Raw genomic sequence first — 288358 nt, 5'->3', positions numbered from 1 at the left:
TCTCGTCACTAAGCATTTTTGGAATTTATGAACCTATCTTCTAAGGATAACAACATAAAAATTACCAAAAGCTGTGACAGTAGAGGTTCTGATTGGAAACCCACCTATGTGACCTCGCCCACCTCCCCTGGCCACACACACTCCCTGGGTGATTTTGTCCCCCTTGGAGACTTCAGCGAGACTGTTGACCCACAGATCAGTATCTCCAGTCCTGACCTTGCCTCTCAGCTCCAGACCAAACATCCAGCTACCTTCTGGAAACCTCCATTTGGACTGTCCACCACGCACTTCAGCTCAACCAGGCTGACGATGACCTCCTAAATGGCCTCCCTGCCTCCAGCCCCATCCCATGACTACCCTGGAACAGGGCTGCAGATGTGACACGGCACTGCCTGCTTAAGGCCCCTCAATGCCAACACCCCCCATTACCATTACTTGTAGGATAAAGTCCAAGGCCTTTAGAAAAGCAAGTGAGGCCCCCCATCATGGGCACCCTGAAATAAGTCTTCAGGCTTTATCACTTCCTCCCTGGATTATTCCAAAAGCCTTTCCTCGAGCTTTGCCAAGTCTCTTCTCCACAGGAAAGGATCTCAGGTTTAAAATCTAGGGGGTAGAGCAAGTTGTATGAAGTTGCTGAACTTAGGCAAGGTGAGGGCGAGATGAACATATTGTGAGAAAAGAACCAGGATGGGGCTTCCCTGGTGGCGCAGTGGTTGAGAATCTGCCTGCCAATGCAGGGGACATGGGTTCGAGCCCTGGTCTGGGAAGATCCCACATGCGGTGGAGCAACCAAGCCCGTGAGCCACAACTATGGAGCCTGCGCGTCTGGAACCCGTGCTCCGCAACGGGGGAGGCCACGACAGTGAGAGGCCCGCGCACCGCGATGAAGAGTGGACCCCGCTCGCCACAACTAGAGAAAGCCCTCGCACAGAAACGAAGACCCAACACAGCCAAAAATAAATAAATAAATAAATTGATTTAAAAAAAAAAAAAGAACCAGGATGTAGGTGGACCACTGCCAGGGATGCTTCAGCAAAATATCCCCCCAAACTACAGAGGCTCAGCGAGCCAGATTCACGAGCAGAACCTGGAAGGTGGCATGGGCATGGGGGCGGCGTGGCGCTGGCCATCGTGCTGCCGAACATGGGGTCTAGGGAGACCCTAAAAGAGCAGAGAGCAAAGCACTAAGTACAGTCACAGAGACAACCTGAAGGGCCCGGCTGAGGCTTGGGGACCAGGCACAGGGCAGTGACAAAAGGGACCAATGGGTGCAGGAGGAAGAGGCAGAATCTTCAGGAGGGCTTTGAGGGGTTCAGGGGCAGCTGCAAGGGCTTTTATTAAATAAACGTGACAGTCCTTTAAGGGCAAACAAATGGCATGAACCTGATATGAACATTTCCCTGTTGGCACTAGGGAGCCATTGAATGCTTTTTAATCAGGGAGGTGACAAAATCAGATCTACGCGTGGGAGAGGATGGCTCGCAGGGAGAAGAGGTTAGAAACCAGCCCAAATGTCCTTAGCTTCATCTGGGGCTCATCAAACCTTTAGAAAGGGCTACAGGCCAACTCTGAAAGCTTCAGTCGAATGGCAGAGTCCTGGTTTGGGGGCTGCATGTATCCATGGCGATCAACCAGTTTGTCAAAGAGTATTGTCTCTCATCTTGAAATGTCAAAGTATTAATATAATTAGGGCATTCATAGCAACTCTACTCACATTAATGTTTGAAGACCATACATTTCGAATCCAGCCAGGGTCTCTCATTATTGGAATCTGGAAAACAAAAACATTAGAAATTACTTAATGGAAATGTTCTGGAATTAGTGGTAGCGATTGCACAACCTTGTGAATATACTAAAAACCACTGAACTGTACACTTTAACCCGGTGAATTTTATGGTGTGTGAATTATATCTCAATAAAAAAAAAGGAAATGCAGTAAGAAGAAGGATTTGGTGAGGTTTTTTTTGAACACACTCAGAGTGTGAGGTCTTGGTAAGAAACGACACATCGTGAGGTCATAAATCTCCCTCTCCCACTCCTCTATTCCTCTGTGGTCTCCTCCTTCCCAGAGCACATGGACCTATTGGGGAAATGTCAGGAGATAAGGCAACATGGAAAAATGATGGGATTTGGAGTCCGAAGACATGCTTTCACGTGCTGCCTCTACTGTTTCTTGGCTGTATGACTGCACAGGGCTGGTTTTCTTTGTAAAATGGGCATAACGACAACCCCGGAACGGATGGGTGTGCTGTGAGCATTCACTGAGTCTATTCCGGTGAAAGGGCAAAGCCTCATGCACAGATGAGTTGCTAAGACTGTTGCTATGAAATTATCCAAGCAAGTAGCACCTGCACAGTCTGCTTTTCCAACAGGGGACCCCGTTAGAGCTCCCAGCCTAAGGGATACAATATGCTTTCATAGTCCTTAAACTACACTTAAGTTATACTCAGAAACACATATGTTCTGGGACTTCCCTGGTGGTGCAGTGGTTAAGACTCTGCACTTCCAATGCACGGGGCCCGGGTTTGATCCCTGGGCAGTGAACTAGATCCCACATGCGTGCTGCAACTAAGAGTTCGCATGCCACAACTAAGGAGCCCACGGGCCACAACTAAGACCCGGCACAAACAAATAAATAAGTAAATAAAGTAAAATTTTAAAAAACCATATATGTTCCGAGTACAACTAAAGCAGCCCAGAATCAACAACCCTTGAAGCCCCTTACTCCTATTTCCCTCATCCTCTCATCCCCTTGCCCGTCACCCTACCTGCTATTCATCTACGGCATTTAGCTCTTCCAACCCATATTGTTGATTGGCAGATAATTAATGGTGTTGCTTTACCTGATGATTCATTTAGTTTCTTGCAGGGGCCAAGTGCTTTGCTAGGTAGTGGGAACACAGAGATGAGTAAAATAGAAATCCTGTCTTTGAGTCACTCATGATCTAGTGGGGGGCAGGCAGGAAGACATGTAGAAAAGGTTTTCATGGCCAGGACCACCATCAAGACATGCCCAGGGCTGGGTGGGAGCCTGGGAGGGAGGCAATAGTTTGCTTGCGGGAAATATAAGGAAGGTTCTGCACCTTCTGTCCACAGAAGGTGACATCTGGGCTGCTTCTGAAGGATAAGTGGGGCTCTCGGAGGAGAGAGGAGGAGAAATTCCATTCCAAGCAGAGAAGAGGGTGTGTTCAAAGAAACAAAGGCACCACACATATGTCTGGGGAACAGCGAGGAGTGCCCATGACTGGGGAATATCCCATCGTGCGCAAGTGATACGGAGCAGGCCCGGGATGGTCTGCAGTCAGGAGACACGGGTAGAGTGGGGTCATTTAAAATGTTTAAAAAACATTAACAAATGTTTAAAAAACATTAACAAATGCCCTCCTTAAACAAAATCTTTTGCAGAAGCCCGTATGTAAATAGAAGGGGAATGCTGTGGTCATTTCAGGGAAGAGGCCTGGAGTCCCCAGTCTTGGTTGCAGAGCCCTGGCTTCAGAGACACAGTTTGAGAACGATGACGGTACACAGTGGGGAGCTGCCGAGGGGCAGGATGACCAGACCTGTGTTTTACAGGATCACTCGGACATCTGTGTTTTGGACGCAGAGAAGCAAACTTAAAGGCTTTTTTTTTTTTTTCCTTAGCCGCGTAGCTTGTGGGATCTTAGTTCCCCCACCAGGGATTCAACCCCCAAGCCCTCGGCAGTGAAAGCACGGAGTCCTAACCACTGGACGGCCGTGGAATTCCCTTTTTTTTTTTTCTTTAAAGGCTATTCTAGCAAAGCGTGGCCAGGGTGTGAAGGAAGGTGGTGACAGCGGGGGGGGGGGAAGAGGAAGGGGCTGCTGTGAGCACTGCCTAGTGGGAGAGGCCCCCAGGCTTAGTGATTGACTCGGATGGTCGGGTGGGTGAAGAAGAGGGAGATTTTGAGGATGACTGAAGTTTCTGGCCTGGGTGACTTGGTAGATGATGGTATCATTAAGCATCAACCAATGAGGAAAACTGAAAGGATAAATTTGGGGAGGACTCTTAGAGTATTCTGGAACACCTGTAATAAAAAGGATAGATTTTCCTATAATACAGAATCCGGGAAAGAAGGTAGATGTGAGTTAAGGAATTCTATTCAAGTCCAGATCCTGGTAGGGAAAGCGGGCAAGGCGACTGGTTTCTGCATCTATAAATTGCTTAATAAAGTAATTAATTCAGTCCTGGTTTCAACCGATCAATGCATTTGACACACTTGTGGAAGTCCAGTTACTACCTCCATTTTAGCCCTTCTAGAGTATTACAGCATTCTGCAAAAAATCATGCCACTTGGATACAGATGTTCTGAAGCACCCAACTCAAATTCCTCATGGGACACAAACATGGTCACATGCCCGCCAGCACTCACTGGGTACAATAGTTGCGCTGATTTTACACTCACGAGGTAGGCTAGGAAGGCTGGCAGCAGTTTAAATTCACAATGCCTGGATTTGGTCCAAGTTAAAAATGAAGTTTCAAACCAAATACCAAATATATTTTTTGCTGCCATAGGAGCAATGACTCTGATCCCCCAGAAATTTGTTTTGATTTCAGAGATTAAAAATATACAAGAACAACAAAAATGGTGAACCCGTGTATTTCAACAGTAATTTCTGTCAAAGCTAAGAAGAAAATAATCTCATTCCACCCCACAGCTATTTGTCTGTTGTCATTCAAAATTCTAACACAAAATGTGAAGCCCACCCTTTGGTCCCTGGGCAACAAGCAGTTAGCAACCGTGGGGGAAGCCAAAAATGAATTTGGGTTTGAACCCCCATTCTCCCAGTAAGAGCTGTATGGCCTTTAGCAAGGAATTTCACCTTCCTAAGCCTCAATCTTCTCATCTGTAAAAGGAAGAGAACAATAAAATAGTTCTGGAGCGGATGTAAGAATGAAAAGATATAATACTGTGTAAAACAGTAGTGCACACATTTTAATTGCTAATCCTGGACGATGATAACACGGAAGTCTCAGTGTCAGGAACAGGTGAGCATCTTCTGAACAGCTGGTTTGCTTTCACCTTATTTATACCATGAAATGTGTAATTGCTCAGGTCCTTCCTGAGACATTGGGGGCCAGAGCCACACTTCTGCTCTACTTCTTATAAATGAGCCAGATTCTATAAAATGCATGTTTGTGTTAGCCTCATTCTTGGCTCTATCTTCTGCCTCTACCTATTTTTTTCTTTTATTCTTCACTTAATTTAGACATATGTAACTGCTATGGACTGAATGTGTCCCCCCAGAATTCATATTTGAAGCCGTAATCCCCAGTGTGATGGTATGTGGAGGTGGGGCCTTTGAGAGGTAATAAGGTCATAAGGGTGGAGTCCTTGTGATGGAATTAGTGCCTTTAAAAGAAGAGATAGGAGCTAAATGAGCTCTCTCTCTGCCATGTAAGGATACATCACGAAGGTGGCCACCTACAAGCCAGGGGGAGGGCTCCCACCAGAACCAAACTGTACTGGCACCCACATCTTCTTTAGCCTCCAGAACTATGAGACATAAATTTCTGTTGTTTAAGCCACCCAGTCTGTGGTATTTTTGTTATAACAGCCTGAGCTGATCAAGACAGAAATTCTGGTATGTTTTGAACCATCTTTTGTCCTTGGATAAATACAGTAATGGACAGATAGATGATAGACAGACAGGTATAGAAAAATGAAAAACTGGTTGGAGAATGGACCTAGTAAATGTAGATAGAGTAATAGATAGGAGATAGATAGACACTTTCCTATTGTCTTTTCCTTTATGCTGTGTTGATTTGCTTGCTCACTTGACTATATTAATCATTATGGGGTGTGGGGCAGTTGAAATAGAACCACAAAGACTGGTCCTGGTCAGGGCCTCTGCCACTTATAAGTAGAATAATACTGAACCACTGACTCACCCTCGCTGAGCTTCCGTTTCCTCTTCTAAAGAACCTACATGACACTACCCACCTCGGGGATGCTGTGGGAATTAAGTGAGAGATGTACTTGAAAGTGACCAGCACATGGTAGGTGCTCAATGAAGGTGAATTTGAATCTCCATGGCAGGCTGATGAAGATCAAGGTCCAGGACACAGTCTCCTGTGTTCCTCGCAGGGCCTTGCTCACTCCTACACCTTTGCCCGTGATTTGCTGGAGGTCACATATATGGGCCTAAATCCAAATTCAAATTCAGGTCTGCGTGACTCCAAAGCTCTTGCTGCCGTTTCACTGATGGAGAAACATTTGGACCACAGAATTCCCACCACACAGAAGGAGAAAGAGGGAGACTTCAGAGAGAAAGTCTTCCAGATCATCAGGCCTTAAGTCCACAGTGATAGGCCAGGCGCGTCCCAGTTTACACATTCTAAAGTTCATTTGTTCATCTGAACTTCTTTTTAAATAGAGAGTAACATTTTCACATAGAAAGAGTTCCATCCAAGTGAGTTCGTTTTTCCAGGGGAGGAAAGGCAGAGGAAGCCATAGCCTAGATGAACTGAAGCACTGCTGAGCTGTACAGCCAGGGACCTGCTGGCACTATGGTTTATACAGCCTACTTTTATGGGAAAATGCATCCAAACGCCAGCTGAGGATTCCAGGAACACCTGGGAACATTCCAGGAACCCAGGATGCAGTGGGAGGAGCCTTGGTCTGGGCAGGAAGCAATTCAGGATTTAGTCCTGACTGTCTTACTAACTTGGAGGGGGCCTTGGCCAAGGTACTTCCCTTCTCTGGGTTTCAGTTTTTCATCTGTCAAAGGACAGAATTACACCGAGTGCTCTTTATCTCCAAAATTCTATGAGCCTAAATGCACGTGCCCTCCTACATCATGATTCCAATGCCAAGATCCCCCTCTTCTGCAGCCCAGCACCCTCTGTCAATACGATTTGAAAAAAGGGAAGAGGATAAGGAAGGGTTTGCTCTGGTTGGGAGAAGATGGCGTGAAGAGGAGGACACTACAGGTGGGGCTGGAACTGGATCCAGTCAGACTCTAACCTGGGTCCCCCAGGGTCCCTTAGACTAGTGCAGAAATGGAAAGAGAGTCTGTAGTCAAGAGAACTGGATCTAAGCCCTGGTTATAATACTTAATAATGCTTCGTCTTGGGTAGGTCACTTCATGTCTTAGAAATTCAGTTTCTTCAACTACAAAATAAGGTTAATAGCACTTGCTCCATCTTCAAAGCTCTCGAGGGCTCTCTGAAGCTTCTTCAAAGCTTCTCGAGGTTGAGTGCCTCTGATGTCCCATGTCTCTGACCCATTCTCTGAACTCATGGGATTACGTCAGGCGGTAATCCAGGATAATCTCCCTATTTTAAGGTCAGTGATGAGTAATCTTAATTCCATCTGCAACCTTAATTCTTTTTTGCCATGTAATTAACACATTCACGGGTTCTGAGGATCATAGACATCTTAGGGGGGCACTATTCTGCTGGCACAGCCTCCTAATGGGATTGCCCACATTTCCTTTTGCCATGTTGTAGTTCATTCTCCTCGCTGCAGCCAAGGGCATCTTTTTGAAACACAATCTGGTCATTTTACCTCCATGAGTAAAACCACTCAAATAAATATATAAAACGTATACAATTTTTTAAACCCTTCCTTAACTTGGTGAACAAAGTTTCCACCCACCTGTCCAGTCTCATCTCCCACCTGCACCCTTTGATCTCTCTGACCCAGTCACACTGGCCTTTCACCACCTCCTATTCAATTTATTCCATCCAGCCACAGGGCCTTTGCACATGCTATTTCCTCTGCCCAAGACACATTTCAGCTGGTTAGCTGCTACGGATCCCCCAGACTACAGCCAAGTATCACCTCAGAGAAGTGGTCCCTGGCCTCCTTGACAGTGATCACCTCATGACTGCACCCTCCGATAGCACCCTTATTGCTCTTTGCTGGCACTTAGCACAGTTGGCAAAGTTACAATTGTTTGCATAACTCTTCAGCTAATGACAGCTTCCTCCATCAGAGACAGTGCCTATTGTTCTCACCATTGCACCCCTGGAAGATAGTCAATAAATACTTGTTGAACGGAAGTATAAAAGTGTGACTTTTTCAACATACAGAGGAGGACACTGGAGCTCAGAAGGTCGAGGAACTCGGCCAAGGTCACACAGCCAGCAAGCGGGGGTGGGTGAGCTGGGATCTGACCCAGGTGTGACTGACCTCTAAGCCACAACATCACTCCATCTGCATTGCAGGCAACTGGTAAAGGAGGGGGACTGCGGATGGCGTGATTTTCGTACTTTTCCGAAGGGAAGATGAAGGTGGTGTTGGTCCCTGCAAGTACTTGAGATGTAACTTCCAGGAGAGAACTCTCCCCTGAAAGGAGTGACCCCCAGTACAGGCTCTTACCCAAGCCTCGTATTTCATTTGCAGCCACTGGGAGGACGATCAAGACAGGCAGCACCGCCCAGCTCTGCCCGAGGGCATGGCCCTCACAGTTGCCACAGCTTCAGACCCAGAGGCAACCCCAGTGGTGTGCTTAATAGGGAAGCCTATGTGTGTGTGTGTGTGTGTGTGTGTGTGTGTGTGTGTGTGTGTGTGTGTGTGTGTGTGTGTGTGTTAGATTACAGATGGTCTCAAATTCTTTGCTGCCATTGACAGATAAAGTCTAACAGCCCTCCCCTTAAATCTGAGGAAGGAAGCCTAACAGACTTGCTTGCTCAGTGATATGCAGGACAAGTGACATTCTTCAACTCCTGAGGTCATTAGAAACCTTCCAGCGTCCCCTCCGCGTTTTGCAATGCTCTTTATGGGGGATGCCGGCTGCGACGTAAGAGGTTTGACTACCCTGAGATATCACATCTGAGAGGCCCGGCAGGCACTCCTGGCAACAGTCCCGGCTGAGGCCGGCCTACCAGTCACCGCCACCAAGCCACCAGACATGTGAGGGAAGCCAGCCTTGTCCATCCAGGCCAGCCCGTCTAGCAGTCAGGTTCCCTGAGTCATCACATGAGGAGGCGAAGCATCACCCAGCCAAGTCCTGCCCAAATCCTGACCCACGAAATCATGAGATATGATGAGATAGTTGTCGTGAACATGCACTAATTTGTGAAGCAGTTTGCTCTGGAGGAATAAATAGCCAGAACAGAGGATGTGTGTTGGGGGGAGGGCGTCTAGATTGTATTTCTCTGTTTGTTTACATGTAAAATTACATCTGCGCACCTGTGATTGTGCCTATTTTTGCAAGTGTGTCTATGTGTTTGCTTGTATCTACACAGCCTGTGCTTCTGTGTGTTTATCTGTGTGTCTTCTCATTTTCTCTGTGTCTGTGCGTGTGTATCTATGGCAGAATGATGAGGACGACACTCCCCCTTGAAATCCAGTCCCAGTGCTTACATGTCTCCTTGCCTATTTTTAAGAAGAACTCACACAGACCATAGATGTACGCACGTGTGTGTGTGTGCCTACACAAGGATAAGGTTTGATTAGAAAACAAGGACAGAGCTTCTAATTGGTGGGTTCTATGGGGGAATTCATTCAATACAGGCAATCACTGAGCACCCACTCTTTGCCAGGCACTGTGCCAGGAGCTGGTAATCCAGAGAGAAGCAAGGCCTGGTACAATGCCCTGGGATGCCGGGAGCCTGGGGACCCAGGGAGGATCAGGCCAAGATGAGAGCCCAGAGTTCTGGGCGCAGTGACCTCGGGCTCCTGGGGCACCTGAAGCCCTGTAAGGTCATCAGTCCACGCCCATGAGTGGGCAGCTCAGAGCCAAGCCATCCCCGACTCCACCCAACAAGCAGGGCAGCCTTCCCCAAGGATTTCTCATGGGATGGTAGTAAGTCTTATGCAAAAACCAGTTCTGCGGTGGGGCAGATAATTCTGGAAACATCAGATAAGACGGACAAAGATTTATTTCCTGCATAACTTCTTTCCTTACTACCTCATTGTATGCTGTCAATCTCCTAAAGGGAATATAAAATGTAGGCTTTCCCCAAACCGCACAATCTTGAAATCCCTTTTCCACTGAGCAAATGGTGGTCTCTGTGTGTCTGGTAACTCATTCAGGGGACATTCTGATGCAGAAATAAGAGGTGTGGTCTCCAACCCTGGGGGTCAGTCATCCACACCTCCCATCTCCACCGTCCCCCCCAGAGAAGGTAAGGTAATAAGTAGTTTTAAGAAATGCAGGGACTTCTCTGGTGGTGCAGTGGTTAAGAATCCATCTGCCAATGCAGGGGACACGGGTTCGAGCCCTGGTCCGGGAAGATCCCAGATGCCGTGGGGCAACTAAGCCCGTGTGACACAACTACTGAGCCTGCGCTATAGAGCCTGTGAGCCACAACTACTGAGCCCGTGTGCCACGACTACTGAAGCCCTCGCGCCTAGAGCCCGTGCTCCACAACAAGAGAAGCCACCGCAATGAGAAGCCCAAGCACCACAACCAAGAGTAGCCCCCGCTCGCTACAACTAGAGAAAGCCCACGTGCAGCAACGAAGACCCAACGCAGCCAAAAAGAAATAAATAAAAGAAATAAATTTATAAAAGAAATTCAAGTCTGGGGAATTCCCTGGCAGCCCAGTGGTTAAGACTTCACCTTCCAATGAAGGGGTTGCAGGTTCCATCCCTGGTCCGGGAGCTAAGATGCCACATGCCTCGTGGCCAAAAACCAAAACATAAAATGGAAACAATATTGTAATAAAAATTCAATAAAGACTTTAAAAAACGGTCCACATCAAAAAAAAAAAAAATGGTCCACATCAAAAATCTTAAAAAAAAAAAAAGAAGAAGAAATTCAAGTCTGAATGGGGAGGCTAGTGGAAGGAGACACGGGAGGGCTGGGAGGGCTGGGGGGGAGGGAGAGGGGAAGGAGGGAGGGCAGTAAAAATGAACAAAAACAGGAGAAGATGTTTGTGCCGTGGGGACAAAGGACAAGACTGAACCAAGGCCAGAGGAAGGGAGGTTGGCCCGAGCCCTCTCTGCTACCATCCCGACACACTCTCCATGCCGGTCTCATCAAAGAGAGAGCCCTGTGCTCTCACGAAGATCTTCTTCTCTAGCCCATGCCAAGTAAGCCAAGGTTTGTCTGTCTCAAGCACCCACATTCCATGGTGTATTAACCACGTCTTTTTATTTTCTGTATTTAATGCTTTAATATCTAGAGCTTTGCTGACCCTGGAGAGACTACCCCTCCCCGAGTAGCCAAGAAGAGAAATTAGTGTCATTTCTGTGCTACTGAACACCTGGTCTTGTGAGTCAAAAGAAAAAGCAGCAATATTTACTTCTTTATTTTCTTAAGCATAAAAACCTCTTATGGAATTCCCTGGTGGTCCAGTGGTTAGGACTCTGCACTCTCACTGCCAAGGGCCCGGATCCAATCCCTGGTCGGGGAACTAAGATCCCACAAGCCTTGCAGCAGACTGGCCAAAAAAAAAAAAGAAAAAACTCTTACAAGTGACGCAGTTGAAATCCAGCTTTCCATGACTGGTTTCTCCTTCAGATCCCAGGCTTGATGATGTTTAGGGGCCTGCCTTTCATATGCAAACCAACCAATCCAGAGCCGTGAACTCAACCACCTCTCTGATCAAATGCTCACACTCTGGGCCACTATCCACTTGTCCTAATCACCCCAGGAAGAGGGCCCAGACAACCAGGGACAGCTCCATCCCCCAGAGCCCGCTGCAATCATTCACGCCAGCCAGTCCGAAGCCCGCTGACCCTGCCTGCCCATTCCTTCCCCCCGAAACCACAATAAAGACTCTTGCCCGTATGTTCCCCTCTCTCCTTCTACCTCCTGACTGACCCTGGTGCTTCCTCGTGTGGCCCTGGTTGGAGCGTCTGCCTCCTGTTTCTAGGGATCTGTGAGAATTACAAACTTCTTCCTTCATGACAGGCATTTCTGTGTCCACATGTCTTACCGTACTGGAATAAAACAAATCTTGGGTATACTTAAAACACTTGGCATCCTGGAGCCACAAGCCCAGAAGGTGGAACTCAGCAGAAGCAGCCATGATAACATCAAGGCATCGATATACCCAGGGAAACTATACAGAATAGTTAAGAATTTTAGTACAGCCACTGATCAAACCAAACAGACACCCAACCAACCAGAAAGGGCACATCAGCCTTGGATACGCCAATTAGTAATTCAAGTAGCTTTTTACAGGGTGACTAAAACATAGATTCTAGAATCTGACCAGCTTGAGCTCAAATCCTAGACCCATCACAAACCATGTGATCTTGATCTAGTCACTTAACTTTTCTGTGCTTCAACTTTTTCACCTGTAAAATGGGGATAAGACTATATTGTTATGATGAGGATTGAATGTGAATGAATTTAAAACACTTAGCACAGGGGCTTCGCTGGTGGCGCAGTGGTTAAGAATCTGCCTGCCAGTGCAGGGGACATGGGTTCGAGCCCTGGTCCAGGAAGATCCCACATGCCGCGGAGCAACTAAGCCCGTGCACCACAGCTACTGAGCCTGTGCTCTAGAGCCCGCGAGCCACAACTACTGAGCCCGCGAGCCACAGCTACTGAAGCCCACGCACCTAGAGCCCATGTTCCGCAACAAGAGAAGCCACCGCAATGAGAAGCCCGTGCACCACAACGAAGAGCAGCTCCAGCTCGCCGCAACTAGAGAAAGCCCGCGCACAGCAACGAAGACCCAACGCAGCCAAAAATAAATAGATAAATAAATAAATTTATATGTTAAAAAAAACAAAAACAAAAGCCAGCACAGAAGCAGATACATATTATGCATTCAATAAATGTCATATTATTATCATTATGACCACTGCGTATAACTGAATGACATAACTGAGGTCTGGTGCAGCTCCTCATCGGTGTTAAGAGCCCATTGCGGGTGCCTCCTATGCCAGGGGCTGTGGACAAACCTAAGTGTTGTTGCCGTTCAGAGCAGAGAAACCAGCAAGGACATGGTTAGTCAAGTCCGGTCATTAATTGTCTCCTACGGGCCATGCCCTGTGCTGGGTACTGAGTTCATCACTGGGACAATTGCAAAGTTGACTAAGACGTGATCACTTGAGTGATTCATCGATTAGTGTGGAATAATAACACGCATCGACTGTGCGCCTGGTGCCATACCAGCTGCTTCCCACCTTCAATTCCTATCATTCTTCTCTAAGTATTGTGGGTATTACCACCCTGGTTTTTTTTGGAGAAGCTGAGTTTCAGAAAGGTTGAGTAATTTCCCCAAAGCCACACAGCTGACATGCTCTTTCTACGCTAAATGGCACTGCCCCCCTCTGTCCAGCGGGCAACTCCTACTCACCCCCCATCTGCTTTGCGGTGACCGCTGCTCCTGCAGGTGCAATCAGTCATTTCCAGGTCAGCGTCTCCCTAGCACCTTGTTCGTATCTTAACATTAACACTTGTCATAATGCCTCGCCTGCTTCTCCCTCACTGGACTGGGAGCTCCCCGAGACCAGCCACGAGCTTGTCCTTCTTGCTCTTTAGAGCTTAGTACTTGTGGCCACTCGGTGACCATCAGTTGAACGTCTGAATGAGAGAATGACTGACTGAGGTAACTGCAGCTGTGGTCAGCTGGTACACAGAACGGATTTACAGCACGTATAGTTTCTCAACATATTAGAGGGAGATTCCTCGAAGGCTTTGCATTTCACATGTGTCAAAGCTTGAGGCGAAGGAAAGAGACACACATGACCCGATGCCATCGGGAAGCAGTGCGGAGCTTTGGTGCCTGTGTTCTCCCTGTTTCATCATCTTTCTCCTGAACACCCTCCAGGGACTCAGACCCCCTTAAGACATGGAGGCGGTCAAGCCTGAGGTGAGGTCCAACCCTAGCAGGGCTTCCCCAAAGGATTGGAAACCACATGGCCTATTAAGTCAAACTTTGTTAATTTGCACCAAGCAGGCTCAAGTCAACTTACAGCACGTTTTATTCTTTTCAACGACCAATAAGGACTTGGCCTGAGCAAGGAAGTGCCCCCTAGGAAGGTTTTTATGTGGATATATATATATTTTATTCATTCTTTTTTTTAATGGCTGTCACTTATTTTTTATTTATTTACTTAGCTTTGGCTGCGTTGGGTCTTTGTTGCTGCGCGCGGGCTTTCTCTAGTTGTGGCGAGCAGGGGCTACTCTTCGTTGCGGTGCGCAGGCTTCTTATTGCGGTGGCTTCTCTTGTTGCAGAGCACGGGCTCTAGGCACGCAGGCTTCAGTAGTTGTGGCTTGCAGGCTCTAGAGTGCAGGCTCAATAGTTGTGGCACACGGGCTTAGCTGCTCCGCAGCATGTGGGATCTTCCCAGACCAGGGCTCGAACCCGTGTCCCCGGTCCTGGCAGGCAGATTCTTAACCACTGCGCCACCAGGGTAGCCCTGGATATATCTTTTAAAAGAGATATAAATAATACAGTATTTTGCATGTAAATGAAGGTTCTAAAGTGACTGAGGACCGTTTATTGATGAGAGTGATTTAAAGGAGGCCCCAAGTATGGGACAAGAATATGAACTTGGCTGATGGGCCTGAGTAACGGCCTCAGGCATGGAGTTGACACCCCCAAAGTGGCAGCTCATATACAGCATTTATACTCTTAAGTTCCATGACAAAGCTTCTGTTCACAAAATGTGCAAAGCCTTGTGTCCAGAACACCACAGATTCCAAATGAGAAGGAATCGAATAAATGAGGGTTTATTCTGTCTAAAAAGAAGAGCCAGCAGCAGCCTGCTGAAGGGCACCCTGCATTTCAGAACCACAGGAGAGGAGAATTCAGCTGATGTTCTCAAGTATGCACACACAGCATCGTGCAGTTTAAAAGCCCAGCTTTTAAAAATGAGGCCCAGCTTTCCTGGTGGCACAGTGGTTAAGAATCTGCCTGCCAATGCAGGGGACACAGGCTTGAGCCCTGGTCCGGGAAGATCCCACATGCCGCGGAGCAACTAAGCCAGTGCGCCACAACTACTGAGCCTGTGCTCTAGAGCCCGTGAGCCACAACTACTGAGCCCACGTGCCACAACTACTGAAGTCCACGCACCTACAGCTCATGCTCCACAACGAGAGGCCACCACAATGAGAAGCCCGCGCGCCGCAACGAAGAGTAGCCCCCGCTCGCCGCAACTAGAGAAAGCCCGCGCGCAGCAACAAAGACCCAATGCAGCCAAAAATAAAATAAATAAAGTAACTAATTAAGAAAAAAACACACAATGAAATATTGAATACCTTTCATATACACATCCAAAAAAAAAAAAAACCCAGAAAATAACAAGTGTTCATGAGGATATGGAGAAATTGGCACTCTCTTGCATTGTGGTGGGAATGTAAAATGGAGCAATTTGGCAGTTCTTCGCAAAGCTAAAAAATAGAACTGCCATATGACCCAGACACCCCACCCCTAGGTATGTAATAAATAACTGAAAAGAGAAAAAAAAAAAGAGGCCGAGGCAACCAGCAACCTGTTCTCTGTGTCTATGCGTTCGGTTTTGTTTTGTTTTGTTTTAGATGAAATGAATGAAGAGGGTCAAAAGGGACAAACTTCCAGTGATAAAACAAGTCCTGAGGATGCAATGGTGACTACAGTTCACAATGCTGTATTGTATATTTGGAAGCTGCTAAGAGAGTACATCTTAAGAGTTCTCATCACAAGAAAGAAAATGTTTAATTATGCATGGTGATGGATGTTAACCAGACTTATTGTGATCATTTCATAATCTATCCATGCATCAAATCATTATATTGTACACTTGAAACTAGTACAATGTTACCTGTCAATTATATCTCAATTTAAAAAAATAGCTTTCCTATGCCATCTACCAATTCAGTATTTGTCTGGATTAATAAGCTCATCTTTTAAGATACAGATAGCCTGGGCTTCCCTGGTGGCGCAGTGGTTGAGAGTCTGCCTGCCAATGCAGGGGACACGGGTTCGAGCCCTGGTCTGGGAGGACCCCACATGCCGCGGAGCAACTAGGTCCGTGAGCCACAACTACTGAGCCTGCGCGTCTGGAGCCTGTGCTCCGCAACAAGAGAGGCCACGATAGTGAGAGGCCCGCGCACCGCGATGAGGAGTGGCCCCCGCTTGCCGCAACTGGAGAAAGCCCTCGCACAGAAACGAAGACCCAACACAGCCAAAATAAATAAATAAATTAATTAATTAAAAAAAAAAAAAGATACAGATAGCCTGTGGAGAGAACAAACAGAGCAAACTTTTTACCTACAGTGTCCACAGATTAAATACGCTCAGCAAATTCAGTTGCTCTGAGGAAAAGGAGTTTATGATGGAAGGGTGGGAATGGTACAGAGTAAGGGGGGAAGGCACGCTTGCGGAAAAAAAACACAATCGGGCCCTGATCCATCAGTTCAAACGTGGGTGGGTTTCTATGTATAAACAACCACCAAGAAGATGAAGAAATTGCTGTCCCTGAAGACATTAGGTCCACGCAATACTGTTCTTGCATTTCTCAGAAGAGGCAGTTGAGGAGGGAGCCAGTTACAGCAGCCCTGATTCCGGGGAGGACTCTTACATAAAGAACTCGGAGAAAGTCTCCTGACTTTGCGTACATCCAGCTCCTTCTACGAAAGCATCTGGTCTCCTAAGACAGCTGCGGTGAAGCTGGCCCCCCGCCAGGCTGGAGAGTGGGCAAGGGGCAAGGGAGGCGACAGCAGGAGAATCAGGACATGACAGGACACAATGTGCCCCTGCGTGGCCAGCCTCACCCCAGAGCACCATGGGTTGAGCTGACCCAGATGACAGACACCCACATCCCTGTGGAATTGGGACCTGCGGGGAGGGGCACTGGAGGGAAAGACTGTCTGTTGCTCGGGAGAAACTGACAACGCAGTCAGCGCTGGACACAGTGACATTCTTTGGCCACCCGGCCGCCTACGCCCCAGCCGGGACTGCGGGCAAAGCCTGGCGCTTCCAGATTGGGAAGTCACCGAAAGCTGAGGGAAGCATGACAGCCCTCCCTCCGATGGTGGCCGGTGGCCTGGGGACATGGGGAGGAGGGGGATGTAAATGGGGCGGGACACAGGAGGGGCGTGGTGCCAGGCTCTGCCAGGTGCCCACAGCCAAGAGGCTAATCAGGTGGGAGTCAGGTATTCAGCCGCCAAGACGGCCAACCAAGAGCTCTTCCATTCAGCCCGCCTGTGAGGGGGGCCTTTCCCTGTCACTGGGCCAAGCATCGTCACTACCAACGACAGGCAAGAAAGGAACCAGCAGGTCACCAAGGTTCGGCAAATGCAAGCTTCCCAGGGCTGGGGAGGCAGGCTGAATTCCTCAGTCTTGATGCACAGACCCCTCGGGCTGGCCCGGCTTTCAGGCTGATGCAGGGAGAAGCAGGAGCCAAAGCCTGGTATGGCCCAGAGTGGCTGCAGGGGCTCCTTCCTGAGCCCCAAGCCTGGCTGCGGCCACGGGCCCCCAGTAGCGGCTGCTCCAGCCTGGAGGGCAGTCAGAGCTCAGGGCTGCCACAACACAGGAGCTGGGCAAGGCTTCTGGATCTTGCAGGAGCCTGGCCTTGGGGCACACAGGGGGCCTCGGGTTTGCGGACGGCCTGTTTGAATGGCGGCTTCACTTAAAAACAAAGAGGGAATAAGCCAGAGCTCCACAGAAATGGGTGCATCCTTCTCGGGACTCGAGCTAGGACGCACCTCTGCTCTTGGGAACAAAAACCTTTCTCTGGGCCAGAGGCTGGGTACCCAGAGACAGGGTGGAGGTCCCTGTCCTGAAGGGGTCCCAGGCCCCCACCACCAATGTCTGCTAACCTGAGAACCAGGTAAAAGAGAGCATGATGACGGGGCAGGAGCACAGGGAGAGTCACGGGGGAGCGACAGCCGAGCTCAGCTGTTAAGGTGGATGGGGGTCTCAAGGCCACAAGGGGGAAGGAATCCCCGCAGCGGGGAAAGGGGCACAAGGGCGTCACAGCTCGGAGCAGCAGCCCCTGGTGGCCTGTGGCTTGATGCGGGGCCAGGAAGAGGCGCCCTGGGGCCAGGCTGAGCTGGCTGCGCCGCCGCGGATGGAGCCGCTTTGCGCCCGCCTCTCCTGCTCTGGCTGGAAGGCCCGCAGCCTGCCCCAGCCTGTGCGTCAGGGCTTCGGGGCTCAGCAGGCTGCCCCCGCACCAGGGACGGAGTGAAGCCCCTCTTAACGCAGCACCAGCTTGCCCGTCTCCCCTGTTGATCCACCCAGACAACGATGAAATACGCTGTCCCTTTGTGTTGCCTGTTTATTGCCTATCAAAGCCCCTCTCTTCACCTGATTCCCCTGCTGGCTGCTGCCCGTTTCCGTTGCCCTTTCCGGCAAATGCCTCTGCAGAGTCGTTGGTGCTTGTGTTCTTCAGTTGCATCTTCTTGTTCTCTCCTAAACCTGCGTCAGGGCGGCTCTCCGCCTCCCCCACTCTGTCACCAGAACTGTCCACGTCAAGGTCACCAGCGGCATCCGGGTTGCTAAATCCCGGCAGCATTCTCAGTCCTTCATCATGTTTTTGATCCATCAGCAATGTTTGAGGGCTTCCCTGGTGGCGCAGTGGTTAAGAATCCGCCTGCCATTGCAGGGGACACGGGTTCGAGCCCTGGTCCGGGAAGATCCCACATGCTGCAGAGCAACTAAGCCCGTGCGCCACAACTACTGAGGCATGACTCTAGAGCCCACGAGCCACAACTACTGAGCCCTTGTGCCACAATTACTTAGCCCGCGCACCTAGAGCCCATGCTCCGCAACAAGAGAAGCCACCGCCATGAGAAGCCCGCTCACCACAATGAAGAGTAGCCCCCACTCGCCACGACTAGAGAAAGCCCGCGTGCAGCAACGAAGACCCAACACAGCCAAAAATAAAATTAATTAATTTTTTAAAAAAACTAAAAAAACAACGTTTGACACAATTTCTCACTCCCTCTTCCTTGAAACACTTCCTCCTCTGACCTCCAGGACACCAAAGGCCCTTGTCTTTCCCTCCTGCTCCAATGTTAGCTCTAGGTTTCCTGCAGGTCTCTCCTCCGCCCTCCGGGGACCACCTTGTCCCTCTTCTCGAGCTGACTGACTCTCTTGGTGACCTCATCGAGCCGCGGGGCTTTAAATACCTACAGAACGCTCGTGACTCCTGAGTGTGTATCTCCAGCAGCTCCAATCTCTCTCCAAAGTCCAGAATCATATACTCAGCTGCCTACTCGTTATCTCCAATTGTGAAATCTAGCAGAATTCTCCAACTCAGCACGTGCAGACCTCCACTGACCCCCATACTGCTCTGCCTGCAGCTTCGCCCCCATCTTGGGTGATGGCAACTATAGACTTTCAGGGGCTTGGGCAACCTTCTCTGCTTCTCTCGCACCCATATCCAGTTCACCAGGAAATCCCGATGGCTCTGCCTTTGGGATGTGTCCGGGATCTGGCCACTTCTCACCCCCTTCACTGCTCACTCCTTAGTTGGAACCCCCTTACCTGTCTTCTCATTTACAGCAGTGGCCTCCTAGCTGGACTTCCTGCTTCTCTGATCCTACAAACTACTCTCCACACTGCAGGCCCAGACGTCAGAAGACATCACTCCGCTGCTCAACTCAGACCCGGCAACGGCCAAAATAAAAGCCAAAGTCCTCATAACGGCTTGCAAAACCCTAAAAGCTCCCTCCTCCACTCCACCCCCACCCCTACCCTGACTTCATCTCCTGACGCCCCACCCCCCTTGCACCCCATTTCAGCCTCCTCCTAGTCCCCAGAGGTTCCACTGTAGGGTCCTTGCACTCGTTATTCTCTCCACCAGGAACACTTTTTCCCCCAAATCAAATGACCAACTCCCTCATCTCCTTCAAGTCTTTGCTGAGACATCACCTTCTCTACAAGCCACCCTTGACCACAGTCTGCCCTTCCACCTCAGAATCTCTGATCCTTGTACTGTGTCATTTTTTTCCATTGCACTTTTAACCTCTAGCACATTAGATAATTTACATATTTATTATACTTACTGTTTATGGATTGTCCAGATGTGAACTCCATGAGAGCGAGGCTTTATTTTTTAGTTGTTTTGTTTTGCTTTGGGTCAGATTTGTTCACTGATGCGTCCCAAGTTTCTAGCACAGTTCTTGGCGTATAACAGGCTCTCAATAATTATTCTTGAGTGATGGAATTGAATTAATTATAGTCTCATGACTGCCTTGGACTTTGGTTTTAAGATGCTTATTTGATGGGCAGCAAAATCAAACAAATAAACCATATGATGTCACAGATGATGGCCTGTCATGGAGATTCACAGATGGCGAGAACATGATTGGAGAGTGGTACACAGAGCACTTTAACTGTAATAATCTTTTTTTATTTTTTAAAGGAGTAGTAGGGATACAGATGTTCATTATATTATTCTCCGTAACTTTTATATGTATGAAAGATTTCATATTTTTTAAAAAATAACAGATAATTCAGCAAGTTAGCCGTAACTACTACGTGCTCAGTCCTATGCTAGGTATTGGGCTGGGGAGCAGGTGGGGAGCACAAAGAACACTGGTCCTGCCCTCCGAGAGCTTGATACGTACAGTGAGACAACACAGTAACTTCCAGAACATACGAGGAAGACAGTCCAGGATGCATGGGCAGACGAGTGGTACTGACACTCAATGGCACAGAAGTTCAGAGGGCACAGAGACGGCTGTGGTCAGAGGGCCCAGGGGACCTTCACAAAGACAGGAGGTCAGCTCTGATGAGCCATGGGAAGGAGAAGACCTCGTGGAGAGCAGGAGGTGCCACGGTGCACTCTCGCAGGAAGCTCGTGTGACAATAACAGAGCATCTGACCATAGAAACATCTGTCAACCTCACCAGAACTTTTGCATCCGTTCACGGGGTCGCTTGTTCTCGACAACCCACAAAGTCTTTTCTGTTTTGAGGATTCTATAATTCTGTGTGCCAAGATGGCCAATTCATTCAATGCTAGGCACTGAGCAGGCAGACAGCTTTTAAATGTATAGCCCTTGCCTCAAAGACTTCACAGTCTAATATGGGAGTCCGACATTAGTTGCCTTAACAACCTCGAGAAGAAGATACAATGAAGATGAGGAAACTGAGGCTCAGAGACACGCCAAGGACAAAATACAAACCCGGCCTCCAGGAGCTCCCACTGCAGGGCTGGGTGCCCAGGTAAACAGGAAGCACCATTCTCGGTGACCTCTCCCACCCTGATACGCCTCTGAGCCAGCCAGAGGGCTCTTGCAGGTTACGATTCCACCGGCCTGGGGTGGAGTCTGCGAGTCTGCACTTCTGATTAGCGCCCAGGTGACGCTGAGGATGCCGCTGGTCTGAGGACTGACACAGGGCTCTCGGACTGCTGACCAGACCATTCAGCAGAGTGCCTGGACCACAGTTAGATCAGCCTAGAATCTCTAGATCAGTGCTTCCCAAACCTGTCAGCACATCAGAGTCACGTGGGCAACTTGTTAATGCCAATAATTTGATTCCATAGGGATGGCATTTGGAATTCCGTAGTCTTTTTTTTTTTTTAAAAAAAAAAAAAAAAACAAGTTGCTCAGGGATTCTGGTGCGTAGTCTTTTCCAGAAACGACTGTCCCAACTCACCTTCCCAAGACCCCAAGGACCAGCTCTCCCTGGCTCTTCAATGTCTCTGACTCTCTAGCTCCACCTGCCGGATCCATGCCGTCTGTCACAACGACCTCAAAGCTTCCTTCCATTCACAGCTGGACTCGAGCCCGAGAAAACCTCGGGGGTATGATCTGTATAAGGAAGCCTGGCCCGTGACCCAAAAGAAGATGTCTCCCCCACTTTAGCTGGTCTCAATGCCTTAAATTTCTCAGGCTGCAATATAATCCCAAGGTCTCCGAGCCAGGATCCTATTTACCTCTGTATCGTGGGGCTTACCCAAGGGTACAGAAGATAGACCTAGTAAGTGGGCAGTAAAATTTAAATGAAAACTTTGAACTAAACACTGCTTTTTCTTCTATTTTTATCAAAGGAAAACAGCTGGAGAAGAGCAATTTAAATGAGTTTCCTCCTGTGGTTTTCCTCTGGGACACAAAGTGGACAACACCAGAGCCCTGGGTGTCTCGGAGGAAAGGAAAGGAGGGGATATGGGAGAAGGAAAGGGGATGGGGGCCTCTGCAGGGCACTGGCTGTTTGCTAAGCACTTTACAAACACTACGACTCGGGATCTCAACCTGCTTGCTCGTCAGAATCAACTGGAAAATTCACTAACAGTCCTTCTTCCAGGCCCACTCTAACCCGCTGAATCGAAATCTCTAGCGGGAGAACCCAGGACCTTCTCAAAGCTCCCAGGTCATTCTGGTATTTAGGAAGCATGCATTACATCGTTTAACCCTCACAGCAACCCATTTTACAGATGAAGCCACTCTAGCGCAGAGGGACGTTCTGAAGTCACACGGTCAGTAAGCGCCAGAGCCAAAACAAGGAGAAGGAAGTGGGACCAGCCTTTCTGGCGGCATTGTCACAGGAAGCCGAAACATTCAAAATCGTGACAGGAGTAATAGGCTATGACTTTTTACTTTGAATATGCCGGTGTTTCCTTAGGATACATGGTGAGTCAGTGTTCCCAGTTAAGGCATGTTCACCATGTAGACTTTACCCTGCATGCCCCCAAGTGAGTCATTCTTAGTGTTAAAAAGCCAGGGACGTGGACAGCCTGGCAACCACCAGAATCCACAAAAAGTAAGCCTGGCAAAGAAAATGCTTTTCTTTTTCATAGAATAGTTAGGCTGGCAGATCAGGAGAATATCATACACGCGCGCGCGCGCGCGCACACACACACACACACACACACACACAAGGGTATTAAAGGTCTGACCAAGGCATTCGATAAAATCTTTCATGATGCCCCTAAAAGATAGGTTGGTTAATTTGGGTTAGGTAATATAGTAATAAGTACAGCTAGTTAAACTAACATTCCTGAGGAACGTGGAAAGGAGAGCAAGTAAGTCAGATTTCCAGATGTAACAAAATCAGTACATTGGATAACAATTAAAGCACCAAAGGACTCTGACAGGTCTAAATCCAATGAAATGACGTTTAAGACAGATATACTAAGACTCAAGAAGTCAGTTGTGTAACTAGTAGATAGGGAAGGCTTAGCCATCAGCAGTTAACTCTGAATGCTTTGATCTTAGAAAACAGTAAGAGATATATAAGATCTAGAACAAGGAGACGGGGGCCATTGTACATTGCACTGGTCAGATAAAACTTTAAGAAGGACACTAGCAAACTAGAGTCTTCCCAAAGAGTCCAAGTGGGTGTCGACAGAATCAGAAATCATGTCTCACAACAAAGAGCCAGTGGAAGGAACTGAGCATATCTAGTCTGGAGAAGAAAAGACGAAGCAGGGTCGTGAACGCTGTCTACATACCTTGGAAAAAAGACATAGTCACTAAAAATGTATATATATAATATAAATAATATATAAAAATATTATACATCATATATTTATCATAAAATGTATTATATTTTATTATTTATTTATATTTTTTATTTATCATAAAATTTATTAGTATATTATTATATATAAATAATATATTATTTATATATAATATAAATAATATATAAAAATATTATACATCATATATTTATATTTAATATATACATCATATATTTATATATTTATTATACTTAAACCTATATATTTAATGCACAAATACATCTTAAATATATTTATAATTAAATAAATTTAGATATATTTAATATTTTGTTAAATATATTTTTATTTATCTTTGTTAAATATATTTATTTTATTAATACAGCTGACCCTTGAACAATGCAGGGCTTAGGGGCACTGACCCCCGTGCAGTCGAAAACTCGCACAGAACTTTGCAGGTGGCCTTCTGCATCTGCGGTTCTGCATCGGCAGATTCAGCCAACCGAGGATCGCATCGCAGTATGTATTTATTGAAAAAAACCCTCACATAAGTGGACCCGCAGAGTTCAAACCTGTCTTGTTCAAGGGTTAACTATATATGGTTAATAATAAGATTGATTTTATTAAATATGCATACAAGACTGATTCTGGGTAGCACAGGAGGGTCCAGCTGGAGGCAAGGGTTAACCTTACAAAAAGGTGAATGTTGTTTCCTAAATGCTGGCCTGTAGTTAAGCCGCTCCACCTCCCACTTCCATTCGCGGAGCTGCTTCTCTCCCCCAGATCCTGTCAGATGCCAGGAAACCAGAGAAACGCAGCAGAGTTTCAAGAAGTTCACCATCCAGTAGGGAAACAAGGCTGCAGAGCTAATTGACACAATGAAGTCAGCTCTAGACTGATGGATATGACGTGCAACCAGCGCCAGAGGAAGGTGGAGTTCATTTGCTCTCCAAGAGTAGACAAGAAGTTTCACTAACAAAGTGACCCAGGAATTGGGTTTTGAAGGACAAGTAAGAGCTCGCTGGACAAAGAGGTAGGGAGGGAACTTCGTGAACAGGGGGCAAAGGCATGGAGGGGGTGGATTCGGGGAAAACTTGAGAGCTCAGCATGACTAGAATTGTGTTTTCATGCCTGGATCACCAGGGGAGCTTCTAAGAAAACAGAGACGCGGGGAGCTAAACCCCACAGATTCTGATTCTGTATTATTTGGAAACCCCGTGAGTCTGATGTCCACGACTGGGAGTGACAACAGGAGTCCCACGAGGCCAGCTGTGAGTTTAAGACTAGATTAGGTGCCAGCCAGCAAGACCCCTCCCTTCCCATCTAACATTCGAGAAGCCCATATACCAAGAAGTGTTCTTTCATCCAAAAAGTCTCCCAGGGCGGGACCCACGGAGAACAGTATCTCTCCTGCTAACCCACCTCCACCGCCGCGTCACCCCAGGAAGAGGCATCGAGCACCAGGGTCAGTTGAAAAATGACCGTCATTCAAGTGAGACGGTCCCTGCTGGAGAGTCAAATCTCTAACCCTAAGCAACAGGGCTGAGCAGAGACATGAAGCTGGGAGACTGGCTCCGTGAAAGTTAGAGCTCATTCCTGCGAAAGCTTCCAGAGAAAAACAGAAAGGCAGCATTTCCGGTAGAGAGAGCAGATCTTTAGAAGCAGGCATAATGGTTTCACCGCTAGTTGAGAGACCTCAGCCCAGGTACGTAATCTCTCTAAGCGCCTCTGTGTATAAACTGAGGCCAATCATCCACTCACATGGTACTTATGAAGACTGATACGACAAAAAGAAAAACGCTTCATCGGTGCCTGGCATACAGAAAGCACTCAGTAAACAGCAACAACAATAATGAACCTGGACATTTATCATTTTGAAAGCACTTAATTATCCATAAATTGCAAATAACTCATACGTTTGCAAAAATACTATTCTACCAGGTGGCCGCTCAGTGTTCAGCCTGTAAGACTTACTGTTCTTTCTCTTTCCATCTGGTGACCTCTTACCTGCCTGGCATTTCTAATTGGACAAAACCTAGAAACTTGAGCCCATCTTGCTTCACCTTTAAACGTGAAGTGTCTGCCAAATGTCTATTAATAAACTAAGTTTCTGCCTGGGTCAAATCAGGGGAAGTCACTAGCTAGCCCAAGTCCCCATTTCCTTTATCTTGAACTCCTTTGAAGTTCAAATCACCTTAGATAAAAATAATCCACTCAAGAATTTCAACAAAACTCTCTAATTGTTGGCCAAAATGTTTTGTATATTGATTCAGTTTTCATTTGTCCCACACTCATATGGAGCAGAGGGGACATGGTCCCTTCCCAGGTATGCCCTGTCCTGGGTGCCAGTGTCACACGCCCTCTAGAGGGCATTTCTGGGCCAGGACACCGAACAACAGCAGTTAGATGCTCCCTACGAAGGGCTACACTTTTACGGAGTAAAGGAGGACCGTGCAGGGCCCGATGGACGTAACAGGACATGGAAACAGGGTCCCCCAGCCATGGCTCCACAGAAGAGCTCAGCGCACCCATCTGAAGTCCAGAGACTGTCACTCCATTTTGCTCCCCAAAGAATTCCAGGATGTGATTCCAAAATGGTCCACTTGGACGGACCACAGGAGGTTACCTCCCCCTCCAGGGGGTTCCGACTATGCTGCATGGAGCCCTGGGTGACAGTGAAGAGAGCGAGGGCGGGGACAAGGAGGTGGCCGATGTGGGCGCTTGAGAAGGGAGGGCACCAAACTCGCCATCTTGGCATTTCACAAGTTGCCCCATTTTTACTTCATTTACAGGGAGGGGTCTGCAGATATTTTCATTGATAGCAAGGGTTCCGTATCGGGGAATGCAAGTGCTGAAAATCGTGGTCAGACCCAACTCCCCCGGGCCACAGCTGGCACACAGGGCCCCTCTGGAGCGCAGAGTGCAGAAAGAGCACCCCTTTGGGTGAACAGATTTCAAAAAGGTGCCCCTTCCTCCCGACTGTCACAGCCACCCTCAGTCCCAGAGCCCAGCAGGTTTGGTGGGCGGAGCGCAGTTTGGCTTTCCGCCCCCGGTTGCCCTTAAGCCAGCACTCTGTGCAGACCGCAAACTGCAGGACCCTACATGGCAGCCCTGCCGCACCCTCATTCTACAAAAGCACATGATAAGGCTTGAGGAATAGTGAGCTTAGCTCTGCAGAGGGGGCACTCCTGTGCCTGCAGCTGCACAGACAGAGTCTCCTGTGATCTGCAGACAGCCCTATGGGGGCGGAGGCACACTTCCAAAGTGACAGCAGGCCTGCTCAAAGCCACACTGTGAGCTTAGAACCTAGACCTCCAGACGATTCATATTCTTTGTGTTCCTCTCCTACTGAGAGAGACTCTCATTCTCTTCATCTTGGTGACAATAAACTCTTCAAAAGTTCAGAGGCACCCCTCTTGCCCCCGCTTGCTGTCCCTGCTGAAGGAGATGTCACATTCTTCAGCCCCTCCCCCCAGACTACAGACCAAGCAACCAGGAGTGTCACGTTCCCATAACGTCCTGCTTTCCTGTCAATCCTGATAAATTAAAAAGACATTAGGTATTTTTATTCCAAACTTTTGCTTATTGTTTGCTTATATCCTTTAACAAATCCAAAAAGGATCTAAGCAGCTTAGGAAAAAACTCAAGTAATCAAACTGTTTAAGACTACGATCAAAAGCCACGCAATGGGGGCTTCCCTGGTGGCGCAGTGGTTGAGAATCTGCCTGCCAATGCTGGGGACATAGGTTCGAGCCCTGGTCTGGGAGGATCCCACATGCCACGGAGCAACTGGGCCCGTGAGCCACAACTACTGAGCCTGTGCATTTGGAGCTGGTGCTCCGCTACAGGAGAGGCCGTGACGGTGAGAGGCCCGTGCACCGCGATGAAGAGTGGCCCCAGCTCGCAGCAACTGGAGAGAGCCCTCACGCAGAGACGAAGACCCAACACAGCCAAGGATAAATAAATAAATAAATAAATAAATAAATAAAATAATTTTAAAAAAATAAAAAATAAAAAATAAAAAAAATTTTGAAAAAAAATAAATAAATAAAGCCACGCAATGGAGCAGGATTTAGAATTAGGGGAGGAAGTGGAGGGAATTATTCCTGAAGTCTAGTCTCAGAGTAATCCTGCAATTGGGCACTTAGCAAAGCTCAGCCCCCAGGGCAGCCAGGGCAGAGGGGGAAGATGAGAAACAGGGCTCTTGTCTGACAGAAGGACTCATGTCGATTCAGCACCGTTAGACCGCATCCCAACCATACACCCTGCAAGGAGTGGACTTATGGCAGCTCACACAGGACAGATAACAACAGAAGCTAGCGTCCGACCCACCGGCGCCTCAGGAGCAGGCATCTTCTAGACCACTCGCATGGGATGGGTATGACCTTTCTGGTGAGCACACGCTCCGCTCACGGCGCCCAGGTGGTGGCCATCCACCCCAGTCCTGTGCCTTTAAACCCGGCCAGCTCACCCCCCAAAACACACCACACAGCCTCTGTCCAGCAGCCAATATCCACGAACTTCAGGCATTCCAGAACACCTCACCTGGGCGAGACCCTCCGGTACCACCCTGTCCTATGAGCCGTCTCCTTTCCCAGAGTCTTTCCTTCCTGACATTCTGGTCTTCGCCTCCCATTTCACCCTTGGGCCTAACTACAGAGCCACCTCTGAGATTTCTTCTTTTTCTTTTTTTCTGGCTGTGCCGCGTGGCTCGCAGGGATCTTCTTTCCCCGACCAGGGATCGAACCCGCGCCCCCTGCAGTGGAAGCGCAGAGTCTGAACCGCTGGACCACCAGCGAAGTCCCTACAGAGCCATCTCTAAATTGCTTCTAGGGCCCACCTACTCTCTGGTTCCTCCCTCTCCAAGTGCATCCCATCCACCCAGGGCAGGGCTGTGGATGACCACACAGTAAGTGCTAGGAGTGGGATCCGGGAGCCTCAGGGCGTAAATGAAGACCAGACCAGGCCAAAGCTCGCCATCGAGTGATAAAGACCTGGGGGCTCTCACTTTGTCATCTCATTCATTCACCTGTTCCTTCAACAAATGCCAAGCGCTTGCTGTGTGCCAGGGACCAGTCCTGGAACAACTACAATGAAAGACCGTGTGTGCCAAGTTCCAAAAAGAGGATGGGGGTTGAGGATGGAGGCACCACTTGCAGCTGGGGTTCCCAGGCAAAGGCTGCACTTGGACAAGGCCTTGAAGGATCAGTGGACGACTGACGGTGGCAACCCCTCCCCCGGGTTCTCTACTGATGGAGTGCTCAACTGTCACCTCCTCAGGGAGATCTGCCCTGACCTCTCCATCTAAAAGCTCGTCATCCTCCCATCCTATGCTCCCTACTTTATTTTATAACCCCGCTCTCCATCTGGCATATAGTTTACTTTTTATTTGCTCATTCTTTTCTCCTCCACCTAGAATGTAAGCTCTAGCGGGGCAGGGATATTCGGCCCTTTTATCTACTGCTTCATCTCCAGTGCCTAGAAAGATGTCTGCCACCTAATAGAAACTTAATGAGTATTTATTACTAGAATGAATAAAGGAATAAAGAGACAGTAATCTTTTATTACTCTTGTTTGGAGGAGCACGGGTGATTAGTGACATAGAATTGTCAACTCTTTATCTTAAGAAAGAAGGAAGGAAGGAAGGAAGGAAGGAAGGAAGGAAGGAAGGAAGGAAGGAAGGAAGGAAGGAAGGAAGGTGTCATCTACTATAATAATCATCTCATAAAGGAAAGATACTTTAACCTCCCCAAAGTGGGAAGTGCATTCTCTCAGGATAAATAGTAGTCTTTCCCAAGAAAAGGTCACATCAATGCACACGTCACACAACATTGTCCTAGTCTGTATTTCCACTGTGAATCACTGAAGCCTTTGGCACCATCAGCCGTTCATCCCCAACACCTCCCAACCCTCCAGCTCTGGGTCACAGTGCTGCTTCCTTGAAAAAAAGACAAGATGGCCACGTGCCCCTGGCTGGCCCATGCTCCCCAGACGTGCCTGCTCACGTGGGGATCATTCTTGACGCTGAAAAAGGTGGGGTTCCAGCTCCGGAAGCCAGCTCAGATCCAGGGCCACCCCCTGGATCAGCGAGAACCAGCATGACACCAGCCTGTGGTTCACGAACTTTACAGTTCACGTTGAATTTTCAGTGAAGTTATACTTTTTCCACAGCTCCTTCTACTGCATTTTTCATGCAGCTGCTAAGAGAAAAATCAAATACGGCTCTACAAACCTCACCCCATTTACCTTCACAGTAAGCTAGCCAAGGCGGTTTATCAGCCCCGTTGTAAAGATGAACAGCCCGAGGATCAGAGAGGCTAAGAGCAAGTTGGCGGAGATGGCGAAAGGGGAGGCACTGCAGATGCAGGGGCGGCCCCACCTCCACCTTCTCGCCTCTGCGGAGTCCGGGGGGGGGGGGTGAGGGCCAGGGGCCAGGAAGTGCGCACCTGCAGCTCTCCAAATCAAAAGCTGCTCCAGGCCTCTTTTCTCTCTTTCTCCCTTCTCAGCCCCCTTTCCCAGCCCTCAGGTTCAGCTCCAGGCCCACCTGCCACAAAAAGCCGACTTCCTGAGCTGCCTCACTCCAAGGGTTTCCATCTCTGAAGCTGGCCGTCCTCAGGCTCCAGACCTCACCGTTCAAAGCGTAACTAGCCAGCTTTCTGCCACATAATCTGACATTTTAAAATACGAGAACACAAAATTAGATGTGTTGCGTGTTACATGATAGACATCATCTCACGTAGTTCTTGGCTCTCTGGCTAGCACTTCAATTCCAGAGCACGTGCCCTTCTTCTGCAGCCCCGCAGGGCCTAGAGCAGGCAGAGCGGATACCCATGAGTTCCACTGCATCTCTAGGGAGCCCCACAGTTTGCGAAGTGCTTCAACTCACATAGCCCATCTGAGCCTCCCAGCACCAGGCAGAGAAACTGAGTCTCTCGGAGAAATGACCTTGTCCAAGGTCAGATAACTAGTCATTTGGAAAGCTGGGCCCTCAGCCCTGGTTCTGAGACCCTGGGTCCACAGCTCTAGGGCACCTCGGCATTTTGCTTCTCAATAGCACGTATACATGTGCAACAAAACTTGTTGTTGGCAAAGAGTGGAGCCCTCATTATGTTCATACTTTTAATGTAAATGCATTCAATTAATTATACTTTTGGCAAAATAGAGAGGGGGAGAACAAAAAATAAATGTTCAACCGTGCATGGCAATTTCTCTTGCTGTTTTCCAGAGAGGAATGGGATAGAAGATGCAGATCTGCTGTTTCCTCACTGTCTCACTTCCCAGGAGGATCTTAGGGGGCGAACATCGCACATCACGTGAGTATAGTGTTCCAGGAGAGAGGTCACTTGGTGACAAAAAGGCCAATCATGCAAGGCTTAAGAGAGGGAATGGAAATCTGCTTTAAGGCTGCGGGAAACAGGGCCTGTGTTGGATTTAATTAGAACCAGCACTCGTTATGTGCATACTAAGTGCTTTATGGCTTTTAACTCATTGAGTTCTCACAAAATCCTTTTTGCACACAAGGAAAGCCATCTAAGAAAGGTCAGTCACCAGCTAGCAAGCCGGAGAGCTGGGCATTGAGCCCCAACAGAGAAGCTATTTAATCTATTCCCTTAGTTTTTCTGCTAACATGGCAAGGCATGGTGTCTGCAGGGGCCAGCATCGGCAGGGAACTGGACCACACACAATTTCTGCCCCTTGCACTAACGCTAGATCCTAGTCTTTGCATGAAACACAGCGCCACCGCACAAAGCCCTCCACCCGCTCTAGCCCTGACCGGAGGGGTGGGGGAGACGACTAGGACCCCTAAGTGGCGGTGAGAAAAGACCTTTGGGAACAAGATGCGGGTGAGGGGATGGCCCCAAAGCCAGGCACAGGTGTGGACTTACAGGCGTGGGCCAAGTAGAGTGATGACCCCACTCCAGAGCCAAAGGCTACGAGTAATTACAGCAAGACAATAGGTGTAAATCCGACTGACCCAGGCAAAGGCAGCCGCGTTAGGAGGTGTGGGCAATGCCAAGATGGAGACACCCTCGCTTCCCTTGGAGCTCATCGCTCAACGGGAGAGAAGAGGCTGTAAATAAGTATGAGAACAGAACAGGCAGGGGGCGGGGAGGGGTGCCAGCTGGAGTCCGAGTTTAAAGGCAGGGTCCCCTGCACTCCAATTCCATAAAGGGAGACAAAATCGGTTTCCATCAGAAACATACAGAACATGAAGCCGAGAAAATTGACGTGTTACTTAACACGAGGGAGGGGGCCCTCAACCTTAAACGCTAGCTGAAACGTTACAGAGATGGTGGCATGTGAACCGGGCCTTAAAGGAAGAGTAGGATTGGGATCATTTGAGAAGGAAGGAACAGCATCTCTCTCTGGGCAAGATGCAGAATGTGTTCCAACAACAGTTTGCTGCTGGGAATTCCCTGGTGGTCCAGGGGTTAGGACTCCGCGCTTTCACTGCCCGAGGGCCTGGGTTCAATCCCTGGCCGGGGAGCAAAATCCTGCAAACCACGCAGCACGGCCAAATAAATAAAGCAGTTGGACGCAAGGAGTTAAATCACAAACAAACGTAATGGCGAGGAATTCAGCTTGGACCCAGTAATCACTGATTTTGCTGCATTGAGTTTCCGTGTTCATCCTAAGTTTCTGACCCTAGTTAAAGTTCCATCTGCCTCATGGTTGTGTTAGGAGGCCGTGGTGGTTCTCCTGTGTGTAGTGGCAGGGTACCGCCTCCAGGGGGCGCTCCAGGCCTCCCTGTGACTTCACTTGGAGGGGGATCGGGTGGGCCCAGGACACTGAGAGAAAGAGCAAAGAAGCTGAAAACTCTGCTTCCCGGAGAGGGAGGGTGTTTGGGGAACGGCTTCCTAGTTTTTCTCTCTCCGCCTCCCCATCCACACACACCCAGGGGGCTGGTGGTTTCAGGCTGATCCCAGACAGCAGCCTCTTGGGAGCCTCCCTGGACCAGGTGGGCAGACAGGTGTTTCAAGTCGGCTGGGGGTCTAGGGAGAGGTGGACCCTTTCCCTGAGTCTGTCTTTCCATGCCCTCATCACAGTCAGGGGTGCAGGCCCCAGAGGTCCCTGAAGAAAGGAGTCCAGGAGGGTATTATCTGGCTTCTGTCCAGGCTTCCGGTCAGCTTTGCCAAAGGAATTTAGGTAGCAAACATGTGCTCTGAGCAGTTGAGGCCCAAATTCCAGCCCCTGCCCAAGTCTCAGGGGCTGGAGGTGACAGGATGGGTCTGGGGTCCTGACGACCACCTCCCTGGAGACCCAGCTAACATGACTGGCTCAGCGCCTCTGAAGAAAGGCACTCGCTGTGCAGCACAAGGTCATGGTAGGAGAAACAGAGCCGAGAGCAGGAAGGTGAGGCCAGCTTTTGAGAGGCCTTGAATGCTGAGTCAAAACGTCTGGACAAAGACTCCCTCAGAATTCTCTGCATTAGTGGACACAGGGGTCTGGATTTGTGCATTTCCTCCTTTCAGCGCCAAGACCCATGGTCCAAATGTGAATGATTTGATTTCTCTTCACTGTGATATTTACAGCCCAACCTGTAACAAGCTATCTTTTTATCGGGTTTAGGTGCTATTATGAATAATAGCTACCATTTACCCAATACCTGTGATTATTATATTATTAGGTATTGTAAGCCCCATTTTACAGATGAGAAAACTAAGGCTCCAGTTAATCAAAACTTGTAAGTGGCAAAACTAGCCCAAGTGGCAAAACTAGCGCCCGAGCCCCATGGCTCCCGCTTCCCCCACCCCCAGATTCACGCTGGGTCCCACATATTTGGCCCTTGACCGTGTGCTTTCTTTCACAGGCTGGGTGCCTGACCAAGATGAATGTCACCATGCACGCCCCAGCTAAGGAGAACTAAAATCCCAAATGGCCTGAGGAACAAAACCTTCAGACTTAGCTTTAGGGGAACGCCCTGTACTCGCAAAGCCCAGCCTTCACTCAGGCTGAACCCTTGGCTTAGAAGACTTCACCCACCGTGTGCTCTGTTTATTGAAATCCTACCCTTCGCCAAGGCCTGGTTCCAGAGTCAGCTTCTCAAAGACGCCTTCTCCAGCCCTGCCAGTAGGAATTCCTCCTGATCTGTGCCCCCATGAACTTGGCAGCTGGCTCCGTGCAGACCCACCCACTCACATTCTGCCTGGACCTCTGCGGGTAGAGACTAGGTCTCACCCATCTCTGTGCCCCATGGGGCTCTGCACACACTCAGGGCCTGGAGATCAAGCTCACAGTCTCTGGGAAGGGTTGCGGCCAATGTTCAGGTAGCTGGTGCCAACTTAACAGGTGCCTCCCAGGGCTCAGCTGCCAGCTGCCCTTTCCCAGCCCCAGGAATGAAGGTGCCCCTTGGTGGCCGAGCCACTTTTACCCTTCCCACAAGCAGCCAGCCCAGCCCGGGCTCCTGGCCACAGCAGCTGTGGCTCCCGCCTCTCCCATCCTGCTTGGCCGGCTCGCTTGCAGCCGCCTCCTAAGCTTTCCTGCATGGCAGTCTGTCCATCTGGGCATCTGCCTCAATTTCTTGCTTTGTGTTCCAGTTCTGCTTTGCTGAAGCCCGACTCTGGACCTGGCCCTCCTTTGTCCTCCCAGGGCTGGACCCAGCCCCCAGCAGTGGAAGGAGGCCAGCGCTCTCACTGGAGCCCAGTTAGGCTCCCAGGATCCCCGCCCTGCAGCCACCCTTCAGCACAGCAGGTCAGAATCTCCCAGACGTGGGCATCAGGCCGAGCCAAGCCCAAGTTCCCAGGCCCATTTAGACCCCACACCCAGGGGTGGACACCCCGCAGGAGCCAGCGGGGTCCAGCCACCCGCCCGCCCTTCACCCGCTCCTGCCGTGGACGCCTGCCTCTCCCAGGGAGGACGGTCACAGGCGCCATGCAGTGGGGGATCCAGGCCACAGTGGGACAGCCAAGGGGGCCTTTGAGGATTTTAGAATCAAGCACACAGGGCGGAGTAAGGGTTGAAATAAAAAGGGACTAGAGGCTTTGAAATCCTTTCTGTGGCTTAACTATAATGAGCCTTCAGGGAAAAGAAGCACGACCTCCGTTTACAAAGTTCCCAGACTACCTCCCGAGGGGTGGGATGACTGGCATTTTACTATCATATTTACACTTTGCTGTAGATTCTAAATCTTCTGTAATAAGCATACTTTTATAACCAGGAAAAATGACTGATAATCCAAAGACGTAAGCAGAAAGCAGATATCGTCAGAGCTTCCTCGGATCACAGCGGCCGTAGGGTACCAGGGATGACAGACAGGCTGGGCTGCCATCCTGTCTCCGTCTTCCACCGGCCCCCAAGCTGCGGCGGGCAAGTCCCAACTTCAAAGCCTCAGTGTGCTCGGCTGTCAAATGGGAATGACAGTGTCGGCCTGGGCTGTACACGAGAGATATTCCAGGAACGGAAATGAGACACAGCCATCTTAATCCCCAGCTAACCACAAAACCGTCCCTTTAGCCACAGTGTGGGTGCCATTGATCTGCACAGCGCTGCTGGGGGAGGTCCCGTTCCTGTCCTCATCCTGCAGAGGGAGGCTCGTTGACCAGTCTCCTCTGCAAGCATCTGTCCACCCAGGAAACACCGGCCCAAAGGGCCAAGCGGCAAATGGTGGGAGCAGAATCCAGATGCTCTTTCTCTCTCGGCCCCCCGCCCCCGGCCCCCGGCATTTTGACCCGAGCACCAACAGCAAGGTCCCTCGCCCCTGCAGGGAAAGGAGCCGCCCTGCGGGGGGAACGTGCCCGAAGGGCAAGCGACAGGTGCTTTGGGGAGCCAGCAGCCAGGAGGCTCGTCTGCCCCGCGCACGCCATGCCCTCACCCGCTTCCAGTGGGGAGCAGACGGCCCCAGGCTCTCTCTGCCTGCAGGGCGTGTGGCACCTTCCAGTGCCGGCCCAGCCCCGGCAGCTGAGGAGAGTCACAGGCGTCCTAGATGCCATTCGGGGTGGGAGATTAGCACATTGTCTTCACTGCAGCCAAACCTCCAGCCTTTGGAAGAAACGACAAGGCCTGACTCTAGCCCAGGCTCCATCCTCGGTCCCCGCTTCCACTTGGGGTTATCTGAACACCCTCTGCTCTTGCTTTGGGGCTTTAAATGAAAATAACTACCTTTGAACAAAGCCTCGGCATCTAGGATGAGATCCAGAAAAGGCAGGATGGTGCAGCCACTGGCTTTGGGGTCCAGTGGCACTCACAGCACACACGTCACACTCTCTGAGACAACCATGCTTAAATGACTGTGTCGGTCCAGTAACTTCAACACTCAGGGCCTCCCTCCTCTCCCGCATGCAGACACAGAAGACAACAAGAGGTCCCAGCACTGTGCCTGGCGAGCGGGAGCCGTCAAATAACTGCCCGTCTTGAGGCTCAAAGCAATCACTATTTCTCTCCATCCAAGGCAAAGAAAAAAGCCTTCACTTCTTGCATAAGTTCTAAACCCTCTTCTATAAATGCAGCCTCCATAGCAGGGGCCCGTGGGCAGCAGCTGGTCCTGTCACTCATTTGAAGAAGTAGGAGTGCACAAATCCTCAGTGAGACCCGCAGGTCCCATCAGCGCGCCTCAGCTGGGGGAGGAGGGGGTGTGGTTTGCGAGTGGCCACGCCCTAGCCCTTACCCATGACCAAGGTGAGTCCGGGCGGCTCTTGCCCTGTGAGGGCTCCCAGGTGGAGCTGCAGGCGCGGTCCTGTTCCTCCATGGCCGGGCCCGAGGGATGCCAGCCGCCTCCTCACCCAGTGCCCGGAGAGCAGTGTCTGCAGCGGCTAATTTCAGGAGCTGGGAGGCTGGGCTGGCGACACCGAGCCCAGAGCAGGCGGCTTCTCTTTACACCCAGGAGCCTGGCCAAGTCACAAGGCTCAGGAAAAGAGCAGGGTGCTGAATTGCAATTCCTCTCCCACCTGGGACCGGCTAACAGAACAACACCGGGACACCTCCCGTTCCCTGAAGGATGCAGAGATTTCCCGCAGATGCCAGTTTCTCTAGACTTTTTGAGAAGGACACCCGGTGAGGGGGCGTGACCCTTGCCGGCCCGGCGACTGGCCATTCTCTCCTCACCAGCTCTGAGGAATCAGGAGTAAGACTGAGAGATTGACTAACTTCCCCAAGGTCACAGCAACAGAGGACAGAACTGGGATTCAAACCCACGAGTGCCCCCTCCAGAGGGGATTTGAGGGGAGGAGGGGATTTAAGGGAGGGACCACCTCACATGCTGCGTGCAGGGAACCTTGCAAAGAAAGCTGTGCAGATCGTTTCCTCACTTTCTATTCACTTTCTTCCCTACCAGCGCGCCCCACAAAAGCTACGGGGAATCTTTTCTCTCCGTGCCTGGGCACCCCTCGGGGAGTCAGGAAGGCTGGGGTCGGTGGCCTCCCTTCCCCAGTGGGCCACCACCGTCACCTCCATCGTGCTCAGCAGCAACATCACGACCATTCGCTGGATTTGAATGCCCCACACACACCAGGAAGCTGCTTTCTGGTACATATTTTGCATCTAAGGTTATGGAAGTCAAATAAGGAGCGTGAAGAGCTGGTCTTGGGTCACAAAGTGGGAAGTGACAAAGCAGGGTCAGCCTGATCCCACACGTGGTGCTTGAAATGTGGTTCTCATCCTGCCGGGAGTCATGGGTTTGTGCTGACGGGGCTGGGCTCCGAGGAGCGCAGGGCGGGAGGGATGGTGTTTCTGGGTGGGGTGGGAGGGCGGGGTGGGGGTGGGGGTGGGGGAGGGGAGGGGAGAGGAGGGGGGAGGGGAGGGGAGGGGGAGGGGGAGAGTTCCAGGGCACACTGCAGGCATGCGTGCAGAGGCTCGGATCCAGTTTGACAGGGACTGAGGGAGACAACTTCCCTGACTCTTAGCACAGAGGGACCCCTCGCCCCACTTGCCCCCCAGAGCTGCTGTCCCTACAGCCTGTGACGCTAAGACCAACCACCTCCTGAAGTCTCTCAACTCTGCTCCGTGGGCCGAGAAGCACCTTTTCTGGTCCTCCACCTCCTCCCCAGCCAGGCCCTGTCCCATTCCACTCGCTTCACTCTTCTCCCTCCTTCCCTCCGGAGGAGACCCTGACCAGGAATCCATCCGGAGCTGTGCTGAGAGCGGCGTGGGCGAATACATGAAAGGTGCCTGGCGTGTCCTATCTAACACAATGGGTATAATGACCTCCCTTCACAGGCTGGGGCCAGTGGCTGTCCCGGCGCTGCATCTAGGAGGGAGCAGGGCGGTCCTCAGCCCCGGCTACCGCACTCCCAGGTCACCACAGTCCTGGCCACACTGTACCGCTGGCCCTCCTCCCACTGGGGAAGAGCAGAAGAGGTAGGGAGACCCCCACCAGCCCAGCCCTGGAATGGCTCCCACATGTCCTCAACGGAAGGGAGAAGGTAACACTTTAAGACATCTATACTGAGCTGGGTCCCCACCACTCTTACTAGTTTTAATTCATCCTGTGGGGATATTTTGAGAACTTCATGACTGACGAGGGATAAGACCGTAATTACACCTGGTCGCGGTGAACATTTAGCCTAGATGCACACAGCCACACAGGAGCAGTCACTCTGCACACAGCACACCGGCGTCACTGCATCCATCCTGAGGCGCTGTCACGTGGCGCCTCGGGATGAACAAGGCGGGAGAGGCGTGGTCCTCGGGGCTCTGGGCCCAGGCGGGTTTCTCAACCCGGCTGGCAGGGAGGTCAGGCTGATGCGTGTCCTGCTGCTACGTCGGGCCGCTGACAGCCAACACTGGCTTGGCTGGCGCGCCTAGAGATGGGGACGTGAGTGTTGACGCGGCTCCCGGAAGCTCCATGTGATGACTGAACCTCAGCACCTGAGTCACACAGACCTGGGCCCTGGGGCTGACTCGGCCCCTGGAAGCTGTTCCGACTCAGGCCTTTAAGAACCTTTGTTTCCTTATCTGGGAAACACAGGGATAAAGATAGTCTCTCCATCATAGGGCTGTTGTGGGGATACTGAGGCCAGGCACGGAGAGCCCTTGACACAATGCCTGGCGCGTATCAGACCCTCAAAAAGCCGTAACAACTATTAATCCTCACAGTAACTTTGAGGTGGGTATTAATAGCTCCATTTTACAGGCAAAGAAGTGGAGGCTCTGTTTTATTTTGTACTTCTGTTGGCCACACTCTCCAACAACTTGTCCTCCACTGGAGCTTCTGAGGACTCCCTCGCTGCCCCAAGGGACCACGGCCAGGACCATGCTGGACTGCCCCTGAAACACTGCCCCTGCATGCTCCTGGCTGCAGGAATCCACAGGGCACTGCTTTCTCCCAGACTGCCAGGCCCAGGGTCTGGGAGTCTCCTGCGAGGCCCCACAAGAGCACCTTGGATGTTCCCATTGCTAAACCTTAGCTCGTGCTATGACCCCTTCCTGGAATGCCTTTCCAAAAGTGTCCACTTTCTAGGCCCAGGTCAAACTGAATTCTTCCTCCACGGAGCCTTCCCTGATCTCTCCACTCCATAAGGATGTCTCCATGCTCTGACCTTTGAGATAAAGGATGCGAGGTCGGGACTGACATTCTGAGCATCTTCCATGAGCCAAGTGCTTTCCTCACACATATCATCTCGAAGTCCCAGGGTTAGGTGTTGTCATTTCCCAGATGAAACAGACTCAGAGGGGCTCACCTGGCCAGGAAGAGGTGGAGCTCAGAATTCTCACCATCCACTCCCCTTACCTGACACTTAGCGTGTGCTGGGGCAGGTGAGTTACCTGTGAGTTTATGTCTCATTATCTCAACCACTGTAAGCACAGGGTCCAGGCCTGACTCATCTTTAGCTCCAATAGTACCTCACACAGTAGGGTGACACAGCATGTGAAAAAGTCACATCCGCTTTTTTTAAATTAATAAACAATTTTTTAGAGCGGTTTAGGTTCACAGCAAAATTGAGCTGAAAATACAGTTTCCATGTAGTCCCTGTTCCCACACATGTACAACCTTCCCCACTATCAAAATCCCACACCAGGGGGGTACATTTTTTACAATCAGTGAACCTGTACTGACAGATCATTATCCCTCGAAGTCCATAAGTTATATTAAGGTTCACTGCTGGTATTTCACATTCTATGGTTTTGACAAATGTCTAATGACATGTAGCCACCACTGGAATCATACAGAGGAGTTTCACTGCCATGAATGTCCTCTGTCCTCAGCCTGTCACCTCTCCCTCCCTCCATGTCTTTTCATGACTTGAGAGCTCTTTTTTTTTTAGTGCTGCATAATATTCCAGTGTCTGGATGTACCACAGTTGATCCACTCACCTACTGAAGGTCATCTTGGTTGCTTCTAAGTTTTGCAACTATAAATAAAGATTCTAGAAACATCTCTGTGAGGGTTTTTGTGTGGACATAAATTTTCAGCTCCTTTGGATAAATGCCAAGGAGGAACACAATTGCTGGCTTGTATGGTAGGAGGATGTTTAGTTTTGTAAGAAACCACCAAACTGTCTTCCAAAGTGCCTGTACCATTTTGCATTTCCCACGAGCAGTGAATGAGCATTCCTGTTGCTCCACATCCTCACCAGCATTTGGTGTTGTCAGTGTCCCAGATTTTGGCCTTTCTAATGGGTGTCTGATGGTAGCTCATGTTTGTCTTCACTTGCATTTCCCTGATGACACATGACGTGGAGCAACTTTTTATGTTTATTTGCCATCTGTATATCTTCTTTGGTGAGGTGTCTGTTGAGGTCTTTGGCGCATTTTTAATCTAACTGAGCGTTAAGAATTCTGTGTATATTTTGGATAACAGTCTTTTATCATGCACGTACACTAGATTGGTCAAGGCCGTAGCTGAGAACAGATGGGAGACTGGAGCTGGGTCAAGGCCTGACAAGGCAGCTGTTTACAAGGATATGGGGAGGGGTGAAGAAGACTGGCAGGGGGTGGTGGCAGGACCTAGGCCAGCCAGGGGAGGGGCTGAGGCCAGGCTTGGGTTGAGGCGAAAGGAGGGGAATCAGTGACCTGAGGTGTATGAGGCAGGATATCGGCCTCCAAAGTGTCCAGGTCCTAATCCCCCAAACCTGCGGATATGTCACACTACACAGGATATGTTACATCTTCTGCCTCCCTCTCTCCCTCTCTGTCCCTGTCTCTCTGTATCTCTCTGTCTCTCTGTGTCGCTCTCTCTCTCATAGACACACACACACACACACACACACACACACACACACACACACACAATGACTCTCTGTTGTTCTCATGAAAGTAAACTCTGTTCCTCTGAGTCAGAAAACCCCACCATGACTCACTCCTGGAGTGAGGGAAACAGGGAATTAACTGTCTTTTTTTCAAGGTTGAAGCAGCAAATAATCTCTCCGGGTTATTTGTCGGCATCAATAACCATCAGGTTATTTGTCGGCTGATTAGGGATCGGAAATTGTCTTAGTCGGCTCAAGCTACAGAACAGCGTACCATAGGCTGGGTGGCTTAAACAGCAGAAATTTATTTTCTCACAGTACTGGAGGCTGCAAGTCCAAGATTTAGGTGCCAACAGATTTGGCTCCTGGTGCGAGCTCTCTTCCTGGCTTGCAGAATATCTCCTCCTCACTGTGTCCTCATGTGGCAGAAAGACAGAAAGAGACAGAGAGAGAGGGAGGGAGGCAGCTCTCTGATGTCTCCTCTTATACGGACACTAATCACCCTCATGACCTCGTTTAACCCTAATTACTTCCTCACTCCACATACAGTCACTAAGGCTTCAACAATTGGGGAGGGGCGACACAGTTCAATCCATAGCAGAAGCCCCCAGGATGGGATCCTACAAGCAACAGGCAAGAAAGTCAGGAACCTGAGCACACAAAGCAAGCAGAAAACCCCGATTCCTGGCCTCAGAGACCCCCTTGCCTGGCCAGGAAGCCTTGTCAATACTTGACACTACTGCCCGGACAGCCCAAAGCAGGGCAACATTCCACCTCTGGCATCCCTGCACTCAGAACTGCTGCCCTTCCATAACTGCCCACCCCTGGCAGTGCCCTCCGGCTCTGAGTGGTTCTGAATTATTTGCTGCACAATTAGAGATGGAGGAATTTAGCCTGGTCTGTGGCTAAACAGGAAAGCCAAGATTTTGATTCTTTTTTTTTTTTTTTTTTTAAGTCAGCAGGGAGCTTTCTTTTATTTATTTTTATTTTTTATTTATTTATTTTTGGCTGCGTTGGGTCTTCGTTGCTGCGCGTGGGCTTTCTCTAGTTGTGGCGATCGGGGGCTGCTCTTCGTTGCGGTGCGTGGGCTTCCCATTGCGGTGGCTTCTCTTGTTGTGGATCACGGGCTCTAGGTGCGCGGGCTTCAGTAGTCGTAGCTCACGGGCTCAGCAGTTGTGGCTCGCGGGCTCTAGAGCGCAGGCTCAGTAGTTGTGGCGCACGGGCTTAGTTGCTCCGCAGCATGTGGGATCTTCCCAGACCAGGGCTCGAACCCGTGTCCCCTGCATTGGCAGGCAGATTCTTAACCACTGCACCACCAGGGAAGCCCCAAGATTTTGATTCTAACATAGACAGTGGGGGTTATCAAGGATCAGAGTCTTCCAATACAGGCTGAAACCAATCTTGACACAAGTGATGTTTGTATTCAGAGGCAAAAGTAAGTTCTTGTGGTTATTGAAGAAGCAAGCGCTAGTCTCAGAGCATCTACACACAGATACACTCTCTAGGAAGAGTTTCAGGTTAGCATGACCATGCATGAGATTTACAACCAGAGGGCACATCAGTCATTCTCCTCTGTCCCCCTGGGTGAAGATAGAAACTCCAAGTCCTCTGCACACATCTGTAAGGGGAACCCACTGGGTGCATCATTGGTGCTGAATCTTCCTCCTCACTCATTAACTGCATTTCACCGTCCTCCTCTGACCTGGCTGGAGAGGCCCAACCACAGAAGATACGAAGGAAATTCTCCTCTTTCTACATGACACAGGACGCTTACTGTCCTTAAAAGGCAACAATACCTCTTCATGTCTTTGATGGTGTGTCCTGGAAAATGGACTCACCCCCAATAGCACCACAAATGAAAAACCAGAGACTGCCCCCTTTTTCTTGGAGCTTCTCTACCTCAAAAGTGTTAAGAATTTAACTCCTTGAAGTGACAGTCTGGGAACTCCAGCCCTGAAGCTTCCTATCTGCTCTGTGCTCTAACCCAAAGAGATGAGAAAAACAGATCATAGTATTTTTCATTCCTCATTTTCAGAGAGTAAACTAGGCTAAGAGAGACAGGTGGCCTGTCCAAGACACACAACCAGTGAACAGCAGAGACGAGACTTGGACCCACCTCTTCCAACTCCACCCCGGGGTCTCTCCACTCTTCCAGACTAGACCTTGGGAGACTAAGACCTTGGAGAATTCATCCAAAGGGAAGCAAGAACTTGCCCTTTCCCAAGTCCTACAGGCCTGATTGAGCTATGTGAAACCCAGTAAAAAGTTAGAAATTTATTAATATTGGTTATTTGCTTTAAAGAAAATTTGTCTAAAACTCATATGTATGGAATCCTTGTGATGGACTGAATTGTGTCCACTCAAAACATATATGTTGGGACTTCCCTGGTGGCCCAGTGGATAAGACTCGTGCTCCCAATGCAGGGGGCCTGGGTTCGATCCCTGTTCAGGGAACTAGATCCCACATGCATGCCGTAACTAAGAGTTCTCATGCCACAACTAAGGAGCCACACGCTGCAATTAAGGAGCTGGTGAGCTGCAACTAAGGAGCCGTGGAGCTGCAACTAAGGAGCCCACCTGCCACAACTAAGACCCCATGCAACCAAATAAATAAATATTTTAAAAATTAAAAAAAAAAAAAAAATATATATATATATATGTTGAAGCCCTAGCCCCCAAAGTGACTGTAAGGTTATATATCCAAATGGAAGAATCAAATATCACTGGGCCATGACAACTTTGCTGAAGACAAAACATCAGGAGACCTGGTTCTGGCCCTAAATGCCCGGGGATCTAAGGGTGAGATAAGAAAGCCTCCACAAGGGCCTGTCAGTTCTAAAGTTCTGGTGTTCTGGAAGGGCTTAGGAAAGAGACCAATGGAAGGTTTTGAAACATGCTGAACATACTTCTTTTCCCTTCCGGACACTGTTCCATGAGAATACATTCTTGAAGGACCGGGGAAGCGTGATATCACGAGGAGGCATCTGACAGTGACGGAGGAGTCCTTGAGGTTATTAGTGTGGCACTGACACAGCCTTTAACAAGAAGATGAGAGAGGGCTTTAGCAAGAAGAATGACAGCTGCAAAATGCTGAACTGCAGGCAAGTTCTTGATCAGTTGTCCGTGGGACTATACACACAGACAGTAGCACAGCACAGGGGCACGCAGTGCATGTGGGATGCCTACTTATGCTGCAGTGCAGAGTTTCACACAGATTCACCCACTTCATCTTCACAGAGATTCTGCAACGTAGATAATATTTTTTAGATGCAGAAATGGATGAGAGAGGGTTAAAAAATAACTTGCCCAAGGTCACACAGCTAGTACGTGAAGGCGTCTGGCCCAACGCATGTCTCTCAGGTCCCGAAAGGAGCCGACCGTCCACCCAGCGCGTGTTTCCCTGCGTGGAACTGAACTGAGAAACGTGAGCGCGGCTACCGGGCCTACCCTCGCGGTCCTGCGCTGGCGCAGGGGCGCCCTTCGCGGGGCGTGTCCTCCCGTTCCGGAGGTTCCCAGAGAGGAGGCGGCGCTGGCTCACGGGGCAGCTCGCCCAGTCTCCGGGCAGGGAGAGGGAGGGAGTGCGGCCGCGGGAGCGGGATGGAGACCAGCAGCCCGCGGCCCCCGGGGCCCAGCCCCGGCCCCGCGCCGGGCCTGGACACCCGGCTGGGCGTGGACACGCGCCTCTGGGCCAAGGTGCTCTTCAGCGCGCTCTACTCGCTCATCTTCGCGCTGGGCACGGCGGGCAATGCGCTGTCCGTGCACGTGGTGCTGAAGGCGCGGGCCGGGCCCCCCCGGGCGCCTGCGCTGCCACGTGCTCAGCCTGGCGCTCTCCGCCCTGCTGCTGCAGCGGCTAGTCGGCGTGCCCATGGAGCTCTACAACTTTGTGTGGTTCCACTACCCCTGGGTCTTCGGCGACCTGGGCTGCCGCGCCTACTACTTCGTGCGCGAGCTGTGCGCCTACGCCATGGTGCTCAGCGTGGCCAGCCTGAGCGCCGAGCGCTGCCTGGCCGTCTGCCAGCCGCTGCGCGCCCGAAGCCTGTTGACGCCGCGCAGGACCCGCCGCCTGCTGTCCCTCGTCTGGGCCGCCTCGCTCGGCCTGGCCCTGCCCATGGCAATCGTCATGGGGCAGAAGCACGAGCTGGAGACGGCCGGCGGGCAGCCGGAGCCCGCCTCGCGCGTGTGCACCGTGCTGGTTAGCCGTACCACGCTGCAGGTCTTCATCCAGGTAAGCGGGAGGGGCGACCCTACAGCCTGTGTTTTCACCTCTCATACCGGAGACCAGTCAGAAAGTTGGGTCTCATTGCCCCATTTTACAAAGGACTTGTGGAGAGACTCGGCTAAAGTGAAACACTAAGAGAAGTCCAAACAAGAATGCAATATTGCCATTTGCAGCAACATGGATGGACCTAGAGACGATCACACTAAATGAAGTCAGAGAAAGGCAAATATTATATGGTATCGCTTATATGTGGAATCTAAAACATAATACAAATGAATATATATGCAAAACAGAAACAGACTCTCAGACATAGAAAACAAATTTATGGTTACCAAAGGGGAAAGGGAGGGGAGAGGGATAAATTAGGAGTATGCAATTAACAGATAAAAACTACTATATATAAAATAGGTAAGCAACAAGGATTTGCTGTATAGCACAGGGAACTATATTCAACATCTTGTAATAAACCTATATGGAAAATAAAAAATTATATGTATGTATGTATAACTGAATCACTTTGCTGTATACCTCAAACTAACAAACAGTATTGTAAATCAACTATACCTCAATAAAAAAAATAATAAAGAAAGAGAAGTCCAGATTTGAATTCAAAATTAACTCTGAAGTCTTCTCACTCCTGCAGGAGTGGTGAGCAAATGTGACGGGGTATAAGAATTACCCTGCGAGCAGGTAAAAATATAGATTTCAGGACCCACCCTAGGCTTCTGCTTTTTTATTATCAGCAAAACTAGTCATCTTTAGCCCCATGACAAGAACATGAAAGAACATCTAGTTTATTGGGACGTTGTGCAGATATAAAAAGAGGCCTGAACATTCAACATTAATGAAGGGTGTCAAAAGAAATACACATATCCACTGCAGCCTTACTGAGAATATGGAAAAATGTGAAGTTAAACCCAATAAGAAAACATTCCACTTGATTTCAAAGTGGCTTACTATGGTCCCTATAAGGAGAATTACTCAAAGCTGTCTAGGCAGGATCCCTAATTATTAGAAAATCCACTTCCTATATCAGACATTTTTGCAAGTTGGCAAATTCCTTACCCCAATCTGGACCTGATGATAAAGGAGACCAAAACAACAAACACCAAAACCCACCAACAGTAACCATACTAATGGAACTGGTCCTGCAGGGAATCAAGGCAGCCGTCAGAATAAGGGAGCCCACTGACAACAGTGGGAGTGGCTCCTCCTAGCGCTGCATCAGGCGGACTAATTGTGACCTCAGACCTCAGCGGTCTGCCCACATGCTGCCTGCCCCAGCCCTGGCCCAAGCACCTCCCGGCCACAGGGCAGCACGGGACACTCATCTACCTCCCAGCAGCCCAGCTGCCTCCGGATTGTGAGCTGCAGGGAATCAGTCAGCAGAACAGTCAGTGCACTACTGCTCCTGCCCGAGGCCTGACCGCCTGGCTCCCGCTGCACACAGGTGTGGCCCCGCCAATGGACTAACAGCCCCAGGCTCAAAGGACCCTGCTTGTCAAGTTCCACCACGCAGTTCACAGACTGGGGCAGTGGCTTCCAGGCTGTACTTATTTTGGAGTTAGGCCTGAGAGAGGAAAAAGTGTCAAGCAATGTTTGTGCTGCAGATATGCTACTTTCAACGTTTACTTTACTGGTACGGACCAACCAATGAGATGAAAGCCATGAAGTGTTCGCGGGCCAAGCTTTTGACATTATATGTAGTGAATTCTTTCAGTGTACCAGTGTTGTTTGACAAATGGTATATGTCAAAAATGTTTCACTTGAGATGTACAGTCTGTGTTAACGAAATAACCAGACTCAAATTATTTTGGCCCACCTTTCTTTTTAGTGTCTTTATCAGTGAGTTGATTCATTATCCACATGAATCAATGCTTTTTGACCAAGGAAACTGCTCAGAGTTTTTGAAAGTAGAAAAAGCTGCAAGGGCATACCTTGTTTTACTGCTCTTAGCTTTACTGTGTTTTTTTACAAATTGAAGGTTTGTGGCAACCCTGAGTTGAGCAAGTCTATCAGCACCATTCTTCCAGCAGCGTTTGCTCATTTCATGTCTGTGTCGTATTTTGGTAATTCTCGCAATATTTCAAATAAAGATTACAACAGCAATAAAGATTACGACACACTGAAGGCTCAGGTGATGGTTAGCAATTTTTAGCAACAGAGTGTTTTTACATTAATGTACGTACATTGGTTTTTTTAGACATAATGCTATTCCACACTTAATAGACTACAGTATAGGGTAAACATAACTTTCATATGCACTAGGAAACAAAAAAATTCATGTGACTTGAATTTATTGCAATATTCACTTTATTGCAGTGGTCTGGAACCAAACCCGCAATATCTGCAGGTATGCCTTGATAGTTCTTCTAGAAAGATCTCAAAGGTCCCGAAGATTAATTACTAACTTATGAATATATGTTTTACCTTCAATTTCTGTCTTGACTGGTACTAAAGTTACAGCTTGATAGTAAGTATATTGTCAATAAAAACCTGTTTGGTTCCACAACAGACTTAAAATGATCGTCATGTACAGTGTTTTATTTTTCTCTAGGTGTTGCTGACTTGTGAGCGTGCATTAAGATGAAAAAAGCCTGAATGATAACTCCTTACAAAGGTGCAGCACCCAACTGAGACATTTTGTGCTGAATTTTTTTTTTTTGTCATGGCCATACACTTGCGGGATCTTAGTTCCCTGATCGGGATGGAACCCACGCCCCCTGCGGTGGAAGCGCAGAGTCCTAACCACTGGACTGCCAGGGAAGTCCCCATTTTTTTTGCACTGATTTTAAAGTGCTATTAAAATGTTTCATTTTTTTTCAATGTTTGCGAAGGGAAAGAACTGAGGAGGAGAAAACTCTATAACACATGTATTTTGAATTTGAAAAATTAAACATTTAAAACACAAGGTATATAAACTTGTTTTTCATAAATCAAAAAACATCAAATAATAACACAAGACCTATAATGTAAAACAGCTGCTCCCTCCCTGCTCCTCCATGCTCTGATTTCTAGTCTCTGATCTGGAGGCAGCCACCACCCACTCTTAACGTAACTCCCGCTACATTTTGCCTACACATTTTCCAAAGAATACGCCTGCTTTATCTGTCAGCCTTAAATTTATCCACTGACTTCTACCTGTAGAAAATGAATACGTCATTCTTTTACATTCCCATCCCTGCCCTCCACACCCCACATTCACACACACTTCCTCTCACCATCCTTTCAGTATAATTATGTCATGGTATTTGGTTAGATTCATGGTCAATATTTATTTTATTGTGACTATGTAAAATTCTTCACTGATGAGCCAGGTTGTATATTTTGGGGTTTTGTCCTTTCCAATATTACAATATTATCTCCAGTATTCGTTTTCCTTGCAGTTAATGATGAATAGCCTTTTTTCCCTCTCATTTGCTTAGTTCCCTATCTATTTCTAACTCATTTTTCCTTCTCTACCAGAAGTATAAATACTATTTCAATATGTTCAGACCCATGAGGTAATCTACCAGCTTCATCTTGTATTCTTCAGTCATCCCTGGAGCCCTATCTTCTGCTCCAGCCTCACTGGGTGCACAGCTGGCACCTTGCCAATGCCACCCCATCTCTCTGCTCCTCTGTGGGACACTGATTTGGGGATCCCAGGTCTCCCTCTGTATTTGTTCATAACCTTATTTTGATGGAACATACGCTCTTGTAACCTCCTGCGACCTGAGAGAAAGTTCGTAGAAGGTAAAAAAATTTTTAAGAATTTGCATGTCTGAAAATGTTTCATTTTATCCTTGCGTTTCTCATAATATGGCTGGGCAGAAACTTATAAGATGGAAATCATTTTCCTTACACATTGTGAAGCATCACTATTATTTTCTAGCTTCTTCCACTGTTGCTTTGAGTGAGTCTAATGCCATTCTGGTTCCCCATCCTTTGTATGTGCTGTTTTATCCCTTTGGAAGCTTTCCAGACTTTCTCTTTGTCTCCAGGTGCTAAAATTCATAAGAACATGCCTTGACGTGGATTTATTTTCATTCATTGTTCTGAGTAGCTAAGCGCTTTTCAGTCTAGAAGCTCATATTCCTCCATTTTGGGAAATCTTTCTTAAACGTGGTTTTGGTTGTGTGTTTTGTTGTTGTTGTTATAATTTCCTCCCCCCTGTTTTCTCTATTCTTTTTCTTTCTAGAATGGCTATTATTTAGATGGTGAGCATCCTAAACATTCCAAATTTTCTTATCTTTTCTATTTTCATTGCTCTCTCCTTACCTTCTGAGAATTTTCTCGACTTCCTCTTGTAAACCTGCTGTCACCACGCCCCTGCCACCCCCCCCCCCTCCTGCTGCTACAGATTCCTGGGCCCTTGGGCCCGGCCTGATGACCAGCGAGTATCACTGAGCCTTGGTGATACCTCCATAACCTTTGGAATTACCTTTTCCAGGTGAATGTGCTGGTGTCCTTTGTGCTCCCCTTGGCATTAACTGCTTTCCTCAGCTGGGTCACCGTGAGCCACCTGGAGGCCCTGTGCTCCCAGAGGCCATCCCCTTCTGCCCCCGGCAGCTCTGCCCCCAGCCACCTGAAGCTAATGAGCGAGGAGAGGAGGACACCGGCCCTGGGAGGCCAGGCCGCCCTGGTGAGACACAAGGACTCCGGCCGGACCCGTGGCCTCCGGCGCAGCTTCCAAGTTCTCAGTTAAGTGCCCGGTAACACCGCCCAGAGAGGGAGGGCCAGATCCAGGGCTGCCTCCACCAATACCTGGCCACGTGACCTTGAGCAAGTTACTGCCTCCCTCTAGCACTCAGTTTTCTCTTTGCCCCGGGGAGTTATATAGTCACCAATAGGCTTCTGTGAGGTGCAGCAGTAGAATTAAAGGAAAGAATGGGAATTGTGCACGTGAACCCCCCATCTGCTCCAGGGAGTGGCGCACAGAGACAAGCAGATGCCTGGCTGCTTTTCAGGGCATGTGGCCATACAGACGGACGCAAGGAGCAAATGTAGTTAAGGACCCACAGACCAGCAACAGTGGACTCAGACCAGCTGGGTCTCCAAATCCAGCTCTCCGCTAACTCTCTACTGTTCCTAATGTGACATCGATCAGTGTGTTTGCTTTTCTAAGTATCTGGGCAAACTTGGCTTTGTAAGGGCAACTTTAAAGGCACCGGAAAACAGAGGTCTTTCCAAGCACCTGCTGTGATCCAGGAACTCACGACGGTCTGGGAGGATGGAGTAAGGGAGAGGGTCTCCTCTGTCATCAATGCCACGGTCTTGTGGGCAGGACCAAAATATAAGAGGCAAGTGCAATGTGATGTGACAGGTAACAAGGGCAGCACATGAAGGGCCTGGATTTCCTTCCATAGACAACGGGCCGTCATGGAAAGAGCTGGTGTCCAGAATTGCTCTTGAGATATATGTGCTCAGCAGTCTTAGAGGACAGGCTATCCAAGTTTGAGAATTTTGCTTCTCAAACTTCTGTGTGCACAAGAATGATGTGAACAGCTGTTAAGACGCAGACGACTGGCCCCCAACCCAGAGATTCTGATTCAGCCGGTCTGGGATGTGCCTGAGATTTTACGTTTCTAACAAGCTCCCAGCTGAGGTGGACACTGCTGGTCCAGGGGCCACAGTGGAGTAGAGAGAGAATGGGTTTGCCACTCAGGGCAGGAGTAGAAGAAAGGAAGGGAAGAGGGAGAAGGTTGGGGCCACTGGGGCCACTTAGGAGACTGCTGTCATAGTCTGGTACGATTTGGGCCCCTTAGGGTGGGCACAGGGGAAGTGAGGAGGAAGGAATGGAGAGGGAGATGTTAGGGAGAAGCTGTTTAATAGATTGGATCTTGGGGGTAATGGAAAAAGAAGAAGACTCTCTGGCTTATGACGTGAGTGCCAGTTGGATGGTGGTGCCATCAATCAATCAGACAAAAGGGATAGAAGAGGGAGAGGCCTTACAAGGCGGAAGGACATTTGAGTTCTGTTGTCTACGCAGTCAGACTACCAAGTGGGAATATCTAGCCCTGAGTTGGGGGTATTTTCTAGTGGCCAGGAGCTTATAGATATTGTAGCAGTTTCTAGAAGCATGTCAGTGGACAGGTCAGGATTAAAGACATTCACTCAGAGGACAGGGTAACACCAGGTTTGGGGACAGAGCCAGGTAAGGGTGTGTCAGATAACCTCAAAGTCCCCTTCCAACCCCTAGACTCCAGGAGCAAGTTCAAGGGAAATGCTCTCGTCACCTTGGGCAGCTTCCTCCCCAGAGATGGCGTAACTGCTATGTGTTTCCTGTCTGTCTGTCTCTCCCCGGTCCTGCAGGAGCCATCCTGGCTGTGTATGTCGTCTGCTGGATGCCGTACCATGCCCGCAGGCTCATGTACTGCTACGTCCCTGACAACGGGTGGACCGAGTGAGTGAGGGGAGGAGCCCCGGCACACAGGGAGGGGCCGCCGGGCGGGGCCAGGGCTGCCTCTGCTCTCCGGAGGGACGGACCCCCAGTTGCTGGGTTCCCCAGAACTCTGGCCTCCTTTCTATCTGGTCCTGCCCAGTCTGTTATCCCACAGGCTCCCAGCTCAGGATGGGGAACAGAGCATGATCCAGAAACCTCTCTGAACTGGTCAGGCCATGTGAGTGGTAGTCAGGGTTATGGGCATCCTGACTTCAGGACGGAGAGCGGCCTACAGGTAGGGAGCGGGGAAAAGGCCATGTTCTTACAAGGAGAGAGGGAAGAAGCCTCAGAGCTGTGATTCCGTGAGCTAACAGAGGCCCCTTAGAGACCAGACCATGCACACCCTTTTTACGACACGACTGGAGAAAAGCAAAGCAGAGAATCCCTTATCTTCCTTCTGGAAATCACTATGCCTCGGATCATAAGGGAAAGTCAAACATCTGAGAGGAGAGCGATCCCACGTGGCCTCCAAGGAGATAGCTGTGTCAACAGATGGCTCCTTCTCGAGAGCTGCTAGTGTCCCCCCCCCGACCCCCACGTGCACACACATGCACACAGCCCTTCCCACGGCGACAAGGGGCGCAGCTTCTCAGAAGGACTTTCTCCTCTTAGTGAAGCCGCCCATCTCCTTGACCGCACCCAGCAGCACGAGGCTCCCAGTGTCTCAGCGGGCCGGCCAGTGGCCCCCGTCCACCAGCAGGTGTGCCCTTCACTGTGCAGGTGACCGGGCCGGGCGGCCAGGAACAGGGACTCGAAGGCTGGGCGGAGCAAGTCAGCCAAGGGCAGCTGGTGTGATGGAACGTCTCTTGCATTCACACTGAGCTTCCCGATAGCAGGAAGCAGGCCTTCCTCACCCAGCCGTGTGGAAGGGGAGACGCTCCCAGCAGGAAGGGGAGGATGCCACGGGCAGGCGGCAGGCCCCCTAACCTGCCTTCCGGGTTTCTCTTCCAGCAAGCTCTACGATTTCTATCACTACTTCTACCTGGTGACAAACACGCTTTTCTACGTCAGCTTGGCGGTGACCCCTGTGCTGTACAATGCTGTGTCCTCCTCCTTCAGAAAACTCTTCCTGGAAGCCCTCAGCTCCCTGTGTCGAGAGCACCAGCCCATGGAGCCATTCCCCCCGGGGGCCCCGGAGCCCCGCCCTAGTGGACACAGCCTCCGGCTCTGGGGCTCCCCCAGGAACCCTGGCCTGGATGAAATCGAAGAATGAGCAGAGTAACACTGGCTGCACCGCCATCTAGCATTCAGATGAGCAATTCCATCACTAATAACTCAAGCCCTGCCGTCAGGCGGACCTGCAGGGACCCCCAGCTCTGCCACTTACCAGCTGCGTACCTGCAGGCAAGTCACTTACACCTCTCAGCCTCAGTCTCCTCATCTGTATGATGGAGATGAACAGTACCCATCTTTCCTGTTGTCTGAAGATTAAACGCTTAGCACAGTGCCTGGTGCATAATAAAGAATATATTTTCGCTGGCGTTATTTTTGTTGCTATTGTTATTACTATTATTATTACTGTTATTGCTGTTTTTCTGCTCTCCTGAATTTCCGCAAATGACAAATCAACAGTGCCCAGAGCTGACTGCCTTGTTAGATCACATGAGCTGTAGTAAAATCGTCCAGTCGCTCCAAGTAAGGGAGCAGCCGTTCACCCCAGCAGGAGCGTTCTGTGGGCTCTAGAGAGCCTGGAGTCACCAGCTGCCCTCTCTGGCCTCGGGCCTGTGTGTCTGCCTGATGTGAGGCGGCCGGTGCGCCCGTGGGACGACGGCAGGGCTGCCTGCTCTGGAGAACAGCCCCACAGCCGTGCTCTGGCCAGCAGTGTTCGGAAAGGTTGCATTTCCATTCTTTTTCTCAGAGCAGGCTCCCTCCATTTCCCCGCAGGCCTCAGACCCTCTCCTGCCTGCACAGGGCCAAGTCCTGCTTGACGCGGCCAGCCTTGCCCCCGAAGGCTTGTGAGGCCTGAGCCCAGAGAGAAAGGGTGGTTTTCCTGTCTGTCGCCATTGAAGCCACAGATCTGCAAAGGGGCAGGAAGAGAAAAGTGAAGCGCAGAGCAGAAGGGCCAAGAAAAGGTTTCTGGGGCTTCCCTGGGGGCGCAGTGGTTAAGAATCCGCCTGCCAATGCAGGGGACACGGGTTCGAGCCCTGGCCCGGGAAGGTCCCACACGCCACGGAGCAGCTAAGCCCGTGCGCCACAGCTACTGAGCCTGCGCTCTAGAGCCCGCGAGCCACAACTACTGAAGCCCACGCACCTAGAGCCGGTGCTCCGCAACAAGAGAAGCCACCGCAATGAGAAGCCCGCGCACCGCAACGAAGAGTAGCCCCCGCTCGCCACAACTAGAGAAAGCCCGCACGCAGCAACGAAGACCCAACGCAGCCAAAAATAAATAAATAAATAAAATTTAAAAAGAAGAAAAGGTTCTCTCTGAGTAACTGTGTTGACGTTTCCCTGAACTCCGCCCATCACTCACCCTGGTCCCCAGTCCTGGAACCAGCACCTGTGCACAGACATCATGGGCAAACGTCACACAGATACATCCCACACACATACACGCACACATATCACGCCACACACCTCACGCACACTACACGCATACACGCCCGGGCGAGTACCCTGTTGGAGGTGAGAAGCTAGAGCAGGCAAAGGAAGACAGGAAAGGTGGCCAGGAGGAAGGCCCAGCCCGGGCACACGGCCTGGGGTGCTGTGCGGTGGCCACTGCATGACCGGGAGGTGACCGTCCCGGCCCCCAGCCCCAAAGCCCTGGAGAAAAGGCCGGAGGCGATGACAACATACTTCAGAGAGAGCCTACACAGAGCCCACCACCCTCCTCGTCAGGGAGAGGAAGGGCCACCTGGAAGGAAGGAGCCACACCGTGCTGGTCTTGGGAACCTCTCGTCAGGCGGCTCTGAGGGTCGGGCACGAGATCGCCCGGTGGATGGAAGAGGACGGACTCCAGACCGACACGTGGAGGGTGGGCGCCCCTTCTCTGCCCCGTGTGCCTGGGCTCCGCCGCACTGGCTGAGGATCACTGTGGGCTGATCTTCAAGGCCCATCTCTGGAGCTCCTTAGTGAAGGCGGGGAAGGGCACCCTCCTTCATTCTAGCGAAAGCTCACAGAGCACCGTGAAGCAGGAAAGAGCAAGAAGCAGCTCAAAATACAAATTTTGGTGCAGCTCCATTAGGGGGGTACAGAAGCAATTGAATCAGCGGGGTCCAGTCGGCCCAGGACTTGGGCCCCGGCCTGGGGCAGACCTGGTTTGGGGCCTGGCCTCATCACTTGGATGAGCCCACCCTGGGCAAAGGAGTTTCCCTGAGCCTGTTTTTTCATCTATAAAACTGGTGGAGCAAAAGCCCTTAAATCCAGTTTTTAAAAATAATTTAGATCAGCAAAAACTGACTTGGATTTGAAGCAACGTACAGCCCTTAGTTACCCTTCTTCATAGACGTATGTGTACGTTTTGCTGCAGAAACGTGAATGTGTCTGATTACGGGATGCTCCCAAGTTCCTGCGTGTCAGCTCGGGCTGCCATCACCAAACAACACAGACTGGGGGACGTAAACAACAGACGTTTATCTTCTCCCAGCTTTGGAGGCTGCAAAGATCAAGGTGCTGACAAGTTTATATTTCATTCTGAGGCTTCTCCTGGCTAGTGGGCAGCGGCCATCTTGCTGTGTGCCCACATGACCTTTGTGCATGTGTTGGGGGAGAGAGAGAGCTCTCAGGCGTCTCTTCTTACAAGGATATTAATCCTGCTGGATCAGGGCCCCATCTTTATGACCTCATTATGATGAACGTACTTCATCAGTAATTAACCTGAATTACTTCCTTAGAGGCCCCATGTCCAGATACAGCCACAGTGGGGGTTATGCCTTCAACATATGAATTTTGAGGGATGCCAACATTAAGTCCATAACACCCTGTTCGGGTTGCTGTGGTCAGTGGTATATGAACCATGTTACTTTTCAAAAAGTCAAATACTCTGAATTGCAAAATATTGATACATCTGATCCCAAGGGTTTCAGATCAGAGATTATGCATATATAGTACCTAATAATCAATGTGTAATGATGAAATGAGAAAGAATGAAAAGCTCCTATCACAGTGCCTGGCATACAGTAAATGCCCAATAAATACTAGTGGTCACTATTGTCATTGTCATCACTCTAGACCTCAAACTGGGTAAAACCTGGTAACTGGGTAAACCCTTACAGGAGGCCCTGTGAATAGCAAAGAACAGCAGGACCAAAATTTAAAGAAAAACATATTGAGAAAACAATTTAAGAAAGCATGAACGATACATAAGGAGTGACTTTACATGTTATCCAAAGATCTCATGCAAATCATTAAGGAAAACACCAAGACCTCAAAGGCCAAGAAACACACCAGAGGAAATACGTTCAGCCTCAAAAGTTCCTAAAGAAACAACGATCTAAACAATAGTGATGCAACATTTTATGGCGAATACATTAATTTCAAAATGTCAATGACAAGAGCCCATATTGCCACCAGAAACCAGGTGTGACCGATGTGCTCAGACAATGGACGGAGAGAAAATCAGAGTGCCCTCCTAGAAAGGAAACAGACAAGAAACTTTGGAAGCTAGAGAAATGTTCAAAAACTTAGAGCCTATGTTTCACCTGCTGGAATTTTCCTTTAAGGCAGTTTGCCAAGGAAGAAAAGCCCCTCTGTGGGCACACAGGTGTGTTGCCATGCTCTTCATGGGGCATTTACCAGCAGGCTCTGGACCAAGCAGGTTAACGACTCATGATGCCTGCCCCTTACATCCTGCCTGGAAACACTGTTATTACTTTTGTCATTTTACATGTGGGGAAATGGAAGCAAAGAGAGGTTAAGACAAGTCTTGCCCCATTACTTGGAAACTCAGACTCAGGAGCCAGGTACGCCCCGCTGCATCACACTACTTCCCAAGAGTCTGATGACAAAAGATGATAAGAAACTAAAGGCTCAGCCTTAAGGAATCGAATGATTCATGATCATCTATTCAAACAAATCCTATGTGTTAGGCCACCATAAACAAATAATAAGACGTACTTAGCAGTATAAACATATTGTGGTTTTACTATTAACTAAACAGGGAAACAGAATGCAAAATTATAGTATGCACAAGTCATTCCGATTCAGAGAAAAGGTCTAGAATGAGGCACTTAGAAGATGGTGAGCTTGCTATGGAGGCATGAGTGACCTAAGAATAAGGGTGGTTTCTGCCACCTTCATCCCAGGATCTGAGTTTAGTGCCTGGCACGCAGCAGACACTCAGAAATGTCTGGTAGAAAAAGGACTATGAAACTTTTTTTTTTTTTTTCCTAATTTGTTGGCATAATGTTGTTTGTATAATATCTAAATAACAAATTTCAAATAGAAATCAAATTCCCCTTGCTGGGGCCCCAGGTAGAAGCACTGGGCATTGACTAAAGCACCTGCAGTCCAGGCTCAGACAGGCCTGGAGATGGATCCTGCCTCTGTCACTTGTCAGCAAATTCCTTCACCTGCTTGGGCCTCCTGCCCACATCTGTGAAACAGACATGATAACAACTATCCTCTGGATGTGAAGAATTAAATGACATCAAACATGAAAAAATGCTTGGAAAAGTGTGTATGTAGCACTTAAAGAGCTCAATGGGTAGTAGCCGTTATTAATACAAAGGGAAGCTCTTGGCTCCTGAATGCAGCCTATCTTTACAATTCTGTATTTTTTAAATTTATTTATTTAATTTATTTATTTTTGGCTGCGTTGGGTCTTCGTTGCTGCACGCGGGCTTTCTCTAGTTGCGGTGAGGAGGGGCTACTCTTCGTTGCAGTGCGCGGGCTTCTCACCGCGGTGGCTTCTCTTGTTGTGGAGCGTGGGCTCTAGGCGCGTGGGCTTCAGTAGTTGCAGCACGGAGGCTCAGTAGTTGTGGCTCGTGGGCTCTAGAGCACAGGCTCAGTAGTTGTGGCGCATGGGCTTAGTTGCTCCGCGTCATGTGGGATCTTCCCGGACGAGGGATTGAACCCGTGTCCCCTGCATTGGCGGGCGGATTCTTAACCACTGCGCCCCCAACCAGGGAAGTCCTACAATTCTGTGTTTTAAAAAAATAAGCTATATCTATTTGTGTGGTTGTTTGGTCTACTTGTTTGCCTGCTTGGCCAAGATCAAGAGACCCCAAAAGTGTTCCTTTCCTAAGTCTTAGTCTTATAGCCACGACAACCTCATACCAGGATCCTAGGAAGCCTTTGCCAAACTTTGCCAAACTTTGACAGATGAAGTATGCATTGCCCACCTGTGTTGATTTCCTAGGGCTTGCATGTAACAAAGTGCCACGAGGTAGTGGGCTTAAAACAACAGAAATTTATCCTCTCACAGTTCTGGAAGCTACAAGCTCAATATCAAGGTGTCAGCCGGCTATGCCCTCCTAAGGCTCTAGTGAAGAATCCTTCCTTGTCTCCCAGCTTCTGTCGGTTCCCAGCAATCCCTGGAATTCTTTAGTTTGTAGATTGATCACTCCAGTCTCTGTCTCCACGGCCCCATGGTGTTCTCCCTCTGTTTCTCTTTATTGTCTTCTTATAAAGACACCAGTCACACTGGATTAGGGCCCCACTTCACTCCAATATGACCTCATCTCAACTAATTACATCACAACAACCCTATTTCCAATTAAACTCACATTCTGAACGACTGGGGGTTACAACTTCAGTATATCTTTTTGGGGGACACAATTCAACTCACAACACCACCCAAAGCCCACCCTTCTTGGTAGGGTGGATTGCCACCCCTAGGAAACACCCTTTCATAGAGCAAAAGATCCTAAGAGAGAAAAATTGGTGCTCGCCTGAGTTCTAGAAGAAAGGCAAAAGGAAACTGGGACAGTCTATTCGGTGAATGACAAATGCAGTCTTAGAATTTCTGTTTCTTCCCTAGACCTGAAGGGCTTGAAAACTCTGCACTGGCCTTCCCAACTGGTTTGCTAATTAAAATGCTAATTCCTTCTGAGCTGGAAGTCTGCCTAAGCAAGTAGACTGAAAAAGAAACAGCAGCCGTAGACACTGGACTTTGCCCTTGGTTCATGGTTTTCCCTTAAAGAAGAGCTGTCTGCAGAATCTGAAGCCAGACGTGGGAGGTTTCATGCAAACTTCTTTATTGAAAGTGGTCTCTAAACCTTAATGCTGGGATTGCCTAGACTCTGGATGGCACATAATGTGGTGCATTTGGTACATGCTTGAATCCAGCACCACATTCAACAGGCAACCCAGTGAGAAAATTCTGGATCAGTATTTTTTATTGCACACAGAGTCTTAGGAGCCAACAGTGCCTTCTAATATACAGCATTTGGGGGAAGTAAATAACTCAAGATAGCACACAGCTGTGATGTTAGTGAAACCATCCTTACACCTGCAGGCATGAATCTAGATTTGTTCTGTCACTTGAGAGGTGTGTGATCTCAGACAAGTCACTTAGCCTCTCTGAGCCCTAGTTTCTTACTCTGTAAAATGATACCAATGATATCGACTTCAAGTGTGATTGTGACGACTAAATGAAATAATGGACAATTAGCCATCTAGTAAAATGCCTAACCATAGTAGATGCTCAAGAAAGTTTGCTACTCACTGTTGCTGATTTCGCAGCTAACATAGTCTCCAGGGAGCTGGATGACTTGGCGAAGGAGCCAAGGCATGAACCCAAGTCTCCCGATTTCAGATTCCGTGCCCTCTGCCACATCCTGCGTCAAGAACTCAGACATCCATATGAATGTTGCTCTTGTAGCATGATTTCTCCTCCTTTACTGCAAGAGTCGTAAATTGCTGAAAGTTTTCAGGAAAAAAAGAATCCGTTTTTTTGGTGTGTACTTATTATTCTTATCTGGTTTTGGGGTGACTGTTGTATCTGGCCTTTCAGAAGTACAGGATTCCATATTTCCCAACGTTCTGGGAGAGTTTTTATTTTATGGCGGTAAAATACACATACAATTGGCTGTTAGTGACATTTAGCACATTCACTGTTATGCAACCCTCACTGCTGTCTAGCTCCAGTCCATTTTCTGGAATTTTTATTACACAAGAATTCTCTCCTCTTTGAAGGTTAATTACTTTAGACCAAACATATTACTGTGTCAACCAACTCTCATTTCTGTGGGTCTTCTTTGTCTGCTTCTGCGACAGACATACTAGTCTCCATTTATGATTACACAGTTTACCCACCTTCTCGTGTTTCTCACAGTTCTTTATATTTCATAGCGATGTTGGCATGTCTACAACATGTCGGGACAGTCTCACCCCTCTGGGTAGAACTTTGAATTTTAACTTAAAATATCTCGTTGCCTATTCTTTTTTTTTTAATCCTGGCTTAATAAAAGACAGGTAGTTTGTTTGTTTTTTTAAAATTATTTATTTATTTATTTATTTATTTTTGGCTGTGTTGGGTCTTCGTTTCTGTGCGAGGGCTTTCTCCAGTTGTGGCGAGCAGGGGCCACTCTTCATCGCGGTGCGCGGGCCTCTCACTGTCGCGGCCTCTCCCGTTGCGGGGCACAGGCTCCAGACGCGCAGGCACAGTAGTTGTGGCTCACGGGCCTAGTTGCTCCGTGGCATGTGGGATCCTCCCAGACCAGGGCTCGAACCTGTGTCCCCTGCATTGGCAGGCAGATTCTCAACCACTGCGCCACCAGGGAAGCCCCCACCTATTTAATTTTTAAACATGGAGTCCTAGTCTGATTAGCTGTCTTGACCCAACCTGAGAGCCTCAATCTGTTGTTAGGTGACTTTAATTCATTTATAAGTATTTTGATTATTGATAGGTTTGGATGTGTTTCCTATTTACCAAGCTTTCTTGCTGTTTATCCCCTCCCCAGCCTGCTCTTACCTCATACACTTGTCAGTGCTACCTTTCCCTTTAATGTTTTAGATATTGGACATCCTGTTTTTTCCTTCTAGCAGCTTCTCTAAAAGTTTTTAACACATATATTTAAATATTCCTTTTCCATTAACATGTTAATCACTTCTGCCCCATTAAACCAGGAATTTTTGCTCAATTTCACTCATTTTATCAGTTCCTCCATCACTGACCACTCCCATGTTGGGATCAGGTAAGACAGAAGAGATTCATTCGTTCATTCAATGGGCATCTCACGGTCCCTACAGTTTGCTGGGCATAATCAAGGCTCTGGGAACAGAGCAGTGGAATTGTCTCATAAAATTCCTGCTTTGGTGGGGAAAGACCAAAAAAACAAAAGACAGCTAAACAAACTGTGTTCTGTTAGTAGGTACTCTCAATCAGGGATGACCTCACTGAGGAGGTGGCCTTTGAGTAGTAAGGACCCAGTGGAAGCGAGGGAGGGACCCAAGCGGATGTGAGGGGGAGGAGCGCTCCGGGCAGAGGTGGGTGCTGGCCTGGCAGTGGCCAAGGTGGTCCAGGAGGGCCAGGCAGCTGACATGCAGTAAGCAAAGGGAGAAGTTAAGGGTCAGCAGAGATCAGGAACATCCCTTTGTACTGCCTTCTTAAAGACTTTCTCAACTGCACTTTCCAGCTGTCTCTTTCGCTCTTGAGCTGGTCTATTTCATCCGCCTACTGAGGTTTGAATTTCCAAGATCTGTACCTGATCTTGTTTTGTTCTGGATGCAATATATTCTTTTTCCCTGAACTTAATTACACTTGGTTGATGGGATTCCGTCTGCTGTATTGACTCTTCACGGAGCTCATCACCTCTCCCTCTATAACTTTTCCTGTATTTTTGTTATGAGTTTTAGTTGTGCGTTTATTTCTGTACTAGGGAGCGCCCGTTTGCTATTTACTGCCTCAAGTGACTGTGGGGACAGGACACTGCGGTGGCGACAGGGTGCCGACAGCTTGTCTTCACAAAGGCCTGGGGACCCGCCCCCTGCTTGGGGCTCCACACTCCGGGCCTGAGCCTCAACCAATCCGCTGCTCAGCCCAGGTTGGTTGCGGGGTGGGGAGCGCGGCAGGGAGGGCTGGGAGGGACCAAAGAGCCTGGCTGCTCCAGGCGACTTCCCCTGTGAACGACCCTGCCAAACGCCCAGGCCCGCTGCCTGCTTCTTTAGTCACTCGGAAGCTCAGGGCGCCCCTGAAAGCATCCTCTTGTGTGGCAGGCTTCTCTGCACGCTTTGGGCCACTGTTTCTTCCATTTCTGTCTGTCTTTTCTCTTTCAGGGATTCCTCCACATCTTAATATACCCTTATTTTTATGGATTTGTTCTTCTTTCCTTTCCAAAACTGTCCTTCTGTCATTCATTGAGATTTTAAGCAGGTATTAGCCCCCCAGGACCACTGGCCACACTACTTCCTCCCAAAACAATGCAACTCATTCCCAGCAAAGAAACAATACGTGCATCACAGATTCTATTTGTAAGACTGGAGCAAATACAAATACTCGTTTGGTTTTTTTTCCCCAAGTTTAAATTAACCAATAAAATGGGGAAAGCAGCCCAGAAGCCGCCAGAAGCCGCCAGAAGCCACCATTTATAAAAGACAAGTAGAACTAAAGAAGATAAGTTTTTATTCCAAGATAGGAATAATGACATATACAAAGTGATCATTTTAGAAACACTGATCTAAGTCTTTTATACTCATGGACTTTTTTTCTTAGGGAAGAAAAGATTGACATTAACTCTTTGGCATCATCTCTGAAAAGAATTTCTTCTCGGATTGCTATCCATTAGAGTGCTTTAAACGTCTAAGATGGATGGATGAGAGTGCATTCTGCTGATTCATTTCTGACGACCTTTAAACTCTTCCTTTGGTTACGGGCCACTCCATAAGCAATGTGGTGGGGAGATGGACCCCAGAGTCTGCCTCTGCTTCTCTCTGGCTGTGTGATCTTGGTGAGATGCGCTCTCTACATCTCAACTGTCTCATCTTTGAAATGGGAAGAATAATTCCACGCACATGGGCTGCTGGAAGGGTTAAGCAAGATCGTAACTGTGAAAGCACCTGGCCCAAGGCCCAGCCTCTAGGGGGCCCTCTAACACGCTGGTTTAAAAAACATCCCAGCACAAGCGAGAGCGTGGGCATCACAGAACATCGCTGCTGCCTTGTCTGTCCCCCTTCCTCTCCTGTCAGGGACCAAACATTCGTAAGAGAAGACAAGCGATTCAAGGAACTAAAAACTGAGCTTCAATAAATTAGAGTCAGAAGTCTAGTTCTTATCAACTATTTTCTACATCGCTTTAGTTGTTCTCATTGTTTGTTTCAAGTAAGCCATTTGGTCCTCTTTCCTTTGTAAGGCAAATTCTATTTCTCAAGGTCAATCTCTGTAACCCTAATTTCCTTCCTGAAACCCCTGTAGTTTTTAAAAGTTTCTTTTCACTTTTGCCCTTTCTAAGAGGTAGGGTATTTACCCTATACTATTTTAATAGAATCGTATCTGCTCTGAAGTGAAACTATTTGTTTTACTTTATTAAAGTCGATGCCTTTGGGCTAGCTTCTAAAAGAGTAAACTTACATAATTCTTATGAAGTGAACCTACTTCATTTTTTCTTGTCTCCAGCCTTTACAGTTAAAAGGTTCTTTTGGAATATTGCTCTGTAGTAGGTTATAGAGAAACCTACAGAGCCAACATCATATCCATCATCTGAAATGCTGGCACCTGTACAAGATAAGCCAAGGGGGATCCTTCAGAGCTAAGAGAAAAGTCAAGTCTGTCCATGGAAGCATACGGATGATGTGACAGCAGGCAAAACTTTGTTCTTCACATGATGGACTTCGACACAGGCCAAGGCAATGGGGTCTGCGCCGGAACCTAGGGGCCTTTGGTTTGAGTTCCTGCTCACTGCCCACTCATCCCCGTCGGTCTCAGTAAGTCTCGGTCCATCTCTGGGCCTCGGTTCCCTGGCACCTACCATGAGGGGGTGGCCAACAGACACCTCTGGGTCCCATCCCAGTCCAGACACTCCGTGGTTCCTATTCTTCCTTTAGCCTCAGCAGCCTGAGGTTCTGAAGACCCCCCCCCTCAGATGTGTCTCCCTCAGATGTGTCGTCCGGTCAGAAAGAAGAGGGGTCGGTCCTCCTTGGCATTGGCGGTCTGGAATTCATCTCGCAGCCGAAACTGCCACTCATCTTCCAGCTCCAGGCGGACAACCGTCTGGCGGAGTGAGTTGCGGTCCTGACAGATCACACACAAGGTGGCACCTGTGTGGACAACAGCAGAGGTATGTGAAGAAAACAGGGGAGTTTCTCCAAAGGAAAGGTACCGCCTGGCTGCTATTTGCAAGAACAAAATATGCTGCTGCTTGCAAGGGAAGGACCGATGTCCGCGTGAGCTCTTGTTTCCTTGGGGATGCTTCTTAATTCTTAGCAAGACAGTGAGATTGTGATTTGGCAGGTCTGGCAGATGAGACAACATGGAACCAAGAAACACTGGCAAAGAAGTGAGCAGAGGGGGAGAAGGAGACAGACTCGCAGGATCACAAACCAACATCCTCGGCTCCAGCCCCTGCCGGGAAGCGCCCCACCCTGCCCCTCCAGCCCAACCCTCCCTCTCCCTCTCCACCCATCCCAGCCGGCCACCCGCCCAGGCTCCACGCACCTCCTGACTCTCCCTCTGCTGAGGCAACGTGGATCCTCCCGCCTCTCGACGCCTGGCGTTCATCAGTAATCATGGGTGTTCGTTCTAGCTACCTACCTCCCTACCTACACGTCCTATCCTTCTATTGGACGAAATGTTTCCCAAGAGCAGAGAATGTTGTGGAAACCTCTGACTATCTCCCCAAAGCTTATGCAACGTTGGTGCTCACTAAACACCTGGTAGAGAGGAAGGTCAGAGTCAAGGCCGACCAAGGAAAAGTGAAGCTCGATTAGGGATCCCAGCTGGATTGGAAAGAATGTGTTTTAAGTCACACAGAATGAATGTTTCTCACTCTCAACCACTCTAGCACGAAAACACCTACAGAGGGAGAAAGATTAGAAGAAAAGTAAAGATGCATGTGGCATCCCAAGACAAGGAGGAAGAACTCATCCACCAAGAAGGAAAAACATCTGAGGGGATTTGCATGCTTAGGCTAAGAGCCTGGCTTGAAAAGCAACAGAAAAGTTGAAAATATCTGCTAGTCACCAAAAAGAAAGGGGCTGTGTCTTGTCTCTACGCAAACAGGTAGAGGGGGAAAGAGCTGCCCTGGGATCCCATCCCAGCCTTCTTGTGCTCCCCTGGATGGTCGGGGAAGTCACGCACCCTGAGCCTCAGTTTACCCGTTGGCAAGAAGGACTAGGGCCAGAGGTCACCTCCGCAGAGGTGCCAGGTGACGACAGCCATTCAAGTCAAGATCCACGGTAAGAGTACGGGAAGTTACCTTTCAGAAAATGAAACTTTTTCAAAAAGCCAGCTCCCACAAAAGAGTCACAGAGGTACAGCAGAAGTCCACTAAACAGGAAGTCGGAGCAGCTGATGTTTAAAGAGTGGGGCCTGGAGCTCACATAACACACAGAGATCTGAAAAGAAAGGAACCCAAGAGAAAATGTCATTTTCCATGAAATACTCCATGACATTGTGTTAGGGCTTTGCATCTAGCAAATACTAACTGCCAGGTCAGGCTCAGACTTGGAGGAACGGAAACAATATTTAATGTTATTTCCAAATCTAGATCCTAACACTCAACTCCAAGACTTATCCAGATTTATCTATTCATTAATTCATTTGAGAATCAGAAATGTTTAGCATCAGAAGTGGGTTTGATTCTTAACTTCTTATATCAGGGCCAAACCACTTCGGTCCTCTCAGCCTTTATCTTACCAGCTGTAAAGTGGGGTCATACCGGAGCCGAAGTAGTGGAGTGGTTCTAATTCCAAGTCCTGGGTTCTGACGCACGTGTTTAGGAACTTCCCGGATTTGTGGACTCGACAGCGCCCCCTCTGACAGTTACCTGAGACCCCAGGTTAAGGTAGCCGTCGACGGACAGCACGGGGTGGCCGTGATTCCTCAGGGAGAGCGGGAAGAAGCGGTGGCTGTGGTGCTGCAGGAACTTCTCCAGCAGGAGCTGCGCGGGGGCCGCGAGGAGCGTGTGCTTGCTGTCGGGGGCGCAGATGTACTGGGCCGGCACGATGGCCATGGGGCTGTCAGACACCTGCGCGGGGAAGGGCGGGTGTCAGCCACTCCCAGCCACCCTGAGCAGGGGCCCGGGGCGGGTGGCCCCGTCGTGGAAGGCTGTGCCGTGGAGCAGCGATGTGAGAACACATAACTTCCACGGTGAAGTTCTCCATTAAGAAAAATTAGGTTTAACCAAAGTGGGACGTGTGAAAACTGATCACGTGATTGATCAGAATCGTAGACACTGACCATTCCATGCCGAATATTGGCTGCCTGGTCTAGAAAAAAATAAGGGAATCCATGGACCTTGGGAACGTTCCCCCAAATCCAGGGATGCAAACCTCTGGGAACGACCAATCTCCCCTTGACCCCCAGACCCTATCTGCCTCCTGTCCAGCCACGTGGCCCCTGCTCTCCACGGCCCAGCCATCTGGGCCCGCCATCTCTCGTTCCATCACCAACATACTTCCCATGCTACAGCCAGAGAGACTGTGGATGTAAATCATGCTAATCAAACCCTCTGCTGGATACCCTTCAGTGGGTTCTTGTTACTCCTACAGAAAAGTCTAGAACCTTCCCACAGCGGATAAGGTCCTGCCTACTTCTCCAGCTCATCTCTGACACTCTGCCCCATGGATTGGAGGGACCTTCAAGGCAGGGGTGTGCCAGCTCCGTATGGGTTCCTGGAAGACACAGATCTCCGAAGGCTCGCTGTGACTTCGCATCTGAAATGCCCAGGTCTGCCCTGCCAGGACCGAAACAATCAGATCACGTCTCTGCCCATCTGGAGGCCGGCTCCAGGACAGATGGCACAGCCATCAAGCTAGCCCGTCAGTGCCATTCAGACAGTGTTTGGCAGGCACTGTCCCAGGGGCTCCGAGAAGAGCACGGTACCACACCTGCCCCCCAAGGGGCTCTGTTGGGCAGAAAAGCCGGACAAGTGAACAGCAAAGATGGTGACAGAGATGAGCTCAGGAAACCAATGGGGAGAGAGAGTGCGGGCAGGCAAGGGCGCACAGGAGGGCTGGTGGCGCGTGTGCGCTGGGGGGGACACACGGGAAACCAGCTAGAGTCGGAGATCAGAAGGGAAACCTCACGGAGTCTTTCCCTTCCCAGGGCTCCCAGCTGGAAACCTTTCCTAATACTTCCCAGCAGTCAAGCCCACCCCACTGACTCAAAGGCGCCCGGGTGGCCTCCCTGCCAGCTTTCCCACCACGGACAGCAGCCCCCTCTAGGCACACGGCCACACCCACCTTGGACGTGATGTGGAAGGACCTGTGCCCGCCCACCGCAATCTGCTTCTTCATCACACTGAAGCGGTTGAACCGGCAGAGCAGGAGGCCGGCGCTGTGCACCCGCAGGTTGAAGTCCACATCATCACACATGAACCTGCCCAGAACCAGAGGAGGGGGCGGGTCGGACTGGAGGCAGCTCACACACCCCCAGTCACGCCCCTACCAGACACGTGGAGTGTGCACCCCTGTACTGGGGGCTGGGAAGGCACAGAAGGCAAACCGAGAAGGAAAGCAGGACAAGCTGTGATGCGCCTGCACCAGGAAAGCAGGGTGCACCCCAGGCTTACACTACAGAAGCACTGCCACCTGTGGACCAGGCACGACACGCCAGGTACCGTGAGGGGGACTTGACAAACACCACTTCATCTATTTGCTGAAAAGAAAACAACCGACCTCCCAAAGTAAAAATATTAGCCACTTTTTACAGCTGAAGAAGACAAGACTCAGAGGCGGCAAGTCATCTGCCTAAACTGCAAAGCTGACAAGTGGCAGAACCCAAATTCCTAGCAGGTCAGTCTGGCTCCAAAATGGACACTCCTGTCTGGGCCCTCTCGGGGGTGTGCCCACTGCCTGGCAGGTAGAGGGCTCAATAAACGTTAGTGATTAGATTCTTCTCGTGATGTGATGAGCATTTCTGCATACATCTGTAGAGAGTGACACAGGGAAATTACAGTTTCCTTCAGTGCTAACGCTCCTAAAAAGTGATGTGTTCAGAGAAGGAGCCAAAAAAGCAAGAGAAACAACACCCAGTAGCATTTAAGTCATGAAATAAGGTACCACGTGAATTGAGGAAGGAAGTTGAATGGTCTTAGGCAAATCTGCCCTAAAATTATACAACAAAAATACCAAAAAAAACCACGAGGGGGCTTCCCTGGTGGCGCAGTGGTTGAGAATCTGCCTGCCAATGCAGGGGACACGGGTTCGAGCCCTGGTCTGGGAAGATCCCACATGCTACGGAGCAACTAGGCCCGCGAGCCACAATTACAGAGCCTGCGCGTCTGGAGCCTGTGCTCCGCAATAAGAGAGGCCGCGACAGTGAGAGGCCCGCGCACCGCGATGAAGAGTGGCCCCCGCTTGCCGCAACTGGAGAAAGCCCTCGCACAGAAACGAAGACCCAACACAGCCAAAAATAAATAAATAAATAAATAAATAATTCCCATTTAAAAAACAAAACAAAACCCATGAGGGCTGCAAGCAAGGGACCAGGCCAATGCTACGGGTGAAAATGCTCTGGTCTCGTTGGCCCTGGAGGGCAAGGATGGAGCAGCCACCCGCCAGGAGTAAGGCTGCCCCTCACGGCGGGCCCTGGGACCGTGGGCTGAGCTGACAGCCAAGGTGGCGCAGGAGCTCACCGATTCTGGTTGTACTGCACGTTCTGGGTCAAGTCCACGTTCAGGATGACGAAGTCGTGCACGTGGCAGCGGGAGAAGGGCTCGCGCACCTCGCGGCTCCCGGTCTTGCTGGACCACTTGCGCATGCCGATCAGGGCGTAGTGAGTGATGTTGGGGGAAGCCTCAATGTGCTGCATGATGTGCTTCAGGGAAACATTTCTTTCCGACCAGGAAAATTCCCTGTTCGAAGGAAGGAGACGGACATCCCTCGCTTGACATGCAGACAACAGCAAGGCCCTCTGGACCAGGCTGGCCAGGATGCTGCTTTCCCCTGAACATGCCGGGCGGGGTGGTGCAGAAGGAACCCATCACAACCACCAGGCACCGTGCCCAGCACTTCAGATTCACTGTCATCGATCCTCCCAGCAATCCTATGACATAGGCATATCATCCCCATTTTACAGATGAGGAAAAAGAGGCTCTGGATAACTTGCCCAGTGTCACGTGACAGCTTGGCTTGAACGGTGTCGTCTGTCTCCGGAGCCCACAATCTCTGCCTCTGCCAAACCACCTCGCGTTTCCAGTGTCAATTCCAAGTGAGGTGGGGGGAGGGAAGGAGGCAGCGTGTAAACACCTCCCACCCCACCCTGCCGGTGACTGAAGTCCGTGAAGACAGTGAGGGCCACCCGACGACCAGGGAGGGCTGCTGAAGGGAGTAACCCCAGGGCTGGGAGCTGGGGTGACAAGAGCTCTGTCTGTGAGACCCAGGGAACTGGCTCAACTTCTCTGCATCTCAGCTTCCTTTTCCCCAACTGAGGGGCTTCAACTAAACTCTCTAAGGCCCCAGCCAGCTCTGACATGCCAGGACTTGAACGGCTGCTGCAGAACGAAATTCAGAAAGGCAGAGGGAAAAGCTCGGTTCTCTTCCATATCGCTGCCCTAGCCGAGCTCTTGCCCTCGGAAGCGTGACAGTTGAGAATACTGAAAGCACGGTGACTGCCGTCCTCATGCGTGTGCAGCTCTATCAGACAGAAAACATTTTTTTCTAGAAGAGCAGTGGTGTTAATGGTTACTGTTACATTAGGACTCACTAACACAGAAGAGGTGGACCAACCTCAAAAGTTGCCTCTCAAAAAAACAAGCCAAAAAGTCAAGCTGTTTCTCAAAAAAAAAAAAAAAAAATCAAGCCAAGAATAAAGGCTAAGTTGAAACGCTCATGGTAAAACCACACAGAAATATTTTCCCAATGATGTTCAGACGCAGCTGGATCTCCTGAGCCTTTCCTACACTGTGCTGCTCCACTGCCCACGACCGGGCACACAGTTCATGGTTTAATTAATCCTTGTAACAAACTTCTAGCACAAGTTTAAGTGCCCCTTTGAAAGACGAGGAATCTAGAACCCCAAAACGAGCCATTTCCCTAATGTCACACAGCAAATAAAAATAGAGCTTCACGTTAGGAGGAGGCTGGGGGGAGGGAGGAGGGACGAGAAGGTTCTGGGGTGCCAGTGCTGGTCTGTTTCTTCATCAGGGAGTTTGTCAAGTGTGTGTGTTCTGTTTGTGAAAATACCTGGATATGTATTATTCTTTCCTTTTCGCATATATTTGATGTTGAATATATATTGCATTATTTTCTGTTGTATTACACCTCAATAACATTTTCTAAATTAAGAACTCAAAGTAAAGCTTGGAACGTGAGCCCACCACACACAGGGCTCTGTCCACTGCACACCACACCTTCCAGCATGAGGCGCCCTCTGGGGTCCTCGAAGGGCGGACGAGAATCCCCCACTGAGAAGAGAGCGTGTGCACTTGTCTTACTGGTGGGGTGAGCGTGTGGGTTCTCACCTGCTTCTCTCCCCAGCACCGTCGACGTCCACCACGTTCCACATCACGCAGGAGTCATCAGAAATCACGATGAAAGGCCAGATGTCCTGCGGCTTGATCCCCAGCTCCTCCTGCCGGTTCCGTTCCAGCTCCAGGTTGTGGTAAGACAGCTCCTTGATCAGGAAATGGGCGGCGCCTGCAATGGGCAAACGACCCCGACTCAGGTCAGTCCCAGGCCGACGACCAGCCAGGACAAAGCCCCAGTGAGGAGAGAACGTGATGGAAGCCCATCGAGGCCCCCGCCCCACCAGCTCCTGGGGGTCCTGATCTGCAGCCCTCATCCACCCACTATAGGCTGTTGACTTGGTAGAATTCTAGGGCAGAAAACACTCCTCTCCAGTTTGCACACACATCGCTTTCTCCTTGCTTTTCTAACAGCTGAGAACGTGAATAAATCAATAACCAAGCATCGAAGACAAAAAGAATAGTCAAATCAAAATAGCTTTAAACGCCAAAAAGCTTAATGAGAAAGGTCTTTTCATCTCTACGCGGACAAAAACTGTCTCTCGCCATCTGCCTGTACAAGGATGCGGTCAGCAGCCACGGCAGTCGCTGACCTTCAGCACACCCTGAAAGGAGTTCAGGGTGGCGATCAGGAAGGAGGCAGTCTGTGCTCTGGGAAAAACTGGCAGAACAGGCCTTCAGAGAGTTAGATATTTTTCAGGAGGCGATTTTATGAGCCCCATTTCTTGCCTCGTCTCCTAACTAGAAAAGCACTAAAATCACTAACAGAGATATCTGCTCCCAGTGACCAGTAGCATTCCTCTGCCAACATGTGTGCTTGGCTGCATGCATCTCCCTTCATCAAAATCCCATATACACTGACCTCCCTCCTTATCTCATTGGAGCAGCTCCTCAGAGCTATCTGAGAGGCCGTCTCCCAAGCTCTAGTCTTCATTTTGCCCCAAATAAAACTTAACTCACGACTCTCCCATTGTGCGTCGACATCTAGAACATTCTCTCAAGTCTCCATTCACAGAAAGTTTACAGAGTGGGGCACGTTTAAAAAGGCCTACCAACTCCAGCGCTGTTGAAGATACTCGGAAGCACCAGCATGATGTGGTTGGGCCAGTATTTCTTATAAATCGCCATTTCGTACTCCTTGACAACTAGCACGTGCAAATGGCTGGCACCATCCATCGCGTGGTACAGGTTAAAGAGCCCGTGTTCGTGACGGCCAGTTGTGGGAGTGAACGTCGGACTTTTTATGTATTCGTGACTCTGCAGAGTACGGGCATAAAGAAGCAGTGTTTGTCAGCATGGCCACAATTATCCCCCTCCCTTTAAAATGTGACTTTGCGGGGCTTCCCTTGTGGCGCAGTGGTTGAGAATCCGCCTGCCAATGCAGGGGACACGGGTTCGATCCCTGGTCCGGGAAGATCCCACATGCCGCGGAGCAACTAAGCCCGTGCACCACAACTACTGAGCCTGTGCTCTAGAGCCCGTAAGCCACAACCACTGAGCCCGCGGGCCGCGACTACTGAAGCCCGCGCGCCTAGAGCCCGTGCTCCACAACGAGAGAAGCCACCGCAATGAGAAACCCGCGCGCTGCAACAAAGAGTAGCCCCCGCTCGCCACAACTCGAGAAAGCCTGTGTGCAGCAACGAAGACCCAACACAGCCAAAAACAAATAAGTAAATTAAAAAAAAAAAAAATGTGACTTTGCAGCCCCTTCCATCAAAAGATGGCATCTATTTCCACACTCCTTGCATCTGGCTTAGCCTTGGGACTTGCTTTTATGGATAAAATGCAGTAAAAATGACAGCGCGCCAGTTCCAAGCCTGGCCTCCAGAGGCCTGACACATTCTGCCTTCTCTCTGAACCCTCCCAGGAAGAAGCCTGGGCTAGCCTGCTGGAGAAGGAGAGGCCGCAGGGAACAGACATGGGCGTCCCTAGCCCAGCCGGCCCCCCGCCAACCTGGTAACTAACCTCGGACACAAGTGAGAGCAAGCCACCCCAGGATAACCACCCAGCAGAACTGAGTCCAAACTGCTGGCCCACAGAATCAGAAGCTAAGTACATGCTTGTTCGGAAATGGTTTGTTAGGTGAGCAAAACTAACAGGTATATATCGATTACCCAGATTCATTAACCTCTCCTATTAGCACCCAACATCGTGCTCTGAGTACACGTTATTCCTGTATGACTTAAATCCCTCTATCATAGCCATACAGCCTAGCTGCTCATACACTCAGGCTATGGATCTTTTATATAAATAACTGTGTTTTCTTTCACTCTTTTCTCAGCAATAGGTTCCGCTGGCCAAGCTTCCAGCTAGGTCTTCCGTTCCTTCTCGATTCCTCAAAGTACTTGCTACAAAGCTGTGCATACAGCTGGCGCTCATAACCAGTTCTTTTTTTTTAAATAAAGTTATTTATTTATTTATGGCTGTGTTGGGTCTTCATCGCAGTGCGCGGGCTTCTCATTGCGGTGGCTCATCTTATTGCGGAGCACGGGCTCCAGGCGTGCGGGCTTCAGTAGTTGTGGCATGCGGGCTCAGTAGTTGTGGCATGCGGGCTCAGTAGTTGTGGCTCGCAGGCTCTAGAGCGCAGGCTCAGTAGTTGTGGCTCATGGGCTTAGTTGCTCCGCGGCATGCGGGATCTTCCCTGACCAGGGCTCGAACCTGTGTCCCCTGCATTGGCAGGCGGTTTCTTAACCACTGCGCCACCAGGGAAGTTCCTCATAACCAGTTCTGATGGGAACCACCTGGAAAAGCTAGTGGAGTAACTGATAAAGGCTCAAGCACCTTATAGTAAAGGCCTCACTGCCACTTTACAAATGTTTTCATTCTTGATAATAGCCTGCTGGGTCTGCAAGGCTGGGTTCAGCTCTGGGCATGCCTGGCCCTCTGGAGAAGGAACAGCAGCGCTGTACACAAGGTCCTTGGGGCTGAGGCTGGGGAAGGGGTGGCAGGTTGACTCTGAGGTTGTCAGGCTGGAACTGTCAAACCAAGCGCCCCTAAGAACGGTGGCCAGAGAGACGATGGATTATTAGGAACAACCTCCTCGGAAGAGAGAAGATTTCTCCTTTAGAGATATACCTTGAAATATTTACAAATGAAATGATGCAATGTCTGAGATTCGCTTCCAAGTAACACAGGAAGGCAGGTGAAGAGAGATGGCTTGATGAAGCAAGACTGGCCTTGAGTGAATAACCGCTGAGGTTGGGTTATCAGCCCTGGGGGAATCATTATACTATTCTGCCGTCTTAGCCTGTTTCAAATGTTCCACAAGAGACAGCATGAAAGAAAAGATAGTGGAAGGGACGAACATTTACTGGCCCTTGTTATCTTCCAGGTACTGTGCTGGTGCCTGACGTTGGTTATTCCATACAGTTCTCACCACAAGCTTTTACAAGAGTTATTATTGCCCAAAGCTTACAGATGAGGAAACTGCGGCTGAGAGACGTCCAGCGACAGCATGATCTCAAACGTGACTCAAATCTGACTCTGAGTGACCACAAAGCCCACGTGCTCCCCAGCCGCCTCCAAGTTCAGTCACCATGTTCGTCTCTCCCCGCCACACCCCACCCCATGTGCCCGACTCATCAAGAACTACAGTCTCTGGGTTTCCAGCTCAGTGGTCGCTTGCAGCCACTTTGATCTGACCCCCGGGGACTCGAAGCCAGTACCTTGTCCGTGACGAGGGGCAGCCGCATGCTCTCCAGCTGGCCTCCGGGTTGGCTGAAGACAAAGTGGTGCTCCTTGGACTTGGGGATGATGAAGTGGAGCTGGATCTCCTCTCCTAGCATGGAGTAAGAGAAGGCAAAGGCGTGCAGGGTGGACTCATAGAGCTGAGGTGCGAGGGGGAAAGGACAGAGCTTGCCATCAGAGTCCGGCCTGACTTCCCAGAAGAACCCAGGCCCGCCGTGGCCATGACTACACAGAGGTCGCTGCCACCTCTGCCCCAGGCTGACGCCAGGACGCAGTGTGGACGCCCAGGTCTCGCGAGGGGACAAACACACCTGAGGCCACACCCGCTCGGCCAGCGGCTGCTCCCGTCCTGGTGCTGACCGTGCTTCACCCAGCAACGCCACCTCTGCCGCCCAGCCCTACCCGACGCTGGATTCGACCCCGAGGTGCGCTGGGTTACCAACTAAAGCATTCACGTGCCAGATCACATTTTTAATTGTAACAAAGGTTATCTTCCCACCATAGGTACTATGTGTAACAGCATATCAGTAAGACAGTAACTGCGAACTTGTGTGCTTCTATCTCACGCACCACGTCCAGGCCCCCTCCCGTCTCCTTGGCGTTAAAATTAACAATCTGTGAAGCAATTAACAACCCTATGTCCTCACCCCCCCCTTGGTGGACGTGGAAACTGACACCCACGGGTCTTGGGCTCACTCCGATCCCCAGTCTAGCCTCACCTCCAGTCACTTTGTCCAAGGAGCCCTCCCCTCACCTAGTCACCGTGCCCGCACTGCTCTCTGGTGCGACCCCCCAGCCCAGCTTTTCCCAGGCCACGCTTATGCCTCCTTCAGTTCTCAGCTCAGGCGTCCACAGAGGGGTCTTCCCTGACCCTCAGCCTCCATCTGACAGCCCCTCCTGCAGACGTGCAGCTAGCCTGTGCTGTGCCCTCCCGGGAACCACGGGGGCCAGGGGAGGGCCAATGCGGGCCGGGACACACCGGCTGTGAAGTCCTACTGTGGCTCTACTTTGAGAGCAGAGATGAGGGAGAAACAGATTCTGACCTGGGGAGGGAACACGGAGGGTCGTAACTGAGGAATCTCCTAAGACTTCCTCTCAGGGAGCCTTGAGCGATGAAGGAAGAAGAAGAGAACAAGCAGAGGCAGGGAAATGCCAGCAGGGGGCCAGCGTGTGCCCCTCAGTGCTCCTCACAGGGCCTGGTTTCACGTCCCCTGCAAGTGTGGCCCTCCAGACCCGAGCGCTTGCACACAGACCCGGCTCGCCGGCCAGAGCTCAAACCCGCCCTCGTCCTTCTCCCTCATGCTTCATTCATTCCTTCACTGCAGACCCTGAAGTGACCAGGGACTGAATGAACCCTTTGAGTCTCTCCAGGTCTTTAAATTTCAAAATCAAGACAATGTTTTTCACTTATATGTTTCTCTGCCTTGAAAGAAAAGCTTCATCTCCGAGGGAAAAAATGTTAGGAGAATTATTCTGCAGCAAATAGGATTTCTGATTATTTTAATCCTTTGAAAAACCGCTCATATGTATTTTCTAATTTCGTCTACGGTAAAATTACATCGTTTAAAAAAATCTGTGCTAAAAGAAGACAGGTGCTACTTCAGTGGAAGCTGAGCTCAAGGCCAAGCAGATTCGGGAAAATTAAAGCTACTGTCTGCTGTTTCCCTCTGTAAAGGGGATGGACAGAGCAGGCCAATGCTCTTGCCACCTTTGGGCCTTTCTGGGGCATCGACTCATGTATATATGAGTATGTAAGTCGTATAGAGAAGTATAAATTAACTCATGCTGTAATAGCTATCAGTGTAGGTAAAGCAATGTTGTTATTTTTTTGTTATTTCTTGGATGATTATTCATTTGGGTGTAAATCCTGACAGCAGTGGAAGGCCTCCTACTGATAGGATAATAGTGAGAATAAGGGTTGTGATGATGGGTATTTTATTTCATGCATGTGATAGTGATAATATGGTGCTGGCTGAACCGTAAATAAATCATTATGATATGCATATTGACTGGAATCGATCTGACTTATGAGCTATGTACAATTAATAAATATATGTACTACGTAATACCAATGATTTAATGTAAATGCTTATAAGCATGGGGTAAATAAAGCACGATTATACATATTATGTATTGTGTACAATATGATGTATATGCACTTGTATACGTGAATATACATATAATGCACGAAGTACATAACAATTTATGGGGGAAAAGTATGTAAAAAACAAAGTTTGCCGCACAGGTGTCTGACTGGCTCCCGTCAGCTCCGGCTGCCCCCTCCTCCTCTTTCCCCGTTTGGGTCTGAGATGAAAAGAAATACTAAGTGTAAAATGGGAGGTGCCGCTGGAGCGGGGGCTCCGTCCTACCTGGTAGCGGGGGTGGAAGCCCATGTACTGGTGGCACTGCTCGCAGTGGTGATACGTGTTGTATGCCGCGTACTTGGAGAGCCTCATCCGCGCCGTCTGGCGCCGCACGTAGAGGTCCTCCGGCTTCCGGTGTGTCCCTCTGTCTGCACGAAATCCCCAGCATTAAAGAACAGCAGGAGGCACAGCCCACATTCTCTCCCCTGCCTACTCACAGGGAACCACGGTAACAGGACTTTGTGCGGTCACCTCTCACCTGTCTGCCCCCAGGTGACTGAGCTGGTCAGAAAGGACAGAGTCTCAGTGGGATAAACTGAAGGCTACGTTCACATGGCGTCTTATGCATGCGCCTACGCATGGTTCATAAACATATTCAAGGATTCGCTACGTGACAATGTAAATCGATCGCCAACATAATATGCAAATACTGTAAAGCACATGCATCACCTCCAGGTTTTCAAATGACTTAGCAAAATTAAGATTTTAACAGTCAACCTCCACTCGAGAAGGTCTGCTATGTGAAGAAACCTTCAGTAAAAGTGATCTGCTTGGGCTTCCCTGGTGGCGCAGTAGTTAAGAATCCGCCTGCCAATGCAGGGGACATGGGTTCGAGCCCTGGTCCGGGAGGATCCCACATGCCACGGAGCAACTAAGCCCGTGTGCCACAACTACTGAGCCTGCACTCTTGAGCCCGTGAGCCACAATTACTGAAGCCCGTGTGCCACAACTACTAAAGCCTGCGTGCCTAGAGCCTGTGCTCCACAACAAGGGAAGCCACTGCAATGAAAAGCCCTCGCACCGCAACGAAGAGTAGCCCCTGCCCGCTGCAACTAGAGAAAGCCAGTGCACAGCAACGGAAGACCCAACGCAGCCAATAAAACAAATAAATAAATAAAATAAATCTTTAAAAAAAAAGTGATCTGCTCTGAGAACAACGAAGATAAAATGATTGGTTTGACAAGGAGACCGGTGAGTATTTTCCTCTCACGCTGCATTCACCAAACTTCCCTAGTCAGTGCTTATGATCACACCGGCCACTCACGTCCGATGTTTGCTGCCAGTGACCCTGAAACCCAGCAGGGTCATAATACTGTGGAAGTTAGCAGTCCCTGAAGAAGGAGCGAGAAAATGAGAGACCAAGGGCAGAAAGGGAAATCGGTGCATTTTGTTACAATCCAAATTCATAGAGAAACATACATGTCTCTTTCCTCTATTGACCAGAACCTTCAGAATACTCCGATCATGATAAACCACCAAGAGGGTCCTCACCGTTATTCAGCACCAACCGAGCCGTGAGTCTCCCCTCGTGAGGTCCGTGAAGAGCCCTTCCTGCCAGGTGAGGTGGCGACCTCAGCTCTCCACCAGGCACTGTTGGTTCACTCACCACCACCAGGTAAGTTCATCACTAACAAAATTCAGCTCATCCCTTTAAGAGGCTATTCCCACGTGCTCTGGAAGAAGGTGGCAGCAAGAGATTTAAAAATCTGACCTTCGTTCTTTATGCTCTGATGGTGTGAACAGATCAGACTGGCATCCTCATACTTCGGGTCGTGAATAATGTAGTCAAAAGGCAACTTCTTGAACAGCTCCAGGTCCGGCCAGGGGTCACTGAGCTGGAGGTAATGCCAATCTGATTCTTCTCTGAGGTCTACAGGATCAGTAGAAACACAGATATATGACAAAACAGGAAGTGAGAAGGATTTATGTCAAATGTACACAAGGATGACGGTAGGAGTGGAATTGATACTGAGTCTACAGGTTACCAGGGGAACTCCACTGGATCTCAAATACTCTGGCACCCGTCCCATTTTCAGGATTGTTCTAATTCAGCAAGAAGGTGCATTCAGATCTATCTCTATCCAGACAAACAGCCTTATGCTGTGTTTCCTATGGGATGGGGTTGCTCTTCTAACTTACACTAACTTCCACTCCTGGCAGTATACCTACCCCTGGGCTCTGGGCTTCTCCCCAGCACCATCCCCCAAATATACCACACTGGTCCTCACCACCGGCAGAACTTAATGTAGTTCTCTCTCTTGCTCTTATATCTAAATGCTACCCAGCCAGTAAGGCCCAACTCCTATCACTTCACCTCTAGAAAGCCTCTTCTGAATGCTCAGGTACACTGGTTTCTCCCTTCTGAATGCCACCACTACTCATGGCCCAATCCACATTTTCACATTTGCAGTGTTTATCACCCTACATCGTAACTGGTGTAGTCTACAGTGCTCACTAAATGCTTGTTGGCTAAAAGGTAAAAAAATCTAGTTGGTCCAACTCAAACTTATGTAACATATTGAGTTTACATCAATTGATCAACATCATTTTACATCATATTGATTTTACATATTTGATATGACATATATATAGTATAGACGATACTGATATATATCTATATATCTATATCAATGTATCCTACTATATATATGTATATGGGCAGAGTATATGTCCATAAGAAACGGAAAAAACAAGGAAAGAAGAGGGAGAGGAACATTTATTCTGTATTTAATAGGTGTTCAGTGCTTCATATGTGTAACATCCGTTAATCTTCACAACATCCTGTAAAACAGAAATTACACACATTTTGCCAAGGAGAAACCTAAGGCAATAAGAGAGTATTTAAGAAAATGAGGCTTTGAAGTTTAACAAACTGGATTCAAATCCTATCTTTATCATTGGTATATCCAACAAAATGAGGAGACAGAAATTCAGCACACCTGTTGACTTTCATTTGTAAAATGGTTTCAAACTGTGGGGAAACGGTGGAAAGCTCAGAGTTTCGATGAAGAGCCTCTTTCCCTTCTCCTTCAACGGAAAGACCAAGGACTGGATGGGCTTCCTTGGTTCTAAATTTTCTCCAAGTCAAAACTCAAACACAGCAAGAGCATCTAAAAAAGTTCTGTGTATCCAAATGACAGGATTTCCTTCTTTGTCAAGGCTGAATACATTGCCAGTATATACTCCATCGTTATCCACTCAACTGCTGATGGACGTCTGTCCATTAATGGACAACATATGGTTGTTTCTATATCTTGGCTGTTGTGAATAATGCTGCTGAACACGGTAACTATGTGAGGTGATGAAAATGTTCATTAGCGTGATTGCAGTGATTACTTCACAATGTATACGTGTATCAAATCATCCAGCTGTACAGCTTAAACGTACATAATACAAGTGCTGTTACAAGCTTACTGGGGCCCCTTCTTTACAACACACGACTCCTTACACAAATCTTCATCCCCAAAGCAATGGATTCCTTTAGCAGACCAAGTTTCTGAGCCACTGGAGGGGCGTTGGAAGAGGAAATGGTGGAGGTATTCTACAATAAGCATGAAACAGCTGTTCAAAGAGTCTTACCTTAATCAGGGTAAATTCTGTTCTGTGAATGAGAAGACAAGGCTATTCCCTGCATAGCATATGTTTCCATTTTGCCCCAAGATGTTGACCTATGCGCTCAGGAGCCTGAGAGGGAAACCCTCCCCTGATGGACAACCCCGCTTTCTAGAGGCAGCAAAGAAATCTAGTTTGGTTCCAGCTCTGCCACCTCCTAGCTGGACCCCTGAACACGTTATTCCGGAACCGAATAACAGTATCCATCGCTTGGTGTGGCATAGGAAATGAAATGTGGTGATTTACGTAAACTATCTAGCACAGTGGTTGACTTTTGGAAGGTGGCAGTAAACAGCAGGTATTTTCAGTATCGTAATTTTATCTCCCACCAAGGCCTCCCAGGCACTCTTCTAGGACTGAGCAAAACGGCTACAAGGTTAAGATAAAAGCAGCCCTACAAGGTCCTTGGGAGGAGTCAGATCATTAATCTGAGAATTCCATCTTCAAAGTAAAAGATACAGCGGAAGTCACTTGAGAAACCGACTAAAGATGATTCCAAGCCCAAGCCTCATCAGCAGGTAACTCACTGATATTGATCTCTTCTTCATCGTAAACATCCACTTCGGTCAGCCGAATGAGCATTCTGGACAAAATGCTGAGGAATTGCAGGTAGGCGCCTGTCTTCCCGATCTGTAGAGAGACAGCAAAACAGGAGCCAGCCTCAGTACGCCCTGCCTACGTGCAGGCGCTGACGGAGCACCTGACACGCCTCCACTCCTCTACCTCTTTTAACCATCTCACCTAATTAAAAGGAGGGCTGGGGGGATGCAAAGTCATTTGAGGGAAAATGTGGCCTGAAGAAGCATGGCAGGCAGAGAGATGAACTCCCGTGGGCAGGAGACCCACCTGCTTATAAATCATGCATATGTCTTTCCAGATTTTAACTGGCCACATTGTTTAAGCTGTTAGAAGTAGGACTCCATCAGGGGCAGAACAAAGGTTGCTTCAAAAAAAAAATGAACTGACATTTCAATAATGTCTTAAAAGAGTCTTGCATCATTGCAAAGTGCTATCTTATATTAACTGATATAGCTGTAGTAAGACAACACAATTCACTGTGCGGGACATAAAAGGCTGGCATCACACTTCTCTCCTCCTAAGGCCAGGAAAAGAAATAAAATGATTTTTCTCTTCTTCCTTCTCTTTCTTCTTGTTTTAGACAGTCCCCTGCCCCCTCAAGCCCAGCACCAGGCCCGTATACTATTGGTCTGAGTTCACTGAGTTCACAACTGGTTATGTGGGTACCTGTGGGCTATCCTCGCCTCCCTCCACCCTGGTGCGCTAAGAATGTGCTCTCCAAGTTCTTAGCTCAACGCCCGGCTCACAGCAAGTATTTGACAAATGCTGATGAATGGAAATAACTAACTTTTTATTTTTATTTTTTTCGCGGTGCCGCACGGCATGTGGGATCTTAGCTCCCTGACCAGGGACGGAACCCACACCCCCGGCAGTGGAAGCGCGGAGTCTTAACCACTGGACTGCTAGGGAAGTCCCGGAAATAACTGACCCGTTTAAAAAGAAAATATGAGACACAACTGGGGGAGCTTTAGAGAAAATATATGCAATACATATAACTGACAAAGGATTAAAATTTATAATCTAAAGAACAAAGCAAAAGAATAAAAATCAAATGGACTAAAGGAAAAATAAGAGAAACAAAACCAGAAAGTCACTGTAAAAGAAGTACCAATGGGGGCTTCCCTGGTGGCGCAGTGGTTGAGAATCTGCCTGCCAATGCAGGGGACACGGGTTCGAGCCCTGGTCTGGGAGGATCCCACAAGCCACAGAGCAACTAGACCCGTGAGCCACAACTACTGAGCCTGCGCGTCTGGAGCCTGTGCTCCGCAACAAGAGAGGCCGAGACAGTGAGAGGCCCGCGCACCACGATGAAGAGTGGCCCCCGCTTGCTGCAACTAGAGAAAGCCCTCGCACAGAAACAAAGACCCAACACAGCCAAAAAAAATAATAAATAAATATTAATAAAAAAAAAGTACCAATGACCAATAAGTATATTAAAATATATTCACCCTCACTATTATACTAGAAATATACTACTTCTCCCCTATCAAAAAGGCAAAAATTTTTAAAGATTGATAACATTCAGTAATGTGAGGGGTATGGAGAAACCAGGAATCCTTTTTTAAAAACATTTTATTTTTTTCCTATTTTTTTAACTTACGAAAAGCACTATATACTGATTTAAAAGTTCAAGAAGTACAGATCAATAATAAAGTAGAATGGTCACAAATTCCAGTCCCCCCCGCCCCCAAGCTCTCCTGTCAGGGATTTTTTAGATATTTTCACACACGCAGACACATACACACGCTGATTTTTTTCATAATTGATATGACACCATGTATATATTATTCTGCAACTTGATCTTTAAAATGTAAATATCTTAGAGAAATTTCAGTGTCAGTATATAAAGATCTACTGAGTAGTTCAAACTTTCTGTGGCTGAACTGCACAATACTGTTGTGCTCAAATATATTCAACCAAACTTGACCAATGCAACTTAAGTTGCTTCCAGTCTGTTTTTTAACTACTGTAAACAATACAAAAATGAGCATTCTTATACATATTTTTGTGGGTTTGTGTTTCTTGGGGTAGGTACCTGGCAGGGGAATGAACATTCGGTGTGAAAAGGAAACATGTCCTGAACTGGGACAGTGATGATGGTGGCGACAGTAACAATGCTTTCCAGGGGTCAGGCCACGTTCCAGGTGCCCTACAATTATCCTCTTGTTTAGCACTCCTGTTTTTGTGATAGAGGGGCTATCATCTTCCTCCTTCTCAGATGAGGACAGTGAGGCAGAGAGAAGGCTGGAACCGGCCCAGGGCTCCGGTGATGTTTTAGTCCGAATCCAAGCCCAGGCAGTTCACTGTAGGGCCCACCCTCCAGCCCTGCCCTGTCTGGCCGAGCCCCCTCCCAAGACCCCAAACCAACCTCGTGCGTCCTCCTTACATGCTCACGACACCTGACACTCACACCGCCCAGGTTTCTCCCACGTTGACAGGTGAAACGGTCTTTTGTTGTCAGAAAAACACAAAGAGCTGGGAGGTGGAGACAGGTTTCTCACCTCCCTGTTCAGTTTCACCAAAATCTTGCAGGGCAGAAACAGGGGTTGGCCTCCATTGTCAGAGTGGGAGGGAACCGCAGACTGGCCATGAGGACCGAATGCAATCACGTGGGAAATGCAGAATCGTTGTCTGAAGGAGCAAGAAGCACCCGCAGAGAACTCCTCCACCCACACGCCACGCAGAGCAGGAAACTGGGGTCAGAGGGTGGAGGTCACCCAGCCATCCACCTGCCCACTTAGGGCCATCCGAGATTCCACCGCGGGAAGGCAGGTACGAATAAGCCCCAAACCTGCCTCCGGGCGCGAACACAAGCCCCGTGGAGCCCGGGCGCACGGGGCGGCACCCACCTGGGGGGGCCCGCTGAGCAGCAGCCGGCGCGGGTGGAAGCCGTCCACGCGGCCCTCGGCGCGGCTGCCGTAGTCCATGTGGCTGGGCCGGGGCACCGTCCACTGCCGGTAGTACAGTGACTGCTCTGTGGACGTCATGGTCTTGCTGAGCAGGGGCCGGAACGAGCTGGCCCACATGACCGAGTGCGAGGGCAGGAGCGAGGCGGCCTTGGGCAGGCCGCTGCCATCCGTGGACGTGACCATGTCGTACACCAGCTTGGGCAGGAAGACTACAGGCGGCCGCCGGCAGGCCTTGCTCGCGGAGCACTGGGCGGCCTGCAGGACGAGCGGGCCGGCGGCGGGCATCGCGGACGAGGAGGGCGAGCCCGAGGAGGATGATGAGGGCGCTGACACCTGGATGCTCCACTGGCCGGTCTTGAGGCCGGGGTCCGGCTGGGGGGCCGGCCCGGGCCTGCGCCTGCTGATGACCGCCGGCGGTCCCCGCCCGGCCCGGAGCCACTGTCTCTCTCCCGGGGCCCTGCCCTCCTCCGCGGGGCCGCAGGGCTGAGGCGAGCGGGCCCGGTCCCCCCGCGAGGGCCCCACCGGCTGAGCCTGAGCCGGGGACTCGCCGCACCGCGCTGAGCCTGGGGAGAGAGGGTCCCGTCAGTCAGGGCCCCGGACCCGCCGCTCCTGCTTCTGCAGCACTAACTCCCCTTACCTGCAACGACTGGGAATTTCCGTCAATGCCGTCCCACCTCTGGTTGAATACAGACTCTGTCCTTCTGACAAAGCCAAGAGGCACCGCGGGGAGACAGCCAGCACGGCTCCCTGGCCCCATACATGTTGCAAAGGCCTCTCCTCTGCACCCCCCGCCCGATCTGTTCCAGAACCCTCACCTGCAGCGCCCAGCCTACACTCCCGCTTCTGTGCAGGTGGGTCCTGGAGCTCCGATCTCCCCTCTGCACAGCACAGTGGTGCTTCTGGTTCAAAGCAGCAAAACTCACAGGACTGAAAAGGCTTGACTCTAACGCTACGACCACTTAACTTCTAGAAGAACTCAAGACGGAAAATGCAGTACGCACAGCCGCTATCCAAACACGGGGTTTCTTTTGCCCTTTTCCCCACGTGGACCACGTTGAAAGGCAAGATGAGTGTGGGTCCCCGGACACCGAGGAGCAGCATTGTCTTTCATATCAATCCAGCCACATCTGCCCGGGGCATGCGTGCCAGCTCCGAGCAACCCCGAGGACCTCAGGCTCCACGGGAACCACATCTCTGTCTTAGCTCTGCTGTTTTCCCAGAGCCGAGGGAAGCTGCCTCCCAGGCCACCCTCCCCAGACCCCGCCCCACGACACTTGGTTCAGCCTGCGTGCTGCGCACCACACCGCTCGGCCAACCTCCCCACTGGATCCCAGCTCCCCAGCAAGGCTCTGACTCAGCCCCGCGGCCTGCGTCTTGCTTGGTTACAGGCTGCTCGTGGACAGAGGAAATGCAGCAGTGGCCTGTCCCCCTAGGCTAAAGGCCTGACGCCTGCTAAATCGCCTCTTCCCCCGGCAAGCCACCCGAGGTGATCAGCTCAGAGGCAGCGGACGAGCTAAGGACCAGGGTCGGGGAGGCTATGAGGACCTGGGCATCTGGCCCGGGGGAGGGACAGGTGGCCACAAAGGACGTGAAAGGGGCATGAGGTTCCAAAAGTAGACCACGGGGACCCAAATGTTTCCACCCACGTGCTAGGTTGTGAGGCCCAGACTGGGAGGACCCGGAGGACGGAGATCCACAATGATGCTTCTCTCCGTCCACCGGCCCTGACCTCAGTCATTCTGCCCCGGTTGAGTCCAGGGGGACTGTCAGTCTATAAAAGAGCGACCCAGCCCCTCCCAGGCTGACTCGTCTGACCCCGCCCCCCGCTCTTGACTCCTGTGGCCAAGGCTCCCCTCCCTGGACCTCCTGAAATGTGGGAGTTACACCGAAGGCCACGGGAAGCATCTCATCAGAGACACAGGAAGCATCTCATCAGAGACCCCTAAGATCCCAGGACCCTCTGAGGAATTATAAAAAGTCACCTCACCGGAAGGGAAGGCTGGCTGGCAGCCTGGGCAATCTACTCCACCTGAAGACACTGCACAGACCTGCGTGTGCCAGAACCTTCTAGAAAGCTGTCAGCCCAGGATCAGAGAAGAACAAAGCACCACACCTCTCTATTCTAACGGCACAGATCATCCACTCCTCAGGTGCCCCCCTGGTACCCTGGGCTCCCTCTAGTGCTTGGGGCAGAAGGATAACAGGCTGCAGCATTTGGCTTTTCTGACCGACTCTAGCCTGTAAATCAGACCTTTCTTCTACCACAGAGACCAGGCTCATGTTAAGGAGGCCTCGTCTCACTCCCTCTGTGCACACCTGTGAGGGAGAGCCCCACCACCGGCCCACTGTTATCCGTGGGCAGGTGGGGAGGGGGAAGGAGAAAGGAAACCAAAGAAGGCCCCAAGCCAAACCCCCGGATGTGCTCCGACCTTTGCAGCCACGCCCTGACCCTGAGCTGTAACCCTGGGACCACTCACTGCACCCAAGCACCACACACGCCTTCAGGCCCCAAGCCTCCTCTACCTGTGAAGTCTCCTCCACCTGGAATACCTTCTCCTGCACTGGAAAGCCTTCTCCTGCAAGGCCCAAAGGCCAGCTGCTCTCTGAAACCTGCAGGGATCACACCCTACCCCTAAATCTGCCCCACCTGAGACAAAATTAATTACTTCCTCATATGCATAACCGTAACACCTCACGGGTGTGAATATGCGTGCAGAAAAAATACAGCAGCCCCTAACTGCAGCATAACCTGGTCCAAAGGAACAATGGTTTCCTTGAGAGCAGGTCCATATCTAATTGGTCTCTCAATGCCCTGAGCCAGGTAGAGAGTAGGTTCTCCGTAAATGCTTGTGGTGGGAAGACATGCGATATGTCTCACGTGTGCCCGTCCTGACTGCTCCTGAGGCCGAGGCATCCCTCAGAGCAGAGACCTGGAGCGCTTCATCCACATTCCCCGCTCCCTCCACCAAAGTGTGGTCCAGGTCCAGGGGTCAGTGACACTTGCTAACTTTTGTTATTTCTCCCCCAGTGAAGTCTTCTGTGTCCACTTCTCTCCGCCCTCAGACTCGACAAGAACACTCACCCAGCTCCTCTCCCCTGATTCCCCAAACCAACAGCTGCCTGTAGAGCACAGAGGGAGGGCCCTCTGACACCACCCGGCACAGGCCCTGCAGGGGCAGAGGCCACGACCTCCTCCCGGGAAGGACCCCCCACTCCCCGCCCAAGTCCAGAAAGACGCGTACTCTCTAGAAAGGCCAGTTCTTCGTAGATCCCTTCTCTTTCCAGTTCTAGTTGAAAATAAAGGATCTCTTTTCATTCTTTGAAATCTCAAAAAACTAAAATGGTCCAATTGTGGGATCTTTACCCCTTGGAGACTTACTGGATGCCTTAGAGGAGAGGGATGAAGACGCGGAGTCATGGGAGCGGGAGCGTTCTCTCTTCACGGGGCTCCTCTTCTCTGATGTGGAGCCTGGTTCAAAACACACACACTGAAGAGGCCTCGTAATCACGGTCCTGTACATTCCCCCAGCACTTCACAGTTTACAAAGTGCATTCACACATATCATCTCTGATCTGTCCACCCACCACCCAACCACCCATCCATCCCTCCATCCATCCATCCCTCCAGCCATCCCTCCCTCCATCCATCCCTCCATCTGTCCATCCCTCCCTCCATCCCTCCATCCATCCATCCCTCCGTCCATCCCTCCATCCATCCCTCCATCCGTCCATCCCTCCATCCATCCAACTCTCCATCCGTCCATCCCTCCATCCCTCCCTCCATCCCTCCATCCATCCATCCCTCCACCCATCCCTCCATCCGTCCATCCCTCCATCCGTCCATCCCTCCAATCCGTCCGTCCCTCCCTCCCTCCATCCATCCCTTCATCCATCCATCCATCCATCCCTCCCTCCCTCCATCCATCCATCCCTCCATCCATCCATCCATCCATCCACGTTCCCAGGCATCCTCCTCTGAGGCAGTGCTGAGGAGACAGGTGTACAACACAGAGCAGGCCAGTGAGGCACTGGTGGGTCAGTGAGGCTCCGGCCCAGGGGTCACAGCTACAGGACAGAGTAAGGAGAGCAAAGAGGGAGGAGCCCAGGGGCCAGGTGCCCACCCAGCAGGGAGAAGCAGGAGCAGGGAAACATCCTGGGAAAGGTTACCCTGATCCCGGTTCTGAAGGGCCGGCAGGGATTTCCAGGTGAAGCGCGGAGCAGAGGGAACTCGAGTGGCCGGGAGAACGCCTGTGTGGCCCAGAGGTGACAGAGCAGGGCACATTCATGAGATGAGTGTGGCCAAGAGCCCGGGGTGCGGCGTAGGGGCCGGAAGCCAAGAGGAACGAATGGGGAAAAGATGGAGGTGGGTCGGGAGATTCCAGGAGTGTGGATTCACTCCACGGGCAGTTTCATGTCAGGGTCCCATTCTCATCTGTGAAAGGTTCCTACAGCACCAGGCGGGTCTTTCCACCCCACTTTACAGACGAGTCATCTGAGGCTTGGAGAGGTGACGTGACCTGTCCAAAGCCACATAGCCAGAGATGGAGGGGGAAGAGCGTCCTCATCTTCCAGCTCTCCATCTGTCTCTCTGCTACACCAAACCCCACGAATGCCTTGCATATTTGTAGTAGCAGCTTTTTATTTTCTCTTGCTATCCTGTTGACTACAGCCAAATGCCTTGCATTGCTCCGATTTATGTGTCCTGTTAAAATACATGGCGTTGAACTTTGATGTCTGCAAACGAAACTAGCCTGTTTTCATAAATCTCAATAAGGGACAGATCCTGTTAATTCACATACAGGAAACAAGCGAGTGAACCTTAAACCAGGCAGTAATTCCGCCAGCAATTCAAACAAGGCATGAACTTAAAGCCTAGGAAATCTCCATTTTTCTTCCTACTCTTTAAGAATTCTAGAGCTACGAAGAACCTGTTGGGATTTCCATTTTCTCACATCACCAAAAATGAGGGGGAGAAAGCAAAATCTGAAATCGTTGAGGGATTTCCCCCAAAGACGTGTCCAGATGGCTCTCATCGGGAGCTGCTGACCAGCAGACGGGCCCAGGGCCGCGCTGCGTGCGGGACGGGTGTCTAGACCGGCCCTCCCCACCTTCCGTCACCAGCTCCTCATCCTCGTTGTCTGTGCTGCTCAGCTTTTCAGCGTCGCTCTCCAAGGCCTCACTCCGGGCCCCCTTCTCCAGGGGAGCCTCGCTGCTCACAAAGTAAGCGGCCAGGCCCAGCTCCTGCTCCAGTGCCGTCCTCACCAGGCAGGAGGAGTTTATGAGCCGCAGGTCACAGTACCGCAGAGACCTGGGAGGAAACGGAAGAAGGGCTCGACTGCCTTCTACAGAGGAGGTACCGCTTGCGCTGGGGACCAGCACCCTGCCTTCCTCATTAGGCCCCTAGGACTCGTGCAAACGGAGAAGCAAACAGCATCACTGGGACCCCTGAGCAACAACGTCTGTTTGACTGCAAGTCTCTGGGGGCCCCTGCCGTGGATCTAGCCCCGTGCTGCTTGGAATCCAAAGAACACTGACTTTCAGGTCAGACAAAAATGCGGCTTGAACCCCTGCCCTGCCACTTCCTGGCGACAGACCCTCGACAAGCTGGGCAACTTCTTGGAGGCTCAGATTTTTTTCAAATGAAAGATGGCCATGAATATTAATAACCATCTCCGTGCACTGCTGGGAGAAATATATGTAATAAGTGGATATTTGATTATTCCATCAACATTTAAAATGTGCCCAAGACTATGCCCCATGCAAGGGAGAGGATGCAAGTCATCGCCATACTGGAAACGAGAGTCTGCCTGGGAAGACACGCCAATGAGTCACGACACACGTGGAGGTGTGGGCACAGAGGGCAGGCTGGGGCAGGGCTCACAGCTGTGCGGGGGAACAGCAAAGGGCTTGGAGACAGGCAGATGGGGGGTGCAGTTAGGCTTTTACTAAAGCAAATGACCTTTCATTTGCTCATCTATAAAACAGGGGAGTAATACTATGGTCGTAGGTGCAAATGCTAGATTAAAAGTCTAGCCCGGTGCCTGATACAAAAAGTAAATGCTTGCTCAACGTTAAGATAGACTAAGACATTGTCTTAGTCCTTATGGAGCTGAGGAATAGAAGACTTGATCCGTGACACGGCAACAACCGAGGTTGAACCCTGTGCGGACACTTTTACCCGGCCTGTGAGTACGCGGCGCGAGGTGGCCCTTGCGTAAGTGTCGTGTGGCCAAGCGGCAAGAAGCCGGGCGGCCCTGGAGTCCGCCATGCGGCGCACTGGCTTAATCTCTGTAAGCCTCAGCTTCCTCATCGGCTACAGGGCCTCCACCCACGGAGCCCGGCAAGAGTCCCCACATCCCCCACCACGAGCCCGGGGGGTGCCTGTCTGAGAATTAGGAAAAGCTGCCCAGGCCTCAGACGCATTTCACTGACATTTGCTAGAAAACGGTCACCATAAAGATACACATCTATGATGACTTTGATGTGAAGGCATTCCCAAGAGTCGGGCAGGGGAAGCTTGACCTGGCAAAGCCCCCAGCGGCGAGCCCGGGCAACTGGCTCCTCAGAGACCCCCAGGTGCACAGTCCCTCCCCACTCACCTCGGTAAGGACTCCCCATGTGGGTCCATCCCACTGAAGATCAGGATGCAAGGCAGGCCCTCCAACTCCAAGTATGTCTGAGGCCTCCACTCCGCATCCTCAATTTTCTGCCACATCTGCAGGTAATTAAAAAGAAAGCTGTAAGACTTCTTACTTTCCAACCAGCCCAGCTCCAAGGGAACCTTGATATCCTTCTGCTGATTTAAAGCTCTTGCAATGCCTCGCTGGATTTTTATCAAATTTAAACTGCAAACAAGCATACCATTGGCTTCACCACGGGACTCCCAGCCACACAGAACACTGCCTGGCACTTATCAACTGTTCAAGAAATATCTGCCAACTGACTGCCTGATTCTTTGCGAGACAGTGTATATCCTCAACTGTCTAACATTTGGTACTATGTTCTCTCCATTGTGGGGCTGTGCCTTCACAGTTCCTTCCCAATTATTCTCTCAGTATTCTTACCCTAACCCTTTTGCAGCCTCCGTCACCTGTACGTTTAGTGAAAGGCGATTACGGCCCAGGCACTGTGCTAGTTTGGGGGGCTGAGATGTGTGGGGCTGTCCTTGCCCTTCTCTGCTGGGGGAGGAGCCAGATGACAGGCAGGTAAAACAGAACTTGCCCCAGGTTGGGGGGGTGCGGGGGGACAAGTAGGGGGAAGGGCAGCTTCCTGAAAGAAGAAAAGACGCTGGGGACTTCCCTGGGGGTGCAGTGGTTAAGAATCCGCCTGCCAAGGCAGGGGACACGGGTTCGAGCCCTGGTCCAGGAAGATCCCACATGCCGTGGAGCAACTAAGCCCGTGTGCCACAACTACTGAGCCTGCGCTCTAGAGCCCGTGAGCCACAACTACTGAGCCCGCATGCCACAACTACTGAGCCCGCGAGCCACAACTACTGAGCCCACGTGCCACAACTACTGAGCCCGTGAGCCACAACTACTGAAGCCTGCATGCCTAGAGCCCATGCTCTCCAACAAGAGAAGCCACCGCAACGAGAAGCCCATGCACTGCAACAAAGAGTAGCCCCTGCTCACCGCAACTAGAGAAAGCCCACGCGCAGCAACGAAGACCCAACGCAGTCAAAAATAAATAAATTTAAAAAAATTAAAAAAAAAAGACACTGAGTTGAATTCTGCAGATTGATAGGCATCAGCTAAATAAACAAGAAGAAGAAGAAATGAATCCCCAGAAAGAAATAAAATCAAGCTACAACCCAGAAGTTTGAAAGAGCAGTGTGTTCTGGGGGGGTGCAGCTTTTATAAGTAATGTGGTACAGCTGCACTGAAAGCTGCAGGTAGGCACGTGGCAAGAGAGGCAGCTGGAGGGGTGGGCCGGTATGCAGAGGCCACGATGGACCGATGGACCGCGATGGGACCTTAAGGAGTTTGTCGCCACCCCACTCCCTCTCCTCCCTTCCCCCTGGTGGTCCCGCCCCACCGCCCTCCCAGGAGTCTCTCCCCACTCCTGTCCCACCTTGAGCTGCTTCAAGAAGTGCTTCCCGATGGTGATGCCAGAGCTGGGGTTGCCCAGGATGATCTCAAAGTGCTCCTCCAGGGCCAGCTGCGCCCGCACGTGGGCCAGCCGTTCGTAGGCCACGGCCGCCAGCGGGGAGCAGGGCACCCGCAGCAGGACCATGAGCCCGTGGCCGCAGGGGCACTGCTTCGGGGAGTTGATGAGGTTCTGTGTGATCTCCAGCGTCTCCACCGATGTGTAGTTCTTCATCTGAGAGAGGCCGCTCACGGCCATCATCGCGGCCGTGTAGTGCTGCACGAGAACAAAGGTCCGGATCACCGCGCTGTGCAGGCGGGGGAACCTGCAAGGAACAGAGAGAGACCACGTCGTGACCCAGGGCTGCCACCCCCAAGGATGCCCAGAGAGCTCCGAGAGAGAAAGGCCTTCCCGGGGCAAACAAGTAACCCAGACACCTGCCATCTCGGGCACAGGCAACTCCTGGATCACAAACAAGTGGTGTTGCCTTTTGAAGCTGGCTGTTTACAACCTGAAATTGAAGTCTTCCTTAGAAGTCAAGTCAAAAACTGCTTTATCATTTCCAGCTGAGAAACAAGCAAAGTTTTGCTGTTGCTGCTGGCGCATACTAGCTGCTCAATAAACATCTGTTCAATGACTAGATGAATGAGTAAAATAAATGCCCATCATCAGCTTAATTTATGTTTCCATGAGTTAGGTAATTTGCTCCAGGTTCCCACTGGCAATAAGAGAACCATCAGTAATCAGTATGTAAGTGCAGCTACCACTTACCCCAGATCTGGGGGGACCATCCTAAAGGCATATCATTCATTTCATGTACAGTGAGTTATTAGAAATGTAACTAATGTGATTTTAATTTGACAGATGAATTACAAATCCAAACACAGGCAGTCAAACCAAGAATCCTAGTTTTTGTTTCAGAAGCTGTGGTCACACGAAGGGGGAGGCCCCTCCCACAACCACGTGCACTGCCAGAGCAGCTCTGACCCCTGTGCCAGAGACAGACCCCAGAACACCATGAGAAAAACCCAAGTCACTGTATGTCACTCTGTGTTTCTCAGTAGGAATAGACAAATTGATGTTCCGTTCATAGGCAATGCTCTTGGGAGTTTATTTAGATGGAATGAGTCCCCTGACTCAGTGGCTTTTTGGAGCAAAGATAAAGTAGTTTCTTGACCTACAAAGACAGGAACCTTCCCACGGCCATGTCATCCTGTGAGTTCTATCAGGGCAGCCAGCTCACCTTCCAACAGCATCTCTGATATCTTCTCCTGCCCATCGTTATACTTTTGTTCATTCTTTCGCCTTAGCACTCAACTACTTTATGGCTTCTATGAACTGAAGAGTTGGCCTGGCAAACTTGCCAATACCAGTGCTGTCTTGGGAAGGCATTAAGGGTCTGCAGGTTCTGGCACAAAGGGGACCAGTGGCCCAAGCACTGCTTTACCCCGCCCCTGGTGCACTGGCCAAGTAGTGCCCAGGAAGAAAGAGAGCAGAGTGGAAAATGCATTGTCGCCACTCTCTACAGCACTGCCCCAGCTGTGGTGGCCCCTTGTCACCTTGAGCAAGGTAAGAAGAGCAAGATGTCACTTAGGGAGAAGCAGACTCTTCTCCCCACCTCCAACATCTGCTTTCAACTCTGCTCCAAGGACAAGCAGAGACTTCTGCTTCTGGCCAAGACAGAGTAACAGGGACTAGATTTATTTTTCCATCAGAAATAACTAAAAATCTGGATAAATAGAAGAAACAACAGTGTTTCAAGACACTGAGCAATGAAAGACAGTGATCCTTCGAAATGGAAAAGAAATTAGGTGAGCCTCCCGTTTCTACCTGGAAAGAGTTCCCAGGATTGCTCGGGAAGGAGGAACCCAGGCAAGCCCCAGCGTCTCCCTGAGTTGAGGAAAGATCTGGGGTCCAGGGAAACCAAGGCAGCCAGAGTTCATGGGGGAAATTACCAAAGAGGAGAGAACTGCAGAGATAGAGAACTCAGGAGAGCGGCAGAGGGTCCCATCCAAATCCTCAGCTAAGTAGTGATCAGTGCATATATGTGAGAAAACTACCCAAAGCCAAGAAAAGGACCATCCAAAAGGATTAGAGGGAACAATACTTCAAACTCACATAGGGCTTGGAATAGTTCCTGTTCCCATCACCAGTGTGGAAGACATCAAAATTCATGAAATATTGTAGAGTACTTAGAGGGTTTCACTTCAGTAATGAACAAAATTAGCCCTAGACTAAAAACTGCTCTGGTCCTGCCTAACAAAGTTTAAAAGCAAGACCTGAAAGAATTAAACTGTTTCCAAGTAACTTAACTGTATCTCAGAACAAAGCTTAAGAAGATTTATAGGAATACAAATATATCCAGCACCCAACGAGGTAAAATTCACAATGTCTGGCATCCTCTCAAAAATTACCAGATATGTAAAGAAGCAGAAAAACACAACCCATAATAGGGAGGGGGGAAAATCAACCAATAGAAACTGACCCAGAAACAACACAGATGACAGTATTAGTAGAGAAGAACATTAAAACAATTATTATAACTATATTCCATATGTTTAAGAAGATACAGGAAAAATCGAGCATTTTAAATGGAAACATAAAAAAGACTCAGATTCTAGAGATGAAAACTAAAATGTCTGAGACAGAAAAAAAACTGGATCCTGAATTCTCATGGGAGCTACCATCTTGGTATTTGGTCTGGCCCTGCCAGCTACAATGGATCAGTTCAGGAATGGCTACCTGACCCAGGATGGGTCATCAGGCTTTTCTTGGGGTTTTTCAAACTATTTATAAGAATCAGTCCCCTTCTAGAACCTGGAGAATATGAAGTTCAGCAGCAGCTAGGGATGATGTTGTCAGCACATGGAAGAAACCAGTGTGTGATGAGCTACAATAAAGCTAACACAGAGAAAAATACCAAAGACAAGACAACACAGTCTTGGCAGTGTTTAATACCTAACTTAAGTTGTTCCTGAAACCAGCTGCATCTAGTTCTGTGGTTTATTTATTCAACCTCTCCTTTTATTTCACGACAGCGCTTTCCTCTCCCTTTCCTAAAGTAGTTCAAGTTGGGTTTCAGTCACTTGCAAGGAACAGTCCTGATTAATAAACAAACACAAGTAACAATTTATTATCAATTTGTCAGTGTGTACATTCATGGATGTGCTACCTGAAATTGCCTTTCTTCTTCTCTTAGGAACTTTGTTATATGACCATTTTGCTTTTGTGAAAAATAAAAATATAAATATAAATAAACTGGATGTGACTGACAGCAGAAAAAAAACACTAGTAAACTTGAAAACATAACAATAGAAATGATCTAAAATGAAACAGAGGGAAACAGAAAATAATGACTATTAGCATCGGAGAGCTATGGAACAACTTCAAGTAGGCTAATATATGTACAGTTGGATTACTCTAAAAGGGGAAAGGAGAGATGTAGAAAAAAATTTTTGAGGAAATAATGACTAAAATTTTTTCGTATTTGATGAACATTCAATTAACTCAAGAAACATGAAGAAAACCACACCAAGGCCCATCTTAATCAAATTGCTTAAAATCAGTGATAAATTTAAAACATTTTGAAGTAGCCGGGGTTGGGAGGGAGTGGTGGGGAAGAGAGGTCATTACACAGAGAGAAACAAAGGCGATGGTGACAGCAGACTTCTGGTTTGAAACAATGTATGTCAGAAGATAGTAGAGCAACATCTTTAATACTTTGAAAGAAAAAAGTCAACCTAAATTTTATACCCAGGGAAAATATCTTTCAAAAATGAGGCAAAATAAAGACTTTTAAAGACACATAAAAGCTGAAAGAATTCATCACCAGCAGACCTTCCGGCCAAGAAATGTTAAAGAATGTCCTTTGGACAGAAGGAAAATGATGCCGGATAAAAATCTGGATCTACACAAATGAATGAAGAGCACTGGAAGTATTAACTATGTGCATAAATTAAAAAGGAGGTTTTAAAAAATATTCTTATTTAAATATCTTTAAAAGATGATCGACTGCCTAAAGCAAATGTGATTTATTGGGAAGTTTATAACATATATAAGTAAAATGTATGATAACAAAAGCACAAAGCCTAGGAGGAGAGAAATGGAAACACACTATTGTAAGAATCTTATACAGGAAGAGGTACAATATCACTTGAAAGTAGACTGTTCAGGCAGGTTCCATGATTTGCCTAAAGTTAAAACTAATAAAGAGTAGAGCCAGGATGTATGGTGCCATGATCACTCTGGCCTTCTACCAGCTGTGAGAGCTCACTCCGTACAGTTTAGTAGGTCTACTGTTTTGGACTTAAGTGACCAGGATTTGGTCTGGCTTCACTACAAACACCCCACATGACTTTGGGCAAGTGACCTAACCCAAGTCTTTGTTTCTTTCTCTGTCAAATGGGGGAATAACAGTGTCTCCTATCTCACTGTGCCATTGTGAGGATTATTTTAGGCAATAAATGGAAAATACTGGCCCAACGTCTACAGATCACTAAGCGCTCAGCACATGTTTGCTGCACGAGGAGAAGCCGGGGAGCCGGGCAGAGAAGCAGAGGCAGGACAAAGGTCAGTTCTCACAGCCTTAGTGTAAAATCTTGGAGCGTGTCTTCCCTCAGCAAGGTTCTGAGAGCTCGGCTGACAATCCACGAGTCGGAGAAGTGGCCTGATTAAACCCATCAGCATCAGAGCTGAAAGGGATTTAGTTCCCCAAAGGGTGCTCTGGGGAACACTAATCCCATGAGACAATGGAAATGCCACACGCTCTAGCCGTCTCTTAGAGATTTATAGCACACGTGGCACATTGAAGGCTTTGAGAACTCTCATTGGGAGAAGAATCCTTTGTTAAACGTAAGGTTTATCAGACACACGTGACCATGGAACCCCTCGTGACGTAACAACTATTAGCATCCAGCAGTGTAGCTTGGGAAGTACATGTCTAATTCAATCCCTTTGTCAGCAAGTGAGACAAATGAGGTGCCATGAGGGGAGAGGGCAGAGCTCAGTTCAACACCCACAACTGGCGGCAGAGCCATTCATTTTGTTTTGTATTAGACAGTCTGTAAAGCTTGGCCTGGCTTTTCCACGTATAAACTGTGTGGATGTCGGCACTTAACCTCCCTGAGCCTCAGTTTCCTCATCTGTAAAATGGCAGCGCTGATATCCACCTCAGGGGTCTGCTGTGACAGGGTTGAAAAGGTAGCACTGACTCTGGGTTCACACCCAGTTCTGTCACTTGCTAGACGTGTGGCCTGAGAAAGTCATGGGGTCTCCCTGAGTCTCAGTTTATTTGCAAAATGGGAATAAAAATAGCAACTGGCTCAGAGAGGTCGGGAGGACTAAATAACATGATGAATGTAAGAAGAGTGACTGGCACAAAATAAGCACACCGTAGATGACATGCAAAGGAAATAAAGACAAAGCCAACTGACCGCCACTCTCTCTTCCTTTACACCTTTTGCTATCTTACCTCCCATTTTCTTGCCCTCCCTTGAGTCTCAGACATGCAATCCCACATTCTAGCATATTTCTGCCCATTCTCATCTCTCAAATTTTCTGGAACAACATCACCGGCCCAAAAAGGCAAGACGAGAAATAAACCAGGATCCCTTTAACGGAGGGACTGAGTCACCCAGGAAGGGAGAGAGGTGGCCCCCTCCCTGGAATTCCCTGGCTGCACATTCCTCACCTTGCACTTGACTACGGAGCATTTTTAGTAACTTCAAGAGAGACGGGTACCTTTTTCCCAATGCGGTGACCATGGCCTCAAAGGAGCTGTCGTATCTCAGCAAGGGGAGGCTGTGTCCTGAGAGGGTGGACTCAATGAACTCGGACAGCCCGAAGTACTTCTTATTCTCAGGATACAAGTCCACTCCCTAAAACAGAAGCGCATCGGTCACGCAAACATTGCCTTTGTGGGGAATGAAAGGGTCACACTCCGGGCGCACAGATGACCTGGACGGGCATCTTGATCTGAACCGTGCTGACTGCAATCCCCTGGATGACGTTTTATAATTGTCTTTCCTCTGCGGCCCCAGAGCACGGCGCACTCCACGCGTAAGGGCCGGCGTCTCCCCATCGGTCAAGACTTTTCCATTCAGCTGACCCCAGTGCCTTTGCCAAGAAGAAAATCAGCCTCTTTTTTTTTTTTTTAACACACAACTTCCTTTGTTAAAATTGCTTCTTTCCAACAATTTTCGCTGGTTTTAGGAATAGACAAATCAACTGTTTTGCATTCAGCTGCTATTAAATCAGCAGAAAGAAATGCATTCATCCAACCAATTTTACCCACACTGATATCAAATTCCTCCCAAACTAACATCAGAGCTCATCAAACTTCAGAGCACAGCAAAGTTGGGGGGGTGGGGGGAGGATGCTAAAATTACAAAGGCATGAATTTCATCCTTAAGTAGCACAGTGGTTAAACATGAGGGCCGTGGATTTCACTGGACTGGGTCATATCCTGGCTCCAGAACCTTCTAGCTGCATGGCTTTAGGCAAGCGGCTTCACCCCTCCCCTCTGCCTCATTTTCCCCATTTGTAAATCGGAAATCATCCTAGCACATGTGTCTTATCTGAGTTCATACGATAAAGCACTTGGAACAGTGCCTGCCTGGCTCACGGGAAGCGCTACATAAAAACAAATGCCGTTGCTACCTCTGATTCTGAATCGGCGGGAAGGAAGCCAAGCATCAGCACCTTTAGAAGTTCCTCGGATGATTCCGAGACACTCCGAAAAAGTCCGCAACTTGATGTCTACTTATTGCTTGTGTAATTAGGTGGAATCCAACCACCAGATTTCTCAAATTACCAGAATGACTGCTGTCTTCTATTTTGATGAGAAAATGGCAGGTGATAAGCTGAAATAAAACTCACCAGGGTTTGTGGACATGTGTTCAGTTTGAGGAAGGAGATTTTGAACCTTGCTGCTGAAGGATGCAGGGGTAGGAAAGCCAGGAACATTTCCAGGGCTTCTAGACAAACTTAGGAATTACCCCATGTGGAGTCCAAATCCCCACAGCCCTAGAGGGCTGTACGTCCAACACCAGGAGAGCAGGTGTTCAGAACGCTGCTCAGAGAGCTTCAGTCGCCAGAGAAACAGTAAACCAACTGTGTTGCATTACATGCTCTAAGACAGGGAGCCAACAAATGCACACAGGAAGGCTTCTAAAGACCAAGAAGGGTTTAAATCTAACCCTGGGGAGAATCAAAGATCCAAGGAGCTGGAACCCACTGACCCTCAACTGGGCTAGTCAGTCAAGTCTTTAGTGAACGGGATCTCTCCCAACGCAAGGTCCTTGCTACAGTGGGCCCAGCAGCCTGGGACACTCACATTACTGTAGGAGGCCGGCCAGTGTATCTCGTTGTAAGGGCTGATGAGGGTGTGCTGCGTCTGCAGTGCGTACGGGAAGGAGGTCACGTGGAGCGTCACGATGTTGGGGGCCTCCTTCACCTCCTTGCAGTTGAGCAATCTGTCCACCAGCCCCACGGACGGGTCACTCTGGGAGTAGAGGTCGTGAACAGCGCTACTGAGGGAGCAAAAGGGGGAGAAGAAATGATAAGCGGAATGGCAAGCACTGTCCTGTCATTTGACGGCAATCAAGCAGTTGGATCAATTGACAGTGAGCCTCCCAACGCTGGCAATAATCGAAGCTTAGGGCTCTGCCCATGACTAGGAAACTGAAATTTTTAAATGTGACTGCGCTTCAGGTACCCTTCAGGGACTCACCTGAAAACTCATGACTTATTAAAAGCTTGGCTGGGGGAACAGTGTCTACAGAGGATTGCTGGCGAGATACACAATCCACCTGCTTCTCTAGCACAGGGATGCTCAGCCAGGAGCTGTCAATGAGTCGCCTTTTCTCCCTTGGCCCCATCTGACTGTACACCTGCCTCCTTAAATTCTTTTCTCCAACAGTCCTACTGATCTTGAAATGACCCAAAGAGGACATAACATGGTAAATTCTATACTAAATTTTAAAGTATAGGGTCAGGAATGGGAAGCATTTTGGACAAGGGGCCGAGGAGACAAGTGCGTCTCAGCCTTTCTCAGTGGGTCAATGGTCTCAGCATGCTTGTCTGTAAACCTAGGGGGACAGGAAAAAAATCAGTGCTTCACCTTTTGGGTGGCAGGTAGCCACTCTGAGAAACCTACCCACCAAATGGATATGTACAATTTAGCTTTTTATATACTTCAGAATGTTCAAATTCCCCCACGCCCATACATGGATGCGAGAATGTAAACCCTTCAACTGGGTGAAATTTAAGGCTCTGGCCAGCCCTGAGCTTCTGCCCCTGCGCTAAATCAAAGCCTTCCTCCGACACCTGACCCACAATCTTCTTTCCCACCTCATCCATGTCAGTGGCAGTGTCTAAACACACAACCCCAAGGCCAGTCTCACGGAGATGACCAATCCTGGTAAACACCCAGGAATCCTACCAGACTCCAGGCTTGACACCATCTGAAACTCATCTATATTTATGTTCATTTGAATTGAGAAAGTAACATCTCCCCTGGGAAGGGCACCAGCTGTGACCCATGGTGTCCAGAGCCAATGGGGCTCCATCAGGAAGGGGCCTGGGCAGAGCTACTCCCATCAGGATCCCTTCCCGGCACCTGTTGCTCTGCCACTGATACCCTCCCTCCCCCACCCCAGCCTGTGACATTGAGCGAGATGCTTCCCTTCTCTAGTTTCCATAATGGTACCTTTCAGAGGCTGCACTAGATGATCCCTCAGGTAACTTCCGGCCCTAAGGTCTGAAATACACCCACAGCATCTGCCTACAAATGCCAAGCCCCCAACACCATTCATCTTTTTAACACTTGTACCCACAGTATTATCCATACATATTCATTCAAAGAAGGGAAATCCCAGCCCTGCCATGTGCCGACGCCAGGCTAACCTCACGAGATCCCAGTGGGCGTGGTCGTGGATGAGGACGAAGAGCGTGTGTGGATTCTGAAAGGAGTTTTGCAGAAAGGCCTTGAATTTTGTCTGCGCCTCGGCATCTAGCTTCAAAACATACTGCTCGACCCTCTGCTTGGTCATGTGCTCCTTTTCCAAGCCAAGCTCCAGCAAAACCCCTGCAACACAGTGAAAATGCATCCGTAACTCCAAAGATGGTCATGAGTTCTTCACGCAGCAACAGACACTTGAGGAGCATCTCGCATATGGCAGGCTCCTTGCTGGGACCGGAGGCTGCGGGGATGCAGGAGGAACGTGTGAGTCAGGCAGGCCGATGCCCGTGCAAGCGACTGTCGTGTCACTGCCTGCAGGAGCAGGGCCGGGAGGTGGGCCTGCTCCCCAGCGCGGTATGTACACAGCCCACCCAGGGGCACAGCAGAGCTGCCTCCGTGAAGCAGCCGAGCCCAGCATGGGTGACTGAAGGAAAGGGAAAGGTCCCCTCTCACCCACCAAAATCATCTCCAGCCTGAATGCCACCAGGTCTTAGGTTAGAGCACTCAGAGTGAACCCTCCGAGTGAAGACATTGACTCTCTGTGTGGTTCATGTTTAATCCCCTTGAAAGCACAGGGAAAATACATTAAGTTGAAGCCAGATATCGGGACGTACTTCACTGACTTGAGTGGGACAGAGGGAACATTCAAGTCATGTTCTACCTTTAACAGATTATAAAATAGTGGACAAGTCGCTTCCTCTGGGCATGAGTTTCATGAGCTATGAAACCGGGGTGTTAATACGGCACCCTCTACTTTAGAAGTAAAGATGGTGTTAGAATCCAAATCTGAATGCAAACAGATCAAAGCTTCTCCACACAGACCTCACCCTTGCCCCTGAAAGGCCCGTACCTGAATGCCAGACGTGGAACAGGGTCTGCTGATAGGTCACTTCTGAGGGTGGAATACAAATCAGAAAGTCCACCTTCTCAAAGGATCCTAAGTCCAGATTTTGGGTGCTGGAATCTGCGATTGAACACACGTGGGAGAGGAGCTTCTGGGCCACGGCCAGCTGGAAGGGCCAGATGCGGTGAGGCTCCAGATGGTAACCTGGAACCAGAGCCCCCATCAAGGTGAGGTGCACGCCAGCAGATGGCTACAGCCCTGGACGTCTGCTAGGGGATCAAGCAGGGGGCCCCCGTCTGGCACACAAAGTGAAGAGGGAATGGGGAAAACACCAATATTCATTGAGCCCCTGCTCCGGGCTACCCACCATGATGGTCATTTCACACCCTTTTCCTAATTTAAAAATAAAAGCATGAATGGCACTCGGGGAGCACAGAGGCTGTGACCTGCTCCACCTGGAGGGGACAAGGACGGCATCCCAGGGAAGCTGATGCTGAGATTGGATTTTGGAAGAGGCTACAGGTTCTCTGGAAGAGGAGGAGACCATCACAGCCCTTCAGGAACTTAGAACGAATAAAGTATTTCAACAATGCATCGATAAACTGGAAATCAACAGAGAAATGTGCCATCTCAGGAAAACTGTACAGATGTACGTTTCAGGGTAAAATGAGACTGTTATCATCAAAAGACTAAAATTAAAATTAGATATTAGGTCTACTGGATTCTAAGGAGATGCCCTGCCCGCTGGAGGTGCCTCTACCTTTGCTTCCTTGCAGCCCCTGGGGGCCCTGGATGCTGCCTCACCAGCCCAGAGCTTGGCCACCAGCGCCCCGGCGTCACTCACTTGTGCATACCGGTGTCCCGCCGACGTCTAGGGATGCTGATTTGGTGACAGAGGAGGCAGTAAGTGAGGAAGAAATCTGGCCTTGATTTTCCTGATGAAATTTGTCCAGCAAAATATCAATGTCGCCCTCTGCCCAAAACAGAGAGAATAACAGACATGGGTTTTCCGTCTCAGTGAAACTCGGCAAGCATCTATGGAACACCCCCTATGTATCAGGCACTGTCCTGGGCCTGGGGCACCAGAGATAGGGTGGCCCATCCTGTCAAGGAGCCCACAGCCCAGGAGGGCAGATGTGCTAAAGAAAATTACATCATGACCCAGAAGGTGCCAGGACAGAAAGAAAGAAGAGTGAGATGCCAAAGGTCAGGAGGTAGGGGTCTGAGCACATCTTGGAGAAGGAGGGGCCAGCAAGAGTTTCTGGGAGGAAATGGGGTGAGTCTTGTAGGGTGAGTGGCCAGGAAAAGAAGGGAGACGGGCACTCAAGGCACAGGACACACAGAATGAGGCACAGAGAATACACTTCTCCAGTGAGAAGCTTTAAGCAACACAGAGGGGGAGGCAGGAGGGTGATGGACAGAGCCGGAGAGGTACGGAGAACCAGGCACAAGGCCCTTGTGTGCCCCCAAAGGACGAAACCACAAAGCCGCCACCTAGAGAACCCACAGCCAGAGCAGGAAACAGCCAGCCAGAGACCCACAGATGGAAGGGCCGCCCACACATGCAAACCCAGGCCAGCCTCAGCAGGTCACGGGGGATGGGCTCCATCCCCGAGACGACCTTGCCCTTGGTGTCTTTCTCATCAATTTATGAATTTGCACCTGTCTCACTACAAGCCTACCTGGACAGAGGGTGCTAAAAAAGGCTCCCAGAGAGTCCACTTTCCCCGTAACCAGCTCATAATTGACTTCTTTCTGGTACTCGGCTGGGGTGAGAAGGCTCTCAGAAAGAATCCGGGCTTGGTATTTTCCTGGAAAACAAACAACAATTTGGACTGGGCCCTCCGCTTAGAATTAGCACTTGAGATCCTCGATGGCAGGGTCTCTGCCTGAATCTCTTTCTCCCTCCATCCCGCAAGCCCAGCACCACGCCTGGCTAAGAGCAGGGCTTCCTGCTGGTGAAATGAATAAAGGGTACCCACCCCCCGGGCCCAGTTTAGTAGTTGGGATAATAAGAGGGAAATCCCCGAGTATAGGCTTTGGAACCTGACTCTCTCCCCACTTAACTAGCTGTGTAACCTAGGCTGACCCAGTTTCCTCATCTGGAATTCATGGCTAAAAGTACCATCTACTTCACAGGACTATTGTGAGGATAAAACAAGACAATGTTTATAAAACATTCAGCCCAATGCCTGACACAGCAGGGGCTCGAGGTTCATTACTAAAGATATTACTGGAATCAATGGAAAGAATTTATTAAAAACACAGGTGTTTAAAATGAAGGAATGCCAAGAGATCACTGGGACCCTGCATAGTTACTGCAATCCTCCATCCCTCTCCGCTCCCCCCGGGACATTCTGCGCCGTTTGGTGTCTGTCTCCCCACCAGAACGCACGCTCCAGGAAAGCAGGGACATCACTCCTGCGTCCCCAGCCCCCAGAACAGTGACTGCACATAGTAGGGCTTCAATACACGTTTTTATAATTAATTAGCTAATTGGCTCATTAACCCACACAACACAAGAAGGCCACTATTTATTTTTTTTCATCTCCATTAGGTAGTGGAAGAAGCTGAGGGCCAGAGTCATTAAACCACAGGCCAGCAGGTGCACGGGGGACCCAGGTTTTCCCTGCATCTATCCAGATCCAAACCTGCCCCCAGTCTCTCTAGAGAAAGGGGAACGGCTCACCTTCTATGCCAGGAGGGATGGAATTTTTCCCGAAGCGCACTATTCAGGGCACACCAGGGGCTACTGTGCGCTAACGGCTGTTACTAACCAGCGCAGCTGCAAACCCGGGGCCACGAGAGGCAAAAGGGGGCAACGGCAAAGGAGGGCTTCTGGGCATCACCAGACTGCTGTCCCGGCAGCCCAGCGGCGGGGCCCAGCCTCACCGGTGACAGCAATGCAGGAGTCGATGGCGGCGCTCCGGCAGGCGCAGATGATCACCACGTAGTTGGTCTTGGCCAGCTTGCCCTCGATGAGCAGGCGGAACATCTCAGAGAGGCCCTCGGCCAGGGAGTAGGTGCACTCGATGATGTGCACGCTGTCGTTGCAGGAGCTGGCGGCCAGGCCGGCCAGCCAGGGCAGCTGCGCCGAGGTGACGGGCGCCACGGCCCCAGGCGCCGGCGGGACGGGCTGCGGTGGCACCTGCTGGTACTGCCGGATCTCCGTCAGGTGCGACTCCCGCCAGGAGCGCAGGAAGATCTGCTCCAGGTCCTCCATCAGGGGCACCTGGTCCGCCGCTGGCAATGACAAGGCGGGCGGAAGGGGCCTCAGCACCTGCCCCATGCGGCAGGTTCACACCAATATAACCGGGCCGTGCTGGGGAAATGCGTGTAAACGAACTCTCAAACAACACAACCTAAGTGATTAACGTTAAATGGCATGCGAGACAGCTGGGAAATAGAGGGAGGTGATAAAAGCAGCCCTCGTCTCACCATCCTAACAGGACCACTACTATTTTTGTATGTTTCTCCATCTTTTTTTTTTTCCACGTGCGGGTTTTACATCCTTATAATGCTTGCGGGCCTATGACTCCAAGGCGTGTCTGCCTTCCTCACCATCACGCCGCAATCACGCTTGCATGATGTTTACGGCCTTCATCAACAGCACTTGCTAACGGGCACTGTTAACGTGGAGGCACCATCACGGACTGAGCAAGGCTGATCTACTGTTGACCCCTGTACTGCTTCCAAATAAGCACATTTATAAATACTTCTGCAATACACAGCTTTATGTATAGGACATTCCTTAGCCTAAATGCTCTAAATTGGGCTTACAGAGCCAACTAATACATATCATCAGACTGTCTCCAGATGGTTTAAATGTCTCAACGTACCATGACACTAATGACACACGATAACACCGGTTCTGCTGCACCCTTAGCTCCACTGGACAGCATCGTTTGGGTTGTCACCATCAGTTTAGTTGAGAAAAGGCACCACTTGTTTCATGTGTTAATTTTGTATCTCTTTGATGACTAGTGAGATTGAGTACCTTCAATGTTTTCTTCCCTACGGGTATTTTCTGGTTGATGTGTCGAAATTTCATATTTGGGTGAGCTGGAGGAAAGAGCACCACGCCTCGATTTAGAAGACGCGTCCCCATCCAGCTCCACCCAGCATCAGCTGTGCAGCCTTGAGCTGTCTTAGCTTGAGCAAGAGTGGTACCCTGGGCAAGGGAGGTGGTGATGGAGAAGGTGGGCGAGGTTGGATTCAGGGCGAAGCCGGGCTTACTGATGGATTGGATGTGGATTGCAAGAGTGAGAGAGAGAAACACATCCACATTTTCCCAGATTCTGGACAGTCCTAAGCAGCATGCTCGAGGGTTCCTCCCTACCTGCTCCATCTCCGTCTCCTCCGGGTCCCTGAATGCTGAGTGTCCCAGGGCTCAAACCTTGGCACTTTCCTCCATCCACCACCCCACCCAGTCTCTCATCCAGCCTCACAGCTCTAATATAGATCATCACTGAGCCCGTGTTTCCTAAATTTATACCTATAGCTGCAACCTCTCCCTGGGGCTCAAGACCCGCACATCCAAATCCTTGACTTGGCCCACCTGGCTGCCCCATCAGCAGCTCAAACTTGAAATTGCCGAGACAGGACTTCCGCTCATCCTCCAGCGCCATGGCTCACCTGGTTGCTCAGGCCAAAATGCAAGTGCCATCTTTCCGTCACGTCCCTCAGACAGACAGCCCACCATCCTGACCTTCAGAATCTCTCCCCTGTGGCCGTCAGTGGTCCAAGCCACCACCTGCCTTCACTGGGACGACTGCACCATCTGGCCACACATGGCAGCCCATGTGGTCTTATTGAAATGAAAGTCAGATCATATCTGTCCCCTGCCTAAAACATTGCAGTGGTGCTATGGACTGAATTGTGTCCCCCCCCCCCAAATTCGTATGTTTAAGTATTAGCCCCCAGTACGACTTATTTAGCGATAGGGCCTTTAAAGAAGTAGCTAAGTGAGGTCGGAAGGGTGGGGCCCTAAGCCAGTAGGACTGGTGGCCCTGTAAGAAGAGGAGGCGACACCAGAGCTCACCCTCTGTCCCCACACACGTGCACAGAGGAAGATGCAGTGAGAAGGCAGCCGTCTGCAAGCCAGGAAGAGAGGCCTCACCAGAACCCAACCTTGCTGCCACCCTCATCTTGGATTTCCAGCCTCCAGAACTGTGAGAAGATAAATTTCTGAGGTTTAAGCACGCAGTCTGTAGCATTTTGTTATGGCAGCCTGAGCAGACAAATACAAATTGTTTCTCAGTGTGTCTAAAGTATGAACTCTTGACCTTAGCCTCAGGCCCTACCCCGTCTCTGACAGCACCCTCACTGTCACGCTCTCACTCTGCAGCCGCCCTGGCTCCCACTGACCTGGGGCTCCATGCTCCAGCCCCGCCTGCCACCCACCCATCCTCCCCACTCTGCCTCCCTCAGATCTTCATAAGGCTGGATTCTTCTCATCACTCGGGTCTCGACCCAAACGCCATCTCCTCACAGAGGCCTTTTCTGACAACCTGAAACAACGCCACAATCACATACCCCACCTCCCTCTGCTTATTTTCCACTTGTTTACTGTTTCTCTCTCCCACTAGGATACAATCTCCTTGAGGGTAAAACCATTGTCTTATTCCTGCTGTATCTCTGCGCCTAGAAGGGCAGGGAAATCATTTTTGAATTCTCACTATAGATTCTGACCTACTTTAAGGCCTTCCCAGCCCCTTGGGGTGGAGACCACTGCGGTGACCTGATAGCAGGGGCGTTCTTCACAAGGATTCCAGGAGAGGTTCAGCGATCAAGGCTTGTGCGGTTCCCGCCTTTAGCGATTATTCCACCAGTGGTTCCCACGAAATGGGAGGGAGACTCACCCAGCTGGACGAGATAGTAGACGGTCAGCAGGAGCTGCATCTCCTCTGAGATGGGCTGTACCGTGGAGGCCCCATACTGTCCATATGCTCTGGAGATAGACTGGGAGTTCTGGTAGCACGTGTACAGGAGAGGGCTCACGACGACATCATTCAGGTTCCCACAGAGGTAAGGGAAGTGCCCGTGGCCTGGGGGAGGAGAAACAGCACCCGCTTGGCCCCTGGCCTCGGGCACAAGGCGTGGTCCCCACACGTGGGTGGTCTCCGAACGCGAGGGCGTGAAAACAGGCAGGCCAGTTGCACCTGGGGTAACTCAAATGCTCCTTTCCAGGGAAATCTTGAAGCCCCAGCCCTTGCTGATTTGCGCACCTGCTCTGAGAACAGACAGGGGCTGTCGCATTTGCTTGTTCATTTAGTCCAATCCCCTATTTTACAGCCAAGCAAGCCCAGGCCCAGAGGGAACTGCCAAAGCTGAACAGCCATCGCCTGTGCTGCTCCTTTGGCTCTGACTCTAGACATTTCACGCAGGCAACACCCACCAGATCTTTGCCAGGCCTGCGCCAGCCCAAGCCTCCCCAACTCCCCGTGCTGGATCCTGCCTCCCAGTCCCCCAGAACTCTCTGACAAGCTGAGTTAGGAAAATAAATCACTGTACAGACCAGAGACTCCGAATACTGACAGAACTTGACAAATGCTTTGGCGAACGTTACAAGATTAATTCTGATGGCAACTCACAGAGGCGGGACAGCCCAGGCCAGTTCCGAATCGTCTCTGCACCATTTATTAACTATGTGACCCTCAGCAAGAAGCTTAACTTCCCTAAGCCTCAGTCTCCACCTTTGTAGAATGGGGTGGAGATAATCGAGCCCTCGTGTGGTTGCTGAGATGATCAAGTGTGGTTAAGCGTGTGCGTGGCATCTTGTGTTCAGAAGGTCTCCATTTATTCACCCAACACACACTTAGTGGACGCCTGCCGTGTGCTATGTACGGGCCTCACACTCGCCTCTGGGGGAAGATCTGGTGACTGGGGCACAGTTCATGTCCTCCAGGAAATTGATTCCCAGACTTGAGGGTGCATGAGGGTCCCCTGAAGGCTTCCTAAAACACAGGTTGCTGGGCCCCACCACAGAGCTTCTGATTCAGATTCCGGGATGGGCCTGGGAATTCACACCTCTACTGAGGTCCCAGGTGATGCTGGCTTTGCTGGTCCAGGGACCACAATTTGGGTAGCACTGTTCACAAACATTATGGTTTATAAGAGGCAACGTAAAGAATTACTATTAAAAAAGGATGTGAAATTTGTCATGAAAGAGGCACAGAGAAGCTACAACGGGACCCAGATAAAAGGGAATCTGAGGGGCTTCCCTGGTGGTGCAGTGGTTAAGAATCCGCCTGCCAATGCAGGGGACACGGCTTTGATCTCTGGTCCAGGAAGATCCCACGTGCTGTGGAGCAACTAAGCCCGTGCGCCACAACTACCGAGCCTGCGCTCTAGAGCCCGTGCGCCACAACTACTGAGCCTGCGCTCTAGAGCCCGTGAGCCACAACTACTGAGCCCGCGTGCCGCAACTACTGAAGCCCACACGCCTAGAGCCCGTGCTCTGCAACAAGAGGAGCCACCACAATGAGAAGCCTGCACACTGCAACGAAGAGTAGCCCCCGCTTGCTGCAACTAGCCTCACGCCCAGTTCAAAACCCAGACCTGCACCCTTCTTCCTGAATACCCTGTCCATTTTTTTTTTAGGATAAAGAAAGGAGTACCCGCTCCTATTTCATAATTAAGAGTAAGATACCTCCCCACTTTCCTACCACCCTCTCTCCTCTAGTCCTACAAACATGATACCAGTGTTCACTCTACTCAATACTCTGTAATGGCCTATATGAGAAAAGAATCTAAAAAAGAGTGGATATATGTATATGTACAACTGATTCACTTTGCTGTACACCTAAAACTAACACAACATTGTAAATCACCTATACTCCTATAAACATTTTTTTAAAAGTTTATGCCATCTAATAATAACAGAAAAAATAAAAATAAAGAAACGAAAAAAACCCCACAGTGTGCACTTATTTAAGAAGGACCTGCATGTGTGAGTGCGTGAGTGCGTGTGTGTGTGTGTGTGTGAGTGTATGTGTGTGTGTGCGCGCGTGTGTGTGACTCCGTGCCAGCCCACGGTACTGGCCAGCACCATCATCAAACAAGCCCTGCCGAATCCTCACGTTTCAAGGGCTCCCGCTTCATTAGGAAGGAATTTCCTTAGTTGAGCCACAAATTGACCTCCAACCACGTACATAAGCCCACAGAATAGAGGTCAAACCTGGTCTTGTTTCATGCTTCTGCCTGGTGACCATGGCTAGCTACCTTTGCCCAAAGTCAGATTTCATGGCCCAAAAATACTAGCGGTCACAGTACAACCCGCCAGACCGGGGGCCTGACAAATCGGCAAGGGGCTGATGACCATCTCTCACCCACGGTGCTCAGCCCTGGGCCTGGTACCACGGCAGGAGCCACGTGAGGCTGAGAGAGGGACTGATTGAAGGAAGAAATGAACAAGCAAACGGTCGTCAGGGAACAGGATCGCCCCACTTGGGCTCATCGTAGAAAACCATGACAAGCTCTGAAACTCTGGGGCCTGATCAGGGCCTACCCCAGGGACCGGGCTGCTTGGCTCTCTCATTGCCCCGGAAAGGATCTGAGAGTTTTCCCAGGAGGACCCCTTGGTGTGGAGCCAGACTGGGAGGACGTGTCATGTTGCCTGTTTCTCGTGCGCCCCCTGGGCTCCCCGACTTCCACCACTCGTCACGCTGCTGTACTTGCCTTTAAAGATCACTGGCTTGGCCTTGCATATTTTCAGCAAGTTGTCGGGAACGGACACTGGTTCTCCGGAGGCCACAACGGGAAAGGTGACTGAAGCCGGTCCCACCAAGCCAACCTGGGGCATGCAGGTCACGCCTGTGCTCTCTAGGGACACGCCGAGAGCGTTAGGAAGACACGTCAGACAAAGCATCCACCTCCCGCAGACCTGACGTCAGGCTGGCCAACACATCTGCTACAGCTTGACCAGTTCCCTGCTTAGGGGAGCGTCCAAGTCCGGGAATCACAGATTCCTGAGGTCAAAGCATCTTAAAGGTCACTGGGTCCCCCTTCCCCACCAAACAACCCAGTCTCCTCCTCTCAATGTCCCTGCCAAGTGACAGGCAAGCCTCTTAAAAAATTCCTCTACGATCAGAGAACTCAGTACTGTACATGGACCCTGGGCTTTGTTAAGCAAGTCTAATATACGAGAAGGAGAATCTTTTGTTATACCCAAGTCTGCCTCCCTAGAACTTTCTCACCAATACACACAAAAGCACATGTAAACGCACACACACACCACCAGCAGCACCACCACCGCGAGTACCCAAGCCTTGGACTTGGGGCAAGGATTTCGTCACTTACCATACTTAGCTCTGTTCCCACCACCCTGGGGGTAACCACCATCCGCAGCTGATGGAGATTCTGGAGACCATCCTTTGTGGCGTTTTTTGGGCGGCCCGGAGTTTGATAAGATACCTAGACAACATTCAGAGCATGGATTAGGCTGTCACTAGGGATGAGCTTCAATACCACGTTCCCCTGAACTGGAGCACACTTATTTGTAATTTTTTAAATCACAGTTTCACAATGGGTTTTAGCATCTAGTGAACTATCTAGGCTTAAGGAAATATCCCATCGACCTTCGTAAATGTTTTATTCCAAAGCTGTGCAAGTGTCTAAGCTTTAGCTCTCCGAGCATTACCTCCTTCATCTTTACAGTGGGATAATAAAACCTACTCTGAAAGGTGGTTTGATCAGGACTAAAGAGAATATATGTAAAGCACAGAGTTTGGGTCCAATAAATGATAGCCACCAAGACCCACATCACCATCATCATCTACACATTCTAGTAAATTAATACGTGTTTCTGTAGACAAGCTGCAGCCGCATTCAACTTACCGCCACAGTTTCACCACTTGGGGGCAGTACTGTTCCACCTGTGCACCTCTCCCCACCCCCGGCCTCGAAAGCTAATTTCAGACTAACAAAATGATGGGGGACAGAAGCTGGTACCCACTGCTGTTAATGAGTCATCCCGGCCCACGGCAGGGAACAGCATGAGCATGACTCATGCTCTGTTCTTGGATTATTCAAAACATCAAGAATTGGTTACCGTATTTTTTGGGACCCATCCAACACAAAATTTCCCCTACACTTAGAGCTCCGCGTTCAACCATGACACATTAAAGTTTAAATTTTAAAACTCTCTATTCCCAGATGCAACCCCATCTCAAGGAAACCAGAACCCCAGCATGTCCAGATGCCTTCTGATGACCCACGAGCTCCTGGTGATTCTAAACCACAACCAGGGTTGAGAACCACCGGTTTAGAGCAATGTTTCTCCAAGTCTGGCCTGAGACAAAGCTGGACAGAACCAGTGGGAGCTTGTTCAAAGTGTCTGCTCCTGGACACCCCTCAACCTACAGAAGCAGACCTCTGGAAATGAAAGAAAACACTTCGTTCACAAGCACCCTGGTTATGCTGAGGCGCACTGCAGTTTGAGAACCATTCCTCTAGTCTTTTAAAAGTAATCCAAGGTTATTTTCACCTCTTCTTTAGACCGACTGAAAATGAATGAAATGAAGTGAATAAAATGTTAAAAACGTGAAGTTCTTTGTTTGCAAAGAGCTTTCCAGCAGGTGGGCTCCTCTGATCCCCGCGACCTCTGAGGCAGCTTCTGCTATGTTTGTTCCATTTAGAATCACATCTTCACCTCCCCGAACATCTGTCCTCAAGAGCCGGTAGAAGAGCTCCCACAAAGACTGAGATGCCAGCTCCTCTAAAAACCACGTTAAACTACCAAAGCAGGGAGGGCAGTGGGATTGGGCCTCGGTACTAAGGATGGAAGATCTGCAGGTATTTTCTCCCTTTGGGATGCTAACAGTGTCTCTACATAGACTGTAAGCTCATGACCTCTGCCAAAATGATGTCACCAGGAGCTGCCCCTGTGGACCATCTATTTCTGGCCATGTGTCCTGGTAGTGGGGAGGGGGACCCTATTTGGCACTTTGGGGGAGACAAGTCTTCATCATATAGCCCACTTCCTGCAGGCACTGCACATCCGGACCCTGAGCTGGGACAACCAAAGAAAGGATCCTGCACATTTCCTAACTCCCTCCCCCACCCTACCACCCCCCCAATCCCGCAGGCGCAGCACTTCCGCCGCGAACCACTGAGCGACAGCCCCCAAGCCCTGGTTAAACACTCCTTGTAGCTTCAGAAGCAGTTTCTTAAAACTGATTCCAGCTCTCCCCAGAGCAGGCGTGAGGCACAGGACCTCCAATGCTCCAGCTGCGCCCTTAATGGTGCAACCACACTCCGCCAGCATCCATCGCGCCCTCCGGACCAGGCTCTGCGGAGTATCTGGGCTCCCGGAAAACATGACGACGGCCCTGCTCCCAGGAACTTCATAGGCCCGACAGACACAAAGAGCCTGACACCTGAGGGTCACAAGGAGGGAGCGCTCCTACAGGGAGGAGGTGACACCTGAGCTAAGCTCTGAAGGGCAGGTATAGAAGGTGGGTGGTGAGAGCCCTTCAAGGGCACGGATGTGTGACCAGGGCATAGAGACAGGATGCGGAGGCCACTGAGCTGTACCCAATGCAGCCAGGGCACGCGTTCTTAAGTAGAAAGGGTGGGGAATGAGCGAGTTCAAAAGGTTGGTTGGGGCCGGATTCCGGAAGTTTCCAGCATCACGCTAGGGAACTGGGGCTCTATTTCCCATGCCCCTCCAAGGAAACACATTCATTCACCACAGAAGGAGCCTCAGGTTGGGTCCCCAGAGCCAACCTCGTAGGGCCCAGGCCGAAGGATGTCCTCTGTCCCTGCTGCCCGGGGCGGATGCACCCAGGCCGAAGGATGTCCTCTGTCCCTGCTGCCCGGGGCGGATGCACCCAGGCCTCGGTGCAGGGAGGGGAGGTACCAGCAGCACAGTCACCCGTCACCGTCCCCAGAGGCCCAGTCCTCAGCCACTGGCCGCCCTAAATTTAGCACCTCACCGAGAAGAAACAGTCTTGGGAGGAAAAGCGGGTGCCTGCCTGGGGTTCCTCACACTGGGGAAGTTACGGGGATTTGACTCCAGAATGGACACTCTGGTCAGGACTGGGAAGGTTCAGATCCAAGTCAGAAAAGATATCGTTCCTTCAACTAAGAGGGAGACAATTCCCCCACCAGGGAAGTCCTCCGCCAGCCATGTCACGGAAGCGGGGAAGCCTGGCAAACAGGCTGGTGTCTCTCTGGGCCCCACTTTCCTTCTCTGTAAGGCAGGTCGGACTAGACGGCTTCTGGGCCCTCTTCCAGCGATGCCCTCGGGTCCTAATATTCCATTTAGCTGTGTGCACGCTGGAGGGAGGAGAGAGGTAAGACTGGCCTATCAAATGGCTCCAGGTAAGCACGGAGGGAGAGCGCCGAACGTGGGGTCCCCGGACTGCTCCGACTCTTCCTCAACCCACAGCCTCCAGCCCAGCAGGAGGCCTGCTTCACCCCTTCACTCGCTTTTCTCACTCGGACCCTCACCTCCTCATCCCTCTTCCTCACTTCCTCCCATACCGTCTCTAATTAATGCTTCCCCAACTGTCAGCTGCAGCTCAGCTGTCACCTCCGCCAGGAAGCCCTCCCTGAAAAGACCAGCTCAGTGATGGTGTTGATGCAGGTGGCAATAATGGCGCCCCTTAGTGAGCTGCCAGTTGTGTCCTGAATTTCCATACAGCGCCTCATCTAACCTCCTCAACTGCCCTCAGAGCAGAATTCTCATCTCCTGATGAGAGAATGTTTAGCAAGGAGACTTGATCCCCTGACAGAGCTGGGTTTTGAATTCTTGTTCATCTGATTCTGGAGCCCCTGTCTTCCCATGACACCACATGGCCCCATTTCTCCAGAACTCTCCAGCCCTCACGGCGGGTGGCCCACAATGCGACAGGTCACCCGCCCATACGGGGCTCCCGCTGTGTCTTGGCAGACACACCCACCACCCAAGTCAGGGGCCGAAGCCAGGGCCCCCCAAGCGCCAGGGCCTGAGCACAGTGCCACGGACTCAGGAGGCACCTGCTGACCTGGCCTGACTCTCCTTCCAAGCCCCCCAATTCCGGGAGGCTCAGGGGCCTCAGCACGGGGGCTCCCCCATCCTCCCACCCCGCCACCGTCTCGACCCAGAGCAGAGTAAGGCCCCCGAACAGGACGGGCAAGGCTACCTAAGGCTGAGGGACGCGGCACGGCGGACAGGCTGTGCTTCACCAGCGGCTGGTGCTTCGGGGAATCTTTGCCGTTGAAAACAGCCAGACCCACAGCTGCGGTTAGCGAGGTATGATCGGAGGCTGGTCCTGACAGCAGAGAGAAAGAGGGGAGAGGGAAGGGCACTCTGTGAGCCCAGCAAGCAGGAAATGACTCTTCCTCCATTTTACAAGTTAGCTTTTCACTGACGCAGCCCATCGGGGGTCAGAACTCTTGCCAGAGTGATTCTGCCCCCCGGAGAAAGCACAGACACACACGGACAGGCACACACGCATATGTGCACACACAGGCACACACACTCCTGCGCATGCTTTACTGAGCACGCCCGGTGAGAGAAGGGTCAGCGGGGCCCCTGGATTCCGGGAGCACCCCTGCACCTGCTCCACCCTCCTTCCACCTTCTCGCTCACCCTCCTGAGTTCAGGGTCATGTCAAACATGCTCAGGAAAATAGTCAGGTTTGCCATCGCCCAGATCCAGGCTGCCCACAGGGCCTGGGGCTCCCCGGGCCCGAGGAGAATTCTGGGGGCAACTGGGGGCTGTGGTCTTCTAAGTCACCCACATCAGCCAGAATGATCTGGAAGGTACTCCAGACTCAGGAGTAGCACAAAACGTCTCATGTGTTGAGGCGGCATGGTGAGGGGGTTAAGGGTGGGTTCCGAAGCCAGACGACCTGTGACTGAGCCCCAGCTCTGCTGCGTACTTGCTGTGCAACCTTCCTTAACTTACGTCACCTCCCATTGTTCTCATCTAGACAATGGAGGTAATAATAGAGCCACTGTGAGGACGACATGAGTTAACAGAAGGTCACAAGCACAAAGTATTTGCTATTACTATCATCATGCTCAATTCTTACAATCACCCTGCAAATTAGACAGAAAAGATTTTCTCCATCTGTACGGATGAGGAAACGGAGATTCAAAGAGTTAAAACGAGAGGCCCCAAATCACTTGGCTAGCAGGCAGCAGCGCTGGAACTCACACCAAGGTGTTCTGACAACAAAAACAGTGATTCCTCCAGCTGCCAAGGTGTGACAGGCCCCAGGTGGCCCGGGCACAGTGAGGACAACAGCAGACACCACGTGGAAGGGGGGACACGGTGCCTCTGGAGGAGAGCGTGTTCCCAGCCCAGGTGCAGCCTCTTCGCTACGGATTGTGAGTCACATGGGGCAAGGGCCCGGGTCCCCTCGACAGAGCCCCTGGGCAGGAGGAATAACAACCACCAACCCACCAGAGGCCTTGGGAAGGAGGCTGCTATCTCCTTGATAACAGCTGTCGTGCTTATCAGGTCTGTTCAGCATGGCAAATGCAGAGTTCATGAACCAGAAATGCCTGTATCGAACCCTACTGCCCGTGAGATCCTATGCGAGCATCTTCGTGCCTCAATTTCCAAGTCAGAACATTGGGGAAACTAAAGCCCACTCCTGGCACCTCTGGCATTGGGGAAACTAAAGCCCACTCCTGGCACCTCCGGCGCTGCCCCATCACCTCACCTGCCTGCAGTGCTCCCAGCGGGATGCTCGGGGTCGTCCCCGGACCAGGCTCGCTGGGGAAGGGAGCTGGCAGCCCAGAGCTCTCCAGCGGTGGGAACAGAGAGCTGGAACACGCACTGGCGGAGGCCTGCCGGCTTCTGAACTCTGCGGGGAAGATGCACACGTGAAAACCAACCCACTGCTCCTCCCCAACAGTGTGAGATGACTTCCTAGACCGGAATCTGTCCTGTAGGAGAGCCAGGTACAGAGACGACCACAATGGTGCCAAGGCCATCCTAGTCTCTTCTTCGCTGTAGCCGGGGGGAAGGAGGGGGTGCGACGTGCCCCAGGCTCAGTGCCAAAGGCAGGGGATCCATCTGAGGGACAGCTCTTCTGCCAGGAGCAGGAGCGATAGTGACCATTTGGGAAAAAGACAGAAACACATGATACAAACAAGACCTTCCATCGCCGCCCTTCAAGTCCAAGGGAAGAACAGAGCCTTACTCAAGGTAAAGGAACAGCTAATTCCGTCCTCCAGCCCCTAAATCACTCTCTGTCCGGAAGATTAACTCCCAGGAGTACTTGGCCACAGCAAGTGATCAAAGACTCTTATCTGGTCCCACAAGGGGAAGAACCACTGCCTCCCCAGGATGTAGAAAATGACACGCATGTACGCAGTAGGAGCTCAAGAAATATTTACTGAGCCATGCAAGAACAGGAGAGGGGCGGGGAGAGGAGTGATGGGAGGGGACAGGGGAAGAACGTCCAGAGCCAGCCCCTCCCGAAGCCCTCTGCTCTACTTGCAGAAGCTGGCTGGGAGATTCCAGGTGACCAGAGTGAACCCACGCAGACAAGTGAGGGACAACAGTCTGGCTCTCCCGGGCACCTCGTGGAGACCGCTCCTAGGACACGTCCCTCCCCAGCTGTTTGTGGGGGGGTAGAGGGGATCTCAGAGAGTACCTGGGCCTGGGAAATCCAGCCCCTCTGCCCCTATAGCTGACTGCAGCCATGAGAATACGGGGAGACAGAGAAGGGCGGAGTGTGGCCCTTTCCTAAAGCGGGAGCCCACTCACTTCTGCAAGGACCAGCACCGGGAAGCTGGTCTTTCTCTTCACAGTCAACAGGCTGTGGGGCGGGAAGGGGCCTATCTGAGCTGAGTTTTCCCTAAGTCAGGGTTTCTCAACTTCGGCGCCATTGACTCTGGGTTGCACACTTCTTTGGAGGGGTTCTGCCCCGGGCACTGCACAATTTAGCAGCGTCCCTGGCCCCCACCCACGAGATGCCAGCGGCTCTCAGCGCTCATGATGATCAACAGTGTCTCCAGACGTTGCCAAATATCCCCGGGGGACAAAACCACCCCCAGCTGAGAACCTTGCCCCAAATACTTGCCACAAGAAGGCACAGCACAGTGTGGCCCTGTGTCAGCCTTGAAAGCGCCCATACAATTAGGCTGATACTATAAACTAGATGCCCGTAGTGCAAAGTCACGTTGTAATTTCCCAGGACTGTAGCATCTAGTTTATAGTATCAGTCTAATTGTATGGGCGCTTTCAAGGCTGACACAGGGCCACACTGTGCTGTGCCTTCTTGTGGCAAGTATTTGGGGCAAGGTTCTCAGCTGGGGGTGGTTTTGTCCCCCGGGGATATTTGGCAACGTCTGGAGACACTGTTGATCATCATGAGCGCTGAGAGCCGCTGGCATCTCGTGGGTGGGGGCCAGGGACGCTGCTAAATTGTGCAGTGCCCTATTGAGAACAGTTCGGAGGGTCCTTAAAAAACTAAAAGTAGAATTACCATACGACGCAGCAACCCCACTACTGGGCATATACCCAGAGAAAACCGTAATTCAAAAAGACACTTGCACCCCAATGTTCACTGCAGCACTATTTACAATAGCCAGGTCATGGAAACAACCTAGATGCCCATCGACAGACGAATGGATAAAGAAGATGTGGTACATATATACAATGGAATATTACTCAGCCATAAAAAGGAAAGAAATTGGGTCATTTGTAGAGACGTGGCTGGATCTAGAGACTGTCATACAGAGTGAAGTAAGTCAGAAAGAGAAAAACAAATATCGTACATTAACACATATGTGGAATCTAGAAAAATGGTACAGATGAACCGTTTTGCAGGGCAGAAATAGAGACACAGATGTAGAGAACAAACGTATGGACACCAAGGGGGGAAAGCAGGCGGAGGGGGGATGGGATGAATTGGGAGACTGGGATTGACATATATACACTAATATGTATAAAATAGATAACTAATAAGAACGTGCTGTATAAAAAAATAAAATTCAAAACAAAAAAAATTTAACAGGGCTGATGTGTTGCCCAAAACCACGCCCACTGCAGAGCAATCTTGGCCCAGAGTCGTGCCGACAGGCCCCTGGCTCGCTTGGAGGCGCCCCCTTCTCACGCCCCACCCCCTTAGAGCTGCTCACCTGAGCCTTTCCAGCAAATGAGAGGCCCTTTGGTCAGAGTCCCTTGTGCGTTGCGGATCAGGTAATATTTCAAGTGTTTCTGCTTCTTGGGCTGGGTGGTCACCTTCAGGTTCATGTGACTGGAGAACTCTGTGAAGTAACAGAAGCCTTTCTTCCCACAGCCAACGCAGTTCCCAGAGAAACCTGGGGAGGAAAAAACCATGACCATCCCCATCTTACACCAAAGTCCCTCCAAGTGGTACATCATCCACTAGGCATTCACAATCTATACCACACCAGCAGGGAAGTCCACGGGGCAAAGGTCCCTGTCAGCTCCTGGTGGCCCAGGGGTCAAGATGACCTTGATGCAAACAGGAGGACCAAGTGGACTTGGTCGTAGAGCTGAGCCCAGGCAAGCTTGGAAGACTGAACTCGCTTAGGGGCCTATTTAAAGCCTCTGCGTCCTATGGCACAGGACAAGAACTGTCCCATTCAACTGTCTACACTGACCGAGCACCTGCAATAATTTGCTGTGTCCGCATCTCCTTCAGGGCTGGCCGGCCAGTCACAGAATCTCAAAGCAATCAGACCCCTGAGACTGGATGCATTGGGAGTCCTCTTCAGAGTCCAAAGTTCCCTCCAGGAATCAAGTAAGTTGATCCCACGAGTTGCAGAGAAGAAATCAAGAGCTCCACCAGGGCGCTCTTGATGCAAGAGCCAGAGCGGTGGTGAGTGAAATCTATGGCCCCAGCAGCCGCGGAGTGGAGACACTCGGCTAAAATGTGGTGGTCTATGTCAGCGTCCTGCTGCCTGAGGCCAGAGGGGGCCTTTCTGGGAGATGACAGAGTTCAGCTCTGAGGCTCTGGGAAGGCTGGCTTTATAGAGGCAATGACAAAACCGCCTCCCATGAACTATTAAAATCCAGAGAACGTGCTTGAAAGACCTTTACATACTGTAAAGTCTATTCAAACTGGACTCAACAGGACTGTTGGTTAATACCAGAGAAATGTGATGATTTAGGTTTTCTATCTGGTGACCCTTCTGGTTTAACTTCACTATCTCACAAAGGCCTTCCCTATGACCTTGCCTTGCCCACTGGTACGTCTGGTTTCTAAGGAGCAAGGTCCTTCGGCAGGAGAGACCCTGAAGCTGAGACTAACTTATTTTATCGTATGCTCTGGCTGACAAGTTTAAAGGGCATTTCAACTTAGGCCAGGAGGACCATGGGGTTCTGTGCATAAGCTCTGCTTTTAAAGGGGATAATCCTGAGGCCTCTGGCTACTGTCCAAAATAACATCAGTTTGTGAAGGTTCAAAACATCTCTCCATTGGGGGCTTCCCTGGTGGCGCAGTGGTTGAGAATCTGCCTGCCAATGCAGGGGACACGGGTTCGAGCCCTGGTCTGGGAAGATCCCACATGCCACGGAGCAACTAGGCCCGCGAGCCACAACTACTGAGCCTGCGCGTCTGGAGCCTGTGCTCCGCAACAAGAGAGGCCATGATAGTGAGAGGCCCGTGCACCACGATGAAGAGTGGCCCCCGCTTGCCACAACTAGAGAAAGCCCTCGCACAGAAACAAAGACCCAACACAGCCAAAAATAAATTAATTAATTAATTTTTAAAAAAAAGTAACAAATGTTCAAGTACAATTGGTGTCTTTAAAAAAAAAAAAAAAGAGAGAGAAAAGAAAAAAAAAATCTCTCCACAGAGAAAGAAGACGTCTATATTACAGAAACCTTCTGGATTCTCTGACTGATTTTAAGTAAATTTAATATTCCTTAAAAGGCATTAGAAATAAAGACAAATATCTTGGTCTAAGAAGGCAGGCACAGGTTAGTTTATCCTTCCAAACTCCTATCCCCTCTGTACCAGAGAAACAGATAAGGTACCGAAGAAATGCCAACACCATGCTCTATGTTTACTTGTTGTTAAAGGGACAGGGAGGAAACTGCCATGCAGAGAAAACCAACAGCCTTCTTGCCATTTACTGTCACCCAAACAGGGCACTCAGCTTAACTGACACAACCACCAGTCAGTCAGGACAGCAAAACCTTCTTTTGGGAAATGAGAACCAGAGAGGCTAAGTAGTTGTCCAGTGTAGATCCAGAAAGCGATGCACGAATTCTAGCATGAGAATGGAGTGTAGACCCAGAAGCATGGCCTCCAAGGCTGCCCCCAATGGCCCCCATCCTCGCCTCCTGCTTTACCTCCCGTTCCTCCTACTACTATGTCGAATTCCCAACTGGACTGTATATTGCTGACACTTCTTATAACTTCTTCCTTAGTGTTAGAGTTACTGAAATTTGTGTATTTTCCCCCATAAATATCCCCATGATTCCAAAGGACCGGGAGCATGGTATGTCTGTGGGGAGGCATGGGTCATGTCTGTGTGTATACAAACTAGCGCCTGACACAGGAGAGGCAGCAAATATCGGGAGGGAAGGAGGAGAGAGGAAACAAGATAACTATCAAAGTGAACACTTAGCATCTCCGCATACATTTTGGTAGGCTTTTGTTTTCTAATGTTTTAATGTTTCTAATGTTTTCTAACTTTATCATCTAATGTTTTTATTTATTGTTTGGTCTCCAACCTGGGCACCTTGAGATAAACAGCTCAACTGCCATCTAAGAATGAGGCCCTGAGAAAACCTCCACGCTCCCTGGAAGGGATTCTGACCCTGAGGGTTGAAAAGATGATGAACAAGAAACAGAACTGCAAAACCAAGGATGCTCAGAGCACTTCACCAAGGCCAGCACTGCCATCCCTTTCCAGAAATAGCTAAATAGCTTACAGGCCTTTGTCCTATGACAACTGTGGACTGTGGGACCATGGCTCCATTCTAGAAGCAGGGAGGGGAGCCACAGACGAGAAGGGGCTCCTCCTTGTGGTTCAGAAATAAAAGTGGAAACCCTGGCCCTTCCAGGACAGTAAGGACAGGCACACCTCGTTCTACTGCCCGTGCCTCTGTTTCTTCATATCTAAATGCTAGGTAGTAACACCTCACTCACCTAACTCATTTTAACTAGGACAGTTTCTCGTACGTGAGAAGTGCTCAGTAAAGTAGCCGCTGTCAGGTTCATTTGTTGCGGCTGCTGCTATCTTTCTCCAACTGGCAATCCACCCATTTTTCATGACCCAACTCCATCACCACATACTCTGAGATACTCTCCCATCCCTGGGAGTCGGTACGTCCTTCGGGATCCTCTAGCGCCTTAAGCCCTAGGCTGGGACCTGCTGCACAGAGATTTCTGTGGCCATGGATCTGCGGATCTCCGAGCTGGGTCCTGGTTGGCCTGTGTCCTCCCACAGGCCCTGAGCTCCCAGGAAGGACCAGGTCCCACTTGGCTTTGGGGCCCTGGGCTGAATTTAAAGTCCACCTTCAGTTTGGGGTTATACATTCCATAAATGCTTAATTATTTGCGTTCTGGATGCACAAAGAGCTTGTTTACTCCCATGTCGGAAATGAACAATCTAGCTAGATGTTTTCTTCTCCTATGTCTTAGCTATCAGCCAATTTCGAAGAATTACTATCAGAAAACTGAAACACCCACCTAGGTTTTCATTTTTTCACTTTCTCAGACCAAATCCCTCAGTTGATTCAAACTCACTAAAACAACGCTCCCTTCATTATAAATTACGGGGCGGAGAGGCACCGAAAGCTGTTGCTTCCCCCAAGATATTCCACGGCCTCCACTTTATAGGTCACTAAACAGCGCTGAGCCCCGGCCCCCAGAGGGCTGCAGGGCCACCTTCTCCTGCGCAGCCATCAGGGTTAATTGCAGGAAACCTAAACAGCGCTAAGTGTCCAAGCTGAGAGCATAAAGTTATTTTAAGAGAAGAAAGCGACGGTTATTACCAGCCGGCCCTTGTTACCCACCTCCGATGGCTTTTTGGCAAGCAATTAACAAAGACCCCACTTCCTCTAAGCTCCCCGCCTGAGGGGTTGAAGCTGTTCCTGGGCTGGTGGTGAATGAACTGAAAGATTCTTGTCTCCACATTTCGAGACCCAGAGCCTCCTTGATTTACTACCCTCGCAATTCCTTTACAGTCACAAAGGGGAGGAATTCAGGCAAACCCCCAGCCACAGCCAGATCAAACACGAACCAAGGCACCAGGCCATCTTCCCCACTCATTTTGTCCTAAGCGGCCTTGATAAGCAAATTAAATCTGAGACGCAATGACTCTGTGGGCTTCCTTGGTAGAGTGAATTTTCTGGATTATTCTTGCTTTCAAAAACTAGTTACGATATCTATTTTACACATGGTAGGGTAGATAGCTAGTGGGAACCTGCTGTATAGCACAGGGAGATCAGCTCCGTGCTCTGTGGTGACCTAGATGGGTGGGATGGGTGGGGGGGAGGGAGGTCCCAGAGGGAGGGTATATATATATATATATACATAGAGCTGATTCACTTCAGTGTACAGCAGGAAATAACACAACATTGTAAAGCAATTATACTCCAATTAAAAAAAAAAAACAAACCAGTTAGGATACAGGCCATTACAGAGTACTGAGTAGAGTTCCCTGTGCTATACAGCAGGTCCTTATTAGTTATCTATTTTATATATAGTAGTGTGTGTATGTCAGTCCCAATCTCCCAATTTATCCCTCCCCCACCTTAAGAATCTAAAAAACAAAAAAAAGAGTGGATATATGTACATGTATAACTGATTCACTCTGCTGTACACCTGAAACTAACACAACACTGTAAATCAACTATACTCCAATGAAAATTTTAAAAAAACAAAAACCAGTTACGATAAGCCCATGGACCTGCCTTAAGAGAGTACTGGCCACAACTTTTTCTCCCCCTGGTCGCTGCCCCAGAGCCATGTCCGTCCCTCCAGTGAGCGTCCGTCTGCCGTGTTTCAGAGTTTATGCACTACTGTGTCCCCACGGCCCTCGTGGCAGGAACCGCTTCTGTTTCTTCTCTGGGTCAATCCTTGCTCTCCCCTCCCCACCTCCACCCTTCGGTCCTTCGCACAGAGCTTCAGACATAATACCTCCTCAATAAATATCCACTGCGGTACGTTTACCTACCCAGCGTTGGGGGCCGTATCAAGCACAAAAGTGAGGTTTAAATGCCTGTACACGTGGAAAGTGCAGAAGGAACTGGGGAGCAGGGGGAGACAGCTTGCTGGGCTCTCGGTCCGAACCTCACGTCTCCCCTGATTTTGCTCCACGAATGGGGGAGTGAGCTGAGCACACGGCCAGGCACACAGAAAGAGCTCAATAAAAGTCTGAACAAAGGGGAGCCAGGCTTCATAAGGCTTGGTCTCAACTCTGCACTGCAGCTGGGACCCCCTGGGCCAGCGCTGGTTCCAAAGATCAAAGCCACAGCTTCCCTATGCTGACCTTGACCAGGTACGGGACCATGGGGTGTGGTAGATAGAGGGTACAATCTGGAACCAGGAAGACCTGAGTTTGAATCCTGACGCTGTTCCTTTACTTGTGCGCCCTTGGGCAAGTGCATTAACAGGTCCAAGCACACCTATTAAGCCAGGATAAGAGTGACGGCTGGTGAAGGGTAAAGCGAAGGAGAGAACGGTAGAGGGTGCCCGGCCGTTCCCCAGGACGTGACTGTCCAGGAGGTAGGGCCACGTGCTCGGGCTTCTTCTCCTCCTGCCTCGTGTCTGCTGGCTTCCGAGAGCATCTAGGACAGGGTTTGGATCGCATTCCTGACACAGTAGGCACTTAGGAAAGGTCTGACGAATACGTGTACAAGAAGAATTAGTACTGATGGGCTTTCTACAGGAAGGTAGTCAGGTTTTAAAAATAACTCTCATTTGCATTCTATTCCACAAAGAAATAGCCCACAGAATGATGAATAAACAGGGTTGTGTGCCATGCTGATGAAGAGGCTCAAAGGTGGCCTGTCCCCCAAGGGGACCAACGGCCCTCCTTGTGCCCACCCGCCATGCGGCCGGAGCCGCAGAGAGGAGCAGGGGAGAAACTCACCAAGAAGGGCGTTGTGTCCATCGTCATCCGGCAGGAACCTCTTGTCAACGGCACACACCAGGAGATGGTCCGGCAGGCTGGGGGACTTGGCGCCCACCAGGAGGAAGCCCGCGGGGACATCGATGGGCTCGCTGGAGATGGAGACGAGACGCAGGTCCTTCCCTGCCTGGCAGAACCCTAGGAGGGACGGACAGGCTCACACGCTGCCCAGCGAGGGGCTCCCACGGAACCAGGATCCACGCGGGCAAAGGGGTGACAAGAGTCTGGTCTCGTAATCAGCCACCCTGCCGCTGGGCCTGGCTGACTTTCAGGTTAATTCTGAGAACGGTCTGAAGTACATTACCCTCACATGCTTCTCACTTGCCAATCACAACCATTCACAACAATCAAGTGATTGGGAAGAATAAAATATTTAAAAAATTAATTCATTACTCATGACGCTTAACCACATGCTGTTTTTATGACTCTCGGTGTCACCGTATAATACACATTAATGTAAAATGAAGCTCAGCAGGAAAGAAGGGTAGACCAGTGATGGTAAATTAAAATGTAGACAAGATAAATCCATAAGGGACTGTAAGTTGATGTCTTCTCCACCCTATATTTTATGTGTATGAGGCAGGGGCACATGGCAGGGATACGGGCTGAGGACCGGGTGACGCTGGTGGCCTCAGAGGGGCCTCATCAGCAGAGGGAGACTTTCACTCTATACACATGAACTTTTGTATTTCAGAGCTTTTAAATATATTTCCTACTTAAAAATTAAGTGTCCAAAAATATTTAGGAAAAAAATGAAGAAGAGGGAAACAGCTGAGATTTATTTGGATGGGCCCTTTCTGGGAATCTCTCTCCCTGAAGGCACACTGAGCCGGATGCCCTGTGGTTTTCCATCTTTTGTTATCGATAGGGACGATGAGAGTTAACGTGAACCCTCATGATCCCAAGGCCTTCCCTGCAAAAGTCTATGGTACTTTAAGAAGACTCCCCTCCAGTGTATCTGCTTTACCATTTACAAGGCACTAGCTCCGAGTTCTCGCATCTGCCCCTGGGCGAAGCAGGAAGAGGCACCCACTGTGTACAGCACCAGGTGGGAGAAGCCCTGGAAAGTTCTCATTTGAGAGGTCAAGTCATTTGCTCACAGCTGCTGGGAGGGGGGTGAGGATGGAGCTTGGGGTGGTTCCCCTGCGTCATCTTGGGGAAGTTAAACCAATTCCCACAGGTGAGGTCAAGGGCCCAGCAGGTCTTTACCTCCATGACCCAGGCCCCTCCCAGTCTGCACAACAGCCCCTTCCTTCTGAAGAGCTGGAGGAAAAAAGGCCGTGGGCAGTCAATGTTCACTGTGTTCACCTGGAGAGTCTTTGAAAATCACGGTAGTGACCACCGGAGAGTTTGCCATTCTCTTATTTAATTAGGCGGCCTTTTAGCTCTTGGACACCAGAAGTCCTATATCACGAAGAGCTACTGTATCTGTTTCCCTTTTCCTGGAAGAGCAGCCCCAGGGAGGGCTGACTCCCTCCCCTGCCGGCCATCGTGCCCAAGGTCAAGTCCAGGCCCCCAGGCAGGGTGCAAGGGGCCTCCACAGGCCGTCTCATCACTTATCCAAGCCCTGCCTGGCCACCCCTCAGGCCCCTACCTACATAAACTAGTAGCAGTTCCCCAGACGGGCCGCGTTCCCACTCCTCTAAGCCTTTGCACCTGCTGTTCCTCTGTCGGGAATATCCCACTCCCCCCAGCCCTCTCTCGCTCTCCTGGCTAACTCCTACCGATCCTCCAAAACCCATATAAAGGGCCAGCTCCTCCAGGAGGCCTCTCCCCAAACCCTCCACCAGCATTGGGAGCATCTCCCGTGCTCCCACGGACCCCTGCTGGCCCAGGCCACCCCAACCTGCCAGCACTTTCTACACTGTGTGCAGAGGGTCTGCTCACATAGCTTCGCTACACTGGGAGCTCTTGGACCTTTTATCTCCATATTTTCAGAGCAGGGGCTCAACAATTACTTTACTCAATTAACTGACCAACTAAGTAGTGACACCTCTTGACTGGTATGGTGACGGGACAGGTGACCTTCCAACCAGCCAGCGAGTTTGCCAGGCGGGGGAGGAGCAGAACCAGAAGTGCCCTCCAAGACCCTCAAGCGCAGAGCACAGGCTCCCATCGCTGAACAAAGGTGCCACCGCACCCGGCATCTCCAAGCCTCGGGTCCTCAACGGCAAAATGAGGATAATCTTACGGACTGTACAGCGTTCCTGAGACAACGTACTGATATATCTGCCTTTTCAACAGTAAAGCAGCCACAGATGTGAAAGATTATTCCTACTCATCAATGCTGATGTAAATACACGGTGGAAGCCGACCTCAGCTGGGATATTCTAGTTTTTAGACGGCCGATGGAGAAAAATTAACTTTTGGATCTGAATGCATTTGTAACGGTGAGGCTGTCCCAAGAGTGACTGAGGACCGTCAGCCTGACGGGGCCCCACGCGGTGTAGCCAGTGCCGCCGGGACGGGAGGGCCCGCCTGGCCACGACCTGCTGGCGACGCGGGCACGGCTCACACCTCGGGGCCCCTCGGCGCGCAGCCTGGCGGGCATCTCACCGTCCGTGGTACAACATCCTTCGGGCGGGGGGTGCATCTGGTAGGGGTTTGGGGGGCAGCTCTGTTCCAGCCCCCCTTCCCCCTCCTCTCCTTCTTCATTGTCCACTCGGCTTCCACCTAGACGCGGGAAAGGAGAGCAATGAGCAGGGCGGAAGTGAGTACACAGCCAGTCTCGGCTCGCTGCTAACTAACCAGTCCTCACAGGCACGCTATTTAAGGAGGGCGTTACCACCCTTCTTTACTCGCGGTGAAGGCCAAGGCTCACTCAGGCTGGAAGTCCTTCCCAAGCTCACAGACTCGGGCTCCAAGCCTGGCCTTGTGACTGCAAATGCAGGTCCACGTCACCTCCCAGCCCCCAGAGCCACACACGTCTGCGCGAGCAGCAGGGCTCAGTACGGACCTCGCTGTCGACAAGGACTGAGCATGAAGCCTGCACACGGTAGGCGCTCCAAAACCATCTGTGCGGGAGGAACCGCGGCGTAACATAAGGCCCATTTTGCAGCTAAGGAAACTGAGGTTCAGAGAGACCCAGTGATGCAACAAGCCGTTAAGCAGCACAGCCGGAATGTTCCCAGTTATACCCAATGCCCAAGCTGCTCTTCTTGCCACTAACTGCATCGCTTGGTTTAGAACCCAAAGTCCAGTGTGAACAGCCTTTACATTGAATAAGAGAGGAGTGAAGCTCTATGCTGTTATTTATCCCCAAGGGAAAACTGGATGTATACAAAGCAGAAATGCGAACACCCGAACGTACCACACTCACCAAAAAAAGCCATCCCAGAGCAGGCCAAGTGACTTTAAGACTTTAGGAAACTTTTTTTAAGTGAAATAGTATTTTAGGAGCAATGGCAAATGTGGAAACGGCCAGGAGAGCCAGGAATTGGCCAGGAAAATCCCACTCCCCCTGTGTGTGACCTTCATCACAGCAATAAAAGAGTTGGTCTTCCCCACAGGCTCTCAGCTCCTGGAGAGTGTGGGCCCTGCCCTTATTCTGTAACCCAGGCACCCAGCAGAATGCCTCGCACGGCAAACTACTTCCCAACTGGTGTGAGCACACACAGTTATATCTTATTTACCCAGCCTGCTAGAGAAAGAGGGTTTCCCATCAATGAATTTACAAACTCCTTCTAGCTTCTTTTAACTTCTTTGGGTAAAAAAATCCTATCTTTAAATGTCATTTAATAAATAGAATCCAGATTTCCTCATGGAATAGGGTCGTTACAAGCATCCTTGGATACACTAGGCCAGGAGACGGTTGCTTCTTCCTGTTTTGTTTCTCTGTATCCTCCTCTAGTGCTGACCCCTTTGCTGCCCATTCCTTCTACTCTCATCTTAGTTGGCTCTCACACTCTCCATCCATCCAGCGGGTTACGTGGCTTTAGGTTAATGATGAAATTGTGTGCAGCAGAAAAAGATCAACTAGGAATCTGGGAACTCGAGTTTTAGTCCTTGGGTCTGCCATTGTCTGTGCGGCCACAGAAAAGTTACTTAACCTCTCTGTGCGTCAGATCCTGCATCTTTAAAATGAGGTGGCCATAGAAGGTCACTTTGAGCTGTGACAGTTTATGTGGGGATATATGGCTCTCAGAGTTGCACAGAACATTCCAGGTGTGATTTAATCAATACAGGGTGCTGGGAGCATAACCTCAGGGTGGTCACCATTTTAAAGGTGCCGGAAGGACAAGAGGCAGAAGAAACTTACATCTTAGGCTGGCCCAGACCCATGACCTTGGGAAGGTCACGGCAGGAAGTGAGCAAGACTTCCTAGTGTCTCCATCCCTCCAGGACCAGAGGACACAGAGGTGACGGGGAGGCTGTAAAAAGATTACCCAGGAAAAACACAAAGGGCGCTGGAGGGATAAACTCCAGAGCCTGCTTCAGATGCTTCCTTCCTGCCATTAAATGCAGGCAGGGATGGTTTTAGCAGAAGGTAGAGTCACGCCCAGACCCCAGGTGCCAGCCATGCAGCTCGGGTCCCCCCAGGGGCTCAAACCATCCTTTGGCCGTCTATGGAGTACGTGGCTTAGAAGGCTGCCTGCCAAATTAAGACTAGTCTGTAAGCCAGAGACTCGGCTCCAGGGGCTCAGGGCGGGGGGGACAGCAAAGCACCAACAATTAGAGTGAAAAGGGGAGAGAAAGCCCGGGACTTCGGAGCTCTGAGGCACGCACAGGAATGTCTGCACGTTATTCCGTTCAACCAAAAAGAACAGGAATCCAGACTCTCCGAAAGAATGAAAGGAGAGGGTCTTAAGCCTCTGAAAGTCAAAGAAAGGGCTCAAAATCCAGTCGCTGCTAAGAAAGCAGGATTAAAGGTCAAAGGTCTACATCAGACATTCCAGGGTCTTTGATGGAATCCTTCAGCCAGCAACAAGCCCAAGGAGACTTCCTAACCAGGGCCAGACTAAACCAGACCGTTTACCAAGGTCTCCGGGCAGGATGAGAGCTTTAAAATGGCCTGAGACAAAACCAACTGGATTGGGAGCTCAGGACCTTAAAACTCAACCACAGGAATCCAGAGGTTCCACAGCTGCACTGCACCCCATACAGTATGAGGGTATTTGTTTTAATGTTTAGAGTAAATTTTGTTTTCTTTCCATGAGAAGAAACCGTATGACATTCTGAGTGGGTGGGATTACAGGAATTTACCTGCATCTTGTTTAATAAATAAATACTTATCCCCAAATACTGGGTTTGTATTTGTTTTGTTTGGTTGGCCTTCCTTTAAAAAAAAAAATAACATGTAAAAGATTTCTCCCCTAGAAGGAGGGGGTAATACCCCTAATTCGTAGAACAAAGTAACAAGGGCCCTCTGAATCGCCCTCACAAATACAGAAAATGTTAACAGATCAAGGGGTGTTTGGGGTACCAGCATCCTGGTCATTAAAAGCATCCTTAATGTTACTGTCTGAGGAAGGACAGCAGTAAGATAAGAGACCTGATAGAGAGACAGACTGACAAAACAAGCCCTCTGCACCACATTCTATGATGCAGAAACCAGAGGCTCAAGCCTAGTGCTTGGTTGATGGTGACATTTAGCAAATCGACAAGAGTCTCTCCCTTTTCACCAACCCCCTCCTCCATCCTCCCAGTACTAGAGAAACAAAATCTCGGAGGATTCCTCTATGCTGTTTGCCAGACATATGGGAAAATCATAGAGAGGGCCTGCTCTGGTTTTCATACCAACATGAGGGGCTGACCAAGCCGGCTGACAGCTGGCAGGGAGGCTTTGGCACTCAACATGGGGGGCCTGGGCCACACTAGCCTCCAAGCTGTCCCTGGAAAGCGCCACATGATGAGGGCAGATGAGGGCATCCCAAGGAATCAATGTTTGGGATGCAGCCTCCCGTTTAGAGGCCAGCAAAGGTTGTCTATGGAGAGCTTCGACCCCAGGAAAAGCTGACTGGGAAACTCCAGGGCTTTCTCCCCACCTGTCCCCAGGTGAACATCCTTCAAAACGTCAAATCCATCTTCCATCTTCCCAAATCATGGGATTTAATTACTGGTGGAGGTAAAAGCACTTTGTTGATTTTAAGGTGTCATTCGAATGTACTAAATTATTTATCATTATATTGTTCATTTATCATTAGCAACAAAGCCTTTCAATACTATAAGAAGTTAAGGATGACCATTTAATATGTATTTCACAAAAGTCTTTCAGCTAGCTGAAAACACAGTCTACAAGAGATCCCCCAGTTATTTCTCAAATGCCCCCAATGTCACAGTAATGCTTCCTGTGCCGGAAAACCATGGTACTTTCGACGTGAATACCAGAGAATTCTTGGGCTTCCTAATTCGTGCTTTTGATCACAATCTACTTTCACCCAGACCCAGATCCAGTTCCTTTAGGTCCTTAGCGATTGCTATTTGCAAGCTTAATTTTGTAAGGACGTTTTAAATAGTGACACAAGGAATGCCTCCCTGCTAGAAAAAGGGACTATCAGACATCACACGAGGCCCTCTGAGCCTCATTTTCCCTTATGTGCAACCGTCCCCAGCCCACCATCCCCGCCCTGCACGCACACACATATCATGATCACCCCAAGACAGGACCCGGCATACTGCATGCTTCGTTAATTAGTTTACTTTTGTTTTAAACCACAGCCCTCTTTCACTTCAAAAGCTAAGAGCAGCGTGCAGGTAACTTCACGTGAAAGACAAAGTGACAAAAAGAACTTCCTTTAGCAGTAACTCTCATACTTTGGATTGCTGTGGGTTACCTTTGACATGAAAATACATGACTACAAAAAATACAAAGGAAAGATTGAAAAATACAACCAGTTTATTCTCTGGATAATTAAGTAAACCCTAAATTTAACCCCATGCCTGAAGATAATTTATTCCCGGCACATGTTAAATCTATAAGGGTTTGTTCTTGGTTTTTAACAGTTTCTAGAGGGCTCCTGTAACTGCTATCACAAAGAAAAACTACCTGCACTCCTTTGCAAAGATATGGCCCCAAATCACAAAGAGAAAAAATATATAACTGAGGGTCAAAAGCATGTTAAAATGTCTTACTTATCCAAGTGAGACCATCAAACCTTTTAATACGAGTATAAGTAACAAGCAATTCAGAACAGGCTAACACGGCTCTTTCTTTCTCCTACTAGTCCAATGAATCATTTTATTCCTTGCAACTTTATGGCTGAAACTTATTTTCGTTTTAGCCAAGTAAGGATGGGATGCACGTGCAACGTTCTCTTTCCTAATAATTCTGTGCTTCCAGACCCAACAGTTTCTACAGTTTCCTCAGAAGAGGAAAGAGTTTTCCAGTGCCACTGCTAACATTCTCACACACGGTAAGAGAAAGGCAAGAACGCATCTCCTACCTTCTAGAGCGGAAAGCTGCTGCTCTGCTTCCAAGTACAACTGGGAGAAGACGGGCCTGGGTACCAGGCTGTTGGAACGCAGTGAGGCCTCAATGGAGTTGTGCAGGACCTCCTCAAACCGCGTGGTCTTCAGCTGTCCAGCGTAAGAGTTTCCCATCTCCAAGAGAGGCGAAGCAGTCTTCTGTTTAAAATGGCATTTCAGTTTCAGTTAAAAAGCCTGACCCCGAGCATGAAGCCCAAAGGCAGAAAGGATCCCCACTGCGAGGAGGGGAGAGGGCCGCGTATCCCCCGCTCAGCCAAGACGAGGAGCAGGCAGCTCTCAGCTACAGCTCCTGCCGGGCAATTACAGGAAGTTATATAAGTAACAGCTTTCTCTAATATAGCACTCAGAGAGCAGAGCCTGACACCTCTTAGGAGATTTTACTAGAAACTGGCTCTTAGTCATCTGCAGGTTTCACAGACCCCCCCAGCTTTTCCCTGAGTGGTGATCCTGCTTTTTGAGAGACCCCAGACAAATGACGCTTTCTTTTCCTTGACTTGAAGAAGAATAGCCCTGCGCCACTTTATGTGTGTGACGGCGGCTGACAATGCAGCGACCCATGACAACCAGTCCCCAATTTCAGGATTACGGGACTCGGTCTCCCCTCACCTTCTCAGGAGGAAGGCTAGCAAGCAGATATCCCCTCATTGCCTCCTCTGCTAAAAGGCCAATTGTGAACACTTCCTCTAAAATGTTTTTAGTTTATTATGTTTCTATTAGACAAGTGATGCAGAATTACATCTGGAAATCTGGAAATTACAGAAGAGGGTGGAAAAGCAGGAGGAAAATCACTATGTCCATCCCCCAAGATAACCACTGTGATTTTTTTTTTTTTTGGTAGCAGCTTAAGATCTAATTCACATAACACCCCATTCATCCACTATATGTAAAAGAGATAAACAACAAGGTCCTACTGTATAGCATAGGGAACTACATCCTATATCTTGTAATAACCTATAATGGAAAAGAATACAAAAAAGAAGATATATATGTATAACTGAATCACTTTGCTGTACACCAGAAACTAATACATGGTAAATCAACTATGCCTCAATTTTTTAAAAAAAGGTACAACTCAGTGGTTTTTAGTATATTCCCATGTGGCACAACCATCACACAATTGATTTTAGAACATCTGTCATCACCCCCGAAAGAAATCTCATACCCTTTGGCCGTCACCCCTAAGTCCCCAATCCTCCAGCCATAGGCAGCCACTGATTTACTTTATGTCTATAGACATATTAACAGAATCATACAGTATGTGGTCCTTCCTTCCGTTAGCGCAACGTCTTTACCACTCCTCTGTGTTAAGCACGCGTCAGGACTCCATTCTCTCTGACACTTTGATGCATTCTTTCCAGACTTAATTCTCTGGGGGGCAGGAGGGAGCTGGGAGACTGTATTCCACATGGTTCTAATCCCTTTATGATACAATTTTTGATTCTGCTCTTTTCATCTGACATGAACATCTCACCCAAACCTCTTACAAATGCTGTTAGAACCATTTTAATGGCTGCATCGCATTCCATTGAGCGAAGGTTCAGGTATTTGCTAAGACATTTCTCTGGGATCAGACATACTTGTTAAATCCCTATATTTAGTGCTTCCTAAGAACTGGCATTTAAATGTATATTCCTTCCTAACGTTTGCTGTTTATTTTCTATTTCATTTCGTTTTTTGTTTAGATCTCCCTTTTTCTATTTCCTTTTGGTTTAATTTGTTGTACTTTTACCAAACTTCTTAAAATGACTACTTTATCATCATCTTTATTTTCCATCTTACTGCTTTGATAACGAAGATATTTAGGGCTATACATTTTCCTCTGGGTACCTCTTGTGCTGTGGCCCCTAGGTCTAGTGTGACGTGTTCCCCTTTCCATCTCTTTTTAGACAGTTTATGATCTCCCTTTTGAGTAGGTTTAATTTCTAAATAGTCAGAATTTGGGAGGAAGAAGGATTAGCCTTATATTATTTATTTATTTCTAATTTGTATTGCATAATCACGACTGTGGCGTTTAAAAACTCTACTTTTAAAATTTGTTAAGGGTTTCTTTTTGACAGGTGCCAGATGGATTTTTACAAATATGCTGTCATATGAGAAAAGATTAAACTCTCTTCAAGGTATGAAAGTAGACTATTCAACTTTTCTACATCCTCATATATTTCATGCCTCCTCTACTATTAATGCCCAAAGTGGCATTTGACTTCAAAATAGCACAAGGTGGGGAATTCCCTGGTGGTCCAGAGGTTAGGACTCCACGCTTCCACTGTAGGGGGCCCAGGTTCAATCCCTGGTCGGGGAACTAAGATCCTGCAAGTTGCATGGCGCAGCCAAAAAAAAAAAACAAAAATAGCACAAATGCCATCCTCGACATGACCACAGGACACTGGCTTCCTGCTTCATTACAGTGACACACACACACTCGGTCACCCAAGTTGTGAGACTGGCTTCACATCCCAGGCACCTCCTTACACATCACTTTGACTTAAGATGTATATAAGAAATTCCCCTTGTCCTTGTTCTGTAGGTGGCTAAGCAATTTCAAGATGGGACCGTTGGTGCCCTAAGGAGCTCTGGTTTCCCTCCTGAGGGTAAAATGGGCCGGTGTCATCAGGTTGATTTTCTGCCTTCTGTTGTCAGAAAGGTTCAGAAGGTTCAGGCTTCCTTCTTCCAACTAAAAGTAAATGGAAACCATTAAACACTTCCTGCTTGGGGCAATAACTCCTGAGCACAGGGCCTCCCCTCGGTCAGCCCCTGCTTACAGCCTGGGGAAATGAGCTGGTGGGAGGATTGCTTCAGGAATTAGCCCAAACAAAAAGAAAGCGCTCCTGAAAGGGAGAGGGGAGCGGCTGGAGCCACCTAATAGCCTGAGTCAGAAGAGGCTCCCGGGCCCTCTGCCTTTTCTCTTGACCCGCAGCCTCCTTCAGTACATAAATGAGGGATTACGGGCCACATGTGGGGACGCCTGTGTCCGTTTCCATTCAGGGTGGTCCATGGAAAGCTGCCGCCAATTAATAACATCACGAATGCCTCCTGTTTCTATAGATCTTTGTCTGAAGAGCTTAACGCACACAGAAAGCAGCTTTACTTCTGGCCCATTTTACCTGGAGTCCCTGAAGAATGATGCTCAGTGGTTGAAAGAAATGCTCAGGGCATCCAGACCCTCCCTTCCCAAGGTCCTGGGCCGCTCACCTGGCAGCTGATGGGCACCCTGAGCCCAGAGGACTCCAGCGGTTAAGGCAGAGCAATGCCTGGTGTGGACAGAGCAGTCAAGAGGAAGAAAGAAAACTAATATCGTCCGGCTCCCGTGTGCCAGGAACCTTGCTCAATACACTTGGTAGCCGCGTGAGGGATATTATGAAGCCCATCATAAGGATGGCAAATCCAAGTCTCAGAGATGATAAGTAACCTGAAAGAACTCTTGTTGAAAGAAAATAGAATTGGGGGTGGGGGGAAGGAGAAGGGGAAGGGGAGGGAAAGAGGGAAGGAGGGAAGGAGAAACACAGAAGGGACAAGGGCATAGATAGAAGAATGCTCACACTCAAAAAAATGGAAATTGTATTTTACAACCCTAAGCAAACATCAAAGCTTTAATGCCTAGAAGCAAATAGTGAGAGAGACAATGACCCCACTCCCGATCTCATGAGGCACTTGAAATCCTAAGTAAATGCTGGTAACTGAGGATGGGGAAGGAAACTGAGAATCGTACGACAAGGCTCTGGCGCTTGTTGTTAGTCCTACTGGACCACAATCGAATGGTGTGGAAAATTCCTACCTACACCTGGCAGTGCACCAGCTCACAGACAAGACCACCTGCCAGTGAGGAGTTAGGGCTCAGAGGGCAGACAGAGCAGGCTGAGATGGAGGCCCAGCTGGGGCTCGCTGGCGTGCTAGGATCCCACAACTGTCACACGGGGAACTAAAGAGCCAGAGAGAGGACAGCCTCGCTCAGGGTCAAACACCAAAGCCAAACTCCTCCCCAAAGCCTCGTGGATCCAGGGCGACACCTGTGACCTCCCGGGACTGGGTTCTACCACTCGCTCCCTGGGAACGGCCTCTTTGCTCGTCTCCCGTTGCAGTTACTCAAGTCTGCAAACTGCGGGGATTCCTTTCCCACCCTGACACGTCACACTCTGCTGCCTGCCTTCCAAGGCCTGGCCCAGCCCCTCCCAATGCTGGTGTGTGATGCTCTCCAACCACAGAATCTGAAGCAGTGCCCATCACCGCAGCGACGACAGTCAAACCACGGGCTTCACCTTAATGCACAGGAGCCTGGTATAGTAGACGAAGAGAGCATGTGTGGCTCACCGGGCCTCGGTATTCTCATCTGTAAAATGGGCTCTTTGGAGGACTCACTGGTCATCACAGAGAGCAGAAGACACAGAGTGTGAAAGTGCCTAGCAGAGCACCTGGTAGTCAGTGCATGACCATTCATTTCTAGCTAAATCTGAACAGGCATGTGAAAAGATAAGAACTTCAAATCGTAAGTGACAAGGGACAAAAAGTGCTATAGTCCATAATTCCTACAACGTAAGGTCGGGGCAGGGGTCTTGGGGAGAATCAGTGAGAACTCAGGCGGTCCAAAGGGGCTGGTACCCAAAGTGGGCCAAAAAGGAAGAGTAGGATATTTTTGGCCAAAAACTGGGACTCGCATTTGGGAAAGAAACAGGAGGGTACACAGGCAGGAAAGCTCCACGAATACACACATGCTCTAGAAAAAGAGAATAAGTGCACTTGATGAGTAGTAAAGGTGGCACCATGATAGGAAAAAAACCAAAACTGAGGGTAAAAATTAGACATTGTTTTAGTAGGCAACAGCCCTGAAGCTTCAGAACTAGGGATTTATGTTGATAAAGGTGATGTTTTAAGCAGGTCAGCTGGACAGGGATGTTTGGAACAAAATTGGAGGGAAGACCCGGAGGCAGGAGGCCTGGTGGAGATAAATTAGGAGCTTGGGATTAACATACACACACTACTGTATATAAAAGAGACAAATAAAAAGGACCTACTGCAGAGCACAGGGAACTCTAGTCAATATCTCGTAATAACCTATGATGGAAAAGAATCTGAAAAGAATAGATATATATAAATACGTATAACTGAATCACTTTGCTGTACACTTGAAACAACATTGTACATTAACTATACTTCAATAAAGAAATAAAAATGAAAACAGCCTTTGCTCACTTCCTGTCTCTGTGTCACATGTTGGTAATTCTCACTATATTTCCAACCCTCCGCCAGCAAAAATATTATGACTCACTGAAGGCTCAGATGATGGTTCGCATTTTTTAGCAATAAAGTACTTTTTAATTGGGGTACATACATTGTTTTAGACACAATGCTATTGCACACTTAATAGACTACAGTATAAACATAACATTTATATGCACTAAGGAACCAAAAAATTCATGTGATTCACTTTTTTATTGCAGTGGCCTAGAACTGAACCTGCAATATCTCCAAGGTGTGCCTATAACTATTTTGGAGGATGGGGAAAGGAAAAAGGTGGGTACACACATGTGTTTGGCAGGGAGGAGGAAAGAGGTGTGAGAACCCTCAATTCTCATTCCATGGTAAGAATGAAAAGATGGTCCAGGAATAATCAAGAAAGCGCAACATCAGTTATTACATTTGTAAATAAAGAGGTTAATTCCAGAAAATTAAAGAAAAAGAATTAAGAGATGGTTGCCTCTACGTAGCAGGAATTGGAGTGGAAATAGGTGAGAAGGAGATCACTGGTTTTCAGTTTAAAGTTTATAACATTTAACTTTTTAGACTGTGTGCATTTTTACGTTTATTAAAAGCTGAAGGTTACATTTTTAAAAATTAGTGAAATGCAGGCTTTATGTATATCCATTTTTATAATGGATGATGGGCATTGCACAGCACCTCAGTAGGAGAGCAACTGAAGATCTTGGTGAACTACAGACCTACAGCAAAGGCAGGCCACCCTGCTAAGCATCTCCACAAGCATCACTGAATTTAATCCTAGCAACAATCCTTTCTGGTCATTATTTCTCTCCCTACTTGTATCCCTATTTTACAGATGAAGAAACTAAGGCTCAGGGAGGTTGGGAGACCTGTCTAATGACACACAGCTGGTGCCTGGTCTGGAATTAAAAGCCCATCTCCAAGAATCTCTTCCATGAAAAGTAGTATTTAAGAAGTTTGAACTAGCAGAATTGAAAAATCTCAGACATCCTCAGTTTAAAGGTTATAAACTTGTATTACCATTACCTTCTAGTGTTTTTTTCCAGTCGTGTCAAGACATTTCCCAGTTTTACAGAATGCTATGGCATTCCTCAAAACTTCTAGAGGCTAGCACTGGAGAGTCGGTCTCACGACACTTAAGCATGCACACACATCCAAAACTGGACATCCTTCCAGGCTGTGTTCTCGTTGGTACTCTGGGAGCCCATAAAACCCTGCAATTATTCATAGGAGAGGGTTCTACCTATACTCACTGAACCCCATGACCGACCTTATAAAGTCCCGATTATAGTACTTACATACATAGTACAGCATTACAACCAAAGTGAACAAAAAAAGAAAATATAAAAACCTCTGTTCATATCTATTTTACCTAATCATTATATTATTTTTCAGTGTATGTTTTATAATGTAAATAATATACAGGATATACTGCAGTCCACGTATGCAATTTATAAATCAACAGACAGATATATACATATATACGAGGGGCAACCCGAGTTTGAATGAAAGAATAAGAAAACCAATATTTGTTTAGTATCTCTTTTGCGCCAGCAGTTCTGTGACAAAAGTACTATTGTCTTCATTTTGCAGGTGAAAAGACATTTAAAAGCATTTATTGTCTTCACATCTTTATTATTTCCTTTAGCAACAGAAACCCCAAGAACATTTTAAGTAATAATCAAAATAATAGTCATCACTTACTAGGGCCACTTTGTGCAGACACCTTTCTTAGTTTACATTTATCATTTATTCCATCTTCACCATGGCCCTAAAATGCACATAGCATGGTTCTCATTTTATACATTAGGAAACTGAGGCAGGATGAGATTAAGTGACTTGTGCAAGGTCTCACATTTGGGACAATTTTAGAATGTCGAATGATGGCCCAAAGCAAGGGAATCTTTGCTTTCAATGACGTCGGTGACTTCAGAAAAGGGAGCATTTTTTAAAGTTCTTGTTTTTGTTTTTGTTTTTTTAATGGTGTCCACTTGTCCAGCCATGCCAAAACTTTTGATTAGAAGAGGACTGCCTTAGGTTCTTCCTTAGTGGTACTTTACCAAGAGGGGGGCTGCCATGACAAGAAAACACAGCATCAGCAGCTGAAAAGCCCCATTTAAAAAGACACATTTCTAGCCAGACAAAGAAACCCAAGAGCATTCTAAGAATGCTACCTGAAGACAGGTCTCCCCGAGGGAGAAGGGCGAGCAGGCTCAGTGCTGCTTCAAGACACAGGCAGAACAAACAAGTAATCAGCGGGCCGGCCAGCCAGGGCCTGGACAGTGTCCACCTCTCTGACAGCCCGAATGGCCCTTTCCTGGAGATTAAAGCAGGGATTAAACTAGACTCCAGCCCTTTCAAAGAAAAACATTCTCGTTCCAGCCTCTCCTTGAAGTGACCTTTTTCCTTTTCCTTTCTTTTTTTTAAAGAATAGACTATCAAAAGTTTTGGGGAATACCCTGGCCGTCCAGTGGTTAGGACTCCGCGCTTCCACTGCAGGGGGCACAGGTTCCATCCCTGGTCGGGGAACAAAGATCCCACAAGCCGCGCAGTGTGGCAAAAAAAAAAAGAACATCAAAAGTTTTGCCCAAGAGACAGAAAATCCATTTCACTTAAAAAGCTCACTGACACTTACTGGGAACCCTGAAGAGCTCTGTGTCCAGCTAAACTCTGGGTCCACAAAGATTTGCCTGTTCCTTTCTGAGCACCTTTCAACTTTGCCTTTTGTCAGTCAAGTAACGAGGCACCTCTGCTTAAGCCCAGAGCTCGCACCTGTCAACAACAGTTATTGGTTCCTGGAATGGCTGGAACTCACTTCCTAAGGATGACACCCAGCTCTGTGTATCCCTGGCTGCTGCACACTGGTCATTCTGCTCATAAAAATAAAGCTACCACCTCCCCCTGCTGCTCACCCATCAGAGCCGGCTCTCTCCCTTCCCCAGAGGGATCTCTGTTAACCCGTAGAGGGATCCTCACCCTCATCCAGTTTCCTCCAGACATCCAGAGGCGCACATCGTTGGCTGGGTCCCTCTGTGTGTGGAGACTGAGGCCAGCAATGTGCTGGGGGAAAAGCTCTTGGGTTCTCAGCCATGGTGTCGACTTAGATCAAAACCAGCAGGACTCTCAGAGAGGGCCCTGCAGGTCCCTTTGAGTTATAAGATAATAAACCCCTCAGTAAAGTTGGACTTTACCAACTTCAAACAACTTTTCAAACGCAAAAGCGTTCATAATCTGCCTGCTGGATAGTAAAAAGCATGTACTTTGGAATAAGGCCACCAGGGGCTTCATTTATGACTATGCTTCTTTTGAGCTGTGTGGCCTTGGGCAAGTTACCTAACCTCTCTGAACCTCCATTTCTTCATTTGTAAAATGAGGATAATACGAACCACCTCCCAGAGTTGTAATGAGGGCTAAATGAACTAACATATATAGAGTTGTTGGCACATAGTAGGTGTTAATAAATTCTAGTTTTCTCTCTTAAATTGGAATTAACTGCTCCTAATTCTAATTTCTAGATGCTAACCAGAGATCTTAACTTGATTCACTGTACTCCGATAGCAATAATTAAACTTGCTTCCTTTAGGGGTACACCAATTGCAATGTGCCTATGCAAGTAGATGGCATTTCCACACTGCTTATCCCCCTTCCTCTCAAGACTTGAAGCCACTTGACAACAGAAACTATGCTAGTCAATTCTTTATTTCCCATAAATACTGCAGGTCCCGGATAACTCCTAAAAGGAGGCAGAGGGAGACGGAAAGGGAGAGGGAGACCACCTGTTCAAGGTTATAGTGAGGACGGCAAAGAAACGAAGCGTGGTCCTGTGTGAAAGCATCACATGGAGACTCAGAAGCCCCAGGTGTACCAAGCAGACGCATCTGAGGTTTTCATTTCAGACCCCAGGATGCCATCACTGTTACAGTTCCAGAAAGTGTATTAGCTAATGCCTCCCTGCCCCAGGTACTACCTGAACTCACCTGATTGTTTTCCATCCCAAGCAGGGTCAGAGGGGAGCCCTTCCCGTGAGCATCAAAGTTCAAGATGTGCACTTCTGTTCTTTCCTCATGAACACTCTGCTACCCCATGGGCCCTGTTTGTGCCTGTTCTTCCCTGGGCTCACACTGCGGCCAGCGTTCATGGCTTCCTCTCCTCCACCCCCAGCACTCTGCACACACCTCACTGGGCTCCGGGTTTCTCCCGCTAAAGCCACACAGAGTGTGTCTGCGTTTCCCCCGCCTCCTCCAGAGCTTGAACTGCTGGATGGAGCAACCAAGCTCACTCATTCTCCACGGAGCCCAGAACAGTTTCTTTGGAGCAGATCTGGCAAAGGATCAGCCATTGACTCTGCTCATTACCCCCAGGCAGCCAGAGACCCCACTCGCCCTCCACCCGGGCCACCCCAGGCTCAAAGAGAAGACACAGCTGGAGGCCTTCAAGGTCTCAGAACCAAGTTCAGACAGCCAGGTCTGTCCTAAGCCACAAATCGACAACGCCGAGCCTGTTCTCTGCTTCACGAGAAACAGTGAGCCTTCCCCTTAGATTCATGGTTTTGCCCTAAAGTTAAATGCTTAAATAGTCTAATTTGGATACATGGCAGTCATATTTCATTCCTACTTGGAGCTAAGGGTGAAAGTGAAAGACACAGAGTCCCTGACCTGGAGAAACTCACGGGTAGGGAGGAAGTGCAGGTAAACAAGGCAGTGTGACCGTTGCCTTAGCAGGGATTTAGGCAAGAGGGCAGCTCGAAAGGAAACAGAGATGGGCATGGAAGGTTCTATCTCAAGTCAATCTCAGGGTAACTCCCAGAAAAGCTGAATCTGGGGGATAAGCACAGGTTTGCCAGCTGAATATAAGAAAGGGCATTCGGGCAGGAGGTGGGCAACACACCCAGGCTTGACCCGGGGGGGACACCCACGTGTGATTGGGGAACACAGGTCCTTCCAGATGCTGGAGCATGGTAGGGGGCGGGGGCGGGTATAGGAGGGTGATGAGGGCCAGTCTAGACTAAGCCCTGTGAACACACACTCAGATTTAACCCTGTAGAGTCAGGCAAGGACTTTAAGCTGGCTGGATCAGACTGTGAGAGAGATTACCTAGGCTTCCTAAGGAGGAATATAGGAGAATATTGCAATACACTGAGACTCAAGGAGGACACAAAGACTGGCTCATGTGGAGGCTGAGGAAGAGGGGAGACTGGGCTTTAGAAAGAGGAGGAAGTTGGTGGTGTCACCATCGCAATGCAGAAGGACAGGGGCCGCGGGAGGTCTGAGGAGCCCAGGGCGCCAGGTGTTCAGGACCCTCCAGCCATCCCCTTGCTTGCGATCTGTTCCCTCACAAGCATCTGCTGAGCTACGTGCAAAATGGGGCTGGTACCCACTTGTCTTTGTCCTCTGTCTCCTCTCAGCCTCGCCTGGAGAGGTGACCAAGGGCAGAGAAGAAAGCGTCCATGCCCTGGAGTCAAAGCCGGAGTTCAAGTCCATGAAAGAGAAGACCCATCCACAGCCGCCGTCAGGCCTCTCTTCCCCTCCCTTTGCCATCTGCCTCCGTTCTGAATCACATCCAAAACACACCTGTGGTCCTCAGACCCTCTCACCTGTCCCTCTCCGGAGACAGCCCTCCCCCGGAATCCCTGCTGACCTCAGGGCCTCCCGGAAGGTAACCATCAATGCCCCAAATTCCAGCTCAGATCTGAGCTGCCACTAACCCCTGTTCCTTCCTTCTCCCACATCCCTACAGCAAAAGTTAAGAATCCTTCAGCCGGGGCTTCCCTGGTGGCGCAGTGGTTGAGAATCTGCCTGCCAATGTAGGGGATACGGGTTCAAGCCCTGGTCTGGGAAGATCCCACATGCCGCGGAGCAACTAGGCCCGTGAGCCACAACTACTGAGCCTGCGCGTCTGGAGCCTGTGCTCTGCAACAAGAGAGGCCGCAACAGTGAGGGGCCCGTGCACAGCGATGAAGAGTGGCCCCCGCTCGCCGCAACTAGAGAAAGCCCTCGCACAGAAACGAAGACCCAACACAGCCAAAAAAAAAAAAAAAGAATCCTTCAGCCGACACACAAGTATGGTGATTTATTTCTTGTGAGACCACAGTTTCGGAAAACAAAACAAAAGCAAAGCAAAGCCCTCTCAAGACTGCATTTCCAACCTCCTCCTGTACCTCCCGCGGCACGGTGGGCCCTCGCGTATGAGGAATGGCTGTGATGCTCTAGGGGAGGAGGAAGAGTCAGCCCCGAATATACGATGTGGCCATAAACGCATCCAGACGGCAGGATGGTCTCCTACAAACTCTTTGAGGTCCTCCTGGCAGGAAACAGCATTCTAATGTAGATTTCTGCGATTTTCCCTGGAGGAACTCATAAACTCCACAGGTGCTGTTTGATGACCAAAAGCCAGGCTAAGGGCTTGACTGCTATCTAATCTGCTTGTCTCTCTCACCGGGACTGTCCTGTCTCAGCCGCCAGAGCACCACGCCACCCAGACATCTGTCCACACAAGGTCAGATGGAGCCTTCCTCTGGGACCCTCCTTCAGCTCTCTGGAATGGAACGACAAAGCAAACGCGATGTCCCCACCCCCAGTTGCAGGGAGAACTGAATGGGAGAGAAGCAGCTTCTGAATAAAGCCAGGGAAGATTCTCAGGGAAGAAGAAACCATGGAAAAACTTCTCTCCAGAACCCACCAGGCAGGATCCAGAGAGTATTTCCTTAGCACATCATTTATAACTAGACTCGCCGCTGCTTGGTGTCTACCTTGTGCAAAACTAATTAATTCTAACCCATTTAGATACCATTTTCAACAGCAAAATCAGGAAATGAGTTCATTAGGTGGATTCAGTCGGCTTACTGAAAAGGCAAATGCTTTGCCATTATTCCGCTTGACACGGGCCAGTGCCGTCTCTATCATCAGCCAAAACGCCAACGCCAACCTCTCCAACCCCCCAAAGCCGGTGCTCCGCTCCCCACGTCGAACACACCGTACCTTACAAGAAGCTGGTCATTTCAGGCAGCCAGAAACCAACCAGCCAGGAGCAGGCTGAGCCTAGTGAAGGGCGAGCGCTTGCTGAGCCCCTGCCTCCCGGGCTGTGCCTTTGATCGTGCGGGGAGCCCTTAATGCCCCCAAGAACAGTGCCAAGCGCTCGGTCAGCCTGACACCCTGGCTCCCTGGCCCCTGCCCTGGGAGGCAGAGGCAGTCAAGCCAGCCAGGGGAAAGGTTTCAAAGGCAGTATCTGCTCCCGAGGCTACAACAACAACCAAGAGGGAAAAAAAAAAAAAAAAAACAAGCCAGCAGCAGACTTTCCAAGCTGAGCTCCCTCTGCCCCAGGCTCCTGCTGGGTCAGATGGCAAATGCCATGGTTTTCCATCTTCTTAGAGCTGAAGTGTTTTACTGGGTCAAAGTACTCACCATGCAGGTACATACCAATCTGTCGGTCTAACCACCAGCAGTTAAACCGAGTCTTTTTAAACATGAAAGTTCTGTACTTGGCCTGGAACCGTGTCCTCTTGAGCAGAGAACAAAGGGTCAGGGAAGAGCACGGGCTTTGCCATGGGAATCGGGCAGCCCGCTTGGCCACGGGAGGACCGCAGGTGTGGCACTGACCCCGAGAAGCACGTGCCCCTCCAAACAACCGCCTCCGTGAATAGCGAGGAACACAACCCGGCCAGGAGAAGTCCCCTGAGGGTCACAGTGGCTCGTTCTTAAACTTATTGTATTTAAGTCATTTCCACTACGCTGGAAATCATGAAAACACCAGCTCTTGTCCGGACCTTCCTACACATCCCTGTTGCAACTAACATTTGGAAATCCAGGAATCCTGCTCAAATCCTAACTGAAAAAGGGAAGACAAGAAATCATGGGAGCCCCCTTCTTTTGTGCTAAATACCTCTAACTTTGATTTTCATCTTCTTTCCACGGTCTTTTATTTGCCCGCCAAGAGGACATGGATAGGACCCAGGGGGATCCATGTCATCTGCCTTTCGCGCCAAAGCCCAAAGGACTGGATTATTCTTGTTGGTGCCCCAGTCAGCAAGGAGAGTTCTCAGCTGTTTCGAGGCCCCGTCCTCAAAACCACCATGCGGTGGAAGTAAGAGCCCCATGTCTCGGACCTACTCCTCCCCAGGCTGAGCCCCATCTCCCTAGCAAGGCAAGTGGAGACCCCACCTGCCCCCAGGCCTTCACAGACGGGCAGGGCCGCGCCCCCTGGTGGCTCTGCTTGAATGAGGCTGCAGGAGTCGAAGCAAAGCCTGGCGTGGCTTCACTCACGGCCGGGCGGGGGCACCTCAGGTCTGAGGACGCTTGGGGACTGGAGAGGGGGTGACCCTGCATGGAGTGCCTACCACCGTCCACCACTCAGAGCACTGTCTGTAATGGTGGGAAACTGGACACCCCAGACATGTCCAACAGGAAAGGGAGGTTTAATGCAGCCTCTGATATCCACATGCATGTGGCTTTGTGCATGAAGTTTTTAAACCATATGGATATCCTTAGGGTACAACATGCAGCAAGAAAAAGATTTTAACTTGTTATAGAAATATAAAGAGAGGAATACATGTATACACATACATGTAATACAATGTATTGATAAATGATATCTTATTATATAGGGATCCATCAAGAGAGATATATCCTGGGTCTGGCCCAGGCTTGGGTTTGAATCCTGAGTTACTGGACATTTTACCCTGAGCAACTTACCTAACCTTTATGTGCCTCAGTTTCCCCGATCTGATAAAAGGGATAAAAGTACCTGTTTCTTAGTGTTGTTGTGTGGATTCCATGAATGAATATGCAGAGGGTACTCGGAACACTGAATGGCACATATATAATACTTACTATATAGGCCATGATAATAGTAACAACTATTATCATTGCTAAGCTTTCGGCCTGTACATAAATAAATAAAATGCTTAAGAGAGATTGAAAAAAAAATGTCTACAGTGGTTGCCTCTAAGTGAAAGAATTCAAGATTTTTTAATGCTTCTTTAATCTTTTCCATAGTTTGCTAATTTTAAATTGCCATAAATTATCATCATCACGAGGAGAAAATGAGCAAAGAAAGAACTGCCTTCATCAGGCCTGTATTACAATACCTCTGAACTGACCGTGCTTTCCCATTGCTGTCAAAATAGGCTTCGGATGTGAAAATAACATTGGGGTGCCTGCACAGGAGAGAGAGCTCGCCCCAGTGGCAGCTCTGATGGTGTTTCTGGTGTGAGTCTTCCTGCTGAATTTACATCTGCAAATCTATGCTCAATGCCAATATATCTCCTTGCCATATATATCTGTCTCCTTCTCTTCTGTTCCATATCAAATGCTGTTCTCCCCCACCCACCCCTCGGCCAAGTCCCTTCCACCTTACATGATGTGACAAGCATGGACAGATTCACTGTACCAGCAGCCAGCTGTGTTGGCTTTTTCTCTGTGACCACAAAGGCTTGAAGTGATTACCTTCAAAAAGCAAAAACTCTCTACCTGTCCAACAAAGTGTCCTGGAGACTGTGATAACCACCATTAACAAACAAATAGGCCTTGGCTTTTACAAAATGTTTCCCTGAGAGTTTTTCAGATCACTTTAGGTCTCCTTTACTTGTACAGACTGTGAGGGGCTGGTACTGCCCGATGCCGATTGCTCATGCCTCCGGTGCTTTGTGCAGGCTGTGTGTTCTGTCTGCCTGGGAAGCCCTTACCCCTCATTCATGATATGAACTCCTATTCATACTTCAAAACCTAGTTCATACATCTCTTCTGTTGTGTGATGGACCTGACTTCCCTAAACAGACGTGAGCACTTCTGTCTTTGTTCAGGTTTAACGAAACTCCAGAAGCCAGACTAAAGAGAGGACTTGTGGCTAATACAAGGCAAGTAACTAGAGGAAGCCAGTCGGCCCTACAGAAACCCAGACTCGGGCCTCTGGCATGTGTTAGTTGAAAACAGGGGACTTCTTTGAAATATTGTGTACAGAGCATTTGACCCCTCCACCTCCCACCCGACGGCCACGTGCAGCGTTCCAGGACTCAGGTGTGCACCACTGGCAAAACACATGAAATCAATTAAATTGAATCAACAGAGAAGAACTAGGGCCACTAACATAGGCACAGTCTGGCATTTAGAGGGCTCCAAAATACGAGCTGATGCTGTCCTGAGCACCCAAAATGCAACACCTATGGACACAAAACTCCCAGCCGACTGTCTCTTTCTTAAACCCACATGAAAATCCAAGGGTCACCTGGCATCTGAAGAAGGACTGAAGCATGACAAGAACATCCAGGAGAAGGAAAGATACTAAAGCAACCTGAGAAAAAAAACAAGGATACATAAAGAATTTTTTTAAAAACTCTAATTATTATCCTCTGAGAGACTAGGGGGAGACACACTGTGTCACCGAGTCCATTCACTGAGAGGCCCAAAAATCACAGAGGAAGAGCTCTTAGAGATGCCCCCATCCGTCCTCTGGTTTAGAGCTGACGGACAGTCTTAGTCCACTCAGGCTGCTGTAACAAAAATACCACAGACGGCATGGCTCAGACAGCAAACATTTATTTCTCCAGTTCTGGAGGCTGGGAAGTCCAAGACCAAGGTGCCAGCAGATCTGGTATCTGGTGAGAGCCCATTTCTTGGTTCACAGATGGACCATCTTCTCCTGTGGCAGAAGGGACAAGAGAGCTCTCTGGGGTCTCTTTTAAAAGGGCACTAATCCAGACTTCCCCGGTGGTGCAGTGGTTAAGAATCCACCTGCCAGTGCAGGGTACACGGGTTCGATCCCTGGTCTGGGAAGATCCCACATGCCGCAGAGCAACTAAGCCTGTGTGCCGCAACTACTGAGCCCGCGTGCCACAACTACTGAAGGCCGCGTGCTCTAGGGCCCGTGTGCCGCAACTACTGAGCCCACACGCTGCAACTACTGAAGCCCATGCACCTAGAGCCCGTGCTCCGCAACAAGAGAAGCCACCGCGATGAGAAGCCCGCACACCGCAACGAAGAGTAGTGCCCGCTCGCCACAACTGGAGAAAGCCTTCGCAGCAAGGAAGACCCAGTGCAGCCAAAAATAAAAACAAATAAATAAAAGGGCACTAATCTCATTCCTGAGGGCTCCACCCTCATGACCTAATCACCTCCCAAAGGCCCCACCTCCCAATACCATCACATTGGAGGATAGGTTTCAACATGTGAATTTGGGAGGGACACATACATTTAGTCTCTAGTAGGGACCCTAACTAGAGAGCTGAGTGGAAAAGCTACAGGTATGGAAGCCACACACATTTTGATATGTAAGAGTTTGCATATTCTGCTATGTTGTCCTACATACAGTCAGTTCTGCTATGATACTTGTTTTTAAACCACAAATCTGTACCAACGGATTAATATTTTGTGAATTTTGTGTGCCCTTAGGTGTGATTTCCTCTGCAAGAAACACTAAGGTGAATGCAGAAAAAAGGTGCCCGGCTGAAGTGAGCTGCTTAGGAATACACAAAACCACACACCTCAAACACCTACCAGCCACCTCCAAGCTCTGCATGTATTACGAGCCACGCCCATCCACAGCTGGTGTTAGAACTTTCCATATGATTCCACATCTCCCTCCTTCCTCTACTTCACAGTAACTCACAGCTGCAACCCTTCCAATGCCCATTTCCACACAAAACTCTATTTATCTTGCACTTCTAGGTAAAGTTCCATATTTATTGCACCATTTGTGTATTTCTTAACCATTTCTCATATGTAAAACTGTGCTTCCCTTTTCTATCAGGCGTTTACCTTTTTTTTTTTTTCAATACGTCATTGATGAAGTTTTTTTGAGTCCTGTGCCTGTAATCCCATCTTTCCCACAAATGCTGTGGTTTTTATTGCGCGATTTTTCATGATTCAGTGATTTTTAGAAACATATGTCTCATTATATCAGAACTGACCATATGACTGTATTTCTGCATCCCAACTACATTTGCAGGAGTTCCTCTGATACTTGGGGTGGGGCGGGGTTGGGGGGAAAACAAAGAGCATGGCATGCCGATTCTGGTTTGGAAAATTTGGTCACCACCACTGAATTGCACACCAGTCACGCCAAGCTCATTCTTTCTGGCAACCCCAGAACTTTCATCAGCTGCTTGGCCTTTTCCCTGCACTGACCGAACTGGAGTCTCTCCCCGGGGTAGAGCCAGTTGCTGGGTTTTGTCAGTATAAAAGAAATGTGTATATCATACGGGTTTTTTCTCTCCATCAAATACAAAATAAAATTCAAGCATAATTAATGAAATCTCCATTCCTGGCTTTTGTTTATGGGGAAGCAGCTATGGAGCTGGTGCCTGGGTTCCCATCCCGGCCCCTCACCGGCCTGTTGCTGTGTGACCTCAGGCAGCTCCTGAACTCTCTGAGTTCGTTTCCTCCCCCATAAATGGAGATTAACAAGGCTTACTTCAAAGGGGTTTTGTGAGTTTCAAATAAGATAATGTAGTGAAGTATTTAGCACAGTGGCTGACACTTCAGTGTTTTTCCTCCTCTTTTTTTTTTTTTTTTTGTCCCGGTCAAGCTGATCTTTTGCTGATCACAAACTTATTCCCTCATCCATGTCTTATGTTATTTGCCTACATTGAAATCCTCTCGCCTCCCTCACTGCTACTCAAATTTGGAGCTTAAAAATTGCAAACAATGAATAACGGGGTGGTACACAATCTCAAGTTTTGGGCTCATACTGGCCATGTTCTCTCGCCGCTGCTTTTCCCCTCCATTAGCTTGGAGTAATCATGCATTCACTCACTCAACATTTGCCAGATGCCTACCTTACATACACACTGGGTATCTGAGTGACTTAATTTTCCAGAGCCTATTTTCTCAGCAAAATGAGGATAATAATACCTATATCATAAGATTGTTGGAAGGCTTAAATGACACAAGGACCATAAAGCACGCTTTTACACTGTCTAGCACCCAATCGGTGCTCAAAAATGGTAGCTTTTATTGGCATCACCATGATGAAAATGACTGAGCCACAGCCCTGCTCTGAGGGAGCTTAAACCCTGATAACGTGAAGACCCCTCCCTGCTGTACTGGTGCAGCTGAGCAGATCCTATGCTGGGAAGATCCACAAACTTCTCTCCTCCTACAGACCCAAACAAGCTGGAGCAAATGTTCCACTGGCGACGAAACGATGAGTCTGATTATGAGTGCATATGACTGAAAAGGCAGCAAGCTAGCTTAGGCATGATTCATCATTGTCTGCCGCAGTAATTAGAAGTATTTTGGTTGGTTCTAGGTCAGAATGACCCAGTGACTGCACTTTTTTTTTTTCTTCACTGCTAAAGTTTGCGGTGAACCTTAAAACAAAAACTAAAGACTTAGGAAAAGATAGCTCCCTTGCGGCTTTTGCTCGGAGTCAGGACATTATCAGCTCTGCCTTTCGGAAGCAAGCCCCCATCGAGGAAGCCATTAACGCTCCATCTTTAATTTTACTAGACACAAGAATAATTTTCATGGATGCCCCAGCCTGGAGCTCCTGGAAACCTATCCTGCCCATCTGTTTCCCAAGCTCCTAGCACAAAATAACAGCCATGAGAGTATTTAGTGATGAGGTGCTCCTATAGGCAGTAAGAAAAAAGAGAATTAATGACCCTAAATATCTGATGGTTGCTAAACTCTCCAGGAGTTGATGAACCTTTCCCACTTTATTCTGGCTAATGTTGACTCAATAGCAAGAGAGTTCCTTACATACTTAATATGAGACATTTACATGACAAAAAGCATGAAAAAATGATAGAAAGCAGAGAAAGTATATTACATCCTTAGTACCTACTACAGTTGCGGGTTTTAAACTGCACAGAAAAAAGACTGGAAGGAAACACACTGAAATGTTAACAGTGGATGTTTTCCCTGGTGGGGGTAAGGGAACTCTTCCATCTTCAAAGGTCTAATACAGATTTGGCAATTTCATTATTTTTTAGAGTTTCTTCCCTTTATTTTCAAATGAAAAAGATCCTCTGAATCTTGGCAAATGGGAATTTTCAAAGTCATTGTGCAAAACAAACATATAAAGTAGGAGAAAATAAAAATATTTAGAGCCTTCTGATTATTTTTGAAGGTAATAACTATACTGCAAGACAATTCTGTACTTCTAGTGACCAAAGTCACATTTTAGTAATGTTAAGAATTGTCCAAGCCAGTTGAAAAAAATTGCCAAGGGCTAATTCTTCATCCAACCAAATTACCGAATCTAATTACTTCCAATCTAAAAGAAGCTATCTGGTCATTCTTTTAGAGTAAATATCTATAGCTAGCAAAGAAAAAAGTGAAATTTGACAAACGTATATAATTTCATATGAGTATTGGTGTTAAGGATTTCTCCCCAAAATACAGACTTAGTAGCACTTAATGCTTGCAGACAGAGCATTGCTTGGCAAAGAACTATATAAAATATTCTATGATCACAGGTTTTACAGTTGGAGGGTACTTAAAACTATCACCCAGTCCAACCTTCTGCCTTATAATAAGAAACTTGTATCATTTTAAAAGCAAGGAATAGGACATTTAATCCAAACAAATAATTCTGCTACTTTCAACTAGGGTGCTTGCATTTTATAAATTCTTGCCTTTTATGGATGGATTTGAAAGAGATTTCTGCCACTCATTAACTTTGATGTAAATGTGAATTTGAAGTAGATGTAAAGTGACAGGTCTGCAACCTTGAAAAGTCATCATTCCTCTGTTCTACCAGAGTAGTGACCCCTGGATTTTTGTGATCCATTCCTCACACACAACAGCACGCTCATGAATTCAGGGCCCTTTCCCAGTGTGGAGAGCTGCAACTGGTGTGTCCAACCCCATCTCTGCTGCACTGTTTCCTTGAGCAAGTTCTGGATTGGATAAAGGTTGACTTTATAGCCTGAGAAAGACTGATTCTGAAATCTTGTGGGTTTACTCTACTCCATAGCTGTTTGAGTGTCAATGCAGAAAAGAGATAAGCCTTCAAAAAAGTTAAAGGAAAGGGAAACTAAGAGATTTGGGGAATCCTTATCAGCAGAACTATCAAGCTGGCAGACTTTGTTCAACTATCGATGGAATTGGGATTAGGTGACACATCCTGCCTTTTTCTTTCACAACACTCATGACACCAACAACGCACGTTGCGGTATCTGTCTTCCCACAGGACCGTGAACTCGATGAGAGCAAAGACCACGTCTGTTTTGTTGATTACAGACTCTCCAGAGCCCAGCCCATGTCTGGCTGTCTAACTGAATGAATGAGTGCAGTCCTGCTATTTAGAGAGGCTGACCAGCAGAAAAGATAGGTCAGGAGACATGCCGTCCATCCAACCCACCAGGTGCCCAAGTTTACTCTTGGATCAAGTTTCACCACAAGACATTTTCAACCCAATTAACTTGGTCCCTCATGGAGTCATCTGCCCAGAGTTGCACTGTGACATTGTAACTTTGGCTTTTTTTCAACACCATCGTGGAAAACAGCCATATGGAACTGGCTTTGGCATTTGCTATCAAATTAAGTCCACTGTGTCATAATATCATTTATATGAGGTCCCACAGTAGAAATTGATTTAAGAATTTAATGGGGGAGGGGAGACCTTTCCCCTGAAAAAGTGGCATGTCTCTTCTTTTCTCATAATATGCCTACTACCATTTACCACTTCCCCATTTTACACTGATCACCAGATAAACAGTGATAAATGCATACAAAAAAAATAAGCAATGGCTAATTTTAGGGAAAACAAAAGCTATGCAGGAAAAAGATAAAACTAAGAGTAGTACATACCTGGCTCAGCCGTCAAACTGTTTACATGGCCATATTCATGCATACATTGAATTGAGCTATCAAACACTATAAATAACTATATTGGAATAGAGGGCAAGATGTGTGTATCTGTATGGGAAGAATGGGGCATATATGCAAGAGGGCAAAATCCTTATCTTCCACACTGGGAAGTTAATAAATATTATTTAAAATTCAAGAATCAAGAAGTAGCAAAGAGGCTTCCCTGGCGGCGCAGTGGTTGAGAATCTGCCTGCCAATGCAGGGGACACGGGTTCGAGCCCTGGTCTGGGAAGATCCCACATGCCGCGGAGCAACTAGGCCCGTGAGCCACAATTTACTGAGCCTGCGCGTCTGGAGCCTGTGCTCCGCAACAAGAGAGGCCACGACAGTGAGAGGCCCGCGCACCGCGATGAAGAGTGGCCCCCGCTTGCCGCAACTAGAGAAAGCCCTCGCACAGAAACGAAGACCCAACACAGCCATAAATAAATAAATAAATAAATAAACCCAAAAAAAGTTAAAAAAAAAAAAAAGTAAATGCTATTTAAAAAAAAAAAAAAGAAGCAGCAAAGTATGTTCTTTAGAAATGGCAAAAGAGTTACTAAAAGAATCATTTAAAAGGATTGAAAGTTACTGCCTCCCAAGAATAAGATAAGGAGGAAGGAGCAGGCAGCTGCGGAGAATAAGACTGCCATTAGTATTTGACGTACAATATCTTATTTAATCTCCACTTAAATTCTTACCTTACTAATGAGAAAACTAAGGCTTGTAGACATTAACCAAGATCGCATAGCTAGTAAGTGAAGCTCAGATTTTAATGCAGGTTTCCTGATATCCAAAACTCATGATCTCTCCACTACATTATGTTCTCTCTCTTATTCTCCTATTAAAGGAGCTTGTGACATAAAGGAAGAAAGCTTAGAGTCATGTGGTGTCATAAAATGCCATATGATGCAAAGAAAGAAAAAAAGGTGGCAAAGATGAGGAAGAGTGAAGGACAATGCTTAAAACCATTCATAAAACTAGTTACGGGCTTCCCTGGTGGCACAGTGGTTAAGAATCCTCCTGCCAATGCAGGCGACATGGGTTCGAGCCCTGGTCCGGAAAGATCCCACATGCTGCGGAGCAACCAAGCCCGTGCACCACAACTACTGAGCCCATGTGCCACAACTACTGAGCCTGCGCTCTAGAGCCCGTGGGCCACAACCACTGAGCCCGCGTGCCTAGAGCCCGTGCTCCTCAACAAGAGAAGCCACCGCCATGAGAAGCCCACACACTGCAACGAAGAGTAGCCCCCACTCTCTGCAACTACAGAAAGCCCGTGTGCAGCAACGAAGACCCAACACAGCCAACAATAAATAAATTAAATAAATAAATTAAAAAAAAAAAAACTAGTTACATTAGTAATTAATCCACATGAACTCAAGCCCTCAATGGATCTTTTTTTCACTAGAACAAACTAAGTTGGCATTGATAAAAGTGAGTCTTTGATAAAACCCTGGCAAGTGTCCGACCCCTCTATGTGACTTGGTGCCAGGCCTCCATCTCATGCCACATCCTATGGGGCTGGCCTGTGCCCGGCTGGGCAGTCCTGGCCTGAGGAGAGGTGGTTGTACCCCAGCAGGTGCTTCCTCTCAGCACTAGAGACAGGATTTCTGTCTGAACACAGCCTCCTGTGTCTTTGCCAAATGGCTAATGAAAGAAGCCCGAGTAGACCTACAGGGTATGTCATTCCAGAAGGAAATAGTCACAAGAAAGAGAATGTGACCAAGACAACTTTAAAAAAGGTCACACGAAACACATTTACATGGACAGAGTCATGTCAGTGTGACCTCAGGGAAGCACCTCACATACCCATCAAGATATTTCATTGCCTGTTACAGAAACCCAACCACAGTGGCTCAACCCAAGAGGAGCTCACTCTTCCCATGTAACTAGAAGCCTGCAGGGAGCTAGTCCAGAGCTGGGGTGGCCTTCTGACAATGACATTCAATACCAGAGCTCCTTCTGCCTTGGAAGGCAGCCACTGAAGTTCACAATCCAGACTGGAGGAAAGGAGATAAAGCAAAAGATAAAAGGAGCAGGGCTTCTTCACCAGGAAAACAACTGTTTTCCAAGGAGTCCCACCCAGTAGATTTCTGCTGATAAAACACTGGCTGGAACTTGGCCTTAGGGCCACCTACACTGCAATGGAGCCTGAGAAATTGGGTTTTTAGCCAGGCGCTTTGCTATCCTGAACAAAATCAGGGTTTCCATTAGTCAGGAATAAGGAAAGGGATGGACAGAACCGTCTGCCACGGGCTGCAATGAGTCCAGCGTCTGTTCAGCCAGTGACAAGAAGATGTGTGATGTGTTTTGGAAAGCACAGCATGAAAAGTAGTGATAAGACCAAAACAGAGCAAGGCCAAATCTGTCCCAGACAATGAGGTCATGCTGACCTTCCGGGGAGAAGAAGATGTTCAGACAGGACATGGTACTGCAAGGCAAATGCAAAAATATCAAAGTGGTATTTTACAAGCCTGCAGAGGTGGCTATTTTAAGTATTGATTCTCCACCTGATAAGGCAGGCACACGAACTGCCCCCAGAGGATCCTTCTGCTGGGCATTTGCCACATCACTTCACTTCATCCTCATGCAGTCCTATGAGACCAACAGGAGAGGAAACAGGAGGGCCAGAGAGACGGATGTCTTGCCCAAGGACACACACCAGTAAGAGGCAGAGGTGGGATCTGAAAGCAGATCGATCATGCTCCCGAGCCTGTGGTCTCTCCACCTTTCCTCTGGTCCAGTTTAACCTTTGGATACTGGACACCAGCCTGAGGAGCTGGGCGAGATTCTGCCACTGTTCTGCTCCACCCAGACGTCTGGGTATCGAGCCAGACAGAGCTTCAGATCACCTGTGAGTCTAAGGTGAGTTGTTTCCGTAGGTTTTAGCCTTGGTGAAATAAAGGACACCGGCCAAAGGGCGGACCAGATAGATGACCTGCATTAATCGACACCCCTGCTGCTTCCCAGCTGCAGCGTGGACAAACCTCATCTTGTCCGGTGCCCTAACCCTGGGCTCCTGAAACTCTCAACTCAATGTCTGAGGCACAAATGAGGAGCCCCAGAAAGAAGAGAGACTTCACCCTACTGAAAAGAAAGGAAAGCACCGCCACTTACCCGGACAATCCAAATTTACCTTTAAATGAGCATGACTTTCTCCTCTCCTGAATTTATTTTTAAGTGTTCATTTTCAACTCTCAATGACTGTAAAGTCATAAACTCCCACCTAACCGGACTGTCCGGTTCCTGATGACCTTGACATGAGACACCTATCTGGAAAGAGGCCCCCCTGCTTCCTGGGCAGGTCATCTACCCCTGTTTGCAGGAGATAAAAGAGCGCCATGGCCAGTGATTAAATATGCATGTACCATTTTGTTAGAGTGACTGGTTCCTTTTTTTCCTTTGCTCTTGAAGAAAAAGCACTAAATCACTTTCTCTAGTAAAATGCCCACAGGCAAGGAAAAGAAAAACAACCACTCCTAGGAAAACTCTCTGGGTCCTGGGAAGTTCTCAGCAGCTTTTAATTACTCCTCAGTGTTTTGCTACCAGTTGTTAAATGTAACAGAAACAAGAACTACATTAGCGCATTGAAACAAGAGGATCTAGGCCTGCACTAGAGTGAGACTAACATATAAAACGAGATGAGTATGTGGGAAGGTCCCTTTGAACAATGACTATAAAGGCAGGAAGCCAACTCAGACTGGGTGATAATAAACTACCAAGAACTTTCTTTCTTTTTTTTTTTTAATGGTGCTGTTTTATCATTCTGACTTTATTTATTTATTTATTAAATATTTATTTGTTTATTTATTTATTTGGTTGTGCCGGGTCTTAGTTGCGGCAGGCGGGCTCCTTAGTTGCGGCACATGGGCTCCTTAGTTGCGGCATGCATGTGGGATCTAGTTTCCTGACCAAGGATCGAACCTGGGCCCCCTGCATTGGGAGCTCGGAGTCTTAACCACTGTGCCACCAGCAAAGTCCCCACCAAGCACTTTAATTTAGTCTTCAATAACTGAGTGGGGAAGGCGGCTTTTTTCTATAATCATTGTCACCCTTTTTCACAGATAGAGAAGCTGAGCCTGGCCACAACAGGAACATATAGGAAATGATAGTAGAACCAAGGGTGTAACTGACTCCATACTCTGGCACACCTGCTCCACCGTCGGTTTAAAAAAAGTTCACAAAATGGACATGTCCGGGACTGTTCATTTATAATAGCATATTTTCCAAATGCCTGAAAGTTTCCAATAAATTGCTCTCTTATAGGTATTTTGTATGAGTTTTTAGGGAGCCATGACCTTTTGGGGACTTCCAAAAGGAGAAGCAAGTGGAAAAGTGTTTGCAAACACAAGAAGGACGTGTTGGAAAAGTCACTCACCCACTGAACGACATCAGTCATAAGCCAGAAAAGAAAAACATCGTACATGCATAGATTTTTGTTAACGTGATAATTTCTTGAAGAACAGACTTTAAAAAATGGACGAGCGAATATGCTATAATTCCTTACAATGTCTTAGCAAAGGGCTCCATGCTGTTCCAAAACACATGTTGCCTTGGTGATGCCTGTGACAGTAGCCTGGGGCCCCCAGGAGGACAGAGGGAGCCCTGCCGGGACAGGTAGAGGGACCACCTGAGGAAAGTGCCACAATGGGGATTATTCTACAGGTGAGGAGCTAAAACTCAGAAATGTACCAGGGACCCCCGAGTGGTGGACTGTCTGAGCCCCACATCAAGCCCAGTTTCCAGGGAAAACTGCCATGAGGACGCCCCAGTGAAAGGGGTGAAAGATGGGTGTGTGCTCACCAGGCTGACAAGAGCAGGAAAAATGGGGCAAAGTGACTGAGGTGTCACAGACCCGGGGTCCTGGGAGAAAAGTGCGAAGCCGTGGCCACAGGAGCCCAGGAGGCTGGGAAGAGAACATAGTAGGCACACGGGGCCGTGCCCAGAGCCACATGCATCCTCTCTGAGGGCGAGGGGCAGGGTGCGGCCCACCATGTCTGTCCACAACCCACAACGCGTGAACAGCTCCACTGACCAGCTCACTCTCCATTCAGGCAAATGATCTCAACTCTGCCGGCACCACTCCTAAAAAAATCTGCTCCCAGTAGCATGGGCATTTGATCATATCCTCTTGGTTTGATCAACAGAGACGGTCAATTCAGAATGTGGAGCCAACACAAAATCCAAGTTGAAGCCAAGCATCTCCTACCAGTGAATGGGTCGGTCACTCAATTACCATGTTTCCAACCCCATTTACGCTGCCCACCTGCAATTTGGGGAGGTCCTTAGGTCCAGCTGAGGAGGCACGGAGAAGACCCATGAATCTGAAGTAATATATGTAATTATGATGCCCAAGTTTATCCCAGGGACAAGCTTCTCAGCAGGATGAAGTGAACCGCAGATCAAGTACAAGGTGGTTGACTGCCTTGGGAGAAAGAGAAGAAGCGCCCCTCCCACCTCTGTGCTTTTGCCCCTGATGTCCACGCCCCACCCCAGGAAGGCCCTTCTTCCATGTCACTGCCTATTAAAGTCCTAAGCACCTTTCAAGTCAAGAAGGTAACTGTCATGAGATGAATTGTGTCTTCTAAAATCCATAACCCTCAGCACCTCAGAATGTGACCTTATTAGGAAATAGGGTTATTGCAGATGTAATTCGTTAAGATGAGGTCATCCTGGAGGAGGGGAGCCCCTAGTGTAATCTGACTGGTGTCCTTATAAAAGGGGAAATTTGGACACAGACATGCACACACGGAGAATACCGTGTTAAGACTGGAGTTATGCCATCACAAGCCGAGGAATTACCAGAAGCTAGAAGTGGGGCCTGGAACAGATCCTTCCCTAGTGCTCCACAGGGAACTCAGGTGCCACCCTGAAACTGGACTTCCAGAGAGACTGCATTTTTGTGCTTCAAGCCACTCAGTTGTGGTACCCTGTTACGGCAGCCCAGGGAAGCTAGTACAGTGACTGTGTTAGTCCACTCAGGCTCCTATAACAAAATACCACAGATCGGGTGGCTTATAAACAATAAATTTACTTCTGTCAGTTCTGGAGGCTGGGAGTCCAAGATCAGGGTGCCAGCAGGGTTGGGCTCTGGTGAGAGCTCTCGTCTAGGTTGCAGACTGCCGTCTTCTCACTGTGTCCTCATACAGCAGAAGGGACAAGGGAGCTCTCTGGGGTCTCCTTTATAAGGGCACTAATCCCCTTCATGAAAGCTCCACCCTCACGCCCAAATTTCCCCCCAAAGTTCCCGCCACAATACCATCACATTGGGGTTAGGTTTCAACATACGAATTTCGGGGAACACAGAAATTCAGTCCATAGCAATGGCTTAAACCTTATCTTCACCAAGAGGACTTTTCAGATTCTATTGACCAAGCTCCCAAAAGAAGGGGGTCTCCTGCCCTGCCTTTGCTGTAGGATTCCCATTTCAAATAAGAGACTCCACCTCCCCTGCAGAGTGGGGAGAAGGAACTTGCACGGAATGACTCAAAAGGAATAATTGGGCCAAATCTCTCTCTTGTGAGTTTGAACCGAGAGATGCAGAGGGAGAGCAGAACCGGAAGGAGGAGGCACGTGGTCTGCTGCCGAGACACAGCTTCCTAGACACCCCCAAAGCGAAGCTCCCCTTACACGGGGCCACCCACTCCAAGGTCTAGCCAGGGGCAGGGCGGGCCGGGAGAATCAGCCAGGCCTTCGGCTCACACCTTAACCAGACAGGCCAACAGCCCCGGCAGAAATGAAGGTGAGACTCTGGTCTCCGTCCGCCTGATTCTCCATCCACTGAAGCTGGAAGCTGGGTAAGGAGAAGAAGGTGGCATCAGCCCCTGAGTCCCGATGGGAAAGCACAGCAGGGCTTGAAGCCCACGAGTGATGAGACTGGACTCGTGTTTTGGATGCACTGGGGATGCAGTGGTGGGAATGTGACCCACCACGGAGACCTGACCAGAGAAGAGAAACCGAGGACCTGCCCCAGAGCAGTCACAGGGAGAGAGAGAACAGGTCCCTCCCCAAAAGACATGCACAGAGGATTACAGGGAAACCTACAGCACGCCGTACCCACCAGTGGTGGAGGCAACGAAGGACGCCCAAGTTCTGGGGATGGAACCAGCGCATTCAGGAGGAGCCGGGACAGGGAGACCATGAGGAGTTCGTCGTGGACGGCACGCATCCGGGGACACCAGCAGGGAGTGGGACACCCAAGTCTGAAAACAGCCAGCACTGGTCGTGCTGTTGTCAGGAAACCCACCAAGTCCTGCAAGATAGGTCACCCCGCTTTTCCACCTAAAACGCCCAGGTGACGGATTTGCCAGGAGAGTTTGAAAACAATAGACCACTGAGCTCTGACTAGGCTTCTCTGGGGCTGTGTTCCAAAGCGTACCCGATGCACGGTCCTGCGAGGCTAACTAAGCGTCTCCACGTGGCCTCGCAACCACAAAGGCTGGAGAAGGTGAGCAAACGTCCTCTGCCCCGCAGGAGTCTGAAGTGTTTCACAAAACGCTAGTAGGATGGATGAACCAAGAATAATGTCAGAGGATTTCGCCTCTGCTCTCAGATAAATGTGCTGTCACCCCCTGTTCCCAGAGGAGGGGCTGATGAATGATCACTCTGCCCAGAGAACATCTGCTCTGTCCTTTTAGGCAGCATTCCTCTCGGGGAGACACAGGAGGGGACGGCGATATGGCCACCTTGAAGCCGCCAGATCAGTGCCCCCTGCCCTGCCCTCTGCACGGAGCTCCTATGGAGATCCTCACGTCTCAAAGGGCTTCCAGCAGAGCAAGGGCCGAGATGGTGCCAGAGAAAACCTCACAGGGGCTGAGATACAAGGGAAAAGGGATAGAGAGGGAGAGGTTGCCTCGTTCATATCTATGTCATTTAAGATAAAGAAGCAACCTATTATCTTCTTGGAAAGTCCCAGGCTTGGAGATAATATGGTCTTCATTCAGTGATTTTTTTCCCTACTTGCCACATTTTCTTCTCATTATCCTTAGACTCTTGAGCTCTTTGAGAGCATGGTCTGTATCTGACTCAATCTCTTGTTACCTCAGCACTGGCCATAATACCAGGCACATTGTACTCTTCAGAGAACACCTAATGGAGGACGGAGTGAGCGAGTGGATTGGTGTATGGGTCAGTGAATGGAAGGATAAATAAGTGGATGGATGGATGGATGGATGGATGGATGGATGGATGGATGGATGGGCAGTTGAATGGATGGCTGTGTGGGTAGGTAGATGGGTACATGGATGGATGGGTGGATGGGCAGATGGATGGATGTGCGGATAGGTCAGTGAACGGATGGATAAATAAGTGGATGGGTGGATGGATGGATGGATAGATAGACGACGGATGGATGGATGTGTGGGTGGGTGGATGGATGGGTGGATGGATGGGTGGATAAATGGTTGAATGAATGGATGGATAATGGAGAGGCAGACGCGTGAACGGGTAAGTGAGTGGGTGGGTAGATAGGTGGCTGGCTGGCTGGCTGGATGGGATGAATGGATCGATGGATGAGTGGGTAGATAGATGGATGAATGGATGGATGGCTGGATGGATTGGTAGATGTATGGATGATGAACAAATGGATGGATGGATGGATGGTTGGATAGATGGTTGAGTGGGTAGAGGGATAGATTCAACAAGCAGCTCTAAAGTACCTACTCTGTGCCAAGCACAGTGCTAGCTAGGCACTGGACACATAGAGATGGACGGCACCTGCTCTCAACTTCAAAGGAACTCACAACCCAATAGGGCAAAATGCCATATTACTAAATCAATACATGATAAGTGCTATGACAAAGGGAAGGAGTAATGGTCTCAGCATAGAGATCGGCTATACAGATTGAGTCCTGAAAGATACACAAGTGTCTCTTGGTCACTGTATTCAGCACCTGATTTCCCAAAACTTCAGTGGCATTCCTTCGGCCCAACTGAAATCTCCAAAGAGTTCATTCCAGTTCTTCCCCTCTAACGAGCTCCCTGCAATCAATCAATACCCCTTCCCTTTTCCTTGACAAGCATTTCTGTGGGCCAACCCCCTCCTGGAAAAAGCAGTTAAACAGCACATACATCTGAAGACACAACACTGACATTTGATAATAGAAATATGGCCGTGGTATGTGAGCAAAGAGGTGGACACCCACTGGACGGGTGTAAGATTTGGAGTCAGAGTCTCCAGCTGGTGAATTATAAGCTCAACAAAGCAATAGATAACTTGGGAAAATAACTTTTTTTCTCTAATTCTCAGGTTTCCCCAATTCAAAATAGGTTAACATGGTAACAGCTACACAATAGGATTGATGAAAGGATTACATGAGAACTCTAGTAAACAAGCCTAGCCAGGAAGGCAGCACGTACACATTTGGCCCTCAATGTCCACTGCTTATCATCTGTGTCCCGGGATTTGGAGACACCATTCATTTCCCGTCGTCTTTGGTCGTATAGATCCAACTCTACACCATCTGGCCCAGGCTCCCGATCAGAAACATTCTTTCCTCCACCCATCCCCACTGATCCAACTGAACCTTCCAGAGTTATTCTCACTCCTGTTCTGTCAGAGTTAGAAGGATATCTGTCTTCCCCGCTCTAGTCTACGAGCTCCTAAGGGCAGAGACCAGAACCCATTCGGCTCTTCAGCTCCTGAGCACGGTTCAGTACCCGGCACAGGCTACTATTCAGAAAATACTGGCTGAATGAAACCACAAACATGCCGTTGCCACCAGTCCTGCTATAGCCCACGTGACGGCAGCGGGACATACCAAGTCAGAATGCCCGCCAACACGTCACACTCAGTACCAAGAAGAGCCAGGCCTGGGAAGTTACTTCACAAACACTGGTTTATTTCATAAAAACTAAGTAAGTGTGAAGTACTACAAAGAAGCCACTGTTCCTATTTTTGTAAAGCAAGACCAAGAACCCTCAATGAACTGGAATTCTTGGGAAATAGGATGTTCCTATTCATTTAGGTTTCTGGTGAATCCGAACAAAACTCCAACCCAGGGCTACAGAAGTTCAGAAAAGGGAGAAAATTCTATCAGCTAAGGGGACCAGGCAAGGCATCCTGAAGGAAGTGGGCCTTGAAGGGTGACTAAGAGGTTCCCTAGGAGCCCAGGTCTGTGCTGGGGACTGAGAGAGCCCAATTTGTGGCAGAGATCTTGAATGTTGCTCCTGGAAAAACTAGTCCCAATGGCCGAGCTACTTAAAACTTCCTTCCCTGAAAAGGCCATCCTTCGATTCTGGGACCGAAATCCCTCAAGGGTGACATAGAGGCCCTTACTCTTCCCACACTGGGACCAAATTAAAGAGACCCAGCACTCTGTCAGGGAGATTAGCTGTGGGTCCCTAATCGACCCCCAGGATGGGTGAAAAAATAGCCTTCCTTGGGAAATTAAACAGAAAAGATATACCTGAAACTAACACAACACTGTAAATCAAATATACTTCAATAAAAAATTTTAATCCTATATATGAAGCTGTAAATTGCAACCATATAACTCAGCAAAACTTTAGGACATAAGAAATCAAATAAAAATGACATAAGTATATTTAAAAAAAAAATTTGATGAATCTGCAGAGCTTTCTGGAACCATACCCTGCCTACCTACACAGTCTCGTTTATGAAAAACAAACAGGAAAACGATCAGGTCCAATTAAGCCTATTATTTTTAAACTTTTCCTTTCCGCTCAAGAACAGGGAAGCCCTGACTTTATATCAAAAAGTCCGTTCCCAGGCAGATGGAGTGATGCAAGAACCCACAGCCATCTTCCCACAGCCCCTGGGTTCCTTTACCCAAGCTGCTCCAGCAACTGAAGGAGGGTCATTTTGACCCGATTATCTTTGTGTATAAAACTTAAATCATATTCACTCAAGTAAAGCATAAAACTAGCTAAACTGTGCAAAATGTCTGGGGAGTTGTTCGGAAGAGGCATTTCTTTCATTCTGTTCTCGAGAGGACCCTTCAGATCCAATGTCAGGTCATTAATCACATAGGGAAAGAGGTTCAGGGGTAGATACATTACTCCTATGACAGCTGATGGGACAAACAACCCGACCCAGGTTATCGACTCTCACCTCACTGCGCCTCCCATCAAAACTAGGGGCTCTTCTACTGGGTTGCCCAAAAAGTTCATTCCGGTTTTTCCTCTACTTTCCCCAGTATTTATTTTGGGAAAGAAAAAAGAATCGTTTTTTCCATATGCCTATTTACATATGCCCCCACCATGATCTCCACGGAGAGGAAAAAGAAAGATAAATATCTCCCTCCAGGAACACAAATAAGCATGCCCTGGATAAAGAAGATGCAACGCCTCCCTTCCACCCACCTCACCTCCCCACCCTCCTCCCCCCTCCCCCCTCCCCCCCAGCACACAATGGAATACTGCTCACCACCGCCCCCCAAGAAAAAAGATTATGCTAAGAGAAATAAGTCTGACAAAAAGACAGATCCCATATGATATAACTTCTATGTGGAATCTAAAAAATGACAGCAACGTAGTGAATATATACACAACAGAGGACAAGCTAGTGGGTTGCCAGTGGGCAGCACCTTGCAGAAAAACCTGAACGACCTTTTTGGCCAACCCAATACAATCCTGGGGCCTAGAAGCTCAAGACTAATTTTGTTCCAAAGCCTTAGGAAACCAGCAAATCTCCCCGTGCCCTGGTGTCGCCAAGAAAATCCTGGCAGGAGTCACATCTGTTTAATGCATCACTAAATGCCCAGGGCTGGGCTTCCCTGGTGGCGCAGTGGTTGAGAGTCTGCCTGCCAATGCAGGGGACACGGGTTCGACCCCTGGTCTGGGAAGATCCCACATGCCGCGGAGCAACTGGGCCCGTGAGCCACAGCTACTGCGCCTGCGCGTCTGGAGCCTGTGCTCCGCAACAAGAGAGGTCGCGATGGTGAGAGGCCCGCGCACCGCGAGGAAGAGTGGCCCCCGCTCGCCGCAACTAGAGAAAGCCCTCGCCCAGAAACGAAGACCCAACGCAGCCAAAAATAAATAAATAAATGTATTTAAAAAAAAAAAATGTCTAAATGCCCAGGGCTTAGCCCATAGTAAGCACTCAATAAATATCTGTTGAGTGAATCAATTTGTATTTATAGGGAGAGTTGCTTCTTTCATTTTTAAAAAAAATCTTCCACTTCAGCCCCATAAAAAATGATAGTTTCTTTCTTCGAGTTCCACTTACCCGAAGGATGGTTCTAAGAAACGAGCTCTTCCACAGGAGCCAGGGGTCGACGGCGCGCCTCGGGCGGGAAGGGGCGGGGCGGGGCGGGGCCTAAACGCCTTGTAACGTGGACAGAATGTTATTCAAAATAGTGGTCGCAAAGCAAAGGGCGGTCAGCCCCCCGAGGCGGAAAAAACAGTGGGTAGAAAAAATATAAAAAATACGGAAGTCGGGGGACTTCCCTGGTGGTCCAGTTGCTAAGACTCCGCGCTCCCACGGCAGGGGGGGCCCGGGTTCGATCCCTGGTCGGGGAACTGGATCCCGCATACGTGCCGCAACTAAAAGATCCCGCGTGCCCCAGCTAAGACCCAGCGCAGGCAAAACAAATACAAAAGTTTCATTCTGATCCATAGAAATGTAGCATTTGTGTCCCTCCCAAAACTTCTAAAAATGAAAATAAAAGAATTTAAAGACGCTGTTGCTAGAGATGGCAGAGGCAAAGAGCCCTTTTTCAAATGAAGGTACCGAATGCCACTAAACCCTTCACTTGAAAAAGGGTCCACTTTATGTCATATAAAGTTCACCTCAATTTAGAAAAAAAAAAAAAAAAAAGCCTTTACATTTCCGACATTGTTTTCACGTACAACTCCATCGCCTTGTGCCATGGAAATTCCACCAGCCGCAGGCTAGAAATTCCCTGGTGACAGAGAGCGAGTGAGACTGAAGCAAGATTCTTCTTCTAGGAACACAGGTGCCAAAGTGACGGGCAGGGAGAAAAGTCTCACTGACGGTAACAGAGGCCACGTCTATGGAGGTCCTCACTGCAGACCAGTGCTGGGCCACTACCTGAGGTGCATTATCTCATTTAATCCCCACAACAATCCTAAGAGAAGGGACTATGGTTATTACCCCAGCTTGGAGCTGAGAATACTTATCTAAGAGACTTGGGGCATCTACGAGGAGCGTCTGCTTTAGGACAGGTGTGGGCTCACTGTTTAATTAGGAATGGGTCCTGTTCCCAAGAAGCTCAGGAAGCAGAGGAGACAATGGACGCGGGGGAGGAAGCCCCACGGGGGAGAGTATTAGGAGTACAGGTGAGACTAGGAGCGGCTCACCTGTGTGAACCCCCAGCCGCCCCTCCCGCACCCAAGTGGCCTTCAGATTTTGTCTGATCCCTCCTCAGAAAGGCATCCAGCTTCTCCTGAGACCTAGCTCCTCTTGCCATTTCCACTCCACACTCAATGTACCCCTCTTTGAGCTGGCCTCGCCCTGAATTCACCCTCCTGTCTTTCCCTGCCTTGCCCCTGCACCTGGAACGCCATCCCCCGACCTGTTCTCATGCCCTCCTTGATTTTCAGGGTTCCATCTTTACTGGCTACGTCATCTTGGGGAAAACTTCACTTCCGTGAGCCTCAGCTCAGATGGGGATGATGGTGTAACGTTAAGAAAGCTCTGCCCCCTGGAAAAATGTTTGATGGGAAGCGGAGAGGGTGATCTTCTGCTGCCCCTTCATTGAAATCTCGCTCCCAAGGCCATCCACCAGGGAGAAGCTCTGCTCTCAGAGAGACTGCTGTGGGGAGGTGAGCCCCATACCTGGGCCATTGGCCAGAGGAGGGCAATTTGAGCACCAAAAAGAATAATTACTTCTCAGAACTGAGCCCACTGAATATGCTAAAAAGCCATGCCTTCATAACAATCCTAAAAAAATACTCATTGGTTGGCTTTGGAGGATGCGAGGGAACCAACTCATTATCCAGAAAACCGGTAGTTGAAGAGCCAAGCGCTTCTGCTGCCTTTCCTGTGTGATCTGTATTTCAGGGTAGCCAAGTAGCTGATGATGAAGAGTCCTTCATAAAAGAATTCCAGCAAATAAGTGAAGAAGGAATTCCAAATTAGCGTATCATCATTTTGCAATCCCTCATGAGTTGGCAGTGACTGTCACTTGTGGCTAAATCCAATGCTGAAAGGCTGATGGGGAATTTATAAATGGGTAGATCAGGCTGACAATCCCTGAACCCACTGGCCAATCCTAACGTCAGAAAGGGGGACACTCAAGACGCGATGTGCCTCCCAGTGAGATGCAATGTAAGGTACACACCATCACTCGGACACCTCTGGCCAAACACTGAACCTGAATCTGATCAAGCGTCTATATCAAACCACCAATTTACTGATTATACAGGGACAAAGTCACATACTAAACAACAGCCCAGTGATGCAATCAGCAAAATTCAGAAAGAAGGGAAATGCAAAAGGTCAGTGACCTGCTGGTTTCAACAAATAAATGGCAAGGAAAAAGGAAAAACTGTTATCAATCAAAAGAGTTCTAAGAGACTCATCAATAAAATGCAACACATGGACCTCATTTGGATCCTGATTCCAACAAACAAATCAACTGCAAAAGCATGTCAATGAAACATCAGGGGAAATTGAATACTAACTGGATATTTGGGATAATAAAGAACTACTGTTAATTTTTTATTTCTTTTTTCTTTTTTATTTTTTTTGCAGTCACACGTTGACCTTTATGCCTCTTCCAGATGGCTAAGGGTTGGTCAGGGCTCTGAGGGTGCACACGTGAGGGCTACAACAGGAGGGGTCGGAGCTAGGGCCGGCGTGGGGCAATTCTTACTCCAGAAGCCGACACGGGTGGGCTGGGGCAGAAAGAAGGAAAGACAGTAGGAACAGGCCACCATGGTTACTTTCTCTAAACCGTATCAACTGAGGTGCACACCGGGGCCAGCAGACAAGAGCGAGCCACGTGGAAGGACACGCAGTGTCTGTTGATGTTTTCACCTCTTCCTTCACATACTTAGATGGGGGCTTGGTTGTCCCTATCTCCACTGCCCAGAGCCCAGGAAGAGGGACAGAGAAATGGGGAGCACAGAGCAGGTTCCAGAAAGACTGCTACCAAAACTGTCATGACCCACTCTGACTTTGGTCATAAACTCTAAGTTCACTGTTCGCAAGGGTCACTGATAGCTATAGACACTGTCCCTTAAAGCCAAGAGGAAAATGAAAAAAAGGCAAGTGCAGAAGGAGATTTCTAGATGCCCCTGCTCAGACCCACCCCCGCAGACTGGCAGTGCCATACTCCTTGGGAAGAGGTCACTGAGAGGCTGGCCCTGGGCAGGGCTTGGCTCAATGTCTTCTGTTGGGGGTCAAGGACCAGGCTGGTTGGGAGGACTTGGGAAGCTGTTGGAAGCACGTTTGGAGATCACCAGGTTATTGCTGCATTTGGGGCAACAGAGGCCGAGCCACCCAAGCCAGAGGGAGCCCGAGGGCCTGCCCTCATCAGGGGATCCCATTCCTAGAAAAGTGCCGTACACAACCCTCACGCCACCTCTTCCAGCAACAAGGAAATCACGTCTGGGTGGGGAAGGGAAGGACAGCCCTTGGCTTCGGCCGGCAGTCGGGGGTCCTTACTCAATGAGCTCCACGTAGTTGGCGGGAAACATGTCAAAGTGGCCGTCTGGCCCATAGCCACGGCACCAGCCTTCGTCAATCACCTCAATGCCCGTGATGAGGTTCTCGGGGTCAAAGGAGATCTCGGTCTCGTCGGCTGCCTGGTAGTCATACAGGGCCCGGGCACAGAGCCCTTTCCCACTCAGCCCCGGGTAGTGGTCAATGCGCTCAGAGCTGGTATCTTGCTGCTGCCCCGTTGGCGGCTCCTCGTAGAGGGTCTCCTGCTCTGGGGGCTCCTCAGTACACGGCCTCCTCTTCCACCGGCACCGAGCACGGAGGGGCGCTGGGCGCCGGCTCCTCGCGGAGATCTGCCCCAGGCCTTGAGGTGGCGTGAGCTGACTCTCTGCTGAGGGGGGGGTCTCCGGCTGGGTGAGCTGCTTCTGCAGGAAGGGGCTCCTCAGCTTGCCTGGCTGGGGGCTGGAGATGGACGTGGTGGACACGGCCCTCTCCTTCTGCTTGAAAATCTCCCGTGGGTGTGCTGGCTGTGGACAGACAGGCTCCTCCTGCTCCTCTCTGTTCCTTGAAAGCGCTTCACACGGCTCCCACTTCCGGCTCTGGGGCCCGGCCTCGCCGCCCTGCCCCTGATAGCGCTGCTCCCGGAGCGCGGCCTCGCGCAGCTCCCGCTCTCGGCGCTCCTCCTCCGCCCGCCGCTTCTCCTCCAGCCTGCGGTTCTCCTCCTCCTTCCCTGCTTTGGCCCAGAAGCTGTCTTTGCCAACTCTTTTGATCTCAGACACAGCGTTGGTCTTCTGGTACACAGAGCCCACTGGGGCCTGGGGGCCCGTGTCCTGGAAGCGGCCGCCCTCTCTGTGGAAGGTGTAGTTGGCCCCTGAGGCCCTGGCCACCTTCTGCATGATGCACTCGGGCTCCACGTCCTCCTCGGCCCTGGCGTTGATGGTCACGTGGGCCCCCTTCAGGAAGCTGGCCATGGTGCTGACGTGGTTGGCGCACGCTCCCTTCCGCACGTCATTCACGCCCTCGCCGGACCCCAGTGCCAGCCACACGGATGTCATTGCTGTTGCCTTCATAGGTAAAGAGGGCCCAGTCGGTCGGAGACTTCTCGTTGACCACTTGCTCGTAGGCCTCCTGCAGCGCCGGCCCGTTCCGGCTCAAGTTCACAGCCATGGCCAACCCCGCGGTGTCCGCGCCGCAGCCGCCACGGCCGCCGCCGCTTCCGGGCCCGGGCCGCCCAAGGCCAACTTTTTATTTCAGTGTGATAACGGTTTCTTGAAAAGAGAATACCTTTCGAGATAACACACAAAAATATTTTTGTGTGAAACAGTTTACCTGGGATTTGCTTAAAAATAATCCAGCAGGGAAAAGAAAACTGTTGGTAGGATAGACAAAACAAAATTGTCCATGTGTTGCTAATTTTTTAAGGTGGGAAATGCATACAACTGTCCCTTGGTATGCAGAGGGGATTGGTTCCAGGACCCCTGTCAGATACCAAAATCCACAGATGCTCAAGTCCCTCATATAAAATGGCATAATATTTGCACGTAACCTATGCACACCCTCCCGAATACTTTAAGTCATCTCTAGATTACTTATACTCCTAATACAATGTAAGTACTATGGAAATAGTTGCCAGAGCAGCAAAATCTAGCTTTGCTTTTTGGAGCTTTCTGGAATTCTTTTCCCAAATATTTTCAGTCCACGCTTGGTTGAATCCTAGGAATGTGGAATCTGAGGCTATGGAGGACAGACTGTATGTAGGGGTTCATTATAATATTCTTGTTTCTTTTGTGTATGTTTAAAATTGTCCATAATAAAAGATGGAAAAGGCGAAAAAGCAGATTTGGCCCTGAAACTTTGGACTTAAGGGAAATGGTAATTTCTGGCAAATCAAAGGGAAAGGGAAAAAGTTTGGATTTACCTTTCAGGCAGAGAGTCTCTGGGTACAGAAGACAACCTCAAAGAACATTTTGGGTGGGCAACAGTTAGCAGAAAGATTAACCTGGCAAATGATGATGTAAAATGGTGTAGATCAGATCTAGAAAAGAAATGGTCTTCAACACGTTGAAGCCAAATCTCTATAGTTTATGTTGGCTTTGAAAGGATGTTTTGTTATTTTGTTTTGTTTTCTTCCATTCTAAATACGGGTTTAGTCTACACTGTCTTGGAAAATGACTGTTTGTTCCTGGAAGGATTGTGTGTTCTTGTTCAGGCACATAAAAGTGGGAGTGGCCATCAAAGATGTTAGGAAGGATGGGAAAACAAGTCTTCCCCAGGCAAGGTGAAGGACAGAGGGGAGACCATGCTCAGAAAGCCTCTTCTGTTGAAGAGCCCGTGGGGTGCTGTTGTTTGTTGGAAAACAAAGACTCTGGGAAACATTCCCATGCAGGGAGTGGGGAGGGGCAGCTGAGGGCAAGGCCAACCCTGGTTGTAAGGGGTGGGGTTTTCCCTCCCAAAGGAAACAGAAATTCCGACTGCCAAGAATCTCTGGAGAAGGAAGATCTAGGGGTGGAAAGTGGCCTAGGAGAGCAGGCCTGGGACTTGGGACAGTGGGGACAGTGGGGACAGTGGGGCAGCCTGGGGGGCCTGCTTGTGGTCATTCTCTCTCTCTATCCCTCTCTCTCCCTCTCTCTCCTCCCCCCTCCACTTGCTGGAGAAGAGGGCAAACCTTCACCACTGGAGAAACGGCCTAGAAACCGTCTAGGAGTCTCTGAAAACATATCTCATACATGGGTTTTGTGTTTTCCAGACTACAGTGCCCTCCTGGGATAATTTCTTCAATATGTTATTGGAAAGCAATACAGCCCTGGTTTAGATGAGTTAATGAAAAGAATTAAAGGGCCAGAATCCCCACTTAGAAGAATTTCAGAAAGGAGAAAATAGACTTTTTCCTGCCCACTCCAAGGCCAGCACGATGACAGCGGCAACAAGTCAACAGTTCCGTGGTCTCAGGACCCCAGCCTCAAGTGGAGGCAGCCAAAGGACAGGCTCGGCGTGGACCACTGCTGATGTGGGGCTCGACCCGGCCCTCAGAGGGGGGAGGGACTTTGAGAAGCAGGGCCTCTGCCTGTATAGCTGGGAGCTCCATGCCCGGGGACTCCTGGATCAGAAATCATGATACCCATTTCACAGACCAGCAAGTTCTGGGCAACTTCTTTAAAATAGTAGAACACGGTATGCATGCTCACTATATTGTTTCTTAATATCAAATGTAAGGCAGCTGATCTAGCACCTAGAACAGAGTAGACAGTCACTTTTGCTGCTATTACTATGCTTTTGTTGTTACTATGGACTCATCAGGAGGAAATGTCAATGCTTGTTATATCACCTACTCAGCAAAACTGGTATAGTATATTTTTAATTTCTTGATTCAATGAGTTATTAATTATTGTGCAATTTTGTATCAAAATCAGTAGATTTAATTCACACAAGACACATAAAGTGACATAAATACTTTGCATTTAAGACAATGGCTCGGGGGGATAAATTGGGAACTTGGGATTAACAGATACACACCACTATATGTAAAATAGATAAATGACAAGGATCTACTGTATAGCACAGGGAACTATATTCAATACCTTGTAATAACCTATAATGGAAAAGAATCTGAAAAAGAATAGATATATACATATGTGTGTGTGTACATGTGTGTGTACGTGTGTGTGTGTGTGTATATATATATATATATATATAAAACTGAACCACTTTGCTGTACACCTGAAACATTGTTAATCAACTATACTTCAAAAATAAAAAATAGGGACTTCCCTGGTGGTGCAGTGGTTAAGAGTCCGCCTGCCAGTGCAGGGGACATGGGTTTGATCCCTGGTCCAGGAAGATCCCATGTGCCGCGGAGCAACTAAGCCTGCGAGTCACAACTCCTGAGCCCACGTGCCACAACTACTGAAGCCCGCGCGCCTAGAGCCTGTGCTCTGCAACAAGAGAAGCCACCGCAATGAGAAGCCCACAAATCACAACGAAGAGTAGCCCCCGCTCGCCACAACTAGAGAAAGCTCACGCACAGCAATGAAGACCCAACGCAGCCAAAAATAATAAATAAATACACAAATACATAAATAACAAAAATAAATAAAAATAAAAAGACAATGGCTACTGTGGGTGACTCTCTGACCCTTAAAGTTCTGAAAACCAAAGTGTTATATCCCCAGCACATTCCGCCACAGCGCACGGCCGTGTGTCTGGAATATTGGAACCGTCCACACCAAAGCAAAGGATGCAGAGTCAGGAGCCCTGGATTCAGACCTGCTGCACGTACTCTGTGTCCTCGAGCCAGTTACTTAACCTCTCCAGGTTTCCCTTACCTCTCCTGGAAAACAGGGCTGATAGAGGCCTGTCGCAAGTTTTTTGTTAGGAGTAGAACCAGCGATCAGGAGGTGCTCAGAGCCATGCCTGGCTCACATCAGGAACCAAACACCAGGAGCTGGGAGGGGCGGCGGCAGCAGCAGGGCTGGTCTCCTCCTCCTCGTTCTACCTGCTCTGTCTCAGGACGGACACCTGCCCTGAGATGACACCTTCATCATCTCCAAGTCCAACCGCCTCATTTGTATGGAAAATGAGACCCCAGAGGACTTCTTCACTGTTAACACTGGCTGTAAGCTAAACTGAAGATATTCAGTTAACACGTAATTTTTTTTAAAAAATTGGACCTCCACCAGAAATGTCCTTTCCCCTTCACATAATCCAAGAGTACATCTCTTTAAAGTATTAACTCAGGTGACCTTTCTCCACGAAGCTCCTTGAGACACTTCCACCCAAAAGGGCCCCTTCTTACCCCCACATCTGCACGTTACCCCTTATGGTACTTTGCCCCCTTCTCCTACCAGCCAAGCTGCAAGCCCCAGGCCACATTCTTTCTTTCCTCCCAGCACACGTCACAGCATCTAAGCATAACGAACTTCTAATAAATGAATAAAGGAAAGAGAGGGAGAACTATAAGATTATTTCTATTTGTACACTTTGGGGAAAGCCACCACCAATTCCTAGCTAATTGTAAAGGCATCTGGTCTACTGGAAAAATAATAAATACACCACATGACGCCCTAATGTCCTCCATTGGCCACAGTAGGTTTCTCATAACCTAATTAACAAAATACCACGGATCTGGGGAGGATGTGCAAAAAGGCCTGCCATCAGTCGTGGGAAGAGAAGCTTAGATTCATGGGCCGGAGGGGCCGTCATCACTGGCCTTACTGATGAGAAAGTGTGGCTGGTTCCCCTTAGGCCATTAACACAGGCTCGGTCCCCAGAGAAGCCATCTGCACACAGCCCGGCAGTTCCCCCCCTGGCTCAGCCGCTTGTTCACCACCCGCTTACACAGCCGGCTCCCTTCCGAAGGATAGGAAATCCCAGCATCTTCACTCAAGCAAAGACTGAGGGAAGAATGCGTCATGGTTAGAAACAACCCTCCCAGGCCACGAGGGATGGTATCGCTGAACGGGACCGACATTACCTCGGTCCCATCTCCTCGCTTTCCAGGTGAGGAAATCCCGTCCAAAGAGCTTCCCTGGGAAGCCCAAGGAAGTCAGTGACTAAATCTTGCCTAAGGCCTGATTCCCATCCCTGCCACTTTAAGGAAACAAACATATAAGAACATCCACAGTACACATGTTCATGTTATACTTTCAGAAAATATTTTCTTCCATGTATATGATGTACATGGCACATGTTCATATATACAAGGACATTTCTAAATTTCTTTTTAAACACACCACAGCCATCCCAGGCTTGTGGAGAAAGGAGGGCCCTTATGTGTGGGCATATACGCCTCTCCTACTTGACCTTTTCAGGATTAAATGAATTTAATCTACCAAGTGACCCCAAAGGTGAGGGCACAGATGTATATCTTCTAATTATCCATCCATCTTGAGATGTCTGTGCCCAGAGATCAAGGCCCTGAAACTCACCTGGGAACAGGATTCAGGAAGTGAATGATGTGAACCCCTGTTCCATTTGCCTCTGCTCATGGGAGGGAGAGCCAGACTGCCCTCTTTCAGGGACTTTACAGATGTCCCCCCACCTCCCACTACCCATCACACACACACACACACACACACACACACACACACACACACACAACAGAGGGAAGGAAGAAGACAGGGAGGAAAGAGGCTCCTTCTCTTGTCGAACTGGATGGAAAATCAGAAAATCTGAATCTAGTTGCAGCATCTATGAACGTCAGACCCTCTGATTTGGTCCCTTGACTCATCAAAGAAGCTGAAGTCAGGAGACCTGGAGTTGAGGAAAGCAAAGGAAGAAGCAGGTGCTGGCTTCTCTCCAGCTGTGTGTGTAACACAGCAGACGCTTGCCAGGTGCTTTGGGTCCCAGGTGTGCTGAGCTGGGAAGTGCAGAGTAAATCCTTCCTCCCCTGCCATCAAAGACCTAGGGCTCACTTGTGTTGATGTGGTTACACTTAATACTACCTTTCCCCCAAATCATCGGGTCGACAATAAGCTTCAAACAGCGTAGAAAAGAGAGATCAGTGAATATCTGCAAACATAGGGGAAGTTTCTTGGAAGACTGGGACTCTGCTGGACTTTCACACGGGGAGGGTGTGGACAAGGAAGAGGGCATCACCCCATTAACGGTCCTCAGTGCCTCAAATTCTCGCGATGTTACAGGTCTTGCAATAGAGGAAAGACATGGTGGAAATAACAGTCATGGCTACTGTCTGAAAAAGCTCACCGCTGACTCCCAATCCCTGTGGCTAAATCTCCACTGGAGGTCCCCCAGAAGACCACCTGGAGGCCAGCTCAGAAAACTGAAGGCTAGACACCCCCCCAGCCCCCTTCAGCTCCATCTGCTGTCACATTCAAAGGCCTGGAAGAAAGCTTCATGGAGAACATCAAGTTTTCAGAGGCAGCTTGCAAAGGACACAGAGTCCGGGGACAGCCCACTGACCTGGCCACGGCTCCCCACGCCCGCCCCGGCCCCTGAAGCCCCGGCAGCAGCTTCCCATCGCTCTGTGGTTAAGCTCTCTCATCTTTAACAAACTCCAAAAGGTTGTCTGGGCAGGTCCCCGCCTGCCCACCAGGCTGCACACCTCTGCCCTCCAGACATCCACCCCACCGCCTCCATCGCAGGCACGGGCCGCAGGGCTGAGCCCTGCAATGCTCACATTGCTTCCTGGGTCAGGACAAACCTCCTCCACACCCACCACCACACCCCCTAGTCCTGCAGTTATTGCCAAGTCCTCTTCAGATCAAGTTCCAATCTAGGTCACGTTTCTTTGCTCTCTGCTCTCTGGAACTTTCTTCCTATCTGAGTGCATCCCTCCTCATTCATTCAGGGATCGTGTGATAAAGTCTGTCTCCCCCAGCTCAGCTGAACAGACACACACACAGGAGCCACGGCGGGGTTGGCCCACCAGTCTGTCCCCGGCGCCTGACACACGGCGGGCGTTTGATAAATAATTGTTGCAGCAATAAGCAAACGTGGCAGCTTTGATGCCAGCCTGTCACTTCTTCATCACAGAACTACAAGTAAATTGCTCTGTCTCTCTGCCCCCTTGCACCACCCCTGAATGTCTGCCAACACTAAACATTATCATCTCCCCCCATTTAATAGTTATTAGTAGCATACTTTACTACTGCTTTCCTCCCAATGTCTGTTTACAGGTGAGTTCAACCACTTTCATCATGTGTTATAATTCATCGATTTGTTATTATTGGATTTCCTCAAGGACAAAATCAATATTCTGGTGCCGTGTCTATTATTGATCGTGATCTTGGTGAACGTGTGCCTTTCTCTAAACTCATTATATATAATACAGAGATTTGGAAATGTTTTTGTTACATCACCGCAAAAAGAATATCGTATCAAAATTAAAAGTTGGAAAGAAATATTGTCACTCCACTAAAGTATATCAAGATCTAAAGAGGGCTTCCCTGGTGGCGCAGTGGTTGAGAATCTGCCTGCCAATGCAGGGGACACGGGTTCGAGCCCTGGTCTGGGAGGATCCCACATGCCGCGGAGCAACTGGGCCCGTGAGCCACAACTACTGAGCCTGCGCGTCTGGAGCCTGTGCTCCGCAACAAGAGAGGCCGCGTTAGTGAGAGGCCCGCGCACCGCGATGAAGAGTGGCCCCCACTTGCCGCAACTAGAGAAAGCCCTCACACAGAAACGAAGACCCAACACAGCCATTAATTAATTAATTAATTAATTAATTAATTTAAAAAAAAAGATCTAAAGAGAATTTTAAGATAATAAGTAGCAGCTGCTGCTACACTAACATGTTCCGGCTGGCTGATGAGTCTCTGTTTCTACCACATCAGGAATTACTAAGGTTAGGAAGTAGCCCCCCTTTTTTTTTTTTTAAATTATTTTTTCCCCACAGAAGTACCTCACGAGAATTTCTGAGGAAACCAATAAAACAGTAAATGACATCGTCCAACAGCTTTAGGACTACAAGGGTGTCTGTGCTGGGAGGTCATCTCTGACCTCGGGCATGTGTGAAACCTCTATCCAAGCTGGGGGCTGAGATGAGGCCCCTACAACCACAACGTCGTCCCTTAACCCTCTGGAAAGCTCTTGTATCAGTCGGTGCCACTGCCCCTCCTTTTCCAGCTCTGTCTATGAAGCCTGCACGCCCCCCGCCCCAGAAACTGGACAACCCAGTGGCACCAACACAGCCTTGAGGCTGCAGAGACTTCAGTTTGAATCCCAGTTGACCCCTTCAAGCTGCATGACCCTGTCCTTGGGGCTTTCTCAGCCTCTGGTCCTCAACTCTGAAGTGGAGACAATAAAACTTACCTCTGTGGGCTTGTTAGGAGCATTAAATCATGCATCCTTTCTATAAGCCCTATAGAACCCCCTATAAGCCTTCACTATATGAAGTGCTACAGATGAAATGGTGCATAAAGTAGATGGAGATACAGATGAAGCACCTGATACAATGTTTGTGGCCAGTAAATATTTTCATCCTCTTTGTTATTATTGCCTTTATTCAGATTCACTAATAAAGGAGCAAACAGCTGAACTGAGGGAGGCGCCAAGTTGTACTGGTTCTGTACACTTACAAGGAAATCCAGGCTCTAATGAGTAAAAAAAAAAAAAAAAAAAAATCAGTTCCGCCCAAACATAAATAGAAAGGGAACCCTAAGAGTATGAGTCCTGGGAATTCCCTGGCAGTCCAAGGGTTAGGACTCTGCACTCTCACTGCCGAGGGCCAGGGTTTGATCCCTGGTCAGGGAACTAAGATCCCACAAGCCACACAGCATGGCCAAAAAAAAAAAAAAATTATGATTCCTGAAAACAAAATAAAGCAAACCTAACAGGAAGCATCTCAAAATTATCTCTTCCTTTGGTAAAAGTATAATATAAAATAGTATCTAAAAGCACCTTCCCTTAGTAATGAACTGGGTTACAGTAATTCAGGAAACCTGTCTAAAATTCTTCACATCCCATCATGGAAAGAATCCCATAGTGGAAACAAGACGCCCTCCTCTCGGTCACATCCTTTTGCCTCTCAGATCCCACCACCACCGCGGCAATTTACTCTAAAGAACTTGGGACCTATGTGAATAACTGCAAAGTCTTAGGGCACACCACTGAATTAAAGGGGTTGAACGTGTTCATTGGCCAGGAGACTGCAGCACTCAGCTGGGGTCCCATGGGTGCCCGAGTGATGGAGCCTGGTTTCCTGCCTTCAAAATCTGGGCAATCCATGCAGGGAAGGTGCAGGTAAACAGGCGATGACATTCAGTGTGGTCAGGACAAAGAGCCTGGCACAGCGCTTGACCGAGGACTCTAAGATGGGACCAAAAACCTGAGCCCGGCATCACGGCCAAGTCACATCATAGATGAAAATGTGGAGTAAAATGGTATCTCATGATCTGTTACATTTACATCGCAGGCTAACACCAAAATCAAACTAGTTTGCCAGGACTCTCTACACTTTCTCTCTCAATGTTTCTTAGCCAAAAGTTGGCCTAGGAAAATGCACCGGGGACCGATCTGCTGTCCCCCTCGTGAGCCTTTCCGCCACAGAGGTGCCCGTGTGTTCAGAAGCCTGACCAGGATCCGTTCCCTGCTGTAAAGATGTCAAGCATCCACTATTTGTTCAGCAAAACTGAGTCAGTCTCAGCGGTTCCCTTATTCCAAGCGGCCAGAACCATTTGAACTAGCAAAGTAACCATCTATTACTTGAACATACCTTTACAAAGTTCCTACAATAAACAAAAGCAGGTAATTTTATACACAATGTTTTAGTTGCTACAATAAGAATTGTTTGCTAAGCAACAAAGGTAACAATACCATCTTAATATTTTTAAGCAACAATTCTAAAATGTAAAGAAATTATGTAAAAATGACATGATAGAATACTCTGCAGATATCAAAATTTGTGCAGTAGAATGTTTACAGCAATGACATGGTTGACAAGTCCTAGCACACCTACAGGGAAACTGTATGTACAGGAGGATAGCATTTTTTTGTAAAATTTCTATTGTATGTGAACATGAAAAAGACAAGAAGAACTTCCCAAAAGGCAAACAATGGTTATTTCTAGGTGGAGGAATTACAGTTTTGGGTTTTGTATTTTTCTGTGTTTTATAACTTTTCTGCAATTAACACACATAACGTAAAGAAATGTAAAGAAAATGCTTTTAATCTTTTAATTAGGTAAGTAAACAAATTTTTTCTCAGAACAAAACAGAGAGACGGATGTACATGGCTAATGCAAATACTACTGATCCGCTCTTACGTGGAATTAATAGTGGGACGGAAGGCAGGGGCTCTGCTCTCCAGGGCTCCCTGTGGGGAGACCCCTTCCACAGTCAGGGCAAAGGATAGGGCCAGACAACAGTGTTTAAACATGTCTTTGATGTCCGCAGCCATGATCCTGGACAGCTGAGCAGCGGAAATAAAAGATCATTCTGGCAGCTCTGGTCCCACCGGCCTTGGTACCCCACCTTTGGGTGCGGCTGCATTTGCCAGCGCTGACCTGGGCCCTCACACACACAGGCCTCATCTGCGGCACGATCCGCAGTGTCAAAACCTCTCTCCAGATGCAGCCAATGAGAGAACAATTTCTTTTTTTCTTTTCTTTTTTTTCCAAACCAGCTTTGTGTCTTGATGGTCCAGCTGGTGAAAGAAATGAGAAAAAAAAAAAAAAATCTTCCTTGCAAAATTAATAATTTTGTGTTCACAGGGATTATCTCAGGGTATGGGGATTACAGATAAATTTTGCTGAACTGTGCTATCTAGTTTTTTCTCCAGTGAACACCTGTGTGTAATAGAAAACATTTAAAAATAATCACAAATTTTTCAGTGCAAACCCACACTCCTAAGATGGCACTAGAGTCCTGCGTGCTCTAGATACAAGTTTTGAAACCGCCAGCTGCTGGAGGCTGCACTGGGGGTCGGGGTGGGGGAAACCTCACAGGAGCTGACAGCTGAGATCACCAGGGATCAGGCAGGGCTGCAGATGACGGGTGAGACGAAGTGGGAACCTAACCCGGTCATGCCCATGCCTTCCACAGGGTCAAGTCCACCAACAGGTCAGCGTGCCCCAGGCCGATCCAGAACACCCAGTGTCACCACCCCTGCCTGGAAGAGGAAGCAGCCCAGCTGCCCAGCAGCAGCAAAACTCCAGAGAAGCTCAGCCTCCCATCCGGAGTCCCCGGGCCCTGACTCTCACTCCCCCCACAGCTGCCATCAAGTCCTGACCCTCAGGGTCCCTCAGCTGAACTGTCCTTGTGGATGTCCTGACTATAATTAGCTACACGAGCAGCTCAAATTTACTGTACAAACCGTAGGCGCTTATGTGGCCCAGTATATTTGCCTTGATAAGAAGAAGCATCAATCCTTAAAATCTTAAAAAGAAATCAATGCAAATGCAACTCGATGGAGGAGAAAGAGCTTTTTCAACAGACGGTGCTGGAACAATTGGATACCCATAGGCAAAGAAATGAATCTTAACCCAAACCTTTGCACCTTACACAAAAATCAACTCAAAATGGATCACAGACTTAATGTAAAACAAAACTATAAAACCTCTAGGGGAAAAAAAAAACAAAACACCAAGAACAGTCAAAAATCTTCATGATCTAGGGCTAGGCAAAAAGTTTTTAGATTTGACACCAAAAGCACAATCCTTAAATTGATAAGTTGACACACTGGATTTCATCAAAATTTAAAAGTTTTGCTCTGCAAAAGACCCTGTTAAGAAAAGAAAAGACAAACTACAGAATGGAAGAAGATATTTGCGAACCACATATCCAACAAAGACTAGCACCTGTAATATTTTTTTAACTCTTAAACTCAACAGTTAAAAAAAATCCAATTAGAGGGCTTCCCTGGTGGCGCAGTGGTTGAGAGTCTGCCTGCCAATCCAGGGGACACGGGTTCGAGCCCTGGTCTGGGAAGATCCCACATGCCGCGGAGCAACTGGGCCCGTGAGCCACAACTACTGAGCCTGCGCGTCTGGAGCCTGTGCTCCGCAACAAGAGAGGCCGCGATGGTGAGAGGCCCGCGCACCGCGATGAAGAGTGGCCCCCGCTCGCCGCAACTAAAGAAAGTCCTCGCACAGAAACGAAGACCCAACACAGCCAAAAATAAATTAAATTAATTAATTAATTAAAAAAAAAATCCAATTAGAAAATGGGCAAGAGACATAAAAGAGACATTTTGCCAAAGAGGATAAACAGAAAGCACATAAGTCATGAAAAGATGTTCAGCTTCATTAGCCCAATAGGAAAATACAAATTAAACCCACCATAAGATATCACTATACACCCAGCAGAAAGTCTAAAACAGAAAACAGTGAAATACCAAATGCTGTCAAGAATGCAGAGAAACTGGATCTTCATGCATTGCTGGTGGGAATGTAAAATGGTCCAGATACTCTGGAAAACTGTTTTGCAGGTTCTTATAAAATTAAGACGTTCAACTACCATAAGACCCAGCCATTGCACTCTTGGATATTTATACCATAGAAATTAAAACTTATGTTTACACAAAATCCTGTACACAAGTGTCAATACCAGCTTTATTCATAATAGCCAAAAACCGGAAACAATTTGGATATTCTTCAACAGGTTAATGGTTACACTGTGGCACAGCCATAGCGTGGAATACAGCTCAACAATAAAAAGGAATAAATTATTTTTTTGAATTTATTGTATTCAAGAATGGTTAATTTACAATGTTAATTTCTGCTGTACAGCAAAGTGATTTAGTTATACATATATATACATTCTTTTTCATATTCTTTTCTGTTATGGTTTATCACAGGATATATATATATAGTTCCCTGTGTTATATAGCAGGATACCTTGTTGTTTATCCATTCTATATATAATAATTTGCATCAACTAATCTCAAACTCCCAGTCCATCCCTCCCCCACCCCCCCTTCCCCTTGGCAATCACAAGTCTGTTCTCTGTGTCTGTGAGTCTGTTTCATAGATAGGTTCATTTGTGTCATATTTTAGATTCCACATATAAGTAATATCACATGGTATTTGTCTTTCTCTTTCTGACTTACTTCACTTAGTATGATAATCTCTAGGTCCATCCATGCATGTTGATGCAAATGGCATTATTTCATGCTTTTCTATGGCTGAGTAGTATTCCATGGTATATATATATACCACATCTTCTTTATCCATTCATCTGTTGATGGGCATTTAGGTTGTTTCCATGTCTTGGCTATTGTGGCTAGTGCTGCTACAAACATAGGGGTGCATGTATCTTTTTGAATTGTAGCTTTGTCCAGGTATATGCCCAGAAGTGGGATTGCTGGATCACACAGCAACTCTATTTTTAGCTTTTTTGAGGACCCTCCATACTGTTTTCCATAGTGATTGCACCAATTTAAAAAAAATGAATTATTAATACTCAGAAGAACTCAGATGAATCTCCAGGGAATTATGCTGGGGCGGGGGGGAGGGGAGGGACAATCTCAGGAGATCACATTCTATATAATTCTCTTTATATAACATCCTTGAATCAACAAAATTATAGAACTAGAGAACAGATCAGTGATTGCCAGGGGGCAGGGATAGGGGATGGCAGGAGTGAAAGGGAAGCAGCCATGTCTCCGAAAGAGCAGCATGAGGGATGGTTGTGGTGATGGAACAATTCTGTATCTTGACTGTATCAGTGTTGTGATATCGTACTATAGAGTTTCAAGATGTTACCCTTGGGAGAAACTGAGTAGAAGGTACATGAGAGCTCTGTATTATTTCTTACAACTGCCTGTGAATCTATAAATACCTCAAAATTAAAATGTTAATTAAAAATAAATAATATCTCTCAGCATTTTTAAAAAGATAGTCTTGCTAGCGAGTTGCCATAACACTGCTACCTGAGCAGGAGAGAAAGCTCTTGTCCAGACTGCTTGCTTTGTTACTAAGACATTGGAGTGTGGCCACAGGCTGGAGAAGACGCATTGCTGCTCCTTACCATTGTCTCCACGTGAGAAATCTCTCTGGGAATTTGCAGGCTTTATCCAATGTTAATGGGGATTAGAAGGGCACGTCCAAGGGCCCCGTCTGATTCTATTCATTTTCACCCATGTAAATGAACCCAAATACGTATAAAATCCCAACAAGGCACTTTTGTGCCCTACCATGATGATCCAATCATTTAAAGAAGACCCCATTGGCGACCCGAATCCCAGTCTGAGAGTTGAGAGCAGTGCAGTGGCCAGGGCTGGGTCTCAACAGAGCAAGAGCAGGAGGTTGAGAAACCGGATTCCTGACGGTAATTCCACCACAGGAGTGGAAGGAGAGGGAAGCAGCACCCAGCACAAGGACAGACAGAGCTCTGCGGTCAGACACCAGGAGGCTTGAAATCCAGCTGGTTTTCCTCACCTGTAAGATGGAGGTGAGGAAAACATCACGAGTCTCCTGCTAAAATTAGATGAGAGGGTACACAGAGCACCTAACGCAGGTTCACGGAGGTGCTCAGGGAGGCCCGTGCCCTTCCTTCCCCCACTTGTCCAAAGTCCACAGCAGCAAAAATGCTGCTTACTCGAGAAAATGCCCCTTACCCCAAGATTCAGGAGGCTTAGAGCTCAGGCTCCGGGCCCAGACTGCTTGTGTCCACGTTGTGTTTCTGCCACCTCTTGGCGTGTGGCCTTGGACAAGCTCCTTAATGTCTCTGTGCCTCGGCTCCCCATCTGTAAAATGAGGGTGCCGATAATAGCACCCACCTCATAAGGCTGTTGTGAGGACGGAGTTACATTGTGAAGTGCTTGGAAAAGTGCATGACCACAATTTTTTTAATGTGTCCTTTCAGGTAATATTCTGGTTAGAAGAAATAAGAAAATATCCTTTTTGGCCGAGCCGCATGGCTTGCAGGATCTTAGTTCCCTGTCAGGAATTGAACCCAGGCCCTCAGCAGTGAAAGCGCCAAGTCCTAACCACTGGACCGCCAGGGAATTCCCAGCACCATTTTTTTAAGTGTGTGAAAAACAATTATGCGGTATGATGAAAGTATTAGGTTAAACCATTCGAAATTGCCATTATACTATTTCGATCTAAAAAAATAGCAATTTCCTACGGTTCTATCCAGCAGGTAAACCTCTGGGCCTCAGTTTACACAGCTGTAGAATGTGTATCGCAGACCCTACATTCTGAGGCTGTGCTGAGGCTCAGGGACAATGTAAAATGCTGGCACGACATAGGAGGTTCACAAACCACAGCAGCCAGTTGTGCAAAACTACCAACTGCTTCCCAGTTACGACGCTCAAAGAACACCACTCACAGGCAACAGCGCTAAAGGAAAATAGGTGAGATAAGCAGATAATGGTACAGGCCCAGTTCCCCATGCAAATGGGTCCGTGTCACATGGGGGCAGCCGAGAGGTCACAGGATGACCCGGCAGCATCACCACAGGAACTGAGCAAGGGGTGTGGACGGCAGTGGAAAGTGAGCAGCATTGTGTTCAGACCCAGAGGCAGGATGTGGGTGATAATATTGTCACCATCATCATCATCACAATGAAGAGGAAGAGGAAGAGGAAGAAGTGGTGGAAGAAGGGGAGGAGGAGTTGTAATAGTAGTAGCAGGAGGAGGAGGAGGAGGAGGGGAAGGGGGAAGGCGTTTGGACTCTTTCTATGTAGAAGGCAATGTTCTAACACCTGACATGTAACACGCTGAATTCTTGCCACTGCTCTACAAGGTGTTTATTATCACTGACCCCATTTTACAGATGAAGAAACAGACCTAGAGAAGATTAGGTCACTCGCCCAAGTGTAGCCGAGTTCACATTTGACCCTGGGTCTGCATGACTCCAGATACCAGCTCTTAACTACACCCTCATTAGCGTAACCACTCAGATCACCGCCATGTAAACAGATGCAGAATCATCATCATCTAAAGGCAAGTCTGACGGAGGAAGCTGTGTCAGGATGGGCTCCAGCTTTCTAGACCAAAGAGCCCTTCCAATGACCTCTTGCCAGGGCAGTGCTAGAGCAGCTTCATAGAGCAGTGTTTCTTACCCTTCAGCATGCATAAGACTCACTTGGAGGGTTTTTGAAATACAGATTCATCAAAGATTCTAATTCATAAGGTCTGGGTGGGACCCAAGAATCCTGAAGATATCTTACAACGCTAAAGTCTTCGCAGTCTGTGTGGTGAGAAGTCGGGGAAATGGCTTGGTGTTGGGGTGCCCTCAGACCACACACCCCCCCCCCACAAGCCCATCTCATCAGCCTGGCTCTATCCAGGCCTCACTCCCACTTTGGAGTCAGATAAAAATGGGTTTTCCACCACTTGTTGCCCATGTAACCTTGAGCAAGTCCATTGGCTTTTCCACACCTCCATGTCCTCATGTCTAAAAGGGGTCCAATCCTCCACCTCACTGAGTAAGGATTAGTGATATGGCCCATGTAAGGTAACCGAGCTTAGGTCAAAGTCTACCTGCTCCTTTCTCCTCTCACCTGCTGTCGATCAGATTCACTTCCTCTCTGTCCACAAACACACCAGCCCAAATGCTACTTTCTCTAAACTTGTATCATGTCTGTAGCCATTAGTAAGGATAGCAGCAATACTTCATATGTCTCTAGTTTACAAACTGCCCCTTGAAGGCAAGGTCCGCACTGCCCCTGTGTGTCCCTTGCCACACCTAATGCAATACGATGTACAATGACACAGAGTGAGCATTTAATATGGATTTATTGATCAAGCACACTGACTGAATTTGCTCTCAAACTAACATTTTGAGAAGACAATTTAAACTTCAGAGATGTGAGCTCATAGTAGTTCTGGTTTTCTGTTCAACCAAGAATCCCTCTCCTCTACTCGCTTCTAAGAGATGCTGTGAACAGCCATGAATGAACAGAAGAAAGATTGTAATTAGAAGATGAAAGTAAAATCAAGCCAGCATCCTGAATACAGTCAGGCAAAGGTAGCTCTCTTAGAGCTACAGAAATCATAATGCCTAATTCTCTAGACAAAACCAACAAATATCTCAGTAAAAGAGAGGGCCAAATGAAGATTTTTTTTAGGCTAACACCCCATAAAAGCCTGTGAAAAAATGCAGGTTCTCAGAAAGAAACAGGGAAGATGATAGGAAGGATAAAGGCAGAACGTTTATCCTGAGATATGGCTGTTACTCTGACCAGCCCTGGGGCCAGGGCCAAGAGAAGGGAGACTGAATGACAGACAAATGAAAAGTACAAGTAGAAATTAACTTGAAACAGATGACAGTTTGGACAGGTGACAGAATGGACAGAGACTTTTTGGGTGGGGCTAAGCTTTGGCTTCACAGTTGTATAGCTTTGTGGTCAGACAGATGTGCATTCAAATCCTGGTACAGCATCTCACCTCTACATGACCTGGATCAAGTTCCTGAACTTCTCTGGACTTTAGTTTTCCCACATATAAAATGGGAATGATAATACCTACACCTCATAGGTGCTATCAGTCCAACTCAGAACCTGGCCAGAATAGCCATGTAATGTTTGTTCCCATTGCCTTTACTCCACTTAAAATCATAAGAGAGGAGGAACTGGGTCTTACTTCCATGTATCTAACTAAATAACTGCAAAGTTATATTCCTATCACAACTGACAAAATTTACACTACTAAAATGAAAACTTTGTGAAACTCTTACAATGTGAAAATACAACCAAACTCAGTGGAGCCCATAATGAAGGTAACTAACTTTGCAGGACCCTGTTATTTAAATGCCTTCGAGTAGTTAAATGGTATTTAATTTTTAAATCTTACTAGATGCGCCAGAATTAGCTACTCCAGTCAGTTCCCAGGTTTCCTCTTTGGGCTTCCATTTTCTTATTTCTAACCCCTGACTCACAGGCTCACCCTTGGGTGGCAAAACTGAAAAAGCAATGCAATAGGATGGCCACCTGCAGAATCACCTTCAGAGTGAATGTGGGTGAAAAGAAAGGCACAGAAATGCACAAAGATCATCCCTCACTACCTAGGAGATAGAGTTTGAGGATCAGGTCCCACTCTTGCGATTGACCAGTTTTGTGATAGCTTCTCAATCTAAAACATGGGAATGATGGATTCCAAAGAGCAAGGAAGCCTTAGTAAATCCAAGGTCCAGATGGGTCTCATGATATATTACTCCTAAATTGAGTCACATTCAAGTCTAACAAGACAAGAAAGTCAGCAGGAAGCAGAGGCACAGTAAATGAACAGAATCGTTTGTCAAGCCAGAAGCAGAGAGGGCCAAACGGAATCCTTTGTAAAGGGTGGTCTGTACATGTGCCTTCAACATCAAAATAAACCAGGACATTTAAGAAATGTGTGAATAATGGTGGTAGATCTTATTAGCATGGCAGGGAATTCATCTGATGGCTCAGATCCAGAAGTACTTGCTCTCTGAAGGACTTAGCAATTTTTGTGTGCTGTTTCCAGTCCAGAACTGTCTACCAACAACCCACAAACACCTACAGGTAAGTACCCTGTCATGTGTTGCCCCGGGCTGCACAGGGGTATACACACTCAGTCTCCCTGGCAGGTACAAAAAAGATCACCGACAATAACAGTGTCACCTGTGTGTGCTCCAGCCTCACACACTTCAGAAGAAGAGTCTCGCTCCCTCCTCTAAACCCCCCAAACCAGTGCTAGGAGCCCCTGTGTGTGCTTGCAAACCAACCCTAAAACTGCAGGCTCCAAAACTGAGCATGCTCACCTAAGGGGGCAATCTTTGGAGTGTGCCATAGACCGAAGACTTGTGTCCCCCCAAAATTCATATGTTGAAGCCCTAACTCCCAGTGTGTTGAATTTGAAGACAGAGTCTAAAAGGAGGTAATTAAGATTAAGTGAGGTCATAAGGGTGGGGCCCTGATCAACAGAGTTAGTGTCCTTATTAGACGAGACAGCAGAGGGCTCCATCTCTCCCTCTCTCTCTCTCTCTCTCCCTCCCTCTCTCTCTCTCTCTCTCTCCCCCCCCCACCCCTCTCTCCATGCTCCTGTGGGAGAAGGTGAGGAATGGCCAGGTGAGGACACAGCAAGAATGTGGCCACCTGCAAGCCAGGAAGAGAGCTGTTCACCAGAAACCAAATCAACCAGAACCTTGATCTTGAATTTCTAGCCTCCAGAATCGTGAGAAATAAATTTCTGCTGCTTAAGCTGCTTGGTCTATGGTATTTTGTTATGACAGCCTAAGCTAATACAGGGCAGTGCAAGAAGGCAATATTGGATCTTTCTTATTATGTATCTCTTACTTTAAAAATCATAAATACTTTAAGCCTTGGTAATGGATCGACCCTGGCACTCCCCACCTCCAATGCATGTGTCACATAGGGTAGGAAAGGTTTCATGAGGAAAGAGTGGGCATCTCACAGCTCAGAGGGGTTGGCAGGAATGCCCACACCTGTCTGCTTGGTCTCCATGGATTGCAATATATTACAGCTTATATATGGCCAGATTGTGATCTTAGATAATAGAATCTTTACCATATTTTCTATGAAAATGAAAATCACTTACAGCACAGAGGTTCACTGCCAATCTTACCACTAGAATGTAAGTTCCAGGAGGGCAGGAATTGCCTGGTTTGTTCACTGCTGTATCTCCAGCACTTAGACAAATACTTGGCACATGGTACATACTCAATAAATAGGTATGTATTAAATAAATGATGCTAAAACTCGTGTTACCTTTACAGACCATGATGTCTGAAGATTTTTAAATTTTGGAAACAACTTTCTAACCTCGTTTTTAATTTTTACAAATGAAGGTATCAATGAGTTTTTATTTTGTTAAAATACAAAATTTCAAAACTTACCAATAAGCTCATGTCAGGGAACAGATATTTAGGCGATTCTCATAAAATACTTTTTACATGGTAGATGCCCAAGGATTGCGGTGGCTCTAATAATTATTATTATTTGGCTAACTCTTGTGCCTGAAAGCACTGGAATGCAAGGTAGTTACCAACCAATGAAATAGTCGTATTAGCACAAGCTCCTTGTTTTACTCTTTTCTTGTATTGCCTTCCATACTTCTCCCCAGAGGCCAAGATATTACTAAGCACATAATAGATACTTTTATGTGACAAATATAAAACTAACTGAACTTTTGGCTCAAATTCTCCTACACTGTAGTCAAGACCTCAAAATAGAACCCTTAACTGTTCTCTAATTGTTTCTACCAGTATTAGGCTTGGCTCTGTCCAGAGTTCTGTAAGTTCCCTAAAGAACAAAGCTCATTCGTTCCTCAAATATTTACTAAACACATACTATGGACCAGCCAGCCATTGTCCTGGGTGCCGGGGCAGGACGGTGAGCAAAGCAGACTTGACCCTTCACAGCACTTACCATGTGCCATGGGGGAGATAAGACATCAAACAAATAAATATGTAATTACAAATGTGGTGTGTCCCATGAAGTGGTTCTCGACCTTTTTTTTTTTTTAATGAAAATTGCCTACCTATACTTCAGTTCAGAAACATTTTATCTAATCATTTCTTTCCCAAATCTTTTTGAGTCAAGAACTGTAACTATCAGTCAGAGTTCCTGATCAACAAAAGATCTCACAGTCACTCCACCACTGGTCTCATTCTGCACAAAGGGAAGAAGCTGACATTGTACTGACTTACCGAACTCGATGATGGGTAAACGCACAATTTCCAGTAGGGTTTCCTTCTTTTTTTTTTTTTTTTAATTTATTTATTTTTTGGCTGTGTCGGGTCTTTGTTGCGGCACGCGGGATCTTCGTTACAGCGTGAGGGCTTCTCTCTAGCTGTGGCGTGTGGGTTTTCTCTCTCTAGTTGTGGCGCGCAGGCTCCAGGGCGCACGGGCTCTACAGTTTGCAGTGCATGAGCTCAGTAGTTGTGGCATGCGGGCTTAGTTGCCCTGCCACACGTAGGATCTTAGTTCCCTGACCAGGGATCGAACCCTTGTCCTCTGAATTGTAAGGCGGATTCTTTACCACTGGACCACCAGGGAAGTCCCCTGTCGTTTGTTTTTTTAAAGAGCTTATGGACCTCTTGTCTACTTTCACAGATTAGTGGTTCTCAAGCTTGGCTGTTCATCAGAATCACCTGGAGGGCTTATTAAACCACAAATTATTGGCAAATCTCCCCCTTCCCAGAGCTTCCGAGTAGGGCTGGGTATGGGGCCTGAGAATCTGCATTTTGTGCAAGTTCCCTGGTGATGCCAAAGCTGCTGGTCCAGCAACTACAATTTGAGAACTACCACATTAGACTAAAAGGCAGACCTGAGCTTGAACAAAGTAAAAGTTGGAAGGAAGCTCATGGATTACCTAGGCCAAGCTCCTCAGGTGACAGATAGGTGAGCCAGAGAGCCAACCTGCTCAAGGTCAAAGCAGAACAAGGCAGGCAGGTCACTGGCATGTCTGTTACACAGCTTCCCAGCAAGCCCAGCTTCCTGAAAACATGCCCTTTTCGGTGGATTCGGAGGTAAACTCATCATCAAAAATCCAAGGGTATGAAATGCTGTAATGTCTTGGATTTACTTCAGGGTAATCCAGGAGGGTTGCAGTGTGGGGAGGGAGGAGGAAGAAGAGGCAAAATTGATAAAGTGTTCACAATTGTTGAATTGGATGAGATCACACAGCAGCTCAGTATATGATCTTTCCACTTTTGTAGACGTTTGAAGTTTTCCACCATAAAAGGGTAATGGGAGTCAGTTGGATCAAGATTTGTCATTGCACATCTCTGAGAGGACCTGGGTTCCCACACAGCCCCTGAAATATACTCCCCCCCCCCCCCCCCCCCCCGCACCAAAGGAATATTTTGAACATCTGTGACATGCCAAGTCTTGGCTGGCCACTAGAGGGAGTCAAACAAAATTAAGGCACAAATAAATGGCTATCCTCAAGAAGCCCATAATTTGGTGGTGTAAAGGAAATGCAAATTATTGTGTTACAGAGACAAATAAATGGCATAAAAGATGATGAAGAAGGGGCTAAGAGACTGAGAGGACTAAGGCAAGGCTGCATCTTTTCCCACTGTATATCCTTGAAGTAAAACTTTTTGTGCCATTTTCTAAGGGTGGTCAAGTTTCAGAAATGTGTATTACCATCAATCAGTGATGTTTTATCAAAGTGGAAAGAACATCAAAAGCACAAATAAAAGGAAAAGCCCAAGAGTCTGCTAGGGTAATAGTTAAATTATAATTTATCCACACAAGAGAATACAACATTGTAATTTAAAATGACAATATCGCTTTGCGGTTCCAACATGGCGGAGGTGACGGTGGAGATTCTCGGCTCCAACGGGGCTTTCGACAAGGGATTTATCAAAGATGTTCATGAAGACTCCCTCACAGTTGTTTTTGAGAACAACTGGCAACCGGAACGCCAGGTTCCATTTAATGAAGTTAGATTACCACCACCACCTGATATAAAAAATGAAATTAGTGAAGGAGATGAAGTAGAGGTGTATTCAAGAGCAAATGATCAAGAACCATGCGGATGGTGGTTGGCTAAAGTTCGAATGATGAAAGGAGAATTTTATGTCATTGAATGTGCTGCTTGTGACGCCACTTACAATGAAATGGTCCCATTTGAATGACTTCGGCCTGTCAATCAAAATAAAACTGTCAAAAAAAATACCTTCTTTAAATGCACAGTGGATGTTCCCGAGGATTTGAGAGCGGCGTGTGCTAGTGGAAATGCACATAAAGATTTTAAGAAAGCAGTAGGAGCAGGCAGAATTCTTTACCATCCAGAAACCACACAGCTAATGATACTGTCTGCCAGTGAAGCAACTGTGAAGAGGGTAAATATTTTGAATGACATGCATTTGCGAAGTATTCGTACGAAGTTGATGCTTATGTCCAGAAATGCAGAGGCCACTAAGCATTTAGAATGCACAAAACAACTTGCAGCAGCTTTTCATTGAGGAATTTGTTGTGAGAGAAGATTTGATGGGCCTGGCAATAGGAACACATGGCAGTTAACATACAGCAAGCTAGAAAGGTTCCTGGAGTCACAGCTATTGAGCTAGATGAAGATACTGGAACATTTAAAATCTACGGAGAGAGTGCTGATGCTGTAAAAAGGGCTAGAGGTTTTTTTGGAATTTGTGGAGGATTTTACTCAGGTTCCTAGGAATCTTGTAGCGTCAAGGATGGAGTTGCTTCTTGAGCTTCACTGTGCTAACATGGAGGTTGCTTTTACATGCTGCTGCTAGGGCTGCTCAGAGAAGCCATGCATCACGTGAATTCCCTGTCCTACTCCTTTGTTTTTTTTCCTTTTACCTGTTCAGTTGCTGCTGCTTTTAAATTTAGGGTTATTGGGCAAGGAGGTTTGAAAATCCTCTAATAGTGTCTGCTGTATTGATCGGCTTATTGTTGCCCTTGTTCCCTTATTTATTCCCCTCCCCCCTTATTTATTCTTCATTGGGAACTGTTCTCTCAAGCATGCAATAGAAGAAACTTACATTTTAACCTCTTTCAACCAAAATTAATTTATTGTGGAAATAGATTGCTGATATAGTATAAAATTTTAATTAATTGAGGATTTGGACTTAACAAATAAGATGTTGCTGTTAACTTAGGATACATCTATTCCATAAAGTGATAGTTACCTGAACATCTACTTCTGTTACCAGGTAACACGACCCAGTGTTGCTTTGTTACTTTATGGGTGTATGTTAGCTTTATAACAAGTGAGTTCCTACGGGGAAGAGCATCTTCATGTCCTCCCTTTACTTTCTCCTCTAATTACTGGATACTCAATAACTGCTATTGGACAGACTTACAAGTTAAGTGTGGAGAAGGTAAATAATTTGAATTTTATGTCATTTTACAGTAGCTCATATCTAGGAAGACAGCAAACCATATACATGTTGTATGTAGTTGTACAGTTCTGCAGTACTTTAAAAACTTACAGGTGTAAAGTGTGATACTTGTTAAATGTCAACTTTTTATTTCAGTGAAGAGAATATTCATTTTAAAAGAATCTTCAAGTCACAGGTGTCTTTTGAACAAATAGGAGCTTGAAAATAAAAGCCAGATTGATGACTTTGTTAGTTGTTTGAATAATAATATATGTAACGTGTCATAAATGTAAACAAATTGATGTGATTAATGCCAAAATAAAAGTTATCTTTCTGCCTTCAAAAAAAAAAAAACCAATGAAATAACAAGTATATTCATAATACAACTTTTATATTTAAAAGATACAAAATGACATATATTTTATATATATATAATTTTGGCCAATGTTTAGAAGCATATAGAACTTAATTTTAAGACCAGAAAAAACATGCCAAAGTATTAACAGTAATTATATCTGGATCATAGATTTCCAGTTTTCCTTTTTTTTTTTTTTTTAACTCTTCTGCAGGTTTTTAAATTTTATGTCACAGATACAACTTCTACAACAGTCTTCCTCATTCTGTTGTTTTTGTTTTTAAGGGCAATTAGCTTTAAAGTACTATGATTTATCTGTATATTCAGAAACTGAACCAAAAAGACAAGCGTGCCCATTAAGCAGTGTACAAACTGCAGAGATTAACTGGAATCTTTTGAAGGGATTAGGGGGCTATGGACCCTCTGGCATGGCCAGATCAGGGCTCCACGAGCTGCCCTCAGCCAGCCCCAATGGTCAGTCACTCCTACAAAAGCCCTACAGGCTTCCTAGGGGAAACAGAACAGAACCACTGAAGCATGCTGGACAGGGAAATGTGGATTATTAAAAGCAAGCTCCCTTTACCCACTTAATGCATGAAGCGTCCATATCACAGCCTTTGTTTAAATGTCCTGGTCCCACCCATTTATGAGGACTGTGCTTGGGCATGGCACAGGGTGCAGGGGGTCTGCCTCTCTCTTTAAGTTAAGTTTTCATTCTGAATGAATGAACCTTTTATCAGCTCTACTTTGAGATTGCCTCTGAACACTCTGGAATCACTAAATAATTCAAATGTTGAATCCACAAACGAGACACGATTTTCTTAAAATGGGGGTTTCTGATGTCAAATAAAATGGTAGTAGTAGAATGAACATCTGTAACGCCGTAGGAGTTCAGTCACTTGCTTACTAAATGAACCAACTTTACACTAAGCATAGAAACCTTCAGACAGGCTCTACATTGTAAACTCTCCTATTAAAAATGACAAGACAAAAATACAGATATGAAAGTGTAGCTTCAAATTACCCACCCACTAAAAGATTACATGTATTGGTGCAAGTGGCTATTTTCACTGATTAAAAACATCTTAAACCACAAATAAGCCATTTGTTAATCAATAACAAGAAAGGCTAGGATGGAATTTCAACTTCAACCTGAACTTACTTCTTATTCTTTGAAGAATACTTGTTCCATAAAACACTAATTCTAAAAGATACATGCACCCAATGTTCACAGCAGCATTATTTACAATAGCCAAGACACGGAAGCAACCTAAGTGTCCATCAACAGATGAACAGACAAAGAAGATGTGGTATATACATACACACACACACACACACACACACACACACACAATGGAGTACTACTCACCCATAAAAAAGAATGAAATTTTGCCATTTGCAGTAACATGGATGGACTTGGAGGGTATAATTATGCTAAGTGAAATAAGTCAGACAGAGAAAGACAAATACTGTATGATATCACTTACATGTGGACTCTAAAAAAATACAACAAACTAGTGAATATAACAAACAAGAAGCAGACTCACAGATACAGAGAACAAACTAGTGGTTACCAGTGGGGGGAGTCGTGGGGGGAGGGGCACAATAGGGGTAGGGGATTCAGAGATACAAACTATTAGGTATAAAATAAGCTACAAGGGTATTGTACAACTCAGGGAATATACCCCATATTTTATAATAACTATAAATGCAGTATAACCTTTAAAAATTATGAATCACCACATTGTACACCTGTAACTTATATAATATTGTACATCAACTATACTTAAATTAAAAAAAAAAAAAAATTGCTCCAGAATGAACAGCAGACCACCTCATCCACTGCTGTGGGGATGGAAAAGTCACAGATCACAATGCAAACTTTAAATGAACCAGATTTCAGTATGAAAAGACTTGTAGAAACATCTCCTCGCCTGTGTTTCATTTAATTGTTTCACATTTTTAATCTGATTTTTGTTTCCTAGAAACAAACTTTCCTGAGCAAACCCAAAAACAGTACTCTCGAAGCAATGGATTGCATATAAGCAATTCTTCAAATCTGCCCAGAGATTTAAGACATTCTAAGACAGGGGTAGGAATCTAATTGGCCTTTAAAACTTCCAGTAATGTTTTCCTACAAAGTGCTGCAAACCAGGTGACATTAAAACAACGCTTTAGGTAAGATGAAGCTCAGAACCGTCCCAGACCTCCACCTTTCCCCATGTCTAACACGCAGTGCTAATCGGAGAAATTAAAATGCTCTCGCTAGGAATAAAAGTTTTTATCAAGTTAAAATGCACATATTGTTTAAAAGAGATACTAAAAAAATCTTCCAAGTCCTGAGTAACACTTAACTCTATAATAAAAGTTTCTTAAAGAAAAGCTTCAGTATACAAATTAAGTAGTTCCTCTTTTTTTTTTTTTTTGCTGGTCTTCATGACCAGGGATCAAAAGAGGCTTGACAGCAAAATGGCCCAACAGCCTTCTCCATGAATGGCCATCATCGCCTCCACCCCGCCTGGCGCCCTGGCGGCCACACACACACACATACACACACACACACGCACACACACACGCACCTTCTTGGACTTCAGAGAAGCAGCCTTTGTTCCCAAGACCCAAAACTGGGATCCAGCTACTAAGCCTCCTCCTCCCCCGAACCAGCCTTCCCAAGGGTCGGAGCCCCTCAGAGACAGTCCCAGGGCGGTTCTGGAAAGAAGCCCCACTTTCTCCCGTGTTCCAAGTGCTGGGGAGTTGGGGCCGCCACCGCCGGCTCCAGCTTCTCTAAACACACAGACATGGACACGCATGCACGCACGCGTGCACACCCTCAAAACAGTGATTATTACCATCATTGTCATTTTTATTAGCTCTCACCTACGGAGCGCTCACCATGTGCCAAGCGCTCAGCGCGCGTTCCAAGTCCATCTAAGTCCAACTCTGCCGGCCCCTCTTTTTCTCTCTCTTTCACACTCACACCCACACACACTCCCACGCGCGCACGCACACGAGGCAGCGGCACCCACACCCCCAAGGCGCCCTCGAGGCTGAACCCCGACACTTCCGTAGCCTCCCGGCGGGTCCCGACCTCAAAGGTACCCACGTCAGCCCGCGCGCTCCCCGGGCCGCGCTTCCCCGCGCGCTGCGCTGCGAGACGTTCCCCCGGCGCGCCCGGCGGCCGCTCCTACCTCGGCCCTTTGTCCTCGCGCCGCCGCGGCCCCACTCCGGTGCGCCCGCCGCCGTCGGAGGGCCGGCCCAGCCGCCTGCGCGCTCACTCCCCCAGCGCCCGGGCTCGGCCGGCCGGGGGGCGCGCGGCAAAGCCCGGATCTGCGGAGCGCGGAGCGCGGCCCGCGCCCGGGACTGACCCCTGACCCCGGCCGCCCCCTGGAGTCCGCTTCTCCGGGTCTTCCGGCCGACCGCGGAGAAGGGCCGGCGGTGGGCTCGGCCGACCCGGGACCCCGCTGGGAAAGGGTCGCGGCGAGGGCGGCGCCAGGGCCGGACCGGGCGGCGTCGGGCGAGGGGAGGAGGCTCGAGGGCCGGAGCCGAGCCCCGCGCCCGCCCGCCGGCCTGGGTTTTCGCGCCGCGTGCCCGGTCCCCTCGCCCTGCCCCTGCGCCCCCCTCGCCAAAGTCCGACCTCCTCACCCGAAGGGCGCGGCACCGGGCTCGGGGCGCCGCCTGCTCTCGGGAAACGTCGCTCTCTTCTCTGATCTCCCCGAGGGATTCCTCCCCCAGCTTGCCCGTCCCGCCCCCCGGCACACCTCCCCACCTTCCCGCAGGGCCACGCGGGGAGCCCCTCCAGCCAACGGAGACTCAGCGGGGGAGGGAGTCTGGACAGACGTTGGAAGAACCCTCGGAGAACAGAGGTCATTTTGTCGCTTGGGACGCAGACGCCCAGAGGGGACAAGGCAGGTCTGCGAGGCAGCAGGAGCGCAGCCCAGGCTTCCCAAAGGCTCCACGCCAAGGGCCCCGGAACGCCCACCCCTGGACGCACGGGCTGAGAGCCCTGTGGAGGGCCGCGTCGGCGGGGCGCTCTTCTCCGGCCCCCAGAGACCGGCTCAAGCAAGGGGGGATAGGGGGACCCGGGTCCCCAGCAGCCGGGGTCGGCCAGTGGCCCACCAGGGAGCCTGTCTGAGGCCAACAGAGGAGAAAGATTCTGGAACGGTGGGCACCTGCGGGGAGAACCCAGCCAACTCCCCCTGGCCCCGGTGTCGGGAAGAATCCGTGAGGAACGGAACGAACCAAAGAATCTCCGATAAATCTTTACAGACCTCGCAGGAGGCTGGTGCAGAGCTAGACCGAGCAAGCAATGAGCACAGGGCAGGAGTACTTCTTTTTTTTTAAGCAAGAGAGGAGCCCCTGTGATTTCAGGAACCTGCGAGGCGCAGAGCTGGAATCGGGCGACCAGCCCGGCACCCTCACTGCCACTCACCCCCATGACTCGCATTGTGGCCTTGGGCCAGTCTGACAGTGTCCTTGAGGATGGGGGAGACAGTCACAGTTGAGTGAGCTGGGCAGTTAAATGAGGGAATGAGGGCCTGGCCCCCAGCAAGTGCCACCACACAACAGGTCCTGGGTAAAAATGTTGCCTGAATCAATCTCCGTAGATTTCCTGTACTCTGATTGGCAGTACCATCATTTTCCTTTTCTTATAATGAAATATTTGAAACGCACACGAGAGACAGTAAGGTCACGAGCCCCTCTCTGTGTGCCCAAGAACCAGCCAATCCTACCCTCTTGCCATACTTACTTCGGATATTCACGTAAGAAATAAATATCACCATACAGTTAAAGCCCCCAGACAGCCCTCCCTGATCCCAATTCTTCCCCCACCACCGCCTTCCCAACCCCCAGTACTTTCCTAAAACATCCCATCAATGTTTTCATACTATTACTACATATGCATGTGTTCATGTTACTACATATGCCTGAGTTGAACTATAGCATGTTTTCCAATTTTACCACTTTCTGTGTGTTACCATATTCTGTGTTTTCTTCTGTAACCCAGTCATTTGTTTTATGTTGTTTTGCTCAATATGATGTTTGTAAGAGCCACCTCATCATACATATAGCCCTAGGTTATTCATTTTAACTGCTAAATAGTATTCCATTGTATGAATGGCACAACTTGTACAGACATTCTTCTGTTGATGGACCTTTGAGTTGATCTGTTTTTCATGATTAGAAACAAGACCGCAGTGAACATTCTTGACTGCATTTGTGTTTCTAGGGAATAAACAGTTTTTCAACCACTCCGGTAAACACATGTACAGAATAGCTGTGTTGAATTCACATTTACCAATACGTTGGTTCTATGGTTTAGATTAGTTACTGCAATTGCTAAACCAATAATCACGGCACTTACTTTTTTTCCCCTTACATTTTGACAGCTTACACTTTATCAAGCAAATAAAATCCTACAGAATAGGGTCAGCAAACTTTTTCTTAAAGGTTTAAAAGAAATATTTTAGGCTTTGCCAGCCAAGAGGCAAAACCACACTATTCGATTATAAAAGTACTTGTATAACCATTTAAAGTATAAATGTATAACCATTTATATTAAAGTATAAATATTTTTAAAAATATGAAAACCATTCTTACCTCATGGGCCATACAAAAGGATACTGCCCGCCCCCCTCCAAAAAAAAAAAAAAAAAAAACTAGATAGCTGAACAGATTTGGCCCACGGGCCGTAGTTAGCCTGCCTAACCCCCGTTATATGAAAGACATTCCAAAAATTAATTCCTTTCCTTGAAACCCAACATTAAAAAGGAAGTCACTTTTAATAAAGGCAAAAATACAGTTTGATTCACCAGACGAATCAAAGTGAATATGTGGTTCCTGCTAGGGAAACATTCTTAGGAAGCTGTCCCATGCCTTAGCTAATTGATACAGTGACTTTGGGGAAACCATTTAATCCCATTTTTTAATCTATAATAAATTTTAGAAATGCACAGACTCCTATCAATTAAGAATTAATAAGACAAGAAATGAAATTCAGTGAAAAAGTTGTATAGTATTTTCCTGCTTGATGAATCATCTCTCTGCTCCTAGTTCATTGATTTAAATACCGGCACGCAAATACGAATGATTAGCTTTTTTCTTCCTGAACTGAACCTGACCCACTCATTTTATGTCTTTACTGAACTTGAACCAAAACTTGAAAAAGTAATTTCAAGATATTTTCTTAAATGAGGGGAATCAAGCTAGTTTAAAATGTTGTTGACAAATATGGGACTGAACTAAAAACTGTGGTGGCCAACCTCAGACCTACAAAGGAGCTGTCAATCTCTAAGTTCATTCAGTAAGCAGGGTTCGCAGGGGCCATGGGGTCAGGAAGGCAATTAGACACGGCTTCTGGGCACATTTGTTTCTTTGACCAGCATTATCCTAAAGAATCACACGCATGTACTTCTCCTCACACGCTTACACACACACATTCTTCTCTCCTTCTCACACACACATCCTCACACATACGTCCCCCCCTTACACGTCTAGGCATGTGCTGCGCACACGTATTCCTTACACACATATCTGCCTCCTTAAATGCACACACACTTCAAACATACATGTGACTCTTCTTCACATACATACACGTTTCCTTCTCACACACGTTTCTCTCCACCGACAGAAACACCGAATGTCTCTCTCTCTCTCTCACACACACACGCTCACACACACACCTTGTCACGCAAACATTTCTCCCCTTGGTACATACATTCTGCTTACACCCATATTTCTGTTTCTTGCAAATCCAACTCTTCTCATACCTTTTTCTTTCTAACATACACACGTTTTCACGTGACTACACCCAGACACAAACTCATCCTCTCACGCACTTTCATTTTTATGTATACTTGTTTATCTCGTCACACGTACCAGTAGATACGCCATCTCCTTCCTTTGTGCCTGAGCAAAACAGCTTACTCTTTTCACATCCATCACAGCGCCCAGTTAAAATGCGGTAGAGTGGAATCGGCTGAAGCCTTTGAAAGCTCCCATTTGTGCGTGTCAAGCAGTTTAGAGTCATTTGTTATCAGCGTACCACTTGTTTCTATGTGAGACGGTTTCTGAATGGCTTAAGGGTACTTCGTTTATTCGCTTATAATAAATATCTCTAAACTATAACCCAGTTTCTGTTATTAGCTATCACTTTCTGTGGAGGAAATGTTTCTCTAGCCTAGTAAATGCTTAAACCCAGCTTACTTAAATTCTCCCAGAATGTGAGTGGGTAGGTATATTGGTTTGCTCAGGCTGCCACGACAAAGCACCACAGGCTGGTGGGCTTAAACAACAGAAATGTATTGTCCATAGTTCTGGAGGCTAGAAGCCCCAGATCAAGGCGTCAGTGGGCTGGTTCCTTCTGAAGGCTGCGAGGGAAGGATCTGCCTGTCCCAGGCCTTTCTCTTCGACTTGCATGCCTGTCTTCTCCCTGTCTCTTCACATCCTCTTCCCTCTCTGTGTGTCAGTGTCCAAAATTTCCTTTCTTATAAAGACACCAGTCATATCGGATTAGGGCCCACCTCAGCGACCTCATTTTAGTTTGACTGCCTCTGTAGAGACCCTCTCCCCAAATCAGGTCACATTCTGAGGTGCTGGGGGTTGGAACTTCAGTGTATGCATGTGGAAGGAGGCAGGGATGGGGAACACAAAGCAACCCCGAATGGTAGGACTTGACTTGTTTCTACAGGTGGTTCAGACCAGAGATACTAAACTTCACCTGGATCACTAACACATCTGAGGCCTAGATGTGCCACATCCTCGTTTGAAACCTTAAATTCAACTCCAACTGCATTCCACTCTACTTCACTCCACCTCCATATCACCAGGAATATTGACCACCCCAAATTCAGCGGCCCTACTCAATGCGCTCCCGAAGGTGAAACTGCTCTACCTGGTGGAGAGTCAAGATGCTACACTTCAGCAAACGGTAAGGGGGCTTGTAACCCGGCTGCCAGCATCGTGTCGTGTGGTATCAAATATTAGATAAACAAAGGAAAGAGTGAGAGGGGCAAAACAAATTTGGTGCAGCTGATGTATTTCCTGGGGGTAGTGCGTGGGAGGTGAACATTTAAGTAGGACACATTTAACAATCAGTAACACGTTAGCAAACAAACTAAATTGTGCTTGCATAGAATCCAAGTGGAATAAAATGATGCAGTTCAACTTTAAAGGCCAAGTGAAAATCGATTTATCGTATTTTTCCCACCTTGCTAAAGGGGAGGTAAATTGATTCAACTTCTTTGAGGGATAATTTGACAATATCTATTAAAGTCACCTCTGGCCTCGTAATTCACTGCTAGCCACTTATCTTTTAGATATACGCATACCTGGGTGAAAGGTAGGCTGAATGAGATTGTTCTATGTTTGGTGTTGTTTATGGTTGCAAAATATTGGAAATAACCCAAGTGTCCAGACTTGGAGAGGGCATGGGTGATTTATGGTACATACACACCATGCAATACTGTGTAGACATAAAAAAGAGTGAGAAAAACTTTTATTGCACTGTTAGGGAACAATCTGCAAGATATTTTGCTAGGTTAAAAAAAAATCGAAATAGTATGATTATTAGTGTGCAAACAAGGGTTGGGGAAATAACACAGAGGACTATTTGTGCATAAAATATCTCTGCAAGAATCCATACAAAACCAGTGCAACGTGAGCTTCAAAGAGAGGACTTTAGACTTCACTGCTGAGAGACAGGCGTGGGAGGGACATTTTTCACTGTTTACTCTGGTACCTTTTGAATTTTGAGCCATATAAATGAACCTCTTCAAAAAATTAACAGTTTTCTTGCTTAATTTTCATTGTCCAAAATTTCTCAGAGGTCTAATGATATTTTTGTACTGTTGGTATCAGAAGTCTGAAACCAACGTGGTTATCCTCCAATATTTGGCAACTTTCTTTCTTTTAGGGGAAGGTATTATAATTTATCTTTTTCATTATAAAAATGATGTGTAACTACCTAACAAAGAAAACACAAAGGTTTCAAGTTTGCTGATTGTAAGTCTTCTTTCCACACAATTAATACAAATGGATTTTATAATAGCACAATTAATAACACAATAACACAATCAATAAAATGGATTTTCTTTTCCCAAAATGAAACTAACGTAAACCTACAATATTTAAGAAATACTAAGAACATTAGTATCATTCATCATAAAATTCAGTCAGAGGAAAAATAAAAGTTGCTAAACGTATCAATCATCTGATAACGCTGAATTAAAACAAAATCCAGCATAAGGTGTGCTTCAAAGATTTAAGACAAACTATTACCTCTATAATTTGGGTTGTCATGTTTTGCTTTAGAATTTACATTTCGAAGTCAGCATAGTAAAGAGTTTATTTTTTTTCAAATGCTATTTATTTATAATGTAATGTGTCTGTGGATGGTGAAAGGTTACTGGGGGCATCAGTCCAGGTTGTGGGGCTCATTAGACAACACGTGGGAAGGAGGCTGGGGCGCTAGCCTCATCTGGGAGTTCAGAGAAGCCTTTCTGGCGGGGGGCGGGGGAATGTGCAAAATAAGGATGAGGCATCTGCTAGGGGAGGTGTCAAAGGGTTAACGTCCTAGCAAAGAAAACAAGATGTGAGAAGACTCAGCAGTGAGGGAAAGCTTTTGAGGAATTGAATGAAGATTAATGTGACTGAGAGAAAGTGACGCATCCAATGGCTCTGATAAGGTGGTAGGGGCCCCTGCGTGCCCGGGACCCAGCCCCTGCCCTCCCTCCAAAAGTGTGATGCGGCAGACAGCCAGGCAGGCAAGTGACCAGTGCCCAGGGGAAACTACTAACCTCGAGCATAATACAGACAAAGTACACTGACAGCTTTTAAGCAGAGGAGTGATGAGATCAGACCCACGCTTTAGAAAGATTTCTCCTGCAATGAAAGGTCAACAGCCGCCCCCCAAAAGGCAGTTGTTTAATTTGACAGTGATAGTATAGAGTCCCTTGTAAATGGCAGGACAGGCGAATGAATTAGGAAGCAGTTAAAATAGTCCAGGAACAATGACAATGAGGGCAGTCGTGGGGCAGTGGGAATCAGGAGGAGGGAAGGGCTGAAACCCTTTTGGGGGCTGGAACTGACAAGCCCCTGTGCCCATCCTCCCTCCCCTTTGTGGCTTCCTCATTGGAGTTCACCCAGGCGTATAGCAATAGCTCATCTTTCCCACAGCTCTTTTTTGACAGGCTTTCATGGGGATTTGCCCTTGTGGGTGTATTTAACTGCAGGCTTACTTTTTTGTTTCCTTTTCTGAAGCAGGAGGCAAATACTGTTGCTAAGTGGAGAGACTGAATCCGTGCATCTGGACCAATGACAACTTTCGTGGGCTAGCATCTTCTTGGGAGCTCTCAGGAAAGCTTGTCAAGTTCTGAACAAAACCTCAGAACAAAGAGTCAGCCGCCCGGCTCTTTGTTCCATTTGATGTCATTTTAGAACCATTTTTAGTCACTGGGGTAGGGAGCTTTGAGACTTGGTTAGAAACAGCCCCTGTGAAGCTAGGAAGTTTGTGTTACCACTGAAGATGGATTCAATGCACCAGGGACTTGATGTCCATTGTCTCTAATACAGCAGAATTGCAGGTATGTTTACCCTCAGTTTACAAACAGAGAAACTGAGGATCCTAAGGGTTAAGATGCTTGCCAGTGAGGCTAATAAGGGTGGATGCAGGACTCGCTCCAGTCCAGGTTTGTCTGTTCCTTCCTAAATGCCACCGCTCCTCTTTCTGCATCCTTCCGTCTCTACGACACTCCTTTCCCGCCAAGTGTTTGTCCTTGCGCCTCATCACCTTCCTACAAAGGGTACTGACCTAGAGAGTAAAAGACCAGAATTTGGATTGCAGCTCTGCTAGAAACCATCTTTTTATTATTATTATTAATGAAGACTGTTTAAATTCTATAGTGCTTTACAATTTTCAGAAGTTTCACACACATGATTTCCTCTAGTCCCATAGTAACCCTTTTTTTAATCCTCTACCCCTATACTGCCCCTCCCCTCTCCCCACTGGTAGCCACTAGTTTGTTCTCCGTATCTGAGTCTGCTTCTTGTTTGTTATATTCACTAGTCTGCTGTATTTTTTAGATTCCACATATAACTGATATCATACAGTATTTGTCTTTCTCTTTCTGACTTACTTCACTTAGTATGATAATCTCGAGGTCCATCTATATTGCTGCAAATGGCAATATTTCATTATTTTTATGGCTGAGCAGTATTCCATTGTGCATGTGTGTGTGTGTGTATATATATACATGGACATATCCACGGCATCTTCTTTATCTATTCATCTGTTGATGGACACTTAGGTTGCTACCATACCTTAGCAATTGTAAATAAAACTGCTCTGAACATTGTGGTGCTTGTATCTTTTTGAAGTAGTGTTGTCATTTTTTTCAGATATATACCCAGGAGTGGAATAGCTGGGTCATATTTACTGAGTGCCTGGTATGTCTACCAAATCTCCACTTCTACCATCTCCCCTGACTCTCAGCAGATGACCTTGGCTTCAACAGAGCATGAACTCCTTCAACTTCCTGCTAAAAATACCTTATAAGGTTGTCTGCCTCTGTCCTTGCACTTTCCTCCTGTCACCGTGGAGGTGGAGCCCTCCTCTTGTTTCCAATTTCCTCGTCCCCTGGAGCTCTGTATCGAATCCCTGACAGCATACTCAGGGTTATCCCCTTTCTCTGTTGCATCTTCAAGCTTTCCCTTTCTACTAGCTCCTTCTCATCAACATTAAAAAAACTTAGGTCTCTGCTATCTTAAAAAAGTAAAAGGGGGGGCAGTGGAGAGGAAGGAAACAAAGTAGGAAAGAAAGAATAAAAGAGAAAAGAGAAGAAATGAAGGGAGGGAGGGAGGAAGAAGGAAGGAAGGAAGGGAGGGAGGGAGGAAAGAAGGGAGGGAGGGAGGAAAGAAGGGAGGGAGGGAGGAAAGAAGGGAGGGAGGGAGGAAGAAGGAAGGAAGGAAGGGAGGAAGGAAGCAAGGAAAGAAGGAAGGAAGGAAGGAAAGAAGGAAGGGAGGAAAGAAGGAAGGAAGGAAGGGAGGAAAGAAGGAAGGAAGGAAGGGAGGAAGGAAGCAAGGAAAGAAGGAAGGAAGGAAGGAAAGAAGGAAGGGAGGAAAGAAGGGAGGGAGGAAGGAAAAAAGGAAGGAAGGAAGGAAGGGAGGGAGGAAAGAAGGAAGGAAGGAGGGAAAGAAGGAAGGAAGGAAAGAAGGAAGGGAGGAAAGAAGGAAGGGAGGAAAGAAGGGAGGGAGGGAGGAAAAAGGAAGGGAGGGAAGAAAGACAGAAAACATCCCTTCTTTTAACCTCTAAGGCACCCATAGCCTAGATTCACCTTCTATTCCCCTAGCTACTCCCTCTTAATTACCTTTGTTGTTGCTTAGTTTAAAAACAAAAGCAAAACTGCTTATTGTAAACAATGTGACAGTATCCGCCAGCCCTTTCACACTGGCTGCCCTCTTGCTCTGCCCTCTGGCCCTGCCCCATCTTGCCCTTACTCCTGCCCTTGTCAAATCTCACCTGTGCCTGGACTTCAAGTACCCAAAGCGCCACCTCGGGTCCAAGTCTTTCCTTAAACTTCATCAACCCCCAAGCTCTGTTCCTTCTACATCTATCTTCTAGCTCTTGAATCTGTCCTTTGCTCTCCACTTTCACTGGCACTGCCCAGTTCTGGCCATCATCAGCTGTCCTTTCGGTGACTGACAGCCTCCTAACCATTCTCCTTGCCTCCCATTTGACCTCTCCTGTTGCTGAAGATCTGAGAATGCCTATGCCGGCGTGACAGGTATATGCAGAAAGCTGTAACACCTAGCAAATAGTAGGTTAGAGTGGCGACCATTGGATTTGCTCCAAGCCCTCAATTCCAAAACACTGCATTAGAAAAGTTAACGTGGCTTCAATTTAGCTGGTTTATCATCCCTTGGAGAGGGGATGAGGATCAGTTTCCTCACCTGGAAAAGAAGTGGCTGGGCTAGACCGGTGCCTGGCAGAGTACACCCAAATCCTCGGAGTTTCTGATTCTGTAGGGTCTGGGGTAGACCCAGAAAGTTTGCATTCCTAACAAGCTCGCTGGTGATGGCAATGCTGAGGTCCACAGACCACACGTAGAATCTCACCAGACTAGGTGATACCACATTTTTGTATCTTCACCCGTGCTATCCAATATGGTAGCCACTAGTTACCTGGCTATTAAAATTCAAGTTAAATTAAAATAAATGAAAATTCAGTTCCTTGCTAGCCATACTTCAAGTGCTCAACAGCTACACGTGGTTAGTGGCTACCATATTGAACAGTGTAAAACATTTCCATTTTTCCCTATTGGACGTGGCCATTTCCTCACAGATTTCTGGGGAAGAAATTTTACCGTAGAAGGAAGGTAAAATATCCCTTGACAAATAAGGCCTCTCAGCATTCCTCCAGCGCACCTGGGCCCTCGGCCTATATCTCAGGCCTAATTTTAAAGTCTCAAAGCCCACACCCTATTTTGTCCTAGCACCATTTTGCCCCAAGAAAAACACACAAAAGCAGGGCTGGAAATGGAAATACTAGAATTTCTGTGCCGGGAACTGGGTCTGGGCACCGCAGTGGGACTTGATGGACAAAGCTGAGGATCTGGTGGCTGAAGTCCTGCATTTGAGCCCCCTGAGGAGGTGGCCTTGGGCAAGTCACTTAACTTCTCTGAGCCTCTGTATCCTCATCTGTAAAGTATTCTAGAAGTATCTACCTCACAGGAAGATGTGTGAAAAAGCACCTGTGATTTACACCAAGTCCACTTATTTTTTTTTTCTTCCTTCTCTGCGCTTCCATAGCATGTTATACACATTCTAACTTAGTACTTACGCATTCTGGTTACGTGGGGGCCACTGGAGCACAAGGTAAGGACCCCTCAGACTTAGTTCTCTCCTCAGCACATACTCCTGCCAGGCACAGGCTCAAAAAATGTGCGAATGATTAAGTCTCAGGGGAAAGCCAAGTCATAGGTATTGTAAGTGTCTGGAGGGCAGGGTCACGGGTCTGACTCTCTACAGCTGTGCTCATGCTGGGTCTTCAGCCTGCAGCGCCCGCTGAACAAAACCTCAGAACAAAGAGTCACCTGCCCCCGGACTCACCCACCTTCACTCCCCCAACCCCACCTCTGGCTCAAGAAAATCTAGTCACCCTTCAAGAGTCTTCCCAAGGATCCACATACTAAATCAATCAGCTATGAGGTCAAATCCTGCCTCTGCCACTGCCTAGCCAGGACCTCGGGTAATTTTTGTAAATCTTGCTAATATTTATTTTCCTGATCTGTAAATTGGGCAGAAAAATACCTATCTTTCAGTTTTGATATAAGATTTACATAAGAAAATGTGTACAGAACATTTAGCAGAATGTTAAACAGACCTCAAATGCTGGGTTATGTCTTTTTTTTAAAAAAAAACCCAGCGATTTCTGGTCTCCAGAGCTTGCCTTCTCAGGGGACTCTGGTTGGTAAAGGTGTCACTTAACCACTCTGGGAAATTCTCCATTCTGCAACATAATCCAATCTTTTAGAGACTTCTCCTAGATTATCCTTTATTTCAAGTCATTTGTTTAGCAAACACTTATGGGGCACTTACTATTTGTCAGGAACTGTGCTAGATGCTAGAGATCACAGATTAAAGAATGCCTCTGACCTCAAGAAATTTCTAGTCTAGTGGGAACCCACCTTCCATCCACCTTGTGGTGGGTAGAAGCTCTTGGTCTACAGCTCAGTAGCTGCCCTCCACCCTGCACTTATCACATGGTATTACCTTTTTATATCAAACACGTGCTATTCCCAGTTCTAAGTAGGCTACATTCATTAATTCATTTAATCCTCACAACAATCTTATGAGGTAAGTAGTCATTAGTCCCATTTAACAGATGAGGAAACTGAGGCATGGAGCAATTAAGCAGCTTGCTTCAGGTCTTGTAAACTTCCAAGTAGGGGGAGCCAGGATCTGAAAACAGACCGTCTGGCTCCAGCTTCATTTTTTATTTTATTTTATTTTATCTTATTTTATTTTCTTTATTTGGCATTTAAACTCCCCCTTTTATTACCTGCTTAGTGGATTTTTGGCACACGTAACCTTTGTTATTGAAACATTCTCCTTTCTTTTCATTTTTTAACTTTAGTTGATTTACGATGTTGTGTTAATTACTGCTGTACAGCAAAGTGGCTCCAGCTTTAAATGTTCCTTTACTTATCTGTCCCCTCCACCGGAATCTGAGACTGTGCCAAATTCAAACGAATTATCTCCTGTGCGGACCACGATTTCTGACACCTAGGGAATCAATAGTTTATTCCTCACATGAAAAGAAGGAAGAAAAGGGAAAGGAGGAAAGATGCATGTAAGTAAACAATTCCACGACGGTTTGGTTACCAACATTTACTAAGCATCAACACTGGGCAAGGGCCTGAGACGTGCGGAGGGCCTCAAGCGTAAATTAACATCCCTGCGAGCTCAGAACTTTCAGTTATTAGTACCTTTAGTGTCGAGAATTCCGAGGCGACCACTGCGTTGTCCCGGCTGCCTCCCTCCTGCCTCTCGTCCCGCTCCCTTCGTCCGCAATTCCTGCTCCACGTCTTCCTTTTCCTTCGCCATCCTTTCCGTGGTGTCCGCTCTCCGGGATTTCCCGGGCGCCGGCCTTCGGGAGCGGGTCTGTGTTTGAGAGCGCTCCGGCCGCGCCGGGCATGCGCACTGGGGGGGGCGGCGCAGTGCGCATGCGGGAAGATGGCGGGCCTGGCGTCCTGAGAGCCGTGGGTCACCCTGCTCTCCTCCCGCCCGCGTTCCAGCTCCCGGGGTCGTGGGGCAGCGGCGCGCCCGTCAGCGGGCCGGCCTAGCCAGGCGGCACCTCCGGGCAGGCCAGGAGTCCAGTTCGTGCTTGGCCCCCGGGAGCCGGCGGGTCGGAGGCGGCGCCCGACCCGAGCGGGAGAAGGCGGGAGAGCTCGCGGGGTGCGAGGCGAGGGGCGGCCGGCTGGGCAGCATGAGTCAGCAGCGGCCGGCGCGGAAGCTGCCCAGCCTGCTCGTGGACCCGGCGGAGGAGACGGTGCGCCGCCGCTGCCGAGACCCCATCAACGTGGAGGGCCTGCTGGTAAGCCCCGGGGACGGCCTGTGTCCCAGCGGCGGGGCCGGGGCGCGGGGTGGGGGTTCCCAGGCCCGCGGGGAGGCCGGACTGGCCGTCGTCTCGGTCGTGCGCTCCTCGAGGTGGCCCGGGGCTGCTCCTCGGTCTCCCCGGCTCTCGCACTGCCCATCGCGTCCAGTGAAGCAGACAGGTCGTTCGCTTAAGCTCTCGCCTTCTTGTTTGCGTCTGCTCGCAAATGTGTTGTCAGCCTCCTGGGCTTTTACGTCGGCTCCAGAGTAGTGTTGGAGAAAATTGCCCAGCTTTGCCTGAGACAGTCATGCTTTTCCGTCTCCACTGGACTCCGTGGATCTCTGCAAGCTCTCTCTCGTGTGTTCTTCTCTGCAGCCACTTCTCCCATTCTCCTCCTTCAGGGCAGCCAGTTAAAACCGTGTCCACACCCCACACTTCCCGCTTCACAGCTTCCCATTCAGCAAGTTATCTTCGGTCCTCTTTGACAGAGCAAGTGGGAGATTGGCCTCCCTGCCGGAGGTCAGCTTCCTCTGTTGTTCTGGACTAGATGCGATATATTCTCCTCGAGTCTCAGGACCCTCGATGAACCCATCGTTTTCCATTTCTCCGCATATTTTCGACTTCTCTGCTGGTTTCTTCCCATTCCTAGTACATAAACATTTCCTGAGGTCCGTCTGCCCAGACGCCAGGAAATAGACGCCAAAAATAGTTGGTGAGCATCATCTCATTTAATTCCGCCCAGCAGTCAGTCCTCAGGGATTATTTTTCTTGTTTTGCAGTTGCCAAAATAGACGTGGAGCTCTTAAGTGGTTTGCCTGTCGTTAGTGAGTAGACAGACCTGGGTTTAACCTCGCAGTGTCTGACTCCAGATGGTAAATTCTCGACTACTTAAAACGCATCCTAAATGCATTTCCATTGTGAAAGATCCATCCCTCCCTTAAATTCCGTATGCCCTCCCACGTACTGTATCTCTTCCCCTTCGCGGCCAAGCTTTCTGAAAAAGTTGTCAGCACTCCTGGGTCTGCTTGCTCACCTGTCATTACCACCTGCTGGGGGACCTCTGCCCTAAGCACAGCTCTGAGACGTTCTAACCAAGGTCGCCAGTCACGTCCAGCAGATGTCTCACTCCGTACCTTCTGTAGTTTCCACACGATCGACCACTCACTCTTGTTGGACACTCGCCCTTGAACGGCCCCCTGGACGCGTACTCTCAGCGCTCCATCTGCTTATCTGGCCTCTCCTGTCCTCTTTTGTAAACCCCTTTTCTTTTTCCCATTCCTACCATGTCGGTCTTATTCAGATCTCCTACCTTCTCCACGGTTTCTTCCTGCGGGGTGTCATTCACCACTCTCGTGACTTCTGTTACTATTGGTATTGGCGGTCTTAATCTTTGAGAATTTGATAAAAGCTCCGAACTCTTACTATGGAAAAACCACTTTATTTTGCATTTAATGTCAGAAGATGCACACATCCCTTGAAGTTGTAGATAGTCTTATTCACTCTGGTAGTTTCAGTTACCATGTCGTGACTCCAAATCTATAAATCTGGCTCAGAGCTTTGCAACTGTCTACTAGGCATTTCTACTTAGATTTCAAACTCACGTATCTAAAGTGGAATTCATTATCTTCTTGCCTAAGCAAGCAGCAACTCGCAGTCTCCTATTGCAGTAAATGGTACCACACCCACCGTATTGCCCAAGCTAGTATCCTAGGCATCAGTCATCCTTGCCTTTTCCAAACGGATCCCTTCCATTCTATCTAATTAAAATTAATCACCAATACTTGCCACTTCTAGCCATCGTCTATCTTTTGGACTGTAATCTTCTTAACCAGTTTTCCTGCCTCCCATCTTGCCCTTGATTTTTCTATATATTCTCCACATAGTAACTAACCATAATGGTCCTTTTAAAACATATTTCCGATCAACGTCATTTGACTTAGCGAATCTGTCATGGTTCCCTAGTGCTCTCAGGAGAGGGGAGAAACTTCTTTATGTAATCAGACCCCTGGATTTATCTTTCCTGAACTGCTTATAGTTGCTAAATTTTCCATACCTCCATATTCTCTTGGACCCCTGTATATCTGCACTCCCCCTTTTAAAAAAACCTTCAAAGCACACTTTTCCTTGTCACGTCGCGTGGTTCTTCAGGCCTAGATTTATAGGTCACTTGTCGGAAGCCTTCCTGACTTCCCAGGACTCGGTCAAGTGCCCCTTTTGCGCTCCCAGAGCGCCCTGTGCCTACTCCTCTCTTCGCACCGTGTGGCTCTTCGGTCCCTGAGTGCAGCAACTCTGTTCATTTCATTGTTACATCCCCAGCACATTTGGTGCTTCTTGCAAAAATATTTGGTAAACAGCTTTTGGATGAATGAAGTAGGTACTCTGTAAATGTTTGAATGTATGAGTGCTTATTTTCCTGGCTGTAAAATGCTGATTTAAACACCTATCTCAGCATTTTTTAATTGGCTAATGGCTGGCAGTATTTAGTAAACTGTGTATTATTAAACACTGTGCAAAAAATAGTTATGTGTACAGCTGAGTGTTTGATGTTCCCTGGGCAAATGGCTTGAAAACTGGAATTCTGTGAAGGCATAACATGGTACTGATTAAAGATGGAACTTAGTGTGCACATTGAAAAACAAGGAAAATTTGAGTGTGTGACAAGAATGCAGTCACTGTGGGAAAAGGTATATGTCCAGAGAGCTCTAAAAGGGATATTACTCCCCCAAACAGGCAATTGGTACAAAGAAGCATCTGTGTAGAGAAATTTTTAACCAATTTAGAGGCAGTGTTTAAGATCTTAGTCCCTAAAACTCACCTTTTATTCTATTCTTTCTCCTTTGAGATCACACGTGGAAAAGTGTAGGTTTTTAGATGTGGGACTCGGAGCGCTAGCGAAATAACTTGGAACGTGCCGCCTTGCCCATCAGGAGCTGCTGGTGCCTAGACAGCCGTGTGCGCTGAGAGCAGCCTTAGTGGTTTCAGTTTGCGGGCTCTGCCTCTTCCCGGCTAAGGTGCAGACAGGCTAAGAGACTTGAGCAAGTGAGAGAGAGAGAAGCAGTTTGCGGATTGAGCGGGAAGGTTTCCTAGGACGTCCAGCCTTGAGGCTCGGCTGTTACTGGGCTGTCCCTTGGCATGTCTTGGGGGAACACCCGAGCGTAGCCCCTCAGTGTGACTTCCTTAAAGGAGCAGAAGTGTTGGCATGCCTCCACAGGGCTGGGTTCTCAGAACGAAAAGCAGCAGCGTCTCTGCTGGCGCCTGGGCAGGTTAGTGCCGTAGAAGTTTGAGGGAGCATTCCTCTGAGGACTGCCATCCTAAAGATGCTGAGAAGGTCAAAAATAAGTGTCCTGTGCAGGAACCACTTTGAAAAGGCTCCCATTGGCCTAATCTGGGACCGTGTGAGCCTCAAAGTAACAGATTTTGTACTCACAGAATGAGGTAAGAATTCAGGCTCCTTGGGTGTAGTTCTTTAAGTACGGTTCCTCAAGTACAGTTCCTCCAGATCTTTAGGCCTGTGAAACTGAAAAGACAAGTTATCTGACCCCTGCCCCCCCCACACCCCCGGCATACGTCGTACACTAGTGGGACAGACCGGATAACTGCTGTAGACAGTCCTGTCCATAAAGGAGAAAAAGGGGGGTCACAGAGGAGTATCTGGTCTGGAGCAGTTCTGAAATGCCACCTGGTAAATGTGGGAAGTTTTTTGATTAGGTCTCAAGGTCTGGGAACAATTCTCCATGTTCCCACCTCTCCCTCTGGGCTCTTGGTTCCACCATCTGAGCCTGTCTGTCTTTTTCATGAAAGGTCATATCTCTTCAGTATTTGTAGCTGAGTCCTTTTTTCAGCCTGCTTCCTGTAGGCATAATTTGGGGGTGTCCAGTGGCCTCTTTTCACTTTGAACTGTCTTTATCTCTTTTAGACCAAGCTGGCAGCGATTTTGCCAATGTAATTCTCTCGAAATCCATGTGGATGTCCTGTGAATCTTGTGGTTCACTCAGTAGACAGGCGTCCCACCCACAGATTTCTTCGAAACAGACTCTTCTGTGCCTTGGGCTCCTGCTGGGGTGGCCGAGGACAGTGCCCTGCAGCTTCCCAGAGGCCCTGTCCTTAGGCTGCGAGGATCTGTGAGGCTCATCCTTGGTCTCCTTCAGGGGCCTTTTGTGTGACCGAATGGCACTCTGAAATACCATCTTTGATCTCTGAGGACTTCTCTAAGAATTGTTCAGTCTCACCTTCCCCTTTAGATTCGGTTTTTCTGGCGGTGCCTTTGATTTGGTCTTTCTCAGAAGTCTTCGCTTAATTTTTAGCTTCTTGAGAGGCTGAGAATTTTTTAAAGCTACCAAGTCATAGCTTCTTTTTCTTTGAACAGTCCTTTCCTCTCTCTGTCTCTCTCTGTCTCTTCTCCGTCTGTCTCTCTCTCCCTCCCTCTCTCCCTCCCCCCCTACCCAATCCCCGTTAACACCCTGTGGAAATCTCCTCGGTTAGGTTACCCGGTTCATTACCATCTGCTTTGCATGGATCTGCAGTTGACAGTGTTGCTAAGTGCTCTGTCTTAGCATAACGGGGATCCCCCTTCTTGAAGTTTCTAACAAGCCCCCCTTCCTTTTGAACCCTTACTGGCAAAGTCCAGATCTCTACTGACAAACTTTTTCAAGACTGCTTAGTCTTGAACAGACTTCTTGGTAGTTATACTCTGGTTGTCTAAGAGAATATCCTTGAGATACACACTGAATTATTTAGGGGTCTGCAATTTACCCTCAGATGATTCAGAAAAAATAAATTATGTGTGTGTATAGAAAAAAAAAAGATAAAGCGAATGTAGTAAAACGTTAGCATGTGAAGGATTTGGGTGAAGGGTATATGGCAATTCTTGGTACTATTTCTGTACCTTTTCTGAAGGCTGAGATTATTTCAAAATAAAAGGAAAATGGGTATCCCTGAAAGGTGCTCACACGATCCGTCTCCTGTTGGGAACGGCCTGGGTCGTTCCTCACCTTGACCGGGGGCCCTCTGCTCACCTTCTCTCCAGTTTCCTCGTCCCCGCAGGGGTGTCCTCGTCCCCGCAGGGGTGTCGAACCTCAGCATTCTCCAGGGCAGGGTGCCTTGCTCTGCTCTGAGGGACCAAGTGCAGGGGTGGCATTTCATTTACTTTTTTTTTTTTTTTTTTGGATAACTCACTAACTTTTGTGTGAGAAAACCTGTATTCTGATTTTAAAGCCATTTAAAAATAAGAACTCCTATCTAGTCCCCTTTCCTCCCAGAAAAGCTCCTAGCTTACCTGTTGGGTGTGGTTCCCCAAAGTTAGAGTAGTTGGGAAGGCTTGCCAGGATTGTCAGATTGAGTCTCTCCAGATGATAAATTTGTATTAGAAAACAGAAACTGAGGCTTCATAGTCTCGCAGTGGTCCTTATTGATGGTGTACCAAAGAGGGAGTCTTCACCCTGTGTCCCTGTGTCTGTAAATACTCCTTGTTGTTTGTCAGTTGAAGTCATCCAGACAAGGTCCTATTTCACTCTTCTGTTCATTAGTTTAACAAATATTTACCAAGTGCCTGAATGTGCCAGGCACTGTTCTGGTTCAAAAAGGAAAACAATAACAATAGCCTCTTACGCTTTCATAGGATTTTTACAGTTTACAAAATTTGTCATTTAATCTTCACAATAGCTTGGAAAGTGGGCGGTAGAGTTACATCCCTACACTGTGTTACAGATGAGGGTGGGATCTCCCAGCATCTAGGAAGTTCTGGTAGTCCTGAACCCGATCTTAAGCCAAGAACTATTTTGAGTATAAATGAGATGAATATGTCATCACTGTGGGCACTTTGGAAATCTCCAGAATTGTAGGTCTGTAGGATTTATACGATCTTTATTTGGGATGTCTGCCCCTGAGGGGCCGTGATGCTATTGTGATTCCTCCAAAATAAAGAGATTGTGCTTTTATATTCCAAGGGATAAAAACGAATGGGTGTTGTTAGGGTCTGTTTCCCCACAGATCTCAATAGAGCCAATATGTGGTTTAGAGCAAAGAATGTAGGGGAAAGGAAGTCATACTTTCTCATGTTACTAACTGAGGTATTATCCCAGTGCCAAGCTGTGAATAGCAGCAGTCTAGATAAGGAGACCAGAGGGAGGGCGTATAGAGCAGGAAAGGTGCCCTTGTAGAACGTGTAGGGAGCAGATAGGGAACCAGCCTGTTTGAAAACCGTTAAGTACTGTGTGCAGGACTCTCCCTGCTGCTCTAAGCTAAGAACAGAAGCCTGTTTGCAGCAAGGCACCTATGAATGCTGCTCTGTTAACCCTGTCTGTGTGCATTCTCAGGATTTATTCAGACATGATAGTAATTGAAGTAGTGTGCTGCAGATACATAAGTAACAGATCGTGGACTGAATAGAAAACTCATAGACAGACCATAATATTTACAACAACTTAGGATATTTGTTGATGTGTGTTTCAAATTAGTGTGATACGGATGGATTTTTTTTCACTTAAGAATCTTGCATCAGTAGTTCAGCTCCATCTCATACTGTTTTAGCAGAAGGGTTGAAAGTAAAAATAGCAGTGACAGTTGGTCCTGTTGGTCTGATATGTGCCTTGAATAGGACTGCCCTTCAGCGTGGCACTGCTGGACGCTGTCTTCACAAGTCTGTTAGCACTGTGCTGAGAGCTAGCGGGGCAGAGTCCCTGCCCAAGACGGGCCCTCCCGACTGGTTTTGCACCCAGCAGGCTTACGTGTAACAGCTAAGTTAATGTTACAGTGGAATCCTGTTTCAGGGGAATTATTCCGTATCAAGTCAGCTTGCTGACAGGTGCTGTCACCTTGTCATAGATGGTAAGGGAATCATTGTGCCGAGGATCGTAACACTGCCAGCAAAGAGCTTCTTAGCTGCTCACCTCACCTTCAGGCTTCCGCACCTTCAGTCTTTTTGCCGCATTGCCAGCACACTTAGATTTCTAAACCATGGACGACGAGCTGGACGACGTCATATCTTGTTCGGAAATCTGTGGTGATTCAGCACTGGTTACAGCAGCAAGTCCAAACTCTGTAGCGTGACTTTCACTGGCCACCCAGGTGGCTTCTCAAAAGGTGCCAGGTGATTTATATTTGCATACCTTTGTTCATTTCACTTCCTGCCCCAGGAATTCTGTCTTTTTCCTCCCTCCTTAACCTCCCACAGGTTGCGGCAAATTCTGGCTTGTCTTCCAAGGCTCAGCTAGGGGTCCCCTTGCCTGTGAATCCTTGTGATTTCCCTCGCTGGGTGCATCCAGAGCACTGTTGTTTCCCTTCTTAGAGCACCTTATGAAATTCACTTATCCCAGTTTTGCTACGGCCCATTTGGGGGCCAGATTTTTCACTTACACAGGAGCTAAACCTGCTCACAGCTTGTCTGGAGACACATGGCATCATTATACGTACTTTGTTCTAAGCAAGAGGCCAATATGGATTTCTGTTTATTAGCCTTAGCTTAGGTTTTATTTATTTTTATGCAAAACCAGTTTTTAAATATATTGCAAACGTTACTACAAGTTTATATAAACTTTCATAGCCTCCAAATAGCTGGTAAAATGGTGAGCGTTGATATTGGAGCTACTACTAATTTCCTGGTCATCTCAGGAATTTAAAAGAATTTTTTTATGAATCTTAATACCAAAGTTTCTAGTTATGTAGCATGCATTATTTTCCATGATTAGAAATGCTGTTTTTACATTAATTATCATGGGAATGCATGGCTGCCTGTGAAAGTTTGTGAGCGCATTTCTTGGAGCCACTCTCACTTAATTAGCAAGGAGTGAGCATTTGTCAGTTTGGACGTCTCTTAGATCTCTGCTGCGCTTTCCAGAGTCAGGGACGGTGTCCTGATCATCCCTGTATTGCTCTTTATCCTCAGTACCTGATACAGTTGATAGGTGGATGTCTATTTAGTGATAAAGTCTCATATTCCCTCCCTCCCCCCCTGCACCATTCCTCCCTCCCCGCCCCCCACCATCTCTTTAACTACTACTTCCATACTTATGGAGGCCTATGCAGTTTCAGAAATTCAAATCGATGAACACTGTCAGATGTGATTACAGTTAGAGTAGATATAGTTTAGAAGGAGGACTGGTTTTCTCACACCAAAATTATTACCCCAGGGTGAAAAAAAAGACAAACTTTTATATTATCCAGAAAAATGTTGTTCATTTGCATTGCTTCTGCTTTTTTTTTTTTTTTTACCCTTTTTGGCCCCCTTAATCTGTAAGCAAGGCCCCTTATGCACGCACGTTAGTTCATATAAAGAAGATTAACTACTGTGCCGCTATAAATAAGAGATGGGCAATAATTATTAACAATTCTGCTTTTATTTTTTGCTATTCATTTGCTTGTATTTAAATTACTAAGTTTAAATTTCTGTATCTTCTTTTTTCCAGCCATCAAAAATAAGGATTAATTTAGAAGATAATGTACAATATGTGTCCATGAGAAGTAAGTTGATTCAATTCCTGAATCGGTTTTAGGTTTTGTAGTTTGAACTTCATATGATTTAAGTGATTTATTTTAAATGTACACGAGTTGATGAGTAACTTAAAATGCATAATTTGTACACTGAAATGTAAAGCTTGGAATTTCAGCAAAAACTCCTGAGGTTGTGGGCTGTTAATGTGCACAAATGCCAGTTTATTCTCCATTGCTTTGGAAATGTCATTTTTAAAACAGAATGGTCTCTGTTGGGGTATTTTCCCAGAGTTCTGTGAGAGCAGTTGTCACCGCAAGCAGAGCTGAAGGCAGTTTGGCAGCAAACGTGTGGACAGTCTTTGGCCCTCCTGGTTTCCTTTGATTCCCTGTGCCCTTCCCATCTACTTCTGCCGTGGATCAGTGTTCAGAGTCAGTCAGGTAGTTCCCTGTCTTTCTGAAAATTGTTAACGACAAATGGCCCCACCCCCGTTTCTTCTTAGTTTGGTGCTAATCTCGGTGGGTAGGTGATGCATAGGTGCCCACGAGGAACCATAACCTCAGCCTTCATTTCTCCCCGGCCCTGCCACAGTCCCACCCGTATCTGGCCCCCAGGTTTGGCCAGTTTTACTCTGGAAGCGTTCCCTTCATCTGCCGCATACCACCAACTTACACTCATGTCTCAATTTATTGAGCTCGTACAGTGCCTGGCCTGTATTAAGGTCTTTGCATGGATTATCACAGCAGCCTTTCAAAATTCAGGTTTGGATGATTATTCCCATTTGATAGATGAGTAAACTGATGCCCAGAGATTAAGTGACTTGCTCAGTCAGGATTCAACCCCATGCTCAGACTTGAGCCCACAGTCTTACCCGCGGGTCAGGCTGCAGCTTCTTATGCAGGAAGCAGTGGTCTCGCCATCTAAGTCGGTCATCGGCTCCAGGCTCTTCCACCCCCTCACCTCTTCCGTTCTACTGCCCGTGTGATCTTTCTAATACAGAAATTAGGTGATGGTATCACTCAACCTAAAATTCTTCAGTGACGCTCTGTTACACATGGAGAAAACCCTGACTGCTCATTTATTTATTTCTATTAAATTCTATTAAGAAACAAGGCAGAGAACGGACAGACAGATGGACAAGGCCCTTGATGGCCATTTCCCGCTCCACTTTGCAGCCTCACCTCCCAGTACTCCGCACCTCCCCCCATCGCGAACGCTGTACAGCTGTGGATTCCCTGCAGACGCCGTGTTCTCACGCGGGGCTCTGCTGTTTCCTCTGCCTCACTCGCCCCCTCGCCCTCCACCTTCCTGTCCCTCTTTCTATGCTCTGTTCCCAGCACACGCCCGTGAGGAGGCCTCCCCTCTTTCCCACTCCAGTTAAGGTTTTATTTCATCTCATGTAACCTTGAATCCCTCTGGCACACTCATCTCAGGGTTTTGGGTAGAGTTCCTGCTAGACTGTGGAACATGGGACGCCTTTGTTTTGGAGACCATTTTAATCATGTTTATATCCCTTCAGCAACTGTCACGTTATAGGTGTTCAATTAATATCTGTTCTTTATAAAATGACTAGCATGATAGGAATGTACTTATCCTGAACTTATAAGACCATGTTTTGTTAGTAATTTAGTATCATTTCAGGTGACCCTTGAATAACAGGGTTTGAACTGTGCAGGTCCACTTAGATGAGGATATTTTTCAGAAGTAAAGGCTGCAGTACTAAATGGTCTGGTTGACTGAACCCGTAGATACGGAGGGCCACAATAAATTATACGCAGGTTAACTCCTGCGTTGTTCAAGGGTCAAATGTAAATGTTTTTAAAGTCAGAGTTTCTCATTTGTAATCTTCCAAGGTATGTTGTAGAATTGTGACTATCTTCTGCTTCCATTTTTTAAAAAAGTTTAATTCCTCTTTAATCCTGTTTAATCTTAAGTATAGGAGTAGTCTCCACATGGAAGACGTTTACATTATAAAATATGTACTTTTGTGTAACGACCAGGGGTCTCTAAACTGAATATGACATTGTAGAGGTTCTGGATAAGGGCATTTTTGATTGAAGATAGGATGACTGTTTCTTCTGAAGCATACTGTGGTGTGCCATGAAGTAGAAATAAAGAGTAATCATATACTCCACACCAGAAGGACAACTAAATTATTCATAAAAGTATTTCCTCTGCACACTAAGCCATAAGAACTTTTTTTCCTAGTATCAGATTGGGAAAGATGAAAAGAATGATAATATTCAGTTTTCCCCCTTCATTTACTTATGTTAAGTTAATACAGGGTAGTGAATATTTTAAAAAATAGTTATGTCACTTTTCCTCAAGGTATAATATCATAATCATCCTAATTAGAAGACTAATTTGAGCTCTTTCTGAACTTCATCAGACAGGGTAACACTGTGATGTGTATAGGAAGATTTTAAACATTTTTTATTTTAAAGCCAAGTCTCTAACTTTGCTTTATAGAGAATTTCTTAACTTGAAGACCAAATGAGAAACTTAATTTTAAAAATCATTTCTAATCCTATTCCAGATAGTGGTGTGGATACAAGTGCAGACTCACCATTTCGTGTCTGATATGGTGCCATGATGCCTTTTAAATTCACATACTCAGTGGAAACTGGTTGCATATTTCAAACACTCCTTTAAGTCTAAAGCCTTTGTTTACCTGCAATAGGCTAATAAATTTTTATCCAGTTTGAGAAATCGATTTCGTAAAAATTAGCTATGATTTGGTCAGTGTGTAGAATATCTGTAGGTGTCTCTGCTTACTGATCAAGAATAAATAAATGGTTTTTTTAATGAGTTGAGAAAGAAATGCTGTTTTAAATTTTATGAATTGTGTTTGTTTTGTTTCCCAGAAGCTCTGAAAGTGAAGAGACCTCGTTTTGATGTATCACTGGTTTATTTAACTCGAAAATTTATGGATCTTGTCAGATCTGCTCCTGGGGGCATTCTTGACTTAAACAAGGTTGCAACAAAACTAGGAGTACGAAAACGAAGAGTGTATGACATCACCAATGTTTTGGATGGAATTGATCTTGTTGAAAAAAAGTCTAAGAACCATATTCGATGGATGTGAGTTGTTTTCAAACTTTTCTTCTTTTTTTTTTTTTCCCCCTTCTTATTAAGTGACAATACTATGCTTAAAACAAACTAGTTACTAGCAATGTTTTTTTACTACTCGGTACCAATTAAAAGCCATAGACATAGAATATCATTCCAATATTATGGAAAAGTTAAATGGAGTCATGATTGGTTTTAAGAATTTCACTTTTCGAGATAAGGGGACATCTGATTTGTATAGGAATTTTAAAAAAAATATTTCTTCAGTTCTAATTGATTATTAACATCAGGGGGAAATCAGTTAAGGCTGTAAAACAGTGGTTCTTGCACTGTAGTGTAATAAACACTTAGATGCCTCCCTCCGCAGGGGTTGTAATTCAGTTCTGGGAGAAGACGGATACCTACCTTCTTAACAACTACCCCAAGTGATTATGGTGTATATCATACTTCGAAACACAATGCCCTGAATGTAAAAAAAAAAAATCAGGAGACTTAATATCTAAAAGTCAATAGCTAAAGACTTAACATATGATTAGGAGGGATCTCATGGAAAGAAGACTTTATGGTATAAATGTAGGGGTGTGTGTGTGTGTGTGTGTGTGTGTGTCCACGCATGCACATGTGCGGGGAACCCACACAGGAAGAAGGCTGTTATACTCACAATAGGCAAGTATTTTGGATCAGTAAGAAACAGTTCCAGGGCTTCCCTGGTGGCGCAGTGGTTGAGAATCTGCCTGCTAATGCAGGGGACACGGGTTCGAGCCCTGGTCTGGGAGGATCCCACATGCCGCGGAGCAACTGGGCCCGTGTGCCACAACTACTGAGCCTGCGCATCTGGAGCCTGTGCTCCACAACAAGAGAGGCCGCGATAGTGAGAGGCCCGCGCACCGTGATGAAGAGTGGCCCCCGCTTGCCGCAACTAGAGAAAGCCCTAGCACAGAAACGAAGACCCAACATAGCAATCAATCAATCAATCAATCAATCTTTAAAAAAAAAAAAAAAAAGAAACAGTTCCAGCATATAAGTACATAAAGACCTTTCAGGCAAATGAAAAATCTACCAACAAAGATCATTAAATGATTCTAAGTAATTAACTTAGCTATTAGAGGAAAGGGATTCATAAAGGACGTTATTTTGTCAATATTATGGAAATGCAAATTGGATTCTAATTTGAACATGTTTGCTAAATGACATTAACAGTTTAGGGGTTAATATCAGATTGTGTTCCGAACCACTAATTAGAATTAGATTTGAGAACTAGCAACTGAAAGAAAGGTAAAGTGGTAACAGCCTTTTTTTCACTTTTTATTTTCTATAAAAATTGAAGAAAAGAATGAATATTGGTTGTTGCTCAGGTCATGTCATATTGGAGTAAACAGTAATAAAGAAAATATATCTTTAAAAAATGATCATTATATTCAGATAGAACTGGATAGAATATGCACAGTGGGGAAAAAATAAAGACTTATAGAATTTTAGCAGGGGAACTATCATTTGGCCAATACATCTTGTTTTTCATATGTAAGAACTAAAGGATTAAAAGATCATAACTTGTCAAAAGTCATGTGAGAAGTAGAGCTGGGCTGAAACTGGGTGTTACTGACTCAGTTCACTGCTCATTAAACTTCATTACGCTTTCCCTACTACTACTAATTCCCACAGGGTTATGGTGTTGGTTTTGTTTTTAAAGTCTCTGTGTAAAGAAACAGAAATGGGGACAAAAACCAGGAGAAATAATGGTTGTCTAGAATAATGGGCGGGAAGGACTGGAGTTCAGTACCTGGTTTCTGTCATTGTGGGAAACACCTGGTGTAAACGTTTGGAGAAGTTCCAGTAACCTACCTTGTATTTTTTTGTAATCTCCTAGATGTTATTGATGGTGATCTTTTTCTTTTAAAGAGGATCTGATCTTAGCAATTTTGGAGCGGTGCCCCAACAGAAGAAGCTGCAGGAGGAACTTTCTGATTTATCGGCGATGGAAGATGCTCTGGATGCGTTAATTAAGGATTGTGCTCAGCAGTTGTTCAAGTTAACAGACGACAAAGAAAATGAAAGATATCCTTTAACTTTGTGCCTTTAAAAAAATTCTCCTTCCAAAGCAGATTACTTTAGATGGTAGGGTCAGCTTGGGGATTAATTCGTATATTTAAGATACAAAATAAGACCTTTAGAAGTGAGTGAATTGCCATAGAAATGGTACTTAAACTGCCATTCTGGTCCACAAAGCATAACACGCAGCTGAATGTCGTATTGCTCCTAAGTTCAGTGTCTCTGGGACCAGAGGGGGAGATTTGTCTTTGGTACTGATCTCCTCCCGGGTCTCCTAGACTTTTTTGCTGCCCTGTTCCCCACGCGGAATGGGTGAACACCTTTCTGAGGTGTCGCTGATTCTGAGCTGTTCCGTGCTTCAAGTTTACTTAGACTCTCCCCCAGTCAAAACTTCCGTTTCCACAATACAGTGATCAGAAGGAAGGTAAATGCTGTTACTACACTCAATCGAAAGATGTGTGGAGTAAGAAAAAAAAAAAAAAAAGAATGCTGGGGAAACCCAGTAAATCATGTAATGTAAAAATTTCAGGCAACACAATAAAAGAAGATGAGAAAAATTCAGGTAGCGAGATAGAAAATAATTTTGGATGAGGGAAATCCCATGAGTACATGATAGTCCTGAAAAACTGGTTCTCTAAGTTGTGTCTACTTCTTACCGATTCTTTCCACCTTACATTTTAGGAGATTCTCATCAAAACTCTGAATATTTTTTCCCAAAGGTTCTCATAGTAATATCTCGCAATGCATAGGGAAGGGCCGGGGGAGGTTTGGTAGCTTCATGGGTTGTATGTGTTTTAGAGGTCCAGACTTCATTAATATTTTTCTCCAGAAAGTGTCGTCATCACAATAGTGTAGTTTAAAGGGATTCTTCAAGTTACAAATATTGTAAAACACTTTATAAAATCTTAAGAATTGTTTATGAAATAATAAGAATTATATATGAAATAATTTTTTCCTGACTGCTTTCCTTAATTGTGAGTTTGTATCCCATAAAAACTAAAGATATTCTAAGATTACACTTGGATTCGTGTATTATAAGAGATAAATTATCTCCCCACTCTGCTTAGAGACCCTTGACTGATTTTCACACTAGCATATGTGACGTATCAAGATATTCATAGCATTCAAGCCTTCCATGAACAGATTGTAATTGCAGTTAAGGCTCCGGCAGAAACCAGATTGGATGTTCCAGCGCCCAGAGAAGTAGGTAGCCCTGCATTTTTAAGAAGGCTTAAAGGGAGGCAGGTCAGCTGCATAGGCTGCGCTTTATCGCGGTCCCAGCACCTCATCACCAGTGTGTGCGTGGTAGCTGCATACCTGATACAGCTTGAGGCACTTTACACATTCTGAGTTGTTTTGCATAACACAACAAACGCGGTAGTCATGATTATTATCCTTTAAAGATGAGGAATCTGAAGCACAGAAAGTTTAGTTAACTTCCTCACCATCGCATAGTAAGTGACAGAACCACAATTCAAACCCAGATAGTTTGGGTTCAGAGTTTGTTCTTAACTGTTGTACTCTCATGCCTCTTAGAGGAATCACCGAGGACTGCCTCAGTGTTAAGATCCGGTGTCAGCGAGGGCTCTAGGGAATTAACTCACTAACCAAATTCATAAAAGACTATGAATAAAAGAGAACACTAAATTATACATTTAAAATGAAAAGTAAAATTGCTTTGTAAATGAAAGGACTGTCAGCTGTCAGCTGCTTGCAGGAAAGTTTGTACTGAAAGATACGTGTCATCAGAAGGTTGCGTGGTAAGGGTGGAATCAGAACGAAGGGGCATGATCATTCTTAGGACAGATCACGTGCTGACAGCCTGATAGAACTGTCAGTGCTGAAGTCATCACTTCATTGCGACAGGGACTTACCTCCCTCCTCGTGAAGAAATTCTCACCACCCACCTTTCCTTTTGTCCCCAGAAGACCACTGTCCGTGTGAGACCCCAGTTGCCACTTGACAGTGTATTACAGATGGATTAAGGAACAGCTTTCGTGTATTCCAGTCACACTCAAATTGTGACTTCTTGGTGATGCTTCCTAGTTGTTTTATTTAGATTTAGATATATTCAGAGTCTCCTAAGTAACATTTATGTTTAATGTGAATCATTTCACATATTCACATTCACACATAATCACTAATCTTTCAATACATCCTTCCTTTGGGGCATGATAATCCATTCTGCAGTGGCTGACGGGTGTTTGGTTTTTTCCCTGTGCTGTGAGCTGCTTCAGGCTGTAATTGCCAAATCTTGCCGAGCCTTCGATCATGCCCAAGATGTCTCTTAGATCCCATTTAAAAGCTGAGGAACGTGGGCCCTCTTGGCAGCCATTCTCAGCAATAAGGAAAGACAGTGGGACCGATAACGCACAGGGTCCGATTCCAGGGAGATCTGGGGATCTCGTCCCGGTGGAGATGGACTGGCCTTTGAGTCACATCCAGCCTGCTGGGTTTTTGTAAATAATTGTTTCGGGACACAGCCACGTGCCCATTCGTTTAGATTGTGTCTCTGACGGCTTTCACTCTAGAATGGCAGTTGTGTGGTTGTGAGAAGGATGGCATGGCCCACAGAGTCCACAGTATCACCTCGCCCTGCACGAGGCGCGGGCGGCCCATGACTGAGTGGACCGCGAGGTCCCCAGCTGCCGCTTCTGGGCAGCTCAGTGGTTTCCGTTACTGCTCAGAAGTATCTGTCGAATTGCACAGCGTGTACCGTTCAAGCCAGACCTGGCCCGCCCGTCTAGGAGCTGAGCAGACGTTCTTCAGCGTACCTGCCTTGCCTGCCTGCTACCGGGAAGCTGTGGAAGGTGGCGCTTGAGGTTGGGAGCCCCTCTGCTGTGAGATCGCAGGGTGGCGTAGAGCAGGGGCATCTGGTACCAAGCCCAGGCCTGACCGCAGGAGAGGGAGAAAACAGCCTTGACTTTGCAGTTGAACCCACTCGCATCAAAACAACAAAGAATCATCTGTAACCGGAACTGTGCCTTACGAATGTAGCATAATTCTCAGTAGGAGTAACCCAATTTCCTGATATCTTTTGGGTTTTAATGTTTTAAATTACAAGAGGTATATTTTGTCTTGATCTCATCCTCTTTTTCAAGTGGATGGAAGAGTGGTCCTTTCCTTTAGCTCAGTTACCTCTTCAGTGGTCTGAAATCTTAACACAGCCTTATCATTTGAGTCTGCGGGGTGTTTTAGATTTCTTTGTCATCCAAATACTGATTTTTGAGTCTCAAGTACAGACTACTTGAAGGGGTCAAGTCTTTGAGAGTAGAGAAAGATGGGCTCCCGAGTTCTGAGGTCCCCTCCTGGCTCTGAGACCATTGCTGCACCATCAAGTAGCTGTGTTAACTGTGTGAATTGGCCAGTGGTTTCCTGTGACTCAAGCTAACTAATACATGCGTGATTTTCTCAAATATATGATAGAAAGGAAACTACCTGAATGAGACTTTTCACAAGTGTCCCTTGAAACGTTTACAGTTCTAGCAAGTGAAACAATGCAGTCAGCGAATTCTCTCACTCACCTTGATGTTTTCTGTGTCTCTTGCTAGGATTCTATCACAGTACATGTCAGGAGCACGAAAGGACCTATTGATGTGTATCTGTGTGAAGTGGAGCGGGAGCAGTCAAGTCACAAGGTGTCAGACGGTGTCGGGGCCTCTTCGTCTGAAAGCAGACATCCAGAGCGCCCTCCCGCTGAGAAAGGTAAGGGCACCAGTTCTGTGGTTAGGAAGACGTCAGATTTTAATGAGTTTTAAAATATATACAGTTTCATCGATGAACATTATGGCCTCACAGGTATGTTTTACCCTCCCTAGCTACAAAACACATGAGTTAAAAAACTGCAAGGTGACTCTTACCCGTAGTTTAGACTGTTTCTGTGTAGTTTTGACAGCCGTGAAAACGTAGAACTGTAGCTGGTCCTAGAGTGCGGTCTCTGTAGGGAGGGCTGTTTGCATCCTCTGACCCGGGCCTCTCAGGCACATGCTTGAGTTGTAGTTCATTCTTGTGAGACTCAAACCACTAGCCTCACGCCATTAACGTAAGAATATGGTTCTTGACTGAGGTCTCCCTATTGTTTTTTTAAGCACTTGAATTGTATGTGCTATTAGCTGTCCGCCTTTCATACCTTCACCTAGGAGGGTTTCTCTTGTGCTTGTTATTTTTTCAGAAGAAAATCCTCCACAGCAAAGTGAAGAACTGCTTGAAGTGAGCAATTGACGGCATCTGAGGATTCGTGCATTGAGTCTTTTGGGGACATCCTGTGTGGATGAATTATGCATTAGACGTGATTCTCAGAGCGATAAATCATCCCAGACATTTTCTCATTCTCAGTAGCAGCCGTAAGGCCAGGAGTACCTTCGAGTAGTTCACTACTTAGATTACTGGATAATTATGCTTTCTGCGTTTGAAAACAACTCTTTTTATAATTATTCACTGCTTTTTGTCAGTGACATAGACATCTTGCCTACTGAAATTACCAAATCACCCAGAGTATCACTGAAACAGACAGGCAGGCTGGACGGACAGTTCTTAGCGGACCCTGCCCTTTGCTGCATGGATCGTGTGTCATTATCACAAAAGAAATTGCCTTACACGGGTTCACGTCTGCAATGGATGGGTGTACGCACGCATCTGGACATGACGTCTTTGTATATATTTGTATAATGTTTAGATCACTTATGAAATAAGTCTGAAATAAGTCTGAGTGAAACTTTTCACCTTTGTACAGCCAAAATAATGTATATATGGAAAGTAACAGACATATTCTCTGATTTCTGTGGTATCTGTAACTTATTAGAATCCTCTGAGTGAGGGTTAGAGGAGAGTTTTTTCCAAACTTCTACATGTAGAAGTATCATAAATATGCTATACAGTTAAAGTCTGTAGATTTAATGAAGGTATTTCAGTACGGTTCCCAGCGCTAAAATTGGACTTCAGGCTCCCTACAGAGTCATTGTGTCTGAGCAGACTGGTGGCAGGCCCCAAGCCTTAGGGGCAAGTGTACAAATGCCATCAGGTCATGGCCTAATTCCTTGAAAGACATGAATTCAATCATGATGAGAATTGGAAACTATTTTAACCTTTTTTGCAATCAGGTTTTGTAATATGTTTCTGTATGCAGCCTTGCTCTTCAATCAAAGGGGTTTACTTATGATGAGTTAGTGGTACCCTGCCCTCTCTCCAGCTCTAGTCCCACGTTTCCAAGTACCTAGGTATTTCTACCTCATTGGGTAAGTCATTTACCACTCTGTGCCTCAGTTTACTCAGTAGTTTACCATTAGACTGTGAGCTCCTTGAGGGACTTTGTCTTAATCGTTGTTAAACCCAGCTGACTTGCACCACGCCTAGCACATAAAAAGTGCTCAGTAAATGTTTGAACAAATCAGTGAGTGAGTGAGTGAGTGAGTGAGTGAGTGAGTGAATGGTAAAATTAGACTAATAATACTTGGCTTATATAACATACAAGGTTCTTGTGTCATTCAAATTCATATTGTAAACTTCTCTTGCTTTCAAAGAAAGAATTGAAGCAACGTGAAATTAAGACCATGTATATAGAGCTAGCATAGGAATCAAAAATCAAAGTACTGAAAAATAATGCTGAGTATGTAGGACTGGCACACCTCTGGGCTCCAGCGGCTTTTGCCAGTCCCGTCCCGCTGCCAAGCACCAGCCTCTTCCCTCCTCACGGTCTGCGCCGGCTGCCTCTGTCGGCCCGGGACTGCTTGCCGTGCTCCTCCTCTTGGGCACGTGCGGTGAACCTGAGAGTCCAGGCAGAAGGTGTGTGTAGAGATCAGGTGCTCCGTGGAGAGGTCCAGGCTCCGCCTTGTAGATTTGGCAGCTGTCGGTCATATGTGACGGCTAAACATGAGCGTGGATGAAGTCACCTAATGAGAGGGTACAGCAGAAGAGGGAGAGGCCCAGTAACATTTATTTTAAGGGGAAATACAGAAGAAAAGGCTTTTCCTGAGAAGGAATAATGAGAGGAAGGGAAAATAAACAACTAAAGAAGGCAGTGCCCCCAAAACCAACAAAGAAAGCATGGCCGCAGGTGATAGCATCGTTTCTAATCAGCAGTTCCTTACTTGTGAGATGTGATAAATGTTCTACTTTGCAAATTGCTCTGAGAGTAAAATGAGATCATGTAAACGAAAGTCCTTTGTAACTGTAGGCGTGTTACATAAATGCATCTCTCTCCTGTCACTCCAGCTTCTGGTGTTGGTTTCTTCTTTTTACAGCTGCTAAGGTGCGCATCCCCAGAACTAGCGTCCAGGGTCCTTCCCCACTCTGCCCTGAACATCACTACCCATCTCTCCGTGCGTACAGGCGTACCTCATTTTATTGTGCTTCGCAGATGCTGTGATTTTTAAAAATGGAAGGTTTGTGGCCACCCTGTGTCCAGCAAGTCTGTAGGCGCTATTTTCCCGGTAGCGTTTGCTCATTTCATGTCTCTGTGTCGCATTTTGGTAATTCTTGTAATATTTCAAATGTTTTCGTTATTATTATGTTTGTTATAAATATAAAACTTGAACAGATGAGGAGTTGCTTCTTATTGATGAACCAAGAAAGTGGTGTCTTGAGTTGGAATCTAATCCCGGTGAAGATGCCGTGAGGATTGTTGAAATGACAGCAGAGGATTGAGAATACGACGGACGTAGCTGACGAAGCAGCAGCAGGGTTTCAGAGGCTTGATGCCAATTTTGAAAGACGTTCTGCTGTGGGTAAAATGCTAGCAAACAGCGTTGCAGGCTACAGAAGAATCATCCGTGAAAGGAGCAGTCTACTTCATTGTTGTCTGATTTTAGGAAATTGCCACAGCCTTTGTCTGCTAATCTAAAGCCGTGTCTCCAGTCAGCTTTATTAATAATGGTAGAGATACTTCGTTAATATCTGATGTCCGTCTCTCAGACCTCTGTGTCTATCAGTTAATTCTGAACGTGGAAGGGGAAGAGGGATGTTACTTACTGGGAAAAGAAGCCATAATAGACTTTGCACTGGGGCACCCATATTGGCAAGGATTAAATTCAGCTGCAAGTAGCAGAAAAACCCCAAAATAACAGCAGCTTAAAAAAGATACAGGTTCATCTGTCACATACAGGAAATCTGCAGATAGTCCAGAGTTGGTATGGCTCTCCAAGGGGTCAGGGACCAAGTTTCCTTCCAGGTAGTTCTTCCTTCAGGCTTGGCTTGCATTTCCGAGTTCACTTCAAAGTCCAGGAGAGCTGCTGGAGCCTTAGCCGTTGTGTCTACGTACTAGCCAGCAGGCAGGATGAAGAAAGAGAAGAAAGGTACACTTCTCCTTGAGGACACTTCCTGCAGTTCACTTCACTTTACATCCGTTGGCCACAATTTAGCCACTGAGCTTTAGAAATGTAATCTTGGGTAGGGGGACAGCCACGTGCCCAGCTAACACCTGGAGCTCTAGTGCTGCTGAAGAAGAGTAGATAACAAGGTGTTGTTAGACATTACTAGATCCTATTCTCCTCCCCTCTTGGCAGGAAGATGACCTCTAGTGAGACCACATGACTAGTTCTAGCCAGTTGGCTATGAAAGGAAGTGACATGTGAAAAGACTACATGCAGTTCTGCAGTAGCTCTTCGTGCCCCAATAACCAAGAAAGCCACAGGTTGTAGGTGATGCAGCTAGAAGATCCTGGAGCCTCCATCAGCCTGGATCCCCTAGAGACTGTGGAATTGCCCTGCCCATCTGCATGCAGTGTGAAATGTGTCAAATCATTGGGATTTGTTTGGAACTAACTTGTTAACTGCAACATAACCCAGCCTGTGCTAACTAGTATGTTTGGGGACAGCTAGCAATCTCTGCCCCAAGTCAGTGAGTGAAAGACTCAGAAACAGCCTCGCACCAAACCAGTGTCATACCTTAGGCACACTCCCAACTTGTCAGTTGCTTGTGATCAATAAAATCTGACTATTAATACATTTGTTGGCCACTAGCGTCATGGGAGTCTAACACAAATTTGTGTGATGGTTGCCATCTAGTGGAGGGTTCAGAGTTTCCAGATTTCTTCACTTAACATCCAATGAAGCAGATGCTGCTAGAGAATAGCATTGACTTTAAATTTCCAGATCCCGTTCTTGTTGATAAAGTGAATTCACACTAATTCTCACATATTAAAATCTAAACAGTGACTGGGGAGGAAAGAAGTCACAACTGTTAAGAGATCAGCCTTATATTCTAGCTGTGTCCATTTTCCTGTTCTTGCCATGATCTAGTCTGCAGAGATCTTGAGTGTCTTCACTCCCCTCAGAACATCACCTTGGCCCATGACATTGGATCTGTTGAGCAGGAGGTAGTAAATGCCTTAGATGTTTCAGTAAGACATACGTGTTCCAAAGACGGTACGACAAACACTCTTAATACCAAGTACTGTATCAGGCAGCGTCCAGTAAGAAAACCACGGTGGGTATCACATCAGAGGTGAGTTAATACAAGAAGGCTGAAGTAGCAAAAAAGAACCTTGAGGTAGCAGATACTAATAATTCAGGAAGCAGCAGCCACCCCTAGGATAAAGTAGCGTTCCCATAACCCGGGAGCCCGGAGGCGAGGTCCTCACATCTCTGGAGGAGATGCCACACCATTGCTCTGCTGGGGAAGGAGACACCCACCTAATGGTTAGTACTCAAACCTCTGGTTGGGGTGGGACACAGGCGTGCACACCACTAAGGGGGTTACAGCCACTAGTGCTGGCACTTCTGAGGGGACACCGTGGCCGGTGCTGGGGCTACCAAAGGGGTCTGGAAAGTGGAGCCACGCAGTCCTCTGTGGCTGCCGGGACACTGACAGGAGCTAGAAAAAGGAAGAAAGTCACTTCTGTCCTCTTCCTGCATTCCATTCTCCCACCACTGCCTGCTTATCAGCACCCAACTGGCCAGCAGGGGAGGATAGGCCACGGGTTTTGCAGGGCCCAGTCCCAGCGTGACAGAACGGAGCATAGAAGGGTGGGGTGGATCTGAGAGAAAGGAAACACCCAGCACGTCCTTCCTACCCATAACGGCCGCATGGTGTAGGCAGCCCAGCTCTGCCCTTCGCTAAGTATGACATTAGAGAAATCACCCTGTTTTCCCACCTGTAGGCTAATTGTAAAGTTCCATTGTACAGTTGACCCTTGAATAACACGGGTTCGAACTGCGCAAGTCCAGTTATATGTGGACTTTTTTTTCAAAAAATACTATAGGATCACACGATCCCAGCTTGGTGGAACCCGCAGACGCGGAACCCGCGGGTACAGAGGAACCGCGAATAGGAGGACGGACTGTAAAATTAAATGTGGATTTTCAGCTGCGCCAGGTGGGCGCCCCTAAGTCCCGCGTTGTTCAAGGGGTAACTGTAGTTCTATCGTCTCTGATTCTAAATTGATTCCTGGGTCCAAGGTGACCCTCCGTCTAAGTGGATGGCTGTGATATGGGTTGTTTCTTGGAGTTTTGCCTTCTGATGGTACGTGTTGTAACACAGTTTGAACTGCATAAATGCAAACCAACCTCATTGGGAGCTGTCATCTCCCTTCCTCCTTCATCTCCACTCTCCTTTACTGTGATGAGGACGAGGATTTGCTGCAGTAATTCAAGGCTCTTATTCCAAGGTTACCTTACATTCTCTTTGACCTTTTGCCAGTGCACGAGCTGTGGGGAAAGCAGGTACCTAGTTCTCTATGTATAGCCTGAAACTCTGGTGAGAGGAGGTAAAACCTTAGTCTTTTTAAAACCTGGGAGTGGTATCTACAAAGGTGGCCACTTCAACTGTTTACACTGCTCTGAAATGTGGGCCCAGGAACGCAGCCCACAGGTCTGTAAGCTGAGCATGTGCCAACACAGAACCTCTCCACTCATGAATGGAGTGGTTATGCGGCTGGGCTGGAAAGCACTGCCCAGCATTTCTGCAGCATTTCAGTCCTGAAGCATAGGTTGCCGTGTAAGCAGAAAGAAAAATAAACCATCCACCCTACATCAGATTGGTAACCGAGCTCCTTCGCACATTTCTTCTAGAATTTATTCTAGTTGCCCCAAAGGCAGCTGTTGTAATGGAAAAATAAAGAACATATGTGAAATTGATGGGGGAAAATTATTTTCAGGTTTAACCAGAGTCCTATGAGGCTTGTTCCCTTTGAGTGTCTTTCGTTTCCCATAATCGACTTATTTATAAAGAGAGAAATTCTACTTGAATTCCGAAGTGTACGTTTTACTAATCTTTTTGTTCTGCTTTATTCCTCCAGAGTCAATCAGCCTCTTTTTGATCACGGTTTCTTTCCGCTAACGTACGGATCTTCTGAAATCTGCCCCGATGGCATTCTTAATTTAACTGGGGTCGCATCAATGTTGGGAGTCGGGGAAAAAAAGAGCAGATAACGTCACCAGCGTGTTACGTGGTACTCACCTCGTTCAAGACAAATCTAAGAATCACAGTGGATGTGAGTTGGCTTCAAACTTTTCATTATTTTTAAGCTTTAGTTATAGAGGAATTATATTGCTGTTAAAAGCTGAATGTGGGATTTCCCTGGTGGTCCAGCGGTTAAGACTCCACGCTGCCAATGCAGGGGGCCTGGGTTTGATCCCTGGTCAGGAAACTAAGATCCCACATACCACAAACTAAGCCCGCACGCCACAACTACTGAGCCCGCATGCTCTAGATCCCTTGCACCACAACCGGAGAGCCCGTACGCCGAAACTAGAGAAGCCCGTGCACTGCAACAAAGAGCCCACATGCCACAACGAAGACCCAGCGCAGCCGAAACAAATAAATAAATAATAAATAAATTTTTGTAAAAAGCTGAGTATGACAGTAATGGGAAATTATAAGGCATATCAAGAAATAACTTGATGTTCAATAAGGATTAACTGCAAGCAAAGGTCTATAAAAGAGTGAACGTAACAGAGTCCTTTCTGAGACAAGCTCTGTTACAGGCATTCGAAAGATGAAAACAAACACAGGGGACTTTCCTGGCAGTCCAGTGGTTAAGACTCCGAGCTTCCACTGCAGGGTGTGTGGGTTCGATCTCTGGTTGGGGAATTAAGATCCCGCATGCTGCACAGTGCAGCCAAAAAATTATTTTTAATTAAAAAAAAAAAAAAAAGAGAGACTCGAAACATGACGTGATCCTTGCCTTTACCCACAGCACTAGGAGAGACCAGCAAACAAGTAACTACCACCCAGGAAACAGAGGAAGGGATGAGAATTAAATGGCTGAGAATGGAGTGGCTGATGCATTTAAACTGGGACTTGAAGCATAGCTAGAGGTCCCCAGGCAGAGCAAGGGAAGAACATTCCAGATGAAGAAACAATATGTGCAAAGGCAGAGAGAGGTCAAAGGGCAGCGAGGATGACTTTTTAAATGTCCGGCACACACACAGATGTTTCCCAAACAATACTTTCCTCACTCCCTTGCGATACACTCTTCCATGGATTCCTTTTCACTTTTTAAAGACTTCATCAGTCTCAAGCCACAGTTTGAAAAACATTGTGATCGAGCTTTCAGGGCTCTCCAGTTCCTGTAGGATAAAGGGTTGCCGCTCTTTACCAGTCAGTGGTAAGGTCAGATTTGTATTTTAGAAAGACGACTGCACAGTAATCCTGGGGAAAACCACCTAGAGTCAGGAAGATTGGAATGTGTTCCTTCATTCCTTCATTCATTCCACAAATGTACGTTGTACATTGTGTCAGTGCTGGATACGCAAAGACAAACAGGCAAGGTCCCCACCTTCAAAAAGGGGGACGAAGAGGGCTTGAATCCTGGATCTTCCACTTAATAGCATAAGCCTATATGTCCTTTACTTAACCTCTCTGAGCTCAGGGTGATTACCCATTAAAGCGGTCAGTCTGAGAGAGGGAAACGTGGTATCCAGCTTAAAATAAGTGTTCAGTAAATATCAGGTTTCTCCCTCTTGTTGTGGAGGGGGCTTGAGGAGAGAAGTGACTACTGGCAAGGAGAAAAGATGTTTTTAAAATTTATTTTATTGAAGTGTCGTTGATTTACAACGTTGTGTTAATTTCTGCTGTACAGCAAAGTGATTCGGTTATACATGTATATACATTCTTTTTCATATTCTTTTCCATTAGGCTTATCATAGGATATTGAATATAGTTCCCTGTGCTATATAGTAGGACCTTGTTGTTTATCCATTCTATATATAATAATTTGCAACTGCTCATTCCAAACTCCTAATCCATCCCTGCCCCAACCCCTGCCCCCTTGGCAACCACAAGTCTGTTCTCTATGTCTGTGAGTCTGTTTCTGTTTCATAGATAAGTTCATCTATGTCATATTTTAGGTTCCACATATGTGATATCATGTGGTATTTGTCTTTCTCTGTCTGACTTACTTAATATGATAATCTCTAGGTCCATCCATGTTGCTGCAAATGGTATTATTTCATTCTTTTTTATGACTGAGTAGTACTACATTGTATATACGTACCACACCTTCTTTATCCATTCATCTGTTGATGGACATTTAGGTTGAAACAAGATTGTTTTTATTTTCTGCTTCAGCCATTTTAGAAAATGTATAGGTTATATTGAAGTTATGGACTAGGGTGTTTTGCTTTTAACAACTTTGATTAAATTTCCAAACGTGGCTTGGAATTGCATTGGAACACAGATGTTTGTTTAGTTTGGGTTCCTGGTTTGGTCCTAGTATCCGATGGGAACTGGACTGGGGAGAAGAAAAGGAGATGTATCTATTATGTATCCAAAAAGGCAATCAAATGCTTAGTGTTGTTACATGAGGATTAAATGAGTTAATGTTTCTAAGTACTTACTTTTGAAGTATTTTTAATGTACAGGGCCGGCACACAGTAAATACTATATAAGTATTTGATACATTTAAAAAATCTAATAGAAATGAGGCTGATCCGAATTCTGCTTTGAGGCTGTAACTAAACAGATATTTATACTTTGAATTTTCATCCATCCATCAGAGGGGCTTCTGACATGGTAGGGGGCACATTTCTGCTTTTAACGGAGGCTTGTCTGACCCGTGTGCTAGCAGAGTGATGGATCAAGGAATCCAGAGCATTCCAGCCTTCCACGATCAGATCGTTGTTGCAACGAAAGGTCCAGCTGCAGCCAAATGGGTTCCAACTCCCAGAGAAATAGATGGGGAGTCACAGATTTTATCTTCCATTAAGAAAGTGAGAAATTATAGCACTTGTGCTGTCAATTTCCTAAGGTCGCCACAGTGCTGTTGTCTTCAGGACTAAGTGTCCAGATCCTAGCTGTCCTTACCTGTGTATCAGCTCTGGGAAGCCCAAGAGCTGCAGAGTTTGGAGGCAGTTGCGGTTAATTAATACAGTCGGCTGTGACTGCTCTGTCCCCGAGGGCACGTCTTTATGCGCTGAGCCTCCCGTGGCTGTCCTCGCAGTCCTGCCATGGAGAGGGAGCAGCTCCACAGTGTGGAGGCTTCTGATCACGCCCAGGGCTTCCTCAGTCCCGTTCGAAGTGTGTGCACGCGGCCCTCCTGGCCAGCCATTCTCCGGAGCAGGGAAAGCCACGGAGGGGGTGGCACTGGTTCAGTTGTCTTGGTCCACAAGGTCTGGGAGGACCTGGCTGGATGCAAAGTCATCAGTGGACTGTCTTCAGAAATCTTCACGGAAAAACGTGCTCCTTTGGGGAAGGAGAACCATTCAGAGTAGACCTAGACCTGTTGTCAAGAAGGTGAGCTGATCGCGGATGTTCTTAGGTCTAAATGGGGAGCCCATGAGTGGAAGGACGAGTAAGGACCTGAGAATGTCATTCTTCATCTCACTGCCAGTGACTCATGAGAGATGGTGGAGGTACGGAGCTGGCAGGGTCGTGGGGTCCTGGGTGAAGTCGGGTCTGCCAGCCCGGACGTAAAGCAACAGGGCCGGGGGGCATGGTGGGGTAGGGTTTCATATCCAAGGGCCACAGGGCTGCTTGGGGCTTATAACACTGTCCTCTTGATAATGATGCAAAGCCAGCCTTTCCACAAAGCTGTTTCCATGCCTGGGATGGAGAATAAGACAGAAAACACGGGACAGAGTGGTCAAATTTCATGAAGAAAATGATGAAAGGAAACTTCCCATTAAGAAGAGATGGTGCAGGACTTCCCTGGTAGCACAGTGGGTAAGAATCTGCCTGCCAATGCAGGGGACACAGGTTTGAGCCCTGGTCCGGGAAGATCCCACATGCCGTGGAGCAGCTGAGCCCGTGCACCACTACTACTGAGCCTGTGCTCCAGAGCCCGCAAGTACAACTACTGAGCCCACGCGCCACAACTACTGAGCCCACGTGCCACAACTACTGAGCCCACGAGCCACAACTACTGAGCCCACGTGCCACAACTACTGAGCCCACGAGCCACAACTACTGAGCCCACGTGCCTAGAGCCTGTGCTCCACAACAAGAGAAGCCACCACAATGAGAAGCCTGCGCACCACAACGAAGAGTAGCCCCCGCTCGCCGCAACTACAGGAAGCCCACACGCAGCAGCAAAGACCCAAAGCAGCCAAAAGTAAATAAATAAAAATAAATAAATCTATAAAAAAAAAAAAGAAGAAGAGATGGTGCAACTTTGGGCTCTGGGTAATTCTCAAGAGGAAAACATCCCTTTCTCAGTAATGTAAGGAGAAGACATACTTCATGTTTTTAAAATAATTATTTACAAGGAAATGAACATCTGACACCAGAACACATGAATACTCATCCTAGTGATCACGTTCAGGCCATGTTAAGCTAATAATAACTTACGAATACATGGGAGTTAAAGCAGTATGAATTATACTGATTTGATCTCTTCCTTTTATATCAGGAAAGGAATCTGTTCTTGGTTGGTCTAATGTGTCCATAAATCACATTAAGATGAAAACAGTCGTCATTTTGGTTCTTTGGTCTCAGCAGACCTCTTGTTTCTCAAAAAGTTATGAATTTCAGTGATAGAGACAGAATTTCCCGATTCATACAGGACAAACAACTGTATGCAGTAGGAGCTGACTTTTATCTTGGTTTGAACCTCACTCTTTAAAACTTCACCATCCAGGGGCTTCCCTGGTGGCGCAGTGGTTAAGAATCCTCCTGCCAATGCAGGGGACACGGGTTCCAGCCCTGGACTGGGAAGATCCCACATACCGCGGAGCAACTAAGCCCGTGCGCCACAACTACTGAGCCCACGAGCCACAACTACTGAAGCCCGCGCACCTAGAGCCCGTGCTCCGCAACAAGAGAAGCCACCGCAATGGGAAGCCCACGCACCACAACAGAGTAGCCCCCGCTCGCTGCAACTAGAGAAAGCCCGCGCGCAGCAACGAGGACCCAACACAGCCAAAAAAAAAAAGCAAAAAAACCTTCACCATCCAAACAGTAGCCACTGGCCACATGGGGCTATTTAAATCTAAATTGTAATTAGTTTAAAATCAAATAAAATGGAATCAATTCTTGAGTCACACCAGCCACATCTCAAGGGCTCAATGGTCACGTGTGGCTGGTATCTTGCACATTAGGCAGCACAGAGATCATTTCTGTCACACAGAAAGTTCTAGTGAACAACGCTGCTATCAACTTTTATTATAGCACCCCCCCAAAAAAGGTTAATAGACTGTAACTAAGCTTAACCAATTATATTTCTTTATTTAAATTGTTTAATCAAGAAATATTTTAGGGGGCTTGCCTAGTGGCTCAGTGGTTAAGAATCCACCTGCCAGTGCAGGGGACACGGGTTCAAGCCCTGGACTGGGAAGATCCCACACGCTATGGAGCAACTGAGCCTGTGCGCCACAACTACTGAGGCCCTCGTGCCTAGAGCCCGTGCTCCACGACGAGAGAAGCCACCGCAATGAGAAGCCCGCGCACCGCGATGAAGACCCAATACAGCCAGAAATAAAAACAAATAAAAAAAAAAAGAAATGTTTTATTGTCAAAGATTAATTATAGTCGTTCTAATAAGAATAAAGCTATTAAAGCAGTTAAGCTGATTTATCTCTTGGCATAGTTATCAATAAAGCGTTTTAGCATGAATTTTATAGTATCAACAAATATGGAATGCATATAAATGAAATATAAACTCAACACCTAGCTTGCTTGAAGCGTGATTGATTAGCAGCTGTGAGGCCTCAGGGTTTTGAGTATTCACAGCCAGGTAGATCCAGCCCAGCACATGTGTCATGACCATTTCACTAAACTCACATCGTTTTTTAAATCTCTACTCATTTTTCTTCAAAAAAGAGGGAAAAAGAAATTATAGGATCCCTATGTATTATCAGCTGGAAAGAATGTAAATTAAAACTTTGAGAAACAGAACTTTGCCTATCCCTGTAAGTAGAACAAACCTGGTTAATACTTTCTCTTATCGATAATGGTATCTTTTATCTTTCCCAGAATGTGTCGTAGTCCGTAAAAAAGCACCAAGGAGCCAATTAACGTTTGTGTGAGAAGAAACAGGACAAGTGCCACAGTTGAAGACCTTGGGGCCTCCCTCTGAAATAAAAACATTCCTCTGACACTTTAACCAGAGTAAATATAAAGGGATTCAACATGATTATTAAAAAAATACATTTTACATGGATGTTATTGCGTTATTCTAAGAGCAGTGTATGCTTGCAGCAAAAAAATTTGGAAAATGCAGACATGTAAGGATCATCCACATTTCTTCCTAGTTTTATTTCTATCCATCTATCTTTACACATATAGTTGAAACGGCCAAAATAAAATTTTCTATCAGAATAATGAACTTTCAAATTCAAGGTTCGAAATGGAAAAAATTTTTATCACTTTAATTATACTCTTACAAGAAAATGTTTTTAAATCTTCATTAAGAAATATTTTTTGAACAAGGCCATAAATATCTTAATTGACATCAATATCTCATTCTTCCAATGTAAGTGGTTGCAGATATCAGACAGTCACCATTATGTGGGACAATCTAACCTAAGATGATATAAAATTCCATGTATTAAACTTTAGCCCTAGGGAAAAAATGAGAAGCCATTGTGGGGTAAGTATGAGAATTTGGGATCAGTAACTGATGGGAAAGAGGTACAAGGAATGTTGGAAATTTTTTGTGGTGACAGAAATGTCCTCTATGTTGTATTAGTGGTGACGGTATATACAGTTGCTAAATTTAGCAACTGTATACAACTGCTAAAACTCATTGAACTGCACATTTAAGATCTGTGCATTTTGTTGTTATTAATAACTTGATTTTTAAAAATTCTTAGCCTTTCAACAATTTATGATTTACTCCAAAGAAAATTAAATACTTGGGATATACACTGAAAATATGTACAGGATCTGTATGCAGAAAATTACAAAATGCTGATGAAAAAAATCAAAGAAGACCTAAATAAATAAAGCTTCAAATACTCTTCCTAAATGGCAGGATTTGCACCTGGATTCTACCCAAGCCCAAGCAGGGGATAAAGGCAAATGAGTCGGCCACAGACCACATGGGAGGAGAGAACCCAATCCCGGGAGACAGGCCCATGCTGACATTCACGGAGTTTGGAATCCATGCATTGAACTGCTTTCCCCTTTTGTAAGATAGTTTTACATTTGTCTATTTCTTAAACAACCTCTGGTTGACTTAGGTAGTAATGTTAGGAGAGTTAAAAATGTATTTGTACTGGTCAGAATGGCCATCATCAAAAAATCTACAAACAATAAATGCTGGAGAGGGTGTGGAGAAAAGGGAACCCTCCTACACTGTTGGTGGGAATGTAAATTGATATATGGATATCATGGACACCATGGATATATGTCTATGTATAACTGATTCGCTTTGCTGTACAGCAGAAACTAACACAACATTGTAAATCAACTATACGCCAATAAAAATTAATTTAAAAACGTATTCGGGGTGGAAAAAATCAGACTTAGAAGAAAGATGGAAATGTTGCATAGTTAAAAGCCTTTAAAAATTTGTTTCCACTTAACATATGGCATCTTAGTCAATCATATAATCTGGTGAACAAGAGACAAGACTGTGACACTGACTTGTTATTTATAACAAGGCAATATATTGCTTAGGACTCGTCAGCTTTCGAAGTAGCTGAGCATCATGTCCAGTACTCCGCAAAATTCTTTCAGCTCCTCTAAAGACAGCTTCAGTAGAAACGTCATCACAAGCCTACTCAGTTGTCTATAGACAGGCTCTCATTTCATTTTTCACTTTGAGAATATATTTACAATCCTTGCAAAGCATCATTCTTCTCTGTCTCACTGCAGTATTTAATTTGGTGCAGAAGGAAAATTGGGTTGCAGGTAAAAGTTGAATCTTGTTTGGGCAGTGAATTGTAGCAATTTCAGCTACATCTAGATCTGTTGTGCTTTTATGAATCATTTTACATTTCATGACTGTTTTAATTATTATCTAGGCATAATAATGACTACTTTTATTGAGCCCTTGTCACATGCCAGTCACTGGCGTAAGAGATATAAATAGTTGAATCGTCACATTATCTTGTCAGATAGGTATCATTACCCTCATTTTAGAAATGAGAGAGCTGGGGCTTGAGAGGGTAAGTTGCCCAGGGCTGCACTGGGCAGGGCTTCTCCCTGCCTAGGGCTACACTGCTAGTTAATCTGAGAACCAGGAGTTGGACCCGAGACAGCAGGATTCACAGTCCCAGACTCCCTTCAGAGACAGAGGTGACCCCCTTGCTAGGCTATGTGTTTCGAGGCTCTAACATTCTTTTCGTTCATGCTGTAGCGGTGAGAAAATGTCTTAATTTTTGGACAGCTCTTTAGAAGTTGGGGCAAGTGTTAACTTGCGACCATATTGCGACAACCATACTACTACCTGGTTCCATTTCTTCGACTATTGATTAATTCTTTTTTCCCTTGACCAGTACATATGGGTATGAAAACATACAGTATAATGATACCAGGTGAAAAGAAGCAATCTGACTAAAGCAGTAGGGCTGGTTTTTGAGTTTGGTGTCATAATTCACTAATAAGGCTATTTTAGCTGGGCAGTGAACCCCTGGAACTGTAGCTGAAAGTTTGTGTTAAAGTCTCATTCTGTATATATATATATATATATATATATATATATATATATATATATATATATATATACACGTATATATATATATATACATATATATATATATGTATATACTTATATATATATATATGGGATCTGAAATCAATATATATCTGAATGCATATAAATGCATATGTATTCTGAGGTAACTGCTTAGCTCTTGATTTCAGAAATCTGGAATATTTATTTTATATTCAATTAGGGAATTTGATTTGAGCTATTTTAAGCAGACTCACCTAAAATAATCCGTCACAAGAAATTTATAAAGTTATTAATACTTTGAAATATGACATTTTTACTTATTAGCACCTTACATTGTATTAACGTTCCAACATCTTATAAAAACATGCAATACGGGATTTAAAAAAAAAAAAGAGTTAAGGAAATTGGGGCAAAGGGCAAATAAGGGTAGAAAAAATAAATGAAACCAGGGGAGAGGTTAGTACACAGAATGCCTGCTGTAAAGTGTGTGTCATTTATGGCATCTCATTTTAAAAATAAAACAGTACAGCTCACTTTCCTAAAAATGTGGCTCCTTGATCAGGAATCTCCATCTATTTTTTTTTTTCAGCAGTGGAACATCCTGTCCTTTTTGATATGTTGTTCTTTCTACCCTGCCTTAGGAAATATGCCACTTGATTTTTGTCTTTTTTTTTCTTTTGGTGATAGGCAACATTCCACAGCAGTTGAGACAATGAAAAAAATCACTTGAGCTTTTTTAAACAAGTGATCATTAGGAGCATTGGAGGATTCATTTGTCAAGTTAGTTGGAACCTCTTACGTGGGCAAAGCTCATGTTTCCAATTTGGGACTCAGAGCAAGCTATCAGCTGTGTAGAATTCTCATAGCCGCTTGGCATCAGCCCTGAGACCGTGGTATCTTTAGCAGCTCACCGTGTAGGATGACGTCAACTGGATGAGCCGTCCCCGGGGAAAACAGCTCACTCGGCATATGTTTATGAAGCTACAATTTGGCAGTAGTATCAAGACCTTTCTTCTAGAAATCGCTATGACCAGTACACATAGTGGAAAGATCTGAAAGAGAGGATTCAAGTTTTCCGACTCTCCCTTTCCTGTGCAGATTATGGGGTATACACTACGTAAAACCATGACTTGCAAAGTGAAAGCATTGATAGCATTCTTTACTCAATATTTTAAGTAGATGAGTTGAAAATGATAAAGTGAAATGTAAACACCTCTATATAGAACTGCAAAACATTTTACATAAAATGTGAAGTGTGCATTATTTTCACTTTGTGCCATTATAAATATGAAAAGAAATCATCAAATACACGAGGCAGAATTTTGAGGGCACAAATGAATGAATTCTCCCACATGTCCTACCTCGTATTTGCAGCAGCTACCCCTGAAATAGTTTATTATTGCCACAATAATGCTGTGTAACAGTTTCCCCACCCACCCACCCCCAATCTCGGTGGCTTAAAATGTTAATAATTGATCCTCAAGCTCACAGGTCTGTGGATTGGACTGTCTCGTTTAGGAACCCAGGCTGGAGGGATGGTGCTGGCCACCTGGTACAGGTAGAAACATGCGATGCCTCTTAAACACAAGGTTTCTGCCCATATCTTTGGCCAAAGCAGGTCATATGGCCAACCAAGCCCAACATCAATGGGGCAGGAAAATACATTTCCCCCATAGAGACTGATGGAAAGGGAGTAACTATTTGTCGGACAACTGTATGAAGAACCGCATAGTAATTTGAAAAAGCAGAGTTTAGTATAAAGAATTATTAACTATGACAGGAGATTGGAGTAACAAAGGATTGGCTAAAAAGAAGTAAAGAAAATGCTAAAGAATACAGGAATAGCAGATACAAGGAGCAGTCATTCCACCTAGGAGTGAGACAAGAGTCCAAGGTACAGACGCCATCCACCCCCAGGGCTGAGATCCAGATCATACTGGAGGGGTAGGGCCAGCCTTGGCCCACTGGATAGCACAGAAGTCACTGTGGTGCTGTGGCACTCACTGGAAATCTGCACTCTGGAATTTGTCAGAAATCACCCTCTTAGTTCCCGGGGAAAGCTGTTCACAGGAGGTGTCTCTCTAGAGGCTCTCTGCTACAAAGCTGCCCCAGAGGGGCTGCCCAGGAAAACTGCTGGCTACTAGGTGCTGCTGGCCACTGTGCCCTGTAGGAGCCAGACTCTGGGGAAGCTGCACATGCTGCAGGAGCCTTGTGCTGGAGAAGCTGCAAACTGCAGGAGCCTGCCCAGCAAGCACACCGGAACCGGAAAGCACAACCTTTTTCCTCCTGCAACCTCTCTCTAGCGCCCTCTACTGACAAAGCTTAATATTGTGCCAGCTGGTAAAATCTATTTAAATATTTTTAAAGGGCCCAGAGGAGTTTTCACAGAGCAGGCAAAAAGGATGATTTTGAAGCTCACTCTCTGAACAAAACTGCTTGCTCTGCTGGACCCATGAGTCTCAAAGTGCCCTCCTCTGTTATCCCAGAACCACCCAAGGGGCTTGTTACAGTGCGGATTCCTGGGCTCTCAATGGAACTGACTAACTGAATTAGGATGGAGGAAGGGAGACAGGGATCTGTATTTGAAAATTCTACCCCAGCTAGCTTTACATACATAAAGTTTAAGATCCAGGAGCTCCTTGCGGATGGACACATTTTTGATTCACTGTTGTTTCCTTGGCTCTTAGCTCAGTGTCTGCCACTTATTAGGTGTTGCTTTAGACAGGTTGGTTCCTGGGTTGGTTGGTTGGTTGGTTGGTTGAGAGAACCGATTCAAACTTGATCAACTGTAATTGGCCATAAGCCATACACCGAACCATACTTTAATGATGTTTGGTTGATACGTATGTCCCTTCACTATTGTTGGTGAGACCCAAAGACAACATATCCTCACTAGAGTGGCAGGTAATTTTTTTCCAAAGACAACAATATCTTCCATCCTACACGTTCCCCTACAATGTGACCTTGCCACCCCTCCATCAAGAGACAGGGTCTATGTCCCCTGCCCCTGAATCTAGGCAGGCTTGTGACTTGCTTGTAACCAACAAGATGTAAAAAAGTGGTGATGCATGACTTCTGAGGCTAAATTAAAAAGGCAATGCAGCTTCTTCCTTGTTCTCTGGGAAACTCACTTTTGGAGCAGAGTTTCCATGTAAGAAGTTTCCACGCCGTGAGGAAGCCCAAGTCACATGGAAAGGCCGCACGTGGATTCTCCAATCAACAGCCCCATCTGAGGTTCCACCCAACAGCTAGATCGACCACCAGACATGTTAGTGTCCAGCCCGTAGCTGCTGAGTCACCTTTCCAGACGTCATGAGGCTCCAGAGCCATCCCACTACCTTGTTGAAATGCCTGACCACAGAATCGGTGAGAGTAGTAAATGGTTATTTTAATCTTATTTGGGGGATAATTTGTTATGCAGCAACAGTAATCGCAACAAATTGTAGAGTTCTTCTGGATCAGAATCACCTGACTGTCTCATTCTACAACTCATACGCACTGAAATGCACGAACTTATATTTAAATCTTCCCTCTTACTATTGCTGTGGTCTTCCCTCCCTTCTGCTGAATATCATTATGGAAGAGAAAGCCCAATACTTCTAAACTTGCTGCACTGCCTAATGGTTCTATTCGAAGTACTTAAGAAAAAACTATTTCAGAATTGTGTCACAGGTCTTGATACATTAGCAATGTAAGGAGAACTTAATAAAGCAGCATGAAAACCTAAACCAAGGTCATTTAAAATTTCATTCCAATCTAAAAAGGAAAGCACTAAATAATTGTGCCATAGCAGTATCAGGAATTTGGTCGAGTAATCTTTATCAAGCCTCTCAGTTTGGAAAGTCAAATGGAATAATGATAAGAGGAAAGAATTAGGGATCCGTAAAGCCTGAGTTCAAAAATAAGTTCATCCCTCTATTGTCTTTGCAGTCTTGAACATGTTACTTAACCTCTCTGACCTTCAGTTTCTTCATCTCTGAAACAAGATTAGATAATAACCTTCCTAGCCCACAGGACTGTTTTGCTGTTCAAGCGAGGGGGTAAGAGATGTGACAGCACTTTGTAAAGCTGTATGACACTAAGGACTCATTCAGAAAAATGAGACAAAAATTAAACTGAAATTGTATCCAGGCAATTTAGGACAGTATGGGGAAAAAATAAAGCAAAAACCAAAACCAGAAATCCTCTCGACATTTTCTGTCTTGAACTGCAGTGCCCCTCGCAGACACAGGTGTCCAATGGTACTGGTCATGGTGATAAGGGGTGGGGGGGGGGGCTCTGACGGCAGCACCACTTCACTGCCCTTCCCCGCAGATCCTGTTTATACCGGATGTTTCACTGCTTTGCTTTGAGCAAGTTCACCCTGTGCTGCTGAAGTGTTTCCTTCCCCCACTTTCGAAACAAGCAGCGGCTATGGTTGCTTTGCAAAGACGCATTTCCAATTCCAGTTCCTAAGATAAGCTGTGGGTCTTATACCTCTTTTTGGTTTTATTTCCCAACTGCAGCAGCCTAGCCCACGCTGCTGCTCCCTGAATTTAAAGCTAATGTTCTGTTTTACACTTGCCTATCGGAAAGGACGCTTAGAGACCGGCCAAGCCCACCATTTCACAAGTAAGAAAACCGAGACCCAAGAGACGAGCAGCCTCCCAACCCAGTGTCACGACATCTTGCAGAACGGAGCTCCTCTTTCCAGAAATAGCTTCTCCCAGTTATTCCTGCGTTGAGCATGTGTTCCAGACTCGTGTATCCAGCTGCCACCTCGACATCTCCAGATGGATGACTAAGAAGTTTCTTCAACTTAACTTGTCCAAGCAGAACTCCTGATTCCACCCACCGCCTCCAGTGGGTGCCTCCCCCAGTCTACCAAGCTCAGCTAATTGCCCAGCTGCCCAGGCCAAAACCCCAGGAGTATACTTAATATCTTTCTCTCACTTCCCGCACCCAGTTCACCAGCAAGTCCTAAGGCTCTACCCTCAAAATACATCCAGAATGTATCCATTTCTTCCCACTACGATGACTAACAGTGAGCCACCAACACCTCTTATTAAGCTTCTACAGTGGCCACCTGACTAGATTCTCTGGCTCCACACGTGTTCTCCTTGAGTCTTTCCTCCGCAGAGTAGCCAGCGTGAAGTTTTCAAACTATAAATCAGATCGCATTGCTCCACTACTCCCAGGGCTCCAATGGCTTCTCATCTCTCAATAAATCCCAACCCCTCACCATAGTCTATAAGATCCTACATAATGAATCCTGCCCACTCCCCTACTTCTTAGACCCCATCTCCTATTACTGTCTCCTTAACTCTCTCTATTCTAGGCCTTCCTGCTGTTCCTGGCACACACGAAGCTCATTCCTGCCCCTGGGCATTTGTACTTGCTGTTTCCGCCCCTGCAAGGCTCTTCACCCACATCTTGACCCACTTTATCTGGGTTCTGATTGAACCGAGCTTGACCACTCTCTAGAAAAGAGTAAACCCCGCCAGTCACTCCAACCCTTTATCCTGTTTTATTTTCTTTATAGCGCTATCTCCGCATGAAATTATACATTTGTTCATGTCCTTGTTTATTGTGTGTCTTCCACGCTGGTACTTAAGCTCCATGAGGCCAGGATTAGTCTGTCTTGGTCCTTACTTTATCCAGGTGCCTAAAACAAGATCTGTCACATATCGGTCACGTGTAGGAATGCCTGTCACAATATTTATTGAGTGAATGAATGGATCAGCAAACTAGCATTTAAAATTTGGGACAGTCCAAAACTTCTTGAGAAAAAACTTGTGGACTTAACACACCATGGGTACGTGTGTCACTTCTTAGCCCAAGGTTCTCACAGAGGCAATTTTAGCTGTGATGAATCTACCAAAGGGTCATGGTGCTTGCAAAGGAAAGAGATAAGAGAATATTTAAAAATGCATTTTGTGCAGGGAACTCACTACCTGGGCCCTGGAATTCCTGTTTGAGTCTGTGTGCTCCTGTGGCATATATATGTTCTTATAGGCTCAGACCCAGCTGCTTCCCCAGGATGTGCAGCTCCCAGCAGAAAGATGGGTCAATTCCAACCAGTTGAAGTGTTCCATCTGTGAAACATGACTGATTCTCTCTCCTGAATCCATTTTCACAGCGGACCTCCAGGAATTCCCTGGCAGGAAAGACTCAGACCTGCAGGGGGAGCTGATGGCACTTCTCCATTCTGGAAAGACTTGGAAAACTGAGGTCCAGAAATTAAACAGAAATTAAACGATGAAAGAGGTCATTGAATTTTATAAATATTCAGGACATTCTCTTACTCCTGCCAGAGTCTGAGAAATTGAAAGATTCTTTAGCCTCAAAATATCAAGTGGTCCAATTGGGTTCATACAACCCATCTGACTCTGGGACCACTTCCTCTTCATGCATAGATTTGGATGCCCCTTACCACCTCGTCCACGAACATGGCCAAGGTGATGCCTCCAACCGATGGTTAAGAATGCCCAACACTCTACTGAAATTCTGCCAGCTCTCTTCATACAGAAACCGTTATGGGTTTATTGAGAAAACTCCAGAACTTTGCTTCAAGCACCTGGAGAGCAAAACAATGTGACCTTCCTGTCAGCGATCTAAAATTACTAAACAAAATTGAAATGATTCTATTAATAGTTTATTTATGGTGGTATCACTAGGTCAGAATGAAGTCTCAACTGTTGCTTCTAATTTCACAACAGCAACCTCACTTTCATCAAGCTAGTCCTTTTTGTGGATTATAAAGCCTCAGCTTGTTCTCGGACTACAATCTGTCAGGGCAAACCTTGAAAATGGAAGCAAGTCATGCTCTCTCTCTTCCCCCACCCCCCCAACAAGGACCATTATAGTTGGAAAGAAAAGGGGGAGCAGTTAATCGTGGTCTGGAGTCCTGTGTTAGGTCTGGGAAGGGTGTTATCTCTCCTCCACGTGCAGGGACTGGAGGAGATTTTTGCTCTAGAGTGATGGATTATGCCATCTTCCAAAGGCAAGTCTTTGAGTCTTCGATGTGTGCCTTCACCATTTCCTTTGCAATTTTGTGAATTCCCGGGCTTCTCACTCAAGGCCTTAAAACCAAAAACACAGTCCATAACAAATGAATTCTTAAAAATTGTTTATCCCTCACTTCCCTATCCATATGTCGCTGTATCTGATATGGCCTCAGATCCCAGCAAGCTGGGGCTACAAACTAAGGACGTATGTAAATTGTAATGACTCTGTGTCCCCACCTGCCCAATATACAGAAAATCCGAGCTCCTTCCCTGGACTCCCCTCTTCAAGTTCCATAGTTACCTAATATTTTCTTACATGATCAACAGTTCTGAAAGATGCATCCTACAGCTAACATCAAAAATTAAAAGACAACCCTTGGAGCATCTCTGGGTCCAGGTCATGACGAGTGGTCTGACGGTCATTGCCTGCCCACGCGCAGGTTGAGTTCTTCCCAGAAGGTGTGTGCTCACCCCGTTTCCCCACAGTTGAATTCTTTGCGCTGGTGCCATCGTGCATTGCTGAATCTTAAATGCGGATCTCAGTAACTCTCATCTAAATTTCTCTTCATAATCTTACACTGCACTGCAGCCTTGAGACAAAAATTATTTATATGCCAAAGACCGCCTCTCATATACCAATACATTAAAATGCCATTGAAATCACCAAATCTCTCAGAATATATCTTAGATTCTTCTAAGTTAAGCAAGATTAATGCAGTCAGTTCTTAACTAAAAAGTAATTTTTCCTCAGGCTCCAGAACAGCCATTCATCAAAAGCTCCTGGCTGATTTCCAAGAAAATCGGTTTATTTCCAGTAATAAGTAATTAAATTAAGAGGGAAAAAAAAAACAAACAATGAAACTAGGAGTTTAACCAAATAGGAAATGCCAGTCTAGAATCCCAATATGCTGGTCAATTGTGAAGGTGCTCACGAGACCAAGGTTACAAGTTCACGTATGAAGATCACATGTCACCTGGGTGCTATGCCTGCCTGTCAACAGCAGAAGAGAATTCACAAGAATTTTCAGAGTCGGGATATACTTAAATAAAAATTTTAGCTGTTCACTAAAAAAGAAAGTTATGTAATCAACTGTACGGATAAAAGGATGCTACTATCCATTAATTTTTCTTAAATTGTGGACATCAGCAAATAGCGGTTCTTTTATCCCCACAAAGCTGTTATTCAATCAACAGTACATTTTACAAGCTCCAACATCTTAGAATGGGAGAAACACACTTCCCAGGCCCCTCCCAGTTGCGTTCCCTGGTCCATTGAATCAGTTCTCCTCCTCCCTGAGTTTCTTCTACTTTCCCTGGCAGGTGAGCAGGGAAACGCAGGTGCTGGTGCTGAAGACCACAGTCAACACCTCGCTCATCACTGCCGCGGGGGGCTCCCTCCCTGCCTCTCCCTGCTGTCCCCACTGCCTGGTCTCGGGCCCTCATGCCCATAGCAACTTAACAAGCTCCAGCCTTAACTGTTTTAGTAGTGGGCCACTCCTTAAGAATTCATTTGGAGAAAGGCATCCACAGTTAAATTTTTAAGAAACCACTGGACAAATTTATCTCATGTGATTTTGGTTCGAATGTTTTCTGACTCACTAACTATATTCTGCTTTTCATTTGAATTGAAATAGTCTTTTTTTTTTTTTTTTCTTTATTTCACATGAAGGGACTGAATCAGAGAGAGGGTAAAAGGCTCAGCTAGGAATAGAATGAATCTAGCTCTTGACCATTGGTTTGAGCTCCATCTCAGGACAGTTACATCAGAATCCCGGAGGAAAGCTCGGCTCAGACATAGGTATTTTTTAAAAAAGCTCTCTAAGTGATTCTAATGTGAATCCAGGCTGAGAACCAGTGATCTAGTGGAAAAAACATTAGGCTCTGAATCTAGGGACTCGGAGACTCTGTCAGTCACTTGGGCAAGCCACTTACTTCTTTGGGCCCAATTTTCAAAGCTGCAGAATAAAGGTTATGGAATGGAGAATCATTCAATCCTTTCAGATCTGACACTCATGCTAATGGCAAGTCTCTGTCGTCGTGTACATCGATATCTCAGTACAATGCTGATTAGAATTGCACTTTGGACTAAAATCACCCAAGTAAATCACAACCGAAAAAAGGAACCTCTTATTGCCAAGTGTACCAACTTTTCCCAGACCGCATTCTTTTCCCGAGCTTTGCAGCTTTGATGCCGTAGTCCCATCTCCTTGAATTCCTCCTCCCTAAATGCATCCATGGCATTGCATTCACTAGAAGGCACAAGCAAATATTTAAGTAAGGAATCAAAGGAATTCCGACCAGAGGTGAGGAAGGGAAATGGAAAGGGGCAGAGGAGTTATCACAGAGGAGAATCTCTTTGCGGCAACTGGAGGTGAGAGGCAAGCAGGGGGGCAGAGTCCTAACATCTCCCAGACATTCAGCAGCATCCCTGGATGTATTGTCAGCAGATGGAACAGGCATGTAGGGAGGAGAGACAGCTTTGGCTGTGAACGTCATATGCCTAGTATTTTGGGTTTTGGTGGTTGTTTTTTTGTTTGTTTTTGTTTTATGGCTGCACCATGCAGCTTGTGGGATCTTAGTTCCCTGACCAGGGACTGAACCTGGGGCCATGGCAGTGGAAGTGCCGAGTGCTAATAGCTGGACTGCCAGGAAATTCCCAACACTTAGTATTTTGGATCTGTTGAGTCTGAGGCACCAAAGTTTAAATAACTGCATCTTGAAGGGTGGGGTCTTAAGGACTTGAAAGATTCTTCCAGACATTTCACTCATGCTAAAGGCAAACTCTATGATGCTGTTTGCAGATGTCTAATGACAATGGAAAATTAGGCGTGCACTCTGGGAGAGGCCTATCAGGTTGATGGAATCTCCTCTTGCTCTTTTGACCTTCTTGTCAATTCCTTCATCCATGACACACTCACTCACTCATTCATTCATTCATTTATTCATCCCCCTCTCCTCTCAGTTTTCAAAACTCTGTATCTGGAACTCTTTTTTGGCCTTTATTTTCTACTTTGTATTTTGTCACCAGTGGACGTTAGGTGAGTGAATGGAATGAGAAAGTATGAGGGAGGCTACTTGTGACAGGTGACCCCAGCAGGAAGAGATGGGCAGCAAGGACACGACCAGACCACCTCCCCGCTTCAAAAAGAGAACATAAAAAACACAAAACAGACATAAAACTCAGTGAACTCTGTGCTCCCCAATGAAAATAACAGTCTTTGGGGGTGGTTAGTACAGGGGCAATAATAATAGCTGGCTTTTTGCTGCATTGTTGATAATAATGGTACATGCACATTGTGTTTGTCAGATGTGCTACTAAAAGCGCTCTGTATATTATGTATGTACATGATCTCTTTTAACCCTCACAACAACCCCAGGAGGTAAGAATTATTTTCTTTTTTTTTTTTTGGTGGTGCTACGCACCTTGCAGGATCTTAGTTCTCAGACCAGGGATTGAACCCAGGCCCTCGGCAGTGAAAGCATGGGGTCCTAACCACCGGACTGCCAGGGAATTCCCTATTTTCATTTTATGTTTGAGGAAACTGAGTCTGAGAGGGTAGTTCACTTCTATAAGCTCGCACAACTGGGAATTCAAAGTTGGGTCAATTTGACTCGAGGCCCAGACTCACCACTGAGCTGTCCTGCCACTGGCAGCATCGCTGTGGACAGTCCAGGAGGGTAAATGATGCTCTTACTACTGACCCTGATTCATCCTTTCCTTTTCTAGTCTCAGAAGGTGCAAAGATGTGTACTACCATTTGGAAAAGGTCCTCCCCAAATGGTCAGAATTTCAGTGCTTTTCAGCTCTCCATTGGTGAATCTTCAATTACCTGAAAGATTCACTTATATGTAGACTGTATCGCCCATCAGTGAAACAAATGAGGAATTACAGTACTCTTCTTGAGATCAAACCGCCAGAAATGCACACAGAATACCAGGCATGAATGCACTGTAGTTTTGCACAAGAGAAGGATAACATATTCTGGTTTGTCTCCAAAACCCTGAGAAATCCTGTCCCAATTGTTTTAGCCTTCTGAGCCATGAAATCACTTTGGCCTGTTGGATTCAGAGAATAATCTATGATGACTCAATCCAAAGTCTGTCTCCTGGGCCCCTGTCAAAATTGAGTCACTAATTTTTTCATATATATAAATTGGATGATGTCCCCTGAAAGGCTTCCCTTTTCACCTGTCCCCTCCGCTGTCAGGCCGCTGCTCAGCCCAGGAACAAAATGTCCTGAAAGCATCAGATTAACCTCCTGTTTATTTACGCCTTTCCGACACTATGCCAATAAAGGCACTTGAACGTATAAATTGTAAATTCAGAGGTGGAGTTCAGGGTTTCAGATATGCTGTGCAGTGACCTTCTCTTCTTCTCCCTTGACTTGGCCATCAGGATAGAGCCAAGAGTCAAGGTAATTCATTAGACTTTCATGCTATCTTTTATTTTTGTCCTTCTGAGCCAAGAAAGCAGTATGAGAATGGTTAACAACATCAGTTTGGAATTAGAAGGAGTGTCCTTACATCCCGGCACTGTGCCTTCCACTTGAGCAAGTCACTTTGCTTTTTTGAGCTGAATCTGTACAGGGGGATTATAAGGTCTCCCTGCCATGTCCTTCCTTCTTTCCTGCTATTTTCCTTCCTTAAAAAGCCTTGCCCTATCAGATGCCAAGGGGAGTACCTACACTTGAAGAGGAGGCTTTTAGTGCAGTATTTCTTTTTTGGCCGTGATGCATGGCTTGTGGGATTGTGGGTTCTTAGTTCTCTGACCAGGGGTTGAACCCGGGCCCCTGGCAGTGAAAGCACCGAGTCCTAATCACTGGACCGCCAGGGAATTCCCTAGTGCGGTATTTCTTATATTGCAAGTTCTCAAGAAATTAGTTATTCTAATTTTTAAGGTGGGCACAGGGGGCTCACAGGAGAACTGAGGGCCCAGCAATGCCCACAAAGGCCCCAGTGCTGCCATCAGGAGGGGGCCTCATGCTTTAACTGGCATAAGTTGGCTTTGGGTTTTGGTCAGTGTAGTGGGTTGACTAGTGTCTCCCCTCAAACTTCATGCCATCTGGACCCTCAGAATGTGAACTTATTTGAAAATAGAGTCTTTGCATATATAATTAGTTAGGTATCTCGAGATGAAATTGTCCTGGATTTAGGGCGGGCCCCAAATCCAATGACTGGTGTCCTTTGAGGGACAGGAGAGGACACAGAGAGATGGAGGGCAGAAAGCCACATGAAGACAGAGGCAGAGATTAGAGTGCTGCTGCCACAACTAAGGAACGCCTGGGGGCCCCCAAAGTTGGAAGCGGCAAGGAAGGATCCTCCCGTAGAGCCTTCTGAGGGAGTATGACCCTGTTGACACCTTGATTTAGGACTTCCAGCTTCCAGACTGTGTGACAATTAAATTTGTATTGTTTTAAGCCACCCAGTTTGTGGTAATTTGTTATGACAGCCCTAGGAAACTAATACAGTCAGTCCCTGCTTTTTCACTGGAACATTTTGGCTTTGTCTTCCATTTGCTGTAAAGTTTGACCCATGATCATTTGAACAGCAAATGCTAATGATTAAATGACCTCCTGGTACCTGGGAAGAGCTTTGAGGAAGGAGGGGACAACCTCCCATGACACCCACACAAACACTGCCTACAAAATTAGGACCAAATTTCTTAGCGTGTCCTTCACTATTTGCATGATCTGACCCAGCCCAGTCTTTCCAGGGTCGGTTTAGTAGGAATACGCCTCATCCCACATCAGCGGCATGCAACTGTTCAGCTACCAGAATCTTCCTTGTCCTCTCCCATATCACTGATCCAAATCCCACTCATCCTCAAGTTTTAGGTTATCAGCCACCTCCTCCAGGAAGTACACCTTATTTTATCCTGTATTGGTAAGGATGGATTTTGGTGCAAGTTCAAAAAAACCCAACTCAAACTGATGTCAGCAAGAAGAGGAATTTATTGTCTCGTGTGACTGAAACATCAAAAATAAGAATGGTGTTAGGTAAGGAATATTATGGTGATTCAGGGACTCGTTTATTTCTGTCTCTTCATTCACCGTCTGCCTTCAACCTCATCTGAAGGCTGACTCACCTCATAGGTACTAAATAGCTTTCAGCAGCTCCCGGGGCTTTTTCCTTCACAACCAACAAAAAGAGTCTTCTTTGCAGCATTTCTAGCTGAAAGCTTGATCTTCACTCTGATTGGTCCAGCTTAGAGCACATGGTCACCCCTGAGCCAGTCACTGTGCCCAGGAAAACGGAGTGCACTGATTGGACAAGGTCGTCATGTGTTCAACGTCTGAGGCTGGGCGGGAGCATCCACTTCCCCGGAACCACGTGTCTCCCCAAAGGGAGCAGGAGGAATGGGTGCTGGGAGACAATCCAATGCCCATTAGGTTCACCCCCTCTTCTGTGTGCCTAATAAATTCGTCAGCAGTTCTGTTAAGGCACTGATCGTCCTTTTCGTGCATTTTATTCCATTATCTGTACCCCCAAGAAAAGTCCTTGGGACCGGAGATTGTGTGTTCCTCATACTTAGGTCTCAAGTTAGCCCGTTCAGATGGTTGTTGCCCAATAAAGTTTTGTTGATGTGAGTTACACGTCTCTAAAAAGTTGTTTTCATACTTTCAAATTCCCAAAGGATCCTGTTACGTTGTTTTCTGCTCATTGATTAATCCCTTTCCCAGTAAGTAAGGCTAATCGCAGCCGCATTAAAAGCTCTCACGTGCTGTAACCTGATACATTTAGAATATTTGAGTCACTTAAAAACTAAGTCGGACGTCCACTGCGTTTTTTGTGTGTGAATGTGTGGACGGTTATAAATAGGCATGAAAAACACTAGGGCTGTGAAATCAGTTGGCAGGGGCCCTGGATTTGGACCCCCAAATATAGCCTGCTGACGATTTGCCCCAGGCTTTTTTTTTTTTTTTTTTTTTTCCACATAGTTCATCATTTCAAACATTCTGAGCGACCATGGTGAGTATTTGTTCAACAGTACATTTTTTCCGCTTTGTCTTTTGGCCAGATATGTGGCTTTTTCTTTCAAAAGGGGTAAGAATCTCAGGCACAGATGAATATATACCCTGGCACTTGGCTATATAATACAACTCTTTATAGGCAATCTGTCTTGTCTCCATGGGATTGGTTTAAATCTGGAAGCCTCTGGAAGACCTCCGTGTCACACTTGTGCTCCCACAGCTTCTACTGAGGCAAAGTCCCAGAGGGAGTGGGCCACAGACATTGTTTTCCCTTCAACAGAGCCAGACAGAAAAGGGGTGCTAATGAGTCTCTTGACAGAGGTGAACTCTGGGGACCCTCCCTTTCTGAGCTGTCTGGCGACTGCCGCAGAATGTCACCATGCGTGCTGCAGCCCCCTGCCTTTTCCCAGCGTTGTCACACTGTTGTGTCACCTGTATTTCTCTCCCTTGCTCTCCCCTTCTCCAAAGCCCACACAGCTTTCCAAGGCCAGCCTCACTGCCGGATTTGACATGTGCGACAATAGTTAATTCAGCCATTTCCCAACGTAAGGTTGGTCTATGTCAAGAGGTCCACTGAATCGCAGAGTTTGAGATCAGAACAGACTTTCCCATGGGTACCATGCAATTAATGAGGGTTTAGATTCCTAGGCTAGACCATAGAAACCCACGTAACCCTGCTGTGCTAGTGATATCGTGGGTGAGACTTTGGGGTCAGCTTTGGAAAGGAAACAGACCACTGAGTCACCATTGTTTTTTCTGTAGCTCCAGGGGTATTGACTTCTGATTTCAAACAACGTGGGGCAGAGATCTCTGGACCACACAGAGGCCACTGATTAACCTTGCTAATCCTGGTGTCCCTCCTTTGTCAGCCTGGTGGAGAGAATGCGCTGGAAAAAAGGGACAGTGGAAATACGTGATGGATTAAGAGGCTGGACCGGAGCGGCAGGAGAAGCCCTCAGAGGCATGCTCCTGTTCTGAATGGGCACAGAAAACTAACACCGTGCCCAGTAGGGCCACTGTCCTCACTCTCAGCTTGGGGGCAACCCCAGCCCACCTGGCCACACTTACTCCACTAGCTATTTTCTTTCTGCCCAGAGCTTAGAGTAGCCTGAGTCCATACCAGCTCTCACTGAGTCAGACCCCACCTACCCTCATGGGAGGGACCCTGGTACTCATGTGGCTTCAGCCAGGGCCCTGGGCTCTGCTCTCTGCAAACACAGCCCAGAGGCCGCAAGGGCGGGGCAGGGTCTGCTCGGGAGAGGGAGCTCCAAGGGGCTGCAGCACAGCCTTGGGCCCACTGTGGTCATCTGTCAAAATGTGGTGGCAGAAGCTCTGAGAATTGTGTATCTTGGTCAGAGTTTCATCTTTCAGCAGCACAGAACTTTGCAACAAAGGACACCAGCTTTGCCAAAGACTCAGTCACTGCTCCCGTGCTGGAGAGGAGAGGGATCAGAGGAGATCTCTGGGCAGGAACAACTTTATTACTATTATTACCTTTAATAATTCTAATAATAGAGTTACTATTGTACTTTTTATTCCCCAGAATATTTTCACCTATATTGACTCATTTAATTCTTATAATATCCTTCTGAAGTAGGAGAGGCTGGGGTATTATATTCTCATTTAACGGGTGGAGAAACTGAGGCTCGGAAAGGATTGCTGACTCCGTAGGATCACACAGGAAATCAGACATGTTTCTTAAACTAAAAGGGATAGTAATAACAGCTATATCATCCAGGCTTCCAGCAGGAAACAGATGGCATTCTTCAAAGAGGTGATTCATGGGAGTGTAATAAAGGGACTATTTACAAAGGTATAAGCAGGGTCAGCGAAACCAGGATGGGAAAGTAAAGCATCCCGGGGCCAGCGAAAGCAGGAAAGCCCCTGCCACCCATGAGTCTGGAGAGGCAAAGAGAGGGAGCCGTTACTGGAATTCAGTGAGAGCTGTGCCGCAGGAGAAGGCCACGAGGCAGGAGCATTGCCAAGCCCGAGAAGTGAATACCCCATGGCCCTGACCTCCCGCCCCCTCCCATTTCCTGTAGGTGCCTCCCGTTGGCCAAACCCAACTGGAAGCCAGAGCAACTATGCCCGAGGATGCAGTTCGTGAGGTCAGCTTCCCACAGCTGAGAGCCAGAGTCCACGTGCTTGTGTAGGTACAAAATCAGCGCTCTCTCCTGGAGGGGAAGGAGACAAGCGGTGAGCCGGGGCAAGGAGCAGCTCTCCCCACACAACACATTCTAATATGGCACTCCGAGGATTCTGAGAATACTAAATTTGAACCCAGGCTTGCAGGTTACCAAGGTAAGAGGATGGAAGATAAGTTATTTAACACTTTGTTGGCTTTGTTGATAACTTTCAAGTATTTATTTTCAAGTATTTATTTTAAACATGAGAATGTGGACCTCTCTGTGTAGGCTTGTCCTGGGCTACATAAAGGTTAGGAGTGGGCCTAGAGACACATTTTGTTTGGGTTAGTGGATATATTAACATGTTTCAAAATCACTCCCATTAAGTTATTGCCAGCCATTCTGGGGGAGGAATGGCTTCTAGGCATCCTCTGAGGACCTGCTGTGTGGACCCACCAAGCATCGTAACAGAAAGTTGCAGGACTAAAAGCCATACTGTGAAATGAACACACGCTGGCTGCAAAAATATGGCGCTGTGGAGAAACAGCAAGTCAGAATAAGTCCAAGGAAAATTCTTCCAATCATGAATGCGTAAGATTGCAAACAGAAAATTTTTTCCTTCTTGGCATCTACTCGAAACTATCAATAATAAAAAACAAACTTGGATCAACTGTGCGAGAGAACAGACTGAATCAACTTTATAATCTCTCTATGGAAAATGTTATAAAATCATTGTCCTATAAAGAGGCTACCAGTGTACACAGCCCAAAAAAATGTAGGAAAAAGTATTATAGAAGCATATGTTAATTAATAAAATAGGTTATTTTTCTGGATTTTGTGATGTTTGTAGTATTTGCGGTTTCTAAAAAATTGTCATTTGTTGTGACATCTGTCTCCTAAGTAAACATTTCCTTTCATATTCAATTTCGTATTTGTAAATTTTTATTCTTCTTCTTGAAGAGGCCCCTCCGAACTGAATAAGCTTCAGGCCCCACAAAACCTGGACCCACGCCTGAATTAATATTATGATTATGAGCCCACGCATTATTTCATCCCATCTGTAGGGTGGACAAGATTGCCCCTGTTTTACAGCAAAGAAAAACGAAGGCCCAGAGACGAAGTCGCTGCTCGTTCTGATTCTGACGGCTCTTCTCTCTGGATTCTGAGCTCTTCAGGCTCCGACTGCTTCTACCACCCGAGTCCCAGTGGGGAGAGGCGGAGGGAGACGAAATCGGAAGATGAGGCCTCGGGAAATCAGCCTCTGCTTGGAGGGCTCTGCACGTCCCTGCAGCAGCCGAGGGCGGGGAGACGGGGTGCGCCTGGGGTGGCAGCGCAAGAACTGGGCCGAACAGCTTTAGCGGAGGACGAAACAGGGGCAGTTCGAGTCTCTGCATCCCAGAGCAGGACCCTAGGCCTCCAGTTCATTGCCGGTGTGGCCTAACCCTGACGTCACAGAGACAGGGAGGAGTCTGGTGAAGGATCGGATCGGGTGTCAGTGCTTCCTCATTTCCTGAAACCGCCCGGCACAGAGACGTCTTTGCTGCTTAGAGCCGGGCCTGCCTCAGGTTCAGGATGGCCACTGAGGGCACCTGATTGGTCACTCATCTTTGGCTCTGGGCCCCTGGACTGCCCTTTGGCTAATCAAGGCTGTTGGAGAATTAAAAGCGTGGCCTCTTAGAGTAGAAGGAACCTAAATGTCACGGGATCCAGTGGTTCTCAGTTCCATCCTGAGGGAATGGAGAGCCAGTGAGGACAATAGAGTGACTTTTTTCCAAAAGCTAAATTTTTGTTTTGGCCACGTGGCTTGTGGGATCTCAGTTCCCCGACCAGGGATGGAACCCATGCCCCCTGCAATGGAAGGGTGCAGTCCTAACCGCTGAACAAACAAGGAAGTCCCCCAAAAGCTAAATATACCCAGTTTAAACACTGTCCTTTTGCCTTAGAGTCCTTTTTTTTTTTTTTTTTTTTTTTTTTTGCTTTATTTGTTGTTAAAATTTCCTGTATGAAATGATAGTGATTGTGATAATATTTGCTAGCATTTCTTGAGTTTTGCCATTGTGCTGGGCCTTGTGCTAAAAGCTCTGCGCAGTTTGTCTCATTTCGTCACCACAGGGGCTGAAGAGACAGATGCTGTTATATATTTTTTGATTCAATAAACATTTTTATAGAATTTTAAATCACTTTTTACCATTACTAAAAAATATATCGTTAAATAAAGCGTTTCAAAGTATTTTTCCATCCTTTATTCTTCATTGCCCTTGATTTCCTGTGACCAAATTTTTTTTAATTGAAGTAGAGTTGACTTACAATGTTGTGTTAATTTCTGCTGTACAGCAAAGTGATTCAGTTATACACATATATACATTTTTAAAAATATTCTTTTCCAGTATGGTTTATCATGGGGTATTGAATACGGTTCTCTGTGCTATACATTAGGACCTTGTTGTTTATCCATTCTATATGTAGTAGCTTACATCTGCTAACCCCAACTCCCCACTCCATCCCAGCTCCCTCCCCCTTGGCAACCACAAGTCTGTTCCCTATGTCTGTGAGTCTGTTTCTGTTACATAAATAAGTTCATTTGTGTCATATTTCAGATTCCACATATAAGTGATATCATATGGTATTTGTCTTTTGCTTTCTGACTTACTTCACTTAGTACGATAATCTCTAAGTCCATCCATGTTGCTGCAAATATCATAATTTTGTTCTTTTTTATGGCTGAGTAGTATCCCATTGTATATATGTACCACATCCTCTTTAACCACTCTTCTGTTGATGGACATTTAGGTTGTTTCCATGTTTTGGCTATTGTAAATAGTGCTGCTATGAGCATAGGGGGTGCGTGTATCCTTTTGAATTAGACTTTTGTCTGGATATATGCAAGAAGTGGGATTGCTGGGTCATATGGTAATTCTACTTTTAGTTTTCTAAGGAACCTCCATACTGTTTTCCACAGTGGCTGCACCAACTTACATTCCCACCAACAGTGTAGGAGGGTTCCCTTTTCTCCACATTCTCTCCAGCATTTGTTATTTGTAGAGTTTTTAGTGATGGCCATTCTGACCTGTGTGAGGTGATACCTCATTGTGGTTTTGATTTGCATTTCTCTAATTATTAGCAACGTTGAGCAGATAGATGCTATTATTAATCCAATTTTACTTCCAAAGAAACTGAGACGTGGAGGTCAGGTTGGCACGCGTCCTGGGGGAAGATGTCATGGAGTCAGGACCTGAGCTTGGTGGTCTGGTTTCATTGCACGCACTTCACCATCACACCGTCCTTCCTCTGGAGATAACACAGTTTTTAAATGTTTATGTCCTTAGCTTACAAAATAAAAGTCTGGCAACCTAGGTTAGAGCCTCATGTGTTTTAAAGAACTTGTACTGGCTTGGAAATCTGGATGTCTGAGAGCCCCTGAGCTAGCCCACCTGCTTTACTTGACAGGTACCAGGGAGAAATGGTTGAGTTACCCAATGTCACCCAGCAGGCTGGAAGTAAAATTAGACAAAGAGAAGACCTGGCCGGGCAGATTTTCGGCATTTGTGAGACATGAAAATTTGGGAATTTCCTTTAAACTGGACAATGGTTGACTAAAGGAAAGGCGGCCTCTACAAATGAATTCAGAAAACAATTCTTGTAACCTATGTTTCCCCAGGGACATCCTGGCTTTGACATTGTATTTCTACACAGCTTCAGGAATGACTCCACATTCCTCAACAGAGTGGGAATTCCCGGCTCTGGGTTCCTACTGAATATGCTGCCTCACAAACAACACAGAAGTGTCTGCAGGCATGCTCTCCCCTCTCCCTCTGCGGGACCTTCCTCCCACTCCAAGAGCTGCTTTCCACTTGGCTGTCTCCATGGTGAAGGTGAGAGAAAGAAGGAGGTTAGATGGTTTCCATGGCAACAGCAAGGGAGAGCTCATTTCCTTGGTGATGATGAAGGTGAGGCAGTCAAGCTCAGAGTATTTGCCCCTCCCCAGCTCCCACCCTGCATAGGTCACACCTTGGGCTTCCTGGATTAGGGCCTTGCAGGGCAATCATGACAATCTGACAAGTGATGGACTATCCAGGCCAGGCTCTGGGTCCAGGCAGACTTGGTTTGGGGCGTATTATTTCATCCTTTGAGCTCTCAATGGCCGCATCTGTAAAATGGGGCTAATAATAGGATCAGCCTCTTAGGGTTGTAAGGAAATAAACGGAAGGGTCAGTAAAATTTAACCGTTATTGTTGCAGGGTAACTATGATTGCCACACACTAATAACCATAATTATTGCAAAGCAGAGGGGGAGGCAAGTTGGGTTTAATAAGACCATTTTAAAGACGAGAAAGCTGGAGCTCAGGGATGAGGAGTGACTCTGCCTGAGTCCCAGCATTGTTAAGACTCAGTACTAGAGTGAAAGCCAGCTATCTGGGCTCGAAACCCAGTGCCATGTCCACTCCCCCACCCTGTCTTGCACAGGCAACACACTGACCCCTGGCTGGGCCTACCCCCCTTCCCTGCCTCAATCGGAGACCCTGAAAGCAAAGCATCCAGGCCCTCCTCCTTCCCTGTGCCACTCATGGTTTGCACCACATGCCTGGACCAAGTCAACACAAGCATCTGGATGATTGTCAAAGCAATTAATAAGCAAAGAACAGGCATAGTGAATTAATTTAGTGAAGTCTTCCCATCCCATAAATTACAGGGAATCAGTCTAGACTAAAGTCTGGGCTGCCGATGACTGACAGAATGTTCCAGTGTTTCTCTGAATGGTTCTGGCATCACACAGCCCCTGATGGCATTCCTGAATCATACAATGTATGAATTATTAAGGTTTTACTTGTGTGATCCATTAGTTATTTAGACAACGATACATTGTTCTGGGAAGACTACTGGCTTTAGAACTAACCAGATTTGGAATCAAATCCTAAATTGTATTTAAAAGAAAAAAAGAAAGAAAGAAAGAACCTGAAAAGACAAAAAAAAAATCCTAAATTCTACTACTTACTACCAATGTGATTTTGGATGCGTTAATTAACTTCCTGGAGCGTCAGTTTCCTGTTTTCTAAAATGGGCCTATAATACTATCTCCTGACAAATTGGTTGTGAAGTTTAGAGATAATATATATAAAGCACCTGGTATATAACAGTCATTCAACAACTGATAGTGTTTCTTATTGAACACAGAGATTCTCACCATCCCTCACAGTTGGTTGTATTTTCACCTCTCCTTAGTCCTCAGTTAGGCTGCGCGCTCATTGAAGCCAAGACTGGGCCTTCCAGGGTTCTGCACCAAGGTGAGCTCAGGAAAGGTTTGCTTGGTTGCCTTGGACGCAATGCAGGGGGAGTAGTGGGGTTTAATGACTTTAGCCAGCAGCCTAACCATCATTACCCAGGTCAGATAGCAAAGTGAGCTGCCTAGCTAAAAGCAGTCACAGTGTGATCTCCAAGGCTGGCTGGGAGCGCCCACTTTTTGGTCTGTCGATCACATCCACAGGGTTGGGTTCCTGCAGCAGGTTTGCACTACATGTTCCTCCCTAGTATCCTTGCCCAATTGCATCAGAAGTTAATGTCTGACCAAAACCTACCAATAAAATTGTATTTCCCTGGAATTTAGGATTGGGATCTTAGTATCTTGATGTGGTTAAATATAAACCCTGGAGTGGACAATTGGCAATTTGCTGTGATGAGGCACCTAATCCAGAATGTGCACACATTCGCACACGTGCAGAAGCATGCATGCATACACACACACACATGCACGTGCACACGCTGATGCACGGACGCAGAATTCAGGGACAGAGGTCCCAGATCATGCATCGGATCCCTTTCTGGGTCCTGGCAGCATTTCTGACCTTAGGTTTGGTGAAACACATTAAAATAAATTTCCCCTTCTGGCTTCGGTTGTTACTGTTGCTAAACTAGGTCATTATTTCTGTTCCTTGAAACCAGAGAATCCTAAATGATGTACTCCCTTTCAGCAGGGAGGCACCATGTGGAGGGCAGGGCACATGCAGTGATACCCTGAAGGAATCCAGGTACCCAGGGTCCACGCCTCAGGCTTTAGAAATAATAAAGTCACTCCCACCTGCTGAGCAAAAGGGTCATAACCTTTGTTTTCATCTGCGATCCCCCTCAACATCAAGATTCTGCAAAGGCAGGTAGACACCAGTTTTCAAGAGCCTCAGCGATTGTGTCCACTTAGTTATTGCCTTTCCCAGATGCCTGATAAGCTCGCTCCCCTCTTGGGGCAGAAGAGACTTGGAAAGATGAAATGCAACCCGGTACTACCTGCCAAGTTTTTGCCTAACCTACCTGTTAGGTTTTCTAACTAAATTTCGCTCCTGTGGAGGTAGGGAGTGATGCTTCCCTCCGTGCTGGAAGCAGCCCAGTGACAGCCTCCACAGTCAATGAGAAAGTCCCAGTGTTGTGGGATTGCCCCCGAAAACCAGCCTCCCCGCCTGCCCCAGGGAGTGAATTCAGAAGAACCTGAGAGAGCGCCCAAGATCGGGCACACTCAGAAGCCAGGGCCTCGCCAAAGTTTGTGCGGTTGTGTAGCTCGGAGAAGAGGAGCCTCCAGGGTGCCGGGCCACAATTCCAGTCCCTGAAGGGCTATCCTGTAGAAGAAGGGGGAGGTGGGTGCTGGTACAGGGAGGGTGGGTCCCCTGGAAAGCAGACTCAGAAGAGTGTGCGCACAGGATGTTTGTTGAGGAGTGTCATGGAGCCATCCCCTGACGAGGGGAGAGGAAGGAAGCAGGGCTGGGCAGGGGGAGAAGATGCGGCCTGACAGTTGCCTTGTCACCTCCACAGGGAACACAGGAGCCAGGATGACTTTCACTTTTGTCTCCCTTGGGACTGAGCTGACCAGGCCTTTTTACTGTCCCCGTTGGATGCAGCCATCACGGAAAGTGCATAACCTTGGACTAGCCAGCTCTCTCTGCCGCTGAAGCAGACCCTGAAGGGGCTGATAGCAGAGGTTTTTTTGAAGACAGCACTCCCAGCCGCTGGGGAAGCGAGTCCTCCGGTGCAGGGGGTCTAGGTGGCACATCATGGTGTCCACCAAAGGGACCCTCTCTGCAGAGGGCACACTAGGAACCAATCAGAGGAAGCTACTGGAAGCCAGATTCTAGCGCAGTGCACCGTGTTGGGGGCCCACCTGCTCCCCCTCTGAACCCATATTTATGAAGCGCCTACATAGGCAGGCCCTGTCCTCACAGAATGTGGTCTAGTAATTCCAGCACAGAAGCACTATCTTACTGAGTGAGAGACATTAGCCTACAGAGGCGTAGGAGCTCAGGGTTTAGCTGAACTAAGAAATAAAATTTTAGCAAGTAAAGCTGTCATCGCAAATTGGCTAGGCAGCATGAAAAAGAGAACAGAATGCTGGCCTGGGAATCAGAAAACCTGGATTCGAACCCAGGCTCTGCTGGCTATGTGAACTTGGTAAAGTCTCTAAGCCTCTCTGAGCTAAAGCTGAAAACAGCAATCACAACACCTGCTTTACAGGGCTGATGCAAGATTAAAAGGCTAACACATATGGCTGGCACCACCCATGACAAAGAGCCAGGATGCAGTGATAATTATTTGGCTGGCTTTCTTTCCCTGATAACCACTCAGCCACCAGGAATATTGTAAAAGTTATTGTTCTAACCAGAAGGGCCATAAACTGTTTTTTTATAACCTAACGAAGGCCAGATGCCAGGCAGAGAACCAGAGAGCCAGCGTTCAGTTCCGAAACCTTTGGAGCACACCAGTTGCTCGGTGTCTGATGATTTCCATTACCCAGGGTCCAGGGATAGGGAAGATTTATATACGTTATTTGGAGCTCTGGTTCAAATCTGGCCAAGCTCTGTTGGGACTTAGTCATCCTGACACTGGCCAGACAGCATCCTTATGAAATCGGATAAGCAATTACTATAAGCAATTCCAACACACACACACACACACACACACACACAGAGTCTTACAATAGACAGATTTTCACAGATAACCATCTGTGAAACCAGCGGAGGCTCAGATTAAAAAAAAAACTCATCCTGAGGATGAGACAGAACCATCTACGGCCCAGATAATTAGGAGAACTGAAATCATCTTTGCCACCCAAGTTTGCAGAGAGTGGGAGGCAGCAGAATATTTTTATTCCTGATGCCCTAAAACGCTGTGCCATAAACAGAACAGCTGGAAGATCCCAAGACTAACAGCCTTATTTTTCCCCCAATTTCTTTTTCTTGCAGTAAAATTTATATAACATAAAATTTACCATCTTAACCATTTTTAAGTATACAGTTCAGTGGTATTACATACATCTAAAATGTTGTGCAGTCATCACAACCATCCATCTCCAGAACCCTTTTCATCTTGTAAAACTAAAACTCTTATACTCGTGGACTTCCCTGGTGGCACAGTGGTTAAGAATCCGCCTGCCAATGCAGGGGACACGGGTTCCAGCCCTGGTCAGGGAGGATCCCACATGCCGTGCAGCAACTAAGGCCCCCGCTCGCTGCAACTAGAGAAAGCCTGTGCGCAGCAACAGAGACCCAATGCAGCCAAAAATAGATAAATTTATTAAATAAATAAATAAAGCTCTGTACTCATTAAACAATAACTCTCCATTCCCTCCTTCCCCTCAGCCCCTGGCAACTACCATTTAATAGCCTTATTTTACAGGTGAGGAAAACAAAGCCCAGAGAGGGTCAGCAACTTGTCAAAAACACATAGGCCATCTGTGGCTGATTGAGGGCTCAACGTACATCCCGGGAGTCCTGGTCCATATCACTGCTCCGTACTTTCTCATAATGGTGGCGCAGGAGGTACAGGGTGTAGTTGGCAGTTCTTTCCAGCAATGCCAGTCCTGAATACGCCCACAAGTCCTTACTAACATCCTATGTTACTTCTAGCTTTTCAAGCAGTGAAGAGAGATGGGGATGAAAGGTCAAAAGTAAAAAGCAAAATGGAGGCTGTCTTAGTTTCTTACAGCTGCCATGACAAAGTACCACACGCTGTGTGGCTTAAACAACAGAAATGTATTGTCTCACAGCTCTGGAGGCTGGAAGTCCAAAATCACTGTTCCTTTTTAGAGCTGCAAGAGAGCATCTACTCCAGGCCTCCCTCCTTGGCTTGTAGATGGCCATCTTCGTCTCCATATGGCATCCGCCTCGTGTGTCTGTGTCCAAGTTTCCCCCGTTCATAGGGAGACCAGGCATATTGGGTTAGGGGCCACCCTGCCCCAGTATGACCTCATCTTTGTTAATTACATCTGCAATGGCCCTATGTCCAAATTGATTCACATTCTGAAGTACTAGGGGGTTAGGACTTCAGCATATGAATTGGGGGGGGGGGGCACATAATTCAATGCATAGCAGAGGCCCTCTCCTTTATGAATTGGTCCAGAGAGAGCAATAGACCCACAAGCTGATGAACTCAGACATAGACTCATGTATATTTGGCAACATGATACATGACATCGTGGATCAAAAAGAAAAGGATGGTCTAGTCAATAAATAACCCAAACAACTCAGTATTCCACTCCTAGGCATGCACACAAGTCTAGTTAGTAAATGTGACACGGAGTTTTATATGAGAATATTCATTGCAGTATCATTTATAATGCCCCAAATCTATCCACAGGAGATAGATTTGTGTGTGGGTGGTTGTAATGGGTTGATTTGTGCCCCTCAAAGTTCGTATGTTAAAGTCCTAACCCCCAGCACCTCAGAATGTGACTGTATGAGGACATAGTCCTTAAAGAGGTAATTAAGTTAAAATGAGGTCATGAGGGTGGTCCTACTCCAGTATGACTGGTATCCTTATAAGAAGAGGACGTTAGAACATAGACAAGCACAGAAGGAAGACCATTGACCTGACTGATGTCCTTATAAGAAGGGAAAATTTGAACAAACAAAGAGACACCGGGGATGTGCATACACAGGAAAAAAGAGGACAGAGGGAGGAGACGGCCAGCTACAAACCAAGGAGAGAGACCTCAGAAGAACCAACCCTGCCGACATCTCAATCTTGGGGACTTCTAGCCTCCAGAACTGTGAGAGAATAAGTGTCTGTGGTTTAAGCTGCCCAATCTGTAGTGCTTTGTTATGGAAGTCCCAGCAAACTAACACAGTGATATAAGTATAAAAATATGACTAGGAGTAATAAACACAAAACTCAAGGCAGTGGTTACCTCTGTGAGGAAGGAAGCCGAATTTGAGAGGGAGGAGTACTCAGAAGGCTTGGATTATCTTTGCAATATATTTTTTAACCATTTTTTAAATTGAAGTAGAGTTAATTTACAACATTGTGTTGTTAGTTTCAGGTTTACAGCAAAGTGATTCAGCTATTCATATTATATGTATAATATTAATATATATACTTTTCCAGATTCTTTTCCATTATAGATTATTACAAGATATTGAATATAATTCCCTGAACTATACAGTAAGTCCTTGTTGTTTACCTATTTTATATAGAGTAATATGTATATGTTAATCCCAAACTTCTAATTTATCTCCCCCCACTATTCCCTTTGGTAATCATAAGTTTTTTTCTATGTCTGTGAGTCTATTTCTGTTGTGTAAATAAGTTCATTTGTATCATTTTTAAGACTCCACATATAAGTGATATCACATTATGTTTGCCTTTCTCTGTCTGACTTACTTCACTTAATGTGGTAATCTCTAGGTCCATCCATGTTGCTGCAAATGGCATTATTTCATTCTTTTTAATGGCTAAGTAATATTCCATTGTATATATGTACCACATCTTCTTTATCCATTCATCTGTCAATGGACATTTAGGTTGCTTCCATATCTTGGCTATCGTAAATAGTGTTGCCATGAACATTGGGGTGCGTGTATCTTTTCGAATTAGAGTTTTCTCTGAAGTATGCCCAGGAGTGAGATTGCTGGACCATATGGTAGTTCTATTTTTAGTTTGTTAAGGAACCTCCATACTGTTCTCCATAGTGGCTACACCAATTTACATTCCCACCGACAGTATAGAAGGGTTCCTTTTTCTCCACACCCTCTCCAGCATTTATTATTTGTAGACTTTTTAGTGATGGCCATTCTGACTGGTATGAGGTGATTGCAATATTTTATTCTTTAAGCTGCATGGTGGGTACCTGAATGTTGTTATATTATTCTCTCTATTTTTTAATTTAAACCCACAAGAATAGGTGAGTGTGACTGCTGGCTGAGTACTCCCTCATTTCAAAGCATCCTACCACACAGGGGTTCTAACTAGAACTCACCGTGTGACCCTGGGTGAGTCACTTCTCTCTGGCCTCAGTTTCTCTAACTGTAAAATTAGAAGAATGAACTAATTCAATGTTTTCCAAAGTGTGTTCCACAGGACAGTAATTCCATGAGATTTTAAATATATATTCTACATCACAAAAGGGTTACCTGGTCAAATAATTTTCGGAAGGGCTACCAAAGATATAATCACATTATTTCACTACAGAAATTTCAAAGGTTTTTAATCATGAATAGGCCAACAGGGGGCTATGGCATGCAGACAACAGAGCACTCTTTTCAAAGAATAGTGATCAACTGCTTTTCTGTTCACTCACACAAGAGCTGACGTCCCCATTGGTTCTGAAAGAACATCAGTAATTTTCTTCAGGGGTTATTTTGTGTAAACAAACATAGTTTAAATTTTAAATGCTAGAATGACAAACCCAACAGCAGTCTTGTATGTAACAGATTCTACTGAGTACGGCATGGGGCCTCCTAAGATGCAAAAGAGACTTTCCTGAAAACATGTTTGTTACAATGATTATAAAAATATATTATTTCATTTTTAAAACACTAAGCTAAAAAATGAACTGAACAAAAACTAACCATCCCAAATTAACTGTGAGTTAAACTGTACATTTAAAAAAATCCGTCAAGGTTTTCTTTTTATATTTTTACTGTGATGTACACAGAGAAAAGGGCACAAAGTAAATGTATAGCTTAGTCAATATCCATTGCTCAGGTCAAGAAATGGAACACAGCCAGAACCTCGATGGGTCCTTGCAGTAAAGCCATGCTGAGGGCTCTGCTTTGGTTCTGAGATGTAGGTGAGGCAACGTTTCATCAGGTTCGTCCTGTGCTTCTCCTAAGAGCACAGGGACATCAAAGGCAGAAGTGCCTTCCATGAGTTAAGATGTTCCCAGTGATCTCTGCCTTCTTGGAAATGCCCTACAAGCATCATCTGTTTGAACAACATCCATGGGTCTTATGTAACACTGAGGAGGAAGCCACGGTCCATTCCAAAACCCAGTCTCTCTTTCACAGGGACACTCAGAGAAAGTTTTGGCCGAAGCGTCGTTCCCGGAAAAAGTCGGGCTCTTGCAAATCAATATGTATGCATTCTTTGGTCAGAAAAAGAAAACTAGGTAACTCAATACGTTCCTCCCTGCGTTTTAGCTGCCAGGAAATTAGACCCAAACTTGGGACCGCTTTAGAGTAATCAGCTTTTAGGACTGCTGATTTTAGGACTGCTGATGTCAGAGCCAGGGAACCCCTTAGAGAGCACGTGGTCCCATGCACACATATGGGGAGGTCAAGGCCCCCAGGATGTCACTGGGTTCCTCTCAGGTGACCAGTCACCCTGCTTCCCTGATAAAGTTTATTCCTAAGTGTGTCACTTTGCATCATTGGTCCTGGGAAGCTCCTTTGTACCTGGCTGGAAGTACAGAGCTAGCACAGATCAGAGCTGAACAAACGAGCACAGAGGCGGTCTTCCCACCACCCAAGATGCGGCCGAGCCTTAAAGGATTTAAATTTTGTGTCTCCCCTGACAACTTGACAGTTTATCTGGTCCTCTAATCCTTGCTTCCCAAATGCTCGCCTAGGAGCCAGGGTCAGGGCGTAAGAATGTTTTTTAGTCTGAAGCACGATCAGAAGAATAAGGCTGATGCAGTGAGTTCTTCAAGAAACTAAATTTATTCCCTTTTTTGGTTTTAAAAATACCTTTTATTTTATGAAATGATGGCACTGAAAATTATTTTATTGCCCTTTCAAGGCAAAACAAAATGTTGTCAACCCCACATTAGCCACCTCCCAACTTTTTTAAAATAATTTTTTTGTGATGTGTGAAATTCACAAGTCTGTGAGCCATTGTTCTAATGGCCTCTGACCAGCTGGACTGCCAGCCTGTGTCTGGAGACGACCCAGGACCCCAAGGCCCTTCGTGAGCTGCTTTTTCCCACTTTACCACATACTCTTCCCAGTAAACACTCTGTGTTACTCTTGCTACATTGGATTACTGGCCATTCCTTTGACACTCATAGCCTCGGGACCCCTCGCTGCCTTTGAGGTGGAGTTCTTCCTGCCCAGAATATCACTCTTCCCTGGCCTCCGTGGTCCAGCTTCATGAGAACCCTTGGCACAGTTAAATGAGCTATAAATGTTTGCAACCTGGTTGTGAGTGAGGAAACCCCACAGCCTCTGGGGAGCTTGACAGCCAGGTTTTCCTCCCACGAAGCCTTTCCAGAAGCTGCTTGTGGATGTCAGGCCTCTCTCCCTCCAGTGCATGGGCATTTTGTGCTCACATTGTACACAACTGTGTTAGGGTCACACACGTCCTGTGAAGATCTGTGTACCTGAGAGTGGGGACCATGTCTTACTTGTCTTTGTATCCCCTGTGGCCTAGCGCGGTCTCTTGCGCACAGTATACACCCATTTCATGTTTATGGGACAAGAGAGTGAGCAAAGGAATGAGGGACTCAGTGTGCCCAGCTCTGGAAGTAGGCACAGGGCAGGATGTGGGATGGATGACCTACCCCTTTGAACTTTCTGCTCAGTGCTCAGCCAGGAGAGACAGTGGAACAGGCACTTGTGGGTGAAAGGGAACCGTCTAGAAGAGCAGGCAAGAACCACATCTTTCCCTGCCTGCGTAAGGAGGCTAATAATAATGGATTGTCATTTATAAAGGTCCGATCTGAGCCAGGCACCGTTTATGGATTATCTCATTTGTTCTTCTTCTCAACCAAATAAAGTTAGAAACCTGGGGCTCAGAGAGATAAAATAACTTGTCCAGGGTTGTGCAGTTAATGAGTGCCTTAATGGGGAGGTGGTGTGGCTACAGACAATGTTTGTGTCCCCCCAAAATTCATATGTTGAAAATCCAACCCTCAGTGTGATGGTATTGGGAGGTGGGGCCTTTGGGAGGTGATTAGGTCATGAGGGTGGAGCCCTCAGGAATGGGATTAGTGCCCCTATAAAGAGACCCCAGACAGCTCTCTCACCCTTCTGTCGTGTGAGGACACAGCGAGAAGATGGCCTTCTAAGAACCAGGAAGCAAATGTGCCACTGCCTTGATTTTGGACTTCTCAGCTTCCAGAACGGTAACAAATAAATGTTTGTTGTTTAAGCCTCTGAGTCTATGAGATTTTTGTTATAGCAGCCCAAAAGAACTAAGACATGGAGGCTCAATCTGATGCTAAAACCTGTTCTCATTCCCCTTTTAAGGAGGAAGAGCCAGCCTTGGGCCACACAGCACCCATGCCCAGGACCCACCGGCCCACCCACACTCTCCCTCTTCAGAGCACTGAGAAGAAAGTTCCCATGAGGTGCAGTGATGATGTGGGGGAAGGGATCATTTATCACAGCAGACAATGTCACCACGTGCTGCTACAACAAACACAGTTATTTCGGATGCTGCAAGGCTTGGAAAAGCAAAGGGAGGAAGAGAAGCTTACTTTAGCCTGGGTTTATTTTTGTGACTAGGAGAGTGACAGCCATAGAAATACTACAGAGAGTTCAGAGCGTCTTGGAAAGGGAAATATTTGTGTTTTATCACTCGACCCAGAAACTCCGGCAGAGTGCTAATCTTTGATGGAGTCTGTCTGCTTAACAGGCAAACTAATAATAAAAGTGATGGGGGTGGGGAGCGTCGCCACACATCAAACGCCCCACCCCTGAGATGACGCCCAAGCCTGCATAAGCCCTTTCTGGGTGGCTTTGTCCACTGAGCGCAGTTAGACGGGTCATTGGCATCTGTAGCCCGGCAGCAAAGGAGGGGGATGAACAGTTCTCCGGGGAAGTGTGTGGCCGGGATCCTCATAATCAGAAAGTGAGTTTAGCTTTCAGCAGGCCCAGGTTCCTACCTTACCAACTTTTCTCATTTCCTTAAATGTTCTTTTCCTAATAGTTCAAAGCTTGGGCAATAATCGTGCATTCAATAAATATTACGGAGCATCTACCGGAGGAATCTGGAACAGAAGTCAACCTGGGGGGTCAGAGGACCTCTCGCTGTGCTTTTCTGACGTTGGTTTTGGCTGGGACATCCTAGTTTACCCCAATAGCCCTTCCTGTCTCCAAGTACCAGGTAGAAAGGGCTCTTTCCCTCACCAAAGTTTCCTAGGTCACTCCTGGGGTGGGCCTGCCCCTGCCGGTGCCCTGCAGGCCACCTGGCAGGGCTGGCCTTGCTAAGTCAGAGCTCGCCTGTGGTTCACTGAACAAGTGAGGCCGCTCAGGACCTGCCCCACACTGACCTTTTGTCTTTGTCTCCCCCGATAGCAGCTGGGAGATTTTTCCACTAAACAAAATTTTTTTAATTCTAATAGGTCATTCTGTTACATAAATTTAAGCCCTAATAGAACATTCTGTTACAAGAAGACAGAGGGATACTTCAGGGAACAAAAGGGTCTCAAGAGTGACCGGAATCAGAAACAGGGAAGCTGTCGGAATTGTCTCTTGCGTGCTAGCGGTCGTTGGGGGACAGTTCCGTCATGTGCTGTGTGACAAGCATCCTCTGATCATCTTTGCATATGGCCAGCGTGGCTGCCTCAGGCCTCCGTTGCCGGGCCTCCCATTCCAGGGCCCAGCAGAGGCTGAGTAGCATTTCCGAGTCAGCAATCAAAGCTTGGAGAGAGAATATCCTCCTGGCCCGGCTTGGGTCGCTGGTCCATCTCTAGTCCAATTAACTAAAGCTTGGTGAGGCGAGGTCGCTGCCTGAGCCTGCTGTAGGCAGGGTTAGTTCTCAAAGTAAAGGGGCTTTGGTGGCGGGGCAGGCACCCCGAAGTTGTCCAGAACAGCCCGTGACTTTATACAGAATGGATGGGTTTCAGCTATTGCTCTGTTTTAAAATATGGATGGTAACACCCGCCTCTTTTGAGTTTTTTGAGAACATGGGTCATACGTGCAAGGACTCGGCCGAGTCTGAGGGGCTGGGTGGAGGCTGGTGACATTCTCCTGAGGGTAGTCGCCATGGCCAGCCCGGCGCTGATCCTGCCCCCTCCACCCGCCAGAGCCAGGCGTGAGCATCTCAGTGCCTTGTGTGCCTTCAGCCCCACGCGCCCCCCGGCCTGGAGGCAGCGCCCAGCCCCGCCCGAGTCAAGGGCGGAGGTGCCAACTCCACGGCCACCCCTTTGGAGAGGCGCCCGGCTGTGCCCAGGTTGTCTCTGAAACACTAACTGTCTTACACACTCCGCAATGAGATGTGCTCCGCAGAAGCCCAGACCAGTATAAATAGGCCTCTTTATTCCCCTGCCTTCATGCTAAGAAAAAAGAACAGCAGAAGTGGGGAAGGACATTCCAGAAATGCCACAGGGAGACCGCTGTGAGCGCTGCGCTGTGTCCTCTGCAGGAAGCGCTTCACGGCAGAGACAGGAGCTGCAGCAGGAGACAGGGGCCACGCGCCAGCCCGGATGAGGAGACCCACTGCCCTCGGTTCCGAGGGGGAGCCCCGAGAGCAAGGCCGGGGGGCCCCAGGCCAGCTTGCTCCCCCCCGTGTCATGTTTTCCCTCCTTTAAGACGGTGGAGTCTGGCTGTGGCGTGTCATCCTGAACGGACTCCAAGGATGTCCGATCGCCCGAAGATCCGTCGGGGGAGTGGCTGTTATTAGTTTTAAACAGACTCGTTTACAAGCAGAGTCTCCGTCCAAGCATATCAAGAATAAAGTCCTGCGAGATTGAGTCTCGTTAGTGTAAAAATTAATGATTCAAGATACAGTAGAAACTGAATAAAATTTGTCTTTATTCTTACTTTAAAAAAAGAGGATGAAGTCCTGCTTCTAACTGTAGACTTATTACTCAACGGGGAAATAGAACTTTTTCGGTTCTACAGCTGCCGAGGCCCGCACTGGGGACACCAAGTTGTAAAAGGAGGTCCCTCCTTGCGGGGCCGCACCCTCGGCTGGGGCGTTGTCAAGTCCCCCCCGACTGACTGGCATCTTGATGTGATGATCTCTTTAGGTTTGAGAAAGTAAAGGTGAAACCTCTGTAAATAACTTTTTCCCCTGATATGGACAAACTAAACACACACACACACACACACACACACGCACGCACAGCCCTGCCACTAAGTCTCAATGAGTTGTATTTTTTTTTAGCTTCTCACTTAACAATTGGCATGTTGATTTGTACCCGCTGACCTCATTTGGGTACGAGGTTCAGGTTGCGAACAGTGTACGCCACTGCTTTGCTTCTTTTAAATCACAGAACACAGGGTCAGAAGTTTGGGTTTATTGTTAAGAGGCTGAAGAAAGGGACACACAGCTGGCGTGTGCCTGTGCTGTCTATTTCGGGAATGGGACTTCTGAGTCACCGACTAAATTAGACACAGGTGTTCTCGGCGTTGCTGGGGGGCCCTGCGCCTCGGCTCTGCTTTGTGAGATCCCAGGGACGCGGAGGGCTCCAGACGGCCAGGACCGGAAGGAAAGCACACAGGCACTCTTCAGACGAGGCTCCCAAAGTGGTATCTTCGTAAGGAATAAGCTGTGGTCATTCCTTGGCAAGGTCTGGTTTCACATCCTGGTCCCAGAAGTTCTACTCCCTGATACATAAGGCAGCTCACCTATTTCAATTCTGTAGCCGATAAAATGGCACTAGTTCACAAATTGCAAGGTCATTATAGAAAAGAAAGATGGTGAGCATTAAGCGTCCCACACATAGTAGGTGCTTAACAAATAGTGTATGCTATTAATGGTATTCATTCTTGAACTGCCCTTTGTTAGTTCTGTCCTGCGTCCCCAGATCCTCAGGCTAAGCTCTTGGAGGGCAAGGACTACTTTATTCATCTTTGAAATCCCCAAAGGACAGGAAGGCAGTAGGTGGCTGTCTTCAAACCCTCATGGGTGAACCGCCCCCCCCCCCCCCCCCCCCCGGCAGCTGGGACTCCTGCTGCCACCTTACCCCTATCTTGACATACGCACCCATGGAATGTACTTCCAAACGCCCCTTCACACATCATGGTGTTGACCAGCAGGGTGAGAGACAGACAGGAAGCAAGCAGTAGAAACCTAAAAATGCATAGCTTATTTCAGTTGAAGTGTCAAATGCGTCATCAAGGAAGACCCCCAATGAAAGACCAGCGGGGGCTGCAGAGTTCTTGGTGCAAACGTGGCTGGGGTGTGGAAGGCTAGATGACTCTCCTTCATTCATTAAGTACGGTGAGGACCTACCATGTGCCAAGCACTGGGCTAGGCGCTACAGATGCAATGGAGAATGAGACATAGTCCAAAGGGCATCTAAACAAAGAAGAGCTAATTACAAAAGTCTCTGGGGCTCCAGAAGTCAGTGCAAAGTGCTCACAGAGGTTAGGGAAAGGTGCCGGGGAGGGGCAGCCCAGCTGGAATCAGAAGGTTGCGTTGGGGGAGGACTGGCCAGAGGAGGAAGGGCATTCCAAACACAGAGAACAGCACGCAAAAGGCCCCAAGACCCCTAGCTTGACCGGGGGCCTGGAAGCTTTCCGAAGCCCGCCATTATAGGGGCTGGCACTGGGGCCCACCTGCCGGATCCAGCTGTGGGTTCCCTGAGACGGTCTCCCGGGGGGGAGGCTGGGCATTTTAGGGAGCATCCTTCCTGGAGGTGACAGACACTCTGCACCCAGCCAGGAATGGAGGACGTGAGTGAGAAATGACCCCCAAGGATGACAGCAGGGAAACCTGGAGGGACAGCTTCACCACAAGTGGGGACAGCCGGAATTTTGCCTCTTGTTCTGGAATGTCGGGCTGATGAAGGAGGACGTTGAGCCCCTTGTTGGCTGTCCCCTTGGCTGACGGAGGCCCAGACACCACAGGACGGCAGCGGATCAGATTCGGTTTCAAAGGTTAACTGTGTTACCACAGGGCTGGCACAGCCTTCAGACCAGGGAATGCTCGGATGCAGGCTTAGTCTCCAGCAGTGGGTGGAAATACCAGCATTCCTCTGTGACATCTCCCTGCCACCACAGGCCTTAAAACACCACCGTCGAAGAGGCCGACGCATCCATGGGGCCTAGAGCAGGGCCTGGCAGAGGACAACACACGACAGGTGTTTGCACCTGAAAATGAACAAGGGGCAGAGTACAAGCGCCCACCTGTCTGCCCCTGTGCTCTCCCTGGGGCTTGCTCTGGGCAGACAACACAGGGGGCCACGGTGGGGGGAGAACCGGACCAGCGACAGGAGACCCAGGCCCAGGCCACTAATTATCTGCGTGACCCTCAGCACATCACTTTCCCTCCCAGAGTCTCCATTCTGTCTGCAGAATAGCACGGTTTGGTATCTGCCTGCCTGGCTCATAAAGTTACACGTGATGGTCAGTTGATATACGATGATGGGTACGTACTTTGTGGCTGTAAAGAGAAGGTCGACTCTATTCAAGGACTTCCAAATATCTACTGTCTCGAGTTCAGGACTGTGGTTATTGTCATTAGCATGGCCAAGTGGGAAAGAGCGGGCAGCTTTCTTCCCAGGGAGAAGCAGTGCGTGCCCTCACTGCCGACTGGGGAAGCTGACCCCGGACACCAAGGACCATCGCAGGAAATTCACTGTTGTGGGTCCCTGAAGGGTCCTGCTCCCAGCACGTCCCTGCTCGTGCAGGTAGCCAGAGGCCGCATCAGGCCCCGACAGCAAGGGTGGGGCTCCCTGGGGTCAAAGTCAGAGAGAAACTTGGAACCCTGGGCTGCTAGGGCTAGGAGGGACTTTTGGATCAGATTCAGTAAATATTTGTTCAGTGCCACCAATATGCATCAGGCACCGGGTCAGGTGACTTATAGACATTAAACAGTCTGCATGACAACCTGGGCTGACGCATCATTGTTATCTCCGTTTCGTGAGTTCAGATGGGCTACACGGCCAGCCCAAGCGCCTTTAGCCCCACTCTCTACCCATTTGGATCCTCTCATTGCTTAGGTTTCTTCTCAGATGTCAGCTCCTCTGAGACGCCTTCCATGTTTCTTCTCTCCCACAGCTCCCGGATCTTGTACATAATAACTCTGTAATGACATACTTCTTTGTGTGTTGCCTTTTTTAACATCTACCTTTCCAGCTAGACTGTAAACACACGAACCAGAACTTTATTTTGTGCACCATGATTGTCCTAGTGCTACAGAGGCATTCAAGAAAACACTTGCTGAACAAACTATCAGAGTAAATACAGGTATTAAAAACTTAAACGTACATCGTCTGATTTTTTAATTCATTCCTTTGTCATTTTTCACCACTCTTCTTTCGAGATACGAGATGAGAAATGATATTAGGGGTGGGACTCTTCAATAAGGCCACGAAAGTTCCCATAATCTTTCTCATCTTGAAATCATTGAGCATCTGGCTGCAAAGTGAGGCCAAGGTCTTCCAGCCAGTTCCTGGATCCACAATCGTCTCTGCCCATCTCATAATTTACACAGTCCCCACAGCCTTGCAGGCGCTCAGAGGATTCATCACGACCATGGCGTAAGCCAATTAACCTTGCTCTTTAACTATTTAAGACATGTAGATCGTGGCTGTTTCTGCACTGGCAGAGAAGCACAGCTAGTCTAGAAAAACATCCAACCTGAATAGATTCCGCCAAAGCTCAGACCAGGCTGTCATTAATGTTATAAATGTGCATTCATGCTAATTGCACCATGTCCCTGCTGGATATGCCCTCTTCTCTTCCAACCCCTATCTTGGGAATTACCAGAGATAACCACCCAAGCTCTTACACTAACTCTGACACATAGTAGGTGCTTAGTAACTGCTGTCTCCCTTCTCTTCTCCATCTGTCAATGGGGGGCCCTGGTCCTCGTCCTCTCCACTCCAGCCCCCGAGTGCGTCCCATCCTCTGAATTCCCACACCACTACCTCCTCCGCCTTCAACTGACTGGTAACTCAGCAAACTCTGAACTGAGACATTTATCCACCGAGCACGTGGGTCTCTAAATCCAGATGTTGGGCTTCTTGCGGACAGAGACTCAGCGTAATGCTTCATAGCCTAGCTATTCTTATCCCCAAAGAACATTGATTTCAGGCCTGGCCTTGTGTGCAGTTGGTGCTCCATAAGTAAGGACCAGGCCTTAGAGCCTTTTAAAAACCAAGGCATCATGGATGTAAAACAGGCTAGGAAAGCAGTTAAGTGTGAATCAGCTTTTCTTCCTTCTCGTTCTGAACTGGGTCTGTGACTGTGACCCCATCACTATAACTCCAAACCCTCCTTCCCAGGGGATAGCGTGGGCCTGGGAGGGTGCACAGAGCTTTAGGACTGGAGTTGGATCACAGTGGGGAAATCTATAGCGTATAAACCAAAGCGGAATTAGGGTGTCACGAGAGTTGACGCAGAAGAGCAGAACTCTGTCCAAGGGGTTCGAGTGAAGCCAAAAATGTTTTCCAAAAGCCAGAAAGTCAGAAGTCGGTCACTCACTGAAATGTAGACGAGACTGGGAAAGACAGGGTAAGAAGAGCAGAAACAATGACTGAGAGAGACTTGTGAGCCCGAAGCTCGTTTTTATGGGTGTAGACTTGGGACATGGGAGGCCCAGCCCGCTTTGACGGCTTAGAATCCGAGGGTGCCCACACAGGCCTCCCAGCTTCCCTTGGCTTTCTGGTGTCCAGACAAAAAGGGAACAAAGCCGTAGGCAAACGGAGGTACCTATTTCCTGTTTCATTAAAACTCTGTGAGTGCCTTTTCTCGCCCAGAATCTCTCTCACATTCTGGGCTCAGGCTGTGTCCAGGGCCCAGCCCCTGGCCCTCGGCCAACTTGCAAGATTCCATTTCAGTCTGGAGTTTGAAATTTGTCCCGTGCTGATGTCTTTGGTCAAACGGCTTAGTTGCACTCATGTCCGGAATCCACCAAGTCTGCATTTTGCACAACTGCCCTCTCTTCACAAGGTGCTGTCTCAATTTTCGTTGAGAGCAGCTGAATATAACGAGAACTTTCAAACTAGAAATTGCCTGATTTTCCTCTGTGAGCTTCTGCCGGGGGAGGGCAGGGCTGAGGCTGCAGACACAGGAACTTATTCATCAGTCTCACTCAAAGGCTACAAATTGGTTCCTTATTCACAACAGGGAAAATGCTTTAATGAGCCCTCTTTTTGTTTTTCAAATCAGATATACAAATAAGCTGATAACAATTTTCAAAAATACAAAACAAGAATCACCAATTACGGGAGCGCCCTTGGCCTCTGAGTTCCTGCCTCACTGAGGAAATGGATTTGAAGTGGCAAAGAGGAAACAAGGAGGTCAACTTTCATGTCTATTTTAGTTTTCCAGTGAAGTCCCGTTTCCCTTGGACTTCGTATAAACAAAGAGAGGACGGTTGTTAGTTTGGTTATTACAGATAACCCGTGTCTTTAAAGTGTATGTCATTTATCTAAATGGGGAATCTAATAAATGACTCAACTTCTCCAAAATATAACTTCTCGCCTAATAATAAGAATAAATGCAGGTTTCATTTTATTGAGCAATTACTATGTAACAGGCATACATTTGAAACATTGTTGACTGGCTATGCTGTATCTGTTTCACCCGGAAATCCTATTCCTGAAAATCTATTGCAAAGAAATAAAATTGATTATGTAACAAAGGAGTAGTGTGTGTGTGTGTATGTGTGTGTGTGTGTGTATGTGTTGCAGCCGAAACAAAGTGAATATCAATAAACATGGGAACAGATGAATAAAGTATGTTGCTTCCAAATCATAAAAAATCATGCAGCTATTAAAATGAGATCTTCTCCAGATGCCTAGGATGGATTACCAGGACATATTGTTGAGTGAGAAAAGTAGGATGCATAAAATTGTGTGTAATATGATCTCTTTTTACAAATGACCAAAAAACCTTTTATATGATTATGTGTATTTACTTAAGTGTATATATCGGTATGCTTTTATTATTGTATTACCATAGGGGAAGATATGGAAGGTACTTTCTAGGTTGTCAACATGGTTTGTGCGTGATGGGCCGTTGGCCTGGGTTTGACAAGGAGCTGTAACAGGAGCTGTGACAGCAGTAGCGCTGACCAGAGTGGGAGGGAGGAGTCAAAACAGAGGAAAAGGAACAAAAAGGACTCCAAGAAAGTTCACCTGGGTATATAATGTAATCATATCTATGTATTTGTGTAAAATTATCCAGGTCAGTTACAAGTAATGAAAATATTAGAGGGGCTTCCCTGGTGCTGCAGTGGTTAAGAATCCACTTGCCAATGCAGGGGACACAGGTTCGAGCCCTGGTCCGGGAAGATCCCACGTGCCGTGGAGCAACTAAGCCCGTGCGCCACAACTACTGAGCCTGTGCTCTAGAGCCCGCGAGCCACAACTACTGAAGCCCGCGCCTAGAGCCCGTGTTCTGCAACAAGAGGAGCCACTGCAACGAGAAGTCCGTGTACTGCAACGAAGAGTAGCCCCCGCTCGCTGCAACTAGAGAAAGCCCGCGCGCGGCAATGAAGACCCAACGTAGCCAATAAATAAATAGATAAATAAATAAATAAAAGCTATTTAAAAAAAAAGAAAATAATAAAAAATAATATTGACTTTTTCTCAACAATCTTCTGAAATAGTATTACTTTCCTCATTTTATAAATGAGGAACCTGATGATCTGATTTGCCATAGGCCAAGGCTATCTGATTCCAAAGCCTAAATTCTTTTCCTGAAAATACAATATGATGTATAGTCACCGTGAAGAAAAAATTCAAATATGATACTAAAGTAAAATGAAGATTGTAAGGATCACTAAAACCCAGAGGTACTGCTATTAAAATTTGGGAAACAGCCCTCCAGACATTTCTCTATGCATATATAACCTTTTAACATATATTACAAAATATGCTGATGTCACTCTCTGTTGAGGTCATGGCACCACATCCCTGAAGGATGTGATGTTTCCACTGTCACTCATTCTGAAAAGTGGATCATCCTGGGCAGGAAATAAGGCTGGTCTTAGGGTGAGGGAGGAGGAGACAGGCCCAGGACCTGCCCTGGGGTGCTTGAAGGACTCCCTGTGGTGGGGGTGAGCTGCCTTGACCTGCAGGTGGCCAACCTCCCAAAACGTGCCCTGTGAGTGTGTGGGATGGACCGTGGTCTCCATCCTCCAGAAGAGCTGTGCCCCCCTGGACAGCAGTGAAAGGAATTAGGAATGAGCCTTTGGACAGGAGGGGAATGGAGGTCAGAGAGGATGCTGTTTCCAGGCGGAGCAGGTAGCTGACCTCAGAGCCACTCTTGACATGACCCCACCAGTCCTCAGTCACGCCTTCTGATAAGTGGGCTTCTGCTTATGTGCATAGAAGGGGCTGATCCACAAGAGCTGTCACAATTGTCCCCTAGTTGCTGCAGGAGGCCTCTTCTGGAAGTGACATGGGCTGGAGAGTGCCCCCTTTTCTCCTGAGGAGACACTGAGGTGAAACAGAAGGCCTGTACCGGCCACCACGGAGGCAACAAGCAGGGTGCAGAAGATGCACACGTGGCTGCAGAGGGACCCTGGCTGCCCAGAAGGCCACTGTTCTGGAAAGGCACGGACCCCCATGTTAAATGACTGCAGCAAGACCACCCTGGAGGCAGTGGGCAGAAGCTGGCCTTCCACCGAGGAGAGCAGCTTCAAAGGACACAGCCAAGTTCATGTTCTTTGGGAGGTGGCAGCAAGGACATGCCTGTGAAGACTGATTCACAGACCAGGGACAGGTCTTGAGAGATATTTGGGTCACTTATATGTGGAATCTAAAAAAGCTGAACTCATAGAAACCGGGGCTGGGGGGTGGGGGAATCGGGGAGACGTTGGTCAAAGGACAGAAACTTGGAGTTAGAAGATGAATAAGTTCTGGGGACCCAATGCACAGCATGGTGATTATTGTCACCTATACTGTATTGTATACTTGAAAGTTACTAAAAGACTAGATCTTAAACGTTCTTACCACAAAAAAGAAAGGATAAATTATGTGATGTAACTAAGGTGTTAGCTAACTCTAGGGAGGTAATCATATTTCAATAACAAGTATATCAAATCAACACGTTGTACCTTAAACCTACACAGTGTTATATGTCAACTTTACATCAATTAAAAAAATATGTGGGGGAGAGAATCTCAAAGATAGAATCTTTCTTCTAATCTGGCTGAGCTGGGGGCTCCTGGCCGTTAAGATTTGAATATTCAGGAAGGGTGACATTTTTGCATACCAAGCTGGTGAAGTGGGAAATGTCAATTACATGGATATAGACATACATATCCAAAATACAAATCTCATCATGTCACTGTCTGCTTAAAATCCACCAATGGCTTCCCTTGAGGCGGAGCCCAAACTCTGCAGCACAGACCCCAGGCCACATCCCTCCTGCGCACTCTACTGCAGGCTCACTGACGTCTCCCAGCTCCTTCCTTGGGTCTCCAGGCATTCACACACGCTTCTGCTTCTTCTTAAACCACTTCCTTCTCCAGCCACCTAGAGGGTTTCTCTTCTCCCTTAGAGGTTCAGCTTAAAACGTCACCTCCCCTGGGAAGTCCTCCTTCAGCCACCCCTCCTCCCAGATTAGATTCAGTCCTCCTGCTCGGTGTTCCTGTAATCAGTGCACTTATCACACTTTATGGACATGTTCTTCTCAGATAGGGATCCCTAGTGTTTCATATATTATAATTAGCACTTAATATCTGTTGAATGTTTGAATGATGAAGGTAAATAATTTTACACAAAGAGATCATGTTCTGTAATCTCTCTGTCTGCATTCAACAATGCTGTACGTCTGTCCTGAGCATGGCATTCAAGCGTTTGACAATCTAATCCTCGTCAGCTCTATCCTATCTGCTTTCCTCTACAGTGCTTAGCACACAAGAGGTACACAATAAGTGCTATTAAACCGCCCAAGTGCAATGTCCTTGGACCTTTCCACATTCTTTCCTTCCTTTAATGACACGCCTTTCTTCAGCCCCTGCCTGGCTACCTCCTACTTGTCCTCTGACGTCCCACTGAAATCCATCTCCGTGTGAAGCTGTCTCTGTCTCTTCCAGAGTAAGTCAGGCCTTGCTCTGTGGTCCCCTGCACCCTGCTGCTGTCTCCTCGTGGGTCCTAATGTGAACAACACAATACGTTTATCAAACTGGTTCTCCAACTCAACTCGGATCACGGATGGTGCTGGCACTGTGTCCTCTGCCATTTCTTGTCTCCAGCATCTAATACAGCCTCTGCCGCATAATTGACATTCAGCAAGTATTTGTTGAAGGAATGAATGAGCGAATGAACGAATGAAGTTTATAGTGTTGAATTTAGAAAACTACCAGGTTAGACTGCATGAACGATTGGAACCCATCCCAGTTTGCTGCTGCAGACCTACAGACCCTGTCAGTTGCGATCAGAATCAGAGAAATCAACCCAGCATGCTGGAACTGGGTGGAATCCTTTTTTGTATATGATGAAATTGAGGCCCTACATGTAAAGGTCACACAACAAATTGCATAGCAGTGAAGGTGGGCAAGATATCGAGATTGATACCCATGCGTTTCAAGGGTCATTAGTCATCAGGATCTGATGTCACCTCTATTTCTGGTGACAGGTAATGCACTTTTTACTTCTTACCAAAATAATGATTATTTCTTAAAATTGTATGGCACTTCATAGCTTACCAAGTCCCGTACAGAAAAAACCTCTGAGTGAGGTATTTGCGGTTAAATAACTTGCCAAGATCATTCAGCATTTCAGCAACAGATCCAGGGCTCGCACTCAAGTTCTCTGGCTCTACGTCCAGTACACTTTCCAGGGTACAGTCTCTGCCGCCAACATCACAATAAATGGTGATTAAATATTGATTCTAGACTCACTCACGGGAAACACTAGCATTTCTAATCAATATCATCACTTACTATTTCTAAGAATTTTCTGAAGGAGACATAGACCAGACTTGTCAAACCTTTACATAAGAGAGCTGATAAAAACCTAAGGTAGGCTACTGGAGGAACCAGAATGTTGCGTGTGTGCGTGTGTGTGTGTGTGTGTGTGTGTGTGTGTGTGCACTCATGTGTCTCTCAGGTGTGTCAGTGACTCTGCATGTGGAATACTTGGAGTTTTGGGGCACTCAAAATTGTGAATGTGAACACAATAAGCAAATCCCCATTGCATAATGTCTGCATAGAGTATGACCTTAAGTATTTGCCAACAAATTAACGTGCCTATGTTTAAAAATTCTCAAATAGTTTTTCTGCATTTAGCCAGTATTTCCACAGAATGACTTTTAAAAATTTAAATGTGTTTTCCAAATAACTAAGTCTATTCATTCATGCTTTCATTCAGTAAAGAATGAACACCTACTAGCTGCCAGACACATAGTTCATCCATGACACGGCAGTGAGCAAAACAGACAAACCCTTACCCTCGTGGAGTTTACATTCCTTTGGGATAGGAGAGAAGGGTCATAACCAAACACTAAGTTACATATTACATTAAGTGACAAGTGGTATGAAGAAAAGGAGCTTAGGCATGCCAGGGGTGAGTGGGGCTGCAATTTAAATCAAGGTTCAAGACAGTGATATTTAAACATAGCCCCGGGAACAAGAGGAATAAACTGTGAGGATCTCTTGGGGAAAATCTTAACTTTTTGAACAAACACTTATAATTTTACAATGATTTTTCTTTTCCCAAAGAGCTTATATACATTTCACTGTCTTCTAAGAGAGGATACAGCAGGTCATCTAACTTTTTTTTTGATAATTCAGGCACTTCTGTGATGATCAGTTTTGGACTATTGGGTAGTGATGTCCAGAGAGGTTGAGATTACGACATTCAGAGGACTATTTGCCCCTCCACCCAATGGCCCCAAATCTGTTTTCCTTTTGCACAGATTTTATATACGTCACCCACTCAGCTCTCGCATCTCGCAGTGTCTCTACATCACCACCCCCAAACTTTCATCTGCTGTTTCTAAGATGCCACTGGCTTGTTAGGGTTGGTTCCAGACGAAAAAGACTTGAGCAAAAGCCTAACATTTAATGCCGGTGCTTTATGACATCTGCTCTGCCTTTTCCCACGGGACCTGTTGTGTCCGTTTCATTGCTCTCAATTTCCTTTCTGACCGTCGGAATGCCAAAGAATTAAACCTCCTAATCTGGGAAATATTGCTAATTAAGACCTCATTTTCTTTCCTTTTAGAGCTCAGAACCGTTTTCTTTCTGATTTCAACAGATTATTTTTATATGAGGGAAGCTGATGCCTAAATTCCACCGATGTAGCCAAGACAGACTCAGATGGAGCCATGTCTGTGGAAAAGATTCCCAGGAAATGATCTAAAAGGAGGGGACCCAGAATCATGGAGAACAGGGGCTATTTTAATTTTTTTTAACCAGTATGCCTCTTGCACACAACTGGCAATACTGGTTACAAAATTTAATACTGGCACAGAGGGGTACCAATAAATGACAGCTCTTATGCATGGCTATCAAGAAGAGTACTTCAAGTGAAATTCATGAAAAGTCCTGTGAGTAATGAGTAATAAATTACACATAGTAATGAGTAATAAATTCTTAGTATGGAATTCGGGGAGGGTGTTCGGAAGAGACATTTGAATAAAGCTTTGAAAGATGAAAGGTTTTCATAGGTAAACAAAGAGGAGGGGTTTTCTAGACTGAGGGAACGGCATGAACAAAGGCCAGTGGGGGGTGGAGGGGGTGGAGAACTCATAGTTTATGGCCAAAAAAAATGAGAGAATAATTAGTCTAATTGAACTTTTCAAGGGCTTTTGAACTGAAACCTAGGCTCCTTCAGGTAATTCCTGCTTAAGATCCTGCTTTTTTCTCCTTTTCTTTCTCCAAGTTTATATTTTTACAACATTCACACTCAAAAAAATGATCAACTATCAATTAATACCTCACTTGCACTGGACTTTAGGGAGGACAGAGGAGCTGTGGGAAGTGAGGCTGAGAGTTACCAGGGACCAGACTGGGTTCGATGGGCCTGAACAGGTCTCCCTCCTTGGGGACTTGGAGCCCTGGGACCCTGCAAGGGAGAGCGAGACACAGCAGGCTGCGTTCTCCAAACTCAAGTGACGTGGCCTGGGGTTCTGAGGAACATCTTACAGGATGGGTGCCTCTTGGGGATACGCTGCTGCAGCTCATTAAGGGGCTGTTGCCAACGTTTTTGTTTTTGTTTTTAAATAAATAAATTTATTTATTTATTTATTTATTTATTTATTTATTTATTTATTTATGGCTGCGTTGGGTCTTCGTTGCTGTGCGCGGGCTTTCTGTAGTTGCGGCGAGCAGGGGCTGCTCTTCCCTTGCGGTGAGTGAGCTTCTCATTGCGGTGGCTTCTCTTGTTGCAGAGCACGGGCTCCAGGCACGTGGGTTTCCGTAGTTGTGGCTCGTGGGCTCACTAGTTGTGGCTCGCGGGCTCCAGAGCGCAGGCTCAGTAGTTGTGGCTCACGGGCTTAGTTGCTCTGCAGCATGTGGGATCTTCCCGGACCAGGGCTCGAACCCGTGTCTCCTGCGTTGGCAGGCTGACTCTTAACCACTGTGCCACCAGGGAAGACCTTGCCAACGTTTTTGAGCTGGGACTAACATCAACCACGGAGGAACATTTTGCAATGACCACCCTGTGAGCCACATGGTGTGGGCAGTGGTCAGGGGGCCACCCTGGGGAGCATTCACTAGAGGTGACGAGTCCTGTCCCCAGCAGTGGCAGTGAGGCTGATGTCTAGATGACCCCTTCACAGAGGCCCAGCCTGACTGCAGGCTGGCGCTGACTCCTCTTGATCTCTGGCCAAAGCCACAGAGGGTACAGAGCTGGGCAGCTGCCTCAGTTCCGTAGCTCTGAGGGGCCACACAGGGGTCAGAGGTCAGGCAAGCAGAAACCAAAGTGGTGCAAGTTCCGTTGTGCCCTCCCAGGAATGCTGTTCTCAGCAGAGGGGAAAGAGAGCAGGGAGCTCAGGCCCCGCCCGGGCAGGAGAGGCTTTTAGAGCCCACCATTGGGTCTACTTGACATATGGGGAGACTGAGGCCCGAGAATGAAGGGCCATGCCTAAACTCCCAGGGCTAGCCACATTGTCAAATAACCCCATGTATCTTACAGTAGTTTGGGGTTATTATTCTTATTGTTAATTTTCATAATTTTTTCCAAGTGCTTTGACTTGGTGTCTAGGGTCCTTCAAGGTAATATTCTTGCTCAAGAGCCAATAAACTTTTTGTCTGGATTGATACTTCTGCAGTAATTTAAAAAAATCACTTTCTTTTGATTATCTTGCCTTTGACTTTCCTGCAAACTAACAGATTTTGAAATGCAAGTAGGATGACGACAGGAACAAGCCTTTTGCCAAGATTTGAACAGTGCCAGAAATATCCCTTAGCACATGGTTTCCTCACCCAATAACATTCTCCTCAAAGAAAGGAATCACAAAAGGGAGAAGGCAGCTGCCATCAGGAGATGAAGACGGGGACCCCGATGGCAGTTCAGAGGGTTGAGTGGAGGAAACTAGAATCCTACTTCTCCACTGGCTTCCGGGGCCTTGAGGAAGTCAGACCCCTTCCTTTTGCAGTGTCAGTTCCTCAGCCTGATGTTCAAGGCCCCCTAAGATCCCACGAGAGACTTCTGTTCCAGCCGAATGTTTATTCTCGGCCACCAGAACTGACTGACCTCTCTCCCCTTCATCCCCTCCAGTCTCTGCTCACTGGAATGTCCTTCTACTGTTCTAGTTCTTACTATATTGTTCAGATCTCTGCCTCTGCCCTGAGCGCTTCCCTAATTTCTCCAATTCAAATTGTTGTATGTTTCTCTGGAATGCTTAGTCCTGATAGGATGTCCAAGCTGGATGGCCCCTTAGAGGTTATTAACTCAACTCTTTTGTTTTATAGAAGAGGAGATAGAGGCACAGCATGGGAAAATAATTTGCCTGCGATCACACAATTAACAAATGGAAAAACCGGCTCAGTTTTTCTGATTCTTGACCCATGCTCATTGTATGATATCAAGAGAGTTAATGTGATCTATTACATTCTTTCGCCATTTAATAAGAATTATAGTAAATATTTTCATACCTAATACATTAACATCTTGTCATTAATTCTCGTACGTATTCATCTGTTCATTCAGCCAGCCAGCCATCCACCCACCCATCCATCCATCCATTCATTTATTCAAGCAGTCAACATTTATTGAGGGCCCATGTTCAAGCATGGTGCTAGATACTAAGTATTATTATTATTTTCATTTCAAAAGGGAAGAACCTAACACTCTAAGAAGTTCCATGTCATGTTCTAATTTACTGAATGAGTTGGGTCTCAACAGGAAACAGAATTGTTTCAGGTGGTTTCCAGGAAGGAACTCTTTCCAGAGTTGTAGACAGGATTAGAGGAAGGCAAAGCATATTGAGGCTTCCAGGCATCAGCAACAATGAGAAGCTAGGGCCACAAGGGCAGGGGGAGGACCCACTGTTCCTGGATCCCAGTGAGAAGGGAATGTAGTGAGTGGTGGGGCTGCAGGTGTCAGGTACAGGGCTGCTACTAGAGGACGAGGCAGCGAGGAGGGGAAGAAACCCTGTTCTCCTTCCCAATGTCATTCCAGGGATGCCCTTTGGCTGAGCCCAGCCAGA

General features: G+C 47.4%; 4 protein-coding genes and 2 pseudogenes across 11 annotated transcripts; 4 read left to right on the top strand and 2 right to left on the bottom strand.

Annotated features, from left to right (window-relative positions):
* Positions 1-43983: 43983 nt before the first annotated feature.
* Positions 43984-52273, top strand: NTSR2 (neurotensin receptor 2). The gene is given in 6 exon segments (XM_068564140.1): positions 43984-44169; positions 44171-44611; positions 49038-49287; positions 50900-50990; positions 51981-52155; positions 52157-52273. Coding segments are annotated over 6 exon segments (1260 nt in total).
* Positions 44812-48994, top strand: LOC137777632 (cyclin-dependent kinase 8-like; annotated as a pseudogene).
* A 10575-nt stretch (positions 52274-62848) lies between the features above and the next one.
* GREB1 (growth regulating estrogen receptor binding 1) lies at positions 62849-207696 on the bottom strand. The gene is made up of 33 exons (XM_068563969.1): positions 207438-207696; positions 130792-130972; positions 125966-126082; positions 123371-123547; positions 117434-117616; positions 115006-115149; positions 113476-113604; positions 109649-109762; positions 109028-109171; positions 106210-106395; positions 103241-103591; positions 102031-102159; positions 101193-101321; positions 100355-100552; positions 99450-99630; positions 97879-98074; positions 96285-96421; positions 90531-90870; positions 89060-89175; positions 87569-87768; positions 85840-85929; positions 82401-83023; positions 79500-79602; positions 77072-77230; positions 75586-75728; positions 73195-73356; positions 70582-70786; positions 69527-69701; positions 67700-67918; positions 66306-66441; positions 64889-65089; positions 64319-64457; positions 62849-63161 (listed from the first exon to the last, which is right to left on the bottom strand). The coding sequence occupies exons 2-33, from the start codon at positions 130946-130948 to the stop codon at positions 62998-63000; spliced, it is 5847 nt and encodes a 1948-aa protein (XP_068420070.1). The 5' UTR covers positions 130949-130972; positions 207438-207696; the 3' UTR covers positions 62849-62997.
* Positions 167031-168614, bottom strand: LOC137777560 (drebrin-like protein; annotated as a pseudogene).
* On the top strand, positions 190059-207794 carry LOC137777323 (RNA-binding protein FXR2-like). The gene is given in 7 exon segments (XM_068564139.1): positions 190059-190718; positions 190720-190776; positions 190778-190891; positions 190893-190988; positions 195025-196237; positions 199782-199882; positions 207624-207794. Coding segments are annotated over 7 exon segments (2412 nt in total).
* On the top strand, positions 207672-239347 carry E2F6 (E2F transcription factor 6). 8 transcript variants are annotated; one of them, XR_011076475.1, is made up of 9 exons: positions 207672-208045; positions 216448-216502; positions 219335-219551; positions 221439-221595; positions 222678-222791; positions 225140-225293; positions 231820-232014; positions 237933-238067; positions 238933-239347. XR_011076475.1 is itself a non-coding variant. In XM_068563973.1 (7 exons), the coding sequence occupies exons 1-7, from the start codon at positions 207938-207940 to the stop codon at positions 231858-231860; spliced, it is 846 nt and encodes a 281-aa protein (XP_068420074.1). In that variant the 5' UTR covers positions 207672-207937; the 3' UTR covers positions 231861-233955. The 8 variants fall into 8 exon arrangements, 6 of the variants coding, with proteins under 6 accessions (XP_068420074.1, XP_068420072.1, XP_068420071.1 ...); XR_011076474.1 differs by having other exon boundaries at positions 237933-238183; XM_068563973.1 differs by lacking the exons at positions 237933-238067; positions 238933-239347 and having other exon boundaries at positions 231820-233955.
* The last annotated feature ends 49011 nt before the right edge of the window (positions 239348-288358 follow it).

This window comes from Eschrichtius robustus, chromosome 15, assembly GCF_028021215.1.
Source record: "Eschrichtius robustus isolate mEscRob2 chromosome 15, mEscRob2.pri, whole genome shotgun sequence".
In the NCBI taxonomy this organism is placed as follows: Eukaryota; Metazoa; Chordata; class Mammalia; order Artiodactyla; family Eschrichtiidae; genus Eschrichtius; species Eschrichtius robustus.
The sequence above is the reverse complement of the archived record's forward strand: the minus strand, read 5'-3'. Positions and strand labels throughout refer to the sequence as shown.

What these genes read in the sequence shown, in the direction of transcription:
- E2F6 (XM_068563970.1), top strand. Translation starts at nt 207,938, where the DNA reads ATGAGTCAGCAGCGGCCGGCGCGGAAGCTGCCCAGCCTGCTCGTGGAC. An exon ending in TCAACGTGGAGGGCCTGCTG is followed by an intron (nt 208,046 to 216,447) that starts GTAAGCCCCGGG and finishes TCTTTTTTCCAG; the next exon opens with CCATCAAAAATAAGGATTAA. An exon ending in GCGCCCTCCCGCTGAGAAAG is followed by an intron (nt 225,294 to 227,827) that starts GTAAGGGCACCA and finishes TTCTTTTTACAG; the next exon opens with CTGCTAAGGTGCGCATCCCC.
- GREB1 (XM_068563969.1), bottom strand. Translation starts at nt 130,948, where the DNA reads ATGGGAAACTCTTACGCTGGACAGCTGAAGACCACGCGGTTTGAGGAG. An exon ending in GCCGCGTCCCTCAGCCTTAG is followed by an intron (nt 109,763 to 113,475) that starts GTAGCCTTGCCC and finishes AATGTTGTCTAG; the next exon opens with GTATCTTATCAAACTCCGGG. An exon ending in ACTTCTTGAAGCAGCTCAAG is followed by an intron (nt 89,176 to 90,530) that starts GTGGGACAGGAG and finishes AATTACCTGCAG; the next exon opens with ATGTGGCAGAAAATTGAGGA.